The 288,358-nt window shown below is 36.9% G+C and overlaps 18 protein-coding genes and 1 non-coding gene across 22 annotated transcripts in view; 9 read left to right on the forward strand and 10 right to left on the reverse strand.

The window, feature by feature from the left end:
* Positions 1-943: 943 nt before the first annotated feature.
* Positions 944-1,016, reverse strand: Trnak-uuu. Its single transcript has one exon. It is a non-coding gene; the product is annotated as a tRNA-Lys (tRNA).
* A 3,166-nt stretch (positions 1,017-4,182) lies between these two features.
* LOC114516949 (ankyrin repeat and SAM domain-containing protein 6-like) lies at positions 4,183-22,292 on the forward strand. Of its 2 annotated transcripts, none has more exons than XM_028536572.1 (16): positions 4,183-5,264; positions 8,510-8,557; positions 9,912-9,971; positions 10,684-10,828; positions 11,452-11,549; positions 11,765-11,848; positions 12,180-12,276; positions 12,689-12,716; positions 12,855-13,047; positions 13,345-13,400; positions 13,488-13,628; positions 14,443-14,591; positions 15,190-15,419; positions 19,603-19,670; positions 19,871-19,987; positions 20,704-22,292. In XM_028536572.1, exons 1-16 carry the CDS (start codon positions 4,520-4,522, stop codon positions 20,746-20,748), a joined length of 2,304 nt encoding a protein of 767 aa, XP_028392373.1. In that variant the 5' UTR covers positions 4,183-4,519; the 3' UTR covers positions 20,749-22,292. The 2 variants fall into 2 exon arrangements, with proteins under 2 accessions (XP_028392373.1, XP_028392374.1); XM_028536573.1 differs by having other exon boundaries at positions 15,265-15,419.
* On the forward strand, positions 15,681-19,227 carry LOC114516947. Its single transcript, XM_028536570.1, has one exon. It carries the CDS (start codon positions 15,967-15,969, stop codon positions 18,937-18,939), a length of 2,973 nt encoding a protein of 990 aa, XP_028392371.1. The 5' UTR covers positions 15,681-15,966; the 3' UTR covers positions 18,940-19,227.
* Positions 22,293-22,999: 707 nt separating the features above from the next.
* LOC114517185 lies at positions 23,000-121,806 on the forward strand. The gene is made up of 12 exons (XM_028536844.1): positions 23,000-23,082; positions 24,458-24,879; positions 25,050-25,107; positions 29,415-31,955; positions 56,993-58,205; positions 58,237-59,430; positions 60,511-60,654; positions 76,761-77,480; positions 119,001-119,033; positions 119,206-119,480; positions 120,057-120,428; positions 120,582-121,806. Exons 2-11 carry the CDS (start codon positions 24,464-24,466, stop codon positions 120,405-120,407), a joined length of 6,945 nt encoding a protein of 2,314 aa, XP_028392645.1. The 5' UTR covers positions 23,000-23,082; positions 24,458-24,463; the 3' UTR covers positions 120,408-120,428; positions 120,582-121,806.
* LOC114516948 (putative ankyrin repeat protein RF_0381) lies at positions 71,718-76,763 on the forward strand. Its single transcript, XM_028536571.1, has 3 exons — positions 71,718-72,822; positions 73,340-73,412; positions 74,800-76,763. Exons 1-3 carry the CDS (start codon positions 72,410-72,412, stop codon positions 76,708-76,710), a joined length of 2,397 nt encoding a protein of 798 aa, XP_028392372.1. The 5' UTR covers positions 71,718-72,409; the 3' UTR covers positions 76,711-76,763.
* Positions 121,807-122,543: 737 nt separating the features above from the next.
* LOC114517022 (serine/threonine-protein phosphatase 6 regulatory ankyrin repeat subunit B-like) lies at positions 122,544-143,231 on the forward strand. Of its 2 annotated transcripts, XR_003686347.1 has the most exons (6): positions 122,544-122,628; positions 123,891-124,312; positions 126,348-126,420; positions 127,304-130,793; positions 131,665-132,043; positions 143,193-143,231. XR_003686347.1 is itself a non-coding variant. In XM_028536664.1 (5 exons), the coding sequence occupies exons 2-5, from the start codon at positions 123,897-123,899 to the stop codon at positions 131,757-131,759; spliced, it is 4,074 nt and encodes a 1,357-aa protein (XP_028392465.1). In that variant the 5' UTR covers positions 122,544-122,628; positions 123,891-123,896; the 3' UTR covers positions 131,760-132,592. The 2 variants fall into 2 exon arrangements, 1 of the variants encoding a protein (XP_028392465.1); XM_028536664.1 differs by lacking the exon at positions 143,193-143,231 and having other exon boundaries at positions 131,665-132,592.
* Positions 143,232-152,826: 9,595 nt separating this feature from the next.
* On the forward strand, positions 152,827-160,088 carry LOC114517186 (ankyrin-1-like). Its single transcript, XM_028536845.1, has 7 exons — positions 152,827-154,336; positions 155,036-155,896; positions 156,435-156,467; positions 156,651-156,740; positions 157,693-157,967; positions 158,498-158,864; positions 159,116-160,088. Exons 1-6 carry the CDS (start codon positions 153,097-153,099, stop codon positions 158,840-158,842), a joined length of 2,844 nt encoding a protein of 947 aa, XP_028392646.1. The 5' UTR covers positions 152,827-153,096; the 3' UTR covers positions 158,843-158,864; positions 159,116-160,088.
* An 8,813-nt stretch (positions 160,089-168,901) lies between these two features.
* On the forward strand, positions 168,902-178,310 carry LOC114516924 (putative ankyrin repeat protein RF_0381). The gene is made up of 5 exons (XM_028536541.1): positions 168,902-168,983; positions 172,472-172,887; positions 174,219-174,288; positions 174,695-176,750; positions 177,012-178,310. The coding sequence occupies exons 2-5, from the start codon at positions 172,484-172,486 to the stop codon at positions 177,119-177,121; spliced, it is 2,640 nt and encodes an 879-aa protein (XP_028392342.1). The 5' UTR covers positions 168,902-168,983; positions 172,472-172,483; the 3' UTR covers positions 177,122-178,310.
* A 14,832-nt stretch (positions 178,311-193,142) lies between these two features.
* LOC114517352 (beta-1,3-galactosyltransferase 1-like) lies at positions 193,143-194,029 on the reverse strand. Its single transcript, XM_028537046.1, has one exon. It carries the CDS (start codon positions 193,890-193,892, stop codon positions 193,257-193,259), a length of 636 nt encoding a protein of 211 aa, XP_028392847.1. The 5' UTR covers positions 193,893-194,029; the 3' UTR covers positions 193,143-193,256.
* A 6,633-nt stretch (positions 194,030-200,662) lies between these two features.
* LOC114517392 (fibrinogen beta chain-like) lies at positions 200,663-204,237 on the reverse strand. The gene is made up of 8 exons (XM_028537092.1): positions 204,053-204,237; positions 203,843-203,937; positions 203,674-203,746; positions 203,075-203,302; positions 202,652-202,693; positions 202,407-202,541; positions 201,680-202,082; positions 200,663-201,519 (listed from the first exon to the last, which is right to left on the reverse strand). Exons 2-8 carry the CDS (start codon positions 203,929-203,931, stop codon positions 200,879-200,881), a joined length of 1,611 nt encoding a protein of 536 aa, XP_028392893.1. The 5' UTR covers positions 203,932-203,937; positions 204,053-204,237; the 3' UTR covers positions 200,663-200,878.
* A 6,826-nt stretch (positions 204,238-211,063) lies between these two features.
* LOC114517395 lies at positions 211,064-211,912 on the reverse strand. Its single transcript, XM_028537095.1, has one exon. It carries the CDS (start codon positions 211,788-211,790, stop codon positions 211,272-211,274), a length of 519 nt encoding a protein of 172 aa, XP_028392896.1. The 5' UTR covers positions 211,791-211,912; the 3' UTR covers positions 211,064-211,271.
* A 293-nt stretch (positions 211,913-212,205) lies between these two features.
* Positions 212,206-247,134, reverse strand: LOC114517187. Its single transcript, XM_028536846.1, has 12 exons — positions 246,278-247,134; positions 245,777-245,936; positions 216,816-216,937; positions 216,476-216,684; positions 215,656-215,836; positions 215,402-215,499; positions 214,499-214,571; positions 214,109-214,336; positions 213,845-213,886; positions 213,283-213,417; positions 212,457-212,602; positions 212,206-212,221 (listed from the first exon to the last, which is right to left on the reverse strand). The coding sequence occupies exons 1-12, from the start codon at positions 246,371-246,373 to the stop codon at positions 212,206-212,208; spliced, it is 1,506 nt and encodes a 501-aa protein (XP_028392647.1). The 5' UTR covers positions 246,374-247,134.
* On the reverse strand, positions 224,583-226,160 carry LOC114517394. The gene is made up of 2 exons (XM_028537094.1): positions 225,725-226,160; positions 224,583-225,355 (listed from the first exon to the last, which is right to left on the reverse strand). Exons 1-2 carry the CDS (start codon positions 226,104-226,106, stop codon positions 224,724-224,726), a joined length of 1,014 nt encoding a protein of 337 aa, XP_028392895.1. The 5' UTR covers positions 226,107-226,160; the 3' UTR covers positions 224,583-224,723.
* Positions 239,348-242,110, reverse strand: LOC114517393. Its single transcript, XM_028537093.1, has 5 exons — positions 241,887-242,110; positions 241,650-241,691; positions 241,004-241,138; positions 240,650-240,923; positions 239,348-240,017 (listed from the first exon to the last, which is right to left on the reverse strand). Exons 1-5 carry the CDS (start codon positions 242,049-242,051, stop codon positions 239,389-239,391), a joined length of 1,245 nt encoding a protein of 414 aa, XP_028392894.1. The 5' UTR covers positions 242,052-242,110; the 3' UTR covers positions 239,348-239,388.
* A 494-nt stretch (positions 247,135-247,628) lies between the features above and the next one.
* On the forward strand, positions 247,629-252,671 carry LOC114517269. The gene is made up of 2 exons (XM_028536940.1): positions 247,629-248,039; positions 248,579-252,671. The coding sequence occupies exon 2, from the start codon at positions 248,594-248,596 to the stop codon at positions 252,056-252,058; it is 3,465 nt and encodes a 1,154-aa protein (XP_028392741.1). The 5' UTR covers positions 247,629-248,039; positions 248,579-248,593; the 3' UTR covers positions 252,059-252,671.
* A 4,783-nt stretch (positions 252,672-257,454) lies between these two features.
* Positions 257,455-261,134, reverse strand: LOC114516938 (programmed cell death protein 6-like). Of its 2 annotated transcripts, none has more exons than XM_028536560.1 (7): positions 260,985-261,134; positions 260,676-260,737; positions 260,141-260,185; positions 258,828-258,971; positions 258,604-258,618; positions 257,797-257,891; positions 257,455-257,711 (listed from the first exon to the last, which is right to left on the reverse strand). In XM_028536560.1, the coding sequence occupies exons 1-7, from the start codon at positions 261,026-261,028 to the stop codon at positions 257,595-257,597; spliced, it is 522 nt and encodes a 173-aa protein (XP_028392361.1). In that variant the 5' UTR covers positions 261,029-261,134; the 3' UTR covers positions 257,455-257,594. The 2 variants fall into 2 exon arrangements, with proteins under 2 accessions (XP_028392361.1, XP_028392360.1); XM_028536559.1 differs by having other exon boundaries at positions 257,797-257,906; positions 260,985-261,115.
* Positions 261,135-261,230: 96 nt separating this feature from the next.
* Positions 261,231-266,848, reverse strand: LOC114516939 (programmed cell death protein 6-like). The gene is made up of 7 exons (XM_028536561.1): positions 266,685-266,848; positions 266,460-266,521; positions 265,743-265,787; positions 265,181-265,324; positions 264,928-264,942; positions 264,054-264,163; positions 261,231-263,041 (listed from the first exon to the last, which is right to left on the reverse strand). Exons 1-7 carry the CDS (start codon positions 266,726-266,728, stop codon positions 262,937-262,939), a joined length of 525 nt encoding a protein of 174 aa, XP_028392362.1. The 5' UTR covers positions 266,729-266,848; the 3' UTR covers positions 261,231-262,936.
* Positions 266,849-267,632: 784 nt separating this feature from the next.
* Positions 267,633-272,980, forward strand: LOC114516937 (programmed cell death protein 6-like). The gene is made up of 7 exons (XM_028536558.1): positions 267,633-267,742; positions 267,814-267,875; positions 268,409-268,453; positions 269,866-270,009; positions 270,391-270,405; positions 270,597-270,706; positions 271,838-272,980. Exons 1-7 carry the CDS (start codon positions 267,672-267,674, stop codon positions 271,937-271,939), a joined length of 549 nt encoding a protein of 182 aa, XP_028392359.1. The 5' UTR covers positions 267,633-267,671; the 3' UTR covers positions 271,940-272,980.
* A 14,805-nt stretch (positions 272,981-287,785) lies between these two features.
* The window catches only part of LOC114517114 (beta-1,3-galactosyltransferase 1-like), a 2,697-nt gene continuing 2,124 nt past the window's right edge, over positions 287,786-288,358 (reverse strand). Inside the window, exon 1 of the mRNA XM_028536763.1 lies at positions 287,786-288,358. This exon is cut by the window's right edge and continues 2,124 nt beyond it. The gene's annotated coding sequence lies outside the window, so the exon portion shown is untranslated.

The following is a 288,358-nucleotide window of genomic DNA, read 5'->3' on the forward strand; positions in this document are numbered from 1 at the left end:
TTTGTACAATCTTGTCACGATCTCGTTTCCTGAGCTACAGGCACCTCCACTATTATTCTTCACCTAATTGGCCATTTTTTGAATACGCTCTAATAACTGTTTCAAAATAACTAAAGAAAAGTCAACAGCATGGCAGCGTCGTCGAACGAGCTGTACATACGAGCTTTTACGAGTCAGTCAGTCGGAGAATGGTCATTTTTGCGCCAAATTCAATGCTGTTTGCTTGCGCCATCTAAGGAAGTTTGTGGTTGTGGTCGTTAGTCCTTTTGAGTTTTGAATACAAAACTAATCAACAAACTCGTACTCAACACGAAAAAAATGCCAAAAATGACGAATTTTCTACTCGTAGTCGCAGTGTGATTTTATAGAACAATTTCCTAACGATTAACGAAGGCTTTTAATGTGAAACATCGCTCATATTGAAAATAGCTGATATTTCTCAACTTCAACATAAACTCCATTTTAATGAAGCTGTACGAACGAACCAAATTGGCTTACTATATTCGAGCAGGACAAGCTATTATGCTAACAATGGGCATGCATGGTAGTTCAAAAGCCAATAACATAGCTGGTCATAGCCCGCAATATTTTCTTAAGCAACGCTCCCTAGCAATAACAACTAATTAGAAATCTGAAATATATATATTTTACTTTAGATTGAATATAGTTTTAGATATTGGGATACTAAGAGGGTACCGAAAGAAACGTTTTATTGAATTTTTTAAACTTTAAGATACAATTAAACTTTTGTCTTGTGCGTTTGGCGTTTCCTGGGAACGAGTGTTTAAAAGTGTTTCGAAAGTTGCAAGAAAAAATAATTTATCTCAATAAAAATTGCTTTCAAGATGTCGAACTGGCAAATATTATATTTTTTTGTGTTTTCTGAAAATTTATATAAATCTTCATGTCGTTACGGGGAGAAAAAAAGGAGGAAAAAGTTAGCAGCCCGATAGGGGACTCGAACCCCTGGCCCTCAGATTAAAAGTCTGATGCTCTACCAACTGAGCTAACCGGGCCCGCATACACAAGTACCTAAATTTATGGCTTTATAAAGTGTTTTTTTAAAAGACAATGATTATTCGAGAATAAGCATTGCAACAAGAACTAGCCCAGTAGCACGTGTTCTGGTCTACACGTTGTTCATGAGCTGCTGAAATCTTTCAATAAACACTGCAACAAAATGCATTTGATGCATTATTTTGATGAACAAGGAAATAGGGTCTACACTTTGAAGGTTAGTATTGACATTTGTTCATTTCTTGTCGCAATTTCGGTCGCATAAATGCTTAGAATAGTCGTTTATATATTTCTAGCTAATTCAACGTTCTTATTTATATTGATATGAATATTATGAAATGTAAAGGTTCTTGCCTCATAATCGCTCAACATTTAGTTTCTTCGAGTGTTCTTGTTTTAAAAATCATTTTGTTGAAGTAGGAAATACACTACAGAGAACAGTTTTATAATTTATATTACTCATTATATTTAACTACAAACGTTTTGGCGGGAATTTTCCATAATAAAATTTTTAAAAAACAAGAAGTTGATTAACACAAGTATGGCTATTTATTAAACCCATTTCAACCCTGATATAGCCACGTTTTGAAGTTTGAATATGTTGACTTTTTGGGTGATGAAATGTAATTATGTAAACCTATATATGAAATACAAGATTAATTAAGGCCAATAAGGGTCAGTCTATTATAATACAGGATGAAATATTTCTAATTTGGTGCTGCAGCTGCCTGAAAAATACCATTAAGCTTTTCAATGTTTTGACATTTTACTGGAAGATTCCTAACCTCTGATGAAGACCCTCTGATGAAGCGAATTCAGAGTAAATGGAATCAATTTAGGGCGAGCATGCAGAATTTGACAAAAGGGCATTTCTACTTTTGGATTTTTAAACGTATAAATAAACACAGCCTTTTAGATCCGTCATATTTTTATTGGCAAATCTGCAGTTTTAAATTCAAAGAGTCCCTTGGCCCCATTTGAGTCGCATGAATGGGATGAATCACCTTCATATTTGAATGATTAATCATATTTTTACATACAGTAGCTCACTAAATATGAATTTTATAGAAAGTTGATCCAAATGGGAAAACTACCAAATCATCACATCCTGGTAAGAGTTTTTTGCTCAGTTTTTTAATATGTATATAGGGCATATAAAATATAACAATCATAGACATGATATACTAATATTTGAGGCTAAATATTCTTTATACATGTATTTATTCTCTGTCAGTTTCAAAACAGATTTTTGGTAGTAGATTACTTGTGCAGATATTTTAATGATTTTGTCAATCAATCAATGTCACTCGTTGGTGTTTCTCTTTAAAATATGTTTGAAGTACAACAGTTACAATATTCATTTACAAAAAAAGCTACCGGTAAGAAAAACAGTTGAGTTAGTTAGGCTGACATTACATTTTATTTTGAGAAATGCAGCCGAGTATAAACTCTTCGATCATGGATTGTAATAATAAAGTTATTTTCAGGAATGGATCAAGCTGGATCCAGTTGAGCATTGATAGATAACTCAGTGTGTCATAAAGATAAATTTGATGCAAAATTTAAATCCCTCTAAATCAAACCAAGATAGGATTTATCTACTGTAAGCAATGAATCTGATCCCTTGGATTCCCTCTATACATTTACAGCAAGATTTTCACCGGATGACAAAGTATCGAGAGAGAGAATTGTGCTAAAGAAAAGATTTGGTTTGCTGTTAACCCAGCAACCATTGCCAGTTTTCTAGCAAGATACATTAATTGCAGATACAATCAAGACACTATGGATGATGTTTTTTATGCTTATATACCAGGACAGAAAATTTAATGGATTTTAACAAACATATATTGTAAATAACTGTAATTTTCCTCACTGGTATTTTATGCATACTGTATGTTTTTAACAAGAAGAGCCTTATTGTTTCTCTTAGTACTTTTTTATTTGTTATATTTTTGAGATATTTTAACTTTTTCCCCATCAAATATTTGCGCTTGTGCTTCAAAAGAACTTGTACTTAATTAAAGTACTCCCCAGAATTGTACAGTTAGCTGCAAAATTCAGATTTGAATTGGCAGTTTTGATCTCCCTCTGGGAGATTTGAATTGGCGGTTTTCGTATCTTGTTTAAAATTAGTGTTAACTGCAGTTAAAAAGTAGTTAAATAGTGATTAACTTATAAATACGCGCTTCTTATTGGATAATGTTCCTACCTAACTATAGTTAACCCTAATCACTTTTTATACCAACTGGCTCCAGGTTTAACTTTACTATGAATACTGCCTGAATATAAGAAACAATTTGTATGCAAACTGGTTTAGTCCACTAAATTGATTTCATACAACCACTTCGTAAAAGTGTTGTAAGAAAGGTTTGAAATTCACGTCGAAGCCCGTGGAACGAAATCTGGTAAAACTTCGACTAAAAGCACTAAAAGCACTGACCAGAAAGAGCATTGTTACAAAGATTAACCCATTTACGAAAAATTCTCGGAGAATATTGCCTAAATCAAAATTGTGCCTATGTCATACGGGATATGTCCATGAATTACCCTAGGAATTCTGGACCCTTAAAAAACATCCAAAGTCTACAGAATATCTTGAAAAGAATGTTGTAATTTATGTAAAGGCGCGTGTTCTTATAGACATTCCAGTTACTGACTTAGATGTCGGATCAGTTATGCTCATAATAAGGCCATATTATAACGATGTTATTATTAACATCTCATTTCCACTGATCTGAAAATGTGTTTTAAGTGGAAACAAAATAATAAAATAATTCTATTTTGGCAACAAGAGTCACTTCCCGAATTACCTTTCCGGCAAAAAACAACCCTACTAATAATATATGACATACATGTCGGTCTCGTTATTCAACCTATTGTTTTGTGTGCCCGTAATCTAATTCGGAAGGTGTCGATTGTATATATTTTATATACAAACAGTACATTAGGAACCGTTAAATATAGTAAATTATGCGTATCGTAATTATTATATCGTTTGTCGCTATGCTAACGAAGGGAAACTCTTCTAGAACGTGTTTACCTGTTGTAGCAGGTATTGTAAATACCGCAGCATGCGGATAAGTGTTGGAAATTTGAGAAGATACTCGCGAGATTACGAAGATTGACAAATAATTTCCTGGCGCTCCGCAGGCCCAGGCCTTCTATCTAAGTCATCTCATCTCAAATGTCTCATTGCGCCACAGCTACAACAACACAGCTCATCTACGCATGTTTTAGCGCGTTTTTACGCTTCTTGTATCGCTTCGTAGCCAGTTCATCGCTAACGTTTTGAGATGTCGATTTACCGTCACAACACAGGTTTTTGCCCATGAAACGAAGCTAATGCATCGGAATAAAGGTTGGTAAAGTGATATGCGTCGGAGTTAGCAATCCCTTTCGCGGTGCTAAACAGATTTACGCATACTAGATGACATTTAAGATGAGAACCTTGCCAAGTTGGTTCATGTTTCTATCTTCTGTATCTTGTCTGACTTGATACTCGATGGCAGCACTGAAATTCATTTTGGCCGTTACGAACGGCGATTTGGAGGCCGTACAGTTGTTTTTGAACAAGCAGGAGAACAGCGACCTCGTAAATTACTCCGATGAGTGTGGAAACACGCCGCTGATACACGCCAGTGCGAATGGCCGCGAAAATATCGTCAGATACTTAATAAGCAAAGGGGCCAGGTTGAAGCCTTCTCTCTCTTGTAACGACTACGGCTGGACGCCGCTAATGGTCGCGTCTTATTATGGACACTTTCAGATCGTCGCTGCGTTGCTACAAAGCATCTCGGACCCCGGCGAGGTTACCTACACCAACCGGCTGGGCTCTACAGCGCTGCACTGCGCGGCGCGTTGCAATCACATTCAAGTCGCCGAGCTTTTGATTTCGAAAGGCGCTGAAGTGAACGGTGTGGTAGACGAGAGCCATCTTTTGGACAGGAATTGCAATAGATCGCCGCTTATGGCCGCCGTGCAACACGGACACGACGAGATGACACGACTTCTGATTTCGCAAGACGCGAACGTGAACTGCGTCGATCTTCTTACAAAATGGACGCCGCTAATGCTCGCTGCGTCGAACGGTCATAAGACTGCTGTTACGATCCTACTAGAAAACGGAGCCGACGCGAATCTCGTCAATATCTGTGGGCAAACTGCTCTGGACATCTCCAGGCAGATGCGACGAAAAGATGTCGAGAACGAGCTGGAGCCTGTCACGAAGCGACGCATTTCTGACCCAGGTATGCAGCTGCACGTTTGTATAAAAGCCTGTAATCTAAAAGCTCGCTTGCGATTAGAGTTCAAAATCGTTCTGCAGCCGCTCCACGGGCCTGGCAGATAGCCACCCGACTGAGAGCTTTAAAATTTCCAGTGCTTCCCCCAAAGTTTTACCTTTAATTGAGGAAGGACGTGATTAATACTCAGCAGGAGTGTGACTTTTTCATTCACACATGAACCTGTTATAGTCTGCATTTAAAACACAAGCCCAAGTCTTTAAATTGCCATAAAAAGGGCACAATAGTTCCATGAGGCTAAACTTTGGATGGAACGATTTTCATGCAGATCTAATGAAATTTCGCGTTTGCATGTACAAGTTTGGCTTTGCCACTGGTTGTTTATTTTTAGGCGATTTCTCTCTCAAGTACGAAATCTTTTGTGGAATCTTAAGTAACAGTTGAATTGTCAAAGCGTTAATACCACAAATACATTTCCTTCACGGTTCTATACTTGCATGTTTAATTCAAATGTCGTGCGATATTTTAAGGTGGTGGAGCGCATATTATAACAAATAGGCATGAAGATTGTACATTAATTTTTTAAATCGTGCATGTTTCAAAGCTTGTAAAAAGTATGTAAAACATAATATGAGACTAAACAAGCGCTTACGTGGTGACTTAGCTATTGTTGGCATGACCGTTCACGAATCATACAGCTATGTCTACGAAAGACTATGATAATATTATTTACTTATTTTAGTACCTTATTTCACGCTTAACTTTCAATATCGAATCAATGGGAACATGTGAACATTTCCTGATACAACCAACTAAGATTTGTTGTTAGGAATGCTTTATCCGCATACAGAAATCGTGTGAAATTTTGCTTATTAAATTCCAACAGCATGGTTGAGTGTATTGGAGTGAAACGATGCTATATATTAGAACCGACTGCGAGATTCAGGCCCCGTTTCCACGTAGTCGGATACAATGTTAACTGGAACATTTTTGGGTAATTGGAAGTATATTCTTTCCGACATATATATCTAGCTGTTAGCAAAGATTATTTTAATGTGCGTATTCAGTTACAGGTAGATATACCTTGTATCCGTCAACCTGGAAACAGGGCCTCACTTCTGCGAAAAACATCACAAACAAAGGAACTTACAAACTAATTTAATTGATCTCTCAATTTTAAAGCGTTCATGCATGCGAATTGGCAAAAAGCAATTGCTTGAAATTCGATATTTAATTTTCACCCATGCATGCAAAAACTATGATTCTAAAGGAAAAGTGGAAGTGGTATATGTTGACTCTCAAGAGGTTACATGAGCCATCATAAAAAAAACGCCATACAGAACATTATTTGCATTATCAATGTATTAAGCCAACCGAACAGTTCAATTCAACGACCAATTTCACGCATATATAAAATGCCAAGCACAACGTTCATTGGTAATAGATTCAATGCGCGAAGATCTCATCTGTGATAAACTTGTAATAAATCATCGCTAGATAAAAAAATAATCGAACTGTCACTGTATATATGATATAGCCATAGTAAGACTACACCATTAGGTCTGCTGTTTTTGCCAACACGACTTTGAGAGGTTTTTACAAAAATCAGTTTAAAACTATTGAGTAGGCTATAACTATATATTTTATTGCTCAACAGAATTGATACACCACATTTACCCTGCACTTTGCAGCATTACAAGTTTCTTCACTTTACAGCTATAACAGGTCTATTGTCTACATGCATCTTTGCAACAAAAAGAATTACTGTAAAAGTTTCACTTATAATTGTGGATTGCTATATGCATGTGCATGGAACACTATTGCGAGTAAGGTATTAAATACAAAGAATGTGCATGTCCTCTACATGCGCATGGCCTTCCTTGGCTGCACTACATTCGTATATATAAATGCCACGGGGACGAGTGAGTTTAGAACTTTTGAGCTAAACTGAAAAGTTCTAAACAATACTTGCATGAGCTCGTCAACTTGTTAACTTGTTATATATTACAACATATATTATTATTATTATTAATAACTTGTTATATATTACAACATATATTATCATTATTATTAATAACTTGTTGCTCGTCAAGATATTGTGACGATATCCAAGGGTTTCACTATATACAAAGTGTGGCTGTATAAACTTCCGTATATAGACTGCTTTGAGAGAAAGTGAATGTGTTAGGATCTTCTTACGAGACATAGCATATTGTGAACGTCGCATTTTGGTCGCGTCGAATGAAATTCAAACAATACGAGTCAATAGATAATGAGATGATAACGAAGCTTAATATGTTGTGTCTTCTCAACTATTGTTTAAATTGCATTCGACGCGACCAAAATGCGACGTATAACCTTGGGCCTTAAAGTCCTGCCCGAACACTTTATTTTGGGCCATAAATGATTACTATATATCATTAGCGTATAGGCGGCCTGACGATTATTATGTTTCGAAATGCAGGCGAAGTTTCTTGTTATTATTCATTTCCTTCGAAATAGATTGTTTCCACAGTGTATTATAACACCAAAATATTAACATGGCCGGACAATTAACGTCGTTAGGCTGCATGGCTAGGTTACTTTTTAATATACGAAACTTATAAAGTTACAGTGATATATTATTTAATCGATTTAATGCTTCCAACTGAGTTGTTGAAATAAAAATGTAGTGATCGGCGTCTAGTGCTGATTGATCGCATTGTAGTAATCGCAATAATTACTAGTTTTAATAAACCAAGGAAATTGTAGTCCCCAGCCTTGAGACCACTGCTTTGGCAAATATTCAAATCTTTTCATATTAACCCCATGCAATGTTTTTTAGTCTATAGCCGCATGAGCAACAAGGATATATTACAGACTAATTAAGTATCACAATAAACAATTGAACATTCCTGTGTTGATGGACATTGTACTTGTTCAACACTGACTACGTCCAGTCCTCGAAGTTCGTTTTTAATATGCGAACATGAGACCTTGAAATCCGGTTAATTTGAGAAGTTCAGAAAACTGCCCTACACTGGCTACACATCGACCAATCGTCTTTCAAAGAATGAGAACGTGCAAGACAACAGATTTAGGAAAACAGCACCTTTCAGGCCTGTTTCAGAAATGTACCGAACCTAATGTTAATGAGCTTTGTTTAAGTTCATTTGCATTCGGAAACGTTTGACGTTTGAAACAGGCCTGATGAATTACGGCATGGATATAACATACATAACTGACGTGTTTTCCGCTTTGTTTTTTTATAGGCAAGTCGCTGCCCAGAAAGATTGATCTTATCGAAGCTGCCAAAGAAGGTTATTGTATTTTTTATTGTTTTTCCAGTCGTGTTGTGATGTTATTCTTCTTAAAATTAAAAAGAAATAACTACGATTTACCAATAAAATGGCCCTCATATACACAATATAGCCTTTCTCACGACGACAAATATCCGCCATTTTTGGGGTACTTTCCATTTTCTCAAATGCGTTTAAAGAATAATTACAATGTAAGAAGCATTTTTAAAGATTCAATAGACCATTTGAACAATAAATTAAACCTAATATTAAAGACAGCTGCCCTGACAAGGTCTTGCGCCCACAATTAAAAAAAAGTACCTCCAAAATGGCGACACAATTGTCATCGTGAGAAAGGCTAATTAATTCGCGATTGCCGCCATCTTGGTTGATTTTTCAAAACAGGTTCACAAAATATTTTCTCATCGCTGCTGTATTTTGATAGTAATTAATATGCAATCTTCGTGCATTGGCCTAAATCCACTCACGCGATTGGTCAAAATCAATCACGTGGTTTCTTTTTGCCTGACGACAGATCATGGGAATCATAGTTTATTCGCAATAACCCATGAAAATCGTGGTTTCTTAAAAAATGACAGGCTGCAGCGAAGCTTGGATCTTCAATGCAGGAATCAATGAACTCAGATTGTATATTAAAAGTGTTAGGAACTTTATGTTCGTGTTTTGTTTACAAATAAACGCACTTGCTGACCATATACAATGAACTTGAAAGTTTCATTGTATGGTCAGCGCGTTGGTTTATTTGTGAATAAAACACTCACAACAGTTTCTAACCAGCTTAAATAGGCATCCCATGTATAATAGATAAAAAAATGATAAGCAGTTACAAAAACGAGATTAATATAAAAAAAACTGTTTTTTTTCTAAAAAAAGCAGAAGTAGAATAAACTAGGTAACGTCTAATGACAAATTTATACATGAAATCATGCATTGATTATTAATTTTTATAATGAATGAATATATTTTTAATATGAAGAAATCTACGAACCCCCCGCCAGCTGTAATTTTTTTTAGATATAGCTGCTAAACTGTCTACCGAACTCATTCTAATCCCCTTCCTGATTGAAATTAAACACATTTCCTTGTGATAGAAAAAACAAATTTGTCAAATTCTCATCATTTTTACCAGGAATTTAGGAGAATAATTAAGTTATGTTAACCCAAGTGTGTTAAGTGAAAAATTAGCCCAGTTCCGGTTAGATTACCCGAAATTTAACCAGGGGATGGATTTAGGTCATGTAATTTATTAGGTTACGTAAACCCTTAGCAATTGTCCTACATCAAGTCATTCAAGTGAAATGCGACGAAAGATTCATTGATTTATTCTCGCTCATTCTGGTTCTTTCAATTTTAGGAAGTTTAAGGCAAATACAAGAACTCGCGTTACAAAGTGATTTTGATGTGAATGAAACCAGTAAGTGAAGTCATGATGACTATACATTGTCGTGATACATTGTGGTCAAATGATTGTCTAAATATTGATCGGCTGAATATGAATATGAAACGGTACATTGTCTCATTAACTTTCTGACTTGTGCAATTGTGATTTGTGCTATATATCTTTAAAAAAGCACGCGAAGTTCTCAATATGACCAAGATCAAAATTTCTGGATCTCGGACTAAGCCGTATAGATTATGGATGAAAGTTCAAACTCGAAATAATGCGAAAATGCCCTTCCTTTGTTGTTTACAAACACATGCAGCTTCGAAATCGCAGTTCAATTCTGTTGAGAATATATAAGATTTTAGTCGAAATTTTGCAACCGGGTTTCAACTTAGAATCGTAATGAACCTTTGTCTCCTAACCATGCACAGAGTTGCAAAATGAGTTCAACCTTCCTCCGGTGGGATTTCAAGTTTTGAAAACCTTCCTCAAAAGGACGTTACGTCACTGACTCAAGTGGCAACCAGCATAAAGAAATATTTGGTTTTTTGGTACATGCATGTGATCAATAAGAGTGTTCAACTTTGAAACTTCCTCACAAACCTCATTGAAAGCAAACTTTCCTCACGGGTGGCACCCGCGTACCCGCAGCTTTTTTGCATCTCTGACCATGCATGCAGCTGTATTCATAGAAAACTCAAGAGGTGCTTAATATATATGCAATAAACTTTTTTGCCCGCAGAGGAAGACGGTATGACGTCACTGATGTGGTCAGCGGTGAAGAACCAGTTTCGCATTGCCTTATTCCTTATCCAGAAAGGAGCTGATGTTAACATACGAGATAATCCCTACGGTTGGACAGCCTTGATGCACGCTATCAATAGCAAGTAAGAGGAAAACTTGATGAAGAAATATGTGAAAATAATAAATAAATTTACAAGGATAGATGTAAATTTGGTATACACGCGTAAAAATCATCATGTTGATACAGGTTTTTCTAAAACAGAAGTGAACAATGTTGTGCTGCACCCTGTGAACAGCATTGTTAACAATGGTTGTTTTTGAACCATCAAGACTGTTGCAACACTGTTGTTGACAATCATGTCAATAATTTTCTTGCACGTTATTACGTCATAACGTGTCATAATAGTGCGAAGACATCAACGTCCTAAAGGAGCAGAAATCGACCCAAATTCGAGAGAACAATAAAGGATAAAACAATTCGCTTTTCACTTGATATGAAGAAGTATCAAGCCTTGGTTTGTCATTATCAACCTCAGCTCGGCTTCGGTTGATAACCACAAACTTCAGCTTGATAATTCTTTATATCATGTTCAAACTCATTTAATAATTGTTAATGGTTTAACATGGTTCAACAACATTGTTCACAATACTGTTCACGAGCAATTCTAGCCTTTGTTTCTTCATTTGAAACCTAAAAAATCAGTTTTTCCTACCAAAAATTCCTAATTCCTAAATATTCAGTCTTTTTTCTCATTCCCTTCTGTAGCCACAAAAGTATAATTTGCCTTCTGATTTTAAATGGTGCCAATATACAGTTAGAGTCACACGATAAGACGATACCATTTGACCGAGCAACCGTGGTTGGTACGTGGATAAAATGTTGGTTACAATTTCATGTCTAGAATACACGAATTGTGCACAATCATGCACTACTTTAATCCTAAACCTGAGAAATGATAGCTTTTCAAGAAACCCCAACCGGAATTGTTATAGTTCCTTTTTTATATGTGTTTTTATATTTTGAATTATTTTGTTACTATATTGTGTTCACCTATTTGTGTTTTGTACATACTTTCCAGGTGACAGCGAAGTTATTAGAATCTTGGGTGCAGCAAGTAACATCAACGAAGTCGATGTCTGGAAGCAAAATTCCAGCTGGGCTTGTAAGTACATTACATCTCCGTTTTCCAGACTTATGGGGTAATTTCTAATACATGCATACTATTATGATCTTACCATAGTTATCAATTATGTAACTAAAATGCTGTAAAAAGTCTAGATAGGTGGGGTCTATTTATAACAGTCACATTGTAGAGTTTTGTTATACTCGTTTTACTCATTACAAACAGGAACTCCTAATCTTGCTCAGGGTTTTTCTTCTAATCGAAATACATTTGTGTTGATCTTGCAGATCTTAAAGTTCGTAGTAGAATTTCCTACTAAAACGCTTCCATTTTTGTCGAAAATATTAACAACCCATTTTCTGTATTCTAGTTTTAGTCAAAACCTTGCAGGAATGCCTTTTCCGAGACAAGATTGACATGAAAGTCAGATATAATTCCGCTACAAAAGAACTCCAGTTTTTGGACTTGTAAGTTAAATATAAAACGCCACTTTACAAATACTTCAATTTGTGGCATTCTATTTTGCTCGGCAAACAGAGAGTAGAAATCAACGCCGGAACTGCAAGACAGGACTTAATATTGTCTGAACAATGACGGCGTTGAATCTAATTTACGAAAATGAAGATTTGATTGTGTGAAATATAATGATACACCTGGTATACCATTAGTGTGTTCGACAAAGGCTACTGCTGTTGTTCGTCAGTTCATCTAAACCGTTTCATTTCATCAGTTTCATGCATAACTGCACGCTCTCATTCCAGATATGCGAGGGCCTAGCTGTCACATTTGCTACATACTGAGATCCTTCTTACCGCGAGGATTGCAGAAACTGCTGTAATTTATCGCTAATGCTATATATTGTCCCTTTTTTGTATCTAGATCCGATAATAACAGGCAGGGCTTCAAGGTATTGTTGCGCTGTTCAAACCTCGCTGCTTAGAACAGTTTTGGTTTTAATACATTTAAAATATATTTATTTCAATTATAGCATATGCATGTCCAGACTGCATGTGTCTAATCCCTGGCGAAAAATGTTGTTTTTCAGATATCGTGGACGAAAAGAATAAACAAGTTGCAGTATAATTTCAACCGAACAATTCATTTGTTAAACAAACGTCAACCAAGCAAACCACAAACACTCAAACCAGTGTCACACGAAGTATTCAGTCGTCTGCCACAAAATATAGACGCTACCAGCAACCCGAATCTCTTGACCCGAGGAAACGATATGAATACAGGTTAGTGAAGATGTATCACTATCAATGCTTTGTGGTAGGGACTCGTCTATAGCGCTAATAAAGAGCCATTGCAAATATCCCTTAAAAATAATGTAGACGCCTTCACTTTGAATTTTACGAATACCTTGCTGGCTTCTTCTGGAAACTTGGATCCACTTTTGCCCTTTGGTAGTCTTTCCATAAAAAAATGTTTAGTCCAAGTTTCCTGGTACAAGAATATATGTGTATCTGCAGGAAGCACATCTACATCCAGGTGAGCTTTGAAATTTCTAACTGCTTTTTATCTCGTTATTTTAGCTCTTTTAGAATCGTCTACAATCGAGCTTACGGACCCGAGAAAAACCACTCTGTTGGTAGGTGAATCACCTCAAATACCACCCTTTGCCACATAAAGATTTTCACTGAGTATAGTCAATAAAACTTTGTTAAATGTTTTTTAGCCATTGGCGGGACCATCGGTGAATGAGTGGCTAGGGGAAATAGTTACCCCCATCGTTCCTCCTTTCACCCCAACCACGACTTTGGACTTCAATACGAAGCAAAGAGAATTGACAGATTCATTATTGTCCACATCACCTCAGGTATGATCATGCAGATTCAGTTTATCCTGTGCTATTTCATTGCCCAAAGAAAAATGCAATCTCTAATACATCTTCATTTACATCCCCAGTCCCAAACAAAAAGCAACCCAAAATACTGTAATATCGAAAATGCTTTTAAAAACAATTGACCGTATTTCTAGAGTGTACGTACATGTGTTAGCACGGTTTGAAAGATTTTTGATATCGTAGAAATAAAAGATACTAGTAGCCCGGAGCTTTAGGGATTCGTTGCGAATTCGTTGTGAATCAAATCCGTTATTAAACCTAAATTGGATTTTGTCATAAAAATTGGTTAAATTATCCATAAAACTAATTTATCTGATCATTCAGGTGCCTTCTTTGTTGCTAAATGGCTCAGTTAATGGATCGTCAGGCAACTTAATATCTGTAAAGTAAACTTTTAAATGTTATAAACTTTACTTTTGATCCCTCTTAACTATAGCTGATAGTTTCATTCGTGTTCAAAAAAAGCACGAAATAGCTTTGCCATCAATTTTAAACCATAAATCTAACCTTTTTCTACATATGCATAATGAGATACCATCATATGTATAGAAACCTTAAAAATAACTATAGCTATATACATATAATCGTTCAGTTTTCACCAATTCGGTAAACTTAAGTAAATTAAACCCAACACAATAGACAACCCAACACAGATGTAGCTAAATTTTTTACCATATTTTGCATTGGAATCTCTCTAAAGCAAAGCAGTTTACACAATTCTAACATAATTAGGTTATTAAAGGAAATTACTCACCATGATATATTACAATGTATACGATATATTTAGGACAGCGAGTATTCTTATGGGTCAAAAACGAAGGATCAGATCTCTCCAATTTCGTCTCGTCGTAGCAGTGGACAGAGTCCTGAATCATCTTTCAATTTATCACCTGTGCAAAGCCCTGGAACGTCTTTTAACAGCGGCCCAAACATCAGGTAAGAAACTTTAGGAAGGGGAGAAATACAATTAAAATTTTTACAATCGCTTTTAAAAAATTTTAGTCGGACATTAGCGGATGATTTTGTGTTCATGATTCTGGAAGTGCAGGGGAGGGAATGGGGTGGTCGTGCACTGTACTTCATGTCAACTGTGCTACACAACTTGTATTCAATCATGGACTACGGTCTATTACGGAAGACGAATAACGTTGGGATCGAGGCTTAGGGTCGTGGTTCTGGACTTTGTGTAAAGATTAGGGTCAGCAATAGGGCGAGTGGCCATGGTGAGATTAAGGTTGAATTAGGTTTAGGATAAAGATTAACTCGCGGGTCCTGGATTCTCCCAGTCTGAGCTCTTTATATTAGTTACATCACTGCATGCGTTCAATCATCCAGAGCTTGAAGTAAGAACCACAAACTAAATATTCGCACGAGCTTTTAGGAATAAAGAGCTTTGAAAATAGCTTTGTGATGGTGCTAATATCTATCAGCGTAATCAAGCTTATTTGACTAATTTGTCAAGCTCAGTTGGTAGTTCAGAGTACAATCTGTTCAATATAACTTATGCACGGCCACGGGTATTTGTCTAACACAGAAGTCCTCGATACAAGCTGGACCCTTGGTATTCCGCACAGCGAAGATCGTCATCCTCATCATCTCTTCCCGGTAGATCTCCTTCCCAAAACTCGCATTTCTTCGCGCCCAAAGCAACGAACAAATTTCCATCCAGACGAAAATCCAATTCCCTACCACGAATTGGTCGTGGCACCGTCGCTCCGGTTCAAAGCTCGCGTGGTCTTACCAAAAGTGAATCAGATGAATCAGGTTAGTGTTAAAGAGGAATCAAATCCACCTGTAAACAAGCAGTTTGCTTATATTTTGAACTTCTGGACTTTGAAAATACGATGGCCGTTTAAACTGTTAATAGGTTCGCATTACCCTGCTAGCAGAGCATCGCATACGCTTCTTCTAAATGAATAAACTTAGCCATAATGGACGATTTAGACAATTTTTACGGCAGGGGATCTTGATTTTCACTTTATTAAACTACATTCATATGTGTTTGAAACTTTGAATTCAGCAACCCGAATGTTAGTTCGTGAACGCGGAGAACGTTTGTCTAAATTGTCTTGATGAGTAAAATCGAAAATTCAACCCCCCCCCGTACTCTACGATTCCAGGAAAAAGGACACTTTTCCAGTTAAAACCGGAAGCGTGTATTGCGTATGTTGAAATAGCCTATTTATACTCCGGAGTAACATACAAATATCTCACGAGCGGGAAGAATATTTCGCTTTATCGGCAGATTATACAATTTATGATACGGCTAGGCTTCGCTTTTATAGTAATTTATAATTTGTTCTGATATAAGATGAAAGTTGTCAAATTATTTCTCGAAGAAATTACAAAAGAGTTGCTGTACAATATCGTACATGCTAACGACAAATTTATCACATTTTCTAATTTAAACAATGAATTTAAGAGGAAAACTGGCTATGAACCGGCGGCATTCTTTGGATATAGCATCGAGGAGGATTCTTACTTGTTAGATTTCATTAATGGCATTCCGGGTTTGAGGTTAGTTCAGTCAATGATTATGCCCGACGATAGCGACGAAGAAGATACTCGATGTGTTTACAGGATATTCAATAGCACACATGTAGACGAATCTGGAGTTAACAAAACGTCAGTGGCCGAATATCGAGAGAGGCTTTTACTGAAATGTTGTGAAATAATGCAGGAGGATTTCGCAGATTTAGGCAACTGCAAAGATACAAACGGCAACACGCCTCTTCATCTACTTGCAGCCTTACCGGGCATTTGCTACGGCGTTGATACCTTAGCGAAATACCTGTTAGATGCTGGAGTCGATCCACTGGTCGAAAATAACAATGGACAAACCTTCCTCCACATCATTTTTGGTAGCTTCAAAGCGAAGATCGATCATTTTGGTGCTGTTTGCTTCACTAATGAACGATTGGCCGCCACGAAATGGTATATTGAGGATCGAAAATCTTTCACAGATTTGGTTTCGGAAGAATTATCACGGGCACAAGTTACTTCACTCGTGAAAGCACAGGATAAGGGTGGAAATACTCTATTACACGAATGGGCAATCTCCTCGACAGTTCAACACGAATATATTCATGAACGCAGAATTTGCACGAAGTTACTTGAGCTCGGTGCAAACCTGAGAGTTCAAAGTTGCACAGGTGAAGTTCCACTTCATTACGCATACAATCCCTCAGTATTTAAAATTTTTGTTTTGAAAGGTGCTGTTTGCCGCGCCAGAAATGATCGCGATGAGACTCCGATTTTGTTTCTCTTGAAAAAATCAGTCGAGCTTGCATTTTCTGGAACACCTGTTTTCGCTGAGATCATGGAACAGGGTTTCATCGAACTAACATCCAATATTAGATCCGTTGGGAAGGCCACCAAATTACTGGAAAATTTAATCAGGATCCTTGCAGAAAACACGGAAGCTAGAAAAGTAGTTTTTATTCCCGATGTAGAAGGAAACGTGGCTATCGATATTGTATTGACTGCTATTCGAATTGGGTCGTACGATTTGAAGGAAATCGGGCCGAACCTGGCCGAACTGCGATCATCATTGTTGGAATTACTAAGTGAATTGCTTTGCGATGCAGACACAAGCGACATAACAAGACGAAACATGAAAGGTCAAAGTTTTCTCCATGTTCTACTCGACATGGGCGACGAACATGGACACGAGATAATCAGAGGAGCGTACATACTTCGTAGCATCGATATTCTTCTGGCGCACGGCGCAGATGTTAACGCTGTTGACTCAGAGGGACGCACTCCACTTGATGTCGCGAACGAACATCTCGGAAGTGGACCAGTGTTCTATCAGAAATGTGCCCAGCTTCTTATCGATAACGGCGCAGTCGCCAAACATGATTTAGAAGGTGGCAACCACAGTCAAGATCAAACGGTACAAAAAATATCTGCAGTCGGTATTCAAAATCTGGCGCGCAAGTTACGATCGTGCCCAAAGCGTTACCGGAAGTATGCAGAAAGTTTAGTCGACTCCAGTAGCGATCTCACTGCCGTAGAGAAATATCGTTATTTCAGTCAGGATTCTATTGGATCCGGCGCATTTAGCGCAATTTTTGTCGCAATCAAAGATGAGAATGTTGACAATGTGTCTGGTACGATTGACTGTCGTGCGTACGCGTTAAAGCGAATCGACAAGGCGAAGGTAAATGCTTTTGACATAAAGCGCGAAATCACTGCACTGCTCGCAATATCGGGCAAGTGCGAGAACATCATCAAGTATTATGAATTTGTCGAGGACAATTTCTTTCAATACATCTGTCTCGACCTGATGGACGGCGACCTTCATGAGTTTGTCGCGAATGACGAAGTCAATTCAATTTTGGGAAAAGATCCAGCGATGCCCATAAATATCACAAAAGAGATAATCAATGGCTTAACCTACCTTCACGGGCAAAAGTTCATTCATCGCGATTTAAAACCCGGGAATATCCTGTATACAACAGATCCAGCATTGCATTTCAAGATCGCCGACTTTGGACTGATGAAGAATTTGTCCAGTTTATCCACCATGATCACGCCAACAAGAGGCAGTGGTGTTGCTATGGCACCCGGAACGCGATGTTGGATGGCACCAGAGCTGGTCAGCATGAAATCGAAAGAGCATACGCAAAATTCAGATATATTTTCCTTGGGTTTGGTTCTCCATTATCTTCTCACTATGGGAAAACATGCATTTACAACCGAGATTGAAGAACCAGCCCATGTCATTGAGCGAAAGATTGCAGAGATGCAGATCAATCTCGATAAAGCTCTTCACCCGGAAGCCGCCAGCTTTCTTCTTGTTCTTTTGACAAAAGATCCCACCAAGCGGCCACCAGCATCATTCCTAGGCCAGCACCCCTTTCTTTGGAGTGCAAGCAAGAAAATTGAATTCTTAAAAGCTGTTGGTGATCAACCAGAAGCTATCAGTCCGTTTGACAGAAAACATTTGAACTCGCCGTTGGAAAAATATCTTCAGATGACTCACACCGGTCGGGAAATCAGGATCGTATCTTGGGATCAGTTCATTGAGCGCATGTTTATAGAAATGATGAACGCTTGGAAAGCGAAAAAGTACCGTACTGACAAAGTGATCGATTTGATAAGATTCATTCGTAATTCATACGCTCACAAGCAAGAGAGGTCGTTACGATTCCAACAAGACCTGAATAAGGATATCTTCCTCCGCCAGTTTCCATTCCTGGTGCTGGATGTATTTGGCGTGGTACAGCAACTAGAATTTGATGCACGTCGAAGCAACATTCTTTTAGCTTTGAGTCTATAAACGTAAACACCCAAAACAAACATTTAAACATGTAATAAAGTAAATAATAATGTAAATATTATGTAAAACTAAATTATGATGTAAATATAATGTAAATAACTAAGTGAACAGGAATACGCTCATGATACTTTCTCATGGGAATGAAACGTTTGTAAAAGTTCTTGTTAATTTCATTGAAGCATTGGCAATATATGTAAACCTTGTAATACGCGTGCTATATGGCGAGGCAAAGAAGGATTATCGTACTTAATACCTGTTTACATATGATTCCGCTTGCCTGAATAAAATTTTACCTGGGTTAATTTTGATGTGTTGAGTACTCAAAACCACGTTATCCCTTATCAAAGATTACCAACATCTCAATTTTGTTCCATTGGTCGCAGTACGTGATATGCGATTTCTTGATGTACTGCATCATTGCAAAATTTTTTGAGGAATCGCCCTCTGAGGAACTGCATTTAGTCGAGACTGGCGCCTTTCAAACAACTATTGAAGAAATTCCGTGGATAATTGTTCATTTACAAAACATTAAAAAAATATCAGGTTTCTTCGGTTTCTGAAGCCAGAGTAGGAATAAGAGTGATGGATTCTTTACCTCGTTGTCGTGACCTTACAAACTTCAATTCCAATCGCTTACGATGCTTAAATACTTTCTGTCGACAGAAAAGATGAAAGATTGGTTGGAAAAGCTCTCGTTACAACAGTACACTCCAATATTAGAAGAAAACGAGGTAATCTCCAATTCACCGTCGTTTTCAATTGAATGATTGTTAAGAATCGTGACACCAATAGTATGCTTCTTTAAGTATATTTACGCTGGTAATACGCTGGTTGACAAACCTCATGACGAGACTCGCTTGAAGGAGCTGCAATGCTTCCTGACAAGCGTGTACATGCTTTCTATGATCTTCATCTTGCCTGTCTTTTTTAGATTGATACAGATACCTTTCTGACGCTGAACAAAGCAGATCTGGATCAAATTGGAATAAAGCAAACTGACGCACAACGACAAATCCTCGCTGCTGTTCAACAGCTAAGGAGGAAAAGGGTAAGGTCATAATCCTCAAGCATACAATTGTATAAGTTGTAATAGGTGATGTTATTATAATAGAATTTTTCGGTAATTACGTCGCAACATTTTAACGTCACAACGTTTTACATTGAAACCACCTTTAAATGAAATGGATTTCAAGTTTTACTCTTACGAGTCACGTGCAAAGATGCAAAACATCCGTCTTCAACACAACAAAAATATTTTTTTATTTTGAGCAATAAATGTAAAAATAAGCCATAACACGCCTCGTTCTCGTGTTATGGCTTATTTCCGTACTTATTTGTCAAAATGAAAAAATTATTTTTAATGCATGTGTTGAAGAAGGATGTTTTGTATCTTTACACATACCAATCCATTTCATTTAAGGTGGTTCTAAATCTAAAACGATAATGTTGTGACGTAATTACCGAAAAGGTCTATTATATAGTTCATATTTGACTTTTTCATTAAGTCAGCCTTAAACAAATTATGGAACTGATGAATAATTGTTCATCTAGCCCCATTTACACTAGATTTGATTTATTGGAAGGGCTAGAGGTGCCCATACACAGTTGTATAAGTGGTCAGGTTACCAGCCTCCAAGGGTGAGCACGTATGAAATTGAAACCGGTATCCGTTTTAGCCGTGCTGTGGAAATAATTCGATAAACACGACCTTCATTATTTTGTGATTATTCAAACAGATTTTTTCTACCGTTGTTCTGTGTTCAGGAAAGGAACCCTGTATTAATGAAAGCCGATGCCTGGGCGTCGTGATGTGATAAAGTCAACGATCAAGTCAGGAGGCGGTTGAGACTGGCCCTATATGAGCATCAGGCCGAGCGAAGCGCAGAAATGCAATCTACGATGAAAGGTTGGATCAGGGCTATACTATGATTATAGTGACCCGCTGAAGAATAAATGTTGGATGAAAAATAACGTCAGAAATACTAGGGATTCTTTGTTTGCTTATGACGTCATGATCTTTCATGGGCGCCATCTTGGTTCACCCTTCAATGTTTATATCTTCTATTTTTCAAGACGAAAAGGAAACTAAGGGCCCTGTTACACGGCGCAATTTTTCTTGCAACTTGCAATGCAATTCTACTTTTTTTCGAATCCATAACTGTGTACAAAATGAAACCAGTATCGTAATATTAAAAAGCTAAAATTTAGCGAATATAGTAATAAAATTTATCCCATCTGAAGAAGAGATTGCAAAACAACAAGATAAGTGCAATGAAAGCGATAGCCATGAAAAGTGAACTCTCAAATACATGTAAATCATTCCAGGTTGTATGTGAGACGCTGGCATGCCGACAAATAATTATATATTCGCGGTCTGATTTAAAAGCTGCGTTGTACATAAAATTGATCCTGTTGGTATTAAGGAAAGCGTTTAAGTATTTGGCCGTGATCATGTCCTATAACTACGGATGGAAGCCTTAGACTTGTGAATTGTAAGTTTTTCCATAACTTAACTAGTTGTGCATGTTGCAAAAGATGGATTTTTGATTTAGACAGTAGAGAAACATGAAACTCTCACTCCCTTAGCTTCACCTCGTCTTCAGAATGTTGGCAAACAAGCGCCTTTCCTTTCGAGAACTGTACCAATCAAGCCGCAAATTGTCTAGGATTGGGGCAGTCTTGCTGGCCTTTTGGGCGTACCAGCGGCAGAGAGAAAAATCATTCGTACTTGTGATAAATACTCAGATGACCGAGATCGAAATGATAAAAATAATGTTATCTTAACGTATGGAAATTTTTTCACGTGAGAGATCTAGACTAGCTCACTCCTTGAAGGAGAACGGACAATGTGATTCAACAGAACAAATTTTATATGGAAAGTGGATACTTTTATAATAATGTTCTGGTTCCGGTGTACGGGTACGGGTAGCCTTATTTTGTTCAATGAATTTCCATGCATCAGTGTTTCTCAATTTTTTCGAAGAATAACTTGACAATTCCTTTCTAGTAGACTTTAGTCTCTTGAGGTAAGCATGATTTGTATCTTGAAACGTGCAAACAACAAGAAATTCCAATGAACAAAATATGGCTACCCGTACCCGTATACCGAAACCGGGGTATCTTAACCTCTCTAATAAAATATGCTTCAGAATTGGTGTGGTTCACGGTTCACACGAGTATAAATATATGTAACACGAATAACAGTAATATTTGCAAATAATCTTATGACCTGCATTTTAAACATATATTGATTTGTATTTTTGAGGATTAAATATCCCATCTTCTCACTTGATCACTTGAGAACTATACCTATGATATTTCAGCTGTACGACATTTTAGAATAAAAATAACCAACATGATTGAAGCAATTCCATATGTTTGTCCTTTTATACTTATTCATTGAAGATTTTCGGAGAAAAACATGTCTTTAAGTGCCTTAAGAATTATTTTAAGGAACAACCAAACAGTAATTTCATAACCGCCTCCTTGGGTTTCCATATAAAAATTTACTCCACTGGAACCAGCAAATGGCAGAAATCTGCTTCAAAAAGCTTTGTTCTGTTGTTACTCCCTGTAACATGTCAATAAGACGACTCGCTTGTAAAATCCGTCATGAAATCTTCTTTTAAGGAATCCAAAAAGCTGATGCCTGAAAAGTCTTAAATGCAATGATATGTATGTAGATCAGGGCTCGTGATCCCGAAAGCGATAATTTTCCAAGTTTGGCTCTCAGGAAACTACCTTAATCTTTAGGCAGGTGACTTTCCGTGCAATAATTTAAAAGTGGCCTTGACTTAGTACTAATTTTAAATAGGGTGGCAGGTAATCAAAATTTTATGTTCGCATAACCAGGAAGACTACTAGGTTACCTAGTCCCAGGCCCTGTAAGCGCGTGCTGTTAATTGTGCAGGAAAGGAGTTATGTGACAAGAATGGAACATTTCTGATTTCGTTTATCCCGGAATCTAGAGGCTTTGTTTTCTTGCCAGAGGAATCGCGGGCTCGGGGAACGAGTTTGTGCAACTTGATGATTTACAAGCCGCAAAGCAAACCTGAGCAAGCCAGCATTGAGTCGAGCGAATGGTTATGACTTAAAGAGACGTTTTCATGTCAGTATTCTGATGTAAACAACTGAAGATAAACGGTGAGTGAGTTAAAAATCAATTACTAATTTGTCTTTGGAAAGGATCGTGCATGCGGTAAACTTTGTATAACGTAACATACATAACATACACGACGATATTTGGCAGCAAGGAAGCACTGATGCGTGTGTTTGAACATTTACAAGGGAATTTATTAACTATATACAGTTACGCTTGAACTCTTTCTGCAGAAATAAAATATATTTCATTACTCATTTGAAACGACTTTGAGCCAACCGACAGAATATTCATAATACCTGCAAATTCATCGTCATTTATAATCATGTAGACTTCGTTGTAATAGCATTTCAATGTTATGCAAGTTGCCTAGTTCGTATATTATTAAAGATGGCATGCAATTGCAAAAGAGAGTTAGTAGCACAATTGAGTCCAACTGACTCTGAAATAGGACGCCGGAAATACATAGATAGCGAACGGTATAAACAATTGGCCTTGTTTCTCTGTTGTGGAATAATTAGATTTGTCTCTTGCTCGAATCCTTCATTGACGTATCAGATAAATACATTAATTACCACTGCGGCGTTGATACAGGTTGTATTATTATTGTATCGCTTGTAAATTGTCTTCTAATTATGCGAGCCGACTTAAAGAATAAAGGCCTTGAAATTGGCGTTTACGGCAAATTGCTAACAAACTTTGTGCGTTATTTTAACTCCACTATTTTAGAATGTGCAACAGTTTCGCTTTATAAACGTTCTACAGAAAATCTTGACGTTGAGCAGTGATGAAGCTTACTTAGCCAAACAGTACATACAGCTTCGTAGTTCATGTATTTAGCCACACAGTATTAACTGAAATACAGCTTCGCAGTTTGTGTTTCACGTTTGCCATATAAAATTTAATGCTCGAACGGCTGTAAGTGTACGAAACATTATTTCACTTGCGGTTCTTTATACCGGAATAATGAATATTTAATTTTTTGATACGGCTAAAATATTTGGTTCACAATATTTTCAAGGAAATTTATATGCTAGATAATAAAACCTAGGTTATAGCCCCGTTTACACTACAGTCAATTTATCGGCACGGCACGGCTAAAATTGGTACCCGTACCCAATTTTATTTGTGTTCAGGCTACCAAAACAAAGGCCGAGCATAGATAAAACGGGCACGGGTACCCATTTTAGCCGTGCCGTGCCATTAAATCGAGTGTAGTGTAAACGGGGCTTATACCTTAAATCGCGTCGAATGCAATTCAAACAATAGATAATGCGACGATAAACCTCTAAACCTTATCATCTAGCGAAAATACGACCTATAACCTATAGGCCTAACATATGTAAACATATACATTAAATCTTCATGCATTTCAATATATTATATTTCTAACGTGCTGCAATATTTCTTGTTAACCAGTTTGCCATGGCTGATCGCCCTGAACCACCACAAGCACCAGCTGTGGGTCTCGATGTTGATTTAACAGTTAACAATGAAGGCATAAGATTGAGATTCAGATGCAGCACGGGCGTGGCAGTTTTACTGGGGGTTACAGGCGTCACGCTGGGGGCGCTCTACGGCAAAGAAAGAATTCGACCTGTTATCGAAAGTTTGTTCAAGTCAGTCTTTGGCTTCTGCAAACTCACCCCTGGATCCATTGTTGTTGATGTTGACTGCTTTTCAGCCAAGCGTGTGAAGGAATTACTTGACGATTACAAATGTGGAAAACTTAAAAGACGGTTTGTGGAAGAGCTTCGAAAGATTGATGGCGAGGTCGAAAACTTAAGAATCGTATTTGAACTAAAGGAAACTTTGGAGGTGAACACGAATCGCAAACAAAGGTAAGACACGTTTCAATTCTCTCTGCCATAGTGCAAAAATGTGTTCACTCATCAACCTCGTCCGTGTGTTTTTGTCCCACATAACCTCAATTATTGTAGCTTTGCGAGAGCTGCATACACAATGCGTGTTATACTATTATAATCGACAATTGTTTTTGTTTTCAACAAAGGGATGAAAAGCAATCAGGAAAAGAAGGAGAAGGAACGGCAGGCATGTCTGAACAGGAGGTAATATTATTTCATCGAGTTGATATACTAACGCCTGTATTCAAAAACTTCTGTATTCTCACACGGTACCCGTGAGTGTAAAACAGAAATTCTGTTATTAATTATAATACGATAAAAACTTTCTTAATCATGGAAAGATTTAAAGTAAGACATGAAAAACAAAGTCCTTATTCGAGTGGAAATACCGTTGCATGAAACCGCTACGAAATGATTCAGATCTTCCACTACAAGAGTTTGGCATAGATATCCATACTGGGGAAGATTTGATTTTTCAATTTGGGTTTAAATTTATGTTCATATTCCAATATCTGCGTGTTGCGTTTTCTCGCAGACCAGAAATCATATAGAAACATGGCAGTTCACCAAACCTGCTGTTTAAAAGGATTAAGCTTTAGCGTAGCTAATTGTTTTATGCATAATAATAAACTTCTACCATCGATTCTCACGAATTATTTTCGTATAAACCCTTAAAACGTTTAAACTAACGTTCTAAACCAAAACTTATGTCGCAGTAAACGTCGATAGTGTTTACAATTTTAAACGAAAATATGTATGCGGAAAATAAATGGAACAAGCAGATTTGGACGGACATGTGGACCGGGAGTTTGCCGAAATGAACTGCATGTTTGTTCAAAAAGTCACGTTTCCTTTTTGAAACGTTTCAACCTGTCAATATTGTCTGTTTTAAAAAGTTTTAGCTGATTCAAGATTTCTCTTAGTATTTCTTCACGTAAAATAGTGTGTAGCGATCATTTAGTAGCGATGGGATTTCTATCATTGTGTATCGTTATCATTGTATCACTTCCTTCCAAGTGCATGGTGAATAGAAAGTGTATATGCTTCCTTAGATTTATCGTGTAGCCTTAAACAATGTTAAACCAGCGGATTGTTTTGCGGTGTGTAAATAATTAGCACGCGCTCGTCCTTTACAAGCCGTAAAACTTCCCTAATTGTCAGTCATGAATGAAAGCATTCAAGAGCACAATTTTTTTGCTGATGCTATTTGTTGTTGGCGTTTAAGCTCGTTATTCCTCTACGCTTCTAATAAAGACCCTAAACCTACTCGGAATCACGAATTTATTGAATAAAAATGGACTGTCTTACTTTTTACTTGAATTTTTGGGACTTGAATTTGGCCCCCTTTTTCGACTGATGTTTCCGATACCATTGCCTCCTCTAGTGTTATTTATAATCTCTATGCTAGTACATCTGTGTTCTTTTTCCGTTAAGTGCGTGCAACCATAGGCAGCCCAGAAATATTTCACGTGGCGCTCGCGCGCATGCAAGTCTACTTGGTCTATTATTATGACTTGATCATAATAATAGACCGAACTGTGACTGTAACATTTCTGGGCTGCCTTTGGTGGAACGTGATTCGACTTTCATTATTTTGTTGATTACCAGTCGGCGTGCGCTAATTAGAAACTATGTCGCAAGGAAACAAAGACGGTGAACGCGTTTTCCAATGTAATTTGTGCACGAGGCAATTTGGTTCGGAACGAGGACGGTCGCTACATTTAAATCCGTGCAGGAAAAAACACGCAACTGTTGGAGCGCGCCAACAAGATGGAGAAACATCAGGTATACCTAGTTCTATTGTTATCGATCCGGTTACTCCATCAAGTTTCCAAAATAGCGGATCAACATGTGTTCGGGGCAGCCACACTAAAGATGACCGAAGCAAGTTGTTTATGCTGCCTATGAAGAAGTGCTTTTTGGCGCAAAAATCTGTTTATGTTGCCAAGTGGAGCTGCTAGAAAGTCATACGTCAGGGAACTGGAGAGACTGATTAACGCTTGGAACAGTAACTCAGAGATCTTGCATGATATTTCTTTAAAACTTATTATGATCATGCCTGCTAGGAAGGTTTCAAATGAACAGCTTTCCAAGAACTTCGCTAGTTTCATGTTTCGTCGCAATAGCGTTAATGGCGAGAACACTTGTAACCCAGAGGGTCGTTATTGGAGCAGATCAGACCACCAGCTTAGAGGCCTTCTTAGCGTGTCGCTTAATACCTTTGGACAAGACCCTGGCGTCAGACAAGGTCCTAGAACCACCAAGAACCGTGGCGTCAGACCGATTATCATTGGAGAGGTTCTACGACGGATCATTGGAAAATCAATTGTCTTTGCCCTCAAGCCACAAAATTATGGATAGCGCAGGAGACTTACAGCTATGTACAGGACAACAATCAGGCTTCGAGGCTGCTGTTCACGCCATGTCGGAGATTTTTGAAGAAGAAGAAACAGATGCTGTGTTACTGTTAGACCCCACCAATGCGTTCAATTTCATCAACCGGAAGGTCGTGTTATATAACATTCAGTACATTTGTCCCGCAATGGCTGTTTATACATTCAATTGTTATGTAACAGCTTTGAGATTGTTCGTGCAAGGTGGTAAAGAAATTGCATCAGCGCAAGGTATCACGCAAGCTGATCCGTTAGCCATGCCGTTATACGCCATCGCCTTTACTCCACTCCTGCTCATGATTAAAACTAGCGATGTAAGGCATGTCGCGTATGCGGATGACCTTAGTGGTGCAGGTAAGCTAATGCAACTGCGTGCCTGGTGGGAGAAGATTGTCGTGCATGGTCCGAGTCTTGGTTACTACCCGCGAGCTGATAAATCCTGGTTGATTGTGAAGCCACACCTGGAGCAGACTGCAATTAAGATCTTCGCTGGAATTAATGTACGAATTTAAGGTGAAGAGCATAAGTACCTTGGAGGATATTTTGAATCGGATGACGGAAAATATAAGTATATAACTTCTACCATTTGGTGCCAGCAACTACACGTTTTAAGTGAAATTGCCAAATTCCAACCCCAAGCAGCATACACGGCGTTTATCTCAGGTTTTTGGCACAGATTTACTTACCACATTCGTGTTGTTCCAAGTATCAAGACCGCGATGCAGCTTGTTGACGACACCATCAACCTGAAGCTTCTTCCTGCGCTCCTCGATAACCGTAGCTTGTCCATCCATGAGCGACAATTGATTTTGCTTCCAGCTCGTATGGGAGGTCTTGGTATTCCGATCTTCAACGACATCTATCAAACATTTTCGTTTCCTTGTCTGAACATTTTCATGACCTTAAGCATGTAGGACGGCAACACGACAACGACGTGGTTGGAATACTCCTTTAAATAAATGTTATGATAAAACTTGTTCTATATTATAAAATGTACTAATTTAATGAGATATAAGATGTTGAAAAGATTGTTTTTACGGTTAGGGACAATTCTATAGAGTCTATAATTCGAGGTTACCGTAGCTCTCACTTAATAAACGGCGTTTTGCCGTTGTAAACAGAACGTAGATCACGTCTAAAACTCCCATAGGTATTTAATAATTCATTTCTTTTCAATGAAGCGTTGTATTGATAACTGCCGTCGTCGTGTTCTCGTCCTACATGCTTAATAAGGTCCCTAATTGCACTGATGAAGGCCCGTGTTAACGGACCGAAAGCTTTGCAGTATTAAATACTTACATGGTGTACCTAAAAGCTAATTTATTGCATAAATACTGTTCTAAACCATTCCTACTACTAAATTGAAAAACAACAGAAGTACCAATGGGCTCAGATATACCACAAGAATTTCTGGCACGAGGATAAAAAAATAGAAAAAGGAATTTATATCATGCATTAAGGCCATCATAATTTATATCCATCTAATATTAAAATGGCATCCTTATTTTGTGTAAAAGTATTCATCAAAGCTGAAACAAAGTTAACATAAGACGCTCCAACTTCATGTTCATTTGTAATAATTGAACCTTGCATGACGATCCTTTCCATAGACATAGTTTATATACCAATTTTTTTCATCATTTTGGGTCTTGCAATAAAACACTGTCTATTGTAAATTTGTAATTGAGTCCCACTGGCAAATGGGTATAGTCTGAGCAGATAAAAGCGCCGATAAACACATAGACGACTATGAGCATTGTTTCCCTCGCGATTGTTCACTAAAGAGTTCATGGAGTAAAGACATAATTTAAACTTAACAAACGGCTAAACTTACCGTAAACAATGGTCGAGCGCAGTGTGACGTGACGTACAATAAATAATTTTGACATGATCGGGGCGATCTCTAGCTTAACCCGCCTGAATGCAAACAAATCGAAAATCGAGATTCCACGTCGAAGAGTTATAACTCGGTCAAAGAAATTGGGCACTACAGTAACAGCATAAAGATAGGATGCTGCATGCCTGCGGCAGCCCTAATTATTATCATTCTATTTTTCCCACCCAAAAATCCCAGAATTTTTGTGATGTCTCACGAGAATTCTTAATTTCTTTTTCAAGTACCTTGAGACATTAGAAAGCATCAAAAAGATGGATGGCGAAACAGAAAGGCTTATTGAATTAGCCCAAGAAAGGAGCTACAGAAATATTAACTATAAGCACGATTTGACATATATCCGTGAATTAGAGACAAGTGATGAACACGGAAGAACGATTTTGCACTATGCCGCAGCAGTCAGAAACGAGTATTTTTTAAAACATCTCTGCGATCTCCCCCTTTTCAGTTTCAACGCACAGGATTGTGATGGCAGGAACGCTTTACACCTTGCGTGCATACCTACGGATCACTCTAGTCGACAGAAAAGCTTCACAGAATCATTTCATTCTTTTCGCTTCATCGTTAAGCTTTTACTGTGTTGTTTTAGTGAGTCAAAAGCCATAGATGCCCAAGACAGCGAAGATCGAACTCCACTACATTATGCTGTCATGAGTACGTTCTACGAAGACAATAACGTTGAAGTATTAATAAAAAGGGGCGCGGATATTTGTGTCATGGACGCATATGGTAAAACGCCTCTTGAATATGCTTTGAAATATGGTGGAGCAAAAGCCATGAAGTGTCTTTTGAAACATCATGGAAGAGAAGAAGCGAAGAAGGTGAAAAGCTCGCTAAAGATAACGAGAGACATCAATACCGTGGACGATAAAGGAAGAAACATACTACACAAAGCCGCAGCTTTTGCGAGTCCTGAAGCATTACTTGTACTTCTCGAAACTGGTGTTGACATGAATGCTAGGGATAAAATTGGGAAAACTGCGTTTGATTATGCACTTGAACGTTCGAATGTTGAATCCGCATTGACAATTCTTGATGTTCTATTAGAAAAACAAAGAAAAGAAGAACTTGTTCACTCATCTATTGACCCAATAAGTAAAAATTTCCCGCTGAAAGATACGCATTCTCGGACTATGCTACACCATTCAGTGATTTATTCTAAGCAGAGTGTGTTCAACCTGCTGTTAAGCCAAGGCATGGACATGAACGATCGCGATGATTCAGGAAAGACTCCTCTACATTATGCTTTCGAGCATGGTAACGTTGAGGCCGCCGAGAAACTTCTTGAAGCTGGTGCTAGTGTGGACTTGCAAGATGCAAATGGAAAAACAGTTGTACATTATGCAGCAAAACGCAGCGAAGAAAAGCTGATTAGTTTACTTGTTAGAAGCAAAGCAAACTTGAACGTCCTTGATAATCAATCAAACTCTGGTGTATATTACGCTATAAAGATGCGCAATGTCGCAATCGCCGAGAAACTTGTCAAAGCTGGAGCCAGCGTAGAAGGAAAGGATAGCGAAGGGGGAACAGTTTTACACCTCGCAGCATATAATGGTGATAAAAACCTTTTTGACTTGTTGCTCAAGAATAACGCAAATAAAGTGGAAGAAACCGACAAAAAAGGGAACTCCGTGCTGTTTTACGCCGTCCAGAGGAGTAATGTTGCCATTGCCGAGAAACTTATTGAAGCTGGGGCTACCGTACACGGAAAAAACGACGAAGGGAAAACAGTTTTACATTTTGCTGCAGAAAATAATGGTGATGAAAAACTGACTGATCTGTTGTTGAGAAATAAGGCAAAAGTGAACGATGTCGATGATGCTGCAAACTCTGCCCTCTATTATGTCGTAAGCTTGAACAAGTTAGCCATCGCCGAGAAACTTATCAAAGCAGGAGCCAGGGTAGACGAGAAATGTGCTGAAGGGAAAACAGTTTTACACCTTGCTGCAGAAAAGGTTGATAAAAAACTGATTGATCTGCTGTTGGCAAGTAACGCAAATGTGAACGATATCGACAGTAAAGGAAACTCTGCCCTCTATTATGCCGTCAGCTTGAACAAGTTAGCCATTGCCGAGAAGCTTATCAAAGCAGGAGCCAGAGTAGACGAGAAATATGCTGAAGGAAAAACAGTTTTACACCTTGCTGCAGAAAAGGTTGATAAAAAACTGATTGATCTGCTGTTGGCAAGTAACGCAAATGTGAACGATATCGACAGTAAAGGAAACTCTGCCTTAACTTATGCCGTCAGAAATATAAAAGAAACCCTAAGTTATTCCGTCAGAATGGACATGTTAGCCATCGCCCAAAAACTTATCAAAGCTGGAGCCAGCGTCGATGGGAAAGATAGCGAAGGAAAATCAGTGTTACATATTGCTACAAAAAGAGGTGATAAAAAACTGATTGATCTGCTGTTGGCAAGTAACGCAAATGTGAACGCTATCGACAGTGAAGGAAACTCTGTCTTATCTTATGCTCTCAGAGAGAACATGTTTACCATCGTCAATAAATTTATCAAGGCAGGAGCCAGGGTAGACGAGAAATTTGCTGAAGGGAAAACAGTTTTACACCTTGCGGTAGAAAAGGGTGATGAAACACTGATTGATCTGCTGTTGGCAAGTAACGCAAATGTGAACGCTATCGACAGTGAAGGAAACTCTGTCTTATCTTATGCTATCAGAGAGAACATGTTTGCCATCGTCAATAAATTTATCAAGGCAGGAGCCAGAGTAGACGAGAAATTTGCTGAAGGGAAAACAGTTTTACACCTTGCGGTAGAAAAGGGTGATGAGACACTGATTGATCTGCTGTTGGCAAATAACGCAAATGTGAACGATATCGACAGTAAAGGAAACTCTGCCTTAACTTATGCCGTCAGGGGGTACATGTTTACAATCGTCCATAAACTTACAAAAGCAGGAGCCAGGGTAGAGGAGCAATGTGTTGAAGGACAAACAGTTTTACATTTTGCTGCTGAAATGGGTGATGAAAACCTGATTGATAAGCTGTTGGCAGAAAACGTAAATTTGAATGATATTGACTTAAAAGGAAACTCTGCCCTTCATTATGCCGCTAGGGAATGCAAAATCGCCATCGTCAAGAAACTTATTAAAGCTGGGGCAAGCGTAGAAAGGAAGGATGACAAAGGGCGAACAGTCTTACATATTGCTGCACAACTTAATAATGAAAAATTGATTGATTTGCTGTTGAGAAATAAGGCTAATGTAAATGAAATTGACGATAAAGGAAATTCTGCCTTGTATTTTACCGTCAAGAGATGTAATTTGGTCATCGCCGAGAAACTTGTTAAAGCTGGAGCCAGCATAAGCAGGAAAAATGACGAAGGAAAAACTGTGTTACAAATTGCTGGAGAACGAGGGGATAATCAACTTATTGATGCACTGTTGAAAACATGGGGTATGTGGAATTCAGTATTTAAAATGCTTCGTATGCTTCCTACCAGTTTGTACCAGTTGCGTAGCCCGCTCGATAAGGAGGAGAAGGGGGGTATATAGCATCTATGGGGGTGGGTGATCTCGTGTTCCACATAATTTATTTCATCATTCATCATTACAGTTAATTTCAGCTGATCTTTCATCGTAAAATTCCGAACTTCGGCACTTCCGCAATACATTCCATATTTAGCATGTTGACCCTGAACTTCGCAACGAACTTCCCAACGAACTTGCGAACTTTGGCAGTAGTGGAAGAGTTATCCTCGTGGATGTAGAGGTTTAGGGGAAAGTTCGATGAAGAAACTAATTCAAAATTGTTCTAAACGTTAAAAGCAAACGGGTTTTCCTCAAGGTTGCAGTTGAAATTATTGACAAAAGAACAAGTAGATGACATGTTTCAAAATGAAATTTAATGGCCAGAGGTAAACCCCTTCGCTTTTAACGTTTGGAACATTTTGAATTAGTTTCTTCATCTAACTTTCCCTTAAACGTTGACATTCACGGAGATAACTCTTCCACTACTGCCAAATTGTATGTAAATCGAATTTACGAAATTCCGAATTCGTTTCCGAAGTTTCAGAAATTCCGAAGTTCGCAAATTCGCTGGGAAGCTCATTGCGAAGTTCGCGCTCATTCCATATAATATTATGGAATGTATTCCGGAAGAAACTTCGGAATTTTACGATAAAGGTTAGCTGAAATTAACTGTAAAACCTGCTGTTTTTACCAATTTTACGGTCAGTGAACATTATTATATGATTACGCCTCCCCCACCTATTCATACTGGGAACACCGCTAGTTTTTGGCCAAAACGTTTTTCGTGTGTGCAAACGTTTTTCACTTGCATGCCGTACTATATTTCGAATTATCACATTCTTGTGCCTTTATCAGGGAGATAACAGGGTGACATAAAAACGCAATGTCACTGATATCGCTTTCCGTCCCACTGCAAATATTCAAGATGGCGGCCGCGCAATTGTGTTGACAACCAAATTTATGTTTACTGCACAAGTATCTGGTTTAAATTCGTATAATGAAAACCTAAATTAAGAACTTGAACAGCAAGATGATTAATCGAACAACAATGAGGATAACTGAAGTAAAAAAACTGGCTTTTTGTATCGAAAATGACGACTTTCGTGTACAATTGAATTTCTGTTAACATGCATGTCACACGTCAAGGTAGGAGCCTGGCGGTCTTTTACACTGAAAGACACATCAAGGTCCATTTATTCCTTTAAAAAAGACATTTAAAATCTGGCAAAAAGATTTGAAAGTTACTGCTATAAACCAAAATTATTTAGAAACTGCTATAAACCTAAATATGTGTCAAATTTGAAGCAGAACTGAATAAAGGCACAAGTACGGTATGTGATAAACAGGTTATCACATGATTGGCTCGGTTATATAAGTTTTATCGCCCTCAGAACAATATTACCGATCTCTCGTTCGCTGCGCTCACTCTTCACAATTTGTGATATTGTCCCTCCGGCGATAAAACTAATATCACCTCACCCATCACGTGATAACTTTACCCTTTACGCTCACCTGGAGCGGTTCTTTTCTTATTTTGTCCACTGAGGACTAAATTGTATTTTTTTCCATTCAGTGAGAAGCATCGCGATTTTTAACGAGTTCGTAGCGCAGTCAAAGCATTTTATTTAAGTATTGTTATTTTCTTATAATATTTTAAAACAATTGGATTTCTAACAAATATGGGGTATAGTTGATTCGAACTTTGCCCTCGTAGAAATCTCGAGCTCAAATATAATTGCATTTAATTGCATTTTATTATTGTAGAAATCGCGCGTTCTACGATGGCCTTGTATTTTGTGGTAATTAAAAGTGACTTTTCATTAAACTTTTGATATTTTTAGTTTCAGTTGGTCCAAGCGGAGGTGTTATTCAATTAGTCGACGACGTCACACTTAAATTGGGAGCCGAGTGTGTCCTAGAAGATACAAAAATTACTTTGGTTAATAAAACCCCGGAAGATTTTCCCACTGAGTCATTGCTTGAATTAGGTCTTGTTAAAGTTATTCCTCGTGTTGTTGAATTTCTTCCGAACCACTTGAAATTTTTAAAACCAGCAGTTCTTATGATCAAACTCGAAAGACCTGTCTCTGATTTTGAACTTTTTATCCTACATGGCTCCTACAATAACAGTTACCATAAGATCACGTGGGAAGTTGTGAGCAATAGTATTGAGAGAGACGATGTTGAAGGGGTTTCAAGTGTAAAAATTAACGGCTTCTCTCTGTACAGTTTCATTTTGGCGTTGCGCGGAATGCTGGCTCGAATCTTATGTCACCTCAATTACTCGTTTGTCTGCCGAGCCTATGTCTTGTATCGCAGAATTAGTTCCAAGGGAAGTGTGGATATCGCTGTTGTCCTCGTTAGCGAGTTTGTTGATGACAATAACGAAGACGATATTAAACAGTTGAAGGATCACTTTGAAGGAGGTTATCGCACAGAGGAAAAAGGAAAGCTGGCCTGTGTTAACACTGATCGTCGTTATGAAATAAGTTTAAATTTCACCGAAGTCGAAATCTGTCATTCTTTTGAGATTAACCAAGCTCAACTGGATTCAGATGGGTATGCGATCAACTGTTTTGCTGAATTAGCGAGTCCGGCAAATGGAAATGTTGAAATACGCGAAGAAAGTCAAAATACATTGTTGTGGAAGTTGACTGTATCTGAGATTGCGCAGGAGACGGAAGAGAAAGAAACTGATGGTAGGTTTTTTACTATAATCTAAAAAATGTAGTGCAAACTTTATCGCTATAGAAGAGTACAAGCTGCGATTTTTGGACAGTTTGTTATTTGTCTTGTGAGAAGCAGTTTTGACAAACTGACGTTGATTCAATCATGCAGATTCTTGCGTGAAACATCATCCTAAATGGTAATACTTTAATGATAGGAAGCCCAACAGTCAGGTTTTAATTTGTATGAAATAAGATAAATACAAGTTTTCATTTATCTTAACCGGGCGCCGCAGTACGTATGCTAGAAATACATCCAGGCAGTATCCCCTCGCCATTTTAAAAAAAGCAAAATATTTCCTGAGCTAGCCAGACCTTACCCTCTAAGCTTATATCATGAAATGACTTAAATAAGCCATACGCATAGCTGATGTTTCAAATTTTTCGAAAACAAACACAATAGTAAAGGTGAAGTAAAATCACCAGTATTCCGGCTGCATTTAGTCATTAGCTGCATGTTCGAGTTAATACACACACTAATTCACTATAGCTTAATCTTCAAAACATATAAACAGCACAAATTAGATTTGTTCTGTCACAATACCTGGGTGTAACTCCTACTCTCCGGGCAGAATTAGTATCCTCTCACAATGCTCCGCACCGGCTCGGGGGATTATAGAAGAAGATATGGATTTTATGTTCGAGTGATGAAAAGTTTGTTGGAATTTGTCGTGCCTCGACGCGTGATGTACGAATTCGTCCAATCACAGTTAATAGAATATACATGGGGTTTGGAGACCATATAATACTACAATACAACTCATTAACTATGTTGAGGCACATTTATGCAAAAAATTGTTCCTTTCGCATCACATGTCTATTGTATTTTGCACAGATAAACCAATAGCAATCTTATAATTAACATATTTTTCAAGTCAAGGTTGATGAGCTTAGCAAGACGAATGCCATTGGTACGTTTGGCTAAAATACAATAGACACGTGACGAGAAAGGAACCATTTTTTGCATAAACGTGGACAATAACATAGTTAATGAGTTGTATTGTACTTTTATTTAGTCTCCAAACCATGTACATTCTATTAACTGTGGTCCAATAAGATCACCTTTTTTCTACTATTAAGCCTTTTTTCCACTAGGCGGAATCTTTGTTTTTCTTACATTAGTGCTGCATGGAAGCGCGCAGAAAATTCCGCCTAGTGGGAATGAACCCTTAGTTGAAAAATCGGATAGTTTAACCACGATACAATAATATGATCTTGAATGATATTTACTTTTACTCGATATAGACGTCCAAACAGCTCGACTTTTTTACGGCGTTGCATGCGTGCGTCAGCAAATCCTCTGAAAAGACAACAAAATTCCCAACTGCAATATTCTCTAAAACAATGTTGATACACTTTTTAAAATATCCTTTTTGTGCTTATAACATTGCACTTAATATTATGAATTACATTTTAGTACACAGCACAGAAACGGAACCCATCCAAAAAGGTATGGTGTAACACTGAAGTACTTCTTAAAGCATCTTGCTAATGGCACAGTGTCATTCGAAATCTCGAAGCCTATCCATCTTGGGCAAGATTAACTATTTACGTAATTATTACCTATTATTTATATTTTTGGGTACATTCATTTTGATCAGTTTAAGAAAATTATTTTGTTATCTCGTAGACGTGCGTCGGACCACAAAGCTCACAAACGCTGAAATATGTCGAATAAGCTGTAGACTTGGACTGGACTGGGACAGCCTAGCTGGACTCTTGGATATTCCGTATTATGATCGCGAGGAAATCAGATTCAATTTCGTCAAGTTTTCCTCAAAATCCGAACAAGTTTTCCAACTTTTTAATAATAGTCAGTCCTTTGATCGTAATATTTTGGTAAAGTGCTTAAAAGAAATAAGGCGACAAGATTTAATGGAAGTAATGCTTCCGCATGCGAACGAGGTATTTCATTGCTTGACCTTTTTTTACCGTTATTTATATTTAGCGTGCCAATGCAGTGCATACACCCGTGAAAATTTTCTCGTTCTCGCCCTTCTGTGGTGCCTCAAGAGCGGTAATCGATTCCTTGATATTAACAACAATTCCATATACTTTAGTATAAGTCAGTGAAAAATCCGTCAATAGTTCTTTCCAATAATTACACTAAATTGCCCATGCATATTTTACATATTGACTTGTTTTACTAATTATATTTATCATATAGATATAGAGATTTCTCCACCGAATTAACAGTGAATAAAAATCGTATTGTTAAAATTTGGACCAGTAGGAAACGCGAACGATTTTTCGTCACCTTCAAAAAACTTCACTGCATGGTGACGAAAAGCTGGCTTATCTTCTGTCAACAAGCCAAAAAAATATGACATTAAGCCAAAGAGATGTTCATTTACTTGAAAGCTCCCTCAGAACGAAATGCGAAGAACGAAAAATTGAACAAATCCCAACAACGCCAACGGTACTAAACAAGTACATTTCGAGTTTTTCATGTCAGTTTGCAAGAAAGTCGGCAAGGAGTACGAACCAACTTTATTTAGCTAGCTGTTACAGGACCAAATTCAAAGCCTTTTATATGTTGATAATATTGTTCGGGATAGTTGAGTTTGGCTTTGTCATTTATAAAATATTTTGTGATTTTGAATTTCACTTTGAATGAATAATTTTGTGTTGTTGATTTCATCGAGACATGCTGCCACATGCATGCACTTCCTACTCAAAATATTTATTTTGGGTTTTTTTTCAAGTACGAAATCTCTATATTTAAAAAATAAATAAATTACATCGATCATGGTTAATGCGTGCGTACGATTTTTATTCACTCCTTGTGGAATATGCTCGCTCGTTCGTTTTAGGATATCTCACAACTCGTGAATAAAAATCGTACGCACGCATTAACCATGAAATAATCTCTTTTTACTGGTTCCAATTGCAAGCTAAAAGTTATAAGAAAGACAGTCTCTCCATAATAATCTACATAAAAAACGTCAAAAATGCGACAAACTGAATATGTTACAGGCATGGTGAAATATTGATTTTCTTCCAGGCGCAGACTCAAACTGAGGACGTGGAAACCCGATCATTGCAAACTAAGGATTCTGACGACGATCAGTTGATTAAAACGCGTCTTTCTTCTCGAGAATTGTACAGACTAAGTCGAGGCATTGTTGTTGACTGGGAAAATCTTGCTGGTCTTCTGGACATACCTGTGGAAGACAGAAATATCATTCGCACTAGTAATAAATACCATGATGGCCGCAGTCGAGCTGAGAAAATGCTATCGATTTTTAACCGTCGGGAAGATTTCTCACGTGAAAAACTAGTTCGCTGCTTGGAGGAAATTGGGCAGCTTGAATTGATAGAGCCAATCTTAAGTGGGGAGTGGAGAAACGTATGAAGAAGATTAGTTATCTTTGTGGTAAGTTATTTTGTATTAAACCAGTGTTTTAATTGCTTGCCGAAAAATGCACGTGGGGCATATCCGCGAGAAAAACCTGTAAATTCGGATCGTTTGTCGTTCGATCCAGATTGCACTTTCTTCGCTTTATGTCGCTCTCTCTGTTTTTCAGGTGTTTAGATGCGTTGTCGACGGTGACAAAATATTAAAAATTTAGTAGAAGTCCTTCGCAGTGGATACTAGTATAATTAAATAGATATGATTAGTTAGAGAAACAAAAGCGAAGGAGACATGAAATCTGTAGGCTAAATCATTGTTTGGTAATCTCAGAGGTTCAATTCATGTCAAAGTACCCAACTTTTATCAGTTAGCATTAAAATTTTTAAATTTTACATTTTTCAAACCTAAAAGTCCCCGGCTGGGTAATTGCGAATACAGTTTCTAAGTACGCGCAGTTTCATGCATTATACTCACTCACGCATACTCATTACCGGAAAATGCCTCTGTAGGGGCTGTTTACCTGTTCCCGCTCAGCCGATATTTAACGAAGCGTGAGATGATTTTAAGGTATTGAAATTCGTATATAACATCAACCTGGTAGTCTGTAGTCATCAAAACAATCGCATCTCCGGTTTCATAAAAACTTTTTAAAGCCTTAAAATTCATCTTACGCCTCGTTATATACGTCTCGGGTAACTGTGCTCACGTTTACAACCCTTGCGAGAACGTGTTTGTCCCGGATGAACCAAGGAGACGAGCTGCTGTACTGTAAAGTATAAACACTGCAGAAAGGTGGGGGTTTATTGTGTAACCTGATGTTTTGCAATTTTTATACCAAACTGCCATCACCAGTGTAGCTTGAAATCAAAGATGGCTGCAATTAAAGCAAATGTATCAGTCATTTAGTCAACGCTGATTTTATATCTATCTAACGTAGTCAACTGTAAAATAAACGGTGAGTTAATTTTATCATATTTTATATATTGAAGCAAACACTAATTAGTCGTCAGAATGTGTGTACATGCGGTGAATGTTGTACAGCAAACATGGCATTTTTGCCGTGAGAATGATCCGATCGAGAGTATAAGGAAATTTGTATACAAGGGCCTGCGACGGAGGTTGTGATTTTGGCATTAATTATATATCTTGTGTAATCTTTGGCAATTAATTGCACCCTTTGCGAGTTGTAATTTCACTCTTTCTCATAGCCAATAAAAATCACTCTACATACAACTAGCCAATCACCGTGAATCAGGATACAAAATATGAACTTAAATTATTCTAAATTTTAATAATTTCAAATTGTGATATTTAACCCAGCATTGTGATAAAATTTAACAATTGTATTGAAGTTCTATAAATTGTATATATCTTTTGATTACAGTTGATCCCCGAGCCGGCGCGAAGCGCCGTGCGAGGGTACTAATTCCACTGGGAGATTTATTACACCCGGGTATTGTGACAGAACATAGCGGAATCCAAAGTTGCTCAAATTCTATGTCGTGGACCGTGGACGTTCAATGGTCATGGTACTTGTGCGCATGCGTGAAATGCGAACGAGTGTAGACTGGTAATCAACGAACGTTCTGATTGGCTAAGACAGAAAGTTTGTAATTCAATGAGAACGTCAGCAATTTAACTGTCATTTCGTAAACATTTTTGTAAAAGCGTTTCATAAACTTTGTGCAAAGAAAGTAAAACGAGAAGAAACAAGATATATGAAGCATGACAGATAGCAAAGATGAACGTGGATGCAGTCAAAACAAAGCCGTGTAAGAGGAATAATTCATAATCTGCAAGCTTATAAATGTTTTCAAAGACAAAGGGTACGTGTTTACTTTGTTTATCTCGTACTTGTTTCGCGGTAAGAATGAGCCGTATTTGTATACTTTTCAGCTTTGTATGCCGTTCATTTGTTAAATTTTCAGCTTTTTCTGCAAACGCATAAACCTGTGAAGGGCTATTACACCTTTGCTTTAACTTCAAAAAGTGTTTTTGAAAGTGTAATTTGAATTTTGGTATCAAAAATACACACTATATTTATAAAGTATACTGAAACTTTTAGCCGCCGGCGTTGACTGCAATTACAGAATAAAATAACATTTGAAGTTTTTTCTTTGTCTGTGAAGATTTTGTACTGTTTTAATCGTTTGAAACTTCGATTTTAAACCGTTACTTAATTGCTGGCATGGTATAATGCAGCAAAATTGAACGGGCAATGTTTACACTAGCTTTGTGATTATTTTTGTATTGAATGATGGAAACTTTAAGACTGATTTGAGTTTTGTGTCATTTCATAATATAAGTTTAGGTCAGGTTAACGGTTAACTCAGGAAATTGTGTACTTGGTTTGAAATAGCGAGGGGTTGCTGCATGCATGTATTTCTAGTATATGATTAATAAGCAATAAAACGAATTAAGTCCTGCAGTTAATGCCAAAGTCATACTTATTTGCACTCATTTACTATTATCAATCATGCAAATAGTATACAGGATGTTCCAAAAACCCCCAAAGTCAGAGACTGCACACAGGCCATTGAAATCACCCAAAACAATGCAATAGTTAGAGTTTGAATGAGTTTGAACCCACAAGTGTATAAATGTTTGACTTATGCATTTTATGCATGAGGACGGTAAAATTTATTTGTACTCACAAATTATTTTTATTACCAATATTTACACTTTACAAATATAGATTCCAATATTTACATTTACAACTCAAGCACCAAAAACGTCGACATGTCCCTCTTTAGATAATTTTCAATCTTTGTATTTAGCATTTTATCATTTGCGTCAATCCGAACATGAAAAAATTCGTCAAAAAGTCATTTAAACTTTCACAATACGTGATTATTTGAATAGTTATGTGTTTTTGGGACACAATGTAGTCGTGGATCGTATCGATAATATTATTTTATCGAGATAATGCTTAGTATCATGCTCTTGGAGTCTTGCGAAATTGTATAAATCTGAATTTTCAATTTGAAATATCTGCTATGCGTACTTTTTGGGGTCACAAAACAGGTTAACCACCCCCCCCTGCAATTTAAACCAATCTTCAGCGCATTCGATCTATAATAACAACCCTAAACAGCTGATAAACCAAACCGACTTATTGATATGGGATTGTTTTATTTTGTCTGCCATGTTTTTTTATAAGACCACCTTGAGAGACACGCTACACGATGTGTTCTGTTAACTGTGAAATTACTCAGGTGTCCCAGCGGATTTGCACCCACCTAAAAATTGACCCTGGCGCTTACGCGAATTTATGTTATAAAGAATAAACGACTAAAATCCATTTGAGAATCCAACGTTAGAAGAATCTTAGATTGCACCATTGCATCAGATTGCACTCTGAAGAGTGCAATTGCACCATACATTTTGTTCCATTGAACTCTTTATGCTTTGAGTAAATACCATCTGTCAAAATGCTTCTCGCAACCGTGGACGCAATTTATTAACATTTCTGAACTTATTGAAGATTCAGACGCTGAAAATACGAAAAAGACCGGTAAAATACGCCGTTTTTCGTATGAATTCGTTTTGTGTATGTGGTTGTGTATTTAAATTTGATCCATAGAGTACGTTCGTTATCCAAAAATTCTTGTTGAAAAGTGACAGTCTATTTTGGTATTTCATATTTTCATCTTTCACCTCGTGAAAATATTCTTACCATTGCACTAATAAACATTTGTTATTCGCATACTATATAAATGATATAATAGATTAACTTTTACGCCCAATTTCACCTATCTTGTTATAAAATCTCAATAGGTATCTCAATAACTTCGATCGAGACAGTTAATTTCAACTTCGCCTCGGTTCATTATTCAGCGATATTCACCTCACTGTCGGTGAATAGCTGTTAAATAATCGTTGGAAATCTTAAGTCGGTTTTTGAGATTGTCTATTCTATTACTCAGAAATTCCGGCCTCAGTAGGCGCCCCCTATGCTAAATGTGTCTTTGGATTCCCACGTTATTCTTGTAGGTCACCACTGGATTGGGATAGGAATACAGTTTACAGTTTGATTAAGGTATTAGTAAGTTATCACTTGTAAGACACAGATTTGGTGGATCAGCTTGCATTATGGGGTCCAAACCGCAGTCGATGCGTGCCGATTATTATATTAAGTAAGCCATCGTGCTACGTTCCGGAAAACAATTCGCTTGACGGGAGACGACGTTAAATGTGCCTTGTCTCCTCTCTTTCCTTTGCCTGAGTTTTTTAATTTTTCCTGTGTCTGTGCATTTCCTTTGTCTGAATAAGGAAACGTCAGCAATCGAGCGGTTAATCGATTGTCTTGCAGGGCCGCGGTTGTATCAAGCCCGTTTAGCTTAAACGGTGGATAAGACAAAATTAGGTAACACACTCCTAAATCTCTATTTAAACAGCCAACTTAAATAATACGCACTGAATATGTAGTTGGAAACATTGTCGAGCTTGATATAACCAGCCCCAATTCAAAACTTTGTATTCTGTTTGCTATACTTCTAGAGTTTTTGAATGAAAATAGGAATAAGAATCAACTATTAATTTGCGGGGGAGTAGAGGCGAGAGACCTGAATATGTAAGCAGTCTGGGCTCCAGTCCACTACATCCGTTGACTGGAGCACATTAATCTCATGTCTTGCAAATTGCAAACCAGACTGCCAATATTGGGTATCAAAGATTGCTATGACTTTAAGATACGTTTTCACGTATTCTAAAGCCGACAACTGGCTATAAACGGTGAGTGAAGTTGTTTATTCGATCACACACAAATATCTTACTTTCAATATTCACTTGGAAACCGCTTCCCGCTGCAATATAATTTGTAGCTATCGTGAATGCTAATTGCTATGAGAATGAATACGAATATCATCTTTATTGCAAATTGAGGTCTGCTCCAGGGAGAACTCTCTCACAACAGTGATTTTCAGAGAGGTCCTGGAAAAGCCTAAATACAGATAAAGTCGGATATATATTATTACCAATCCTAAATTCCTTATGAGATCTATAAACAATCTATAACATATGAAAGTTTAGCTAAAAAGTTTGAATATCATTTGAGTTCCTAAGTCCACTCCATTCCTTGACGGCCTGATACTCAAGCTTTTGTTTACCCCAGTTTTTGCTTACTTTAGGAAGGTTATTTTTACTTCTAGTATTGTACTTATGAACATCAGATTTCTTAAAAAATGCCAAACTATGTGATGTTAAATTGTTAAGGCATTTAAAAATATGTAGACATCTGTGGTATCTACGGCGATACTCAAGTCGAATCCAGCATAGAGCTTGAAGAGCATCCGATCACTTGCTGATGACTACAATTGTCTATCTATATAAGATAAGTCTTGCTGGCTTATTTTGCAGTATCTGCAAATGACTCATAGCTTCTACATCATTCTTGTCCCCCCAGACGACGTCTGCATAATCGAAAATTGGAAGGATTAAACTATTATAAAAGAGGAGACGAGCATTAAAAGGGAGCAAGTGTTTTATCCTACGCGAAAGGCCTGGGTGCTGACTGTTTTTACAAGAGATAATATCAATATGATCTTTCCAAGTAAAATTAGATGAAAGAATTACACCTATATAAGTACTTAAATGTATCAATATACACTAGATTATTACTTTATCATAAACTGTGATAGATAACTGAGCCAACTTGTTAATTTTTCTGCTGCTACCAATAAGCATAGATTTACTCTTGTCTAGAGTTAAAGAAAGCTTGTCGTAGTTAAGCCAATCAGCTATTCTATTTAAATCAGAATTAAGGTTTTCTTGCAAATCATCAACAGATGAGGAAAAACAATACAAGACAGTATCATCAGCATAAAGTGATGTATTACAGTGCTTGGTTACACTTGGTAGCTCATTGACATAGATGGTAAATTGGAGAGGGCCAAGTATACTTCCTTGCGGTAGCTGATATGTAATAGGCAGGGCGTCAGACGGCTCACTCCCACAAGATGTACGTTGCAATCTATTGCTAAGATAAGACTTGAACAAAGAGAGTGTATCAGGCAAGACACCAAATAAATATATAGACAGCAAGATCACATGGTCTACCGTGTCGAACGCTTTCGACAAGTCGAGAAATACAGCTCCACACACCTTTCCACGCTCCATATTACCCAGAACTTCATCATGAAAACTTGTTGACAGTAGAACGTTTCGGATGGAATCCAAACTGTCTTTTATGAGGCTGTTATCGATTAAATACTGATGAAGATGTAAATGAACAGCTCTCTCGAGGATCTTGCTCAATGTCGGCAAGATTTATATGGGCCTGTAATTTGAAATATCAGTGTGATCCCCTGACTTGAAAAGTGCAGTGACTTTAGCTGATTTCCAAGTTCTAGGGAATTTTTAAAGGTTCAACAAATATGTGATAGTAGGGCATATAAAAGATGCAGCGCATTTCAGTAGCCGTTCGAGCGGATCGGCCACTGCGGTGATCACTTGCGTGAAGTCCATCGGAGAAAATATGCATGTGGTTTTACGTGGGTTGTACTATCAGGTGTTATGCATTGCAAAACAGACAGTTCACAATAGAAGCAAATATATGACCATAACAGAAAGGTGCGTTTATGGATCTGGTTTTTCATAATTGGAAATAACGGTGAGTGAGTTTGTATATCATTAGGTATATGGTTTGTCTATTTTATTTACTTTGGATAAGCTTTATATTGCATAAGAAACATGATATTTTCACCGTCTTGAACGGATGGCTGTGGGCGGATTTGGCATGCACGTAAAGTAAAAATTGCTTCTAAAACTAAATACTAAAGTTTAAATACTGCATGAACAATCGCTAGGGAAGAGGGTCAGTTGCCTTTGCTGTTCTCAGTCCATGGCATGAAGAGCTATGCTTTCTAAAAATTGTGCTCCCTATTACCGGTCGTTTTAAGTGTAGTTTACAAACCATATTCGTTGTTCAGAAACGTCTTCAAATGATATCTTTAAAGTTTAAATACTGATACAGCTATCATTTCGCCTAGTTTTGGTTCTCGTTTGAGACTATGCTACTTCCTCTATATGCATACAAGTTTCTTTTATGTATAATAAATCCCCCAATTAAGACGAGGCTACGAGCTTGAGTTGTTGAAGCGATTTTTTGTCTATAGTTTGCATTCGCACATGATATATAGCTAGTTAATTATCGAGGCACAGTGGTTTGTCTTGGACTCCCTGCCATCAAGGTGGGATTAATACTCTGTGTAAATAAGCTGTTTTGCATGGGTTTGTCATCAGATATTTTGCATTACAAACCAGAAAGGCAGAAATTGGAATCAAATTTGACCGTGGAGAATAGCGCGCTTTGAATCTTCTTTTCTGGTATACCTGATTGGAAATAACGGTGAGTGAGTTTGTGATGTCACAAAGGATAAGATTTGTCTCTTCATTGATTGTAGATTAAGCTTATATGTTGGAGAAAAAACTTAATATTTTTACCGTCACGAATTAAGAGATGGTCGAGACAGCGAAATCAGCATGCTATATAGTAAGAGTAATTCATCAATGTAGTTCAACTCTTGATAATCGTACAAAATTTATCCTTTTATACATGTATATAAAAGGGTAGATTCGATTGAGTTTGAGTGTGTCCGAGCTTTTAACATACGGGCGTACGATTCGTATAGCGGTATAATTTCGGCTCACTATGGTTCACAGCATCTAACAGTAAATGCATTTTGTTCTCACGCACCGGCTATATATATTCATGACCTCAACTTTCTTGATAGCAGCTTGATATCCCATATGCTGTAAGAATATCAGTCATAGCAGCATTATACAACATATAGACAGTCTCTGCATGCATGTACATTATATTTTTGGGCTTTCTGAAAGGCTAATAATAGTGAAATAGCTACTTAATATTTTAATTTCGTATAATTATAACACAGAATGTTTTGGGATCGAGAAATGCGGTTGTTAAACAAAATATCTTGAAAATGAAAGGAAGAAACCCCCAGTAAACTGTGATTTTAATTTGTATAACTTAATTTTCTGCGATAATTTTTTGTCTCTCACGATTTAAGCGACGATCGTATCATGCCAAGTCATCAGAGCAATCCAAAACACCATGCATTTATAAATTTGAAAGTATATATGCACTCTCCGGAGACACCCGCTGTAGTGCCACGTATAGCTGTCTTGAATTATTATTTTAATTGTTTTTTACAAAGTACCAAGGAGATTTAAATTAGTAATGCTTGATAACTAAACGCATATATAGGAGACTTGCATGTAGGCTACATTGTTTTTTTGGCGATCCAATGGACGACTTGCGCTTTAGACTAATTTTTGATCGAAGTAACTAGAAGAAAATAAATCATCACAACTAGAAAGATCTTACTTAAATTAGTGCAAATGCAAAGTTTGCCAGCGAAATTTTGTAAAATACAGAAATATAGCCATGGGAAGTTGCCATATTTTGTATACTTTTGTATTACGTGCGGAAATGTGTAGCTAATTTAGTTACACACTTCTGGCCGTAATGCAAAAGTATACAAAATTCGTCAACTTCGCATGGCTATATTTTCCGTAATTTACAACAATTCGCAGCCAAACTTGGCAGTTTTACTAATTTTAGTAAGTTCTTTCAGAAAATGTCCTTTTTATTGCCGAGGTAAGAAATTAGTCTAAAGCGCAAGTCGTCCATAAGAATGGTTTGCTTAATTGCTGCAGCGAAAGGAATATGTTTAATTATACCCTCGTTTTTAAACGCTAAGGAAAACCACACTAGACTTAGCTATATTATTTATAGCGACTTGATATCCTATATGTTGTAATTAGAATATCATAGCAGCATATAGAAGCAACATATAGACAGTCCCTGCATGCATGCATGCATGTATATTATTTTTTGGACTTTCTAAAATGCTAATATTAGTGATATAGCTGCTTAATATATTTAAGGTCGTATATAACGCAGAATGTTTTGTACTCATGAAATGCGGTAGTTACAGAAGGGAGAAAAGGGAGAAACCTCAGTAAACTGTGATTTTGCATTAATTTATCGTCTGTCACGATCGAAGCGACGATCTTCGTTAGACGAAGTCTACAGATGCAGTACATGCAATAACACCACTTAAATTTGAAAGAATGCCCTTTCCGGAGACACCCGTTGTGCTGCGTTGCTGCATGCATGTATTTCTAGTAACAATAATTATAGTAATCAGGACCCAAATTAATTAACCTTTTAACATTTTCTATACACAATATGCAATATATATTATATACTACCCACAGATCCAAATTTGTGTATATTAATATATATATATATATATATATATATATATATATATATATATATATATATATATATATATATATACATATATATATCAACAAATTACAATCTTTAAATTTTATTTCGCTACACCGTGTTTCATGTACTTATACCGTGTACGATCAGACGATTACCAAGATTGTAATTAAGATTGTAATTTGTTGATTAAGTTATCTGCTCTACTATTGTATTGGTATTGAGCACTCTGATTTACTACGCACAGATCCAAATTTGCGTATATATATATATATATATATATATATATATATATATATATATATATATATATATATATATATATATATATATATATACAGTCGTTATCAAAAAGGTTGTCATATTGAAACATATATAAATACGTAAATATCAGTCACGTGATTTTACTGCATACGTTAATTTTATAGGAAATCCGTGAAAATTTTTATTAAAAATTTCATAAATATAATAGTAAGGTTAACAATATTGATAATAATAAAGAAACAAGACAAAAACGAGCGAAATAAACAATCTTTAATGCTCACGTGATTGATATTTATATATTTGTATATATATTGATAGGGACAACCTTTTTGATAACGACTGTATATATATATATATATATATATATATAATTATATATATATATATACATATATTTATATATATATTGAATACAGTTATACAGAAATAAGTACAAATCTACTATTTCTGATGCATCGGTGGAAATGACTTCTTCACAAAAATTGCGGTAAATACAAACCATGTCTTATCGGTAGAACATGCGTTTCTGTAGATCTTATATCATCAGTTCGGTCAAAGTCAACTACATAGGCCCGTAAAATGACCACAGGTAGGTGTAATGATTGTTTTATTTTGGAAAAAACAAACTAAGGTACATATTTGAGACACCCTGCGGATCTGCATAGCTGTGCTAAGATTTTATCTAATTATTATATGTTGAGATAACCTCCTCAAACTGGGACAAATTCAAGATGCTACTGTAGGTACTTGTGCTGTCATTTAAGGGGAATATTACAAGCATTGCTGACAAGATAGCCCAAATAGAATCTATTATACAGGTTTTAACTAAATGAGGGAGCTATATAAGGACGCCTATTAATGAAGTCATGTATGTAGTAAATTGATCACAAGCTGTGCTCTATTTCAAGCTGTGTTCTAGATGTTGAAAACCTATTAACTTTTGAGATGAATAATTTCAAATATAATATTTTATACTTTGGCGTGCGAGCGAGGGTACCAATTCCACCCGCGAGATTCCATTTTATCCCTTTAGAACCCTCTTTATTCTATAGTCATGCAACGACTTCTTTTGCGAAAACAAAAAGAAATTTGGCAATATAATTTGATCGAATTTATAGTTTTTTATGGTTGATATGATCGTCTATGAGCGCTGTAGCAGCAGATTGAAGTCGAGTTTATTTCAACCAACCCTTCCACTTCTCTAACGCAAATTATTTTGTTCACGCTATTTTCTAGGGAATTTGCTGGCTGAAATTTTTTCCGGTCGAATGCAATTCAAACAATACATAACGAGAAGATATACCTGATTAATTAATTGTCATCTCTGTTATCTCACTGTTCAAATTGCATTCGACGAAACCATGTGGGACCTAACATATATAACATGCTACATGACAGCTTCATGCATTTTAAAATATTATTTTAAACGTACTGTCATCTTCATTTTTAACCAGTTTGTCATGATGACTGATCGCCCAGAACCACCACAAGCACCAGCTGTGGGTCTTGATGTTGATTTAGAAGTTACAAACGAAAGCATAAGATTAAGATTCAGATGCAACACGGACGTAGCAGTTTTACTAGGGGTAAAAGGCGTCACGCTGGGGACGCTCTACGGCAAAGAGGAGATCCAACCTGTTATCGAAAGTTTGTTTCAGTCGGTCTTTGGCTTCTGCAAAATTAAGACTGGATCCATTGTTGTCGATGTTGACTGCTTTTCAGCCAAGCGTGTGAAGGAATTACTTGACGATTACAAATGTGGTAAACTTAAAAGAAGGTTTGTGGAAGAGCTTCGAAAGATTGATGGCGAAGTCGAAAATCTAAGAATCAATTTTGAACTGAAGGAAACTTTGGAGATGAACACGAATCGCAAACCAAGGTAAAACTCGTTTCAATCTCTTTGACATAAATTATGGCGCAAAAATGTGTTCAATCATCAACCTCGTGTAATTTTCATACATAACCAAAATTGCTACAGCTTTGCCAGGGGCCAGTTGTTCAAAGCTGAGTTAGCGCTAACCTTGGGTCAAATTTTAATCCACTGTTTTGGTTTAAGTGCTTCTGAATCGCTGTTCGTTTTAAAACCTTTTAAAAATATGGCTTATGTCGGTCCAGAAAATATTTAAGGAAAAAGATATTCAACTTTGTAAACAAACGATTAAAAATGTCGATGTAAGGATTTGCTTTAACCCAGGGTTAAGCTAACCGGCTTTTGAACAATCGCCCCGAGGGCTGCAAAATACTTAGTTACTATCTTAATCGATAAACATTTTCGTTTTTAACAAAGGGATGAAAAGCAATCAGAAAAAACAGGAGAACGAACGGCAGGCATGTCTGAACAGGAGGTAATGTTATTTTATCCTGCTAATATATACTAAACCCGGTATTCAAAAAGCCCACTCACACTCGTAATCATTGAGTATGAAACAGAAATTCTGTTTTTAATTATATATGTTAAAATACAAGCCTTTCTTAATCAATGGAAATGTTTGAGGTTATTAGTACGGATAATCAAGCCCTTATATCCGAGTGGAAACTGGAAATACCTTCATAGTGAAGTGATTATACGGCATGATTTAGATCTTAGCACTCCAAGAGTTTTCGCTGCACTTGAGTGAGCCTTTAGAATACATGCAGTTATACCAATATCAATACTGTAGGAGATTTCCGAATGTCCATGTTCCAATCTCAAATATCTGTTGCGTTTTGGACGGACACGTAGACCAGAGTTTGCCGAAATGAGCTATTTGTTCAAAAAGTCACGTTTCATTTTTCTCTTAATATTTCTCCACGTAAAGTAGTAAAAGCATCATCGCTTGCGCAAGGTATCTTTATCATTGTCTAATGGTGAATAGAGAGTGTATATTCATCCTCAAATTTATCGTGTAGCATTAAAACAATTTTAAACCAGCGGAATTTTTTTGGATAAATAATTAGCGCCATATTAAAATTCAAATTACAGTTTTAAAACTGCATCCTCACCGCGAAGCAAATACGAAATAAACAAAGTAAACACGTACACTTTTAAATCACCTATAAGCTTGCTGATTATGCCGGAATTATTTCTCTTACACTGCTTTGTCTTGAACTGTATCCATGTTCTTCTCAGTTATCTGTCATTTTTCATCTTTTTTCGTCTCGTTTTATTTTGCACAAAGTTTAGGAAACAGCTGTTTATGAAACGCTTTTACAAAATGTTTACGAAATGAAACTTAAATTTATTGCTGACGTTCTCAATGAAATACAAACTTTCTATTTTGCTACCATCTGAATATCTCGCAAATTACCAATAAGAATATTTAAAAAATTACATCGGTTTAAACGACGGTAATTTGAATACATTCTCCCGAGGTTTTAACTTCAAACGTTAATTTTAAGGATGCTAAAAAAATGTTTTTCGATATTTTGACAAAATTTGTCAAAACTATGCTGGGGACACCCAGCCTAACTTGTCATCATCTTTTTGAATTGCAAATAGAAAGCTGATGGCCGTCATTTTTTCAGTTCAAAAAAGGGCCAATCATTTTTCTATTTAAGCGAAATAGTAAAAAACTTTGGAACTACACAGCAAAGAGCACAAAAAACTACATAGAGGTAAATTAAGACACCTTTACTACACTACTAGCCATTTTTTTGCCGTAAACGATACTGGAATGTTGAAAATTAGGCACATTTTTTTTACAAATTTGCTTCATTTTGCGCTGTGACTATGCGGGATGCAAGTCGCCTGATATAGTGGTTTTGATTCACGAACTAGTGCATTATTTCATTGGCTTTTACAATTTAGAAAGCATGTTATTCACTCAACGTTTTTTCCACTCGGCGAAATTGTTGAATGTTTAAAAATTCTCAAAAATGTTTGAAAAAACGCGTAAAACAAAACTTCGGCGATGCGATTAGCTAACAAACAAACATGTTCGAAAAGCATTTTCCTAGGCAATTAACTCGCTGTTAGCCTATATAGTTTTACTATATAGTAATTCGCTTGAGTTAAAAAGGAACTTTTAATAGTCTTCGTACTTTAGTTATGGTATGTTTTGAAGTTGATGAATTAAACACAAGAAAAAAATTATTAAAAACGAAACAAGTAACAAAACAATATCAACAACAAAAAGAGTTCGTGGAATGTTTTTAATACAATGACCCGAGTAACCTCTTTGCCCATGTTTAATATATACTCCATAATAGGGATTGCACGAGCAATCAACATTTCTTCAACTAGACTTAATTGTAATTCATGCGGGGCAGGTGAAGGAATCGTTGAATTTTGACATGAGAACTTTTGTGAGAACAGCACAACATACATAAATATTAGGTGATTTAGGTTAAGTTTTTAATGGCCATCCTTTTTGAAAAACAATTGTGCATTGAGTAATGAAATATATAAAGGATTTATAAAATCTATGAATGTTGGATTTTGCCGCCGAAGTTTGTTCATGTATTCTACCATTTTTTATGTCAAACTCTTACGATCAAGTAATAATCATTCTTGCTAACTATGTCTGAACATTTTCGTTTCTTATTTTTATCTTCACATCTAACATGCATGGTTTTTAATAAAAGTGCTACCTTGTTTTCTTTTCATGTAGTTTTTAGCATTTTCCACTATAAATTACCTTTCACATCGAGTCTCTGTTGCTATTTGGTTCTCTTGATATGTCGAAGCCCTTTCTTTACAATGTTTTTGCCCGATATATGCTCTGGCTTTTTTAACTCTATATGGGGGATTTAATAGCATTCAATGCTGATTTCTCTTATTTGGACAGGGAGAATTTTGAATAAATAAGTATTTAAATTACTTGACAAAGTGCATAAATACTAAGTAAATTCAATACTGTTGCCAGAGATGTGCCGGGCGGGAAGCGTATTCGAAATATAAATTAATATTAAAGCCCAACATAGTGCTTTCAGTAAAGCCATAAAAGACCATTTGAGAGTAATAAAAATATATTTGATAGTAACGTTTCGTCTATCTTCAGACTAAATGATAAATTACATGATAATTTGAATATGCAGACTAGTAATATATTTACAAGGTATCAATTTACAAAGGGTGATAACAAGGACAAAGTGAGGACAAACAGTACATGAGAGGACAAGGGACAGAGACGTCACGACACCATGACAATACGAAGTAGCTAAGGACTAAAATATATTGAGAGGGATAGAGTTGCCTTGAACATTAAGAGAAGGCTTAAGTTTGGTGACGAGGAGACTCTCATGTATCATTAGCTCATAAGAGTCAGATGAGGAAGAGAGGATTCTAAATTCGTCAAAGCTAGCTGAGTGTCCGGAAGCCTTTAAGTGAGAATGTATACTGCATGGACATAACAAATAAAAAAGATAAAGTCTCTAGGTACCTGAGATCTGGTGTAGTTTATTTATTTAAGTGTCGATGCTGTTCCGCGTCGTAGGTGGATCAAACCACGCGTCATCTACATACCTGAACATCAGAGCACTTGGGAATATCATCTATCACTGGTAAACAGACCTCAAGCCCTGTTATATTCCGCTTTCTTGAACACATCGAGCAGTTTTTCACTTCAAACAGTTCGGCTCCGTTTTGAAATATTATTTCTGGGGGGGGGTATTATTTCTCCGTTTTGAAATATTATTTCTGATGAATGCCTCTGGTCGCTTGCTGAACATGCGTAATAAGCAATGCGCAATGGCCAATCGCTTGCACTTTTTTGTCGGGGGGACAACTGGTTGTTACCGGACCGAAAGCTTTCCTGTGTTAAATACTTAAGTGATGTGCCTACAAGCTAAATTAGTTATTGATTCACCATGTAAACCTACAAGAATAATATTGCATAAATTCTGTTTTAGTCATTCCTACTACTAAATTGAAAAACAACAGAAGTACCATTACGCTCTGATATACCACATGAATTTCTGGCATGAGGATAAAAAAAATGGAAAAAGGAATTTAATATATTATGCATTAAGGCCATCATATACCCATCTAATATCAAAATGGCATCCTTACTTTGTATAAAAGTATTCATCAAAGCTGTACCAAAGTTAACATAGGGTGCTCTAACTTCATGTTCATTTGTAATAATTGAACCTTGACGGTCCTTCCATAGATATATTTAGTTTATATACTTTATTTCAGTTGTGAAGTCTAAATATTACACTTGACAACAAGGGAGATTGCGACAGAGCACAACCCTAACCAAGGCATTCTCCCAATAGCTACAAGGTTAACATATATAACTATTTACAAATTTGGACAAGATATACACACAATACAAACGTGGATTCAGACGATTAACAACATAGTCTGAGGTTATCTGAAGAAAGATTACGTATAGAGTTACATTTAAGACAAATAGAACGCCACGTACAAAAGACATCCACATCAAATACATGACGCACACCCAAGAAATACTTTTGCTTCAAAAGATTCTTAAAAATACGTGGTGATTTTACTTCCTTTACTGAGGTTGGTAAACTGTTCCATAACCTACACGTTCTGATGAAATAGCTGTGTTCGAACTGTTTGGTTTTTGTTTTTGGTAGCGCGAAATTCATTGCCCCGGAATTCCTCAACTGACGTTCTTGCAATTGTGGTGTGAATTTGACGTACTGTTCAACATCTACATCAAACCTATCATAGATGCACCCATGCAAAAACATCAAATCTTTGATCTCGTGCCAATAGCAGATTATATACTAAAGTGTTTCATCATCTTGTTTCTCATAGGACTCTCTATTGTAAATTTGTAATCGAGTTCCTCTGACAAACGGGCAGAGTTTGAGCAGCTAAAAGCGCTGATAAACACATAAACGAGCATTGTTTCCCTCGTGATCGTTCATTAAATAGTTCGTGGCCCTGATGCCCTGATGAATACTTGCACAAGCCAGCAAGGTCATAATTTAAACTTAACAATGCTTAAAAATGACTAAACTTACCGTAGACATGCAATGGTTGAGCCCAGCGTGACGTGAGGTAAAGTAAATAATTTGGATATGATTGCCCCCCCCCCCTTCACCTGAATGCAAACAAATCGAAAATTGAGATTCCACTTAGAATAGTTATAACTCGGTCAAAGAAACTGGGCAATACAATAACACTATAAAAGGATGTTGCCTACGTACGGCAACAATAATCATTATCGTATTTTTTCCCACCTAAAAATCCCAGAACTTTTTATGATGTCTCAGGAGAATTCTTATTTTCTTTTTCAAGTACCTCGAGACATTGGAAAGCATCGAAAAGTTGGATGGCGAAACAGAAAGGCTTATTGAATTAGCCCAAAATTGGAGCTACAGAAATATTAACTTTGAGCATGATTTGACATATAAACGTGAATTAGAGAGAAGTGATGAACACGGAAGAACGATCTCGCATTATGCCGCAGTAGTCAGAAACGAGTATTTGCTAGCACATCTCCGTGATCTCTCCCTTTTCAGTTTCAACGCACAGGATTGTGATGGCAGGAACGTTCTACACCTTGCGTGCATACCTACGGATCCCTCTATTCGAAAGGAAAGCTTGACAGATTCACCTTATGCTTATTGCTTTATCGTTAACCGTTTACTGTGTTGTTTTAGTGAGTCAAAAGCCATAGATGCCCAAGACAGTGAAGATCGAACTCCACTGCATTATGCTGCCATGAGTACGTACTACGACGACTATAACGTTGAAGTATTATTCCAAAATGGCGCGGATATTTATGTCATGGACGCATATGGTAAAACGCCTCTTGAATATGCTTTGAAATATGGTGGAACAAACGCCATGGAGTGTCTTTTGAAACATCATAGAAGAAAAAAAGCGAAAAAGGTGAAAAGCTCGCTAAAGATAACGAGAGACATCAATACCGCGGACGATGAAGGAAGAAACATACTACACAAAGCCGCATCTTTTGCGAGCCCTGAAGCATTACTTGTACTTCTCGAAACTGGTGTTGACATGAATGCTAGGGATAAAATTGGGAAAACTGCGTTGGATTATGCACTTGAACGTTCGAATGTTGAATCCGCATTGACAATTCTTGATGTTCTATTAGAAAAACAAAGAAAAGAAAAACTTGTTCACACATCTGTTGCCCCAATAACTAAAAATTTCTACCTGAAAGATACGCATTCTCGGACAATGCTACACCATTCAGTGATATATTCTAAGCAAAATGTGCTCAACCTGCTGTTAAGCCAAGACATGGACATGAACGATCGCGATGATTCGGGAAAGACTCCTCTACATTATGCTTTCCAGCATGGTAACATTGAGGCCGCCGAGAAACTTCTTGAAGCTGGTGCTAGTGTGGACTTGGAAGATGCAAATGGGAAAACAGTTGTACATCATGCAGCCAAACGTAGCGAAGAAAAGCTGACTAATTTACTTGTTAGCAGCAAAGCAAACTTGAACATTCTTGATAATGAATCAAACTCTGGTGTGTATTACGCTGTAAAGATGCGCAATGTTGCAATCGCCGAAAAACTTGTCAAAGCTGGAGCCAGCATTGAAGGAAAGGATAACGAAGGGGGAACAGTTTTACACCTTGCAGCATATAATGGTGATAAAAACCTTTTTGACTTGTTGTTCAAGAACAACGCAAATAAAGTGGAAGAAACCGACAAAGAAGGAAACTCCGTGCTGTTTTACGCTGTCCGGGGAGGAAATGATGCCATTGCCGAGAAACTTATTAAAGCTGGGGCGACTGCAGACGGAAAAAATGACGAAGGGAAAACAGTTTTACATCTTGCTGCAGAAAATAATAGTGATGAAAAACTGACTGATCTGTTGTTGAGAAATAAGGCAAAAGTGTCTGTAAACGACGTCGATGATGTTGAAAACTCTGCCCTCTATTATGCCGTCAGCTTGAACAAGTTAGCCATCGCCGAGAAACTTATTGAAGCAGGAGCCAGGGTAGACGAGAAATGTGCTGAAGGGAAAACAGTTTTACACCTTGCTGCGGAAAAGGGTGATGAAAAACTGATTGATCTGCTGTTGGCAAGTAACGCAAATGTAAACGATATCGACAGTGAAGGAAACTCTGTCTTATCTTATGCTGTCAGAGGGAACATGTTAACCATCGTCAAAAAATTTATCAAAGCAGGAGCCAGGGTAGACAAGAAATGTGCTGAAGGGAAAACCGTTTTACACCTTGCTACAGAAAAGGGTGATGAAAAACTGATTGATCTCCTGTTGACAAGTAACGCAAATGTGAACGATGTCGATGATGCTGAAAACTCTGCCCTCTATTATGCCGTCAGAAGGAACAATTTCGCCATCGCCGAGAAACTTATTGAAGCAGGAGCCAGGGTAGACGAAAAATGTGCTGAAGGGAAAACAGTTTTACACCTTGCTGCGGAAAAGGGTGATGAAAAACTGATTGATCTCCAGTTGGCAAGTAACGCAAATGTGAACGATATCGACAGTAAAGGAAACTCTGTCTTATCTTATGCTGTCAGAAAGAACATGTTTACCATCGCCGAGAAACTTATCAAAGCAGGAGCCAGAGTAAACGAGAAATGTGCTGAAGGGAAAACAGTTTTACACCTTGCTGCAGAAAAGGGTGATAAAAAACTGATTGATCTCCTGTTGAGAAGTAAAGCAAATGTTAACGATGTCGATGATGCTAAAAACTCTGCCCTCTATTATGCCGTCAGAAGGAACAATTTCGCCATCGCCGAGAAACTTATTGAAGCAGGAGCCAGGGTAGACGAAAAATGTGCTGAAGGGAAAACAGTTTTACACCTTGCTGCGGAAAAGGGTGATGAAAAACTGATTGATCTCCAGTTGGCAAGTAACGCAAATGTGAACGATATCGACAGTAAAGGAAACTCTGTCTTATCTTATGCTGTCAGAAAGAACATGTTTACCATCGCCGAGAAACTTATCAAAGCAGGAGCCAGAGTAAACGAGAAATGTGCTGAAGGGAAAACAGTTTTACACCTTGCTGCAGAAAAGGGTGAAAAAACTGATTGATCTCCTGTTGAGAAGTAAAGCAAATGTTAACGATGTCGATGATGCTAAAAACTCTGCCCTCTATTATGCAGTCAGAAGGAACAATTTCGCCATCGCCGAGAAACTTATCAAAGCAGGAGCCAGAGTAAACGAGAAATGTGCTGAAGGGAAAACAGTTTTACACCTTGCTGCAGAAAACGGTGATGAAAAACTGATTAATCTGCTGTTGACAAGTAACGCAAAGGTGAACGATGTCGATGATGCTGAAAACTCTGCCCTCTATTATGCCGTCAGAAGGAATGATTTCGCCATCGCCGAGAAACTTATCAAAGCAGGAGCCAGGGTAGGCGAGAAAAGTGCTGAAGGAAAAACAGCTTTACACCTTGCTGCAGAAAAGGATAATAAAAAACTGATTGATCTCCTGTTGAGAAGTAACGCAAATGTTAACGATGTCGATGATGCTGAAAACTCTGCCCTCTATTATGCCGTCAGAGGGAACAATTTCGCCATCGCCGAGAAACTTATCAAAGCAGGAGCCAGAGTAAACGAGAAATGTGCTGAAGGGAAAACAGTTTTACACCTTGCTGCAGAAAAGGGTGATAAAAAACTGATTGATCTCCTGTTGAGAAGTAAAGCAAATGTTAACGATGTCGATGATGCTAAAAACTCTGCCCTCTATTATGCCGTCAGAAGGAACAATTTCGTCATTGTTGAGAAACTTATCAAAGCAGGAGCCAGGGTAGACGAGAAATGTGCTGAAGGACAAACAGCTGTACACCTTGCTACAGAAATGGGTGATGAAACTCTGATTGATAAGCTGTTGGCAAAAAACGTAAATGTGAATGATATTGACTTTAAAGGAAATTCTGCCCTTCATTATGCCGCCAGGGAAGGCAAAATCGCCATCGTCAAGAAACTTATTAAAGCTGGGGCAAACGTAGAAAGGAAGGATGACAAAGGGAGAACAGTCTTACATATTGCTGCCCAACTTAATGATGAAAAACTGATTGATTTGCTGTTAGAAAATAAGGTTAATGTAAATGAAATTGACGATAAGGGAAACTCTGCCTTGTATTTTTCCGTCGAGAGATGTAATTTGGTCATCGCCGAGAAACTTGTTAAAGCAGGAGCCAGCATAAGCAGGAAAAACGACGAAGGAGAAACTGTGTTACATATTGCTAAGGAACAAGGTGATAACAAAATGATTGACGTACTGTTGAAAACAAGGGGTATGTAGAATTTAGTACTTAAAATGCTTCGATCGTATCAGTTGTGTAGCCCGCTCGATAAGTGGGAGGGGTATAGGGCATCTTGGGCGCTGGATGATCGCCCGTCCCACATAATTTATTTCATTATTCATCATTGAAATTGATTGTTTTTTCCCACCTAACGATACTGGCGAAACCGGTATCGTTTTTATCCAAAAAGTTTTTAGTGTGCATGCATGTGTAAACGTTTCATGCATAACTGTATTTCAAAACAGCTGGCAGATCCGTATAATTTCTTATTTTTTCAACAATTATTATGATTTTTAGGATTTTTAAAAATAATTTTATTTGATTTCTGTAGATTTTACGAAAAAATTTATGCGGATAGTGCATGTCAATAAAAGCTATTTTGAAGAAAGTGTCGAAAAAAAGATAAATAGACGACTGAACTCCTTACATGATTGCATGCATCACATTAAAACGGACATACTCCTTACGCTTATCGGCCGGAGTGTTTTTTTTTCTGATCTTGTTCACTGAAGATGTAAAACCTTTTAACCGAGTGCGAGGTTTGTACGGGAATGTATTGCTTGAGGTTTTTGATTTTCGTACAGACCGAGCGATGAAGGAGCGAGTTATATGGCTTTGTTAAAATTATCTAACGATTTTTTAATTAATATTTTGTAACCTTTTGCTGCTACACCTTTTGACTGTCTTTTTATTGGCGGTTTATGTCTTCGCCTTAAAATGTAGCATTTGGTCATTTGTTTCTCCAGGATAAAAAACTCACTCGGGGAGTGTTCTTCGTTGTCACTTTACGGCATGATAATCTTTTATTATTAGTTTTTGTTTAAATTTTATTTGCACAATTAAACTTTTTCCAAGCGCGCAAGATAAATTTTTGAGAGGGCAAGATGACTTTTTCCAGACCGCTAATCAACCAATCAGCATTAATTTGGACTTTGCCCTCGTAGAAATCACGAGCTCTAATATAATTGCTTTTATTAAGTTATTGTAGAAATCGTGCGTTCTACTGTGTCTGTGGCCTTGTATTTTGTGGTAATTAAAAGTGGCTTTTTATTGAACTTTTGATATTTTCAGTTTCAGTTGGTCCAAGCGGAGGTACTATTCAATTCGACGACGTCATACTTAAGTTGGGAGCCGAGTGTCTCCTGGGAGATACACAAATTACTTTGATTAATAAAACCCCGGAAGATTTTCCCACAGAGTCATTGCTTGACTTAGGTCTTGTTAAAGTTATCCCTCGTGTTGTTGAATTCCTCCCGAACCGCTTGAAATTTTTAAAACCAGCGGTTCTTATGATCAAACTCGAAATACCTGTCTCAGATACGGAACTTTTCATCCTACATGGTTCCTACCATGACAATTACCAAAAGATCACGTGGGAAGTTGTGAGCAATAGTATCGAGAGAGACGATGTTGAAGGGGTTTCGAGTCTAAAAATCAACGGCTTCTCTCTCTACAGTTTCATTTTGGCGATGCGTGGAATGTTGGCTCGAATCTTATGTCACCTGAATTACTCGTTTGTCTGCCGAGCCTATGTCTTGTATCGCAGAATTAGTTCCAAGGGAACTGTGGATATCGCTGTTGTCCTCGTGAGCGAGTTTGTTGATGACAATAACGAAGACAATATTAAACAGTTGAAAGATCACTTTGAAGGTGGTTATCGTACAGGGGAGAAAGGAAAGCTGGCCTGTGTTAACACTGATCGTCGTTATGAAATAAGTTTAAATTTCACCGAAGTCAAAATCTGTCATTCTTTTGAGATTAACCAGGCTCAACTGGATTCAGATGGTTATGCGATCAACTGTTTTGCTGAATTAGCGAGTCCGGCAAATGGAAATGTTGAAATACGCGAAGAAAGTCAAAATACATTGTTGTGGAAGTTGATTGTATCTGAGATTGCGCAGGAGACGAAAGAGGAAGAAACTGATGGTAGGTTTTTCAATATAATCTGAACAATGTAGTGCAAACTTTATCGCTATAGAAGAGTACATGCAGCGATATTTGGCAGTTTGTAATTTGTTTTGTGGGAAGAAGTTTTGACAAATTGACGTTGATTCAATCATGCAGATTCTTGCGTGAAACATCATCTTAAATGGTAATACTTTAATGATAGGAAGCCCAACAGTCAGGTTTTAATTTGTATGAAATAAGATAAATACAAGTTTTCATTTATCTTAACCGGGCGCTGCAGTACGTATGCTAGAAATACATCCAGGCAGTATCCCTTCGCCATTTTAAAAAAAGCAAAATATTTCCTTAGCTAGCCAGACTTTTCCCTCTAAGCTTATATCATGAAATGACTTAAATAAGCCATACGCATAGCTGATGTTTCAAATTTTTCGAAAACAAACACAATAGTAAAGGTGAAGTAAAATCACCAGTATTCCGGCTGCATTTAGTCATTAGCTGCATGTTCGAGTTAATACACACACTAATTCACTATAGCTAAATCTTCAAAACATAAAAACAGCACAAATTAGATTTGTTCTGTCACAATACCTGGGTGTAACTCCTAATCTCCGGGCAGAATTAGTATCCTCTCACGGTGCTCCGCACCGGCTCGGGGGATTATAGAAGAAGATATGGATTTTATGTTCGAGTGATGAAAAGTTTCTTGGAATTTGTCGTGCCTCGACGCGTGATGTACGAATTCGTTCAATCACAGTTAATAGAATATACATGGTTTGGAGACCATATAATACTACAATACAACTCATTAACTATGTTGAGGCACATTTATGCAAAAAATTGTTCCTTTTGCATCACATGTCTATTGTATTTTGCACAGATAAACCAATAGCAATCTTATAATTAACATATTTTTCAAGTCAAGGTTGATGAGCTTAGCAAGACGAATGCCATTGGTACGTTTGGCTAAAATACAATAGACACGTGACGAGAAAGGAACCATTTTTTGCATAAACGTGGACAATAACATAGTTAATGAGTTGTATTGTACTTTTATTTAGTCTCCAAACCATGTACATTCTATTAACTGTGGTCCAATAAGATCACCTTTTTTCTACTATTGCGCCTTTTTTCCACTAGGTGGAATCTTTGTTTTTCTTACATTAGTGCTGCATGGAAGCGCGCAGAAAATTCCGCCTAGTGGGAATGAACCCTTAGTTGAAAAATCGGATAGTTTAACCACGATACAATAATATGATCTTGAATGATATTTACTTTTACTCGATATAGACGTCAAAACAGCTCGACTTTTTTACGGCGTTGCATGCGTGCGTCAGCAAATCCTCTGAAAAGACAACAAAATTCCCAACTGCAATATTCTCTAAAACAATGTTGATACACTTTTTAAAATACCCTTTTTGTTCTTATAACATTGCACTTAATATTATGAATTATATTTTAGTACACTGCACAGAAACGGAACCCATCCAAAAAGGTATAGTGTAACATTGAAATATTCTTAAAACATTTTGCTAATGGCACAGTGTCATTCGAAATCTCTAAGCCTGTCCATCTTGGGCAAGATTAACTATTTACCTAATTATTTTAAAAATAATTGGGTAAATTTATTTTGATCAGTTTAGGAAAATTATTGTGTTATCTCGTAGACGTGCGTCGGACCACAAAGCTTACAAACGCTGAAATATGTCGAATGAGCTGTAGACTTGGACTGGACTGGGACAGCCTAGCTGGACTCTTGGATATTCCGTATTATGATCGCGAGGAAATCAGATTCAATTTCGTCAAGTTTTCCTCAAAATCCGAACAAGTTTTCCAACTTTTTAATAAAAGCCAGTCCTTTGATCGTAATATTTTGGTAAAGTGCTTAAAAGAAATAAAGCGACAAGATTTAATGGAAGTAATGCTTCCGCATGAGAACGAGGTAATTTAATGCTTATTATTTATTAATGACCGTTCTTTTTATCAATGTATCAGCCAAGAAAGTTGCCCAATATTTATAGTGTTCCAATGCAGTTGATTACCCGTGAAAATGTTCTTGCTCGCGCGCTTCGGTGCTCTCTCTTGAGCGTTACTCAAATTCCCTGATATTAACAGCCTTTCTATCTTCTTAAGTAAGAACGCTCACTCTTTCCCACTCACTCTCTCCAAATATACAACATATAAATTATTAGGTTATTTTCTATAAATTTATGTAATCTACAATCTAATCGGAACATGTTCGTCAAACTGTCCATTTTAAGGATCCTACAATTCCCTAGCTGAAACACTTTCTGAGAACGCCCCTGCTAATTCCTGACTTTTGTTTAAAGGGCCTAAGGACTTAACTTCATCTTTTCGATGATTGCTTCGGATAATTATGCGAAACTGCCCATCTTCCATATGTTGACTTGTTTTACTTAGTTGTAAAAAAAATTATAAGAAAAACGGATCTCCATAAAAAAACCCGTCAACTTTATGCGACAAACTGAATATGTTCCAGGCATTGTGAAATATTGATTTTCTTCCAGGCGCAGAGTCAAACTGAGGACGTGGAAACCCGATCATTCCAAACTCAGGACTCTGAGGACAATCAGTTTGTTAAAATGCGTCTTTCTTCTCGAGAATTGTACAGACTAAGTCGAGGCATTGTTGTTGATTGGGAAAATCTTGCTGGCCTTCTGGACATACCTGTAGAAGACAGAAATATCATTCGCACTAGTAATAAATACCATGATGGCCGCAGTCGAGCTGAAAAAATGCTATCGATTTTTAATCGTCGGGAAGATTTCTCACGTGAAAAACTAGTTCACTGCTTGGAGGAAATTGGGCAGCTTGAATTGATAGAGCCAATCTCAAGTGGGGAGTGGAGAAACGTATGAAGAAGATTATCTTTGTGGTAAGTTATTTTGTATCAAACCAGTGTTTTAATTCGGCTTGCCGAAAAATGCACGTGGGGCATGTCCGCGAGAAAAACCTGTAAATTCGGATCGTTTGTCGTTCGATCCAGATTGAAATTTCTTCTCTTTACGTCACTCTCTCTGTTTTTCAGGTGTTTAGATGCGTTGTCGACGGAGACGAAATATTAAAAATTTAGTAGAAATACTTCACAGTGGATACTAGTATAATTAAATAGATATGATTAGTTAGAGAAACAAAGGGAAGGAAACATGAAATCCGTAGGCGAAATTATTGTTTGGTAATCTCAGAGGTTCAATTCATGTCAGAGTACCCAACTTTTATCAGTCAGTTTTAAAAATGGTGCATTAACATTTTTAAATTTTACATTTTTTAAACCTAAAAGTCCCCGGCTTGGTAATTGCGAATACAGTTTCCAAGTACGCGCAGTTTCATGCATTATACTCACCCATACTCATTACCGGAAAATTCCTCTGTAGGGGCTGTTTACCTGTTCCCGCTCCGCCGATATTTAACGAAGTGTGAGATGATTTTGAGGTATTGAAATTAGTATATAACATCAACCTGGTAGTCTGTAGTTATCAAAACAATCGCATGTGCTTGTTCGGTTTCATAAGAACTTTTTAAAGCCTTAAAATCATCTTACGCTTCGTTTGGTCTCGGGTAACTGCGCTCATGTTTACAGCCCTTGTGAGAACGTGTTTGTCCGCCATGAACCGAGGAGATGAGCACCTGTACTGTAAAGTATAAACACAATAGAAAGGTGGAGGTTTACTGTGTAACCTGATGTTTTGCAATTTTCAAACCAAACTGCCATCACTTAACTTGAAATCAAAGATGGCTGTAATTAAAGCAAATACATCTCATTTAGTCAACGCTGATTTTATCTATCTAACGTTTTGTCAACAGTAAAATAAACGGTGAGTTAATTCCATCATATTTTATATAATGAGGCACACAATAATCTTCTGTAATCTTTGGCAATTAATTGCACCCTTTGTGAGTTGTAATTTCACTCTTCCTCATGGCCAATAAAAATCACTCTTCATACAACTAGCCAATCACCATGAATCAGGATACAAAATATGAATTTTAAATTATTCTAAATTTAATAATTTCAAATTGTGCTATTTAACCCAGCATTGTGATAAAATTTAACAATTATATTGAAGTTCTATAAATTGTATATATCTTTTGATTACAGTTGATATGTGATTAATATAAGCAATAAAACGAATTAAGTCGTGCAGTTAATGCCAAAGTCATACTTAATTGCACTCAATTACTATTATTAATCATGCAAATAGTATACAGGACGTTCCAAAAACCCCCAAAGTCAGGGACTGCACACAGGCCATTGAAATCACCCAAAACAATGCAATAGTTAGAGTTTGTATGCCTAAGCAACCTGTTGGGACCCACATGCAAGTGTATAAATGTTTGACTTCTGCATTTTATGCATGAGGAAAGTAAAATTTATTTGTACTCACAAATTATTTTTATTACCAATATTTACACTTTACAAATATGAATTGCAATATTTGAATTTACAACTCAAGCAGTAAAAACTTTGACACGTCCCTCTTTAGGTAATTTTCAATCTTTGTATTTAGCATTTTATCCTTTGCGTCAATCCGAACATGAAAAAATTGAACAACAAGTCATTCAAACTTTAACAATACGTGATTTGAATAGTTATGTGTTTTGGGGACACAATGTAGTCGTGGATCGTATCGATAATATTATTTTATCGAGATAATGCTTAGTATCCATGCTCTTGGAGTCTTACAAAATTGTATAAATCTGAATTTTTAATTTGAAATATCTGCTATGCGTATTTTTTGGGGTCACAAAACAGGTTAACCCCCCCCCTGCAATTTAAACCAATCTTCAGCACATTCGATCTATAATAATAACCTTAAACAGCTAAATTAACCAACCAAACCCTGTTTGTAACATAACAACATAGCACAAGATATATGAACTTAACTACATTTCTCATTTTCTGAATATATACATCTATTCATTTTCACACGAGGATCACTGGTTGTGGCTTGTTTCTTATATTATTTAAAAATCATGTAAACACTTAACTCCATATCTCGCACCATAAGTAATTAATGTAGATAAATACTTCGCAAACATTACAGATCATCTGTTTAAATTAATTAACTTAATTAGCACTTAAAAGGAACGGATGTTTTCTGCCCTATTAAAGGCATGTTGAAGTTTAGTTTAATTATCTGATATCGAGTTAATTATCGAGGCACGATTCAGTGGCGGGAATTCAGGGTTTGGGAGGATAAATTACACGGCAAAATATTAAATTAAAAATACCATAACAACGCTATTGCACGGTTATTCATTTCTAAAGATTATTTTTGAATAAAAATCTACCAATATAACTATGAAGGTATAGATAATAATCCCCGAGCCGGTGCGGAGCACCGTGCGAGGGTACTAATTCCGCCCGGAGATTAGGAATTACACCCGGGACCCGGGAGAACATAGCGGAATCCAAAGTTGCCCAAATGTCATGGACGTCCAATGGTCATGGTAGTTGTGCGCATGTGCGAAATTTGAACGAGTGTAGACTGGTAATCAGCAACTTCCTGATTGGCTAAGACGAAACGTTTGTGTTTCAGTGAAAAACGTCAGCAACTGTCATTTTGTAAACTATTTTTTAAAAAAATGTTTTGAAAACAAAATATGAAATGTGGAATCAAATAACAGATAAAACACTGGGAAGAGTTTAAAATATTATCAGAACTGGAGGAATTAGCGGTGAAAAGGAACAACTCGATTATAATCCTTGAAATGGTAGGAGTCTATTTTGTTTATTCCGAGGTTTATTTCGTGTTTGCTGTACGAATACATTTTATGACCTTGGTACTGCTCTGGTAAGACGTGACCGACTATTTAAGGCTTTACATCATCGTTTTAACTTCCAAAAGAGTCCTTAAAAGTGTAATTCGGAGTTTTAATATAACAAATATCACTTTAAAGGTTTATATTTCGACTGCAATCTACGAATTTAAATACATTCGACTTTCCCTGCTTGGTTATTTTTATTATTTGGGCTGTTTTGATGTTTTGAAGGTTTAGCTATAATGAGGTATTAACTCTCACTTAAACTGTGAAAGTCTATAACTTTAATAATGCAACGGAAAGCAGCAGGAAAACGGGTGATTTCACTTCACCTTTACGACTGTGCTTGTATCCGAAGTATTTGAAACATCAGCTATCGGCTTTACATTTAGGATATTTCATAATATTGAAGGTTAGGTCTGGCTAATGAATTAATTCAGGAAATATTTTGCTTCGTTTGAAATGGCGAGGGGTTGCTGCATGCATGTATTTCTAGTTTGTAACTGAATGTAGTAATTTATTCTGCCTTACGAGCGGATCGGCCACTGTGATTACTTGCCAGGTCGTGGAGTCCATGCAATTATGGCGTATACAACTAAACAATCGTGAAAAATATGCATGTGGTTTGCGTGGGCTGTGCTTTCAGATGTTAATGCGTTGCAAAACAGGCAGTTCATAATCAAAGCAAATATGACCATAACAGAAAGGTGCGTTTAGAATCTGGTTTCTGGTATACATAATTGGAAATAACGGTGAGTGAGTTTGTATATCGTTACGTATATGGTTTATCTCTTATATTTACTTTGGTGGTGGTTTATATTGCATTATACAAACACGATATTTTCACCGTCACGAACGGATGGTTGCGGGCAGACGTGGCATGCATTCTAGAACTAGAACTAAATACTATAAAGTTTGAATATATTGCATGGACAATCGTAATCAAATCAAATCGTTATACCATTTGGTATAACATGATATAACAACTTCCTGAGATAGGAAAAACTTCTCGTTCGTTTCGAGAGGCATTGGCTAAGTCTAAGAGAGTTGATTCACCACATTTGATAATTTGTGAACGCTGCCACGCAGCTCCTTAATTATTCTTGTACGTATTAAATCATTCTATGCTTAGTGATTCTGTAAGAGTAATTCATCAACGTGGTGAAACTTTTGATAATCGTACAAAATCTATCCTTATATACATGTATAAAAGGGTAGATTAGATTGGGTCTGAATGTAAGCAAGCTTTTAACATATGGGGGTACGATTTGTGCAGCGGTATAATTTCGGCTCGGCACTATATGGTTCACTGCATCTCCCAGTAAATACATTTTGTAGTCGCGAAATATGAGTTTTGAGTAGAACGAGTTTTAGATAGGTCACAAATGATACTGTGAAAAGGATTGTAGGATATATCTTTGGTCTTGGAACAGTACTTTGCGTTAAATTAAATTGAAAAAGGAAAGTTTTTAAAATATTGGGTCGATTAGTTATTAACTGCATGAATTCGACGTGGACAGTTATGTTGTTCTCACGCACTGGCTATATATTCATGACCACAACTTTCTTGATAGCGACTGGATATATATTCCATATGTTGTAAGAATATCATAGCAGCATATAGAAGCAACATATAGACAGTCCCTGTATGTATGCATGCATGTACATTATTTTTTTGACTTTCTAAAATACTAATATAAGTGAAGCAGCTAGCTATTTAATATAATTGTTTAATATCGTATATAACGCAGGATGTTTTGTACTCGTGAAATGCGGTTGTTAAAAATTAAAATGTCTTGAAAATAAAAGGGAGAAACCTCAGTAAATGTGCGTTTGATTTGTGTAATTTACTCTTTTGCACTAAATTATTGTCTGTCACGATTTAAGCGACGATCGTATCAGGCGAAGTCATTACAGCAATTCAATAACATAAATATAGATTTCAAAATTCATTTTTATAAATTTCAAAGGATGCGCTTTCCGGAGACACAGACTGTAGTGTCACGTAGCTGAGAATGATTATTTTGTTATGTGAAAAGAGCCCAGAAGATTTAGACTACAAATCAATTAAGTAATCTTTGATAACTAAAAACATGCAGAGACTTGCACATTGTTTTGGTTTGGACATCCATGCAATTAAAATGGTTGGCAATATCTCCAGTAGCGGTATAATTTCGTCTCACTATGGTTCACAGCATCTCACATTAAATACATTTTGTAGTCGCAAAAAATTACTTTTGAGTAAAATGAATTTTAGATAGGTCGCAAATGATGCTTTTTTTTTTAGGCAATGGTGCCCAAATCACAGGTTTGGCACCATTTTGTCTAAACTTTTCGATTCATTAATTGTTTGTAAGCCCAAGCCTGTAAGCGCTTGGTGTAGTTAAAAGTTAAATTCTATTATTTACGCACTCCTGCATTAATTGCTGTGTTTAAGAAGATTTCAAAAGCATTTTTATTCTAAATAAACGAGGCGCAAATCGTAAAAATGAAGACAATAGCCAACAAAAATGAATTTGTTTTAATACCTGAACTGTAATGATATTCACTGATTAACACGTGATGGTTGTCATGTGATAATTATCCTTATTCATAGCCTGTAGCGCTTTAAGATTGTCAATATATTACATGGTGCCAGGTTAATAGTTTTCATGCATGTATTCTGATGTAAACAACTGAACATAAACGGTGAGTTATAGATCACTTACTAAGGTGCTGTTTATATGATCTCGGGTACCAGGGATACCCTACCCCCCGAGACACCCTGGTAGAGAAGAAATCATATTCATATTATAGCACCTGAAACGCAAGTGTTTATATGGAAGGTTTTAAACTCGCCTCGGCTGGTAGGGTCACCCTGGGGGTAGGGACACCCTGTTTACGAAAGAGGGTAACCCCAGAGGGAGGGACAATTTTTATCCATGTAAACAGTTTGTCTCGGCCCCCAGGGTTAACTTTTCACATCAGCGCATGCGGAATAGACAATAGAACGTTTATAAAAAGACAACATGGCGTGCGCTATCGAACAAGAAACACTTGAAACGGTTAATTGCATAACAACGACAAAAAAATCCGAGAGGAAAAAATGGAAATGGGATGACGAGATGATTCAGTGCTTAGTGAACGCATTGAAAGACTACAAGAGTCTTTGTGAGTTCAATTCAATTGATTTCAGCGCAGATAAAGTAAAGCTATACGAAGAAGTGAGAAAAACTATGGCATTGCCGCATCCAGAGAGCTCACTCACACACTCTTTATCTTCTTCGTCGGCCATGTTTTTTTTTCAAAAAAAGAAAAATTTCCCGCCAAAATCCCGGGAATTCCCGGCTTGCTGTTTTTATCATTTTATCATATAAACGCTCGGTAAAGTTGTCTCGGGGGGTAGGGTATCCCTGGTACCCGAGATCATATAAACAGCGCCTAATTTGTCTTTGGAGAGGATCGTGCATGCGGTAAATTTTGTATAACGTAACATAAATGACATACACGACGATATTTGGCAGCAAGAAAGAACTGTTTGAACATTTATAAGGGGATTTATTAACTATATGGGAACTCTTGATCCGTTCCGGAGAAATAAAATATATGTTATCACTCATTTGAAACGACTTTGAGCCAACCGCGAGAGAATATTCATAGTAGCTGCAAATTCATCGCCATTTATAATCACGCATGTAGACTTCGTTGTAATAGTATTTCAAAGTTATGCAAGTTGCCAAGTTCGTATATTACTAAAAATACCAATTGCAAAAGAGAGTTAGTAACACAATTGAGTCCAACTGACTCTGAAATTGGACTGCGGAGATAAATAGGTAGCCAACGGTATAAACAACTGGTCTTGTTTCTCTGCACAGTAAATTTGAAGGAGTTAAAATTACTCTATAAACAGAGTCAATACTACTCCGACTATAGGAGTTAAATTCTGAGGAGTAATGGTAGCTAACTCCAAAAATAGAGCACATTTTACGTATACCACTCATGGAATTAAACTACTCCCGAAGATGGAGTTGAAACGAATAGATTATATTGTACTCTTGCAGAGAAGTAGTTTTAACTACATAGAGTTATAACAACGCCTTTAATGGGGGTAAAAACAACTCGCATGGCCGGGTTGAAAACACTCCTTCCTTAGTAATGAATGTAACTCGTTCAACGTAGTAAAAACAACTCCCAAATTAATGTAAAGAGTTATTGTGACTCGTGAATAACAATTATATTTTATCATTATCATGTTGTGACATGCAGTTGTGTCCCCCCTTTTGCATGCCGTTATGGCACCTGTAATATTACAAACCGAAAGTGCGAAATCTGGAATAAGGTTTGTCTCTTGCTCGAATTCTTCAATGACGTATCAATGAATTACATTACCACTGCGGCGTTAATGCAAGTCGTATTATTATTGTATCGTTTGTATGTCTTCTAAGTATGTGAGCCGACTTAAAGAATACAGGCCTTGAGATTGGCGTTTACGGCAAATTGCTAACAAACTTTGTGTATTATTTTTACTCCACTATTTTAAAGTGTGCAAAAGTTTCGCTTAATTATAAACGTTAGATTATTTGGTTTATTTCGAATAATAATGGAATATATTTAACAATTGTGTCTTTTGTTCTCGCTTAGCAAACAATATCTATCAAGAATGGCCGACTATAAAACGTTAAAACAACGTGTCCGATGATCTCTATATATTAATGTGATATTCTCTATTCATGCTAATAATATAAACTTGAATATTAATGTTAATAAGTATAACTGTTAACTGTTAATGTTAACCTTGATGAGTGTAACTGTTAATGTTAACAATAAACGTTCTACATAAAATTGTGATGTTCAGCAGTGATGTAAGAAAGCAAAGGCAATTGCTGATGTATTTAGCCAAACAGTAAATACAGCTTCGTAGTTTGTGCTTCACGTTTGCCGTATAAAAATTTAATGCTCGAATGGCTGTAAGTGTATGCAACACTTTTTCACTTCCTGGTCTTTATGCCGGAATAAAGAGTTTTTAATTTTTTGATACCGCCAAAATATTTTATTCACAATATTTCCAGGTTTTACGTTGAATCGCGTCGTTGGTCGCGTCGAAAGCATGTAATTCAAACAATAGATAATGCGATGATAATTCTCTAAACCATCTAGCGAATCATCTAGCCATCAATCATCTAATGAAAATGCGACATATAACCTAGGTCTAACATATCTAAACATATACATTAAATCTTCATTCATTTTCAATATATTATATTTCTAACGTGCTGCAATATTCCTTGTTAACCAGTTTGTCATGGCTGATCCCCCAGAACCACCAGCACCAGCTGGGGGTCTCGATGTTGATTTAGAAGTTACAAATGAAAGCATAAGATTGAGATTCAGATGCAGCACAGGAGTGGCAGTTTTATTGGGGGTTACAGGCGTGACGCTGGGGGCACTTTACGGCAGAGAAAGAATCCAACCTGTTATAGAAAGATTGTTTAATTCTGTTTTTGGCTTCTGCAAACTCACCCCTGGATCCATTGTTGTCGATGTTGATTGCTTTTCAGCCGAGCGTGTGAAGGAATTACTTGACAATTACAAATGTGGAAAACTTAAACGACGGTTTCTGGCAGAGCTCCTAAAGATTGAAGGCAAGATCGAAAATCTAAGAATCAATTTTGAACTGAAGGAAACTTTGGAGATGAACACAAATCGCAAATCTAGGTAAAACTCGTCTCAGTTATCTCTCGTATAAACTGTGGTGCAAAAAAGCGAAACATATTCAGAAATCAACATTGTGTATGTTTTCCTGTGTCAATTACTGAAGCTTTTCGATATTCGCCGAATGTTTGGTGAATATCGCTGAATAAAAACCGGGACGAAATCGAAAAAATTACAAACGTGATTTCTTTAAAAAAAGAATCTGTTGTAGAAAATACACGTTTTGCAAACGTAAAAAAATATATCAACACTACGTACCTTGGTAGTAAAACAACATTGTTTTTTTACCTTGAGATCATATTAGGCCCAATTTGTTTTATTTTTGTGCTGTTAGGTACAGTATTTTCGATAAATAACTTACTCTACATCTTTCATTTTGTAATATGTGTAATATGTCGCTCGACGAATCGGAGGCCAGAAATTTCAATAATCACCTTTGTGATTATACTAATATATCTTAACCAAATGTTAGTTGTAAACGGTGGTAATAAACGTTGTACTTTACATGTGTTTGTTTAAGAACTTTTGAAGAAAAGGAAGAGAAACAACCTGAGAAAACAGAAGAAGAAAAGACAGGAATGTCTGAGAGTGAGGTAATTACCTGATCCCGAGGGAAACATCATGTTTTGTGGACCCGAGGCCACCAAAGTTGAAACATGGTGGTCGAGGGTCCACAAAACACGATGTTTTCCGAGGAGATCGGTCAATAAGCGTTTTATTACAGTATATAGCAAGTTTCAAAGAAAACAATGGAACAAATGAACTTCGAAACTTGTTATACAGGGTGTATCAGTAAAAAGTGTTTGTTTACAAAATATGGGAACTTGAGAAAATTTGATAAAAAATAAGTACGCCATGCAGATGCGTATTTTTTGTCTCAACTTACAGTTTGCGCAACTTCTTCATTCTCAAATGATTTTATGTATCAATGATTGCCTGGCTGCCTACGTTTACAATGGTATTGTGAAACAAAATTACGAATAATTGAGCCCGGTTTTGACTCCTGTGGATTTTTTCCTTTGGGGTTACCCGAAGGACAATTGTTAGCGTAGTCACGCAGACAATTATTTATGCATGAAATCATTCAGGCATTAAAAAAGTCGCGCAAGCTATGATTTGAGACAAAAAATACCCCAAGTTTACGCGTCTGCGTGGAGAACTTTTTTTTCACCATTCTGAAATTCCCGGCATATTTTGTATAAACAAAAACCTAAACCTTTATTTCATGAAATTAAAATTGATTTTTAACAAGTCATTCATGCTTACACGAGCCATTCAAAATGAGGTTTTCACAAACAGTAGCGTAGCCAGCCTGTCGATTTGTCCCGCTATGCTAATATTTTAGTGTTCACTGACTGTGAAAACAATAAACTTCTAAAGACATGAATAATTATAATAATTCGAAATTTACATAGCAGGAAAAAATCTTCAGGCTGGCTACGCTACTGTTCACAAACCCGTCTACCGTTTTTCGAGTTAAATTTCCTGTTTGTTTTTAGCGTTACATTGAGGCGACGATGCTAACGTAACTATATTAGCACGATTCTATGCGACGTTTTTGATAACTATATAAATACGGTTTAATAAATGCTTCAAAATTGTCTACTTTTTTCTGATACACCCTGTATAATAATATATTTTATCGAGGTAATGCTAAGTCTTCATAATCTCGAAGTCTTACGAATTGTATTAATCTGATGTTCCGTTTTAAAATATCTGCTGTATTTTTTCAAAAGTCACAAAACAACAACGAAACTGCAAGCCTCAGAATAAATTATTTGATCTATAATAATAATTCGAAACAGCTGAAGTTGCAAAAAGCTTTTTTCGTTATGACTAGTTTAGAGTGGATTAGAGATATGTTAAAAAATACGGTAAAGCCGTGACTGATATTATATACTTTTCATCCCTAACCTTTGTCACCGTATTTTGTGTCTCATCGAAAAAACCTCAGAATACATTGTGAGCTTTTTTTTCAAGTACCTTGAGACGTTGAAAAGTGTCAGAAAGTTGGATGGCGTGAAGGAAAGACTTATCAATTTATCCAAAATTAAGGATAATAGACCTTATAATTACCGCAAGAATGATAGTCCATACAGTCATGTAATCAATATGAGTGATGAACACGGAAGGACAATCTTCCACTATGCCGCTATAGTCAAAAACCAATATTTGTTTAAACATCTCTTAAACCTTTCGCGATCCAATATCAACGAACAGGATTGTGATGGCAGGACCGCTTTACACCTCGTGTGCATACCCACTGATCTCCTTACTCGACACGAAGAATTCATACACCCACATTTCTGGTGGGGTGGTGGCCGCTTATACATATGCCGTCAGGCAGATATAAATGCAAAAGACAGCGAAGATCGAACCCCGCTGCACTACGCCGCCATGTACTACGAAGATCATGTTGAAACGTTGATCAAAGAATGCATATGGGCAAATATTTACGACATTGACGTATATGGTAAAACGCCTCTATATTATGCTGAGGAACATGGTAAAACAAAAGCTGTAGAGCTTCTTAAAAAAGGTTATTATACTTTCAAGCGTGGTGCAATTGAGGCCGCCGAGAAACTTTTGAAGGCTGGTGCTAGTCTGGATCTAAAAGATGCAAAAGGGCGAACAGTTGCACATCTTGCAGCAATAGGTGGCGATGAAAAGTTGTTTGATTTACTTTTTAAAAGCAATGCAAGTTTGAATGCCCTGGATAGCGAAGGAAACTTTCCTCTTTATTATGCAGTCCAACAGCACAGTATAGTCATCGCCGAGAAACTTATCAAATCTGGAGCCAGCGTGGATGGGAAAAACGACCAAGGAGAAACAGTGCTACATCTTGCTGCCAAACGAGGTGATGAAGCACTGGTTGACCTGCTTTTGAAAAACAACGCAAATGTGAATAGTATCGACAGATTCGAGAACACCGTTCTACATAGTGCCATTTGTGGAAACAATGCCGCAATTGTCGCGAAACTTATTAAAGCTGGAGCCAACATAGGAGGGAAAAATAACGATGGAGAGTCATTGTTACATGTTGCGGCAAAATGTGGTGATGAAAAAATTATTGATCTGCTTTTGAAAAATAACGGAAATGTGAAAGATATCGACAGTAGAGGAATGTCTGTTTTGCATTATGCCGTCGGAGGCCAGTGGCTTCATGCAGTTGCCATCGCCGAGAAACTTATTAAAGCTGGAGCCAGCGTGGATTTGAAAAATAACGAAGGACAAACAGTTTTACATCTTGCTGCCCAACATCGTCGTGAAGAACTGGTTGATCTAATGTTGAGGAACAAAGTTAGTGTGAAAGATGTCGACAATAGAGGCAACTCAATCCTTCATTTTGCCGTAGGGTCAGGCATCGTGACGATGGTCGAGAAACTTATTAAAGCAGGTGCCAGCGTAAAAGGGAAAAATGTCTATGGAGAGTCATTGTTACACGTTGCGGCAAAAAGTACTGATGAAAAAATGATCGATCTGCTGTTGAAAAATAACGCAAATGCGAGTGGTATCAATAATGAAGGAAAATCTGTCGTTTATTACGCTGTCGAAAGGCGCAATGTCGCCATCGTTGAGAAACTTTTAGAAGCTGGAGCCGGCGTAAAAGGAAAAGATTATGAAGGACGAACAGTTTTACATCTTGCTGCACAAGACAATAATGAAAAAATGGTTGATTTGCTGTTGAAAAATATGGCGAATGTAAATGATATTGACAGAAAGGGAAACTCTGCCCTATTTTATGCTGCCACGTGGCGCAATGTGGCCATCGTCGAGAAACTTGTTGAAGCCGGAGCTAGCGTTGGCGGGGATGATGATAAATCTCTTTCAACAGGTTCACAAGTGTGGACCCGAGTGTCTCTTGGAAAATACAAAGATTACTTTGCTTAATAAAATCCCTGAAGATTTTCCCACAGCCACAGAGTCATTGCTTGAATTAGGGCTTGTTAAAGTTATCCCTCGTGTTGTTGAATTCCTCCCGAACCACTTGAAATTTTTAAAACCAGCGGTTCTTATGATCAAACTCGAAAGACCTGTCTCTGATATTGAACTTTTCATCCTACATGACTCCTACCATGACAATTACCAAAAAACTACGTGGGAAGCTGTGAGTAATAGTACCGAGAAAGACGATGTTGAAGGGGTTTCGAGTGTAAAAATTAACGGCTTCTCTCTGTACAGTTTCATTTTGGGGATGCGCGGAATGTTAGCTCGAATCTTATGTCACCTGAATTACTCGTTTGTCTGCCGAGCCTATGCCTTGTATCGGAAAATTGGTTCCAAGGGAACTGTGGATATCGCTGTTGTCCTCGTTAGCGAGTTTCTTGATGACAATAACGAAGACGATATTAAACAGTTGAAAGATCACTTTGAAGGTGGTTATCGCATAGGGGACAAAGGAAAGCTGGCTTGTGTTAACACTGATCTTTTTTTTAAAATAAGTTTAAATTTCGTCGGAAACAAAAGCTCGTGTACTTTTAAGATTAACCAGGCTCAACTGGATTCGGATGGTTATGCGATTAATATCAACTGCTTTGCTAAATTAACGAGTCCGGCAAATGGGAATGTTGAAATACGCGAATTTACATATCAAAATACATTGTTGTGGAAGTTGACTGTATCTGAGATTGCGCAGGAGACGGAAGAGAAAGAAACTGATGGTAGGTTTTTCAATATCATCTAAAAATATAGTGCAAACTGTATTACAACTGGCGTATGAAGCACGCTAACAGGGGTGAGGCACATTCATGTTAACAGACTGTAAAGACAACCGATTTCAAAAGAAATTGATCGGGCAGACATGAATATATGAATATGCTCCTGCCCCAAAAATTGTGTTTCCAACGCCACTGATATACAAACAGCAATATTTGGACAGTTTGTTATTTGTCTTTTGAGAAGCAGTTTTGACAAACTGACGTTAATTATTTTCGAATGCACCACTTTAGCCACAATTTTCCCACAATTTAATATGATAATGTCCAAAGAGCTAGAATTTTTTACAACATTGCATGCGTCAGGAAATCCTTTGAAATCAACAAATTTTTTAAGTGCTATATTCTTTTAAAACAATGTTGGTACAATTTTTTAAATACACTTTTTCAATACACTTTTTTTGTGCTTATTACACTGCAATTGTTCCGAATTATATTTTAGTACACCGTACAGAAACGGAACCGATCCCAAAAGGTACGGTATTCCATTGAGCTATTTCTTAAAACGTATTGCTTTTCTGCGCCGAGTTGCGAAGTGTGTTGGGAAATTGGAAACTACGTTTCGAATTACGGAAGTATACGTTGCCAACTTCCGTATCTAATTCCAATTGTAATTAGCCTATCATTGACGGGCCAATAATGGTGCGAATGCGATATGTGTGGAGAGACTGAAGACGCACTTCGAATGGTCTAGTGTATGCACCCCTCGTGTTGTCCTGACAGACCAAAGAAGCGCTTATTAGCTACAATTCTTGCTTTCGAAACAAGATATCTATTCATCTTGGGCAAGATTTGCCTACTAGTATTTATATTTTAAAAAAAATTGGGTACATTTATTTTGATCAGTTTAGGAGAATTATTTTGTTATTTCGTAGACGTGCATCGGAGCACAAAGCTCACAAATGCTGAAATATGTCGAATGAGCTGTAGACTTGGACTGGACTGGGACAGCTTAGCTGGACTCTTGGATATTCCGTATTATGATCGCGAGGAAATCAGATTCAATTTCGTCAAGTTTTCCTCAAAATCCGAACAAGTTTTCCAACTTTTTAATAAAAGCCAGTCCTTTGATCGTAATATTTTGGTAAAGTGCTTAAAAGAAATAAAGCGACAAGACTTGATGGAAGTAATGCTTCCGCATGAGAACGAGGTAATTTAATGTTTATTCTTTATTAATGACCGTTCTTTTTACAAATGTATCAGCCAAGAACGTTGCCCAATATTTAGTGTTCCAATGCAGTGCATCACCCGTGAAAATTTTCTCGTTCGCACCCTTCGGTTTCTTCTCGAGAGCGTTACTCAAATTCCCTGATATTAACAGCCTTTCTATGTTCTTAGGTGCATGAGAACGCTACGCCGGTAGTAATTTTTTTCCCACTCTCTCCTAATATACAACATATAAATTATTAGGTTATTTCATATATCTAATCTATAATCTAATCGGAACATGTTCGTCAACTTGTCCGTTTTAAGGATCCTACAATCCCCTAGCTAAAACACTTTCTGAGAACGCCCCTGCTAACTCCTCACTGTTGTTCAAAGGACCCAAGAACTTAACTTCATCTTTTCCTTTGTAAAAAAAATATAAGAAAGACTGATCTCCATAAAGAAACGTCAACTTGATGCGACAAACTGAATATGTTCCAGGCTTGGTAAAATATTGATTTTCTTCCAGGCGCAGAGTCAAACTGAGGACGTGGAAATTCGATCATTGCAAACTAAGGACTCTGAGGACGATCAGTTGGTTGAAACGCGTCTTTCTTCTCGAGAATTGTACAGACTAAGTCGAGGCATTGTTGTTGATTGGGAAAATCTTGCTGGTCTTCTGGAAATACCTGTAGAAGACAGAAATATCATTCGCACTAGTAATAAATACCATGATGGCCGCAGTCGAGCTGAGAAAATGTTATCGATTTTTAACCGTCGGGAAGATTTCTCACGTGAAAAACTAGTTCACTGCTTGAAGGAAATTGGGCAGCTTGAATTGATAGAGCCAATCTCAAGTGGGGAGTGGAGAAACGTATGAAGAAGATTAGTTATCTTTGTGGTAAGTTATTTTGTACTGGTGTGGGTTTGCATGCTCACTTACAAGCATAGGTTATCCTGCAAAATGCACGTGGGGTATTTCCAAGAGAAAAGCCTTTAAATTCAGGGCGCATGTCTTCTCCCTTGTTGTCATTCCCATTCACAATTTAAGAAGAATTAGGAAGAAGGTTAACTGTTTTTTGTCATTCTCTCTTTTTTAGGCGTTAGGGTGCGTTGTCAACGGCGACAAAATATTTATAGGAATCATACACTTAGTAGAAATCCTTCACAGTAGCTAAAATTAAATACTAGTATGATGAAGTAGAGATGATTAGTTAGAGAAACTAAGGAAAGGAGACATTGAACCTGAGGCCATAGAATTGTTTAGGAATCTCAGAGGTTCAATTCATGTCGAAGTACCTTACTTGTATTTGCTTGTTTTAACAATCCCAGATTGGTCTATAAAAATTTTTTAATACTTCGTTCACCCAAAAATGTGTTTTCAACGTTTCAACATTATCAAAAAAGAGGTGGCGTAAAACGCTAAAGGTTGAAGAGGTTGCTCAACGGACCTAAAACACAAAATGGCGGGAGTTTGATGTTTAGGAAACATCACCCGGACATGCTTTTTGTTACTAAAAACGGTATGTTTTAGATCCACATTGCTTTGCACTGCCACAAGTATTAACGCGCGTGCAAATGTTTGGGTTATAGAAGGTTACCTAGAAATTCAGCTTTGAATTGAGAAACCATATCCACGAATCGCTACGTATACTGTGATTGGCACCCAACAAGACAGTTTTGCAATTTTAAGCCTTCCGGATCATCGAAAATAAGTCTTTTACAACATTGTACGACGTATATTATCCACAGTAAATTGTGCGTAGTTCTTATGCTACCGATTTTTACATGACTGCATGACATGCCTAGAATTTTTTTCCGGCTAGGATATTATCAAATTCAATAATGCCCTTTCGAAGACCCAGAACAGAGGATACACCACACTAATACGTACCACCTGTTTCATGCATTATACTCACCCATACTCATTACCGGAAAATGCCTCTGTAGGGGCTGTTTGCCTGTGCCCGCGCAGCGGAGATTTAACGAAGCGTGAGATGATTTTGAGGTATTGAAACTAGTATATAACATGAACCTGATAGTCTGTAGTCATCAAAACAATCGCATGTGATAATCCGGTTTTATAAAAACTTTTTAACCCTTAAAATCATCTTAATCCTCGTTAAAATTTCGTATCTCGGGTAACTGGGCTCATGTGAACAGCTCTTATAAAAACGAGTTTGTCCGCCATGAATCATGTAGATGAGCCCCTGTACTATAAAATATAAACACAGAACTGAGAAGAGAGGTGGGAGGTTATTGTGTAACCTGATGCTTGGAAATTTGTAAACCAAACTGTCATTTATTTAAACTGAAATGGCTGCAAATACATCTCGTGTAGTCAACGGTGATTTTATCTATCTGATGTAGTCAACAGTGAAATAAACAGTGAGTGAATTTTGTACATTACAACACATCAATTTGTCGTCAGAATGGTCGTGTATGCGGTAACTGTTTATAGTATAAACATGATGTTTTTGCCATAAAAATGAACCGAACGAAAGTACAAGGAAATTTGTATATACTGTAAACAATGCATTCTGAATCTAATTAACAATTAGTCGCCGAAGGCGAGGTGATTACAAGCCTATATTCACTGAGCCGAAGGCGAAGTGAATATAGGCTTGTAATCACCGAGCCTGAGGCGACTAATTGTTTTAGTATAATTTCAGTATTGAAAAAGTTTTATTTATAAATACAACTGATACACATGTTTATTTTATGAATATAATTTTGATTTTGAGTATTTTCAGCCATGTTTTTTTGGGGAAAAGCAATAGTTACTGCTCAAACTGCTCTGAGCAGTAACTATTGCCTCAGAGTTACTGCTGAGGGAGCCAATCAGAATGCTCAAAGGCCATTTTTCAATACTGAAATTATACTAAGACCGATTATTCCTAAGTCGAACACATCATTACCGGGAACACACGATATACGTTTAACTATCGCTATTTTGCTTTTGAAAACATCCTTGCGCTCAGAATAGTAAATAATAAGCGCGGAGCAATGTCTAACTTTAAACTAGATTATTGTAATGATCTAAGCATGGCCATCCAGATTTTCTGACTAAAGCTTTGCCGATTGCCGAAGCTCGTTTATACTGCAAAAATGTTAGAGCCGGACAGGTCTCTTAGTTATAATTCAGTGGCGTAGCCAACCTGACGATTTAGTCATGCTATGCAAATGTTGAACACCAAAATATTAGCATAGCAATGATAGCATGACTAAATTGTTGGGTACGTGGCTCGTACGCCACAGTCGTCACTGGTATAACTTCTGCATGAAAATTCATCGTCAACAGACTTAGCACATTTTCTATGAGGTTATATCTAAGTTAATTATTTGAATTCTACGGTTGTCAAAACTAAATCTAGGATATAGTGGTACAATCCTGACACAATAGCGAGTCCATTGCACTCTTTAAATCGTAATAAAAAAACAATACAAGTGCTCATGCCACTTTTTTGTTTATTCACTGGTGTGGCGAAGTTTTATTGAAATCTGATGCTTTCAATGTGTGTCTATTCGATCACATACGTCAGGGGGAGAAACGTATACATCAATAGTGCCTTGTAGACAGAACTTTTACTTTCTTGAAGTGATATATTTTGTGATGATTGTCGATAGAAACGCTTTGTACATCGCGAATGAAAAATTTCTCTATCTTAAGCCATTCAATTTTTTGAATTTATTACAACTTTTATTACAACTTTATTACAAATTCTCGAACTCCCGAGGGGAAAAAAATTGTTCGAGTTACCGGGGGTTCGATTAACCGGAGTTGGTGTCAGATGACGTTTATTATAAGTAATACAATAAGATATAAAATCCAATCGAATCATTCTTCAAAAGATATCATGCCTATACCAAAATAACAAAATAAACTAAAAAAGCTAGATCAATAGCGACCGTGGCACTACAGAAAATCTTTTAAAATTTAAAATTAATCATACATTTATACACCGATTAGATAGTTTCGAGTTGTCAAAATGCTATCTTCTAACATTTTAAAGTTTGCTGATCTATGATATATTTGACCAAGGGAAAACAAAATTTGTTCGAATTAGCGAGGAGTGCTGTATATGTATTTAACGTTTTCTTTCGTTGATGCATGCATGGGGACACTCACCCTAGACTTTCGTCATATTTTTGAGTATTCAAGGTATGAACCGCTAGAATTCATGCGATTGTATTTCGAACATAGGACTGTAATATAAGAATATAAGACATTTATGATTCTATACCGATCGGAGTCACCTTGACGGGACAAAAATTGTATTTATCCAAGTGTGTTTTTCAACGAAGCCCTTCAGAGAGATTAAAGCACCCTTAGCCATAAACAGTGATGATCTGTCACTACTGTTGCAGAGTATATATATATATATATATATATAAATATATATATATATATATATATATATATATATATATATATATATATAATAGATTAACATATATAAACATATACAACAAGACGCCTACTAGGCGTTATATGATCGCGTCGTTCCCAGCGGCGTAGCCAGCCCAGCTATGCAAATTTTGTGTCGTCAATGTTCTTAATAAAAATGAACAATATACCGAACTATAGTCGCATTTTGAAAGCAGGAGAAACACACAACAGCCCATTTCGAAACTGCTTGAAATCCTTTAGTGCAGGCTTACTCTGCTCGGCGTGTGCAGTTTTATGTATGTGTAATAAGTGTGAAGATAAAGATAGCACTTCCTCAGTAGCATTTTGATCGCTTTATTGATTCTACTTTACTGCTTCGAAGTTCGAAGGTGAAACGAAATATGCCCAAAGTGAATACAACACGTGATATGTGCGCAGGTTCCCGATTAGGGCCCATATGGCCTGCAGCTAGCGACGCTGGGGGTCGACCCGAGAGGAAAATAATAATAAACATGCAAGACGCCTACTAGGCGTTATATGATCGCGTCGTTCACAGCGGCGTAGCCAGCCCAGCTATGCAAATTTTGTGTCGTAAATGTTCTTAAATAATAAAAATGAACAATATACCGAACTAAAGACGCATGTTGAAAGCAAGAGAAACACACAACAGCCCATTTCGAAACTGCTTGAAATCCTTTAGTGCAGGCTTACTCTGCTCGGCGTGTGCAGTTAGTTGTATGTGTAATGAGTGTAAAGATAAAGATAGCACTTGCTAGCATTTTGATCGCTTTATTGATTCTACTTTACCGCTTCGAAGTTCGAAGGTGAGACGAAATATGCCCAAAGTGAATACAACACGTGATATAACTAGCAACTTACCTGTGCGCAGGTTCCCGATTAGGGTGATATGGCCCGCAGCTAGCAACGCTGGGGGTCGACCCGAGATGAAAAAAATAATAAAAAAAAAACCAAGCCGAAACTATAGATCGCTGTCGCTACGCGACGCGATCAAAAAAACAAGCCGAAACTATAGATCGCTGTCGCTACGCAACGCGATCAATAAATCGTCGTGCATTTAATAAATTCTAACGTACTATCCTCTATTTTTGTTAACCATGCAAGTTGTCATGGCTGCTGCCCCAGAACCATCACAGCCACCAACCGTGGGTCTCGATGTTAAAGTAAAAGTTACTAATGAAAGCATAGAATTAAGATTCAGATGCAGCACAGGAGTGGCAGTGTTATTGGGGGTTACAGGCGTCACGCTGGGGGCACTTTACGGCAGAGAGAAAATCCAACCTGTTATAGAAAGATTGTTTAATTCTGTTTTTGGCTTCTGCAAACTCACCCCTGGATCCATTGTTGTCGATGTTGACTGCTTTTCAGCCAAGCGTGTGAAGGAATTACTTGACGATTACAAATGTGGAAAACTTAAAAGTCGGTTCCTGGATGAGCTCCAAAAAATTGATGGCAAGGTTGAAAACCTAAGGATCAGATTTGAACTAAAAGAAACTTTGTCGATAAACACAAATCGCACACCAAGGTAAAACTTGCTTCTGTTATCTTTCCCATGAACTATGGCGCAAAAATTTACCCTCCCCGGCGTCAACCTTGTGCATGCTTTCCTACATAGCACCAATACTATGTATTGCTGTAGCTTTTGTGAAGACGAGTAAAATATGTGGCTTTTCCTGGCCTTTTCTAAGGAATTTTTAATAATGCATTGAGTCAAGTGCCATGGTTGAAACATTGAGATTTGCACTCGCGATGTACAGCTTCAGAAAATAACTTTCCTTTTCAGAAACATATATCATCATTGAAATGGCATACACAGATATATTGACATAGCCAACACAGACTTTTTAAAAACATTTTACAACACAGATATGCGTTTTATATTTTGACAAAGTTTAGGGTTTTAAAGATGTTTCGAGACATCTTTAAATATATATATATATATATATTTATTTATATAAAAAAAGTCTGACGTATTCCCTTATTTTCGAAAGCGAAAATGCAAATTGATTTTTGCCGAACAATTTTCGGCAGCCATCTTGAAAATCCCATGCCCACCTCAAAAATAGACATCGGGAGGTAGGTTCGGGTTTGAATGCCCCTGCTTTTATGCCAATAGGAACAGAGTCTTTACACTAGGTATAAGACAAAGTGAAAAGTCACGAGGCGCAGAAGAATTTTAATTGATTTTGTAAACACTCGTATGATTTTGGCATTAATTGCAAATCCCTCGTAGAGAATTAATTGCAAATCCCTCGTAGAGAATTCCCTAAACATTCTTCGTAGAGAATTCCCTAAATTCAACGAGATTGCTGACATCATGTCACCGACATTTATACACCCATAGGTAACCTAATTATATCTCTTCTGTAGTCAATGGAAAATATTGCAATTTTATTGGCTAGAAGGAGTGCTATTTGAGCATTAATTGCACACTTTGCGAGTTGTAATTGCACAGGAGCTCATAGCCAATAAAAACCATGCCAATATTTTTTAGCAATCAGCTAGTGAATACTAAAATCACAATGCTATATATAACTAGCCAATCACTATTCAGGATACAAAATATGAATTGCGGAAGTTAAATTTGATACATTTTAAAAATTTCAAATGGTACTATTAACAAGTTCTGTTGTGATAAATATTTAATATTAAATATTGGAGTTAGATAAATTGTATATGTATATGTATAATATATATAAGTAATAAGTAATGGAACGAATATTGCCGCGGTCAGTTGATTTTTTGCACTCTATTATACCATTATTCGCTGTTAATCGTAGTAATAAACATTGTACGTACATGTTTATTTAAGAACCCTTCGACAAACTGCACAAAGGGAGGAGAAACAATCAGAGAAAATAGAAGAACGAACGCAACGCATGTCTGAAAGGGAGGTAATAATATTTTATCGAGATTATGCGAAGTATCTATGTTCTTCAAGACTTACGAAATTGTATCAATCTTATATTTCATTTTGAAATATTATCTACTGTGCGTATTTTTAGAGATCACAAAACAGGTTAAAAACCCCTGCAATTTGAATCTGCAATCTATAATACTGATAACCCCAAACAGTTCAGTTAAAATACACAATACTTTTTTGTTGTGATATAGTTGGTCTGCTCAACAGAGCGCTCTATAACTTTGCTTGAAATCAGTTGCATTTATGCTGCTTAACTGTGCTGCAATAATTATATCACGCGGCTGATTTATTATGTGCCCGCAGACTTAATTAGGGGGCCGGAAATTAAAGAGGGAAAATTCAAGGTTAATTTCCGGCCCCCTAATTCAGTCTGTATGCGAGTAGGCTACTGAAATACGTTTGAACTAAAAAATGTTTCAATTATAGAAATTCACTCTTTTCAGCTCATAACTTTGTTTTGTAACTTTTCAAGGATAAATAATAAAATGATATTTAGATGGCCGGAACGGAATTTTTCGGAATAAACTTTTTCCATGAAAAGGTCGCCTATGTGTTGTCTTTGTCTGAAAGTATATCCTTGTATATAAAAAACTGGATGGAAGGATTCTCTGATATAAAATATGCATAGAATTTGCGTGTTTGGAAATTGTTCCGTACTGGACTTCCACTTTAATCTAAAATGACGTAAAAATAGTTACCAATAGTATATCTACCTTTGGTTAAAATGGTTGAATTACTGATGGAAAATAACCAAAAATTAACATGTATTTGCCATCGGAATGGAATTTTTTCCACACTATGAAATCCCATGTACTACAGTATATATCAACTTTTTTTCAAGTACCTTGAGACGTTGGAAAGCATCAGAAAGTTGGATGGCGTAACAGAAGAGTTTATTAATTTATCCGAAATCGACGATGATAGATGTTATAATTACGACAAGGATGATAGTCCGTACAGCGATGTAATCAGTACAAGTGATGAACACGGAAGGACAATTTTGCACTATGCTGCCGCATTGGGAAACCATGCATTGTTAAGATATTTAAATTATCTTTCGCCATCCATTGCTAACGCACGGGATTGTGATGGCAGGACTTTTTTACATCTTGTATTCATACCAATCAAACTCCTTATTCCTCACGAACGTTTCAGAAATCTTTATGGTGGTGCCTATTCACTCCATACGGGTAAGGCAACTATAGATTCTCGAGACTGCGAATATCGAACTCCGCTGCACTACGCCGGCATGTACAATAGTGATGTTGAAAGTTTAATCGAAGATAGAGCAAATATTCTCGCCATTGATGCATATGGTAAAACGCCTCTCGACTAAGCCGTGGATCATGGTAATACCAAAGTCGTAGAGTGCCTTCTGCTACAACATAGAAAAGAAAAAGCCTCGCTAAAGATAATGAAAGACATCAATACTGTGGACGAGGAAGGAAGAAACATACTACACAAAGTCGCAGCTTTTGCCAGTCCTGAAGCAATAACTGTACTTCTCGATGCTGGATTTGACATGAATGCTAAGGACAAGATAGGAAAAACTGCGTTGGATTATGCATTTGAACATTCGAATGTCGAGTCTGCCGTTGCACTTTTCGATCGTTTACTATTAAAAGAACCGGTTCATTCATGTGTTGTTCTAGTTAAGAAATATTCGAAGATGAAAGATTCGCTTTCTCGGACAATGCTACACCTTTCTGTGATTCATGCTAGGCAGAATGTGTTAAAGCTGCTGTTAACCCAATATTGGGACGTAAACCATCGCGACGATGCAGGAAAGACTCCTTTACATTATGCTTTCCAGCATGGTAATCTCGACGCCGCCGAGAAACTTCTTAAAGCTGGTGCTAGTGTGGATGTGAGAGATAAAAACAAGGAAACAGTTGTACATCTTGCAACAAGACGTGGGGACGAAAAGTTGTTTGATTTACTTGTTAAAAGCAATGCAAATTTGAATGCCCTGGATAGCGAAGGAAACTCTCCTCTTCATTTTGCAGTTCAACAGCACTGTATCGTCATCGCGGAGAAGCTTATCAAAGAATCTGGAGCCAGCGTGGACGGGAAAAATGACCGAGGAAAAACAGTGCTACATCTTGCTGCAGAACGAGGTGATGAAAAAATGGTTGATCTGTTGTTTAAAAACAACGCAAATGTGAAAGCTATCGACATTGAAGGAATGTCTGTTTTACATCATGCTATAAGCGGGGGCAATGTCGCCATCGTCGAAAAACTCATTAAAGCTGGAGCAAGCTTAGAAGGGAAAAATGACGAAGGGCAGACAGTATTACAACTTGCTGCAGAAGATAGCGATGAAGAAATGGTTGGTCTATTGTTGAAGAGTAAAGCAAATGTGAAAGTTGTCGACAGGGAAGGAAACTCTGCCCTACATTATGCAGTCAGGGAAGGCAATGCTGCTATTGTCAAGAAACTCATTAAAGCTGGAGCAAGCTTAGAAGGGAAAAATAACAAAGGACAGACAGTATTACATCTTCCTGGAGAAGATAGCGATGAAGAACTGTTTGGTCTATTATTGAAGAGTAAAGTGAATGTGAAAGTTGTCGTCAGGAAAGGAAACACTGCCCTAAATTATGCTGTCAGGGAAAGCAATGCTGCTATTGTCAAGAAACTCATTGGAGCTGGAGCAAGCTTAGAAGGGAAAAATGACGAAGGACAGACAGTATTACATCATTTTGCAGATGAAAATGAGGATGATGAAGAACTGCCTAATTTAATGTTAAAGAGTCAGGTAAATGTGAAAGCTTTCGACAGGGAAAGAAACACTGCCCTACATTACGCAGACCGGGAAGGCAATGCTGCTATTGTCAAGAAACTCATTAAAGCTGGAGCAAGCTTAGAAGGGGAAAATGACGAAGGACAGACAGTATTACATGTTGCTGCAAAATATGGTGATTGTAATGATATGCAATTCTGTCATGCCTCATTGATATTCATATTACTTTCTACTTGATATAAATGTATGCTGTTTGTAGTTTTAAGTTAGTAATAAAGTTGTTCTTAACACAGTCGGTTCTGGCGGTTTTAGCATGAAATCATTACATGGTGTCAGGTGTGAGATCATCTAACATTATATATATCTATATATATATAAGAAGACAATTATGGCTGAAACGACCGGGTTTCGAACGCCCGAGATGAACTGGCAAGCTACAGATTTGCCTGATGAATTTGCAAAGTTTAAACAATACTGTAGTTTGATCTTTGCTGGCCCGTTCGCCGAGAAGACCGAGAAAGAACAAGCCTCGTTCATTTTTCTACGGATAGGAAGGCAAGGGATCGAGACCTACAATAGTTGGTCGTGGGAAGACGATTCCGAATGTATGAAACCAAGTAAGATTTGGGAGCGGTTCGAAAGGCATCTAGCGCCGAAAGTGAACCATCGTCTAGCAAGGTATCAATTACAGCACTTAAAGCAGATGCAAGAAGAATCTATTGATGATTTCATGACTCGTTGTCGAAATCAGGCTACAAAATGCAGGTTTAGAGATGTTACTGAGATAAGTGAGCGCTTGATTGAGCAGTTAATTATCGGTTCTAAACACAAAAAAGTACAAGAGCGATTGTTATCCAAAGGGGAATCTCTCACGTTAGACGAAGCAATGGACGTTTGCAGAACTTACGAAGCTACGCTGACACAGATGGGTCAACTTGACAGTGGCCAAACGAAGGAGATTCATGGTATGCGCAGTGATAACAAGCCGAAAAAATGTGGCAATTGCGGGGAGGGCATCTTAGTAATCCGAATTAAATGCCCTGCCTACGGAACTGAATGTAAGAAGTGTGGAAAAGCTAATCATTGGGCTAGAGTTTGTCGTTCGAAGCGAGAGCCGCGAAGTCTTTCACGACGACAAAGACCAACTTCGAGAAGTCGTTCAAGATACAAGAATAGTGAGCATGGTGAAAAATCGAAAACAACTAGGGGTAAAGATCAACATACAAAGATATAAACGGCCAGTTCGAAGCAATAACATTCGAGTCGATATCCGTGAATACCGTTAAACCCGCTCAGAATGAAGTCTTCGTTACTGTGAAGGTAGACCTGAATCGGGGTGTCAGTTGCTCAACATCACTGAAAGCCAAGCTCGATACAGGAGCTCAAGGAAACATTCTACCACTAAGACTGTTTCGACAAATGTATCCACAGAATGTTGCAGCAAGCGGCTTGCCTAAATCAGGGAGTCTTGAGAGTTCTACAACAGTGTTGACAGCATAGGGGGACAAAGATAGTACAATATGGCATTTGTAAGATACCCTGTCAGTTCCAAAATCGGAGATCAGAAGCGGCATTCTATGTTACGAGGCAGATGGCCCAGCAATTATTGGTCTTCCAACATCATTGGAGCTTGACTTGGTTACATTGAACTGCTCGGTGCAGAAGAGTCCGGATGCTCAACCCACCCCCGAAACCCTTCCTGTAAAACCTATTGGCAACAAGGCCTGATGTCACAATACCCTGGATGTTTGATGGGATTGGGAAGTTGCAAGGTCAATATCACATCACCTTGGATCCATCAATACCCCCAGTTGTCCACGCACAGAGACGCGTGCCATTGAGTTTGCGTGACGATATCAGAAACGAGCTGACGAAGATGGAGAGCCAAGGTGTGATTGCTAAAATTAAAGAGGGGGAACCAACTGCATGGGTTAATAGCTTGGTGTATCGTCGGAAAGCAGATGGATCGCTGAGAATATGCCTTGACCCAAAGGATTTGAATAAGCCATTCTGAGGGAGCATTATACAATACCTACTTAGAAGAAATTCTCCCAAAGCTTACTGGAGCTAAGTTGTTCTCGATAGTAGATGCTAAGTGTGGGTATTGGAACGTAGAGTTAGACAAGCAGTCGAGCTACTTAACAACGTTTAACTCACCATACGGACGTTATCGGTTTTTGCGGATGCCGTTCGGGTTGAAAATGTCTCAGGATGTTTTCCAAGCAAAGATAGACCAGACGTTTGAAGGCTGTGAAGGCGTGGTTGGCATCGCTGATGATATTGTGGTTTTTGAAAGGACCGACGTCGAGCATGATCGGCATATGCACGAAATGATGACAAAATGTCAAGAGACGGGGCTGAAGCTGAATCCTGACAAGTGTAAAATTAAAGAAACGAAGATCAAATTTTATGGTGTTATGTGCAGTGAGAACGGAATTCAACCGGATCCTGCCAAGGTATCTGCCTTACAGAATATGGCACCTCCATTCGATATCCAAGAGCTTCAAGCTTTTCTCGGGTTAGCAACTTATATGAGTCCGTTCATTCAGAATCTCAGTGATTTAACAGCACCGCTACGTGACCTGGTGAAGAAGGGGAACGTTTTTGAATGGAATCCATCCCATCAGGTGACGTTTGAAGCTATCAAGCGTCTAATCAGCGATGATTCAACATTGGCTTATTACGATCCTGAGAAAGAAATTACTCTTCAAGTCGATGCATCCACAAAAGGCCTGGGAGCTACGTTACTCCAAGAGGGGAAACCGATCGCTTTCGCTAGTAAAAAGTTGACTGAGACAGAGGCACGTTATGCAAATATCGAACGAGAGCTACTGGCGGTAGTGTATGGATGTGAGCGATTTCACACATACTTGTTTGGGCGAAGTTTCGTGGTTGAATCAGATCATAAACCCTTGGAGTCTATCCAGTTGAAGCATTTAATTTCAGCACCCCCAAGGCTTCAACGGATGTTGTTACGGTTGCAACCGTATGACGTGACCATCCGATATAAGCCTGGAAAACAGGTGCAAATAGCTGATGCTCTGTCAAGGCTTTCACCCGAAGAGAGGACGCCAATACCTGACCTAAACGTGCAAATCCATCACGTTTGTCCCCAGTTTTCCAGTGAGTATTTGCAGAAGATTAAGGTCGAGTCAAATAAGGATGCAGAGATGATTGCACTCCGGAATATGGTATGTGGTGGCTGGCCTACAACGATAAAGGAAGTACCTATCATTTTAAGGCCTTATTGGACGTTTCGAGACGAGTTAACTATGGAGGACGATCTTCTCTTTAAGGGTCATCGTATTATCATTCCAGCTACAGTTCAAAATGATGTCCTTTCCAGTTACATGCAAGTCACCAGGGTGTGGAGAAAACCAAATTGAGGGCTAGATCGTCGGTATTTTGGGTGAATCTGAATAAGGATATTAACGAGATGACTAGAATGTGTAACGTATGTCAGAATTATCAGAGTAAACAGCCTAGAGAGCCACTGATTCCCAGTGATATACCACCTCGACCATGGCACACGATTGGAACTGATTTTTTATTTCGACGAGGAGGAATATCTATTGATTGCTGATTATTACTCGAAATATCAAATCGTGCGAAAGGTACCGAGGGGCTGCAGCAATAGCAAGATGATAGTGGAATTAACGAAGCAGATCTTTAGCGAGCATGGTATCCCAGCGATTGTCAGATCTGATAATGGACCACATTTCCAAGGTCATTACAAAACATTTGCGGAAGATTTCGGTTTTGAACATATCACAAGTTCTCCGCATTATCCGCGTAGTAATGGATTATTGAGAGCCAAGTGAAGATTGTAAAGAAAATTTTTCAGAAGGCAAGAAAGTCGAAGGTAGATCCACATATGGCCCTATTATGCCTTCGTTCTACTCCAATAGATAGTCAACTTCCGTCTCCAGCCGAGCTATTGTTTGGACGGCAAATACAGGACAATCTTCCTAGGAGAGACCTAGAACAAGCCAAGATAAGTCCGTTCCGAGATGTGTTTTCAAGACTACAGGAGAGACAGACAAAGCAGAAGTATTATTACGATCGGTCAACGAAAAGTCTACCAAGCCTATGTAAAAGGCAAAACGTGATGGTTCAAAACCCGAGAAGTCTTGAATGGGAGCCAGCTGAAATAGAAAGCGAGATCGAAAAGGCTCCACGATCCTATAATGTATCGATTCCCGATGGAAGAGAATTACGACGAAATCGATCGCAGATTCGGGAACGTAGCTGTAAGAGAGTTCGTATTAATCCAAGTCCGGAGTCGCCAAAAGAGATCAAACCACAATCAACTCAAGAGATCGATAGTCCGGCTGCTGTACAGAGATCGGAACTAGCCCAGAGTGCAAATGATCACTACACGACTAGGAGTGGAAGGATCGTGAAGCCTCCGCAAAGATTGAACCTTTAATGAATGAATTGTCTTTGTTTGAATAGGTTAAATTATCACTTATAACTCTATTATAATAACATTAGTAAAAGAAAAAAAAAAGGATTTATGGAGCAGTAGCATTGATCAATTGAGAGCTTTATATTTTATAATAGGAAAAAGGGGATGTAATGATATGCAATTCTGTCATGCCTCATTGATATTCATATTACTTTCTACTTGATATAAATATATGCTGTTTGTAGTTTTAAGTTAGTAATAAAGTTGTTCTTAACACAGTCGGTTCTGGCGGTTTTAGCATGAAATCATTACAGTGATGAAAAAATGATTGATCTTCTTTTAAAATGTAACGTAAATGTGAAAGCTGTCGACAGGCAAGGAAACTCTGCCCTACATTATGCCATCAGGCAAAGAAATTCCGCTACTGTCGAGAAACTCATTAAAGCTGGAGCAAGCTTGGAAGGGAAAAATGACGAAGGACAGACAGTATTACATCTTGCTGCAGAAGATAGCGAAGATGAAGAAGAACTGGTTGGTCTATTGTTAAAGAGTTAAGTAAATGTGGAAGATGTCGACAGGGAGGGAAACTCTGCCCTACATTATGCAGTTAGGGAAGGCAATGCTGCTATTGTCAAGAAACTCATTAAAGCTGGAGCAAGCTTACAAGGGAAAAATGACGAAGAACAGACGGTATTACATCTTGTTGCAGAAGATAGCGAAGATGAAGAAGAACTGGTTGGTCTATTGTTGAAGAGTAAAGTAAATGTGGAAGATGTCGACAGGGAGGGAAACTCTGCCCTACATTATGCAGTCAGGGAAGGCAATGCTGCTATTGTCAAGAAACTCATTAAAGCTGGAGGAAGCTTAGAAAGGAAAAATGACAAAGGACAGACAGTATTACATCTTGCTGCAAAACATAGTGATAAAAAAATTATTGATCTTCTTTTAAAAAGTGACGTAAATTTAAAAGCTGTCGACAGGAAAGGAAACTCTGCCTTGCATTATGCCATCGGGCGGAGAAATTCCGCTATTGTAGAGAAACTTATTAGAGCTGGAGCAAGCTTAGAAGGGGAAAATGACCAAGGAGAGACATTTTTACATCTTGCTGCAAAACATGGTGATGAAAAAAATGATTGATCTTCTTTTAAAAAGTAACGTAAATGTGAACGCTGTCGACAAGGAAGGAAACACTGCCCTACATTATGCAGTCAGGGAAGGCAATGCTGCTATTGTCAAGAAACTCATTAAAGCTGAAGCAAGCTTGGAAGGAAAAAATGACGAAGGACAGACAGTATTACATGTTGCTGCAAAACATAGTGATAAAAAAATGGTTGATCTTCTTTTAAAAAGTAAGGTAAATGTGAAAGTTGTCGACAGGAAAGGGAACTCTACCCTGCATTATGCCATCGGGCGGAGAAATTCCGCTATTGTCGAGAAACTTATTAAAGCTGGAGCAAGCTTAAAAGGGGAAAATAACGAAGGACAGACAGTATTACATCTTGCTGCAAAATATGGTGATAAAGAACTGTTTGATCTATTGTTGAAGAATAACGTAAATCTGAAAGATGTCGACAGGGAAGGAAACTCTCCCCTACATTATGCAGTCAGAGAAGGCAGTGCTGCTATTATCAAGAAACTCATTAAAGCTGGAGAAAGCTTAGAAGGGAAAAATTACGATGGACAGACAGTATTACATCTTGCTGCAAAACATAGTGATAAAAAAATGATTGATCTTCTTTTAAAAAGTAACGTAAATGTGAACGGTGTCGACAGGAAAGGAAACTCTGCCCTGCATTATGCCATCGGGCGGAGAAGTTCCGCTATTGTCGAGAAACTTATTAAAGCTGGAGCAAGCTTAGAAGGGGAGAATAACGAAGGAGAGACATTTTTACATCTTGCGGCAAAATATGGTGATGAAAAAATGATTGATCTTTTAAAAAGTAACGTAAATGTGAACGCTGTCGACAGAAAAGGAAATTCTGCCCTACATTATGCGGTCACGGAAGGCAATGCCGCTATTGTTAAGAAACTCATTAAAGCTGGAGCAAGCTTAGAAGGGAAAAATGACGAAGGAGAGACAGTATTACATCTTGCTGCAGAAGATAGCGATGAAGAACTGGTTGGTCTATTATTGAAGAGTAAGGTAAATATGAAAGATGTCGACAGAGAAAGAAACTCTGCCCTACATTATGCAGTCAGAGAAGGCAATACAGCTATTGTCGAGAAACTTATTAAAGCTGGAGCAAGCTTAGAAGGGAAAAATGATGAAGGACTGACAGTATTACATCTTGCTGCAAAATATGGTGATGAAGAACTTTTTGATCTATTGTTGAAGAATAACGTAAATGTGAAAGCTGTCGACAGGGAGGGAAACTCTGCCCTACATTATGCAGTCCAGCAGAGAAATTCCACTATTGTCAAGAAACTCATTAAAGCTGGAGCAAGCTTAGAAGGGGAAAATGACGAAGGAGAGACAGTATTACATCTTGCTGCAAAACTTGGTGATAAAAAAATGATTGATCTTCTTTTAAAAAGTGACGTAAGTGTGAAAGCTGTTGACAGGAAAGGAAACTCTGCCCTGCATTATGCCATCGGGCGGAGAAATTCCGCTATTGTCGAGAAACTTATTAAAGCTGCAGCAAGCTTAGAAGGGGAAAATAACGAAGGAGAGACATTTTTACATCTTGCTGCAAAACATGGTGATGAAAAAATGATTGATCTTCTTTTAAAAAGTAACGTAAATGTGAACGCTGTCGACAAGGAAGGAAACACTGCCCTACATTATGCAGTCAGGGAAGGCAATGCTGCTATTGTCAAGAAACTCATTAAAGCTGGAGCAAGCTTAGAAGGGGAAAATGACGAAGGAGAGACAGTATTACATCTTGCTGCAAAATATGACGATGAAGAACTGTTTGATCTATTGTTGAAGGATAACGTAAATACGAAAGCTGTCGACAGGCAAGGGAACTCTGCCCTACATTATGCGGTTCAGCAGAGAAATTCCACTATTGTCGAGAAACTTATTGAAGCTGGAGCAAGCTTAGAAGGGGAAAATGATAAAGGAGAGACAGCATTAAATCTTGCTGCAAAATATGATGATGAAGAACTGTTTGATCTATTGTTGAAGAATAACGTAAATATGAAAGCTGTCGACAGGCAAGGGAACTCTGCCCTACATTATGCGGTCCAGCAGAGAAATTCAACTATTGTCGAGAAACTTATTGAAGCTGGAGCAAGCTTAGAAGGGGAAAATGACGAAGGAGAGACAATATTACATCTTGCTGCAAAATATGATGACGAAGAACTGTTTGATCTGTTGTTGAAGAATAACGTAAATATGAAGGCTGTCGACAGGCAAGGGAACTCTGCCCTACATTATGCAGTCCAGCAGAGAAATTCCACTATTGTCGAGAAACTTATTGAAGCTGGAGCAAGCTTAGAAGGGGAAAATGACGAAGGAGAGACAGTATTACATCTTGCTGCAAAATATGATGATGAAGAACTGTTTGATCTATTGTTGAAGAATAACGTAAATATGAAAGCTGTCGACAGGCAAGGGAACTCTGCCCTACATTATGCAGTCCAGCAGAGAAATTCCACTATTGTCGAGAAACTTATTGAAGCTGGAGCAAGCTTAGAAGGGGAAAATGACGAAGGAGAGACAGTATTACATCTTGCTGCAAAATATGGTGATAAGAAAATAAGTGATCTTCTTTTGAAAAATAACGTAAATGTGAAAGGTATCGATAGTGAAGGAAAATCTGCCGTTTATTACGCTGTCGAGTTGCGCAATGTCGCCATCGTTGAGCAACTTGTTGAAGCTGGAGCCAGCGTAGAAGGAAAGAATTATAAAGGACGAACAGTTTTACATCTTGCTGTACGAGACAATAATGAAAGAATTATTGATCTGCTTTTGAGACGCAAGGAATTGCTAAATATAAATGATATTGACAGAAAGAGAAACTCTGCCGTACATTATGCTCTCACGAGGGGCAATGTAGCCATCGTCCAAAAACTGATTAACGCTGGAGCTGTCATTAGCGAGAATGATAAATATCTTTTGTCGGTTTTATTCACAAGAGGTTAGTCAACATGTTTTTATTTTTTCGACTACATATAAGCCATTATTCGGTTGCCACCCTGTATAGCTCAAACAGCGCTTTTTCCGTGCCTTGTTTCATGAGATTTTTTTATAAGAACGGGACGCCTGTTCTGGCGTTAACTCTGGCGCACGTGCCAGTCTTTAATATAGAGCTTCTGAACATAAACAATACAGTTCATATTCGCATTTAGATGCCTTGGGAACCTAAATGTTCGATCGCGAAATTCAGAAGCACATCGTACTTTAAAAAGTATAGAAGTTTAATTGTTAAAAAATGTAAATAAACCGCATGATACATTCGCTTTGTCTTACACTTTGCTTTTGGAATTCGCGCTTATATATTAAATCTTCAATCCTGTGCAAACTACGACGTGTCAACGCGCCCATACACGGCGATATCATCTTGTTAAACGGCGAAATAGCAGCGATATTATTAAAATAGGACCAGAATTTACATGTATTAAATAAATTCTTACCCAATTCAATCTGAACTTAATCGAACAGCATGAAAACAACGGTTTATTTGTTCCTCTTGGAGGAATTGCCGTATCATGCGAGCGAAATCGAATCGCGCATCGGAAAATTAGCCAAAGCTGTGCACCACAACTCTTGGGAGATAAGACTGGGACGTAGATAAATACGGTCATACACACATTGTAAATGCTAGAATGTTTCGCGCCATTTCAGACTTGCGACAACGCAGAAGAAAACAAAAACAAAACAAAACCGGGGCGAATTTTCAATTCCGTCGCTGGCGCCGGAGTAATTAGCAAGTGATTTTATTTTACATAGTTACAGGCATTCCTAGGAACTGTAATTACTCTCTGCGTCTGTCTCTTTGAAAATTTAAAAAACTCAGAAAAATTGTTTCAAAAATGGCGGCCAAGTTAGCCTCCCAGGTTTTATTACAGTTTACTGGTCTCATTATTTTCAAAACGTTATCTTTTGAGCGATGTAAGAAAATACATTTGCTCGACAGTAAGCTAATTTAGGGAATTTAAAAATTCGATTTGTAAAGAGTTTAATGAAAATGGAAATATTTATCTCAATATTTTGATTAAAAAAAGGATCCCGTAATTTTAGATCAACGGCTCTTGCTAGTTTCCCTTTTTTTTCGATTGAAGAAGAATGATCATTTCAAAAATGGTACTAGATATTCAGTTTTTTCCAAACAAGCACTCATTCATTACACCAAAGAAAGTGACAACGTTGTCCCCACATCAAAACTCCACTCCGAGACATCTTTTAAGCTATCTAGAAACGACTAAATCAAAACTCAAAAAGATAAAATAAATTGGCGGCACAAATTAGACGAATACGTTTGGGTATACAGTACTTTATTACTGCCATACACTGAGTAATATCTAGTGAATTTTGATTAAATTTCAGGCTCATCAGGTTCAATTGAGTCGAGCAAAGATGATATTCAGTCTGATGAGAGCACACCGAAACAACAGGCAGAGACCTTATAACTCGAAGATACAAACAAATATAACTTTAGCTAGAAAACCCCTGCGACTGCATAGTGCGCCCTTTACACGACATCAAATTTTACTACTTCGAGGTGATGTTTACACTTTATCCCCGAGCTGGGCAAGGGTACTAATTCCGCCCGGAGATTTTAATTACGCCCGGACATTGGTCGTTTTTGTAAGTTTTGCGCATGCGTGAGTTTAAGACGAGTTAAAACCAGCGAGCTCGACATATATCTGGAGTAAGAACTCTGGGTGCAAAAATTGAAGCCAAAGATGGCGGAATTAAAGTGCTATAGTACGTCAGTTTTAGTCCCCTAACTCGCGCGGCCAAATATTTCTCATTGTTTTGACCGGGAGTGATGGTTCCCAAAACCCTTAGATTTTCGTGTTTTTCATCATTTTGAGAGCACAAGAATGGAAAAAATTGATTCATTTTACTGAGAATCTATTTCTCTGCATCTACCCGATGTGGGGCCGCATTTTCCGAATGTACGTGTGAGTAAATATGCATTTATGAGTTATTTTCATATATTTCCACCCTATGTTTTCTGGTTTCGTTTTTTGTTTTGAAACGCTTCTACACTAGTTGTCATATATTTTTTTGGCCAGCTTTCTTAGCATACGGCTCTTTTAAAGGTTTCTTTTATACGTGCGTGCATTATGAGTCTTGTTTATAAATTTCATAATCATATATTGGTATTATTTCATATATATTGATATTATTAACTCGTACGTTTTTCAGCATAATTTTCCTTCCTATTAATTTTTTACATGAGTGAAAGCCGGTTAGATGAATTAAAATAGATGAATTAAACTGAGAAAAGTTTTATTTATGTTTTATGGGAAGCATATTCGGTGAGTAAATGTTGTGATTTGCGAAAAGGCGAAAACATCAACAATACGTCACTCCTTAGCTTTCCGTGTAAGATATCCCTTATTTCCTTGTCAATTTAATTGAAATATAAAAGAATCTCAATACAAAGCATTTGCATTACACCTTTCATTGAAATTCCCCTCATTTTTTACTCAAAAATAGGAAAAAATAAAGTTGAAAAATACGAAATTAGTTGACCGCGCACATAGGAGGACTGAAACTGACGTACTCTAGCGCCTCAATATCCGCCATCTTTGGCTTCACTTTTTGGCTTCACGGAAGTCTTACGTTCTTACTCCAGATATATGTGGAGCTCACTAGTTAAAACTTTTCGTTCGCGTCAGCATAGCAAAGATTAACACCCAGATGTCTCACTTCTGATTATAAAAGCGTAACTGTTTGCTGAGCAAGTAAATAGTGAATTGACCCCCCCCCCCGAAATTTCAAAATGGAGCCGAACCATTTATATAAACAAATAACATGAAAATAAACTCCTGTCATGGAGGGAAAGGGACCGTGTGGTTAAATTTGTGTCTGAATCCCTCATTATCTATACGCGTTAATCTGTGGAAAACTGTTTTTTTTAAATTATAAAACGTTTAATTTGGATGGTTTTGAAAATATACGAAAAATTGTCTCGTAAAATTGATTAAGAAAGAATGTATATACTTTCTAAGAATTCTACGACAAGCGGGATTTGATGTTACAGATTTAGTCAAAGTTTATTGCTGCTATATGACTATATCCGCCCAGTCTTGGAGTATGCTTGCCCTATATTTGGCACTCTTGTATTCCTGACAACTTGTGCAAGCAAGTATAGAAACGGTCCAAAAGCGGGCACTTCGTATTATATGCAAGAATCTGTCCTATTCACAAAATAAAGAAACGACTGCATTGATGTCTTTACAAGATCGAAGAGAAATCCTATGCCGCAAATATTTTAATCGAATAAACGTAACAACGAATCGATTATTTGAACTCTTACCACCTAGTAACGACCACGAATATACCTTGCGTAAGGATCGCCGCCCGTCAATAATAGCTAAAACAGAACGTTTTAAAAAAGTTTTATTCCATATGCAATTAGAACCTATTCATAGCCATTGATTAAATTTTACAAATCTATTCTATCGTGCATGCTAGATAATAATATAATATTATAGTTTTAGAATTAATTCCACTTGAGATACAATCATTTTATGTATTCTTAGTCAAGATTTTCATGTATTTGTGTATTTAGTTTTTAAATTTAAACATATACTACATATAGGTAAATATAATAACGTGTAATTCAATCCCTGATTGCAAAACGCTACTTATCTAATAAATCCATTAAACATTAATTAATTGTAAAAGATGCCTTCGGATAGAAAAACTTTGATTCAAATCATGGATGGTAAAAAATCTACGATTTTGAAGTCTGTTTTTGAGTGTTTTGGAACATGCAGGTAAATGGGTAGATTTTGTATTTTAAAGCATGCAAGTATTTTGTAAGTTTAATATGTGGATTTTTTAACAAATGTAAGACACCTCTTTGAATTTATTAGAGATTCTAATTGCCTTGTGGCGTTCACGTGCAGGATCACGCAGCGTCCCGTCGGGTTCTGCGGTAGACAAACTTGATGGGAAGACTTTGCACCAGTCCGCAATTTTTATCCGAGAGCTTGTTTCGTTAATTAACTTAATGCTGCCTATTGGCAGGAATAAATTTGCTCTAACTTTTGGCAATCTGAGGGGCGTGGCGGGTGTGACACCCCCAATAATTTTTAATGTTAAAAAGTTGCAAAAGTGCTTTGTTATTGGGCAATAATAAAAACAGCATATGCATTAAATTCTAGTGAGACGAAACACACAGCACATGCTGGGTTATTTCTAGCTCAGAATAGGCCGTTTCCAAAGATTTAGAGGCCTGGTAATTGAAAACTTTTCTCTCCTTTTTTCGTCGCTGGTGATAAATGAAGCAGATACTTTTTATCGACCTTTTCTATCTATTTTTCATGAAAAAACTTTTTGCAGTTATGACCACCGACAATGGACATCGATATTACCCAGGAATCACGACATATGAAAACCAGGCCTTAACTGAATTTAATGTCTAATGACTTATTCTTTTAACACGTTTTTAATGTGCCATGATCTTCTTTAAATGCTCGTCTCCTTTTTTATAACAGTTTAATCCTTCCAGTTTTCGATTGTGCAGACGTCGTTTGGGGAGACAAGAATGATGTAGAAACTATGAGTCATTTACAAATACTGCAAAATAAGTCAGGAAAACGTATCTTAGATGGACCATTGCATTCATCAGCAAGTGATGCTCTTCAAGCTCTATGCTGGGTTTGACTTTAGGATCGCCGCAGATATTTTTAAATGCGTTAACAATTTAGCATCACATTGTTTGGCATTTTTTAAGAAATCTGATATTCATTAGTACAATATTAGAAGTAAAGATAACCTTAGACTTCCTAAAGTAAGCGAAAACTGGGGTAAACAAAGGCTTAGCTTGAGTATCAGGCAGTAAAGGAATGGAATAAGCTTAGTCGAAACGTTAGGAACTCAAATGATATTCAAACTTTTAAGTTTAATTTTTTGGCTGACCTTTAATATTAACTATGATTGTTTATAGATCTTATAAGGAATTTAAGATTGGTAATATATATATATATATATATATATATATACTTTGTCTGTATCCGGCCTGGAGATCGAAGACCTCAATTTGCAATAAAGACGATATTCACATTCACAAGCTCATACAAATAAACTGCATCCTGACAGCAAATACAAAATAGAAACCTATACCTGTTTAAACACTTCAAATTTATAAATGATGAATCGTTCCTCTTGAACTGTAACTGTCTTCTTATTATCAATATTTTTTCAATGTTTATACACTTTTTTACATTTAATTTCGCGGTTAAAGTTTACAAAAAAATAACAGTTAAATTACGGACGTTCTCGTTGAAATACAAACTTTTTATTTTAGCCAGTTCCTGATTACCAATCTTTACTCGTTCAACATTTCGCGCATGCGTATAACTAATAAAAACATCCAACGCCAACCGTCCATGACATACCATTTGGACAACTTTGGATTCCGCTATGTTCTATCAAAATACCCGGGTGTAGTAAATCTCCCAGCGGAATTAGTACCATCCAACGGCGCTCCGTTCCGGCTCGTGGACAAGACACTATAGGCTATAGCTTGCTCTTTGCTTTCAATTTTACCATATAAATGCTTCGTAAAGTTGTTTTTGGGGGTAGCAGCGCCTAAATTTTACATAAGGCTACTTTCCACGCAGGAAAAATTTCCTTTGGATCGGAACGGACAGGAAAATTTCCTTTGTCGGTGAGTTCTCAGGCGGCGTTTATACAAAGGAAACCTTCCTGTCCTGTCCAATACAAAGGAGAATTTTCCTGAGTGGAAACTAGCATTTAAAGTTATACAGTTATACGGTACCAGGCAATTCCAACAACGGGGGATTTTTGAGGGCGATTGCATTAAAAGTCCCGTTTACACTACACTCGGTTTTTTGGCACGGTACGACAAAATGGGTACCGTGCTCATTTCATCCGTGTTTGTTTTGGTAGCCTCAATCTTGGGCACTTGAACACTTTTTTTAGCCTGGGCACGGGTATCCATTTTAGCCGTGCCGTGCGAATAAACTGAGTGTAGTGTAAACGGGCCTAAAAACACTATATACCGGCGCCCGGTGGGTAGCGCTATCTGGCTTTCAATCCGGTTTCTTTTACATATATATAGGTAGCGATATTTTTCGCGCGAAGCGACTTTATTCTTTTCATTTGAACAATTTGTCTCAGATGGTAGGAGGTGAAAGGCAAGTGACTTTCCATGCAATAATTGGCCTACAACTAGTATTGAAAGTTCTATTAAATGGGTTGCATAACAAATAATCAAAATTTTATGTTCGTTCAACCAGAAAGACTACTAGTAATGTGAGCTTCAGTCGACGGGTGTAAGAGGACTGGAGCACAGCATTATTATGTAACTTGATGCAGCCCTGGGGACGAGGATGACTTGATGCCTTGCAAGAGGCAAGCCGCACAGCAAACTAGCATTACTATAGAATCGAACGAATGTTTATGACTTAAAGACACGTTTTCCGCGCATGTATTCTGATGTAAACAACTGAACCTAAACGGTGAGTGAGTTATAGATCAATTACTAATTTGTCTTTGGTAAGGATCGTGCATGCGGTAAATTTTGTATAACGTAACATACATAACATACACGACGATATTTGGCAGCAAGGATGAACTGTTTGAACATTTACAAGAGGATTTATTAACTATACACTAACTGTTGATCCCTTTCCGGAGAAAAAAATATATGTTATCACTCATTTGAAACGACTTTGAGCCAACCGCGAGAGAATATTCATAGTAGCTGCAAATTCATCGCCATTTATAATCATGCATGTAGACTTCGTTGTAATAGTATTTCAATGTTATGTAAGTTACCTAGTTCGTATATTATAAAAGAGACTAATTGCAAAAGAGAGTTAGTAACACAATTGAGTCCAACTGACTCTGAAATGGGGCGCCGGAGATACATAGGTAGCCAACGGTATAAACAACTGGCCTTGTTTCTCTGTTGTGACAGTTGTGTTCCATCTTTTGCACGCATTATGGCACCCGTAATATTACAAACCGAAAGTGCCAAATATCGAAATCTGGAATAAGATTTGTCTCTTGCTCGAATCCTTCAATGACGTATTAGATAAATACATTACCACTGCGGCGTTATTACAAGTTGTATTATTATTGCAGCGTTTCTATGTCTTCTAAGTATGCGAGCCGACTTACAGAATACAGCCCTTGTCCTTGAGATTGGCGTTTACGGCAAATTGCTAACAAACTTTGTGTATTTTTTTAACTCCACTACTTTAAAGTGTGCAAAGGTTTCGCTAAATAATAAACGTTCTACATAAAATCGTGATGTTCAGCAGTGATGTAAGAAAGCAAAGGCAATTGCTGATGTACGGTACTTAGCCAAACAGTAAATACAGCTTCGTAGTTTGTGTTTCACGTTTGCCGTATAAAATTTAATGCTCGCGAAGACGCGAACGGATGTATAATTATTATGCAACATTTATTTCACTTCCGGGTCTTTATACCGGAATAATGAATTTTTAATTTTCGTATAAATACCAAAATATTCGCAATGTTTCCGGGAAATTTATCAATAGATTAATAAAACCTGGGTTAAACATGCTGGACATCTTGAGAGTCAAAATATAAATCAAACAAGACACAGGTTGAGACTGTAAAGTCATCTTCAAACATATTGAAATACAATACTTTACAACGCATATATATCTATATTAGGGTAAAGGGTTATTCAGAGGTAAAGGTATACATTAATAACTGATAATAACTGGTTTTGTAGTGTGGCTAAGAATTGAGCGTTGCTCACATTCGGAGAAATGTTGGTCTACTGCACTAGAAGAGACTATATAGAGGGTCTAGTAGAATGCTCTTTCAAACGTACAGATCGCCGGATAGGCACCTTTGCGCATAGGCACCATGGCAATATAGGTTTTCCCGAAAACAGGGCAAGCGATTTCGTATACTATAATTCTAGGAGATAAAGGAGTAAGTTTGTCTTTGTTGGAAACAAAGTAAGACAACCTTTTAGTGTGGTAAATAGTGTCGAATTTTACCGTTTTGGAACGAAATCTTTGTATTTTATTGAGATAAAATTTTAACAGAAATTCGCCCCTTTTTCCGAGATAAGATATACGAATCCAGATTTTGGGCAATAAACTATCATAACATCGCATAACTGACATAAAAATCGCAACAGACCCTGTTTGTAACAATATAGCACAAGATATATGATCTTAACTACATTTCTCCTTTTCTGAATAATTATATACATCTATATTCATTTTCACACGAGGATCATTGGTTGTGGCTTGTTTCTTATATTATTCGTTGGAAAAAAGTTTTTAAAATCGTTTTAAAAATCATGTAAACACTTAACTCCATATCTCGCACCATAAGTACTTAAAATGTAGATAAATACTTCGCAATCATCACAGATCTTTTATTTAAATTAATTCACTTAATTAGCACTTAAATAAGAACGGGCATTTTCTGCCCTATTAAAGGCATGTTGAAGTTTAGTTTAATTATCTGATATCGAGTTGATTATCGAGGCAGGATTCAGTGGCGGAAATTCAGGGTTTGGGAGAATAAGTTACAAGGCAAAATAGTAAATCAAAAATACCCTAACAACGCTATTGCCTGCATGGTTATTCATTTCTGAAGATTATTTTTGAATAAAAGTCTACCAATATAATTATGAAGGTAGATAATAATTTGTAACTCAATGTAGTAATTTATTCTGCCTTACGGGCGGATCGGCCACTGCGGTGATTGCTTGCCAGCTATCTTCTGGGATCTTCTTGGATGTCCGTCGCGAAGCGACGATGACGTCAGTGTCGCCTTTGGTGGGACCGCAGCCCGAACTCCGATGCACAGAGTCTTCCACACACAGGGCAGGCTACGGCAGCTGCAGGGTTGACAATTCTGTCCTTCCTGGCCTGGCGTTTGGCGTCGAGTCGATCCAGGCGTCGTTCCTCGAAGGCCTTCACTCCTGTGGCTGTTGACTGCCGCCAGGCAGTGTGATTGGCAGCAAGGCCTTCCCAGCCAGTGACAGGGATGTTGCAAGCGCGCAGGGACTGCTTCAGGGTGTCTTTGTAGCGCTTGATCTGACCACCCTGCTTTCTCGTGCCTCTGGCCAGTTTAGAACGCTTGGGAAGACGACTGTCTTCCATTCTCATCACGTGGCCTGACCATCTCAGCTGTGCTTGCATGATCAGGGCCTCGATGCCTGGCAGGGCAGCACGTCGAAGGACCTCCTGGTTTGTGATGCGGTCTTCCCACTGTATGCCCAGGAGTCTGCGGACACAACGGAGATGGAACTGATCCCGCTTCTTGATGTGGCGGCGATAGCAGGTCCATGTCTCACAGCCATACAACAGGGAAGACAGTACGACAGCCCTGTATACGGCGACTCTTGTTGCCTGCGTGATGCCAGCCATGCCAGGTCGTGGAGTCCATGCAATTAAGGCGTATATAGCTAAACAATCGTGGAAAATATGTTGTTTTGCGTGGGTTGTGCTATCAGATGTTATGCACTGCGAAACAGACAATTCATAACAGAAGCAAATATGACCATAACAGAAAGGTGCGTTTAGAATCTGGTTTTCTGGTATACATAATTGGAAATAACGGTGAGTGAGTTTGTATATCGTTACGTAAAGGGTTTATCTCTTAAATTTACTTTGGTTGTGGTTTATATATATATTGCATAACAAACACGATATTTTCACTGTCGCGAACGGATGGTTGCATGCAGGCAGAATTGGCATGCATTCTCGAACTAAATACTAAAGTTTAAATATATTGCATGGACAATCGTAATCAAATCTACCATGTGGTATAACATGATATAACAACTGCCTAAGATAGGAAAAACTTCTCGTTCGTTTCGAAAGGCATTGGCTAAGTCTAAGAGAGTTGATTCACCACATTTGATTTGAAGTAATTTGTATCGGCTCACTATATGGTTCACTGCATCTTCCAGTAAATACATTTTGCAGTCGCGAAATATGAGTTTTGAGTAAAACGAATTTTAGATAGGTCACAAATGATAGTATGAAAAAGATTGTAGGATAAATCTTTGGTCTTGGAACAGTACTTTGCGTTAAATTAAATGGCTTCAATTAATTATTAACTGCATGAATTCGACGTGGATAGTTACGTGGTTCTCACGCACCGGCTATATATATTCATGACGACAACTTTCTTGATAGCGACTGGATATCCCATATGTTGTAAGAATATCATAGAAGCATATAGAAGCAACATATAGACAGTCCCTGACTCCTTGTATGCATGCATGTACATTATTTTTTGGACTTTCTAAAACTTTCTAATTATTATAGTGAAGTAGCTATTTAATATAATTGTTTAATATCGTATATAACGCAGGATGTTTTGTACTCGTGAAATGCGGTTGTTAAAAAAATGTCTTGATAATAAAACGGAGAAACCTCAGTAAAATGTGCGTTTGATTTGTGTAATTTACTCTTTCGCACTAAATTATTGTCTGGCACGATTTAAGCTACGATCGTATCAGGCGAAGTCATTACAGCAATTCAATAACACCAGTTATAAATTTCAAAGGATGCGCTCTCCGAAGACACAGGCTGTAGTGTCACGTAGCTGTGAATGATTGTTTTGTTATGTGAAAAGAGCCCAGAAGATTTAGACTACAAATCAATTAAGTAATCTTTGATAATAAAAACATGCATTGTTTTGGTTTGGTTATCCATGCAATTAAAATGGTTGGCAATATCTCCAGCGAGCTTTTGGCATATGGGCGTACGATTCGTATAGCGGTATATTTTCGTCTAACTATGGTTCACAGCATCTCACAGTAAATACATTTTGTAGTCGCAAAAGATGATTTTTGAGTAAAATGAATTTTAAATAGGTCGCAAATGATGCTTTTTTTGAGGCAATGGTGCCCAAATCACAGGTTTGGCACCATTTTGGAGTGTCTAAACTTTTCGATTCATTAATTGTTTGTAAGCCCAAGCCTGCATGTAAGCGCTTGGTATAGTTAAAAGTGAAATTCTATTAATTGCGCAATCTTGCAATAATTGCTGCGTTTAAGAAGATCTCAAAAGCATTTTTATTCTAAATAAACGAGGCGCAAATCGTGAAAATGAGAACAATAGCCAACAAAAATGATTTTTTTTTAATACCAGAACTGTAATGATATTCACTGATTAACACGTGATGGTTGTCATGTGATAATTATCATTTATAGACCTGGAGCAAGGGAAGATATATTCCGAGGGCTTCGCCCGAGGGATATATCTTCCCGAGGGGGTAATATTTCGTCGAATTCCCCGAGCGGAAGGTCTATAAATTATATATAATATCGAAACAACGTGTAAGCAGCGCAAAAGCTGGGTGAAATGGCTTCTTTTGCCTCCATTTTAAAATTGTTGACAACCTCGAGTCGTGTGCGAGGCATCCAGGCGTGGTACACGCAAACTCGACTTTTATAGCATAATGTGAAAAAATTCGATGGAACTCCATGATTAATTTACTGTGCGCCTTTTTCAACCTAAATTTCATATATTATTGGGAAGACTCTACAACGGCTGTCAATTGTCAAATAGCCTATATAAGCATTTTCATGCAATTTTGCTTTATTGTCTTTATTAAGTTATGTATAGTCGTAATATTTCAAAAAATAACAATGACCGATTTGAATACAGAAATAAGGACAAATTTACTATTTCTGATGCATCCGTGCATGGAAATGATTTCTTTACAAAAATTGCGATAGATGCAAACCATGTTTTATCGGTAGAACATCTACGGATCTTATATCATCAGTTCGGTCAAAGTCAACTACATATAGAGCCGTCAAATGACCACAGGTAGGTGTAATGATTGTTTTCTTTTGGAAAAACACAAGCTAAGGTACGTAAATATTTGAGACACCCCGCGGATCTGCATAGCTGTGCTAAGATTTTATCTAATTATTATGTTGAGATAACCTCCTCAATCCTTGTGCTGTCATTTAAAGGGAATATTACAAACATTGCAGACAAGATAGCCAAAAAACAATCTATTATACACGTTTTAACTGAATGAGGGAGCTAAGGACGCCTATTGACATTTTAATTAAGTCATGTATAGTAAATTGATCACAAGCTGTGCTCTATTTCATGCTGTGTTCTATGTTCAAAACCTATTAACTTTTGAGATGAATAATTTCAAGCATAATATTTTATGCTTTGGCTTGCGAGCGAGGGTACCAATTCCACCTGGAAATTCCATTTTATCTCTTTAGAACTCTCTTTTTTCAGTAGGATTTTTATCAACCTGTATTGTTGTAGATAATTTTATTATCTTAATCTTATAATGTTGTAACGTCTAACTCGATTCAGCCAACAATGCGATCTTTTTTATAATTAAAAACTCACTCCCTTCTGGTATACATGGCCGCTCTTATTGTTTCCCTCTAATTAAACTTTGCAAATTTAATCATGCAACGACTACTTTGCCAAAACAAGAAGAAATTTGGCAATATAATTTGATCGAATATATAGTTTTTTTATGGTTGATATGATTGTCTACGAGCGCTGCAGCAGCAGATTGAAGTCGAGTTTATTTCAACCAACCCTTCCACTTCTCTAACGCCAATTATTTTGTTCACACTATTTCCTAGGGAATTTCCTGGCTGAATTTTTTTCTTGTCGAATGCAATTCAAACAATAGATAACGAGAAGATAAACCTGATTAATGGTCATCTCTGTTATCTCACTGTTCAAATTGCATTCGACCAAACCAAATGGGGCCTAACGTATGTAAACATGCCACATTACAGCTTCATGCATTTTAAGAAATTATTTTAAACGTACTGTCATCTTCGTTTTTATTAACCAGTTTGTCATGGCTGATCCCCCAGAACCACCACAAGCACCAGCTGGGGGTCTCGATGTTGATTTAACTGCTAACAATGAAAGCATAAGATTGAGATTCAGATGCAGCACGGGCGTAGCAGTTTTACTGGGGGTTACAGGCGTCACGCTGGGGGCACTTTACGGCAAAGAGAAGATCCAACCTGTTATCGAAAGTTTGCTTCAGTCGGTCTTTGGCTTCTGCAAAATTAGGACTGGATCCATAGTTGTCGATGTTGACTGCTTTTCAGCTAAGCGTGTGAAGGAATTACTTGACGATTACAAATGTGGAAAACTTAAAAGACGGTTTGTGGAAGAGCTCCGAAAGATTGATGGCAAGGTTAAAGACCTAAAAATCAATTTTGAATTGACAGAAACTTTAGCGATGAACACAAATCGCCAATCAAGGTAAAAGTCGTTTCAGTTATTTTTTCCATAAACTATGTCAGAAATATATCACGTATGCATGTTCGTGCATGTATGCTTTTCCACATAACATCCATCTGACTTGCGACGGCTGACTATAATATATCTAGTTATTGTATCTCAATAAAATATTACATGGCACTTTTGTAGTTAATATTATACACTAGGGAAAACAAAACTCACTATTTCTCGAGGTTGTGTACATTAAGTGCTTTGTTATATACGAACAAAATCATACATGTTACACAAAAATTTTAGTTCAAAAAACACTTTGTTATGACAAGAAGCGGGTAACAATTTTTCATCTGTTTCCCTGGCGGGAAACATTGCATTAATTTAAAGTCATGTGACTACGAATGAACCAATCACATTTAAAATACACAGCACTTATAACAAAGGATATTACACGGTTGCGAGTAGATATGGATTTCATGTTCGAGTGGCAAAACACGCTCACACGTGGGAAATTGTTTTTGACACGAGAACATAAAATTCATATCTTCAAGCGAACCGTGTAATATTCTGTGTATTATATGGACTAAATTTAACTTTTTAAGAGTTAATCAGCAAAGTAACGTGACACAATCAGAAAAAAGGGAAGTACGAATGGAGGGTATGTCAGAAAATGAGGTAATATTCTTTGCATGTCCCGCTTTGAGATATCCGGGGCCGGTCGTTTGAAAGGCGTTTAGCTTAAACATTGCCGTCCGATCGGGTGACATTTCGAACTGGTTTGCTGATTATAACTTGCGATTCCTGTTCGAATACTTGACCGATTTTAACAAAAATAGAAGCGATTTAAAGAAGAAATTGTCCTCGGTTGATACATGTTTTTCAGTTTATATTGATATGTTGTCAATTCGCTAAGATATTCGCTTTAAAGTGCATGTGCTTTTTATATTATTCAATATTGCACATCAAAGCGGTCTAATCCTTAAAATATTGCCCAAAATGCAAAGAAACACCCGTTGCAGTGGTTTAATTCACATATTCAGGATTATTTTGATATCTTTAGCGTCAAAATCGAGCCTTTAGAAGATTTTTGCCGATTTTTTATTTAAACATACATTGATTATATGAATTCGCGTCGCCGGCGATATTATTTCACAATAATATAAATATCGAAAAAAATTTCGGGCAAAAAAAGCCGAAAATCTGCCCCCTAGGTCCAATTTTACGCCAGAAATCGATTTCCGGGGTCAAATTTACCCTAGGGGGAGGCATTAGGGAGTTTTGTCTCATTTTCCAACCGCATGACAACATTCCGAGCATGCTGTAAGCACGTAATTTATAAAATGATATTTTCTCCGCTTCTTTTTAACATTCTACCCCAACAATTACTCAGAATTATGACAGAGTGATAGTATGTAAAATTCAGACATTTTAAAGAACACAGAGAACAAAAAAAGCGAGAAAAGACTGAATTTCTAAAGTATATGGTTGCTAAGGGGAGTAATTTGAGATAACAAAGCAACCTATTACTTTGATTCATGTTTTGACTTATAATACATATTCAGTTTATTACTATATGCGGGTTTAGAAATACTATTTAAATCGTCTTTTCAAGCTCTATCGTTTGGTGTTATTCTGGGGTCTTTAGCCCAAATACTCGCTGAGATATTTAATGTTTTGCTTTTTCCGACAATATTGTCGGGAGCAATAGTGACCAGACGGGAGTGAGTTACGATAAGTTAAAAATGGAGAAATTATCTATATATTGAAGGAGTAAAATCAAATATTTCGATGTAAATAGATTAATTTTCTTTTTATAAGTTCCTAGAGACCTTGGAAAACATCCGAAGGTTCGACGGCGTAACAGAAAGTCTTATTGATTCATCCGAAATTTTTGGGCGTTACCCATTATGGAATGACAGTCCATATAGCCATTTTATGAATACAGATGATGAACACGGAAGAACGATTTTGCACTATGCCGCTGCACTAAAAAACGAGTATTTCTTACGACATCTCTGTGATTTCTCGTTTTCCTATATCGACGTTAAGGCACAGGATTGTGATGGCAGGACTGCTTTACACCTTGCGTGCATACCCACCGATCTCTCTATTCAAAACAAAGTCTTGACATATTCACCCATTGTTGAAGATCTTCGCCATTCGTTTTTTTTCTTACGTTCAACAATAAATGCCCAAGACAGCGAAGATCGAACCCCACTGCACTACGCTGCAATGTACTACGAGAACCATGTTGAAACGTTGATCGAAAAAGGGGCAGATATTAACGTCATGGACGCGTATACTCAAACGCCTCTTGATTATGCTGTCCAACACGGTAGAGTAAGAGCTATTGGGTGTCTTTTGCATCATTGTAGGAAATATCTTAAGAGCGCGACAAAGATAATGACAGACATCAATACCTTGGACGAGGAAGGAAGAAACATTCTACACAAATCCGCAGCTTTTGCTAGTCCAGAAACAATTACCGCACTTCTCGACGCTGGTGTTGACGTGAATGCCGTTGACAAAGTTGGGAAAACTGCGTTGGATTATGCACTTGAACATTTTAATGTTGGGTCTGCGGTTGCACTTTTGGATTGTTTATTAGAAAAACAAAGCATAGAGAACCCAGTTGCACTAATTATTAAAAATATACAAAAGAAAGATTCCGATTCTCGGACAATGCTCCACCATTCAGTGATTCATTTTAAGCAAAATGTATTTAATCTTCTTTTAACGCATGACCTGAATGTGAACAATCGCGACGATGCAGGAAAGACTCCATTACATTATGCTTTCGAGCATGGTAATATTGAGGCCGCCGAGAAACTTCTGGAGGCTGGTGCTAGTGTGGATGAGAAAGATACAAACGGACGAACCATTTTACATCTTGTTGCACTGCGTGAAGAAGAAAAGCTGTTTGATTTACTTGTTAAAAGCAAAGCAAACTTGAACATTCTTGATAATAAATCAAACTCTGGTGTATATTACGCTGTCAAGATGCTCAATTTTGAAATCGCCGAGAAACTTGTCAAAGCTGGAGCCAGCATTGAAGGAAAGGATAGCGAAAGACGAACAGTTTTACATCTTGCAGCATATATTGGTGATAAAAACCTTTTTGACTTATTGTTCAAGATTAACGCAAATAATGTGGAAGATACCGACAAAGAAGGAAACTCCGTGCTGTTTTACGCTGTCCGGGGAGGAAATGATGCCATTGCCGAGAAACTTATTGAAGCTGGGGCGACCGTAGACGGGAAAAATAAGAAATGGAAATCAGTTTTGCATCTTGCTGTAGAAAGTTATGGTAATGAAAAACTGATTAATCTGTTGTTGAGAAATAAGGCAAAAGTGAACGATGTCGATGATGCTGAAAACTCTGCCCTCTATTATGCCGTCAGAAGGAACGATTTCGCCATCGCCGAGAAACTTATTGAAGCAGGAGCCAGGGTAGACGAGAAATATGCTAAAGGGAAAACAGTTTTACACCTTGCTGCAGAAGAGGGTGATGAAAAACTGATTGATCTCCTGTTGGCAAGTAACGCAAATGTGAACGATGTCGATGATGCTGAAAACTCTGCCCTCTATTATGCCGTCAGAAGGAACGAGTTCGCCATCGCCGAGAAACTTATTGAAGCAGGAGCCAGGGTAGACGAGAAATATGCTAAAGGGAAAACAGTTTTACACTTTGCTGCAGAAGAGGGTGATGAAAAACTGATTGATCTCCTGTTGGCAAGTAACGGAAATGTGAACGATGTTGATGATGCTGAAAACTCTGCCCTCTATTATGCAGTCACAAGGAACCAGTTCGCCATCGCCGAGAAACTTATTGAAGCAGGAGCCAGGGTAGACGAGAAATATGCTAAAGGGAAAACAGTTTTACACCTTGCTGCAGAAGAGGGTGATGAAAAACTGATTGATCTCCTGTTGGCAAGTAACGCAAATGTGAACGATGTCGATGATGCTGAAAACTCTGCCCTCTTTTATGCAGTCACAAGGAACAAGTTCGCCATCGCCGAGAAACTTATTGAAGCAGGAGCCAGGGTAGACGAGAAATATGCTGAAGGGAAAACAGTTTTACACCTTGCTGCAGAAAATGGTGATGAAACACTGATTGATCTCCTGTTGAGAAGTAACGCAAATGTGAACGATATCGACAGTAAAGGAAACTCTGTCTTATCTTATGCTGTCAGAGGGAACATGTTTACCATCGTCAAAAAATGTATCAAAGCAGGAGCCAGAGTAGACGAGAAATATGCTGAAGGGAAAACAGTTTTACACCATGCTGCAGAAAAGGGTGATGAAACACTGATTGATCCTGTTGGAAGTAAAGCAAATGTGAACGATATCGACAGTAAAAACTCTGCCCTCTTATGCAGTCAGAGGAACATTTCGCCATCGCCAAAATTATCAAAGCAGGAGCCAGAGTAGACGAGAAATGTGCTGAAGGGAAAACAGTTTTACACCTTGCTGCAGAAAAGGGTGATGAAACACTGATTGATCTCCTGTTGACAAGTAACGCAAATGTGAACGATGTCGATGATGCTGAAAACTCTGCCCTCTATTATGCCGTCAGAAGGAACGATTTCGCCATCGCCGAGAAACTTATCAAAGCAGGAGCCAGGGTAGACGAGAAAGTGCTGAAGGGAAAACAGTTTTACACCTTGCTACAGAGAAGAATGAAAAAAAACTGATTGATCTCCTGTTGAGAAGTAACGCAAATGTGAACGATGTCGATGATGCTGAAAACTCTGCCCTCTATTATGCCGTCAGAGGAACAATTTCGCCATCGCCGAGAAACTTATCAAAGCAGGAGCCAGGTAAACGAGAAATGTGCTGAAGGGAAAACAGTTTTACACCTTGCTGCAGAAAAGGGTGATAAAAAACTGATTGATCTCCTGTTGACAAGTAAAGCAAATGTGAACGATGTCGATGATGCTGAAAACTCTGCCCTCTTTTATGCCGTCAGAAGGAACAATTTCGCCATTGTTGAGAAACTTATCAAAGCAGGAGCCAGGGTAGACGAGAAATGTGCTGAAGGACAAACAGCTGTACACCTTGCTACAGAAATGGGTGATGAAACTCTGATTGATAAGCTGTTAGCAAAAAACGTAAATGTGAATGATATTGACTTTAAAGGAAATTCTGCCCTTCATTATGCCGCTAGGGAAGGCAAAATCGCCATCGTCAAGAAACTTATTAAAGCTGGGGCAAGCGTAGAAAGGAAGGATGTCAAAGGGAGAACAGTCTTACATATTGCTGCTCAACTTAATGATGAAAAATTGTTTGATTTGTTGTTAAAAAATAAGGCTAATGTAAATGAAATTGACGATAAGGGAAACTCTGCCTTGTATTTTTCCGTCGAGAGATGTAATTTGGTCATCGCCGAGAAACTTGTTAAAGCAGGAGCCAGCATAAGCAGGAAAAACGACGAAGGAGAAACTGTGTTACATATTGCTAAGGAACATGGTGATAACAAACTGATTGACGTACTGTTGAAAACAAGGGGTATGTAGAATTTAGTACTTAAAATGCTTCGATCGTATCAGTTGTGTAGCCCGCTCGATAAGTGGGGGGGGGGTATAGGGCATCTTGGGCGCTGGATGATCGCCCGTCCCACATAATTTATTTCATTATTCATCATTGAAATTGATTGTTTTTTCCCACCTAACGATACTGGCGAAAACGGTATCGTTTTTTGCCAAAAAGTTTTTAGTGTGCATGTGTAAACGTTTCATGCATAACTGTATTTCAAAACAGCTGGCAGATCCGTATAATTTCTTATTTTTTCAGCAATTATGATTTTTAGGATTTTTAAAAATAATTTAATTTGATTTCTTTAGATTTTACGAAAAATTTTATGCGGATAGTGCATGTCAATAAAAGCTATTTTGATGAAAGTGTCGGAAAAAAGATAAATATACGACTGAACTCCTTACATGATTGCATGCATCACATTAAAATGGACATACTCCTTACGCTTATTGGCCGGAGTGTTTTTTTTCTGATCTTGTTTACTGAAGATGTAAGACCTTTTAACCGAGTGCGAGGTTTGTACGGGAATGTATTGCTTGAGGTTTTTGATTTTCGTACAGATCGAGCGACGAAGGAGCGAGTTATATGGCTTTGTTAAAATTATCTAAAGATTTTTTAATTAATATTTTGTAACCTTTTGCTGCTACACCATTTGATTGTCTTTTTATTGGCGGTTTATGTCTTCGCCTTAAAATGTAGCATTTGGGTCATTTGTTTCTCCAGGATAGTAAAACTCACTCGGGGAGTGTTTTTCATTGTCACCGCACGGCATGATAATCTTTTATTATTAGTTTTTGTTTAAATTTTATTTGTACAATTAAACTTTTTTCAAGCGCGCAAGATAAATTTTTGAGAGGGCAAGATGACTTTTTCCAGACCGCTAATCAACCAATCAGCATTAATTTGGACTTTGCCCTCGTAGAAATCACGAGCTCTAATATAATTGCATTTCATTAAGTTATTGTAAAAATCGCGCGTTCTACTGTGTCTGTGGCCTTGTATTTTGTGGTAGTTAAAAGTGGCTTTTCATTGAACTTTTGATATTTTCAGTTTCAGTTGGTCCAAGTGGAGGTGTTATTCAATTCGACGACGTCACACTTAAGTTGGGAGCCGAGTGTCTCCTGGGAGATACACAAATTACTTTGGTTAATAAAACCCCGGAAGATTTTCCCACAGAGTCATTGCTTGACTTAGGTCTTGTTAAAGTTATCCCCCATGTTGTTGAATTCCTCCCGAATCACTTGAAATTTTTAAAACCAGCGGTTCTTATGATCAAACTCGAAAGACTTGTCTCTGGTATGGAACTTTTCATCTTACATGGCTCCTACCATGACAATTACCAAAAGATTACGTGGGAAGTTGTGAGTAATAGTATCGAGAGAGACGATGTTGAAGGGGTTTCGAGTGTAAAAATTAACGGCTTCTCTCTCTACAGTTTCATTTTGGCGATGCGGGGAATGTTAGCTCGAATCTTATGTCACCTCAATTACTCGTTTGTCTGCCGAGCCTATGTCTTGTATCGCAGAATTAGTTCCAAGGGAACAGTGGATATCGCTGTTGTCCTCGTTAGCGAGTTTGTTGATGACAATAACGAAGACGATATTAAACAGTTGAAAGATCACTTTGAAGGTGGTTATCGCACAGGGGAGAAAGGAAAGCTGGCCTGTGTTAACACTGATCTTCGTTATAAAATAAGTTTAAATTTCACCGAAGTCGAAATCTGTCATTCTTTTGAGATTAACCAGGCTCAACTGGATTCAGATGGTTATGCGATCAACTGTTTTGCTGAATTAGCGAGTCCGGCAAATGGAAATGTTGAAATACGCGAAGAAAGTCAAAATACATTGTTGTGGAAGTTGACTGTTTGTGAGATCGTGCAGGAGACGGAAGAGGAAAAAACTGCTGGTAGGTTTTTTACTATATTCTAAAAAATGTAGTGCAAACTTTATCGCTATAGAAGAGTCCATGCAGCGATATTTGGCAGTTTGTAATTTGTTTTGTGGGAAGCAGTTTTGACAAACTGACGTTGATTCAATCATGCAGATTCTTGCGTGAAACATCATCTTAAATGGTAATACTTTAATGATAGGAAGCTCAACAGTCAGGTTTTAATTTGTATGAAATAAGATAAATACAAGTTTTCATTTATCTTAACCGGGCGCTGCAGTACGTATGCTAGAAATACATCCAGGCAGTATCCCCTCGCCATTTTAAAAAAAGCAAAATATTTCCTGAGCTAGCCAGACCTTACCCTCTAAGCTTATATCATGAAATGACTTAAATAAGCCATACGCATAGCTGATGTTTCAAATTTTTCGAAAACAAATGCAATAGTAAAGGTGAAGTAAAATCACCAGTATTCCGGCTGCATTTAGTCATTAGCTGCATGTTCGAGTTAATACACACACTAATTCACTAAATCTTCAAAACATAAAAACAGCACAAATTAGATTTGTTCTGTCACAATACCTGGGTCTAACTCCTAATCTCCGGGCGGAATTAGTATCCTCACACGGCGCTCCGCACCGGCTCGGGGGATTATAGAAGAAGATATGGATTTTATGTTCGAGTGATGAAACGTTTGTTGGAATTTGTCGTGCCTCGACGCGTGATGTACGAATTCGTCCAATAAGATCACCTTTTTTCTACTATTAAGCCTTTTTTCCACTAGGCGGAATCTTTGTTTTTCTTACATTAGTGCTGCATGGAAGCGCGCAGAAAATTCCGCCTAGTGGGAATGAACCCTTAGTTGAAAAATCGGATAGTTTAACCACGATACAATAATATGATATTTACTTTTACTCGATATAGACGTCAAAACAGCTGGCAAATCGTCAGCAAATCCTCCGAAAAGACAACAAAATTCCCAACTGCAATATTCTCTAAAACAATGTTGATACATTTTTTAAAATACCCTTTTTGTGCTTATAACATTGCACTTAATATTATGAATTATATTTTAGTACACAGCACAGAAACGGAACCCATCCAAAAAGGTATAGTGTAACATTGAAATATTCTTAAAACATTTTGCTAATGCCACAGTGTCATTCGAAATCTCTAAGCCTATCCATCTTGGGCAAGATTAACTATTTACCTAATTATTTTAAAAATAATTGGGTAAATTCATTTTGATCAGTTTAGGAAAATTATTTTGTTATCTCGTAGACGTGCGTCGGACCACAAAGCTTACAAACGCTGAAATATGTCGAATGAGCTGTAGACTTGGACTAGACTGGGACAGCCTAGCTGGACTCTTGGATATTCCGTATTATGATCGCGAGGAAATCAGATTCAATTTCGTCAAGTTTTCCTCAAAATCCGAACAAGTTTTCCAACTTTTTAATAAAAGCCAGTCCTTTGATCGTAATACTTTGGTAAAGTGCTTAAAAGAAATAAAGCGACAAGATTTAATGGAAGTAATGCTTCCGCATGAGAACGAGGTAATTTAATGCTTATTATTTATTAATGACCTTTCTTTTTATCAACGTATCAGCCAAGAAAGTTGCCCAATATTTAGTGTTCCATGCAGTGCATCACCCGTGAAAATGTTCTCGCTCTTCGGTGCTCTCTCTTGAGCGTTACTCAAATTCCCTGATATTAACAGCCTTTCTATGTTCTTAAGTAAGAACGCTCATTCTTTCCCACTCACTCTCTCCAAATATACAACATATAAATTATTAGGTTATTTTCTATAAATTTATGTAATCTACAATCTAATCGGAACATGTTCGTCAAACTGTCCGTTTTAAGGATCCTACAATTCCCTAGCTGAAACACTTTCTGAGAACGCCCCTGCTAATTCCTGACTTTTGTTTAAAGGGCCTAAGGACTTAACTTCATCTTTTCCATGATTGCTTCGGATAATTATGCAAAACTGCCCATGTTCCATATGTTGACTTGTTTTACTTAGTTGTAAAAAAAATTATAAGAAAGACGGATCTCCATAAAAAAAACGTCAACTTGATGCGACAAACTGAATATGTTCCAGGCATGGTGAAATATTGATTTTCTTCCAGGCGCAGAGTCAAACTGAGGACGTGGAAACCCGATCATTGCAAACTCAGGACTCTGAGGACAATCAGTTTGTTAAAATGCGTCTTTCTTCTCGAGAATTGTATAGACTAAGTCGAGGCATTGTTGTTGATTGGGAAAATCTTGCTGGTCTTCTGGACATACCTGTAGAAGACAGAAATATCATTCGCACTAGCAATAAATACCATGATGGCCGCAGTCGAGCTGAAAAAATGCTATCGATTTTTAATCGTCGGGAAGATTTCTCACGTGAAAAACTAGTTCGCTGCTTGGAGGAAATTGGGCAGCTTGAATTGATAGAGCCAATCTCAAGTGGGGAGTGGAGAAACGTATGAAGAAGATTAATTATCTTTGTGGTAAGTTATTTTGTATCAAACCAGTGTTTTAATTCGGCTTGCCGAAAAATGCACGTGGGGCATGTCCACGAGAAAAACCTGTAAATTCGGATCGTTTGTCGTTCGATCCAGATTGAAATTTCTTCTCTTTACGTCACTCTCTCTGTTTTTCAGGTGTTTAGATGCGTTGTCGATGCCGGTGACAAAATATTAAATTTTAGTAGAAATCCTTCACAGTGGATACTAGTATAATTAAATAAATATTATTAGTTAGAGAAACAAAAGGGAAGGAAACATGAAATCCGTAGGCCAAATTATTGTTTGGTAATCTCAGAGGTTCAATTCATGTCAAAGTACCCAACTTTTATCAGTCAGTTTTAAAAATGGTGCATTAACATTTTTAAATTTTACATTTTTTAAACCTAAAAGTCCCCGGCTTGGTAATTGCGAGTACAGTTTTTAAGTACGCGCAGTTTCATGCATTATATACTCACCCATACTCATTACCGGAAAATTCCTCTGTAGGGGCTGTTTACCTGTTCCCGCTCCGCCGATATTTAACGAAGTGTGAGATGATTTTGAGGTATTGAAGTTAGTATATAACATCAACCCGGTAGTCTGTAGTTATCAAAACAATCGTATGTGCTTGTCCGGTTTCATATAAGAACTTTTTAAAGCCTTAAAATCATCTTGCGCTTCGTTTGGTCTCGGGTAATTGTGCTCATGTTTACAGCCCTTGTGAGAACGTGTTTGTCCGCCATGAACCGATGAGATGAGCTGCTGTACTGTAAAGTATAATTAAACACAGCAGAAAGGTGGGAGTTTATTGTGTAACCTGATGTTTTGCAATTTTCAAACCAAACTGCCATCACTTAGCTTGAAATCAAAGATGGCTGCAATTAAAGCAAATACATCTCATTTAGTCAACGCTGATTTAGTATCTATCTAACGTAGTCAACAGTAAAATAAACGGTGAGTTAATTCTATCATATTTTATATAATGAGGCACACACTAGTTACAGTAGTCGTCAGAATAGTTGTACATGCGGTGAATGTTGTAGAGCAAACATGGCATTTTTGCCCGTAAGAACGATCGAATCGAGAGGATGAAGGAAATTTCTATATAATTTATTGTAAAAAAATACATCCTGAATCTGTTGTAACCACTCGTATAATTTTGGCTACCTCTTCCGCAGACCGCAAGCGCTATGGAGCATTTCGGGCGATTTCGGCAAAATGTCAATGAAATATATATCACCGTCCGCCATAGTTTGGCGGAAAAGGGTCTGCGGAGGAGGTTGTGATTTTGGCATTAATTATATCTCTTCTGTAATCTTTGGCAATTAATTGCACCCTTTGCGAGTTGTAATCTTAATAATAATAACCCTAAACAGCTAAATTGCACAAATTATTTTCGTTATGACTTATTAATAGGATAGTTTTATTTGTCTGCGCGACTGCAGCAGTCTGCCATTGCTTGAAATTTAGCTAAAGCTGCATTTAGTCGTTAACTGCAGTGCTGCAATAATTATATCCCCCAGTCAAAGATGTTTTAACAACAAAACATTTAAATTATAGCAATTGACTCCCTTTAACTCATGCCTTTGTTTTGTCACTTTTTATTGGTAAATGGGATAAAAATATTTGGACGGCCGGAACGGAATTTTTCGGAATATGCTGCTTCCAAGAAAAGGTCGCCTATATGTATCGTAATGACATTGTCTGAAGAAAGCTAACTAGATAAAATTTTCTGCGCATACTATAAACACATTTTTCTCGGAGATGAAGCTAAAATAATTGTATTTCGTTGCGTTGTATATATTAGAGTGGCGATTTTTATTACATAGGTTATTTGCGTCTTATATGGCTTGCCAGCCGTTTACTATTACACGAATCTTAATAGCTATAGTTTACCTCCTAAACAACGATATTTAGGGTTAATTGAAAGCAATAATATTCTTGTAATTTTGCCATGCTGGATATCACAATATAAGTAAATTAGCTTGTAGGTACACCTATGACGATGTACCTACAAGCTAATTTACCAGGTAAACAATGAGCTTCAGTCGACGGGTGTAAGAGGACTGGAGCACAGCACTATTATGTAACTTGATGCCTTGCAAGCGGCAAGGTTGTGGCAAGGTTATGGTCGAACGAATGGTTATGACTTAAAGACACGTTATCATGCATGTATTCTGATGTAAACAACTGAACATAAACGGTGAGTGAGTTATAGATCAATTACTAATTTGTCTTTGGAAAGGATCGTGCATGCGGTAAATTTTGTATAATTGTAACATACATAACATACACGACGATATTTGGCAGCAAGGAAGCACTGACGTGTGTTTGAACATTTACAAGGGAATTTATTAACTATATACAGTTACACTTGAACTCTTTCTGCAGAAATAAGATATATTTCATTGCTCATTTGAAACGACTTTGAGCCAACCAACAGAATATTCATAGTAGCTGCAAATTCATCGTCATTTATAATCATGCATGTAGACTACGTTGTAATAGTATTTCAATGTCATGCAAGTTGCCAAGTTCGTATATTATTAAAGATGCCAATTGTAAAAGAGAGTTAGTAACACAATTGAGTCCAACTGACTCTGAAATGGGACGCCGGAGATACATAGGTAGCGAACGGTATAAACAATTGGCCTTGTTTCTCTGTTGTGACAGTTGTGTTCCCATTTTGCATTATGGCACCCGTAATATTACAAACCGGAAGTGCCAAATATCGAAATCTGGAATAAGATTTGTCTCTTGCTCGAATCCTTCAATCACGTATGAATTAAATACATTACCACTGCGGCGGTAATACAAGTTGTATTATTATTGTATCGTTTGTATGTCTTCTAAGTATGCGAGCCGACTTACAGAATACAGCCCTTGCCCTTGAGATTGGCGTTTTATACGGCAAATTGCTAACAAACTTTGTGTATTTTTTTAACTCCACTATTTTAAAATGTGCAAAGGTTTCCCTTAAATATAAACGTTCTACATAAAATCGTGATGTTCAGCAGTGATGTAAGAAAGCAAAGGCAATTGCTGATGTATTTAGCCAAACAGTAAATACAGCTTCGTAGTTTGTGCTTCACGTTTGCCGTATAAAATTTAATGCTCGAACGGCTGTAAGTGTATGCAAATTTTTTTCACTTTCGGGTCTTTATACCGGAATAAAGAATTTTTAATTTTTTGATACGGCCAAAATATTTTGTTCACAATATTTCCAGAGAAATTTACATGCTACATAATTAAAATCTAGGTGATAAGTTGAATCGCGTCGCCGTCGTTGGTTGCGTCGAATGCAATTCAAACAATAGATAATACGATGATAAACCTGTAAACCATCTAGCGAATCATCTAGCGAAATAGCGACAGATAACCTAGGTCTAACATATGTAAACATATACAATAAATCTTCGTGGATTTAATAAATTCTAACGTACTCAATCTTTTTTTGTTAACCAGGTTGTCATGGCTGCTCCCCCAGAACCACCACAGCCACCAACCGTGGGTCTCGATGTTAAAGTAAAAGTTACAAACGAAAGCATAGAATTAAGATTCAGATGCAGCACGGGCGTGGCAGTGTTATTGGGGGTTACTGGCGTGACGCTGGGGGCACTTTACGGCAAAGAAAAGATCCAACCTGTTATAGAAAGATTGTTCAATTCTGTTTTTGGCTTCTGCAAACTCACCCCTGGATCCATTGTCGTCGATGTTGACTGCTTTTCAGCCAAGCGTGTGAAGGAATTACTTGACAATTACAAATGTGGAAAACTAAAAAGTCGGTTTTTGGATGAGCTGCAAAAGATTGATGGCAAGATTGAAAACCTAAAGATCAGATTTGAACTAAAAGAAACTTTGGCGATGAACACAAATCGCAAACCAAGGTAAAACTTGCTTCAGTTATCTTTCCCATGAACTATGGCGCAAATATTTACTCTCCCCGGCGTCAAACTTCTGCGTGTTTTCCTACATAGCACCAATACTATGTATTACTGTAGCTTTGTAAAGACGACAGAAATATGTGGTTATTCCTGGCCTATTCTAAGGAATTTCTAATAATGCAATGAGTCAAGTGCCATGGTTGAAACATTGAGATTTGGACTCCGCGATGTACAGCTTCAGAAAATAACTTTCCTTTTCAGAAATATATATCATCATTGAAATGGCATACACAGATATATTGAAATAGCCAACACAGGCTTTTTATAACCATTTTACAACACATATATGAGTTTTATATTTTGACAAAATTTAGAGTTAATATAAAGATGTTTCGAGACATCTTTAAATTTATACTGCACACATTCACATTCAATTATACTGCACACATTCACATGCAATACTGCACACTTTCCTGTCTGCTCTGTGGTTATTATATGCGACACTATGATTGTCGAGGTTGATTGGTCACAACATATAAGTGCAGCCGCATGCGGAGGGAGCTTTTATAATTAACATACTTGCAGACAGGTGAGTTCAGGATTTGACGCACCGAGGGAGGCTGGAGGTTTTCCGAACTCACCTCGCGTTTTATCTCATTCCATCAGGAGTGTTACCCATTGTGAAATTTATAGTACGTAATTTTTTGTTCAAAAATCGAACATTTTAGTCCCAAACATGCAACGTACTGTATACAAACAAACTTACGCTCAAGTTAAAGCTGAAAAAAGTCTAACATATTCCCTTATTTTGCCGAACAATTCTCGGCAGCCATCTTGAAAATCCTGAACCCACCTCGTAAATCGACATTGGGAGGTAGATTCGGGTCTGGATGCTGCTGCTCTTAGCCAATAGGAACACAGCCTTTACACTAAGTATGAGATGAAGTAAAAAGTCACGAGGCGCAGGAGAACTTTAATTGATTTGTAAACACTCGTATGATTTTGGCATTAATTGCATTGCTATTCGTTTTTAGTACCATGTTTAATTGCTGCCGCAACGAGCGAGCCTGAGGAGAGCGAGCAAAGCACTTCTAATCTATACCAATTAGGAGAGAAAATCTCCACTTGCCATGCGCGTTTCATTGTTGCAGCTCTAAAACATTCTTTCACTTTTACCTGCATGCAATGCGGCCGGATAATGACGGCATATTTCGAATATAAACGAAAATACTTTTCATCACAACAAAGCTAGACATCGGGTGAAATCTTACACTATGGTCTGCCACCTTGGTCTGCGCTAATTATTCCAACGAATTCATTATTCTTGTAAAGATTACTATCGTTGCAAACGCAAGAAGCTATAAACGCTAGAACAAGCGATATATCAACGTCTGAATGCGCCAAAATTTCTATACGTTGACAGTAGCGTAGCCAGCCTGTTGATTTGTCCCGCTATGCTAATATCTTAGTGTTCACTGAAGTGAAAACAATAAATTTCTAAAGACATGAATAATTATAATAACTCGAAATTTACATAGCGGGACATAATCGTCAGGCTGGCTACGCCACTGTACGTTGACCGGCTGACATATTGGCAAATTATAATCGGCGAATTTCGTGAAACGTTTTCTATCAAACCTCGAAAATATGTTTGCGATGATGGTCGTTTTTAGAAGGAAGATATGATGCTTAACTCACGCGTACTCTTAGGAAAAGTATGGGCCAAATGAAATTAGATATTTCCTCTACTCTAGCCACGCGGCTCTATCTTCAACTGTTCCTGGCTTGAATTTGAAGTGTGTATAATTCCACTCGAAATTAAGACCCTTTAAACCCCTAGATTAAATATTAAAGTTCAATAAATTGTTCCTTTGATTACAGAAGATATATAAATAATAAGTAATGGAACGAATTTTGCCGCGGTCGGTTGATTTTTTAGCCACTCGTTTGATTTTGGCAGTAATTGCACTCTCTATTATACCATTATTCGCTGTGAATTGTAGTAATTATAAACACTGTACCTACATGTTTATTTAAGAACCTTTGGACAAAGGAAAGAGAAAAAATCAAAGAAAGTAGAAGAACGAACGCAAGCCATGTCTGAAAACGAGGTAATAATATTTTATCGAGATGATACGAAGAATCAATGCTCTAGAAAACTTACGAAATGGTATTAATCTGATGTTTCATTTTGAAATATCTACTGTGCGTATTTTTAGAGATCACAAAACAGGTTAAAAACCCCTACAATTTAAAGCAAGCTTTAGCGCATTCTATCTATAATATTGATAACCCCAAACAGTTCAGTTAAAATACACAATATTTTTTCGTTATAATATAGTTTGTCTGCTCAACAGAGCGCTCTATGACTTTGCTTGAGATAAGCTGCGTTTATGCTGCTTAACTGTGCTGCAATAATTATATCACGCGCCTGAATTATATGTGCTCGCAGACTGAATTAGGGTCCGGAAGTTAAAGAGAGAAAATTCAAGGTTAATTTCTGGCCCCCTAATTCAGTCTGCATGCGAGTAGGCTACTGAAATATGTTTTAACCAAAAAACGTTTCAATTATAGAAATTGACTCTCTTTAGCTCATGCCTTCGTTTTGTAACTTTTCAAGGATAAATGTAAAAAGGATATTTAGACAGCCGGAACGTAATTTTTCGGGGAAAACGTTTCCCATGAAAAGGTCGCCCATGTATCGCCATTGTCTGAAAGTATATCCCTGTATATAAAACACTTAAAACGCATCATTTCTCCTAATAACAATGCAAGGATTCTCTGATGTAAAATTTGCGCAAAATTAGCATGTTTGGAATTTTTACCGTACTGGACATTTATGCGTAAGAATAGTTACCAATCTACTTTTGGTTAAAATGGTTAAATTATTGATGGAAAATAACCAAAAATTAACATATATCTGCCATCTGAGTCGAATCCCCCCCCCCCCTATGAAATCACATGTATTACAGTACATATCAACTTTCTTTCAAGTACCTTGAGATGTTGGAAAGCATCAGAAAGTTGGATGGTGTGACAGAGAGGCTTATTAATTTATCCGAAATCGACGATGATAGATGTCATAATTACGACAAGGATGATAGTCCGTACAGCGATGTCATCAGTACAAGTGATGAGCACGGAAGGACAATCTTGCACTATGCCGCCGTATTGGGAAACCATGCATTGTTAAGATATTTCAATAATCTCTCGCCATCCATTTCTGACGCACGGGATTGTGATGGCAGGACTTTTTTACATCTTGCATTCATACCAACCAAACTTTTTATTCCTCACGAAAGTTTCGGAAAACTTTGTGGTGGTGGCAATTCATTCTATACTGGTAAGGCAACTATAGATGCTCGAGACTGCGAATATCGAACTCCGCTGCACTACGCCGGCATGCACAATGGTGATGTTGAAAGTTTAATAGAAGATAGAGCAAACATTCTCGCCATTGATGCATATGGTAAAACGCCTCTCGACTATGCCGTGGATCATGGTAATACCAAAGTCGTAGAGTGTCTTCTGCTACAACATAGAAAAGAAAAAGCCTCGCTAAAGATAACGAAAGACATCAATACTGTGGACGAGGAAGGAAGAAACATACTACACAAACTCGCAGCTTTTGCCAGTCCTGAAGCAATAACTGTACTTCTCGATGCTGGATTTGACATGAATGCTAAGGACAAGATAGGAAAAACTGCGTTGGATTATGCATTTGAACATTCGAATGTCGAGTCTGCCATTGCACTTTTCGATCGTTTACTAGTAAAAGAACCGGTTCATTCATGTGTTGTTCTAGTTAAGAAATATTCGAAGATGAAAGATTCGCTTTCTCGGACAATGCTACACCTTTCTGTGATTCATGCTAGGCAGAATGTGTTAAAGCTGCTGTTAACCCAATATTGGGACGTAAACCATCGCGACGATGCAGGAAAGACTCCTTTACATTATGCTTTCCAGCATGGTAATCTCGACGCCGCCGAGAAACTTCTTAAAGCTGGTGCTAGTGTGGATGAGAGAGATAAAAACAATGAAACAGTTGTACATCTTGCAACAAGACGTGGGGACGAAAAGGCTATAACGTATCTATTACATCTTGCTGCTAAAGAGGGTAATGAAGATCTGCTTGATCTATTGTTGAAGTATAACGTAAATGTGAAAGCTGTTGACAGAAAAGGAAACTCTGCCCTACATTATGCGGTCGGGCAGAGAAATGCCGCTATTGTCGAGAAACTTATTAAAGCTGGAGCAAGCTTAGATGGGGAAAATGACGAAGGACAAACCGTATTACATGTTGCTGCAAAATATGGTGATGAGAAAGTGATTGATCTTCTTTTAAAAAGTAACGTAAATGTGAAAGCTGTTGACAGAGAAGGAAACTCTGCCCTACATTATGCCATCAGGTATAGAAATGCCGCTATTGTCGAGAAACTTATTAAAGCTGGAGCAAGCTTTGAAGGGGAAAATGACCAAGGAAAAACGATATTACATGTTGCTGCAGAATATGATGATGAGAAAGTGATTGATCTTCTTTTAAAAAGTAACGTAAATGTGAAAGCTGTCGACAGGAATGGAAACTCTGCCCTATATTATGCCATCTGGCAGAGAAATGCTGCTATTGTCGAGAAACTTATTAAAGCTGGAGCAAGCTTAGATGGGGAAAATGACCAAGGAAAAACGGTATTACATGTCGCTGCAGAATATGATGATGAGAAAGTGATTGATCTTCTTTTAAAAAGTAACGTAAATGTGAAAGCTGTTGACAGAAAAGGAAACTCTGCCCTACATTATGCCATCAGGCAGAGAAATGCCGCTATTGTCGAGAAACTTATTAAAGCTGGAGCAAGCTTAGATGGGGAAAATGACGAAGGACAAACCGTATTAAATCTTGCTGCAAAATATGGTGATGAGAAAGTGATTGATCTTCTTCTAAAAAGTAACGTAAATGTGAAAGCTGTCGACAGGAATGGAAACTCTGCCCTACATTATGCATTCAGGCAGAGAAATGCCGCTATTGTCGAGAAACTTATTAAAGCTGGAGCAACCTTAGATGGGGAAAATGACGAAGGAAAAACCGTTATACATCTTGCTGCAAAATACGGTGATGAGAAAGTGATTGATCTTCTTTTAAAAAGTAGCGTAAATGTGAAAGCTGTCGACAGGAAAGGAAACTCTGCCCTACATTATGCAGTCCAGCAGAGAAATGCCGCTATTGTCGAGAAACTTATTAAAGCTGGAGCAAGCTTAGAAGAGGAAAATGACGCAGGACAGACATTATTACATATTGCTGCAGAATATGGCGATGAAGAACTGTTTGATCTATTGTTGAAGTATAACGTAAATGTGAAAGCTGTCGACAGGAAAGGAAACTCTGTCCTACATTATGCGGTCGGGCAAAGGAATGTCGCTATTGTCGAGAAACTCATCAAAGCTGGAGCAAGCTTAGAATGGGAAAATTACGAAGGACAGACATTTTTACATATTGCTGCAAAATATGGTGATGGAGAACTGTTTGATCTATTGTTGAAGTATAACGTAAATGTAAAAGCTGTTGACTGGGAAGGAAACTCTGTCCTACATTATGCCGTCAGGCAGAAAAATGCCGCTATTGTCGAGAAACTTATTAAAGCTGGAGCAAGCTTAGAAGAGGAAAATGACGCAGGACAGACATTATTACATATTGCTGCAGAATATGGCGATGAAGAACTGTTTGATCTATTGTTGAAGTATAACGTAAATGTGAAAGCTGTCGACAGGAAAGGAAACTCTGTCCTACATTATGCGGTCGGGCAAAGGAATGTCGCTATTGTCGAGAAACTCATCAAAGCTGGAGCAAGCTTAGAATGGGAAAATTACGAAGGACAGACATTTTTACATATTGCTGCAAAATATGGTGATGGAGAACTGTTTGATCTATTGTTGAAGTATAACGTAAATGTAAAAGCTGTTGACTGGGAAGGAAACTCTGTCCTACATTATGCCGTCAGGCAGAAAAATGCCGCTATTGTCGAGAAACTTATTAAAGCTGGAGCAAGCTTAGAAGGGAAAAATAACAAAGGAGTGACATCTTTACATGTTGCTGCAATATATGGTAATAAAGAAATGATTGATCTGCTGTTGAAAAAAAAAGCAAATGTGAAGGTTATCGATAGTGAAGGAAAATCTGCCGTTTATTACGCTGTTGAAAGGAGCGATGTCGCCATCGTTGAGATGCTTTTAGAAGCTGGAGCCGGTGTAGAAGGAAAAGATTATAGAGGACAAACAGTTTTACATCTTGCTGCACAAAACAATGATGAAAAAATGGTTGATCTGCTGTTGAAAAATATGGCGGATGTTAATGATATTGACAGAAGGAGAAACTCTGCCGTACATTATGCTCTCATGAGGGGCAATCTAGCCATCGTCCAAAAACTGATTGAGGCTGGAGCTCTCATTAGCGAGAATGATAAATATCTTTCGTCTGCTTTATTGACAAAAGGTAAGTCAAAATGTTTCTATTTTTTGTACAACATATAATCCATTATCCGGTTACCACCCTGCATAGCACCAAACAGCGCTTTTCTCGTGTCTTGTTTCATGAATTTGGAGGTTGTAAACTTGCCCTGGCAAAATATCTTGACCGGGAGATTTTCAGTTTTCGATATTTTAGCCGGAATTTTAACATAGAGTCGAATGTGAGAAAGCTTTTCAATAGTATTTTTTTAAAAAAGGAAAATATACGAATTTCTTAAATTGCTTCGATGCCATGACAACGAGCATATTTAATTTATTTTCACCGGTGGTGTTGAATGTTGATATCACTTAGACCATCCATGACTTTTTGACGTTTTTCTCATTCAATTTTTATAAAAATTAGCAAATTTATTTTACATAGTTACAGGCATTCCTAGGTTCTGTAATTACTCTCTGCGTCTGAAAAGACATTTTCTCGACAGTAAGCTAATATAGGGAATTTAAAATTCGTTTTGTAAAGAATTTAACGGCAATGGAAATATTAGTTCATTTTAAAATATTTTGATAAAAAAAAGGATCCCGTAATTTTAGATCAACAGCTCTTGCTAGTTTCTTATTTTTTTCGATTGAAGAAGAATGATCAATCCAAAAATCGTAGTGCATATTCAGTTTTTTCCAAACAAGCACTCATTCATTACATCAAAGAAAGTGACAACGTTGTCCCCGGTTCAAAAATGCCTCGTTCGACAAGACATCTTTCAAGTTAATTAGAAATGACTAAGTCAAGGCTCAACAAGATAAAATAAATTGGCGGCACAAATTAGGCGAATACGTTTGGGTATACAGTACTTTATTACCGCCATACACCGACTAATATCTAGTGAATTTTGATTTAGTTTCAGGCTCATCAAGTTCATTTGAGCCAAGCGAAGATGATATTCAGTCAGACGAGAGCACACCAGGATCAACAGCCAGATGCCTTATCACTTGAGGATACAAACAAAAATAACTTTATTTAGAAACCCCTACGACTGCATAGTGTGCCCAGTGAACTCCATATATATGGAAGGATCACTCTAGTACATTGCGAAATCTGAAAGTAAAGCCAAAAATGGCAGATCGTGAAGGCTGCTTGGGTACCGAACCAGACCTCCACACACGAGCGGTTAAAATTCAATATGGCGGCAACGTGTAGGAGTAGAACTCTGTCAGTTTTGTAAACACAACACAAATATACGGCAAAAGTTACCTCTCTAGAAAGAATAACATTGCCAGGTAAGGCTGTAACAAATTGTATGCATTCATTTTTAAAAACTTTGTATTTTGAAAACTTTGTAACGTCCGGAATGTTAGCTTTTTTATTTTTCGTCATAGTTTTATAATTCGCGCCTTTAGTTTCCATGCGCGCTTCGCGCATTCTACGCTTCGTGGAGGTCTTGTTCAGTACCCAAACAGCCTTCATGATCCGCCATGTTTGGCTTCACACTTTGAACTGGAGCGAGCCTTCCATATATAGAGAGTTTACTGGGTGTGCCATTTACACAATAACAGCAAATTTTACTACTTCGAGGCCTAGGTGATGTTGACACTTCAATTTATCCCTGAGCCGGGCGAGGGTACTAATTCCGCCTGGCGATTTTAATTATGCCCGGGATGGAAATGCGAAATCGAAGTTGTCCGCCTTTATGTCATGGACATTGGGTGTTTTTTTAAGTTATGCGCATGCGTGAGTTTAACACGAGTTAAAACTGTTAAGTAGCAAACGTGCGATTGGCTAAATTGACATTTCGAATCATAAAACTTTTTTAAAAAAATATTTTTAATTTGGATGGTCTTGAAAATATACGAAAAAAACTTTGATTCAAATTGATGATAAAAATCTACGATTTTGAGGTGTTTTTTTGAGTGTTTTTGAACAAGTAGATGGGTAGATTTTGTATTTTAAAGCATGCAATGTTTTGGAAGTTTAATATGTGGATTTATCAACAAATGTATGACACGTCAATTTCGTTAAAATTATTTTGATTGGAAAAGCATTTATTTTTAAAGGTGAATCTGTCTAAATAGGAATTGAAATTTCGCTAAAAATTGTAGTATTTCTAACTATTCGTAGAACAATCATGATTATAGTTGAATTTGATAGCTCGAGAGTCGACTTTATAATTGTACTTGATATAGCCATTTTACTTTACGACTTCGATCATTCGGCAGAAACGAGTATTATAGAATTTCACTGTTGCAAATACACGTTTATTGCTTCTGGTTACCTCGTAGAGAAAGCTTATAATGACTGAATTCACAGGTTTTTTGAATTTTACATTTTGAAATCTTACCGCGTTTCTAAGTTAAGTCAGTAACCTAATTCGATAAATCCTTTGTGTCAGAAAGGATGTTTTTCATATAACATAATTCGTCGTAATTCACTTGTCATAATTCGTTGTAATCGTTGTTATGTGAAATCAGACATATGTAGAACGAATTAGCTACAACGAATTACAACGAATCGTAATTGCGGGGAACTACGACATAATTATGAACTATGACGAATTATGTTATATGAAAAGCAGCCTTAAAGGACGGCTATCTTTAAAACAGGGAACGGGGAATAGGGGAATGGAACGGGGAATGGAACGGGGAATGGAACGGGGAATGGAACGGGGAATGGAACGGGGAATGGAATGGCTTCGGGGAATGAGCCGGGGAATGAAATGGCTTCGGGGAATGTGCAGCTTGTGCGTCAGTGATTAAAACCTGTAAACGCTTCCATGTCACGAATCATGAGACAGCTACTCACAGTTTGAATTCCTTGAGGTAAAAGACAAAGCGATTACAAGCTCATAGTATAAATGCGATGTTTGCATTGTCATTGTGATGTACATTGATGTACATTAATATATAGATAGAATTTGCATGGGTAGGTGGTTCAATGTAAATCCTCCAAAATCTGAAGGCAATTAGTATAATACTGTAATAGTATTTTTTGCAGAAATCTTTTTAGTTCTTACTATGCCTTATAAAGCTCAATGTGTGTGATTAAAAGGTGAATAAAGATACTGACACAGTGTCACTTGTTTGTTTTTATTTCAGGCTATGTGAACAAGACCTCTGGACAGTTTTGTTTAAGCAGGAATAATGGTTGTGGTGGAAATGTGGTGAATGCATTCTTGACAAGTTAATGGGTTTGCTTCCAAGAATACACTGAAACTTGGAGCAACAATGACTTTGAATATAATTATGTAATTAATATATTATTTATTAATCTTAATTTATATGACTTTTTACCTCACATAATTCAAATAATGTTCAGATAAAGAGGTAAATATTTCACTGTTAATGGTGTAATAAATATTTTATATGTTGATTATATTCATAATGAATTATTTGTCCTGCTCCATACTTTGGCAATTCTGTTTAAGAAATCCCACCATAGTAGATCTTTTTTGAAATAGTTACAGTCAAGTTGTTGTCTAGTTTTAGTACAAAATAATACAAGTGCTACAATTAAACAAGGGAAAATAATAAAAATTAATTACATAAGCAAGCACATTTTCTATTTGAAAAGGTCTATGAATTGAGATGACATGTACTAACAATTTTGTGCATTAATTAAAGACAATTGTATTATTACTGTGGGTTCTTTAATATTGTCCAATACTCCCAGTGACATCCCACTGAATTCCTGCAGGTGTCTCAATCCATCAAACCAGTTTATCTTTTATTTCTATATTTAAGTCAGAATCAATGTATTCAATATCAATATGTTATCTTTTTGGAGACCCCCCAAGAAGAAATCCAGAAATTTTTCAACACCCCCCTTCTCATTTTGTACCATAATCATCCTGCCAAGGAAGGGGGTTGGCTTCAAGAACATGGTTCTCAATTCTGATGAAGAGAAAAAATTGCTTTTCTCCTTTAACAGACTTGTCAAAATAATGTTGTAGAACTTAGATATTATTTTTACATATTGATATTGAATACATTGATTCTGACTTAAATATAGAAATAAAAGATAAACTGGTTTGATGGATTGAGACACCTGCAGGAATTCAGTGGGATGTCACTGGGAGTATTGGACAATATTAAAGAACCCACAGTAATAATACAATTGTCTTTAATTAATGCACAAAATTGTTAGTACATGTCATCTCAATTCATAGACCTTTTCAAAATAGAAAATGTGCTTGCTTATGTAATTAATTTTTATTATTTTCCCTTGTTTAATTGTAGCACTTGTATTATTTTGTACTAAAACTAGACAACAACTTGACTGTAACTATTTCAAAAAAGATCTACTATGGTGGGATTTCTTAAACAGAATTGCCAAAGTATGGAGCAGGACAAATAATTCATTATGAATATAATCAACATATAAAATATTTATTACACCATTAACAGTGAAATATTTACCTCTTTATCTGAACATTATTTGAATTATGTGAGGTAAAAAGTCATATAAATTAAGATTAATAAATAATATATTAATTACATAATTATATTCAAAGTCATTGTTGCTCCAAGTTTCAGTGTATTCTTGGAAGCAAACCCATTAACTTGTCAAGAATGCATTCACCACATTTCCACCACAACCATTATTCCTGCTTAAACAAAACTGTCCAGAGGTCTTGTTCACATAGCCTGAAATAAAAAACAAACAAGTGACACTGTGTCAGTATCTTTATTCACCTTTTAATCACACACATTGAGCTTTATAAGGCATAGTAAGAACTAAAAAGATTTCTGCAAAAAATACTATTACAGTATTATACTAATTGCCTTCAGATTTTGGAGGATTTACATTGAACCACCTACCCATGCAAATTCTATCTATATATTAATGTACATCAATGTACATCACAATGACAATGCAAACATCGCATTTATACTATGAGCTTGTAATCGCTTTGTCTTTTACCTCAAGGAATTCAAACTGTGAGTAGCTGTCTCATGATTCGTGACATGGAAGCGTTTACAGGTTTTAATCACTGACGCACAAGCTGCACATTCCCCGAAGCCATTTCATTCCCCGGCTCATTCCCCGAAGCCATTCCATTCCCCGTTCCATTCCCCGTTCCATTCCCCGTTCCATTCCCCGTTCCATTCCCCGTTCCATTCCCCGTTCCATTCCCCGTTCCATTCCCCGTTCCATTCCCCTATTCCCCGTTCCCTGTTTTAAAGATAGCCTTAAAGGACGGGTTTTGCCTAAAGGAACTGTAGTAGTTACGTTATCATGTATAACTTGATATAGATATACACATAATATAGTGAGAGCATTGATATATAGAACAGGAGCACATAACACATAGACTGGGATTTTGCTAACTTCGTATTATTGATTATTACTAAATAAAAGAATATTATATTGGCGACGAGAATGGCGCAAGAACCAGACGCGCAAAATGCAATTACTCAGCCTTCTGTCTCAATTCAGCCAGTCGGTGAATTCAACCCTGACTCCGCAGTTGGCGAAAGTTTGGGCACCCGTTGGAACATTTGGATGCAAGACTTTGAAATGTTTATTCTGGCTAGCGGTATTTCTGATCCGAAACGAAAACGCGCTGTAGGTTTGGAACTGCTAGTCTATGTTATGTTCGTTAGTGACAACTGTGCTAATCACAGGAAAACATATATCTTAATCATTTATCTCAAGTACCATAGGAAATTAAGTTAACTAGATTTACGCATGGGTAAGGCATGCAGTTGGACCAGAAACTTGGCAGTATAGTTGAGGTATTCTGGCAGTAAGGAGCTAAAGGTTCGCAAGCAAAGAGCAAAATCTACAAGCTAAAGTAAAGTTCTGAGTTACTGGGAAAACATCTGTAAGTCGTTTTTTATTTGTATTTAGTTATTGTAAGGGTTTGGTTTAGAGTTACACTATATTAATTTAGGTTTATGTATTTGTTCTATTTAGTCGAACCACGTTTCACGCTCACGTTTCACGATTTGCATATCGTCAATTTCGGGTTAAAATTATATACAGATTATATACGAGTTTATGATCTATTATTGTCGTTGCCACTGGCAAAAGTGTATCTACCCATTCTGCGTGCGTTTTGGACTGTTTTCCCCCGCCTCAATTGTGCTCACACGTAAGCTTATACCGCATTGGGATTACTGTTTTAAGTTCGATGGTGTTAGAGCTTACACGCGCCTTACTCTTGTATCAAGCCGGACAACGTGTTCGCGAGATTTTTCGGCAAATTCCAGACACGAGAAGTGATAACGAATATGATGTGGCAAAGACACTGTTAAAGAAACTATCGACAAGTGCATCCCATGCCAAGCAGTAGGCAAATCACCACCTTCACAAACATTATCTGGGACGCCGATACCAAAAGGACCCTGGGAAACAGTGCACATAGATTTTTATGGACCTCTGCCTACTGGTGTGTACCTACTAGTAGCAATCGACCGATATTCAAGATACCCCGAAGTAGAAATCGTACGCTCGACCAAAGCGTCAACAGTAATACCAAAGCTAGACCAAATCTTCGCTAGACATGGCATACCAACCACCGTTAAGAGTGACAATGGTCCACCCTTCAACGGCACTGAATACAAACGTTACTTGGAAGTCCTAGGCATAAAAGCCCAACATTCGACCCCCAAATGGCCCCAAGGTAATGCAGAGGCAGAGAGATTCATGCAGCCTCTAGGCAAAGCCTTAAAGACCGCCAACATCGAAAATCGTCCGTGGCAGCAAGAGCTTAGCCGATTCCTTCTACAGTACAGAACCACACCGCATACATCAACTACTGTACCTCCTGCAGAACTGTTGTTCAATCGCACTGTACTAGGGAAATTCCCAATATATCAGTTAAACAAAAGAAACGTCGTTAATAGACATACAACCGCTAAAAATAGCGATAGTGCGAAGCAAAAGTGCAATAAAGAGTACGCCGATAACAAGAGGAATGTCAAGAGTAGTAACATTAAGATAGGTGATCATGTACTGGTACGACAAGACAGACAAAACAAATGAACATCTAACTTTAACAAGACGCCTTACGTTGTTACATGCAGAACACATTCACAAGTCACAGCACGCAACTCTAACGGACCGATACCATTACACGGAATGTATCACAATTTAAACAGATACGGAAACAATAACATACTGACACTGAAACCGACGATGATGATCTTTACAACAACACCAACAACAAGGAACAACCTGAACTACGACGGTCGAATAGAGCAAGAGGTAGACCTGATCGATATGGACAATCTATATATGATTAAGCATTTGTAAATAATTAAAGTTATAAAAAAAGGGGGTGATGTAGTAGTTACGTCATCATGTAACTTGATATAGATATACACATAATATAGTGAGAGCATTGATATATAGAACAGGAGCACATAACACATAGACTGGGATTTTGTTAACTTCGTATTATTGATTATTACTAAATAAAAGAATATTATAGGAACAATATATGTATTAAATATTTTAGACAAGGTACGCGACGAATTTGCTTATGAATAGGCTTCGGTCCAACTGCATTATATGCTTCATGAAACACTTGGGAATATAATTGCATTTAAAGAGGATAACAACTTTTTGCAATCGGCGATGGTCAGTGACAGGAAACCCTACTGTTTCTATATCGTATTATTTGGTGAGCTATATTAACGGTGAGTGAATTTATATACTGTATAATTATACATCGGAGATAAATTAAATTGTTTTGGTTAGACATGTCGTTATACCTATGCTGTAAATGTTTCATACTTTCTACGTAACAAAGAACTGTTTGAACCTACGGAGTTGTTTGGAGCGTAAACACTGCAATTTAGTAAATTCATTAATTCAAACGTTGTTGTCAAAAATCTGATGAAATTGAGTTAAACTATAGCTTTGACCTTCAATTTATGGTCCTTGTTTACCCCAAATTTAGGTTATGGTAATTTACCGTAATTATATGTATCAATGGCCACCAACAATTGGCACCGACATTACCCAGGAATTACGACATATGAAATCAGGCCTTAAGTGAATTTAATGTCCATAATAACTTATTCTTTTGAAACGTTTTTAATGCGTCATGATCTTCTTTATTAAGCAGGTTGTCATTGCTGATCCTCCAGAACCACCACAAGCTGAGGGTATGGAGATTGAATTTAAAATTAAAAACGTCATAGTATTGAGATTCAGATGCAGCTGGGGGCACACTACGGCGAAGAAAAGATCAAACCTGTTATAGAAAGATTGTTCAATACTGTTTTTGGCTTCTGCAAACTTATGCCAGGATCCATAGTCGTCAATGTTGATTGCTTTTCAGCCAAGCGTGTGAAGGAATTACTTGACGATTACAAATGTGGAAAACTTAAACGACGGTTTGTGGAAGATCTTCGAGAGATTGACGGCAAGATCGAATCAATTTTGAACTGAAGGAAACTTTGGAGATGAACACGAATCGCAAACCAAGGTAAAACTCGTTTCAATTCTCTCTACTATAAACTATGGCGCAAAAATGAATTCACATGTCTTGTTTGTTTTTCCCCATATTATCAATTACTGCAGCTTTACCAAGGCTAAATCACAAATATATTGTTACTATTTAAATCAAATATTAGTTGGTGCATCGTATAGGAATAAACATTTTACATGCGTGTTTAAGAATTTTTCATTTAAGAATTTTTTTTTTTAAGAGAGGACAAACAATCAAAGAATACGGAAAAACAAACAGCAGGAATGCATGTCTAAAGATGAGGTAAATAAACAATATTTTATTAAATTAATTCTATGTATCCACGTAGTAGCCAATTTTTTATTGGTTAAACCAATTTTGTGGGTGTTTTTAACAAATAAAATAGATAAAATAGAGCTCGATATGCATGAGAGAACCAATTTTAAATTTGTTCTTTTAGATATCAATTTTATAATTATAGTGTGGTCTTAAAGTTTCTTAAAGTTTTGCCAGTCATAAAATGCCCAGTTCGCCCTTGCTTGAAATAAGCTGAAATAATTTATTTGATTATGCTGCAATAATCATCAACATATGTGCTATGGCCAAAGCTGGCAAAGCATACTTTAACTACCCCCGAAAAACGTTGTTTACAAATTGTACCAAAAGACAAACAGCTGCTGCCGTTGTTTAGTAACGTTTTAAGGATAAGATGCAATTGAAAAAATGATGAATACAAGTGATGAACACGGAAGGACAATCTTGCACTATGCCACAGCAACAGGAAACATGTCTGTTGTACGACATCTTATTGAGCACTCGCTTTTCAATTTCAGCGCAAGGAATTGTGATGCTAAAAATGCTTTACACCGCTTACGTGCAAATAACCCCGGCTTCGGATATTCAAGCTCTTTTTATTCTGAACTTTTATCCACTTAATATCCCGTTGTGAGGAAGCAATAAATGCCCAAGACAGTGAAGGTCGAACCCGCTGCACCACGCTGCCATGTACTACTAGGACGGCCGTGTTGAAACGTTAATCCGAGAACACGGAAATATTTACGCTATTGACGCATACGGTAAAACACCTCTCGATTATGCTGTCGAAAATAATAAAACAAACCGCCATAGAGTGTCTACTGGTACGATATAAAAATGAAACGAACATCAATACTGCGGACGAGGAACCAAGAAACATACTACACAACGTTGACATGAATGCCATTGACAAAGTTGGAACAAGAAAGAGATGTTCAGTCTCCTTGGAGCTAGATGGAAGCATTAACCTGTTGAAATGTATGCTAATAAATCTGTTATATTCTACTTTGATCAAGGTCGATTGAATTGTTTTCCGGAATCCTTTGTTAAATTACTTGGCTGTAAATTCACTTTTGATGGTGAGAATACGGACGCCGTAACAACTCGGTGATTTGAATGCAGAACAATGCTGTTTCGAATACAGTTCAAAATCAAAATAGTGCAAAATCCACCAGGACTTTAAAACAACAAATGTTGTTCGTTGAATATTTAATATTTATGCAGTGATCATTCCAGTCTAAAAGCTTTGAAGTGATATTTGTTCTATCATTTATCAAAACTCAAAATTACACTTTCAAAAACTCTTTTTCAAGTTAAGGCGATGGTGTAATAGCCGTTATCGGCTATGTCTTAGCAAAACGACATACAGTACTAGTAGTCAGGGGATCGCGCTGATATTTCAAATCACAGGCCCATATCAATCTTCCCGACATTGAGCAAGATCCTCGAGAGAGCTATTCATTTGCAGCTTCATCAGTATTTAATTATCGATAACAGCCCCCTCACAGACAAACAGTTTGGATTCTGTCCGAAACGTTCTACTGTCCGCTCTTACAGTTTTGCTGATGAAGTTCTAGCTAGGTAATATGGAGCGTGAAAAGGACCGAAAGGTGTTTGGTGTATTTCTCGACTTGTCGGAAGCGTTCGACACGGTAGACCATGTAATCGATCCTGCTGTCTTAATTGAAATCTATTGGTGTCTTGCTTGATACACTCTCCTGGTTCAAGTCCTATCTTAGCAATAGATTGCAACGTACATCTTGGGAATGAGCTTTCTGACCCCCTGACTATTACATATGGAGTACCGCAAAGAAGCATACTTGGCCCTCTCCTACTTACCATGTACGTCAATGAGCTATCAAGTGTAACCAAGCACTGTAATTTACAGTTTATGATAGAGTAATATCTAGTGTATATTGATACATTTAAGTACTTAGGTGTAATTCTTTCATCTAATTTTACTTGGAAAGATCATATTGATATTATCTCTTGTAAGATCAACCAGCGCCTGGCATTTTGCGTAGGATAAAACATTTGCTCCCTTTTAATGCTCGTCTCCTCTTTTATAATAGTTTAATCCTTCCAATTTTCGATTGTGCAGAAGTCGTCTGAGGAGACAAGAATGACGTAGAAGCTATTATTTGCAAATACTGCAAAATAAGTCAGGAAAACGTATCTTAGATAGACCATTGTACTCATCAGCAAGTGATGCTCTTCAATCTCTATGCTGGATTCGACGACTTGAGGATCGCCGTACATACCACAGATGTCTACATTTTTTTAAATGCCTTAACAATTTAACATCAAATAGTTTGGCATTTTTTAAGAAATCTAATATTCATTAGTACAATACTAGATATAAAGATAACCTTAGACTTTCTAAAGTGAGCAACAGCTGTGGTAAACAAAGGCTTGAGTGTCAGGCCGTCAAGGAATGGAATGAACTTAGTCGAAACGTTAGGAACTCAAATGATATTCAAACTTTTAAATGTAATTTTTTAGCCGAACTTTCATATTAACTATGATTGTTTATAGATCTCATAAGGAATTTAAGATTTGTAATGTATATATCCAACTTTGTGTGTATCTGAAAATCACTGTTGTTAGAGAGTTTTCCGGCCTTCACATTCACAAGCTCATACAAATAAACTGCATCCTGACCGCAAATACAAAATAGACACCTATACCTGTTTAAACACTTCAAAGTTTATAAATGATGAATCGTTCCTCTTGAACTGTAACTGTCTTCTTATTATCAATATTTTTTAAATGTTTATACACTTTTTTACATTTTATTTCGCGATTAAAGTTTACAAAAAATGACAGTTAAATTACGCACGTTCTCGTTGAAATACAAACTTTTTATTTTAGCCAGTTCCAGATTACCAATCTTTACTCTTTCAACATTTCGCGCATGCGTATAACTAACAAAACCATCCAACGCCGACCGTCCATGACATAGCATTTGGACAACTTTGGATTCCGCTATGTTCTGTCAAAATACCTGGGTGTATAAATCTCCCAGCGGAATTAGTACCATAGCATCCATCAACGCTCCGCCCCGGCTCGTGGACAAGACAATATAGCTTGCTCTTTGTTTTCAATTTTATCATACGAATGCTTCGTAAAGTTGTCTCGGGGGGTAGGAAATCCCTGGTACCCGGGTCGTATAAACAGCGCCTAAATTTTACTTAGTTATACAGTTATACGGTATACCAGGCAATTCTAAAAACGGGGTATTTTTGAGGGCGATTGCATTAAAAGCCCCGTTAACACTACACTCGGCTTTTTGGCACGGTACGACTAAAATGGGTACCCGTGCATCCGTGCCCGGCCTTTGTTTTGGTAGCCTCAATCTTGGGCACTTGAACACTTTGTTAGCCTGGGCACGTGTATCCATGCATTTTAGCCGTGTCGTGTAAATAAATTGAGTGTAGTGTAAACGGGACTAAAAACACTATATACCGGCGCCCGGTGGATAGCGCTATCTAGCTTTTAAGTCGGTTTCTTAATATAGGTAGCAATATTTTTCGCGCGAAGCGACTTTATTCTTTTGTATTTGAGCACTTTGTCTCAGATGGTAGAAGGTGAAAGGCAAGTGACTTTCCATGTAATAATTGGCCTACAACTAGTATTGAAAGTTCTATTATAAATGCGGTGCGTGGCGAATAATCAAAATTTTATTTTCTTTCAACCAGAAAGACTACTATAGTAATGTGAGCTTTAGTCGACGGGTGTAAGAGGACTGGAGCACAGCATTATATTATGTACCTTGATGGAGCCCTGGGGACGAGGATGACTTGATGCCTTGCAAGAGGCAAGCGGCACAGCAAACCAGCATTACTAGAATCGAACGAACGAATGTTTATGACTAAAGACACGTTTTTGTGCATGTATTCTGATATAAACAACTGAACATAAACGGTGAGTGAGTTATAGATCAATTACTATTTTGTCTTTGGAAAGGATCGTGCATGCGGTAAATTTTGTATAACGTGACATACGTAACATACACGACGATATTTGGCAGCAAGGAAGAACTGTTTGAACAAATACAAGAGGATTTATCAATTATACAGTAACTCCTGATGCCTTTCCGGAGAAATAAAATATATCTTTGCTCATTTGAAACGACTTTGAGGCAACCGCGAGAGAATATTCACAGTACAGCTGCATGCAAATTCATCGTCATTTATAATGATATATGTAGACTTAGTTGTAATAGTATTTCAATGTTATGCAACGGTTGCAAAGGCCCAAGTTCGTATATTATTAAAAATGCCAATTGCAAAAGAAAGTTAGTAACACAATTGAGTCCAACTGACTCTGAAATGGGACGCCGGAGATACATAGGTAGCGAACGGTATAAACAACCGGCCTTGTTTCTCTGTTATGACAGTTGTGTTGCGCTTTTGCATGCATTATGGCACCCGTAATATTACAAACCGAAAGTGCCAAATATCGAAATCTGGAATAAGATTTGTCTCTTGCTCGAATTCTTCAATGACGTATCAGATAAATACATTACCACTTGCGGCGGTAATACAAGTTGTATAATTATTGTATCGTTTGTATGTCTTCTGCCTTGTTTTTCTGTTATGACAGTTGCGTTCCACCTTTTGCATGCATTATGCCACCCATAATATTACAAACCGAAAGTGCTAAATATTGAAATCTTGAATAAGATTTGTCTCTTGCTCGAATCCTTCAATCACGTATCAATGAAATATATTACCACTGCGGCGGTAATACAAGTTGTATAATTATTGTATCGTTTGTATGTCTTCTGCCTTGTTTGTCTGTTGTGACAGTTGTGTTCCTCCTTTTGCATGCATTATATGGCACCCGTAATATTACAAACCGAAAGTGCCAAAAGTATCGAAATCTGGAATAAGATTTGTCTCTTGCTCGACTCCTTCAATGACGTATCAATGGAATACATTACCACTGCGGCCGTAATACAAGTTGTATTCTTATTGTTTCGTTTGTATGTCTTCTAAGTATGCGAGCCGACTTAAAGAATATGGGCCTTGAGATTGGCGTTTACGACAAATTGCTAACAAACTTTGTGTATTATTAATTTTATTTCCACTATTTTAAAGTGCGCAACAATTTCGCTAAATAATAAACGTTCGACATAAAATCGCAAAGTTCAGCAGTGATGTAAGAAAGCAGAGGCTGATGTTGATGTACTTAGCCAAACATTAAGTACAGCTTCGTAGTTTGTGTTTCACGTTTGCCGTATAAAATTTAATGCTGGCGAACAGCTGTATATGCAACATTTATTTCACTTCCGGGTCTTTATACCGGAATAATGAATTTTTAATTTTCGTATATGTTTCCAGGGAAATTTATCAATAGATTAATAAAACCTGGGTTAAACATGCAGGACATCTTGAGAGTCAAAATATAAATCAAAAAAGACACAGGTTGAGACTGTAAAGTCATCTTCAGACATATTGAAATACAATACTTTACAACGCATATCTATATTATTATTAGGGTAAAGGGTTATTCAGAGGTAAAGGTATACATTAAGTGATAATAACTGGTATTGTAGTGTGGCTAAGAATTGAGCGGTGCTCACATTCTGAGAAATGTTGGTCTATTGCACTAGAAGAGACTAGAGAGCCTAGTAGAATGCTTTTTTAAACGTACAGATCGATAGGCACCTTTGCGCATAGGCACCATGGCAATATAGGTTTTCCCAAAAACAGGGCAAGCGATTTCGTATACTATATTTCTGGCAGATAAAAGAGTAAGTTTGTCTTTGTTGGAAACAAAGTAAGACAACCTTTTAGTGTGATGAATAGTGTCGAATTTTACCGTTTTGGAACGAAATCTTGTATTGTATTTTATTGAGATACAATTTTAACAGAAAATCGCCCCTTTTTCGGAGATAAGATATACGAATCCAGATTTTGGGCAATAAGCTATCATAACATCGCATAACTGACATAAAAATCGCAACAAGCCCTGTTTGTAACAACATAGCACAAGATATATGATCTTAACTACATTTCTCATTTTCTGAATATATACATCTATATTCATTTTCACATGAGGATCATTGGTTCTGGCTTGTTACTTATATTATTTAAAAATTATGTAAACACTTAACTCCATATCTCGCACCATAAGCAATTATAATGTAGATGAATACTTCGCAATCATCACAGATCTTCTTTTTAAATTAATTCACTTAATTAGCACTTAAAAGGAACGGACATTTTCTGCCCTATTAAAGGCATGTTGAAGTTTAGTTTAATTATCTGATATCGAGTTAATTATCGAGGCACGATTCAGTGGCGGGAATTCAGGGTTTGGGAGAATAAATTACACGGTAAAATAGTAAATCAAAAATACCCTAACAACGCTATTGCCTGCATGGTTATCCATTTCTGAAGATTATTTTTGAATAAAACTCTACCAATATAATTATGAAGGTAGATAATAATTTGTAACTCAGTGTAGTTATTTATTCTGCCTTACGGGCGGATCGGCCACTGCGGTGATTACTTGCCAGGTCGTGGAGTCCATGCAATTAAGGCGTATATCGCTAAACAATCGTGGAAAATATGTTGTTTTGCGTGGGTTGTGCTATCAGATGTTATGCACTGCAAAACAGACAGTTCATAATAGAAGCAAATGTGACCATAACAGATAGGTGCGTTTAGAATCTGCATGGTTTTCTGGTATACATAATTGGAAATAACGGTGAGTGAGTTTAAATATCGTTACGTATATGGTTTATCTCTTAAATTTACTTTGCATGGATAAGGTTTATACTGCATAACAAACACGATATTTTCACCGTCACGAACGGATGGTTGCGGGCGGAATTGCATGGCATGCATTCTAGAACTAAATACTAAAGTTTGAATACTGGACAATCGCAATCAAATCTACCATTTGTTATAACATGATATAACAACTGCCTAAGATAGGAAAAACTTCTTGTTCGTTTCGAGAGGCATTGGCTAAGTCTAAGAGAGTTGATTCACCACATTTGATTCGAAGTAATTTGTGAACGCTGCCACGCAGCTCCTTAATTATACTGGAACGTATTAAATCTATGCTTAGTGATTCACTGAAGATTCTAGAGTAGATATGTTTTGTAGTCGCGATTTGAAGACATCCTATATTGCATACGTGTTTCTTATATCCTATATGGTATGACCATTAGCGCCTAAAGATATTACTGTGCACTTATACCAGATTACCTGCATGTAGCTATAATTTAAATGAACAAAAATACATGATCTTGGGCTGCGAATGGTGAATACATCAATATCTGTTGACTGTTTGTAGCGCATGTCGTATAGCGTAATATGTTTACCCCTTCCCTGATCCTGCTCGAAGAGGCAAGATGGTCAGTTGCCCTTTCTGTTCTCAGTCCATGCCATAAAGAGCTATGCTTTCGGTGCAGAAAAGTTAAAAAGATCCCTATTACCTCTGTTTAAGTCTAGTTTACAAACCATATTCGTTGTTCAGAAACATCTTCGAATGATATCTAAAAAGTTTAAATACTGATACAGCTATAAGCAAAACACAATAGCTGCAAGTAAATGACTAATTTTAGTAGATATGAAAATTAGTATTTAGCCGAATTAACTAGTGAAAATACTTTTGTACTTAGGGCTATTCCTAAATCATTTCGACTATAGTTTTGGTTCTCTTTTGAGACTATGCTACTTCCTCTATTAATGACAAGTTTCTTTGACGTATAATAAATCCCCCAAGATGAGGCTACGAGCTTGAGTTGTTGAAGAGATTGTTTGTCAATAGCTTCCATTCGCACATGATATATAGTAATAATTATCGAGGCAGGTTTGCCTTGGACTCCCTGCCATTAAGGTGGGAATAATATTCTGTGTAAATAAGCTGTTTTGCATAGGTTTGTCATCAAATGTTTTGCATTGCAAACCAGGAACGCAGTAATTGGAATCAATATATATATATATATATATATATATAATATATATATAATATTATATATATTATATATATATGTATTATATTATATATATATATATATTATATATATATACAGTATATATATATGTATATATATATATATATATATATATATATATATATATATATATATATATATACACCCGTTTGCAAAAACGTTGGCCGCAGATAGATATATAGATAGATCCCCGAAATCTAATTAGAATTGCATATGTTGTGTAATATATTGAAATCCCATGCAAATGTAGTCATATGCAATTCTAATTAGACTTCGAGTATCTATCTATCTATCTATCTGCGGCCAACGTTTTTGCAAATGGGTATATATATATATATATATATATATATATATATATATATATTATATATATATATATATATATTATATATATATATATATATATATTTATCAATGAATGTTCTCCGGATTTAAAATTGTTTTTTATTGAGCTTTCGACTCGGTACTTCGAGTCTTCTTCAGAATATCTAAATTATTTACATGTGTATAGCTTTATATATTTAAGTTTCGCGCTGTTCTTTAAGACTCTGTATACGTTGAGAGCGTCTGATTGGTTGTTTTAAAGTTGATCTGATATGAGTGGTAGTTGAGGGATGCGTTGTCATGGTTGACTGCATTTCGTTGTCAGGGATGGTCGCTGTGGAATGATTAGATTGTTGTGTATCAGATGCGGGTGGATTTAAGTTATTATTAGTTACATTAATGTGATTATTGATAGAGTCCTTACGTTTTGTCTTAAGTTGCAGATAGACTGCAGGAATGTCAATATGTCTGTTAATAGTATTGTCGTCTGTACTAAACCAAGCTTCTTTGAATTCACGTGCGTGTTTTGTTCGTGCTCGTCCCAGTAGTTCAGTTTTTGTCCAGGCGAAGGTGTGAGAGTTGTCGTATGTGTGTACTTCGGGTAGGGATTTAAGGTCGTGTCGTTTTATAGCGTTCTTGTGTTCAGTTATTCGGGTTTCAATTTTCTTCGAGGTTTGACATACGTATCGTTGTGGACAGTCTTTGCAAGGAATCAAGTAGATGGCATTTCTTGTTTCGGTGGTTGTCGTTTTGTCTTTGTGTTTTGTAAAACATGACCTAAGCTTGTGTGCTGGTTTATGTGCTACGTCAATATTAAAAGGACGAAGTAGTCTGGCAGTCATTTCAGATGTGCTCTTAATGTATGGTAAGGTAATTGTTTTATTTGATACTTCAGGTTCTCTTTGTGATTCATTAATTTCATTAGTTTGTTTGTTACTCAGTTTCGTTAGTACTTTGTTAATGAAATTTGTCGGGTAGTTGTTCTTTTTGAAAGTTAAGTACAAGTATTTGCGTTCCGCTTGTTTCGCTTCTTCTGTGTTACAGTGTGTGTCTATTCGGTTAAATAACGTCCTAATGCAGCTTATTTTGTGCTGAGTTGGGTGGTTAATGTTAAAATTTAAGATTTGATCAGTGTGTGTTTTCTTGCGGTAAACCCGTGTGTTTATTGTTCCGTCATTAGTTCGTGTTAATAAAACGTCAAGAAAAGCAAGCTGGTTGTCTTGCATCGTCAGTCTTGTCTTTCTTTACCGTTGCGAAGACATCGTCAACGTATCTGTTCCATGATTTGATGTTATCGTTATTGGTGACCGATTTCTTCTCTATAATTATATATATATATTCTTCTACCTAAAATACACAAAAAAAACATCCCTCTAAGACCTATCGTGTCTCTTCCAGGCTCCCCAATATACGAGTTATCCAAATATCTCGCTATGGTTCTTCATCCTCTTGTTAAAGTATCACCTCATACGGTTAACAACACTAATGCCTTTCTAAATAATATTAAGGACCTCAACCTTGAACCTGACGAAATCATGATATCATTTGATGTAGTTTCCCTTTTCACATCCATACCACTAGACACAGCCAAACGCATCTATAGCATCTTATTGTTCTTTGTTGTCTTTTGAGTATAAAGCGATTATAACTTATACCAGAAATCTATGATACATCGAGAATATCCACATCGCTATTGCAGCATCGCTATCAACAATGTTTATCGCAGCTTCCATTAATGCTGTCGAACTACGTCCACAACTGCACAACATGTGCCCAAAAATACCGTTTCATGTTTCAGAGGATCAAATTTCTTCATAATGTAATTCGAATCAAGTCGAAAAATAAAATATGTCCTGTTGGATGTGGTTGACTGGTAAATCTTGGCACGCTTTAAATTTAAATATATTGCATAACCTCGGCGTATATATCTTCCTTTCTTTGTTTGCCATATTTCCACAATATGTTTTTGCCAGTAAGTCCAAAATAAACCCAGCTTACGTGACAAATTACCCTGAACAAAGGATGGACGAAATTTCAACGGGATTTTTTTGGATTCCCGATTTTCGACACATATTCCCGATTTTCGACATGTTCTTTGGCAGGCCCTTGGTCGCTCGCTTTCAAATTTTAAATTCCTACCCGCAAAATATCACCGCCCACCATATTTGCACGAAAAGGGCCTGCGGAGGAGGTAGATTCATAATCATGTATAGCATGAGCGCACAGCTCTCCCGCGCAAGTCATTCCACGGGTAAGCTATGTTGCACTAACACACTTGTGCGCACATCATTTTGCGTGGAGACCGGGCATACCTTCGGGAAAATCCAACAGTTTCCGACGTCCCACGTGGGGCCCACGCATAGCGTGATTTTTCCGCTATATGGGGGGGGGTAATCTACTTTAGTCACGCAAACGATAACTTTGCAAAAACAACAAAAAAAATTTGGCAATATATTTTGATCGAATTTATATAGTTTTTGATTATGGTTGATATAACTGTCTACTATAATTGTCTAACTTATCTAACGCAAATTATTTTGTTCACGCTATTTCTTGGGGAATCGAATTTGCTGGCTGATTTTTTGTCCTGTCGAATGCAATTCCAACAATAGATAGCGAGAAGATAAACCTGATTAATTGTCATATCTCTTATCTCACTGTTCAAATTGCATTCGAGTGATTCGACGCAACCAAATCACCACTTAAAACCTTGGCCTAACATATATTAACATAAACACTGCAGCTTCATGCATCGTAAAGTATTATTTTAAACGTTCTTTGTTTTTAACCAGTCTGTTATGGCCGCTCTCCTGGAACCACCACAAGCACCAGCCGGGGGCATCGATGCTGATTTAGAAGTTACAAATGAAGGAATAAGATTGAGATTCAGATGCACCACGGGCGTGGCAGTTTTACTGGGGGTTACAGGCGTCACCCTGGGGGCACTCTACGGCAAAGAAAGAATCCAACCTGTTATAGAGAAATTGTTCAATTCTGTCTTTGGCCTCTGCAAACTCACCCCTGGATCCATTGTTGTCGATGTTGACTGCTTTTCAGCCAAGCGTGTAAAGAAATTACTTGACGATTACAAATGTGGAAAACTTAAAAGACGATTTGTTGAAGAGCTCCGAAAGATTGATGGCGAAGTCGAAAACTTAAGAATCGTATTTGAACTAAAGGGGACTTTGGAGATGAACTCGAATCGCAAAGCGAGGTAAAACACGTTTCAATCGTCTCTGCCATAAACTATGGCTCAAAACACATGTTCAATCATCAACCTCGTGTAATTTCCACACATAACCACAATTATGTAGCTTTGCGAGGGCTGCAAATACGTGGTTACTATTTTAATCGATAATCATTTTCGTTTTCAACAAAGGGATAAAAAGCAATCGGAAAAACCAGGTGAACGAACGGCAGGCATGTCTGAACACGAGGTAATGTTATTTTATCCAGGTAATAATATATACTAAACCCGGTATTCAATAAGCTCACTCACGCTCATAATCATTGAGTGTAATACTGCAAAGCTTTCGGTCCGTTAACCTGGGCCTTCATCAGTGCAATGCCACCATGCAAACGTACAAGAATATTATTAAAATTCCTTAAGTTAAAAAGGAACTTTTAATTGTCTTCACCCGTCTAGAACCCTTCCGAAAATTTCTTCAAAAGTAAATATAGCTTGCTTTTTATATTTAAATGAACGAAATTCCCAAAAAATATACATATTCATAATAAATTATTTATATCGTCTAATAATATATCATTTGTTGTCTACAATGTGAATGAAATGAATGAAGTCCGGAAAGAGTGCTATAAGTATTCATGCATGGTGACAAAATAAATTTCCTCCTTCATTTTCCCATTATTAATTTTTTTTTAAGTACCTTGAGACATTGGAAAGCATCAGAAAGTTGGATGGCGAAACAGCAAGGCTTATGGAATTAGCCCAAGAAAGCAGTTACAGAATTATTGAAGATAAGAATTATTTCCCAGATAACCGTGAATTAGGTACAAGTGATGAACACGGAAGAACGATTTTGCACTATGCCGCAGCAGTCAGAAACGAGTTTTTGGTAAAACATCTCTGTGATCTCTCGCCGTCCAGTATTAACACCCGTGATTGTGATGGCAGGACTCCTTTACACCTTGCGTGCATACCCACCGATCCCCCCTACTTTAATCGACACGAAAGCTTTGAACACTCATCTTTTTTTTATCGCTTTAAACTTTATAATTATTTTAGTAAGGCAATAAATGCCCAAGACAGCGAAGATCGAACTCCGCTGCACTACGCTGCCATGTTCTACGAAGGCAATGTTAGAGATTTAATCCAAAATGACGCGGATGGTTATGTCATTGACGCATATGGTAAAACTGCTCTTGATTATGCTTTTAAATATGGTAGAATAAGAGCAAGAGATTTTCTTTTGATATATTATGGAAGAGAAAAGGCGAGAAAGGTGAAAAGTTCGCTGAAGATAATGAAAGACATCTATGCTGTGGACGAGGCAGGGAGAAACATTCTACACAAAGCCGCAGCTTTTGCGAGTCATGAAGCAATAACTGTACTTCTCGATGCTGGTGTTGACATGAATGCTAAAGATAAAATTGGGAACACTGCGTTGGATTATGCACTTGAACATTCCAATGTTCAATCCGCTGTGGCAATTCTTGATCATGTTTTAGAAAAACAAAGTAAAGAAAAACCAGTTCATCCATGTGTGGCCCCCCTAATTAGTAAAAAAATTCATACGAAAGATTTTTTGTTTAGGACAATGCTACACTGTTCACTGATTCATTCAAAGCAAAATGTGTTTAATCTGCTGTTAATGCATGACGTGGACGTGAACGATCACGACAATGAAGGAAAGACTCCTTTACATTATGCTTTCCAGCAAGGTAACATTGACGCCGCAGAGAAACTTCTGGAGGCTGGTGCTAGTGTAGATGAGAGAGATAAAAACGGGCAAACAGTTGTTCATCTTGCAGCGGAATATGGCGAAGAAAAACTGCTTGATTTATTAATAAGATTCGGTGCAAATTTAAATGCCCTTGACAACAAAGGAAACTCAGCTGTTTTTTACGCGGTTAAGCGCCGCGCTGAAGCAATCGCCGAGAAACTTGTTCAAGCTGGGGTCAGCATAGAGGGCAAAGATGAAGAAGGACGAACAGTTTTAAATTTCGCCTTTGAACATAGTCATGAAAAACTGATTCGTCTCCTGTTGAAGTATGTCGACAGTAACGGAACCTCTGCCGTTTTTTACGCTATCAAGAACCGCGAACTCGCAATTGCAGAGAATATGATTAAAGAAGGAGCCAACGCGGAAGGAAAGGATAAAGAAGGACGAACAGTTTTACATCTTGCTGCAGAAGATGGCAATGAAATTCTGGTTGATCTGCTGTTAAAAAATAACGCTGATGTAAAGCAAGTAGACAGTAAAAGAAACTCTGTCCTACATTCTGCTGTGAGTGGAGGTAATGTTGCCATCGCTGAGAAACTCATTAAAGCTGGAGCCAGCGTAGAGGGCATAAATAGCGAAGGACAAACAGTGTTACATTGTGCTGCAAAATATGGCAATGAGATTCTGGTTGATCTGCTCTTAAAAAATAACGCTGATGTAAAGAAAATAGACAGTAAAGGAAACTCTGTCCTACATTCCGCTGTCGGTGGAGGCAATGTCGCCATCGCTGAGAAACTCATTAAAGCTGGAGCCAGCGTAGAGGGCATAAATAACGAAGGACAAACAGTGTTACATCTTGCTGCAAAATATGGCAATGAAATACTGGCTGATCTGCTCTTAAAAAATAACGCTGATGTAAAGCAAATAGACAGTAAAAGAAACTCTATCCTACATTCCGCTGTCAATGGAGGCAATGTCGCCATCGCTGAGAAACTCATTAAAGCTGGACTCAGTGTAAAAGCAAAAAATGACAAAGGACAAACAGTTTTGCATCTTGCTGTACAACGTGATGATGAAAGAATGCTTGACTTTTTATTAAAGTATAACGTAAATGTGAACAATCTAGACTATAGAGGCAAATCTGCTTTATACTTCGCTCTAAAGAAGAGTTTTGAGACAGCTAACCATAAGTTAGCTTTCATGCTTGCAAAAGCAGGAGCGAAAGCACCTTTAATAAAGGAGGAGAAAGGAAGGACATTGTTACACATTGCTGTGTGGGAAAATAAAATCGACGTTCTCAAAATTCTAGTCAAATGTGGCGTCTTTTTAAGTGATTGCGATGATGAAGGTGAAACATCATTGCACCTCGCTGTGAGTTTAGGGTATGCTGATGCTGCTAGAATCCTTGTTGAGGCAGGGGCTGATGTCAACATTAGGAATAAGAAAAATCTCACACCATTGCACCTTGCTGTAATGCTAAGTCAGGATGAGGTTATTAAATTACTTCTTGAACACGAAGCAAATCCCACCTTTGAAGATCATCGTGGGCGAACAGCATTAAGATGTGCCGTTAATTTGCATCGAAAGCATGATATTATCCAGAGGATAGAAGAAGGAATTGAACGTCTTTCGCTCAAAGGTACTATTTATATTGCACGTTATACTGCATGTAAATCAAGAGGGCGTATTACAATTGTGTAGCCAGACTCAAAAGTTTGCGAATAAATCTTTTAAAAGCAAAACAAACACGCTTTTGCTCGAGAATAAAATATAGGATTCCGGATAGTGGTCAGATATTGTAAAATTCCGCCCGCTGCTACAGCCAATCAGATTGCAGGAAAGGCTAGGATTCCCGCCGCTGCTGATTTGTAAAAAAATAAATGGTTTTCTGTTCTGATCACACGATGGGTTCTTTTTTTACTTTTTTAACTTTTAACTTGATGTTCTAGAAATGTGAACGAATGGCAAATTCTGTTGGCATCCTATTCGCAGCATGTGCGAAAATAGGGTAAAGGTGAAAAAAGATCACGCATCTTAAAAGAAAATCAAGCGTGAAAATTTAATTTTAAAAAATGGGCAGTGGGCAAAATCGTAGCTTTCCTTGCAATCTAATTAATTATGTTTTATGGAGCAAATGCGGGGAGATAAAATGATGGCTTACAACATGAAATATTAATATATTTATCATACCCGTTTTCTTCTCGGTCTAAATCAATTTCTGAATCAATTTCACAAACTAATAACAAGTGTTGATTCATGACCCGTGAAGATGTGTTTCTAAAGAAAAACTAAATACACTGCTTTATTTAAGTACATGTTAATTTACACCTTGTTTTAGATAAATTAGCTACCATTGGTCCGAGCGGAGGTGTAATCCAGTTAGATGAAGTCACTCTTGAAATACCAGCTGGTTCTCTAACTGAGGACACAAAGATAACTCTAGCTAAAAAAGACCCGCGAGATTTCATCCCAAACTCGTTGCAAAGATTACGTTTGCCTGTTGCGAGGCAACGTGCTGTCGAACTTCTTCCCCGCGGCTTGAAATTCCTAAAACCAGCAGTTCTTTTAATCAGATCAAAATGGACTGTTTTCAATTCTAAGCATTTTATTCTTCATGGCTCTTACAATGACAATCAGCAAAAGATGGTGTGGAACGTGATGACCCATGATATCAACAGCGATGAAGACAAGGAAGTTTTAATTGCAAAAATAAACGGCTTCTCTGTCGTCTCTGATATTTTTTTAACGATACGTGGAATGTTCGCTCGAATCCAATGTCATTACAACTACTCGTTCGTTTGTCGTGCCTATGTCTTGTATCGCAGACAACGGTCAATGGCAGCTATAGATATTGCTGTTGTCCTAATCAGCGAGTTTGTTGACGTCAATGACGAAGAAGATATTAAACAGTTGAAGGATCATTTTGACGAAGGATACCTCATAGGGGAGAAAGGAAGTTTGACGCGTGTTAACACTGACCGCCGTCTTCAAATATGTATAAATTTCCTTGGAGTCGAGAGCAACCAAGATTCATTCAAGATTAATCAAATCTTACTGGATTCTGATGGTTATGTTTATGCGATCAACAATATTTCAGGAGTTGCATTAGCTGGTCCAGTAGATGGAAATGTTGAGATAAGAGAAGAAATCGAAGATGTGTTGTTATGGAAATTGACTGTAAGAGAGGAGGAAACTCATGGTAGGTTTTTAAATTTTTTTTGAAAAATAATTAGGAAATTATTCAAAAACTAAATATCAATGAATTCTTTAGGCAACGTGTAATTAAAATTTCATTCATAATGATATAGAAAATCCTAATTGACATGTGAGGTCAAAAACAATTTACAGTTCGAATTCCCACTCCACAATATTCCGTCACAGTCCTTCTAATTTCATTAATGAAGTGTGAAGTGAAATATTGAATGCATGAGTCAATGTATGATAGACCTTTCTTATAATGACGTCAAACGCGGAAAGTCGGATGTTACACGAAATTTGATTGACTCCACAAAGCTATCGAGCCAATCAAACTTCGTGTAACATCAGACTTTCCGCGTTTGACATCAATTTGAAAAAGGTTGTATTATATCTTGATATTTATTTCTTTTGGCTATGATTGTTACAGGATATATCCACAACAAATTTTCTTGTTGCTGAATTCTGCTGTTTTGAACACGCCTCATTATAAAATACACTTTTATACATTCTAGTTATTTGTTTTGAATTTTACATTCTAGTTCAAAGCTCAGAAACGGAACGAATACCTGAAGGTGCAGTGTTGCATGACGATAACTTCTTTACATATTGCGTTTATTGTCCAAAAAAGTGGTTACATCAGCGAAAATTAATGTCATCAGTTAATTGCATTGAAATGAGAAACACACGAGAGGCTTTTATATAAATTATAAACTGTATGATAAGAAAGTTGTCCGCAATTTTGTTAATTTCATTAGAGGGTCCAGTAGATGGAAATGTTGAGATAAGAGAAGAGATCGAAGATGTGTTGTTATCGAAATTGAATGTAAGAGAGGAGGAAACTCATGGTAGGTTTTTAAATTTTTTTTGAAAAATATTTAGGAAATTATTCAAAAACTAAATGTCAATGAATTCTTTAGGCAACGTGTAATTAAAAAGTCATTCATAATGATATAGAAAATCCTAATTGACATGTGAGGTCAAAAACAATTTACAGTTCGAATTCCCACTCCACAATATTCCGTCACAGTCCTTCTAATTTCATTAATGAAGTGTGAAGTGAAATATTGAATGCATGAGTCAATGTATGATAGACCTTTCTTATAATGACGTCAAACGCGGAAAGTCGGATGTTACACGAAATTTGATTGACTCCACAAAGCTATCGAGCCAATCAAACTTCGTGTAACATCAGACTTTCCGCGTTTGACATCAATTTGAAAAAGGTTGTATTATATCTTGATATTTATTTCTTTTGGCTATGATTGTTACAGGATATATCAACAACAAATTTTCTTGTTGCTGAATTCTGCTGTTTTGAACACGCCTCATTATAAAATACACTTTTATACATTCTAGTTATTTGTTTTGAATTTTACATTCTAGTTCAAAGCTCAGAAACGGAACGAATACCTGAATGTGCAGTGTTGCATGACGATAACTTCTTTACATGTTGCGTTTATTGTCCAAAAAAGTGGTTACATCAGCGAAAATTAATGTCATCAGTTAATTGCATTGATATGAGAAACACACGAGAGGCTTTTATATAAATTTTAAACTGTATGATGAAAGAAAGTTGTCTGCAATTTTGTTAGGGGTAATTTTTGTAAAATTGAATAAACATAAAACAAGGATCTAACAGAAGTGGAAATGTTTCCAGTTATCAAATTTTCGTGAGTTTTTCTGGTCTCCAGAAATATGGAAAGAATCAATATTTGTGGCAAGAAACAAGAAACATTTGGTTGTAAGAAACATTTAAAGTTGCATCTAGTGAACTTGATAACCATTTCTTTTACTTAGTTGTATATCAAACGACGAAGCTCACGAACGCTGAAATAAGTCGGATAAGCTGCAGACTTGGATTGGAATGGGACAGTCTAGCTGGACTCCTGGATATTCCGTACTATGAGCGCGAGAATATCAGATTCAATTACCTAGATTTTTTCTCAAAAGCCGAGAAAGTTCTCCTGATCTTTATTAATAGCCAGTTCTTTGATCGTCATATTTTGGAGAAGTGCTTCAATGAATTAAAGCGACAAGATTTGATAGATATAATGCTTCCAATGGAGAACGAGGTATTACAATTCTCAAAATATTTCACGTATCAAAAGTGATCATCCATATTCAACATACGAAAGCGCGCTCTCTTTAAAGAGCACATTTTCTTGCAAGTGAAAGTGTGATTCAGTTTTTAGCCTTTTAAAGTCAGTCACGTTTTCCGTACTAAAGAAGAAATAAGCATATACTAGTCGAATTATACACAGTTACCCTTGAATGTTTGTAAATTATTATGAATGGGGCATGGTCAGTTACGTGAATGGTTAATTAATAGCTTCCGGAATCGTTTTCCAGCCGTTTTCGTCGCGTTTTTTTTTCTATTTCGAAGCTCGGTTGTCACGATCCAATAGGAAATGCTCAAGGTATCAAACTCACACTTTGTGCAACCGTTGCACAGTTATAGATTCGTGTTGTCTTTTTGCTATTTTATCTATTTTTTATGTTATAAAACAATTATACCACTCGCTCGTAACTGCATGCAAGCATAATATCGGTGGATCGCTGTGGCGGGCATGATGGACTAATCGTGAAGTATCGTTTTCTTCAGATTCAAACGGAAGCCGTAGAAACCGGATCGTCAGAAACTCAAGACTCCGAGAACAAACAACTAGATAAGACACGTCTTTCTTCACGAGAGTCATACAGAATTAGTCGATGCATTGTTGAGGACTGGATGAGGCTTGCTGGTCTTTTAGACATAGCCACAGAAGACAGGATTATCATTCGTAGTGAAAATAAATACAATGACGTCTGCAGTCAAGCTGAGAAAATGTTATCGATTTTCAATCGTAGCAAAGATTTCTCACGCGAAAAACTAGCTTGCTGCTTGGAGGAAATTGGTCTGCTTTATTTGATGGAACCAATTTTAACCGGGAAGTGGAGAAGCTTATAATGGTTATGTGATTATCGTTGAGGTGTGTTATTTAATCGTATGTCAGAGTTTATACACTTATTCCCCCACTTTGAATGATTGGTTATCCCGCAAGATGCACCAGTTATACCACTAGGGCGCAGCTGAGAAAATAACTGTGAAATCCAATGGCCTGTCGTTTCACATGGCTGTCCTAATTACAACATCTTCTCCTTTTCTCTCATTCCAATGCTCATGCATGAAGAACGTTTTAACTTAACTTACTTCATATTTATATCTATCTCCTATTTTCAGATTCCTAAATGGGTTGTTGATGTTTATATATTTACATTCCACAAGATAGTTTTTCTACACCGTGAAATGTATTAATTACTTGAAGTGTTGCCAAAGATGGTGGAACTGAATGAGCTATTTGGCTGCGCGAGTTACGAGACTGAAGATATCGTTTCTTTCTTGCTTAATTTAGTTGAAATACAAGTAACCGAATACAAGAGATTAGTATTCAACATTTTTATTGAAATTCCCCTCATTTTATTTTTAGTTTTAATGTTTAGCATGATAATTTAGGTTTTATTTCAGAAATAGTTTAATACATGATTCTTATAAATAGAATGTCAGTTCGCGAGCATTAGGTTAATGTATCTATACATTGGTGATCAAAAGTCTGAGTCCAGTCGATAATTTTTCTTATATTACGGTAATTTACTATAAATGATATCTTGTGAGTTGGAGATAAAAACGAGTCCCCTTACGAAAACAGTCCATGGACGGTCATTAATCAATGGTGGAATAGAATTGAATCAGTGATGCTAACAAAACTGGTTCACTCTATCCAACAAAAGTCAAACTGTTTTGAAACGTAAAAGAGGTCATACAGAATATTAGAACAGTGGCGATTTGTGTTATATCCTGCTGGTTCAACTCTATTCTACCATTTATTAAGGACAGTCCACTGATTTTCCTTCTATTTTCTTTCCATTTTCCTTTGCAGGAGTAACCCTTAGTCTCGCAGATTTTCATTAAATTGAATACGAACTTGACTCACAAAACGTTTCCAACTTTTCATTCGACACATATAACCTCATCTCAATATCTCTCAATTTTTTGAAACATCTCATCATTGTTGGCCCTCTCTTTGCCATCTTTGGTCCAGAGAAAGACTAATACGCATCTCTTATTCAACTCAAATACCATGAGAATTAAGGAGAAATCTATGCATGGGAGGCATTGCTATCTTAAAATGCGCAAGTTCAGATCAAAATATCCAATCTCCAACTCACAAGATATCATTTATTGTAAATTATCGTAATATAAGAATAATTATCGACTGGACTCAGACTTTTTATCACCACACAGCAAAATTGGAAATTCTTGCAAGAAAAATATTCTTGCAAAATTCTTGTTTTAAGTAAAACAATACTTAATTTGAGCAATACTATTCTTAGCAACAATTTAAAATTCTTGAAACAAGTAAGAATATTTCTGCCTAGAATTATTTCTCTTAAAATAAGACAAATAAATTCGAGACAAGAATTATATTCTTGCTAGAAATGTAACATTCTTGAAACAAGAATCAAGTAAATTTGGAGAGAATATAAAATTCTTAAAATACGAATATAACAAGAATAATATTCTCGCAAGAATTGCAACATTCTTGAAACAAGAATCAAGTAAATTTGGGGAGAATATAAAGTTCTTAAAATAAGAATACGACAGGAATAATATCCTTGAAACAAGAACAATGTTGGAACAAATTTATTCTCATTCTTAAATCTAGTAAATTAGTTCTACCTATTACTTAATTTTTATTAGAAGTGGCTCGATACAGTTTATTAAAAGTCAGACACTTAACATTTAAAGACGTTCAAACGTTATTAGGATAGCATTAAGGCATTTTGAAGATTTTAACTGAAAATGTTTTTTTTAGTTTATTTATGAACTAAAAATCACACTATTAATTGTTAGTAACAGATCAAATCACTTATGCTTACATCAGCTTATCCCGGAATTTTCTTCAGCTAATACTGTTGGGGAAAGTCACCCATTTCTTTTCATGTTTTTTTTACCTGAATTTTGTTATAACTATATGGAGCCAGCTTGAAAGGCAATTCAATTAAATCTTTCTGTATTTCACCCCGAATGTTTGAAATAAAAATATCCATTTCAAATCTAAATTGTACTGTACACTTTGGCATTAATTGTCATCGCTGAAACGTATCGTTTTCATAATATATGAGCTCAGTGAATAGATTCATTTGAATGGATATTTTTAATTTCAAACTTTCCGGATGAAATATTAAAATGTTTCAACCCTAAAATCACTCAATGCTATAGGTTGGCTAGAATAAGCCCTTCAATAAACAGTAAATAGTTATGACAAGGTGATTCAACATTAGTAGTAATATATAGGTGCGATTAAGTCCACTGCACATAAAGAAGAAAGCAGCTGATTGCCGCTTTTTATACAAACAATACATTATACCTGGTAACATTGTTCTGGATACATATGTTTGTTTCACTGTGTAACATACAAGTTGAAACAATGTGCCATTTGGTGAAATAGTGTTGAAACAATGTGCCACAATTTATGTTAATAGTCTTGACTGCCTGTTTCATGCAAGATACTATATACAATTTAAATTTTTTAAAAACTCTTACCAGTCACAAATGAAGAGGATTTCGTCCTTCAATATGCTCCTCAATTATATCACAAAGGTCATATTTCACTGTAACATACTTGTTATTCTCTTTATCTTTCTTCCAATGAAAGACATTAAAGTCCACTAGACTGTCATAAGGATAAATTGCAGTAACATCCTCTGTACTCTCCGAAACGTGATAAGCTTGATGTTTTTCATCGAAAGATAACGTCTTAAGCAACTCTACATCAAAGTATGTAAAGTCCAGAATTGACCATATGCACACAATGACTCCAAAAACAGGCAATGCAGGGTCTCCAGCAACATCAATAGCAATAATACCAGACTTTGCAAACTTTGTTCCAAAAAGCTTGATCCAACTTACTTTGTAAACATCCACAATTTCAATTGAGGTAGAAGGCCATGACATTTAAAACTTCCGCTTTCACAGAATCTACCACTTGCTTTACCAGTGTGCGTGTACTGTCCATTATTGATTCCATTGCAACCTGAACATATTGATTGTATTATCATATTATATGTAGCATTTCAGGTACATAGTTTTTCTAAAACCACACAATTTGACTCTTTAAGGAGAGATTGTTTCATGCTATGTACTTTACACAGTTCAGCTTTAATTTTAAGCTTCAATTTTAATTTAACTTCAAATTTCACTCAAAATTATACCAAACAACAGGTGATTTCAGAGAAATAAAAAAACATTATCAGGTGGATAGCACTATCTAGTTTTCATTGGCCATTGATGTTTAGCAATTTACCATTTGTTTATGCAAATAGGGATGTGGGTTGGGTACACTATTCTGTACCAAGGTTTCATCAATAAATATTTATACACACCTGAGGTATTTTATTCCTTTCTTTCACCTTTAAGAGGAATGAGGCAGCACTCTTTGTAATATCAATATTGTCAACATTCTAAAACCACATAAATTATTTTACACTTAAATAACTAAACTACTTGGTTTGTGCACATAATATCACAGTTATGTTAATATCACAGTAATATTACAGTTATGTTTTGTGATACCATGTATTTAGATAATTCACTTGACAGCACAGATGAATACTGCTATCATTTTATTTATATCACCGCCTATATTCAACATGCCATCATTTAAGTAAACTGCCAGCATTTCATACATGCTAAATGCAAATGTTTCATATATGGTAACTAGAGCACTTAAATATGGTTTTTTGAAAAGTCAAAGCACTTGTTATGATAGAGTATTGTAATCACAGTTTGTTCGTAATGACAACACTCTCCTTTGCGGCTGAACAATATAGGTACCTGGTTCTTATCTATATTCATTTCCAATTCCAATTCTTCATCACTACTGCTCTCATCTGAGGCTGAGTCGACTGAGAAGTGGTGATCAATATCGTCCATATCATCGATATTATCCTCATTGTTGTGGTTAAATTCAACGTTGGTATTATCCTCGATATTATTATCGTAGACTTCTTTATGAGATCTTGTAATGTGCTTGTATAACGAATTATATTTCGTAAATGTTGCTGGACAATTCTCGATGCCACACACTACTTGAAAATTGGGCTCATTTCCATGAACCTTATTATAATGATTAAGCAACGTTCGTAGTGAAATTGCTTGAAAACAATTGCACAATCTACACTCCCAACGCCTTTCATTTATAGGACGGTGTCTTTTCATTTTAAAAGCATATTCTGAACGGATAATTCCTCACTATAAAATTGTAAAATCACAGAGAACTTCAAAAATATAAAATTCTCCCTGCAAAGCATTTTGGGACTAGAGTTCGCTGGTCAGGCGGTGCGGCGGCGCACTTCTCATGTTACTAGCGCGCTCGACAAAGGTGAAGGTGTCCAACGTTTGTTATCGCAAGAAAATACGAAAATGTCGAAAGATTTACTCGAAAAAATCGCCGAGATTGATCAAGACGTCGCAGATAGTTTAATAGGTAAGTATATGTTCTTATTTTATGTCATAATAATTAAGAATTGTCGTCGCATACATATGTTTGAATTCGGGAACGCGATGCAAATTTAAATTTGCCGCGGTAACGAATATAAATTAATACCGTCAATCCTTCAGTTTTTTTCACCTTACTTGCTTCTATTACGAATTGACAGGTAAAGTATATTATCTGCGATCGAGTGTATAAACTAAGGTATTATAAATGAAAATGGAACAATGCTGAGACTTTTTGATTAAGCTATATTTTTTAATTTATAAAAGCACTTCATTTTTTAATATTCGGGGGTCCCCTGTCATGTTTGGAGGGGCGGGATTTTTTGAATATAAAAATAGAGAATAGTTTGGAACAATTATATATAGAATACCAGGCTAACCTGCCTCTACACAGTTAATGTCATATAGTCATATAGATACATGTACCTTGTGTTATGTTACTTAATCCATTAATTGGACTTTAAAAGAACAAGAATAAACAATATTTTTATACAGTTCTATATTCTAAAATGTACACTCTAACAGATCTTTAACATAATGCACTATTGGCCTGATATTTTTTAATTGTACCCATATGGAATACATCAATGCAGGTTTCATTCATATTATATTTTCTAACCTGTATATTATTTTCAGTGGTTGGCCTCACAAATGATGATCTTAAGGAACTGTGTTATGATGCATTAAAGGAAATTATTCCAGGCGATGGCATGAAATTGATTTTACTGCGGTCACGCATCTGGAAAGTAATATCTCAGGTATAAAATAATGTTTCTTAGTACAATCTTTTAAAATGATCAAGTATTTAGTTTCAAGTGAGAGTCGACAGAGAATATTATTTTAGACTAAACTATATAATTATTTAATATACTTTGCATTATTAGGAAACTGAGAAGGCAACACCAACTGATAACTCTAATCCAACAACAAAGGCTTTGGTTGAAAAGAGAAATATTGATATGGTAGTCTGTGTGGATGATCATGTTGACTTGTCAGGGGATGATACTTTATCATCATCATCATCATCAACAGATGATAAGGGCCTTACAGAAGCTGGAAAGGGTAAGTATAGAAATTTAAAAATCTGTCATTCTGCATTTCTTATATATGTAACATATCTGAAAAGTTGTGCCGTGTCTGCTGAATGCATTGTTCATTTCCTATTGCGCATAATGACAAAAAAAAAATGTTGATTGTTATAGTTGCCAAAGTTGTTCATCTTATGAAGAACGTGCACTTGTTGTTTGGAAGTGGAAAGCTGAATAAATCTGCCAAGAAGCTCAATTGACCTTATTTATTTGATTAAGGTAATTGTTACTTTGATAAAGAAGTAAGATAACTAATTATTGTCATACTACACAGCCACTCAGCCAGTGCTTATGATGAAAATGTTTCATGCAAAATTGTGTTTTTCAATGTAGGATCATGAGGATCCAGAAGCAGTGTGCAGCCGGCGACAGGGTAAGAGTATGCCTTTGCTGTGTCTTGATAAAACATCAGCCTACCTGATATGCCAAGGTACGCTAATCTTTACTGTGGCATTGAAGAGTCTCATGAGAGCAGTCCTTGCATTAATTGGACTGTTTTATGTTATTGATGTGGATTATCCAAAATCCCATGAGCTAGGTCTCACGATGCTCCACAATTTGTTATTTAAAGACATGAACACCCCTGCAGACCTATATAACTCATTTGAGTCTGCAAAACAGGACTATCTAGAGTTCAAACAGAACTCATCTGATGATTTTTAAATGTTGATAATATAGAAATAGAGGGCTTAAGCTTCGCATTTGAAGACATCTAGGCTGAGTTGATTTTTACTTAAAATTTGGACGGCATTCCTTCGCATCCTATTTTCATTCCGGCCTCAAATGAATCATTATACAATTCACTTCGAACAGATCACGATTCCCATCATTGCCTCATATTTCCCCCTGTCGTTTGCCATTTCTAACGGAATGCTTAAGCCCTCTGGCCTTTTTAGTTATGATTTGAATAGTACAATGTAGAATTGAGTGCCTGAGGCCGGTTGTACGACGAAGGCGGATAGCGCTATCCACCGGATAGTGTTTTTTTCATTCGCTCTAAAATTGCTCGTTGTTTGGCATAATCTAGATTAAAGCTTAGTAATCTTAAGTTAGGGGACCTCTTTTTGTCGGCTCCAAATATTTTATTTCATTGCCTTTTAGGCATGTTTAAAAGGGTTGAAAAAACCACTATCCGGTGGATAGCGCTATCCGCCTTTCGTACAACTGCCCCCTGGACCCTATAGTTTAAATGAAACTTGCATGCATGCACTTTGGGTAATTTACTTTCTGCCCTTTCGTATTAGTGTAGTATTGTTTTTGTTTTCTGGGGCTTTTAGCATACCGAATGTATTAATAAATCTTAAATAGAACTACAATAACCTTGAATTAAAAAAGTGTTGTTTTCTGTATCAGCGCACCTGCCCCCAAGAAAACCGTTCTTAAATTGAGAATATAATCTTAACCTTTATACTTATTTTAAGAATATGTATTTCTCATTGTTCTTAATTTAGGAAATATGTTCTTGTAACAAGTAAAAATGTTCTTGCATTCTAGGGTTATTCTCGCAAGAACAAATGTTCTTGTATCAAGAAAATATTCTTGTATCAAGAACAAATATTCTTGCCAAGAATATTATTCTTGAAACAAGAATATTTTTCTATGCAAGAATAATATTCTTACTATACGGACAAGAATGTATTTGCTTGCTTTGAGCAAAATTTTGCTCAAAGCAAGCATTTTTTTTCTTGATTCAAGAATGACAAATTTTGCTGTGCATGCTGTATCTGTGTGTTTTCACAGAGAGAGGAAGTCCAAATCTCTAGGAAGGAAGTACATGGATATATTTGAAGATCCACAGGGACGTATTTTTAAATATGAAAAACTGGAAAAAGCCTTGTTTACAATACGCAGACTATAAACCCGGGTTGAATCCTCGATTAAAGCTAGTTTACACCCAATCTGGGTTCGGCCCAGCCACTGTCAAATCAGGGTTCAAAATTTAGGTCGTGATCGGGCTTAAACTAACTGCGTGGTATTTGATTTGACCCGGGTTTGACTCGGATTAGTTTGCGTGGCGGGAACGGGGCTAAAGATTGCCCCAAAAAGTAGGCTTGGACAAAGGGCGGTGAAGAGAAACTTTAACCATGTATGATGTTTCGCGATATTAAAACACAAGTTATTGTAGTGTTACCTGGGGCGCTTTCCATTAAGCGGCCAAAATGGTCAGACCGGTCATATTTGAAATTGAAATAGAGGGTTTCGTTAAGAATATAGCGATAAAACTATATTTTCCGTGCCAAGCAGATGTAAATAACGATACACTTAAGTACAGAGTTCTTGAAACACTCTAAAATACCAGTAATCTGTCTAAACCGAAATACAACAGGACCGGTCTGACCATTTTTTCCGTATAAAGGAAAGTGCCCCTGGATTTAATGTATATCGTTTGACACTTTGTAATTGTTATCATTCAAGTATATGAATAAAAATAATGGTGGATGTATGCTGTTCCCTAATGGGAACAAAGCTGTCGCGGCTTTCCCCCCTATAAACAGAAGACCTGCAGTTGGGTAAAATTGTATGTGGCAAATGCACATTTTGTTGTGTTAATGGAGATGTTGTGATAATTTTTTACAGCATATGCATAATTAAGATAAGGTAAGACAAGAAATTGAACACTAATTTATTGTATCAAAAAACCATTTGTTTGTAAAAAAAAAGGTTTTGTCCTTGAACCGGATGCTTTGAAATTTGCAGTCTTCTCTGCCTTACATCAGGCAGCATGACGAGGAGATGTCACCATTGAAGAGAAGCTTATAAAAGTTGGAGCAAACATAGAAAACAAAAAAGTTTCACATATTGCTTCAAGCCGTGATAGTAAAAAATGACCGATCAGTTTCTTGAGAATAACACAAATGGAAACCACGTTGACAATCATGGAAACTCCGTCCTACATTATGCTGCCGGAATTGGCAATGTCGCCAACGCCGTGAAACTTATCAAAGCAGTTAGGAGCCGGTTTAGAAGTGAAAAATTACGAAAGATAAACTCTTCTACACCTTGCTGTGGAACGTGGTAATGAAAAATGTGTTGATATGTCTTTAAAGAATAAGTGTAATGTCAACGACATCGACAGTGAGGGAAACTCCGCCCTACATTATTCAGCCAGGCGGGGCAATGTCGCTATCGCTTAGAAACTTATTAAAGCAGGAGCCAGTTTGGACGGGGAAAATCTCGAAGGACAAACTGTTTTGCATGTTGCTGCACAACGTGGTGAGGAAAACAGGAGTGATCTGCTGGTAAAGTATGGCGCTAATGTCAAGGATGTTGACAATAAGGGAAACTCCGTCCTTCATTTCGAGGGAATGTGGCCATCATAGACAAGTTTATTAAAGGTGGTGCGAACATATCCGGGAAAGATGCAGAAGGACGAATTGTTTTACATTTGGCTAGAAAACATGCAAGGTGACAAAAAACTGATTAATTTACTGTTGGAGAATAGCGGTACGTTAAAGCAACATATTATTGGCCTTTAATTTCCCGCGATGACTGATACGCCATACTATGTAAAACAAAAGAAACTCATAAAAAAGTAAACATTTTGAAATACTCATTCGAATTATTAAAATACTCAGTGGTTCCCGTAACTATACAATAATTATATGTATTTCGGGGAATTTTTTTAAATCGCGAGGGCAATATCTCGTGACCGCAACTATACATAGATTTTCTGAAATAAAAATCGCAACAAACTCTGTTTGTAACAATATAGCACAAGATATATGATCTTAACTACATTTCTCATTTTTTGAATATATACATCTATTCATTTTCACATGAGGATCATTGGTTGTGGCTTGTTTCTATATTATTCGTTGGAAAACTGAAAGTTTTTAAGATCTTTTTAAAAATCATATAAACGCTTAACTCCATATCTCGCACCATAAGTACTTAAAATGTAGATGAATACTTCCCAAACATTACAGATCTTTTATTTAAGTTAATTCACTTAATTATAGCACTTAAATAGGAACGGGCATTTTCTGCCCTATTAAAGGCATGTTGAAGTTTAGTTTAATTATCTGATATCGAGTTAATTATCGAGGCACGATTCAGTGGCGGGAATTCAGGGTTTGGGAGAATAAATTACACGGCAAAATAGTAAATCAAAAATACCCTAACAACGCTATTGCATGGTTATTCATTTCTGAAGATTATTTTTGAATAAAAATCTACCAATATAATTATGAAGGTAGATAATAATTTGTAACTCAATGTAGTAATTTATTCTGCCTTACGAGCGGATCGGCCACTGCGGTGATTACTTGCCAGGTCGTGGAGTCCATGCAATTATGGCGTATACAGCTAAACAATCGTGGAAAATATGTGGTTTTGCGTGGGTTGTGCTATCATGCAAATGTTACGGACTGCAAAACAGGCAGTTCATAATAGAAGCAAATATGACCATAACAGAAAGGTGCGTTTAGAATCTGGTTTTCTGGTATACATAATTGGAAATAACGGTGAGTGAGTTTGTATATCGTTACGTATATGGTTTATCACTATATTTACTTTCGATAAGGTTTATATTGCATAACAAACACGATATTTTCACCGTCACGAACGGGTGGTTGCGGGCGGAATTGGCATGCATTCTCGAACTAAATACTATATATATAAAGTTTAAATACTGGACAATCGCAATCAAATCTACCATTTGGTATAACATGATATAGCAACTGCCTAAGATAGGAAAAACTTCTCGCTCGGGAGGCATTGGCTAAGTCTAAGAGAGTTGATTCACCACATTTGGTTCAAAGTAATTTGTGAACGCTGCCAAGCAGCTCCTTAATTATAATGGAACGTATTAAATCTATGCTTATACTTATAGTGATTCTGCAAGAGTAATTCATCAACGTAGTTAAACTGTTGATAATCGTACAAAATCTGTCCTTATGTATAAAAAGGTAGATTTGATTAAGTCTGAGTGCGAGCAAGCTTTTAACATAAGGGCGTACGATTCGTGTAACGGTATAATTTCGGCTCACTATATGGCAGGCGCGGATCTAGACCGTATCGAAGGCGGCTCGAGCCACGGTCAGATTTTCCGATCCAGAATTTTCCCATCTGCAATCTAATATTCAAACATTATTTAGAAGTACATATTAATTCTTTGAATCACACCAAAATTAAGCAAATATATGTCAAAGCAAATAATTTGGGTAATATCCTTCGTAATCGTTGTCATATTATTACCAATTATTGCTAAAAGTGGGAACAAATTCCCAATCATTATTCCTTGCTTCATAGTATGATTGTTCAGTTAACACTGAACTATAAAATTCGCCGAAAACTTGCCGAATTGTGCCGAGTATGTTCGGAAGCTAGTCGTGCATTCGAGGCTGCGATCACAGCAACTATTTGACACGGTCAGCGTGCACATTATTGCTCAATTGTTACTAAATATAGTAACGTTTGGAAACGGTGCAGTGTAGCAAACCAATCACAAGGCAAGCTTTTGTCACGTGAGCCCTCGACTTCGAATTCGGATATAGTTCATACATAACACCTTAAATTGGTCTGTTCGCTGCATCCTGACTGAATCGAATGCATTAATACATGAATCCGTCGAAATTTCTCAAAAGTAAATCTAAGCGAGCATATTTCAGGGGAAATATCGCTCTTCAGGCTATAACATGATGGAATTTGATATTACTAAAGAAAGGCTTCGCTCGTTCGCGTTTAATATAGAATCGTAACGACAATTTTTAAACTGTTATTTCCCAAAAGACAAATACTGAAAATCTTTACGTAATGTTCTTCTAAGGTAAGACTTTTAAGTTTTAAATCGAACTATGATACAAATTTGCATTTACGCTGTAGTCTTTGAAAAATTTGTGTATGCTAATTTCACGTTATGTTGAGTGTGAATGAAATATCGGTAAATACCACTGAAGAATATTGTAGAACCAAAGCTCAGAAAATGTTTGTTTCGGAGTTTAAAATTTCGAAATTTTCCAGGGTCCATAGCCCCTTCGCCAACCCCAACCGGAAAATTTTTAGTCCTATATGACACTGTCAGATTTTCGACTGGATCCGCGCCTGCACGGTTCACTGCATCTTCCAGTAAATAATTTTGTAGTCGCGAAATATGATTTTTGAGTAAAACGAATTTTAGACGTCACAAATGATAGCATGAAAAAGATTGTAGAATAAATCTTTGGTCTTGGAACAGTACTTTGCGTTAAATTAAATGGCGTCAATTAATTATTAACTGCATGAATTCGACGTGGATAGTTACGTAGTTCTCACGCACCGGCTGTATATTCATGACCACACCTTTCTTTATAGCAAATTGATATATGCCATATGTTGTAAGAATATCATAGAAGCATATAGAAGCAACATGCATATAGACAGTCCCTCCCTGTATGCATGCATGTACATTTTTTTGAACTTTCTAAAATGCTTCGGACTTTCTAAATATAAATATATATACATCGTCAAAATCCTTATAAAGAATCTCAACATATAAACTACCTACATTAAAACACTTATAAGCTTCCAGCTCATCAATTATTTCTCTTACACGTACTGCTTTCTTCATGTTCTTTTTAGTTATCTGTCATTCTTTATCTCGTTTTATCCCGTTTTATTTATTTTTCAACAAAGTTTATGAAACGCTTTTAAAATTGAAATACAAACATTCTGTCTTAGCCAATGAGCATTTTGTTGATTACCAGTCGTTATAAAACGGTCGAACGTTGACCGTCCAGTGTCCATGACATAGAATTTGGACAACTTTGGATTACACTATGCTCTCCCAGGTTCGAGGTGTAATTCTTAATCTCCGAGCAGAATTAGTACCCTAGCTCCTGTTACAGGACAAGGTTTAATCTTGTATTTAAGTCGATTTGAGTACATTATTGAGTATCCATGATTTTCATAGTCATTTGCTATCCTTTATCTTTCCGTTAACTTTATTGTTACCATTTCTTCACAATTTATTTCGCACAAAGTTGTTATGAAACGCTTTTACGAATAAGTTTACGAAATGACAGTTAAATTGCTGACGTTTTGATTAAAACACAAACTTTCTGTCTTAGCAAACCAAAAAGTTATTGATTACCATTTTGTACTTGTATTTCGCACATGCACATAACTAACAAAAAGGTGGAACGTCGACCGTTCACCGTCCATGACATAGAATTTAGGTAACTTTGGATTTCGCTATGTTCTGTCACAATACCTGGGCGTATAATTCCTAATCTCCGAGCGGAATTAGTACCCTCGCAGGTGATTCACACCCCCTTGGGGATAACTCTACTGTATGGTGTATTTTCTAGCGCACCTGTGCACACCTAACAAACACACCTATATAACTCGTGTGTTAAAGAACACACAAGGTCTTTTGGAAGCCTTATTGATTGTTCTGAATGTCATTGACTTGATTGATGGATAAATTGTCAAAATCCTATAGACTTAAGAAGAAGGCTGTATTGATATTTACTTATTAACACGTGATAGTTGTCATGTGATAACTATCCTTATAAGTTATTCATACATAGTCATGCTTTATAAAGTGCAGTTGCTATCAAAGCCTGTAGTGCTTTAACATTGTCAGTAGATTACAAGAACATTTAAATATTTTTCAATTTTCTTTTATCATTTTCAAAATAGCTGGTTTAGCTATAAACATTTAACCATTTAGCCAGCAATTGTTTTATATATAGCTGCCTAAGAGTAGTTTTATATGTTGACTCTAATGAAATCCCTTGGGATAACTCTACTGCATTTTTCCTATTGTCTTATTTTTCTTATTGTATGATGTATTTTCTAGCACACCTGGGCACACCTAACAAACACACCTAACTCGTGTGTTAAAGAACTCACAAGGTCTTTTGCAAACTTTATTTAGGTGTGCTGTTTTGAGAACAAAAAATGTGTGTTACTACACTTTTTTAGAGTGTACATATATCCCGAAGTAATATAAATTATCTTTCTGATTTAGATTGTTATATGGATGATTCTACTCAATCGAATTCGAGTGAGTGTTAGTGTAGAAGCTACAACCGATCATGAAGAGAAAGAAAAAAAACTTTCAGCAAATCTCCAATTACAATTTGAAATAAAAACTGCCAAGGATATATTACTAATTGGGGCTGGTTTAGGTATAGCCGGCGCAGTGATATATTCAATTTTTCATTCTGTCTTTGGTTCCTGCACAGTGTCAAAGGGGTCCATAATTGTGATTGTTGACTGCTCTTCAGTCGAGCATGTGCAGGCATTACTTGAAGATTATAAATGTGGAAAACTAAAAAGACGGCTTTTGGAGGAGTTCCGAATGAATGACGTCAAGGTCGAGGATTTATCGATTAAATTTGATGTTAAGGAAACTTTGAAATTGAACGAGAATCCTAAACACGGGTATACAACTTTTTTTTTATACTAAGGTATAAAAGGTATAAGGTATAAAAATACGTCAAATCTGTAGTGAATAAATCATTGCCTGATTTCAATATAAAAAGCCTTTTCTCAAGGCAAAGATTGCAGCTTTTTTCGTCAGGTCCAAACGCTTTAGAAGGGACCACTTGATTGTGAATTCTCCTTCGCTTTGTTTCATATTACACGCATACTTTGAGAGTTATGTTTCCGTCGAATAGTGGATTTTGTTCAGAGACTTCTTATGGTTCGCAAATCGTTTCTTGAAGACTCCTGCCGTCATTCCAATATAATATTATTCCTTCGTCTTCCCGTCTTCTGTTGATGTTACTTCGGCTTTGAAAACGCGAGAATTTTGGTCAGACACTTTCCAGGGCATTCATCATATCTACGACAATTGCAGCAATTCTCCTTGTTTTTCGCTCATCGTTTTGATTTTCTCACACACGATGGTTGTGGTTGTATTTATTTATTTATTTACTTGAAACGAACAGACAAGTGACATACAGCGTACAGACACACGATGACAGGGAAAACTCGCTACAGCTTCCGCCAGTTACAACAGCCCTTTTCAAGCAAGGATATTCCTCAGGACAGGTTACGAAACTTGTTACAAGAAAGATGTTCTTGGTTCATCAACGATATACACTGGTTCTAACGACGATTTATAGTAATCAAAAAATTCCTTTTTGAACTGACTTAATGTGGTGTTATTGCCTGTTAAGTATTTCGGTGGCGTATTCCACAATCTAGTACATCTATTTAAGTACGAGTTTTGGAAGGTAGTAGTTTTGCAAGCTGTAGCTGGTATCGCAGCGAATTGGTAGATGACAGGAACTACGTTTGCAATTTTCCAGTCCACAGACCACAGGACGAATACCAACAGAGTGATGGGGTAATCTGCAAGGCGGTTTCTTTAACAAATGAGCTGGGATGTTGTCGGGACCATGCGCCTTGCTACCATCTAAATCCTATCACGAATGGTTTGAGATTTCTTTAATCGAATATATACAATAAGCTTGGTTTGCTTCATATGATTTTATTCACTACAAATTTGTTTCGTATAACAAGCAGTGCCACACTCATCAGGTGAATTTAAATGTCGCGCTATATAGTTGCCATGCATGGTTATATATACCTATACTATTTACATGTTTGACGAAAAACGGATTGCATATAATTATACATATACGTATTGTAATAGGTTACAATACTTAAGAGAAATTTATTTCTATGTCTGCATTTTGATAAAAGTTCGCTTCCTGAATTCAGGGAATAAAGTTCAGTGTGGTATATATAATAATATATAATTTTAGAATTTTTCAAGAAAGCAAGGATGAAGCCGTAAAAGTGGGGAAACCAACAACCGGCATGACTCGAACAGAGGTAATGTTATTCATTAAGGGTCATTTTTAATTTTTCGGAACGATCTTTAGCTATATAATATGTTTCTTTAGGGACACTGCTGAAAATGGTAGTATATACTACTTTTATGCTTTCTAATCTCTAACACTTGCCGAGCATGCATCTGCAAAAATTGGTACACTAGTTCCAGCTCCTAATCTATTACTTACCCTGTGTTGATGATTAAACAAATGTTGACTAATTGCGCACGCAATCGTAAATTGAAAATTATCAACTGCTGATACATTTCCCATTTACTGTAAAAACCGTTCGCGGTCCGGTTGAGCTTTCTGGATTGGAAAAACCGGGCTGCAAACAAAGCATGCAATTTGCTAAAAAGCATATATGCTGGACGGGAAAAAATAAACTGGTATCTTTCTTTTTCAAGTTCCTTGCGATGTTGGAAAGCATCAGAAAGTTGGATGGCGTAACAGAAAGGCTTCTTAATTTAACCGAAATGGAGCGTTATACTTACGGCAGGAATGATAGTCCATACAGTCGTGTAATCAGTACAAGTGATGAACACGGAAGGACAATCTTGCACTATGCCGCTGTGGTCAGAAACAAACAGTTGGTAGCACATCTCTTATACCTTTCGCCATCCAATATTAACGCGCGCGATTGTGATGGCAGGACCGTTTTTCACCTTGGGTATATACCCACCGATCTCCTTATTCGACATGAAGAGTTCAGATATCGATCGCGACATGAAGAGTTCAAATATCGAAATGAATCTCTCATACATATGATGATACATTGTTGGAATCTTTCTGTAGATGACCAAGACAGCGAAGATCGAACACCGCTGCATTACGCCGCCATGTACTACGAGAACGATGTTCAAACGTTGATCAATGAAGGGGCAAATATTCACGCCATTGACGTACATGGTAAAACGCCTCTTGATTATGCTAAGGAACATGGTAAAACAGAAGCTGTAGAACGTCTTCAGCCACATAAAAAAAGTTCCCATTCTCGAACAATGCTACACCATTCAGTTATTAATTTCGAGCAGGATGCGTTTAATCTGCTTTTAACGCAAGACGTGGACGTGAACAATCGCGATGATGCAGGAAAGACTCCTCTACATTATGCTTTCGAGTATGGTAAAGTTGAGGCCGCCGAGAAACTTTTAGAGGCTGGTGCTAGTGTAGATCTAAAAGATGCAAAAGGGAGAACAGTTCTACATCTTGCAGCAAAACGTGGCGATGAAAAGTTGTTTGATTTACTTGTTAAAAGCAATGCAAATTTGAATGTCCTGGATAGCGAAGGAAACTCTGCTCTTTATTATGCAGTTGACAAGGGCAGTATTGCCATCGCCGAGAAACTTATTAAATCTGGAGCCAGCGTGGACGGGAAAAATGACCGAGGAGAAACAGTGTTACATCTTGCCGCCAAACGAGGTAATGAAGCACTGGTTGACCTGCTTTTGAAAAACAACCCAAATGTGAATAGTATCGACAGACACGGGGACACCGTTCTACATAATGCCATACGTAGAAACAATGCCGCAATTGTCGCGAAACTTTTTAAGGCTGGAGCCAACATAGGAGGGAAAAATAACTATGGAGAGTCATCGTTACATTATGCTGCAGAATATGATGATGAAAAAATTATTGATCTGCTTTTGAAAAATAACGGAAATGTGAACGATATCGACAGTAGAGGAAACTCTGTTTTACATCATGCAGCCGTCGGACGCTCAAATAACGCAGTTGCCATCGCCGAGAAACTTATTAAAGCTGGAGCCAGCGTGGATTTGAAAAATAACGAAGGACAAACAGTTTTACATGCTGCTGCTGGATATCGTAATGAAGAACTGGTTGATCTGATGTTGAAGAGCAAAGTTAGTGTGAAAGATGTCGACAATCGGGGGGAATCAGTTCTTCATTTCGCCGTACGTTCGGGCATCGTGACGATGGTCGAGAAACTTATTAAAGCAGGTGCCAGCGTAGAAGGGCAAAATGACGATGCAGAGTCATTGTTACACATTGCGGCAAAAGCACCTGATGAAAAAATGATCGATCTGCTGTTGAAAAATAACGCAAATGCGAAGGGTATCGATGGTGGAGGAAAATCTTTGGTTTATTACGCTGTCGTAAGGCGCAATATCACCATCGTTGAGAAACTTTTAGAAGCTGGAGCCGGCGTAGAAGGAAAAGATTATGAAGGACGAACAGTTTTACATCTTGCTGCACAAGACAATGATGAAAAAATGGTTGATCTGCTGTTGAAAAACATGGCGAATGTGAATGATAGTGACGGAAAGGGAAACTCTGCCCTATATTATGCTGCCCTGTGGCGCAATGTGGCCATCGTCGAGAAACTTCTTAAAGCCGGAGCCAGCGTTGGCGGGGAAGATGGCGAATCTCTTGCATCTGGTTCCCAACCCACAACAGAACAAGATTACGAAAAGCTGATTGATTCAATATTGGAAAAAAAAGGTACGACTAACCTTTATAATATTTATAAAAGATTCATGTTCACTGACCGTAAACACGATCGATTTCAAAAGAAATGGGAAAAACCCTACGAATATTTGAATATGTCATATCACATATCGAGGTCTCAGCGCTTTTGAACTTGTATGTCAGCCTGTGTTTTAAGGTATTTGGAAAGAGAAATACAGCAATTACTGTTGTGATTTTTAATTTGATTTAATTTCATCTATAAACATCATTAAATCAGAAAAATTTCAAATTTAGATCAACCGGCGAGTTTAGAAAAAATAATGGGTTCAAAGAAACGTTTTATCAAGTCCAGTCAGGACACAATTCATTCAGAATCTGGACATCTCATCAAGGATACAAAGTAACTTTAGCCGAAAAGAAACCACGACATAAGGTCTACCATGGCAGTCCAATGGTGAATGGTTTGCTTAAAATAAAAAGGGGCTAAAACATTGAAAATTTAAATAAAGCTATCGTAATTTTGATGAAATTGACAGAGATGTCATTTATTTACCTTCCAATATACTGAAATCTTCGACGTTGCGTCTATTATAACGAAATGGCTGCAAATTGTCTATTGATATCTATACTGTGCATGCATCGCTTGAAATTGTAAAAGAAGCACGTCGCTCGTAAGTGATAAGATTTTAGTATATTACCATTTATAGCAAGGTAAATAAATGACATATTTGTCAATTTCATCAAAGTAAGGATGGCTTTGTTCAAATTTTCAATGCTTCAGTGCATTTTTACTTCAAATAAACCATTAATATGCCATGGATCGTCTGGTCTGGACGATTTCTCTCCTACATATTGTTTTAATTCTTCTGCTAAAAATCTGCTAAAAATTCTCAAAACAAGCGCGGGCCATTTAGAATTCGAATGAATAGTTCAGAGTCAGTGTGGAAAAAGTGAGGAATAAGAACATCATGATCGAACTCTAAGGGGCTGCCTCTTATTCGTCGAAACTTGTAATTCTGCAAGAAAAAGTCGGATCAATCGGGGCTGTCTCATACCAGATTAATGACACATCAGGAATACGCAAAGAAAATATTTTCATGATCAAACCGATAATTTCGGGAAAATTGTCAAATTTTTATAAAAGGCGCTGCCTGGCCCATATCCCTAGGCAATATAAGCATGACAGGAATGAGCTAGGTTTTATCCATGCAGTTTGTCGGACCGGTGTTAGTCTTTTGGCGCTAAATGCATTTTAGTAGGTCAACCGGGACTTTAACATTTTTGAAAAATTCCGCAAATGATGCTTTCGTATAGCGTAGTTAAATTTCCCCCTGTAATATTTCGATATACTAAACAACTTGGTTAATACTACTACTTTTACAGTACGAATAGACATTTTTAGTATATACTGTAATAATAACTTCATTATATACTGTAATTGTAATGAAATTATTTCGTGACATTGTGTTTTTATACAAGATGAATATAATAATTAGCCTTTCTCACGATGACGAGTATGCTGCCATTTCTACGGTAGTATTTTCAAAATCGTAAGCGGAAGACCTCGTTACGGCGACTGTCTTTATTTTTAGACTGGATTAATTTTATTTTTCAAATGGTCTGTTCATTCTAAAAAAATTGCTTTTCATTTTCTTTATTTTTTAACCCCATTTGAGAAAATTGAAAGTACCCCAAAGACGTCATCGTGAAAAAGGCTTATTATATTCATCTCCTTGATTATATTCATCTTGCTAATTATATTATAATGATTATCATTATTATTATCATTATTGTATTCTTCGTGTTAATTATATTAATCTTGCTAATTATATTATTATTATATTACTATTACCATTATTATATTCATCTTATTAATTACATTATTATATTATTATTATTATCATTATATATTCGTCTTGTTTATTGTATCATTATATCTTTATTACCATTATTATATTCATCTTGTTGATTATATTATTATTATTATTATCATCATTATTATTATACATTATGGTAGTAAAAGCAATTTGATTGGCTAACAGTTGACAAATAAATATCGCAATCACGCAAAATTCAGTTATCTGTTAGTAGATAACTGAGTTATCTGCAAGTGAGCCAGCGATGGTCAACAAGCGGTATTCATTTGAATGTATTTATGTATTAATAATGATGTATTTTTAGATGTTGCTATTAAATAAGGTTTTTCATTCGTTAATACTATGTTTACTATTCTTCAAATGTATAATAAAACAATTATTGAATTCGGTTTTTGTGATAAATGCAGAGTTATCAAGGTCTGGGTATATCAGCCTCGCCAACGCTTACCTCGACCTTGATAACTCTGCATATCACAAAAACCTCATCCAATAATTGTTTATTATATTCATCTTGCTAATTATATCCATCTAGACTGAAGGAAAATTATATTTACGTTAATCATATGGTGGGTTGTCTGGGAATGGTGTATTCCTAAAAGTATTTGGATTACAGCAGCTTATATTCTTGGGCACAGCGATGTTATTTCAGCTCCCTGTCCAGGAAGCATTTTTCAGATCATGAATGGCAGTTTTTAAAGATGGCTCGATACAGCTAGTATATTTAGTTGCGCTCTTGCGTAGAAACATTGATAGCCTCGCGATATTTGTTTAGTTTTATTTTCGAACGCACTCCTAAAAACCAGAGAGAAACATAAACATAAACGCTGCTATAAGAATCAGAACAATCAGAACAGGATGAGCGACGCGTGTTTGTTTCACGTGATGCGTGTTTTGACCCCGCGCGTGCGTAATTGCACACGTTATTAAAAATTCCATTTTTGGCCAAAAAAGCGCGCTATATATCTCGTTATTTCGTACGGTGACCAATGCTGTTAAATACACAGTTAGACCGCTATGCCTTCTAGTATCCTGATCCGCGTGCCTCGATATCGTGGATGCGTTTAGTATAGCATAGAGAAGTGAATATTTCTATGCATTCCCTCTACTCAGTCTCATTCCTGAATGTCTGGGAAAAATCTCGGGAAATCAGTCAGGAGTATAAGTGGTCCCGGCATGGCCAACGCAGACTTGGTACCCTATTCTCCTTCAAATGTCAATTCAACAACCAAAATTGTTGATGTGGACTCCACAGTTAGAGCTTTTGACTCATCAATTAGACAAGATCCACAGCATGAGGAACAAGTATCAGGCAACATTACCAAAGCCATGGCCTTTCTAAACAAGTTACCATACTGTTGTCCTTGACGCATGGCGACCTGCTACGCAGAAACAGTATGCGGTTTGTCTCAAAAAATGGCATGCTATTTGAACATTTGCGAGTTGTAATTGAAACCTTTGCGAGTTTGTATTTATATTCATTTGAAAAGAAAAAACCGATCGCGCGTTATTTTGCACTGAATAGAAATGACTGCGGTGACTACTTGTCAAGTCGTACGTGTGGACCTCCACTGATCTGAAATAAGCCTGGGATAACGTATCTATAGAAGGCAAAAGTGAAGCTGGAAGTAATTTGGTTGCCACCAGCTTTAAAGGCCCACTCTCGTATCATTTAATATACATTCCTATTACAGAACCGCAGTTTTTAGCGGGTTTTTCCTTGTCCACGTCTCTGACTGGGCCACGGATTTGGCAAACATACGAGAAAAAATTTGAGGAAAAATATTAGAGTGTTTTGACTTTACAACATAGCAGAAGCAGAAGAGCGTCTTGGACATCGTTTTATATCAACACCACTCAAAGCGAGCTCGTTTGTAAAAAGCTACGGTTCTCTAATAGAAATCTGTATTAAATGACACGAGAGGGGGCCTTTGAAGCTGGTGGCGGCCGAATTACTTAGGCAAAAGCCTTCTTCAGATCAGTGTAGACTCTCCCCCGCCATTAAGGCGTGTATAGCTGAAAAATCGGGCAAAATACGTTGTTTTGCATGGGTTGTGCCATCAGTTGTTTTGCGTTGCACTGCAAATTAGTGACAGTTATACAGGGTGTCTCAAAAAAAACGCAGCCACATAAATATGCAAGACATTAATACAGCTCTAAAGCACAATGGATAAGCACCTCTGGGAATTGAAAATGGCTCTTAATCCTTCATTTAAAATGCTAAATAAATAGTCATTTAAACTGAACTGTGGTGCAAACCCGAACAATATTAATATTCTTGCATGTTTAAGTGTTGTTTTTTTTAATAATTAATTTATAAAAAAACCCGACACCTTTGATATTCAAATTAACCGCGAACTTATAACTGGAATTTGACAATTCCCATTTTGTACAATAAACAAGACGTGGTTAATGCGAAAGTGTTTAAACCAATTGAATTAATTCAACGTTCTTTTTTATTACAGAGCTTAGAATGCATTTTAACTCCCAAAGGGAACAAACTTTATGTTCAAGGTTAATTAATGCATGGGTTCACTTATTTGATATGCTTCGTATACCCATGAGATATCTTAGACAATTTCTGTCATATTACAGCCGATTACAGACATATTGCAGCTAATTTGAATTCCAAAGGTGTCAGTTTTTTTACTCACCCTGTATACAGGGTATCTTAAAAAACCCCAAAAACTATTCAAATAACCCATGACAATGCATGTAACTGCTAGAGTTTGAATGCAAAAGCACTCTGTTGGGATAATATGACAATAAACATTCGTTTTTCCGCGGTCAGCTGTACCATTTTCTTTCGAAGCAATAACAGGGCAGATTTAAATTTATTCATATTCAATTTCAAATTTTTCGAATTTAGCATTTTATAAGTTGCATTAAATCCCCACGGGCTAAAATTCGTGAACACGCCATTCAAATTTTAACAATGAGTGATTTGAATAGTTTTCCTGTTTTTTTGAGACACCCTGTATAATAGAAGCAAATATGACCAGAACAGAAAGGTGCGTTTTGAATCGAATGCAATTCAAAAATTAGATAATGAGATGGCACACCTCCTTAAGCTTCATTGCCATCTCATTATCTATATTGTTTGAATTGCATTCAATCGACGCGACCAAAATGCGATGTATGAACTTGGCCTAACCTAGGGCTAAGTTTACCATATGCAAATTTATGTTTCACGCACTTAAATTTTACAAACATCTCTCGTCCTCTCTCGCTTCGAAAGGAAGGTGTTATTTGAACAACAAAGTTGCATGAATATGTATAGCAGCGAGTAATGAAGCAGAGAACAGAATCAAAGAAGAGCAATAAAGCATCGGACAATCGTCGCCTTGTCTGGGCAGTGAATGTTATTCACGGTAAACGCGGTCTGAGTCAAGATCAAGAGATATCAAACGTTCACCGTTTCATGTAAGTGTATAATCGTATTTAGATTAATTCTGTTCGATGTGCGATTTCAGTTTTGTGTATTTCCGAATTACATACATTCCTCCAAGATAAACGAGATTATACGTTAACATACTGTAATGCATTGTATATTGAGGCTAACGAGTTACGATTGTAAAGCCGTGATTACAATACAGGAATAAACCAGGCCTAGTCTAACCCAAATTCTTAATGTATGGAACGTTTATACTTGATTGGGCTCCGCTCGTTTTAGCTCAGAATTTCGAGATGCGTCATTCCCCGGGCGGAGAGAGAGGCTCGTCTCCAGGCGTTTGTTTTGAGAGTCTGGTTGAGAGTTTTTGTTAAAGAGTGTTCGCAGACTTGTATTTAGATTTTTCATCAGGTTTCGAAATCGAACATCTTGCTGGGAAATTTTTGCTGTTAAATTTCTAGTCTATAAACATCAAAAGAACGTTAGTTATTAATAACTGTAAACTGTTAATAATAATAGCTAAAAGGAAACACCAGTCGACTTGATCATGTGTAATGTGTCGATTTGATGTTCACTGGATATGGCAACTATAGTGACAACTATATAATCATAAATCAAACAAGAAATAATGAACTTCCAGGGGCAAAATTTAAAACATTGGTACGCAATGCGAATCTCGGAAAGCGTGGTCATTCAGAGCATGTTTTGTTAGTGCTTCAGTTTGCATCAAGTTTTTAATCTTACTTTAAAGACGGGCGTTGCTTGAGACGCCCGATTGGTTGTATTTTTCGCTGCGTTAATTTTGGTTTCGTTTTAATAGGTATAGTTGCACTAGCCTGAGTATTACATGCACTATTAACATTATAATCAGGTGATGGTACAAAAACTTTGTTTTATTAAAACGTCCCACAGTATTAGCTGCGGGACAATCCTAATCAAACTCACCGCTTCCTCACTTCCTATTTCATCCCATCTATCCTCTTTGTTCATGTAAAGTTTATCGTTGTCTTTACGAAATAAAATCGATTATTCCTGGAACTAGTGGAAGATTGTTAAGACTTTCTTTGTCGTTTACCAAAATTATCTGCCGGTAAAAATTAACAGTAATCCCAATTCAACTAGGCTGATCTTTTGGAATTGGTATTGTGTATGCAAGCATGAATTATTGAAGACATCATATGTATACTTACACCTTCATTCAACAGTGCATGAAATTGCTTTGATCATGTACCCGGAGTATAGAAACAAATTTCAGATCATTAAAAGACATTTATACTGCCCTAATTAATATTCTGGTATTTATAGACAGGTATATAATTATTCCTAGAACCGAGCTCTCAGCATTCAACGGAATGTGGCTGTTTTTGGGCAAGCAAATTGTGTACCTTGAATTATATTTGGGGAAGAAGAAGGGAATAGTTTAAAAGGAGATTAATTAGACGTTCCACTGGGTACTACATGCTAAGCACGCAATATGCAACAGCTTTGCACTAGGTCTGACCATTGGGAGAGAAAAAACTACTTTTTCTTTTGCCCAAAGCATCTGATGTATGAGGTATAAAACACAAAACCTTTTGAGCAACACCAGTACGTCTGTCGATATGATTATGTCACAAATTTCCCCGCTGGTGTCTTCATCTTGAACTCCATACATCTTTTCCACTTGCGTTTTGGCGTTCGTGTTCTGATTCAATACCAGACCTGAATCCGACTTCTTAAAACAATCCCACCATTCTTCTTTCTGCATCTGTCAGCGCAATAATGACCTCTTCCACCTTTGGGACCAAAACATGCCCAACACTAAATAGAGGCATTGCAAAAGATCTTCGGTCAGAACTGATTTGCTTAGAAGAGAAGGCTAAGAGGTTATAATGCCAATATAATATTATTTTCATCCAGTGAAAATTGTTTAATTTAAACTCATGCAAACGTTTCAGTCATAAGGCTGTGTATCGGTTATTCACAGACTGTTTATCGAGTTTATGAAAAGAGACTACATTACAGGTTTTTAGCAAGTGAATTTGCCATAGAAAAATCTGACACAAGATTGTTCTTAGCAAGTAAGTTGGAGTTGTTATAGAATATAAGAAAAATGTCATTAAAAATTGATCGTCCATTAGGAGTTATATGAGAAATTATTCATAGTATAGTATAAATGCAATACGCAAACCTCAGTAGAGTGGTAACCAGCAAAAGCAGTGGCATCGTGGGTGATACCGGAATACTCCGAGTTTGCGCTGTAACTGAAAATGTAATTTCTCGCAATCTACGAGCGATCTGTTTATTCTGAGTCTTCCAGTTCTTGCATGTTGATAATCGTTACCATAACTTTATATTTTAAAACCCCGAAATGTTCTACATTAATTGACCGACCTGGCATAAACATATTGAGAACCTAATGAGAAAAATTAACCAAAAATTAGGATTCCTGCGTCGTGCGAAATATTTCTTATCGCGCTGTTTTTCAAGGCTGATTTTCTATACCCCGACAATTTTATACCACCATTCGACTATATATCTGAAATAATATAGGACGATAAAAACAATTCTACACTTATAAATTCCGTACAAACCTAAGAAAATAAAGCAGCTAAATTGGTTCTAGACCTCCCTCCTCTTTCGTCAGCAACAGAAGCACTCGCTACATTACACAGGTCAGATATAAACTTCTCGCAGATATATAAACATCGATGTATCTTCATCTACAAATGCACCAATGGCCGGGACTGATTTCGGTTTCAACCTAAGAACTAACAGCAGCGTCCATTCCCACAACATCTTCCGAAAGTCAATACAAACTAGGGTAAACATAAACCTACCTACCAAGCTTCGAAAGAATTCAACGACTTAAACGATTCCATCAGAAATTCTAACTCTCTGAGTCATTTTAAGTCGTACCTATATAAATTTCGAGTCGAAATTAGGGCACAAAGGAAACCTTTTGAAAAGAATTTTCCTCACTAAGTGCAGTGCCATAAATCGTAATTGATTTGCTGTCTATGTTTGAAGTGTGTGAACAAATGAAAAATATAATTATCTATCAACATAGCTACTATGATAAAACCCCTTCGTGTCGAAACCAGACAGGCGTGGAAACCCGCTGCGATTCGATAGCCATTGGATATAGTCAATAATTGCCGTAATGGCTTTTGTTAAATTCTACATGTCTCCGTTAAATGTATATCTAAGAACATCTATTTCACAACACTCTGTTAGAATGGAAAGGCCAACGTAATCCAGCTTTTGGGTTTCAAGTCGGGTATATTTTTCAGATTGCATGCATGCATTTGATGTCAAGAATTTCTCGCCTCGCAGATTTCAAAGGAAACTGATTTTATAAAAGCTAGTAGTCAACATCTGACAACACCAACTACATACTAAAATAAGCTGTATAAGGTATAGCAATTATCTTGAAATAAATCTGTTGATTTCCGGGAATGGTTAAGGATTTCACTTTGAAGGTTTCAATCGTTGGAGAAGTTTTAAAATCATACTCCATATACTTTTAAATATAGGACTGGTATACTAGACCTTTCTGAATTCTCATTCGAAATGAAAAAAAATCATTTTTGATCTTTTAAAAGTCGTATATATTACCAGACCTTTGTGTATTCTCACTCAAAATGGAAAATTTTGTAATTTTGTAGCTATTATAAATATACCTCTTCTTTTAGGGAATTTATTGTTAATTGAAACGCTGCGTGCACAGTAACGTAAAACAAAATATTTACGAAGGAAATAAGAAATTTATGTAATGTGATTTTATAAATAGACTACTAAGGCAAGGTGTACCCCCAAGGGGATACGCCTTGCCGACGATAATTAAAAATCTTATATTATGGGCTTTGCGTCCAATCTAAAAGACCGACAGGTAATGGATGGCACGCAATATGGGAAAGGTGGTGAATGGCCAGCAGCAAATCGAAAACTAACAAAGACCGAATACCCAAACCACAAACGGTCAGTTTAAGCGTGACATCGCAAAAGACAGAGCTCCTTTAAAGTTGAAAGGTATTTACAGAAGTGTTATATTTGTTTTTCTATATATATATTTATATGTTAATATAGCATATACATATAGTAGCTACGAATACACAATGGTACCCCCAAAAGTTTTGGTCCTGGGACACTCATTTGTTCGTCGCCTACAGTGCGACCTGAAACGTAAGCGGGATATTCGCATGTGCCCGACCTTTAAACTCAAGGGCACAGCGAGAGTTTATCTACACGGTATAGGGGGTAGAACAGTGGAGAAGATCCGCAAATTTGATTTAGGGGTAGTTTCTCGGTGTGCCCCAGATATTGTTATTCTGGAGATAGGCACGAACGATTTGTCCGCTTTAAGGCCCGAAACAGTCGGTTCACGCATTGACGACTTGGTTGCTTTAATGCTAGATCAATATCGCGTAAAATTGGTATGCGTATGCCTGATTTCCCCGCGTAAAAACAACCCTCTCTTTGAAAAGCAGCGTTTAATGCTAAATAATTACCTACAGGTAGTTTTAGAGAAGGTCCCGCGAGTGTTTTTATGGACACACCATGGCTTCATACGACCTTCCGTGACGCCATTTCTACCTGACGGGGTACATTTTAATAGAATCGGGCAATATAAATTATACCGAAGTTATCGGGGAGCAATTCTTCAAGCAATTAAAATGTTATAAAATTCTTTCTCTATATATATATATAACAAGCTGCATGTCGTACGTTACATTTACTTTTCTATAACCTTGAAATTTGACAAACTTTACTCGTGATTACTTCTTATGAAGCGCCTTAGCGCCTTTATCTATTCTATCTTTATCTCTTATCTATATGAGAGTTCTCACACTGTTTGTGATTTTTGTTGGCCATATGATGAACGGTGCGGCGATCTTCGGATCTGCCATGTTCATCCTGCTGACGTTTGACTTTGTCTTTATCTCTCATCTATATGAGAGTTCTCACATGTTTTGTGAGTTTTTTGTTGGCCATAGGGTGAATGGTGCGGCGATCTTCGGATCTGCCATGTTCATCCTGCTGACGTTTGACTTTGTCTTTATCTCTCATCTATATGAGAGTTCTCACATGTTTTGTGAGTTTTTTGTTGGCCATAGGGTGAATGGTGCGGCGATCTTCGGATCTGCCATGTTCATCCTGCTGACGTTTTATAATCATTCTTTCACACATTCCAACTTTCAATTACGACAAAATTAATAACGAACGAATCCTCACTATTGAATGTTCACCTTACGGGGGATAGTTTTATTTCTCGCACAACGACAAAAATTTGGGTACGGTTGCTTTACTATCTTTAACTCATCACGCCATAAGTATCTATTTCTGCTTTTAAAGTTTTATTTTTTAGAATGCCACCCGTGCGTCGTTCTAAGCGGGTCGCCGCTCCATCAGCCGTTTTGCGAGAGTCTGTTCAGAACCAACCAACAACATCTCGCCGAACTCGAAGTTCGCCCAATGCTGTATCTGTTGGTGCCACCCCGTCAACGTCAACTGTGCCCGTGAGTGATGTGGCTTTGCCCTCTCTTTCGAGTGAGCTTATCTCAACACTGGTGTCTTCGGTTACCGAGGCAGTCACGCAAAAGTTAGCTGGCTTCTTACCAACCCCTGCGTCTTCAACATCCACAATGGCGTCTGCCCCAACAGATTCTACCTCCGGTATCGAAATCTCAAACCAGGGTCCCAATGCAGATTCTCTGGTCAACGACGCGCTCACGTCCATACAAGAAAACCTTACAGCTCCAAAAATTTTCACAATTGGCGCCGGCCGACATGCATCGAGCTCCAACGCCTATTCCCTTTCACCTGCTGCCGGAAAATTGGCGACTATAGTTTCTCAATTAGCTCAAAGTAGCTTGCAACCTTCTTCAGTGCCGACTTATAAGCGGGCATGGGCACTTTTTGCGCAATTTCATGTGGCAATTTTTAATGAGGGATCGTTCACTTTGCCTTTGTCGCCCTCAGTCGTCGCGTTATTCATAGCGTACTTATTTGACCTCAAGTACGCCTCTTCAACAGTTAATACTTATGTATCTGCACTGGGTTATACTCATCGCATGTCCGATCTACCGGATCCAACGAGAGTTTTCTACGTAACGCAAATATTAAAGGGGTATGGTAAGAAAGGCTTCCGCTTAGATAGTAGGTTGCCTATAACTTTACCAATTCTCAATCGTCTTATTGAGGCTGCGCCTCATATTGCTGGGTCACCGTACCAAATATGTCAATTCCGGGCAATGTGCTCTTTAGCATTTTTCGCGTTCCTGAGAATTGGAGAAATAACTAAGAAGTCAAATAGCCAACCCCTTCAATTGCGACAACTCTCCAAACTATCTTCCGATGATGGCCGGGTTGCAGGAATAAGGTTGACTTTCGAGGATTTCAAGCACAATTATAACAGTAGACCTTTTAGTTTGGAAATTCACAGGCAAACGGCATGCTGTCCTGTTCGCTTATTAGAGGAGTACATGATTTTGCGAGGCGCCCAGCCCGGAGCTATTTTTCTATCACAACTGGGCATTCCAGTCTCATGTGACGAGTTTGCCAATCTTCTTAAAAAGGCTTTCCGCTTCTGTGGACTCGATACTTCCAAATATAAGTCTCATTCATTTCGAATAGGCGCCGCCTCCCACGCAGCTGAACACGGGCACTCGGATGCCCAAATTCGAACTATGGGGCGTTGGAAATCGAACGCATTCCTCAAATATATACGTTTTTTCCCTATCAACATAGTTTGGATGAATTTTCGAGCGGAAAACCTGCGGGGAGTTTTCTGCTCGAATTGCGCGGCTATTTTATTTCTTCCTCAGCTTGCACATGGTCAGCAAGGGCGATCGTTTGCATTCTGGGGGAGGAAATAAAGTGCTTATAACAGGGTGATGGAGAAGCTTCTTCTTGGCGCGGTAATGTTGTGACTCTGCTAAACTAATATCAGTTAAGTGTAGATTATCAGCAAGGGCGATAATCTATGCCTTTTCACGGGCTTTGTAAGTGCCTTTTTGCCCATGTTCGTTTATCAGGTCGCGCAGACCGCTGATCCTGTATTATTGTATTACGAAACTTTCTGCATGCATCCCTTTCCTTGGGGTGGGGTCAACTTGCTTCGCTTCGTTGTTTTGGCGGTAATTTGCCTCCACCCTTTTCTGAGCGTAAATATTTGGAATTTTAATGCAATGTATTAATAATATCGTTTTGTTTAACAGAAATAAAGCGGCTAGGAGAACCATTACTCCTAGCCAAAATTATCCCAAAACGGCGTAAAATTTAATGTGTCTTTATTATGCTCAGAAAACTGAGCTGCGGAAAGGGTATGCAAAATTCATGGCTGGCAATATATCTATATGCGTAAATAAATCACATTACATAAAACAAAATATTTACGAAGGAAATAAGAAATTTATGTAATGTGATTTTATAAATAGACTACTAAGGCAAGGTGTACCTCCAAGGGGATACGCCTTGCCGACGATAATTAAAAATCTTATATTATGGGCTTTGCGTCCAATCTAAAAGACCGACAGGTAATGGATGGCACGCAATATGGGAAAGGTGGTGAATGGCCAGCAGCAAATCGAAAACTAACAAAGACCGAATACCCAAACCACAAACGGTCAGTTTAAGCGTGACATCGCAAAAGACAGAGCTCCTTTAAAGTTGAACCCACCTCCTCCCCAAAGCCTCCGCTAAAAATTATGTACATTGGACGATTTACAGTAACTGATATATATATATAGAGGAAGGAACGTTATATCTTAATCAGTGATGGTCGTAGGCCGTATCTACAGGTGCTGGCGGTAATTTGCCTCCACCCTTTTCTGAGCGTAAATATTTGGAATTTTAATGCAATGTATTAATAAATATCGTTTTGTTTAACAGAAATAAAGCGGCTAGGAGAACCATTACTCCTAGCCAAAATTATCCCAAAACGGCGTAAAATTTAATGTGTCTTTATTATGCTCAGAAAACTGAGCTGCGGAAAGGGTATGCAAAATTCATGGCTGGCAATATATCTATATGCGTAAATAAATCACATTACATAAAAGATCTTAACATGATAACTGATATCGTAAAGACAAGATGCGGACTAAAAAGCTTTATTGCTGTATAGCGTCCTACTGTATACATGCAATGAATAAAAATTGATGTAACAAGTAAAATTCCCCTTTGTAAAGATTAAACTCTTAACCTTAACTTTTGGCTCTAATGACTCGTCTATATATGTCGGGCATCATATGCTGCATGTAGATATCCTTCAAAAAATTGGCAACCTCGATTTCCACGCATTATGCTTTATCTATCATGAAAACGTGCATGTTTCTAAATCAAATAATTATGTAAAACGAAAGAGAGAATTCGTGCTTTCGATTTAGTGTGTATAAGAGTTAAGGGCAACGATTGAAGTATTATAGTATATACTGTCGAACGAAAGTCAAATGCAACAAGTCAATTTATATGCATTCATATTTCAATATCACAATTCAATGCGAACCCGTCTCGTTTCTCGAGGAACAAGGAAATTATCAAAACCGTCCTCTTGTTCATGTCGTTATTTTAACTGCGGATTTTCTGCAACGATGATCCGCAATATTCAAAGTGGTATTACAATATATATATATATATATAGTGGATCTAGGAAAGGTTGTCCGAAAGTATATACATATATACAAATAGTTGTGACATGTGACCACATATTTCCATCACGTGTCATATCTAATTACGTATGCAAACGCTGCAAAATTGCTTCAAGGCTATTGCTTAGTTGGGATATTTTTGTTGTAAAACGCCTAAGCCCTATTCAGACGATATAAGATGGAGGATTGTGTGGCAGAAATTATTTTATAACAGGTCTTTAACCAGAGTGGGTGTCGATTTGTTTGTTTCGCCAAGGACAGTAGATCGCGTTTTCAACCTGTTTATTAATACTGGTAACGTTACGTCTCCCCATAAGTTTGGCAGGCCTCTTTGTAGCACAACACTTTACCAGCATGAGGAACTGGCAATATGTGAAATAATTTCAGACATCCAGAGCTATATACCTTAGGGAAATCGCTGATCAATTAGAAAACGCTGACATTCGGTGATAAACGGGCTCTCAGATAAAATAAATGAAGGTATATTTTACTAATAGCCTGTTGTCACATTGTGTACGCTTTGCCGGCCATGGATTTAACGAAGCGTTCGCAGCGTTTGCATGCGTAATTAAGTGCGACACGTGATGGAAATACTAGGTCACATGTCACAACTATTTGTATATATGTATATATTTTCGGACAACCTTTCATTTCCTAGATCCACTATATATATATATATATATATATATATATATATATATATAATTATATATATATATATAAGGTGTATTTGTTCTTCTACGCAAGTATGACCAACCGGGCAAGCAGAAAATTCCACTTGACCGCGGTGGGAATCGAACCCGCGACCTTCGCATTTCTAGAACGATGCTCTACCGTCTGAGCTAGGCCAAGTTGGGAACGACTGTGATTTTACTTAAGTTGTTATTGACAATGCGGAGTTTCGTCCTTTTACATGTTGTTATGCAGTTACTTCTGCAAATGTTGATATATTTGTACGTTTTGCTCATAATTAAGCCATGTGTTCACTTGTGGTTATAGCCTTCGCCTGATGATCGTTTCAGAAGAAACGTGAAACACAGAGTGTAGCGAAAAATATATTCAAAATTTTGTAATATTTCATTGATTTTATTATATATATATATATATATATATATATATATATATATATATATATATATATATATATATATAAATATATATATCTTTCAATTAGTTGCTACTTTAAGTTTCATGCACTTAAGCAATCATCAGGCAACGTACTGATAGAACGTATTTAGTACGTTGCCTGATGATTGCTTAAGTGCATGAAACTTAAAGTAGCAACTAATTGAAAGAATTGTATTTATAATTGTTATATATATATATATATATATATATATATATATATATATATATATATATATATATATATATATAAAATTAGGACGCTTTAATAGAACTTTTTAAAAAGAATTTTCCTCATTCAGTGCAGCCGATATAAATCGTAAGTGATGTTTGAAGTCCGTCAACAAAGCTATACTATAATAAAAGCTCTTTGGGTGGGAGGCAGACAGTTCGGCGTGGAAACCCGCTGCGATTCAATAGCGATTCGATACAGTCAATAATTGCCGAAATGGCTTTTGTTAAATTCTATATGTCTTCGTTAAATATATCTAAGGACATCTATTTCACTCTGTTAGAATGGAAAGGCCAACGTCATCAAGCTTTTGGGTTTCAAGTCGGATATATTTTGCAGATTGCATGCATGCATGAAGTGCATTTGATGTCAGAAATTTCTCGCATCGCAGATTTCATAGGGAACTGATTTTATGAAAGTTACTAGTCATGACCTGATAACAGCAACTATATACTAAATAAAGCTGTATAAGGTATACCAATTATCTTGAAATAAATCTGTTAATTTCCGAAAAGGGTTTCAATCGTTGGAGAAGTTTTAAAAGTCATACTCCATATAATAGGACTTTTAAAATAGGACTAGCATATACTATAGACCTTTTTGAATTCTCATTCAAAATTGAAAGAAAAATTGATCTTTTAAAAGTCCTGTTACCAGAGCTTTGTGCATTCTCATTCGAAATGGAAAATTTTGTAATTTTGTGGCTATTATATAATTATATACCTCTTCTTTTAGGCAATTAATTGTTAATCGAAACGCAGCGTTCATCAGTAACATGAAAGATCTCAACATCATATTTAACATCGTAAAGACAATTAACATGCGGACTAAAAGCTTTATGCATTATTGCATGTATAGCATCCTACTGGTTACAATTAATAAAAATTAATGTAAGAAGTAAAATTTCCCTTTATAAAGATTCAACTATAAAGCTTAACTTTTGACTGTAATGACCACTCTATATGTCGGGCATCACGGTTGTAGATATCCTTCAAAAAATCGATTATAGCTCGATTTCCACGCATTATGCATAATATTATCTATCATGAAAACATGCATGTTTCTAAATTAAATGTTATGTATATATAAACAAAAAAAAGAAAGAGAGAATTTGTGCTTTAGATTTAGTGTGTATAAGAGTTAAGGACAGAAGTATTAGAGTATATAATGTCGAACGAAAGTCAAATGCAACAAGTTAATTTGTATTCATTCCTATTTCAATATCATAATTCAATGCAAACCCGTCTCGTTTCTCGAGGAACAAGAAAATTATCGAAACCGACTTCTTGTTTATGTCGTTGTTTTAACTGCAGATTTTCTGCAACGATGATCCTCAATATCCAAAGTGGTATTCTTACACACAAGAGTCTGCACGCGAAGATGAAGTGCTTTAATTGATCGTGGATCCAAAGAATGCCCGAAAGCATTCCAACTGAAGATCTCACAGTCTTTGAAAGATCCTATATACCTTCGCATTCTATTTAAATTTATTACATGAAACGAAGAAATGTTAGTTGGCTTTACTCCCAAATCTCGCATGGCAACACCAACGTACGCATCATCTGTGTGGAATGGTTTTCGTATATAGACATAGTCAGATAATTTGTTTATAAGATCAGTGGATAAGATAGAAAATGCCCCAAGATTAAACGTTGGGAATCGTGCTTCTCGATAGTACTTGTAACTAATTGCCCATTTTACACCAACTCTACGACTTACAGGACTGGGTGCCAGAGAAGAACCTCCGTAGAAGGGTCTTGGAAGTTTAGCATTCACAAGATACTCCAACACGCGAAGTATACGCACATAAACATCATCGTCTGTTTTCATGGTATATTTTACATCAAATTTGTTCGCCCAAAGATGACCCATGTAGAATTTGATAATGTTATTAATGTAGTTGTCAGTGATATTGCCTATCAACATATCATTGTACCGTCTGGCTTCAGCTTCATTTAATTCATCGTCACGTGTTCCTGGTCCTGCTTTTCCAAGAACAAACACCAACAACCATCTTAGGTCTTTCAGTCTTCCATCTCCCAATGCTTTAAGTTGTTCGCAATTACCCGTACTTCCCTAGGTTTGACGGATAGCTTCGCGACGTTGACGGTACTTGATCCCCTTTGCGGCAGAATTGACTAACTAATATTATCATAAATATGTTCCGCGTTACGTCAACTTTCGGCGAAATGTCGGGATAAACGAATCTAAAATCCACAACAGGGTAATAGTCGTTGACCATGTCAATCCGTGATTTATTTGGTTTTGCGGCATTTAATGATGAAGAAGAATGAATCGCTCTTGGCGCTTTTCTAGAAGTGGTTCGCATTCAAAATTGTTGAAAGTAATTATACGATAGGATAGAATGAAACGAAAATATTAAGAATATCAATAACACGAACTTCTTTTTTCCGACATACGACACATACGTTAACAAAAAGCGTATTAATAGTGCGTTTTATTATGCGTACCATGTACGATTTTTAAGCGTATTCGATCGAAGCTAAACGACACTTCACGCATATTCTGTGTCCTCGATCGAAGCTACACGACACAGCATACATATTCTATTTACCGCGGCAGGGGCGGATCCGACACCGCAGAAATTGGTGTTTAAGACGTTTCAACCCGAAAATCTAATCGCTGGTTCACAATTGTGCATTTCTGTATCGCCCTATCAAAGAGAAACCTTTTGAATATCTTAAAAAAGTTCTTCTGAATACGCATTCTGCAATCTTTTGACAGCTCATCATACACATCTGACCGCTGTGAAATGGCCATTTTGAGGCTTAAAGTATACACAAGGTTATTAATTCAGACGATTCGTTTTTACCGAGAGCAAGCTTCAAATCTTTTGTGCAAGACATATTTTCTTGAATATTTATAAATCTTTTTCCTCACCAAGTTTGAAGTCTAAGTATCGAGAATTGCGGCTAAGCCTATACCAATTTCCGCGGTGTCGGCGGATCCAGCCCTGCCCTACTAACTACCCGCTTCAAAAATTTTTGAGACGCCAGCAAATTTTAGTTAATTATTCATAGACTATGTTATGGAATCTCGCAATTTCGCGGTATCAAATAACTGAAAAACACTTTTAAAATTAAGTTTTCAATCTTCCGGTATTGTATATTATTTAATTTATATTGAAAATGTGGCGAAGGGGCGAAGCTAACTTGAAGGCAGAGAAGGACTTGAACGTTAACGTGAACTCTAATGAAACGGAAGCAAAGCCTTTTGCATAATCTATATAGATAACAATACCGAAAGCAAAATCATCCGGAATTCATCCTATAAATATCTACAGGAGTTTGCATGTAGAAGAAAGAAGTCTTGAATTTGGGTGAAGGTCAATGGACTGCACCAGGAGGAGGTAGCACGCTCTTTGAAAAAAAACCATTGATTTTCTGGACATAATTGGAAATGGTGTTACTTTGAATATCGCAACGGATAAGGTTTATATTGCATAACAAACATGATATTTTCACCGCCACGAACGGATGGTTGAGAAAGCGGAATTGCCACGTATCGTAAAAATTCCTTCTAAAAGTAAATTTACAGTAAAGTAAAAAGTAAGTTTATAAATAAGCAACGACGTCTTACTCTCGTCTAAATTGTTTTAGGCCTAGATTAGACGTCGCATTTTAGTCGAAATTAACTCGTCGCGCATTTAATGCACTGAAGTACGACGCCTTTTTTTCGACGGGAATGCGACGTCTAAACTGTTTTTATTCGACGCGGCACATTAAATTCGACGCTGTCGAATTTTGCGACAAGCTCTGTCGCATAATTCGACCTAAGCGGGACACCAGTTTAGACGACAAATAAAACTGACTAGTATAAAATGCGTACATTTGTTTGTTGTACCACATTATCCATTATGATCCAATCATTGTTGCTTCGTGGACTCCACGAAGCTTAAGTTATGCGTTCAGATGAAGTTTTTAGGGCTTTTGCGTATTGTTTTTTGTGATCTCTGTGCCCAAGGGGATAGAACTTGCTTGTATGTGGAAATGTATGTGGAAATGCTTACACACGTATTTTGCTTACAACGGCATAAACTTAACATTGTGAGCAAAGACGAATTTTGTAAATTCTGTAGCCTAGCTACAAAATACAGAGGTATTGATTGTTGGACGTAGTCTGTAACCGTTCAGAGTGTTCTGTGCCAGAACTAGACGAAGAAACTGACGATTGGATTAAACATGCTTGCGTATCTTACTGCAACGATTGCTTTTTCACACCAAAACAACAACCGATCAAACAAATTGACGGGTGAAAGTGGAAAGATCAATAACAGGAGAAGACCAATGTGGACATCTGAACATTTGGATGACATGGATGACATCATTATCAACAGCGAACAGTTTAAGCGAAAGCTAATATTTACAAATATCAAGACGGCAAAGAACACCGATGTTTATCGGATCGTTTTGCAAAAGGTAAAGGAGAGACAGGCCTTATTTCCATTCAACATCAAACAGGTCCGGAACAAGTTTAAATGGTGTTTTGGTACATGCAAGAAAGTGGCGCTGACTATCCAAACAAAATCGGCATACAGCGATCCATGGAAGATAAAGGTTTTGGAAAATGGTTAGATACTCTATTCCCATTGCCAATCTACAGGCTTGCTACATTATGGTAGCTTTTGTCAAATGGTTCTGAACTTTGCAAATCGTGATAACGATTAAACCGACTTTCAGCGGAATAGTTTGCCCATACAAAATTCCACCAATTCCACCATTTTTTGGTTCTTTCGAGACGGCGACAATGACGAATTCGAGGCTTTGTGGGCTAAATGAACATAATTGTGAGTAATGGCAAACAATACCTGAAGAATCTTGTTCCTTTTTTTTATACTGGGCAATATTCGCATTTGCTTCTGGCGTCTTTCTCTTCTTATTTTCAAAATTTGCTTGACTTTGTAAAAGCCGCCATATGGCTTGTGTAAATTACTGTTAATAAATGCGACAAATAAATTCGACGTCTAAACTGAGCACGTCGAACTCGCATTTACGTCGCACAAAACTTAATAAAACTTTAATGTAATTTATGATAAAATTAACTATATACATATTTAAAAGAATTCTAAATAAAACTAGATCAAAATTAACTATTCTAATCACCATGCATTTTCAAATGGACTGTTTAAACTCTTCGAAAGTCATAATGATTGTTGTTCTTCCTAATTTTTATAGAAAAGGAGTACTTCGCACGTAAAGTTAAAATCTAAAAAACTTTAAAAAACCTCTGCAATCTTAACATTTAGTCCAAATCGTCTACCACTTCAAGATCTTTTCTATAGAAAGGTGATCTAGATCCCCTTACACTCGCATGTACCGATCTTAGAATTTCGAAAGAGATTCTGGTTCTCAACCAAGCTATGACATCTGCATAACGTTCATGGTCTCTTTCTGCTAATTTCTGCGCCAGCTGAGTAAGAAACTTGTGGCATTCAGACCCCATTCCGCCATTGGTTCCGAAAACAAGTGGGGTAAAGGAGCCCATTTCAACATCTAAAACTCTCTGTTGGTATTTTCTCTTCTTTTCGTTCTCGTGTTCCTTAAAAATGTTCTGGGTTGGCCGGCCTTGATTACATCGGGAGTTTACATGCGTTACTCTTACGTCAAAAAATGCAGTAGCTCCACGTAGCCAGAAACCGTCCGCCTTCATGTCCAATTTCGCTTCGGGACTTATATTGGCCGATCTCAGGTCAAATCTCTCATTGTCAAGGGGTTGAAGATGAGGCTCAAATTCCACATTCTTACACACTTTATCCAGTTGCGCTGTTAGCAAATTACGGATTCCATCGTGCCTTTGTGCCACGAACCCACCTTTCTTACAAGAGAGGGCATGATTGATGTTAAAGCGATCTCCACACGCACAATGACTTGGTAAATCGTTCAAAGTTAAATTGTATCTCATTCGTAACGAGTCTCTGAATTCTTGCTTATTGAGGGCTAGACCTTGATCTTTGAGTGGAATCGCATTTAGCCACTCGCTCCTTTGTCTCGGGATTGCTTTACCAAGAACAGTAGGTCTGGAGAAAGTGTTGCATCAATGTTATCCATTCTTGACTTAACAATATGCGCTTTGTTTGCTTGCTGCATTCGCTTCAGATCATCTATAGACTGCTCTATCGGTTCCAGAGCCTCACTCTGCCGTTTAATTGAATTTACATGTTGATTACTAAATAATTTTGAGGCTGCATATTGCAAAGGAGCTTCTATTCTCAAATTCGGTACGCCTAAACCCCCTTGAGCTGGCGTTAGGGTCACAAGTTCACGAAGTTCACTCGCAAGGGGTTCTTCTTGACCAAAAAATTGTGGTAAGAGAATGTCATTCAATGTTTCATGTATCGGTTCTACGTACTCTTCGAAGGCCTCAATTGTTCGCATGAAGTAGGTAAATTTTGATTTGTATGCTTTCGTAAGGGCAATGTAGGCTGCATGAGGTTGGCTTTTCGCGATTTCCGTGAGTGATGAGATATCTTACCCATCCTTGAATTTTTTCTTTACAATACTCATCTTTATATTCTTTTGATCCTATAACAGCACCCAAATGGCGTTTTCCTTCTGTTGTAATTTTAACTTCTACTCCAAAGATCTGCTCTGCTTCTTTGGCCAGTTCTTGCGTCTTCACTATCAGCCAACACTTTGGACCATTTACTATAGAGAGCCGTATTTCTTTCCTTCCTCTTCCAAATGCTTATACCAATTATATAAATGTGTCAATCTTCCTCCTCCCGCTGACTCATCGGCCAGCCATACTTGTTTGATTTCTGGTATGTTCAATCTCAAACTTTGAATCATTATAGCTGTGTTAATTGAGTACCAGGACATAGCTAGAGGATCCCTTTGGGTGGTACCTTCTTGCGACAAAATCTCACCTCCCCCAGATATGAATACCCTGGATGAATAGGCTGCATTTAAATGCGACGAGTTAAATTCGACTAAAATGCGACGTCTAATCTAGACCTTACTTTGGGTTATTCCAACAATCATAATTCCCAATAAAAGTAATTTTATCTTGTTATATTCAGTGATATTGTAATTCATTTTTTATTGCAAATAAAGTAAATGCATTGATTTATACGGGCATAGTGTTTGGCTATGCTAAACTTTATATCACGTTTTATTAGTTGACTTTGCTATCCGCCAGGCGCCAGAACAATTCAGAGGTACACAAATAACTTTAATTGCGTAGACCATTATATCCTTTCCATTATTGTGTTCAACAGAACACGATTAGGCCACGATTAGGCCGAATGATGAACCTCATAGCATTACCATATTATCTATTGTTAGAATTGCATTCGACGCGACCAAAATGCGACGTTTCATCGAGAGCGTTTGTGTTTTATGTCCCATGTCTTTTTGTTACTTCCTATGTCTTCTTCCCATAGGGCTTGTTTAAATGAAGCGAGTTAGCCTGGCTAGACGAAGTAAAAATTTCATAATTATAATAAAACACTGATGTGATGCACTTTTTACCTGGCCTAGCCGGGACAACTCGCTCCATGTAAACTGGCCCCTAGCTCTAATTATTTCCATGCGGCACTGACGATGATTCGGCTATTTTATTAAACCCATGGCTGTTTTATAGCTTTTTATTAACAATGCCCGGTGTGCATGGTTTTATAGACAGATATAGCTATCTAAGGCCTAGGTTAAACATCGCATTTTCGTCGCGTTGAAAGCAATTCAAACAATAGATAATGAGATGGTACACCTCATTAAACCTTATTGCCATCTCATTATCTATATTGTTTGAATTGCATTCGACGCGACCAAAAAGCGACGTATAACCTAGGCCTTAGGGCTGTTTTCCACTTCAACCGTATCGTATCGTAACGTAACGTATTTCTTTGTTTCCGACGTATTCGACCAGAACTAATGTCTCCATAACAACAAGATTCGCTACCTTTCGATACGATACGGTTGAGGTGAAAAACGGCCTTAAGTTCACCATATGCGAATTTATGCTTCACGCATTGAACTTTACAAACATCCCTCGTTCTCTCTCGCTTCGAAAGGAAGGTGTTATTTGAACAAACAAAGTTGCATGAATATGTAGAGCAGCGAGTAATGAAGTAGCGAATAGAACCAAGAAGGAGCAATATAGCATCGCACCATCGTCGCCTTGTCTGGGCAGTGAATGTTATTCAGTAAACGCGGTCTGAGTCAAGATCAAGAGATATCAAACGTTCACCGTTTCATGTAAGTGTATAATCGTATTTAGATTAATTCTGTTCGATGTGTGATTTCAGTGTTGTGTATTTCCGAATTACATACATTCCTCCGAGATAAACGAGATCAAACGTTAACATGCTGTAATGCATTGTATATTGAGGCTAACGAGTTACGATTGTAAAGCCGTGATTACAATACAGGAATAAACCAGGCCTTGTCTGACCCAAATGTTTAATGTACGGAGCGCTTATACTTGATTGACCTCACTTTAGCTCAGAATTTCGAGAGGCCTAGCGACACCCCCCGGGCGGAGAGAGAGGCTCGGCTGAAGTTCAAAAGTTCACATCCCCCCCCCCCCACTAACGACAAAGACATCGAGAATCGAAAATCAAACAGACCCTGAAATAACCTCGAATGACCTAACCAAAAGGTGTTGTCTATGGTACAATTTTGAATTTCGGAGATTTTATCAAATATGTTAAAAACGGTACTCAACTTTATCTGCTTTAAAACATTATTTTATTTAAATCGTCGGAAAAATTATTTGTTTAAGATATTTGTTCACGTTGGTTTAAATTGCATTTTTTACAACAAATATGTTTTTTTAAAAAAACAACTCTAATTATACTAAAACAACCATTCCCTTCTGTGAGTCATTGTTAAACACATTTTAGAAGTCAAAATTATGCTACTATGCATGCAGGAACGAAGGTGTGGTAGCTTCTATCGAATATAGATTTGTCCACCCGGATTGGAGACTCCTTGCTTTTGGTTTAGGCGTGTTCGCCCGCAGGGATCATGTGTTGGCCAGCTATTATGCGTGTCTCCATCAAAAAAATAATACCGCAAGGAGGAAGCGCAAAGAGCCGGCCCTTCGGAGCGCCAGAGAATATTATCCGGTGCACGATTACGACAGGCGGTGGCCACACTCTCGATATTTCGGCATCTGATCGAACCTTCTTTCCTTATGACCATACTCCCACCATAATGACCATGTGGTTTACATACAATCCAATCATTGATATTTGACTTAATCATTATCTCTCGACCAATATTCTTCCAAAGTTTCCAGTCTACGGCCCCGAGGCTATGCAGTGACTCGCTGAGCGGGGGAGTGGTTGAGATTGGAGTGTTGGCACTATTCTCAGGCCAGTTTGGACGGGGGGTTACGGCATTCTCGCTCGATTTAAAATCAGTGTAATTTGTAAAGCCGTAGTTGTAAACCAAGGTCCAGCCTCCCCGGTGGGTTTTCATGTCACAGTACACTTGCAATTGCTTGTTGGCTGCAGGCTGGATCCAGTAGACTCCTGATGCTGTGAATTTATTTCTTGCCAAGATATCTTTACAAGATGCTCGCAAGATGACTAAAAAATGCAGTGGACAGAACAATAATATAATTGTGGTCCAGTTGATTGATTATTTTCATTATCGGAACATTTCAGATTTTCTGTACATTTCAGAGATATTAGAATCTTTTGCATAAACGTGTGGTTTCCGGTTTTATTTGTAAAGACATTATCTTACCGCTCATTTTTTCTTCAATTTTTTTCAACTTGTCTTCCATACTTTTCCACGTCAAAGTTATATTTCTCTCGAGATTTTGAACTCGTGCATCTTGCTCAGAATGTTTCTCACCAAATCTCGTCTCCAGACGTTGAGCTTTAAAGTCTTGTTGAGAATTCGTATTGTTGAGGAAGCGCAAACTTAAACTCAGATTTGCTACCAGGCTTTGAACTAGTGCATCTTGCCGTGAATTTTTGTCGCTAAATCTCTTGAAGGTTGTATTTATGCTCGTCTTCAGGCGTTTGGTTTGGGAGTCTTGTTGAGAGTTTTTGTTAAAGAGTGTTCGCAGGCTTGTATTTAGATTTTTCATCAGTTTTCGAACACGAAAATCTCGCTGGAAAATTTTTGCTGTTAAATTTTTAGTCTAGAAACGTGAAAAGGATTTAATATTATAATAATAGCTACAAGAAAACACCAGTTGACTTGATCGAGTGTATCTGTACTGATTTGATATATACTGGATAAGACAACTATATAGTGACAACTATATTCATAAACGAAACCAGAAAAACGAACTTCCAGAGACTAATATCTCGTTTTAATAGGTATAGTTGTATAAGTCTGAGTATTATATGTAATATTAACAACATTTATACGAACTCGCTTAATCATCTGATGGCGCAAAAGCTTTCCTTTATTGAAACGTCTCACCACATAGTAGCTGCAGGACAATCCTAACCAAACTTACCGCTTCTTCGCTTCCTATTTCATCCCATCCATCCTCTTTGTTCACGTAAAGTTTATCGTTGTCCTTCCGAAATGAAATCATTCCTGGCACTGGTGGAAGATTGTTAAGACTTTCTTTGTCGTTTACCAAAATTGTCTGCCGGTAAAAATTAACAGTTATCCCAATTCAACTACGCTGATCTTTTGAACTTGGTATTGTGTATGCATGCAAGCATGTATTATGGAAGGCATCATATGTATACTTACACCTTCATTCAAGAGTGCATCAAATTGCTTTGAACATGTACCCTGAGTAGAAACAAATTTCAGATAACTAAAAGACATTTATGCTGGCCTAATATTCTGGTATTTATGGACAGGTATAATTATTCCTACAACAGAGCTCTCAGCACTCAACGGAATGTCGCCTTTGTCTAGCTGTTTTTGGGCAAGGAAATTGTATACCTTGAGTTATATGTGGGGAGGTAGAAAGGAATAATTTAAAAAAGAGGGAGATTCATTATACGTACGACTACTGGGTACTGCATGCTAAGCATGCAACAGCTTTCCATGTCTGACCATTAGGAGAAAAGCTTTCCATGTCTGGCACTAGGTCTGACCATTGGGAGAGAAAAAAACTACTTTTTTTTTGCCCAAAGCATCTGATGTATGAGGCATGAAACACAATACCTTCTGAGCAACACCAGTACGTCTGTCGATATGATATGTTACGAATTTCCCCGCTGGTGTCTTCATCTTGAACTCCATACATCTTTTCCACTTGCGTTCTGGCGTTCGTGTTCTGATCCAATACCAGACCTGAATCCGACCTCTTAAAACAATCCCACCATTCTTCTTTTCGCATCTGTTAGCGCAATAATGACCTCTTCCACCTTTGGGACCAAAACATGCGCAACACTAAATAGAGGCATTCCAAAAGATCTTTGTCAGAACTGATTTGCTGAGAAGAGAAGGCTAAGGAGTTATAATGCCAATATAATATTTGCATCTTGTGAAAACTGTTTTATTTAAACTCAAGCAATCGTTTCGGTCATAAGGCTGTGTATCGGTTATTCACAGCCTCGGTTATCGAGCTTATGAAAAGAAACTACATTACAGGACCATATTTTTAGCAAGTGAATTTGCCATAGAAAAATCTGACACAAAATTGTTCTTAGCAAGTAAGTTGGAGTTGTTATAGAATATAAGAAAAATGTCATTAAAAATTGATCGTCCATTGGGAGCTACATGAGAAATTATTCGTAGTATAAATGCAATTTTAAGCAAACCTTGCGAGAGTGGCAACCAACAAAAGCAGTGGCGTCGTGGGTGATACCGGAATACTCCGAGTTTGCGCTGTAACTGAAAATGTAATTTCTCGTAATCTACGAGCATCCAAATTACGAAGAATGAAAAATATACTGATCATTAGTCGTAATTAGGGGCCTTGGGCGATACCTGAAAGACCCATGGTCATCCAACCTGTGAGGAAATTCACCTTCAAATGCATAACCATTCGGGCATTCCTTTTTAAGACATTTATTCATCCTTGGCTATAAGGAAGTATGCTGTCCGTTATAAACTCCATTAAGTTGATGTGTTTTTGTGTCACTGGCTAACACTGTACCAAAACCAGGATTACCATATAAAGTTTATCGTAATATTTACCCAGCTCAATCGACTGTCATGTCCAAATTTTGAACAATTGAATTTTGTGGTGACGATGGTGTCAGTCAAGACATCTTTAACAAATTTCACGTCTCCAATCCCGGAATGGTGGTCAGTGCAAACATTTTTTCCAAAACCAAACAGATTACCAAGGGCGCGATTTTTTTTTAATCTGTAAGACCTTAACACGAATGAATGGTCAGATAAGATGACTGAATCACATGGTATACACTTTAGTGACTTTACATTGAATGATAAGATATGGATTGCTATGGTGTGTTTCGCAATACTATGGTATACTCACTCAGTACACTATAAAGTCGTGCAACACTTTACTCACCAATGCGCTATCGTATTATCGAATTCCTTCGTTCTTGATATTTGAACTGCGAAGTCTTGCAGTTCGACGTCGCCAAATTCGCTGGACCAGTGAGGATTTTCAAATGGGTCAACTGGACTCTCATTGGACGATACGTTCCATATGCCTGGACTATGTGTCATTCCAATCAACAAATAGCCACCACCGTCTGTGTGAGTGTCACAGTACCCCTAATTATGATTGAAATAACGAAGATTAAATTCGATTTATACTCTCTAAAAAGGTATCATGCGATGGATGACATTTGCATATGACTTGAAACTTGAAAATCATGAAAAAAAGTCTCAGAAATTCTATAAAATAACTTAGTAGGTCATTTTAAGTTACCTACATATGAACCCATGATCAGTTTAAAGGAGCGAAATTCATGTCGAAAGAAATTAAATACTGTCACCTTTGATATATTTCCTTTCGCATGTTTTATCCAATAGAAACCATCTTTTTCGTCTGGAAGGTTGTCCACTATGTCTGAGCAATCCTTCGCAGGATTGAATTTCTGTCCAAGTGATGGAGAGCCTATATTAGGAGTATTGCGACTCGTAATCACTAATCAATCAGACCACACAGACTCATCTTACAGACTAACTTTCTAGGCAGTGAACAGTTTTCGCTGTATCGAGTATCACTATCGTCATCACTACGAAACTTGCGCTAAATTAAGAACTTCATTCGTTTACCTTCCATATAAATCAACTAAGACTATTTACCCGTTGTCTGTTCAGTTATAGAGAGTGTCCCCAAAAAATTTCTTCCCCCCCTCCGCCTATTGAAATTAAGCTTTTGTTGGAATTTGAATGCATGATAAACGCAGTAGTGTGTAAATAACAAAGTTATTAGGTTGAGGCATTTAAATAAAGCGTCTTGCTTTCAATTGGGTTTATCATAATATTAAGGCAATCAGATTCTAACAAAGGCTTGATTTCAATAGAGGGGACATTTTGGGACACCATGTAGATACACGGTATGACATCACTATTTTGTGATAAGAACAAAAAGTGGCCACGAGCCGTCGGGGCAAAGAAATTCCCAAATTAAACAGGCAAACCAGTTCGATTTTGTTTTTCCCAACATTTGGAAAATTGTTAAAGTCAAAATTTTGCAAATATCACGCGTACATGATCTATAGGATTGAAGAAATGCTATTGACCAGCTTAAGACAAGTGCTAAAATGTAATTGGCTGACAAAATAAACAAGCGATGACTGATCAAATTCGTAAAAATTAAAGACATAGCAATATTCGACTGACGAGCTCTAAGTTTTTAGTTATAACTGAGCATATATTCGTTGTGATGGATCTAACACTACCAATTTCTCATTTCTTTTGAAGTCCAAATGATAATATTGCCAAATGATACTCTATTTTTTACATGTTTTACCTTACTCTGAATTTGATTTTTTTTTCATTTGAAAACGATTTTTCAGGATTTGAATGGGATATGAGGATATACATATAAATTCATTCCTATAGATCCCGGAAACGAAGTTTGATTTCATAGAAACAACACAAAATCTTAGCAATTTCTGTTCATCGGCCAAAATCCCTTCGTTCGGTTAATCTATTTCCTATTTTAAGTTTTAGAAATTCACTCTTTTATGTATATTTTATACATTAATTTTGTATATATCTTTCTTATAATTATTAATATTACCATCTAGGAATTCCCATTGGTATCGATCTTCGTGTTTGAGGCATATGGCGACTGCGTCATCACCAGAAACCTTCCGATACAAGGTGCTGTTCCCTTCCTTCACTTCTGAGCAAACAGGTAAGTCACGAGACAAGCCATAGCCCTCATTGGCTTGTCCAACCTTTCCACAAAATACAAGTAGATTTGATTATGTGCACTTGTTCAACCATTTCACATAATTTGATAACGGTATTAGCAACTTCGCATGCAGTACAAGTCATATATAATTCACATGGCCACAATTTTTTGCGTGAACAGTGCAAGCGTGCAAAATCTCCCCTACATTTCTTGTCTTCTAGTCAAGTCACTAGCCTATTTTCCTTGTGTCCAAATGGCAGACCGATCATTTGGGTCAGATTAATTTTCGATTCATTTCCTTCCGTAAAATACATAACACCAACTTGCAGTTCAATGACCATTAAAATACAAGTACAACGCAGTCAGCTCCATAATTATGGAAAAATTGCTCATTCAAATCGGCTTATTTGTACTTGCAGTGTGTCATATTCTTATGATAAAACCATGACATTCACGAAAGCTCGTGATTTTTAAATTTTTCTATTAATTTTTTTGTAAAAATTTCAATTAAATTTTTATCATACCTTTCCATCACCAACTGAGAATTGTGCAGAAAGCATAAAAAGAACAAGAGATACGGTACGAACGTAATTTGATTCTGACATAAAAGCTGCCATTTCAGTTTTTATTTTAAAATGTTTCCTCTCCAAGAGTTTGTTGCTAAATGAGACGAACCTGTCTGTTTTCGTGTTATGGTTGTGCCGAAGATGTCAAATAACATGCAGGGTAAAGGTTTCGGTTTCTTAAACCAAATACAACGATATTTTGTCGACAGCCAGAGCAGTCTCTTCCTTTTTTAGTCAAAAAGGTTTTATCCCCTCGAGGCAAGTAAGACCATATATATATATATATAGAAGTCTGCATCATAGAAAGGGAGAAATCAAATGATAGAAGCAACTCGCCGCTGCCCCGGAACTAACAAGGGCATTTTTACATTATAACTATGTAAAAGAAACAAAGTAAACCTTTCCTAGATAGAAAGACACTTAAATTTCTCTATAAGTTAGGCAATGCGGGGAAAGATTCCGAAACCAAAAGATTAACGTTTTCACATCGTCGGTGGCAGAAATCAGCTGTTCAGAGAGAGGGAGGCGGAGTTGAGTTTTACACAATATTGTTACGTCTTTTTGCTGTATCAGTCTTGAATTCAGAACTTCTGATTAAAATTATGCAAGGTGACAATTTTTTTTTAATTTACAGCATTTTAAACCGATTGGCCCTTTTTATGCTTTCAGTGATGCAAAAAAAGTCGATAAATTTCAAAATTCGTATTTCCGTCGATGCGCTCGAAAGCTATGTTAACAGCACCCGCATATTAGCCTACTCCTTGTTTCCTTAACTTTTGAAATATTTTTATTTCGTCGAATTTGAAAGAAGAGTCGCGCTGTTTCGAATCCAAACTCTCAATAAATATTGAAGATCGCTTGCAGGTCATTTCTGTAGTTATTTTGAAAGATTGTACGCGCATAGTAATGTGATACATATAGTAATATGAATTATCATTATCTTATTTTTCTGAATAATAATAATAATAATTTAAAATGTTATATAATGCATCTTCTATAAATATCAAAAAGTGCTTTACAATAAAAAGAGTATAAATTACATTTTTGATTAATTTACAATAGTTAGATAAAATCATTATATATAGTTCTAAACAAATATGTTTTTAATCCTGCTTTAAAACTAACTACGGACTCGGACAGTCTTAGTGTCTGTGGTAACTTATTCCATAATATTGGTGCACCTACAGAAAAGGACCGTCCTTCATAAAATTATAGATTATATTTTGGGACTACTAATTATTTGTCTAGGAGCATATCGTTAATATATATGATGGTGCTAGACCAGATAGTGCTTTATAAGTGAGTATTAATTGGTATCTTATATTCAATTCTTTGTTTCACCGGCAGCCAATGCAGTTTAAACATCACAGGATATACTTGTGATTACCATCCGTGCAGCTGCATTTTGGACTTTCTGAATTCTTTGTAGGAGTATGCTTGATAATTCATACAATAAGGCATTGCTGAAATCCAATAGGATGGATGGATGGATGTAACCATGGCATGTACCAAAGTTTTAGCAAACTCAAGGCTAAGATATATCCTTATTTTACCTAATTTTCTCAAGTAGTAGAATCCAGATTTGCAAACAGTTATTACTTGCATTTCCATATTTAAGTGCGAGTCCATCATAACTCCAATATTCTTTGCCTTTGGCGATAAATCAATAACTTATCGATATCGAGACGATAGCAACATTATCTCTATTTTATCACTATTCAATTTCAGTTTATTCCCAGATAGCCATTTATTCACTTTTCTGATACATTGTTCAATTTCAAATTTAGCCTCACCCAACTTACTTGTATCAGTCGATTTAAACGTAATATATAAGAGTGTGTCATCAGCGTAGAGATGATAGCCAATGCCCATTTATCGTATAACATCTTCTATAGGTGCAATATAGAGTGAGAAAAGCACCGGTCCCAAAATACTTCCCTGTAGAACACTAGATCGTATAGTTCGTTTAGTAGATTGGCCATCCAGACATATACCGTAAATGACCTTTCATCAAGATATGATTCAAACCATCTTAAAGCCTTTCCGCTGATCCCGTATCTTGAAGAAAGTCTGTGTATTGATATTGCATAGTCTACAGCGCAAATGCCAATAATTATAATAATGTAATAATGCATACAGCCACGCGTACAAACTTTTAAAGAATTTAAATACAAACCTTTCGCCACAGTGCAACTGATAGCCGGGTCGATCAGTGTAAATACATCGTGAGAATATCAATAGTTTGTCTTGGACTGGGTTTGCACTACTTGCTTAGTCATGTGATTTTTTTACCTAAACCCCGCTAAAGCGCGTATATACAAAATCTAATCTTGCGGTTTCATTATACATGTCAGAAGCTCGAAACAGAACTGCGATATGCCGCCTAAAAATTCACAAAAAGTGGAAACGCGGGACGAAGATCTGATGAGAAAGATGTCGAAATATTTTCTGCCCACTTTGCATGCATTGGTATCTCATCCAGTAATTGCTTATTTCTCGAATACCTTTTTGCAATTAATATCCAATATACCAATGAGTTCTTACGTTTTACAAGACATGACGTCACGCGGGTGGTTTATGCTAGGTCAGCATAATTCACAATTATTCACGGAACCGGAAGTAAAAGGTCCTTGCTCTTTGACTCTTAGAGACGTAGTTATAAAAATTTCCGATAAACCAACATTAACTGATATGTTTGAAGAATTACATAACCATGTTTTCTGATTCAATCAACGTCCGTTTTCAGCTTTTAATTAAGAAAGTGATAGCCATTGCACATGCACGCTAAGGTGTCAATTTCGTCAAGTGGTTTCGAAATTGAATCAAGGGAATATTTGACTGACGTGCTCTACGATTTTATTTATAACAGAGCATATATTCGCTGTAATCGATCTAACACTGCTAACTCAATATCATGACACATTATTCAACTCCCATTTCTTTTTATCAATGTAGTTTGTCAGATAATCCGTTTATAGATTCGCTATTTCCGTAATTATTTGGCTCACCCTATTATGCTAACAGTGAGTGGATCTCACAGCTCTGTTTGATTACGTCTTTGTTAAATCAGCAATACATAGGTTAATCGACTTTGACCTATATATCGCTTGCAGTACAAGTTTTATTCGCAGGGCCGGGAATTTTTTTTTAATTTTTCGCCATTGCGCGCATGGTAAAAACCTATAATAGCTTCCCTGTTTTTTTCATTCCAAAACACAAGTCTAGTTCTCATGCATTGAAATTACAGAATAATTTGGTCAGATCAATATTAGGTTCAATTGCTTCAGTATTCAATTGCTTCAATATACTTTATGATTTTCTTACGTTTGACGGCCTCGATCCACGCTAATTGTATAAACGTTTGCCAGTAGCATCAACTCCCAATAATTTGGTGGCGCAAGGACAGGCGGATGTCTGGCGAAAGGGTGATACGGAAGAGTATTCTTCGGATATATTGCATGAAGTATGTACTATGTACTATCCCTTTGCAGAATCGATTTAAAATGCCTGAGACGCGCAGTAATCACAAATGCAACGACTATATAATTCTCTTTATGCAATTTATTCGCATGTCTCTTTAGTTTGTGGTTGCTTTTTAAAAAACTCTGTTGCAGCAGTAATTATACTAGATCTTTGTTTCGTTTACTTTTGAAATATTTTCTTTCCGTTGAATTTACCATAAGGTGTTGCGAATTTATCGTTCTAATAAATGTTGTCAGAGAATGCTTTTCGGAAACTATGTTGCTTTACGTTCTCATCCCTGAGCGGCGGGAGATCCGGGGAATTCTGCTGGGAGATCTTTAAGCCCGGTTACCGACCGAGATTTAACGAAGCGTAAAATAGACTTCGAGGTTTTGAAAAAGTCATTTTGAAAAAAAGCAATCACCACTAGAATCGTCCTATTCACTCATTTTAATACCTCCAAGTCGCTTCGTTAAATCCCTGTAACCGGCTCATGTGAAAAGCCCCTTAGTCGCATTGATTAAAATTTCAACAAATGTTGTTAATGTTAATTGAATAAGTTAAAGGAGGTATAAGGCGTTAGGTTTATGTCTCGGCACAATTCTATCAAGGCAATTTTAAAGTAGCGCCTGGCTGCGTCTTCTTGAAATGCGGACGGTGTACACAAAACGTTTAAATCTAAGATTTGTCTTGTAAACACAACCGGATGAGTGATGACGTCTAAAACTGCTTTTTGTCTGATTGTTTATAGAAATCATTAAGTGATTCAGTGGGTGTCTAGAACGATAAATGGGGGAGTAAATACTCATATATTAAGCTCTGCCCGATGGATTTTTTAGTTCAATAGTTTACAATGGAAATCCATTGGCGATTTATGTCCTCAATAAAAGTGTATTATTTTCCATTTCTCTTTTGGGACCTTGCAGTAAATATGTTTACAAGAACAATTAAAAATACAACAATCCAAAAGGGCCTTTGTAGCTATGTTTTACTAATTTTATATAATTTTAGTATACAAAGTACCTTTTAATGCAAAAAACAAACATTAACGAAGATAGATTTGTCCTCCAGGGTTAGAAACGCCTTTCTTGTGATCGTCAACGCCGTTTATGCCACTACATGGGCTGTGTACAGGCCAGTTGCTTCTAGTGTATCCATCAAACCAATAATAAGTATTGGGACCACTGAAGTCTGGGCCGACGGATCCCCACCAAACTCTTGTTGGTGCAACACCATTGCAAGCAGTCGCCACATTCTTTATATTTTGGCAATTCATTGATCCTGATTTCTTTATCACCAAACTTCCAACGTTTGGTTTGCAAATGATCCAATCATTGATATTCGATTTAACCATGACTTCTTGCCCAATTCTTTTCCAAAGATTCCAGTCTACAGCCCCGCGTGATGACTCGTTAAGAGGAGGAGTCGTAGAAATTGGAACATTTGCCCTACTAGCTGGCCAACTTGGACGGGGTGTTACAGCATTGCTACCTGATGTGAAAGCTCCGTAATTTGTAAATGTGTAGCTATAAACCAACGTCCAACCGCCCCCGTTAGTTTCCATGTCACAGTAAACTTGAAACAATTTCACAGGCGTAAGCTGTATCCAATAAACTCCTGTAAGTGCGTTATTATTTCTTTTTAGGATGTATCTGCAGCTCTTTGCTGGGTTGAATTTAGAACCATAAAACACTAAAAAATATATAATGTTTTTGGAGCTTCATTTCATAATGGACAAGTAATCAATTCTTCAATTGGGCATTTTGTAACATTACAACTCCTTCACAATTGTAATGACAAATTTGCCTTATACAATTACCGTAATTATTCGAATAAACGCCGCGGCGTTTATTAAATTTTTGGCAATTAAGATGCGGCGTTTATTCGAGGGTGGCGTTTATTCAAGGGAGGCGTTTATTGCAAACTCGTAACAACTCTGAATTTATTGTGTAATTCAAACGCCAATTTAACCAATACAATCAATCCCCAAAAAAACTAAGTATAAAAGTTATGTGTCTTTTCTATTTATATAATTATATATGAAAATTGAACTGTGGTTACAAATAAATGCTTCGAATAAACGCCGTAATGACGAAAAGGTTGCGGCGTTTATTTGAGGGCGGCGTTTAATGATATTTTTGCTTGTCCCTGCGGCGTTAATTCGAGGGAGACGTTTATTCGAGGGAGGCGTTTATTCGAGTAATTACGGTATTCCCGGAACATACTATACGTTTCTGTCTCATTTTCAATCTTTTTTAGCTTGGCGTCAAGAGTTCGTAGCCTAGCCTCCAGTTTCTTCGTTTTTATTTCTTGCAAGAAATTTTTGTTTTCAAATTTCTTTTGAAGATCCCTAACTTGAGCTGTTAAATTCTCGGTCTAGAAATGTAAAATATGAAACCAAACAAGAACACATACATGCTATTGTTTGAATGACTACGACACTGCCAGGATGGTGATACTTGCTAATTTTTTATTCTCGGCTTTGCGTGATCTTATGATCTTATTCTTGGTGCGATATTGGAAGGTGTTGGTTGCTATACATCCAGTGTATTGTCAGACCAGTGGTTGCACCTAGCAGGGCATTCGCTCTCTTGTTTTAAACAACTCTACTTACTCTAGCCACACGTCAAGATGATTATATTCATTTCCTCGTGCAACTCTTTATTGCTATCAAAAAGCTACGATCACACGTAATGGGGTAAACTTTGTAATGTGCTGGAATTCGTCCGGTTCAGGCCACCGGTGTAAAAACAAAACGATAAACTGATAAACCGATTTTACGTGTTCACACGAGAAAACCTAATGCCTATATCCTTTGAGAAAGTACTCTAACGTAGGATGCCCGCGAGTTTTCCAAAAGCATTAAGCATACCTGAGTCTTTTATGTTCTCTGGGACAAATATAGCAATGAAATTTAAGATGCTAGCCTTTTTATTATTTATTACGTAGGAAAGTTGTTTTGGGTCTCAAAAATGGTGTTTTTTCTAGCCGATTTGGGGGGCGTTAAAGCTGCACACTTCTTGGAACACCCTATACATGCAATCACCATGACTCACCACTTTCGCATCTCCAATTTCACTCCATTCATTTTCTTTGTTCACATAGAGTTTTTTGTTGTCTTTTCGAAATGAGATCAGCCCTGGTATTGCCGGGAGATTTTTCAGGCTTTCTCTGTCATTCACCAAAAGGGTCTGTCAATGGTGCATGAAGCAATGAATGCCCTTACATCAAAACATAGGTCTTAACCAGCCCCAAGCTTATATTTAATATGAATTGGCTCAAATGAGTCGATACCCTATATAATTTTTATTCGAAAATAAATATAGACAAGAAAGTGAACTGAACATCGCACATTTTTCAGCTGCATTACAGGATAGGCAGAGAAATTAATGGTATTTATTCTAAAAATGCGTTCTCGTGCGTTGGATGAGATCTAAATTTACTACGTTCTGTAGAGAAGGGATCGGGGGGGGCAGGGATGCTTCCTACGCCCCTGACTGCGTTGTAAACATGAGAACAGGTTATTTGCCATAGCCTACTCTTTTCGATGTTATTTTTATATAGAGGTATAGTGAGATATAAAGTATATAGTCAGAGTAAAGTATATTATTCACTTACACCTTCATTCAAGAATGTGCCAAAGTGCCCAGAACATTTTCCCTGTGTAAAAGAATTTAAAATTCCTGCAAATCGCTTGGTAAGGCTAAAAAAATTTACGTTCATGCCCGAGTAAAGTTGTCATATATAACATCAACAAATGAGCTTCTCTGCAGTGATCGAGATAGACAAAAGTAATATTTCTATTATATTCAACTCAACAGGATATAGCGATTTCTCCGGCATGCATACCAATTAGGTATAATTATTTTCCTGGCACAATACCTTACGGGCAGTATTGGTAATTCTGTCAATATGATACGTTTCATATTTTCCAGCTGGCGTCTTTTTCTTGAACTCCATACATCTTTTCCATAACCGTTTGGGCATTCGTGTTCTAATCCAATACCAGACGTAAACCTGACCTGTCAGAAGCGTTCCTTCATTTATAACTTCACATTTCCTGCCGCAATAATGACCCCTTCCACCTTTGGGACCAAAGCACGCGCAACACTAAAAGATATTTGCATGGTATTTAATTCGAATAAGCGTTTCATTAAAATAAATAATCAATTATAATAAATTTCTATTCTCCATGTGCATTTTTCTCGCAAAGATTAGTTAGTACTTTCAAATTAGCGATGCTATGCTACATATTTGCGCATTGAAACAAACCTTGTGAGAGTCGCAACCAACGAAGGCTGTAGAATGGTGGGTAATGCCTGAAAACTCTGAACTTGCACTGTAACTGATAATAGAATATATATCCGTGATTAAGTACGTCATGCAGCTATGCTTACCAAAGAGATTTATTATCAAAATATGAAAGACTCAGTAGGAAGATAATCAAATCAACCAGAAACGCATATATTGCCATACGCACGAGCAAGCGAACTGGTTAAGAAAACTTGTCAAGGAAAACTTTCCGTCTGTACGGGGCTTACGAAGGAAATGAGCGCGCGATATTAACAATAACTAGCGCATTGTAGCGAAGGATTTCAGCACTTAGTTAATGCGACCGAAGGAAACATTATGTTTTGTGGAGCCGAAAAAATAAGTTTTTATTAAATACCATAAGAAAAACCAAACAACAAGGTACACAGTGAAATATCAAATATCTACAGCGGATTCCGTTTGACTGCAAAACAACAAGTGTTCACAACGCATCTTGGGTCGTTTAATATATGACATTTGAAATGTCAAATGCACCGTTTCCAAGCAATGGGCGGAGCCGTCTTTTTGTGCTTTGACATAGTTGCAGTGTTGTTGAAAGAAAGTGCTTTAACAAAAGTGCTTGTGTTAAAAGAAAGTGCTTTCCCATGACTGTAGGTTCGACCTTGCGTATGACTTTCTACATTTTAAAATACTGCAAGCGTTTAGAATATGTTTACATGCAAGCGTAAACATAAGCGTTTAGAATATGTTTACGTGCGCCAAAACCGTGTGACACTTAAAAATTCAAACGTCACATTCTAAAAGACCCAACATGCGTTGCGAACGCTTGTTATTTTGCAGTCAACCGGAATCCGCTGTATTTATAAAAGACATAATTTCAATTTTCTATATATTCGAGGATACCTGAAAGATCCATGACTATCAAGTTTGAAATTCACTAATTCCTTTATATATGCATAACCATTTGGACATTGATTTCTTAAACAGTAATTCATCCTTTGCTATTAAATAAATCAGTAATACTTTATTTTGTAAATTAATCTAGATATACACCCAAAATATGTCGAGTTTATCCTGCTTATACTGAAAAAAAGGGAAAAATCGCCAAAAAGCGACCTTAATCACAATAGTTTTATGTAATAAGCCACTACGCTTACCCAACCAAAAATAACATCCGTTCCAAATTTTGAACAATTGAATCTCTTTGTGACAACAGTATCTGTGAGAATATCTTTGACATAAGAGACGTTTCCAATCCCGGAATGAAAATCGGTGCAACCACCACTTCCAATTCCAAACAGATTACCAAGAGGACGACTCTCCTTCAATCTGTACGACCTTAACATAATGAAATGAACAATATGAAATTTTTAATAGCATACATGTGTTGTTATCGGGTGATTTTCGCACGATGTATAGACACAAGAAGCTTCTTATTTCCTACCAGATCAGTATAGTGATGAACAGAACAAGGAGAAATTTCGTTTGAAACTAATTGGCATCCTTGCTTGTGTACATCTTTAAGCAAAGCCAATTACAAAGCCCTAAATTTTGAATAATTCATAAAGCAGCAAAGAGCGCAAAAGAACGACATTCGCGATTCCTATTGTTCGACTTATTCATCTTATTCTTCCTGTTCCGAAATTTGATTGCGCGGAGTCAAAACCATAAAAGCGAGAATGTTTAGACAGTTTAGTCGAGACCATGGATTTTTTAAAGAAAGCAAAAAATCCCACATTGACTTTGTCTTGACATACATGCAACATTGCATCTCACATAATAAGTATACACAAGGTCCTATTTTAGCTCGTAAATGTTCATTCCACGGAGCTTCTTTAGTTTAAAAATCACCAATTAAGTGCTCATTTGTTACTCGTCTGTTGATAAATTTTTTTAGTGCAGGTTAAACGTCAAAAATGCACATTTAAAAATACTCTAAGAAATCGCTTTATAACCGGTTCAAGTTACTTCACTTACCAATGAGCTTTCGTGTCTTCGAAATTCTTTGTGGTTGAAATCTGAATAGCAAAATCTTGTACCTTTACGTCACCAAAATTGCTGGACCAATGAGGATATCGGGTTGGATGGACTGGACTCTGATTTGTTGATACGTTCCAGGTGACTGGACTATCTTTCATACCGATCAGCAAATAACCTCCGTCGTCGGTATGCGTGTCACAATACCCCTATATACGGATTAATGGTTAAGTACGCATGGATCGTGGAGTGAGTTGGTCATTTAATAATTAACGCGCGGCTAACTTGCAGCTAAAACTGACGAAAGGATTCTTTTAAACGATAGTATTAGTAATTTTACCTTCGAAACCTGTCCCTCTGCACGTTTTATCCAAAAAAATCCGTCTTTCGCATCGGGGAGATTGTCCACTATATCTGAGCAATCTTTTGCGGGATCGAACCTCTCTCCGAGTGTTGAAGTGCCTATGTTGAGTAGAATATTGACAGTTTAGAGAATGCATGCAGACATGTTTTTGCTGTATCAACATCCAACCTTAAGAATGTGATATCGAAAACCATGTGGGTAGGCAACACGTGGTACATGTAATATATAGTTTCGAATTTTTTTATCAAACAGCGATGGTCAACAAAATTGCATGAAATTAACACTACATATACTTCCAGTTTGTGATGTTAATCGCACAATTAGGGATTCTCGTGATGTCGGAAAATATTGCCAAATTGGGTTTGCCATGGCAGCTCGCTTAATTGCAGTAAACTGTCAAAATTACTCCTAGTATATCGATAGCTACTTATTCCAATTTCCACATGGCATTCGCATCAATCGCATGATTATAAATTATTGAATGACAGGTCAAGCAAAGAGGCCCGCAAAAAACTCTATATAGTATGACCATTCGATACTTGGTTATATTTGCAGAAAATAACATTATTCAATTGGGTAAATAAAGAGCTAATGAAAAAACATCGCGACCGAATATTTACGACTATTCATTTTACAAGAGGTGGATTCAATAAGAATGTTCTCAGATTTATTGGGAAGAGATCAAAGAGATCTTAATATGTTGAACAACTTCTCGATAAATTAAGAGACTGCTACATTCTCTTACCATCCATGAATTTCCATTGATATTGACCACTGCTTTTCAGACAGATCGCGACTCCGTCGTCACCGGAAACCTTCCGATACAAGGTTCGGTTTCCTTCTTTTGCTTTCGAGCAAGCAGTTAGATGACGAGTAAATGCATGGTGTTCATGAGCTTTCCCAATCTTTTATTAATTACATAAAATGAAATGATCAATATGTCGTCTTTACTGTGCACATCATTTTCTATAAGTTTATATTAACGTAATCCTTTGATTATGAGTTTGCAAGATTTTATGATGAACACTTGCGTTGCTCATCAAGTAAGCATCTACCTAATATGAACGAGTTTTGTGATTGGCTTTTTGTAACATTAGTGAACAGTGTTTATGATTCGTTTTTTTAGAAATCAATTTCTGCAGTTCATTGTATTTTATTGCATGTTATCATCAACCAATAGCAAAGCTTGTTCATATAGGCACGCACCCACCCAGCTCATCATAATTGATAAATCTCAAAGTCTCAGGGTTGCTTTTGGTTCCTGCATGATTATCTTATTAATTGCTTGAATTGATAATTTTGTTTTAATTTGGTCTCTATTTCCTTTAATATTAACAGCGGAAAGTGAGTTTTAGTAGAAAATCTTTATCTGTTACCTATATAAGAATATCAACAGTAACTATATAGAGCAATACCGTATTATCATCTGTACCTTACACGCAGATACCACAAAGAAAACCATGACAAACATACGCACAGATTTTGATCCAAAAAAACATGCCACAATTGCCATTTTAATCCTTTATAGCTGTTATATATGCGAAAGTCTGCATGTGACTAATGAAGTGAACTTGGCAGTAATTCGCCACTATATACATCAATGAAATCGAAAATAAAGCTTTGAACTTTCTTTTTTGAGCAATTTGCATACAACAGTGTAAAACGCCCATTGATTGAAATTTTAACCAGTGTTCTCAAAACTGCATGCTATTAAAAAATGGTTTGATATACATCCGAATACACCTGGCAAAATATCTTACCCCTTGCATTTTAGGAAGCCCCAAAACTAAAAATAGTTGGCCCATTTATTATCATGGTAATAATTTACAAGGAAATGTTTTTCGACCCTGATTGGTTGATTTCAGTGCAGTTAATCCCAAACTGTAGTCCAAAAATGTGTAACAGTGCAAATTTCTGTAACAACAGTGCAAAATCCTTTTACAAATATATGTGAAATGAAATTAGCTAAAGTGAAATTAACCAATCAATTACTGCTCCACGTTTAATCATGGCAATGGACAGACGAACTGTTAAAATTTGAATTTTGAATGTTTTTCATTTCTTGTATAAATTGTTTAAACTAATTAAATTCGAAAAAAAATGTTCAAGTACGTATAATGGATGAAGTTATTAATTTACTGTCTCGAAAATTTCCTTGCATATCATTAATACATAGTAGTATATTTCTCGTGCAATTACAGATAAACATGCACTCGTAAGTTTTTAAAGACTGCAAATATCGCACGTCCTTCGGACTCGCGCTATTTTGCAGCCTTTAAAAACTCACTCGTGCTTGTTAACCATAATTGCACTCGAAAATCGAAATCATACTATTACCTATACTAATAGAACGAATAGGAGTGCAATATTGACAAATTAATGGCATGGTTACAAAATCAATCAAAGGCTTAGCGGGAGGTTGATATGAGTATGACATTGGCATTGATTTCACGACCTAATTCGTTCTATTACTAGGGAGTAGGGAGTTTTAGCAGTGACTACGAGTACAAGAGTCGTCTATTTTGCGCCAAACTCGGACGGTGTTTTTGTTTATGCCATCTGACGAAACTTGCAGTCGTTGGGCTTTCGAGTACGAAATTTACCAACAAACTTCAACTCAAAAGCGTGACGACTACGAGTTTTGGCGAGTAAGCAAACAACGCGCGAGAATAACAAACCTTGTACTCGTAGTCGTACTCTTAGTCACTGCTATATGGCTCTCCAGTAAACTTTCAGTGGCTGCTACGGTGCGGTAGCCCGAATATTGGGCGAATTTACGATGTCGTAGCCAAATAAATAAACGAATTACTCGAGCCTCTATTCACACACATATAGAACCTCGAATACTTTCTTCCCAGTATCCAGAAACACACAGTAAAAGTGCTCGAACGAGACGTTGAAAACAGTAGAGAGTTTACCATTCGCAACGCGGCTAATGAAGACGCGTTCGAAAGGCTTTGTGACCAGCGCGGCCAACGCGTCTTGTGTGATTCCGACGCGTACTCTATGATTCTACGACGGAATTTTGTTTATTCTACATTGTGGTCACTACATTACGAACTTCAAATGAATATCGAATATTTTTTCAATAAAAACTTGAAATTAAGTTCTTACCTTTTATTGTTTCATTAATTTATTTATTTTAACTCCATTTTCTGTGGTATTCAATCGTTCAATTTCGTACAAATCAATTGTTTATCGCATTGTGTCTTTAATATACATCAGTAGCGTCCATATTTAATTGTATCCTAGAACTGGAAGATTACTTAAAGCATATCCGGGATTACAGAAATTAATAAACAATGAATTTCAACCCAGACTCATCATGCAGTCTCAGTTTCTCTCAAAGTTCATTCACGAATTTCCTTTTCCATTTAAATTTGCTCTTATATACAAAAACCTGCATAACAAGGATTTTGAAAAACCAAAATGTTCTTCCAAAATTTACCCTAGCGCGTTGTGCTTCGTTACGTAATGTCGAACAGTTCGACATTATTTAAATTTTTTTACATGTCTCTCGTTTGGAATTCAGATTATTTCCTCGTCAGAATCGACAGTTTCTTTATTTCAGGCCATTAATCGATTCTTGTGCTGTGACGAATTTAGGGTTAGTCAAAAAACATTATAGCTAACTGCATAGTCGTAATATTCATAGATTTGAAATTGCTTTTCGGAAATTCATAATGAAATAAGTTGATCCTATAGCTACATTTATAATAATAATAATGAACTTACTCCTAAGTAACCGAAACTACATCTGAGAAACATAATACTAAAGACTTAGTCTAGTAAAAATGCAGAAAGAAGTTAATTGTCACTATTTTTGTCACTGCGAAGAAAATAGGTGCAAATATCAGTTAGTAGCCTGTATTCCAGTATGATATTATTATAGAAACCACTAAAAATTTAGGTTAAAATGCACTACGACAACCAATGGGCACTCGCTGGTAGTAGTAATTATTAGTTCACATTGTGTTAGTCGTGTTCGTGTCTCGTTTTTGCATTGGTAATAGATCATTATCTGAGTATATCATGACCCATTTTTTAATTAGAGTAACTTTCTGATATCCTAAAATATTCTGTGACGTCATACCGTTCGTCTGTCCTCTTATAGATCACGGCTATCGACAAATGAAATTGCTTAAATTCTTAACGTTATTATATAAATAATGGTGGTGCATGGTACCACTGGACTGCTAATAATCTCTGCATAATTTAACATGCCGTTGGCAGTCAATATTCAACATTCTACGGAGTTTTTTTGAGTTCTCTTGTTATACGAGACATGACGTCACGCGGACGAGTTTGGCTAGATCAGCATAATTCACAATTAGTCACGAAACCGAGGGTGGTTGCAGTTTCACTCCAAGACCTGATTATGTTAATTTCCGATAAACAAAATTATATTAACTGCTATATCATTGGTAATATGCTGTAATATTGCTGTAATATTAGGGATTTTATAAATTGTCTTTTTGGTTTGGAATTAAGAAAGCAATAGCCGTTTTATACGAGCGATGCACATGCATACATGCCGTGGAGTCAAATTTCACTATAAATGTTTTTTCGAATTCGGAACATAGAGGTATTCGACTACGAGCTCTAAGATTTTATGTATAACTGAGCATATAATAACTGTGGATCTAACACTACCAAGTCAAGATCAAGTCACATTTTTCAACACCCAATTTCTCATTTCTTTTGAAGTCCAAATGATGATATTGCCAAATGATACTTTATTTTTTACATGATGATTTAAGCTTTACCTTACTCTGGATTCATTTGATTTTTTTTTCATATGAAAAAAAAGATTTTTCGGGATTTGAATGGAATATGAGGATTTACATACAAAAAAATTCGTATAGATATCGCGATCCCGGAAACGAAGTTGGATTTCATAGAAACAGAGACCGCGGAGCAGGGTGGCTCGCTGGGCTTTAGCCCCACCAATAATTTTTCCGTAATTAGTCTTTAATTTCGAATATTTTTTAGTTCGCTCAAATTTACAAGCAATCTTTTTAGCAATTTGTATTTTTTGCTCACAAGTATATGCAATGTATCTTATCTTGAATGCTATTTTAACTTTTAGTTATTCAACGTATATTTTAATAACCAATTCAAAGAAATGAGTATTCTAATTTCCAAAGATATCTGTCGTAATAAATCCGCCTTGTTTACAGATGGATTGAAATTAGTTACGTTCAGTACATATGTTTAGCCAAAATAAAAAAAAAACAGAGACAGAAACGACAAGCACTTGACCATTAAAACAGCGTGGTTATCCATGTCAAAATATTTGACTTCATAACCAAAGCATGGTTATATTGTTTAATGTTTGTATATGAGCACGAAACATGCTTGCAACTTTACATAGGAAAAGCATTTGCCCATTAAAACAGCGTGGTTATCAATGTCAAAATATTTGACATCATAACCAAAGCATGGTTATATTGTTTAATGTTTGTATATGAGCGCCAAACATGCTTGCAACTTTACATAGGAAAAGCATTTGACCATTGAAACAGCGTGGTTATCCATTTCAAAATATTTGACTTCATAACCAAAGCATGATTATATTGTTTAATGTTTGTATATGAGCACGAAGCATGCTGGAAACTTTACATATAGAACAAGCATTTGACCATTAAAACAGCGTGGTTATCCATTTCAAAATATTTGACATCATAACCAAAGCATGGTTATATTGTTTAATGTTTGTATATGAGCGCCAAACATGCTGGAAACTTTACATTGGACAAGCATTTGACCATTAAACAGCGTGGTTATTCATTTCAAAATATTTGACATCATAACCAAAGCATGGTTATATTGTTTAATGTTTGTATATGAGCGCCAAACATGCTGGAAACTTTACATAGGACAAGCATTTGACCATTAAAACAGCGTGGTTATCCATTTCAAAAAATTTGACATCATAACCAAAGCCTGGTTATATTGTTTAATGTTTGTATATGAGCGCCAAACATGCTGGAAACTTTACATAAGACTAAGCATTTGATCATTAAAACAGCGTGCATGGTTATCGATTTCAAAAAATTTGACATCATAACCAAAGCCTGGTTATATTGTTTAATGTTTGTATATGAGCACGAAGCATGTTGGAAACTTTACATATAGAACAAGCATTTGACCATTAAAACAGCGTGGTTATCCATTTCAAAATATTTGAAATCATAAGCAAAGCATGGTTATATTGTTTAATGTTTGTATATGAGCACCAAACATGCTGGAAAATTTACAAAGTATCTACTATTTCCCAATAATTCTCAAATTGAGAGGCATTTGCGGCCATTTCATAGGCCTAAGTAAATTTCAAAATTTTCCCCTTTCAGGTGCGCGGTTCCGAGCCCCAGCAATACGAAAAACGCTCTATGGTCCCTGAGAAACAATATCTTCTCAAATCCTAGCAATTTCTGGGCATTTCCACGCCTTTCCTTGCAGGCTATACTACTGCCCAGCAGCCAAAACCCCTTCGTTCATTAATCTAATTGCCTATTTTGAGTGTTTTTTGTAAATACCATTCTTATAATTATTAATCTTACCATCTAGAAATTTCCATTGGTATCGATCTTCGTGTTTGAGGCAGGCATGTCATCACCAGAAGTCTTCCGATACAAGGTGCTGTTGCCTTCCTTCGCTTCTGAGCAAACAGGTAAGTCACGAGAAAAGTCATGGCGTTCATAGACTTGTTCAACCTTTCCACAAAATATGATAGCTGTTTTCGTGTTATGATTGTGCGGAAGATGTCGAATAACATTGCTACCCGTTTAGTCTCTATTAAATTTATTTTCCAAATGCTTTACTTTATCACTGGTTGCCTGCTCATTGGAGAAAAAGAAAAGATTCTCCTCTATAAAACAGTTAAAGAAGATATGACACTCAAATAACAAGCATTAATTCAGTCCGGTATATGTCAACCTTAAATTCTCTTGCATGAATAGTTTAATAATCTGCAATAGGCGTGGTAGTGCTGAAGCGAAGAAGTAACTATCGTTTTAACATAGTGATTTGCAGTTATTTTTATTATTGTCCTACTTAAAATTAGTGTGATGAAATTACTAGATGCTGATTGGTCGAGAGGGGTACCGTTATTTCATTTTAATGTTACCAATTAAAAGTATAATGCATGATTATTAATTTTCGCCAAAATAAACAAAATGGCGGAAAGTAATTCACGTACAAACCAAACTGGCCCGGATAAACTAAAACCAGAAAGATAAAGAAAAATACTGCCAAATACTGTACAAAATAAAAAGAATAGATAAAAGTCTGACCGGGCTGTAATTTGACAAGAGAATACAATGCATTCAAAATTTCGTTCTAAAAGATATCAACGAAAGTTTTTTTTAAAAAAAAATACAATTTTATCGTGCTAACAATAAAAGAATAATGGGATGTTGGTTGTACAATTTCGAACTCATAGAGCTCACGTAATGTTAGAAAACGTCGCCAAATTTGTCTGGTCTCGGCCGCACCTCCAATATTTATTCATCGGGAAGTTCATGTTTCGCTTTGACTTAAAAAGAATTCCTTTGGGGCTGTCCATGGAGAACAAGGGGGGAATTTCGTTGTAGACCAATCAGCAAGTTTATTCATATTTTCAGTAACCCAATCAGAATGCATAAATTTTGGCCACTTCCAGATAAAGGTACATTATTTACCATTTTACATGAAGAAATAAAAATTTAGGCATTTTCATTAGCTCTGCCTAAAAATGCAAGCAAATAGCGAATCTGTAATAAAGTTACTTTCCCTATAATAATATTTAATCCATACGACACGATTATATTTGTCTGTTCTATCAAGTGCATGTGTTACAGCAAAAACAAATCAAGTGACTGTAGGTACTCGAAAGTTGGGCTTCTATCGAATATATATCTGTCCACCCGGATTGGAGACACCTTGCTTTTGTTTTGGGCCTGATTGCCCGCAGGGGTCATGTGTTGGCCAGTTTCTGCGTGTGTCTCCATCGAAACAATAATAGTATGAAGAGGAAGTGAGGAGAGCCGGCCCTTCAGGGCGCCAGAGAATTTTATTTGGAACATAACCACGACAGGCGGTGGCCACATTTTTAATATTCTGGCATCTGATCGAACCTTCTTTCTTTATGACTATACTCCCACCATATGGTTCGCATACAATCCAATCATTGATATTTGACTTAATCATTATCTCTCGACCAATTTTCTTCCAAAGTCTCCAGTCTACGGCCCCGAGGCTATGCGGTGACTCGCTCAGCGGAGGAGTGGTTGAGATTGGAGTATTGGCACTATTCTCAGGCCAGTTTGGACGGGGGGTTATGGCATTTTGCCTTGATTGAAAACTAGTGTAGTTGGTAAATGTGTAGCTATAAACTAAGGTCCAGCCTCCACCATCGGTTCTCATGTCACAGTACACTTGAAGTTGTTTCTTCGCTACAGGCTCAATCCAATAGACTCCTGAGGCTGTGAATTTATTTTCTGCCAGAATGTCTTTACATGATGTTCGCAAGGTTACTGGAAAATATAATGGTCAACGGTATAATTATACTATTATAATGATCGATTCAAATATTTACAAATATATTTGAGTATGAAAGATAAGTAGAGCAAGATACCACTACTATTGCAGTAGGCAACTATTGGTCAGTAGTTTTTAAAATTGATTTAATCTAACGAATAAATTTTACTTAGGCGTTAATAACTCGAGAGTTAAAATTCTTTGCGTTACTTCAGGAATTTTGAAAATTTTCAGTGCATGAACAAGTGAATTTTCGATTTGATAAAAATTCAACCAATGTGGGAAAAAACCTCAACCGTTAAATTATCAATAATTTTCTCCGATTTCTCAATGATTTATTAATGAAATTGAAAACCTGGTCCTACCTGTCATTTTTTTTTCAATATTTTTCAACTTTCTCTCCATAGTTTGCCACTTCAAATTTATATTTCTCTCGAGATTTTGAACTCGTGCATCTTGCTCTGAATTTTTCTCGCTTAATCTTGTCTGTAAACGTTTAGCTTGAGAGTCTTGTTGGGAATATTTGCTATCGAGACTTCGCAGGCTTGTATTTAGATGTAATACCAGGCTTTCGACTCGGCTATTTTGTTGGGAAAGCTCGCTTTTGAATCTCTTAAACTTTGTGGTTATGTTCGCCTCCAGGCGTTCGGCCTCAGATTCTTGTTGGGAGTTTTTGCTATGGAGACTTTGCAGACTTGTATTTAGATTTTTAATCAGGTTTCGAACACGAGCATCTTGCTGGTTCATTTTTGCTGTTAAATTTTCGGTCTACAAAATTCAAAATAATGGATTACAAACTAAATAAGGGGACGCTGAATTGATCGGCCATAGAAATAGGGTGCTCCTGATCTGTTGCAATACGCTGGATAAGGGAAACAGAATTGATGAGCTTTAAGGAGCTAATTGCAAAGCATCCTAATCAGACCTACCGCTTCCTCACTACCTATCTCATCCCATCCATCTTCTTTGTTCACGTAAAGTTTTTCGTTGTCCTTACGAAATGATATCATCCCTGGCACTGGTGGAAGATTGTTAAGACTTTCCTTATCTTTTACCAAAATTGTCTGTAAAAAATTCAACATGTATGGCGGCTTATCAGAATTCAACCAGGCAGATTTTTTCAACTTCATAATTTGTATGTAAAATAATTTTTTTAATACTTACACCTTCATTCAATAGTGCGTCAAATTGCTTTCCACATGTGCCCTGAGAAGAAAAAAATTTCGGATTTTTAAAAACGTTTATATGGCCTAGTTATTTGAAATTAATTGAAAGGCCATGATTTACGTCGGTGTCTAGAGCATCCGTCAACAAATAGGATTGCTGCCCAAAATGTCAGCATTTTCTTGTGCTAGGGAGTTGCAAACCTCTATATAGTAAGGGGACGATTGGGGCGTATTGTTGAATGCCGGCACGTATTGTTGAATACCGCGGATCTTTCAGATATTCAGATATAGGCCTGACAATTGCATATACCAATGGATTTCAGTCCCGGTATAGACTTCAACGATTTTACTTTTATAAAGCAAGAAGGAAGGGTTCTTTAGCTTTCTAACAATCACTTTTCATAATGCAATTTCTTAATGCAATCGCATTCAAAATATCTAAGTGCATAAAACTCTATCTGTTTCCTTTTGAAACATCATGCAGATATAGAAAAACTGCTTTTTGATATACGTAAACACCTCATGTAGGATACATGCTGCAGTACCTTTTGAGCAACACCAGTACGTCTATCGACATGATATGTTGCCAGTTTCCCCGCTTGTGTCTTCATTTTGAACTCCATACATCTTCTCCACTTGCGTGTGGGCGTTCGTGTTCTGATCCAATACCAGACCTGAATTTGATCTCTTAGAACAACTCCTCCATTCCTTCCGTTGCATTTTTTGGCGCAATAATGATCTCTACCTCCTTTAGGACCAAAACATGCACAACACTAAAAGAGAACGATGCAAAAGTATTTAAACGAGTTAATACAGGGTAATATTTTACATCAGCACCTACGCACTACCTGTGCACTAAATTTGCATAATCTACAAAGAAGTGATAAACGTAGCCCAAACCTACGCTTGTATATTGACGACAAACTATACGGAAACTATTAAATTTATCATTTATGTATTTATCTTTTACCTGAATCCTGAACTTTTCACATCAAGTAAAGATTTTACCTCGTAAATATTCTAAACTAAAAGTAGTGTAGTTTGCATAACAGTTAACATACATACCTGGAGAGAGTCGCAACCAACAAAAGCAGTAGAATCGTGCGTCACACCTGAAAACTCGGAGCTTGCGCTGTAACTAAAAATATGAAATTTTGCTTCATTCGCCATTGGAACTATTATACGTTCCTCATGTCAATTTGAAGCCCTTTGGCCTGAGAGCAATTTTGCCTTTAAACAGAAATGTTTTTTTCAATTTTTTTAACCTGCATGTACATGTATTCTCTACGCGGAAAGAAGCAAAACGTAATGCGAAATCCAAGTAGAGAAATAGAAATAGCAAGACTTTTGTAGTGAAATATGCGACGAACGGCATAATTTATAGTTATAATTGGCTGTTTACCTGAAAGATCCGTGCATATCCAGCTGATATGGAGGATTATTTTCAGTAAATGCGTAACCATTCGGGCAATTGTTTTTCAAACATTTATTCATATTTTGCTGCAAAACAAATTGACGGAATTAGAATACGGTCATATGAGAAATGGAGGAAATGAAAATCGGTTCTGTCAAGATGAAAGTTTCTGACTGGTGGTTTTTCTAAGATCAGCTTTCTTAATTGGGCGTATTTTAATTTCTAAACTCCAGAATTGTTTTGCTGATACTCATTATATTGCTGAATTTACCAAAATTCCCACTTAAACTGTGTATTTAATAAATGATTTACTGAAGAGAATGATGACTGCAATCTGGATTGCTGTGAAACTCTAGGTTTGTGAAAGTTGATCGTAGTGGATTGTCCATTATAACTCACAACATCTAAGTATATTCTATAATAGTCTTTTTCAAGGCTTCCCTAACGTCAGACAAATAATTTTCCTAAACTTCTCATAAAATATTAGATATAGAATTAGTTTATTGTGATATTTACCCAGCCATTCATAACGTTGGGTCCAAATTGAGAACAATTGAATTTTGTGTTGACGATGGTTTCGGTAAGGATATCTTTAACATATTTTACATCTCCAATCCCCGAATGATGGTCAGTACAGCCTCCACTTCCAATACCGAACAGATTACCAAGGGCACGACGTTTTTGTAATCTGTATGACCTTTACACGAATGTATGGTCGGAAAAGATTGTACATAGCGGGGTAAAAACTTTAGCGTGGTATAAACTAATAGAAACTATCGATTGATATGGTATGCTACGGTGTGTTTTGCTGTGCTATATATGCGTTGTGCTGTGCTGTGCTGTCCTGTGCTGTGCTGTCCTGTGCTGTCCTGTGCTGTCCTGTGCTGTTCGGTGTTGTGCGATTGTGTCCATAAATAGTATACTTCCTCAGTGTCGGTAGTACAACCTTGCACTCACCAATGTGCTTTCGTACTTTCGAATTTCTTCGAAGTTGATATTTGAACTGCAAAATCTTGGACTTCGACGTCACCAAATTTGCTAGACCAATGAGGATTTTCAAATGGATGAACTGGATTTTCATTGGATTGTACGCTCCATATGACTGGACTTTGTTTCATTCCAATCAGCAAATAGCCACCACCGTCTGTGTGGGTGTCACAATACCCCTGCAGATTGACAAGTAAATTTCGCGATTGGGTAGTGAGAAAGACTGAACCAATCAACTATTTGGCTGAATGTGCAAACTTGAGGACCATGCAGCTACTAGGGCCAAGAATAGTTTGTTACACCGGCCAAACGGTTATTTGCAAATTGGAACGGGAATTGCAAATATACATGAATGTGCCATACATGAAAGTCTAGCGTGCTTATGAAAGCATGGTTAATCAAATGAATTATCCATGATGAAAGCTAGTAAAATCCTTAATCGAAGACACAAAGTCATTTAAGTGATCAGTAAAATGCATGCAAACATAAAAAATTGTGGTGACATCTCTTGTAACAGGCAATAATTAAAAATAGTCTGTTTACCTTTGAAATATTTCCTTCAGCGTGTTTTATCCAAAAGAAACCATCTTTTTCGTCTGGAAGGTTGTCCACTATTTCTGAGCAATCCTTCGCAGGATTGAATTTTTGGCCAATTGTTGAACTGCCTGTATTAGGGAATATAGAGACTCGATTGCGTATGCATACCAAACAGTTCAAACTCAGTTAAAACATCTATCAGATTTAACCACTGATTTAAAAAACCACGGGCGCAATAGATAAGTGAGAGGCAGCGGTGGAAGTCAAATCTAGACCTCGCTATTAAATCTGAACCTCGCTATTACTGTAGTGCGACTTTGGTTTACAAGGTTTAAGATTTATTACTGCCGTAGGCAATTAATATCCATTATTCCTCTACGTTTTACGTTTTACACGCCATGACGTAATGCAAGCAAGTTTATGCTAGGTCAGCATAATTCACAATAATTAGTAATGGAACCGGAAGTGAAATGTCAGAAACGTGCTCGGTAAATGCCCGAAAAGCCAACATTGATATATTTCGTTTTTACCTATCCATGTTTGCTGAATTAATCAGTGACCGTTATTAGATTTCAATTAAGAAAGCGATAGTCATTGCACACGGCAGGCTAAGGTGTCAAATTTCGTCAAGTGGTTTCGAACTCGGTTCATGAGAATATCTGGCGGCTGACGAACTCTTAGATTTTATTTATAGCCGGTTAGAACATATATTCGCTGTCACGGTAAAGTCAATATCATGCCACATTTTTCAACTCCTTTTTCGTTTATTCGTTGCATGTGAAGTCCAAATATTTCTAATTGAGATATCTAGTATCGGATTAGAAATATCTTGTAGATGTACTATTTCCGTTATTATTTGCCTCAGCCTACTCAGATTACTTTGAGATTATTCTCTTCGAAGAAGATTTTTTTAGAACATATAAGTCGGAAATTGGTGGATCTTACTATATAGTCACAGAGACTATCCTGCATATCAGAAGCCATCTTTTGAAATTTTTGAGACGAACGAGTATAGGAGAATAAAGAAACTTTTGTTGTGCCTCACGCTTCCCCCCACGAGATATACGTAATAACTTAAGAAAAAACTAATTTAAAAAGTGTAGTTGCAAATCCAGCAGCTAAAATACCTTGCTTCAGTTCTACTTGTCAAACTGAGGCTTAGAAATGTTCATTATCACTATCTTCATAACCCTCATGCATCGATATAATGAATATTATTTCAATTGGTAAATCAGTGTTCAAGAAGCTCATATTCTTTTTCTTGGTCATGCAGCAACAAGTTTTTTATAATATTACGTTTCATTAATCATTGATTCAACCCTTCCTATCCCACACTATACCGCCGCTTTCCACTGCAATATGAACGTATATCGGCTTTATAAAAATATCTTTTAACCGTTTTAAATGCAATATTAATAATAAGGTATGTTACTTAATTAACTTCCTTCTTCACCTCGCTGATTTCGTTTCCCTTTCTTCCGGAACTGAACATAAACACGCAGCCCGGATAATTTCCGTTTTACATAATTTTATCCATTTTTTGCATACGTTTTATAAATAGAGTAATATAGTAACCTTATAAACATTAATCTTACCATCTAGAAATTTCCATTGGTATCGATTTTCATGTTTGAGGCATATGGCAAGCACGTCATCACCAGAAATCTTCCGATACAAGGTGCTGTTGCCTTCCTTCGCTTCTGAGCAAACAGGTAAGTCACGAGACAAGTCATAGCCCTCATTAGCCTGTACAACCTTTTCACAAAATACAAGTAGATTTGATTACGTCTTTGTCAAATCAGCAATATATAGCTTAATCAACGTTGACCTATCGCTTGCAGTACAAGTTTGATTCGCAGGGCCGGGAAATTTTTTGTAATTTTTCGCCATCCTGTGCAAGGTAAAAACCTGCAAAAGCTTCCCTGGTTTTTTCATTACAACACAAGCCTAGTTCTCATACATTAAATTAAAGAATAATTTGGTCAGATCAATATTAGGTTCAATTGCTTCCGTGAATTACATCATTTTAAATGACAGTAATCGACTAGCCCATGGTCTTTAACTCGACAGTACCCGCGAAATCGACAGTACCCGTTTTTTTCTCAAAGAACAAGGCATTCAGCCTTCAAAATTGCATGATATTAAAACTCTTTATGTAGAACATATTTATAATTTGACATTTCATATGATATATACAGCTCATTTTCGCGGAAAATTTAATTTCAAATTTAAATTTATATCAAACCTTTCCTTCGCCAACTGGGAATTGGGCGGAAAGCATGGAGAGAACTAGAACTAACGATTTCAACTGATTAATAGCCATTTCCATTTTAACTTCAGAATACAATGTTTCATCTCCCGTGGCTTGTGACTAAATGAGGCAAATTTTGTCGGTTTCCTTGATTTCATTGTTCGATGATGTCAAAAACGTGCGAAGATGAAATTTCGCTTCCCAAAAAAGGCAGTTTATTTATAATTTATTATGGAAATTAGAGTCAAATTCAATTAAAACTTATTCAGCAAGTTTCAAACGTGAAAGTAAAAACGGACTAGCACGTTTTTCACAGCTGGAGCCGATTCCTTTTATTTATTCGTATTAGCTTCTGTTTCCTCAATTGCGAGGAATCTCTATTCTTCAATAAAATGGACTAAAAAGTTAACCCCAATCTATATTTGTACAATATTGGATGCTTAGGAGCATATATAGTCTCCATATATCTTTTCGTTTGAACAAATCACAACTGACATTATTGCGTGAATGAAGCATACTTCATATTCCATTATTACGAATAAATTTACGAATATTACGAGTAAATTCAGGATTTTAGCTGGGACGCTTTAGACGCAGAGCCTCTTTCTTATAAGGGGGTGCAAAACAGCGAAAGATGCAACTAGCCTGCTGCCTCGCATAAATGGTCGTTGCATCACAGGCGACATCATCAAACACTTAAATGGTTAACAACATCCTCAAACACTTAAATGGTTAATACGCGCGTGACATACCTTACGCCTTTCAGTTGGTGATTAATAACTCCCTTTGTCGTGAACGAAAGCTACAGTTTGCAGGCACAGGTGATTTTATTACGTTCGACAGCTTCGATTCACGCGGTAATTCTACGAATGTTTGCCATTGTCAGAAGAATATTTTTAGGCAGTTCAACCTTATTTAAACTTTTTATATGTTTCTCGTTGAGAATTTGGATTTTTTCATCAGAACCAACGATTTTTTAGGCATTAATTCATGTGCAGTGGCAGATTCTGGGTTAGTCAAAGTATAGCTACATTGTAACTGGTCGAATTATTCATACATTTCAAATTTTTCTTCGAAAATTCATGACAAATAGCAACATATTTAGCTGATACACTTATGATATACAAACATATTTGTATTATCAATACAAAACGAGACATGCACTATAATTATAAATGAAGCTTTTGATGCATAGATAATGTCTAGCGTAATGTCAACAAATTTCCTCCTAGCGTGAGTCCACTGATATAGTCGTACTGCATTTTAACTTCTTTGTTCCTATAATATATATCATCCTGGAATGCAGGCACTATGGCTGCGTTCACACGCTCAACGATCGTCAGCAAATGCTTATTATAATCAGTGGCGTAGCTACCGGTCCTGCTCGTCCTGCCCAGCAGGACTAAAAATTTCCCCAAAATTTTGAAAAAACCACTCCAAAAAAATTTATGAAATATTTTTGAAGCCTAAGCCTTATAAATTCCGCAATTATATTTTTCGATTCGTTTCTAGCAACAGTTACCACTCGGAAGCTCGCGCCCGCAAATATAATCGATCCCACGCATTGATGCTTCAGGCCTAATAACATATATGACATATATATGATATATATATATACAGATCAATGGCTCACTCCTGCTATTTTGCCAAGGCAGGAGCTGCTATAATATTCTATAGAAGAAAATACTCAATTCTGATTGGATAAATGGCCTCTTACTCACTCATAATTGGCTGGTTACAACTCCGCACTCCTGCTATCTCGACAAGGCAGGAGCTGCATATTGTATTGCCTTTTCTTGCGAGGTTTCCGCGTGAGTACACACACTTGAGCGTAGTTTGCATAGTTATTGTCTTTGAGCGAGTGTTTTTGTAATGGCTTCAGCAAGCGTGACGAATCTAGCTTCAACTGAAGCTGATATCATAAATTCTTTGTTAAGAAAAATCATTTTCTGTTCGAGCAACCGCGGAACAAAATGTTATTGTTAAGCAAAGGCCAATGCCGAATTTGAGTATTAGTGCGAGAGGGAGATCTTTTCAAATGGCTTGGTATGAAAAGAAGGATTGGCTTTGTGGCAGCACAGAGTTAAAGAGATTATTTTGCTGGCCGTGTCTTTTGTTTTGCCCTGGAAAGTCGCCGACTTGGAGCAAGAATGGTTATAGCGACATGCATGGCTTCCTCTCTGATTGCAAAAAGCATGAAAAGGCGAAGTCACACATGGCTGCTTTCAAGACCTGGAAGACGTACGGTTCCGGTGCTCGAGTGGATTCTCTTATCTCCCAAGCAAGAAGAGACGAGATACAACGCCACAATGAGGAGGTAAGGCAAAACAGAGAAATTTTAAAAACCATAACCGAGGCTGTTTTGTATTTATCCAAACAGGAGTTGGCGTTTAGAGGCCATGATGAATCTGAAGATAGCTTGAACCGCGGTAATTACAGGGAGTTACTCGAGTCCTATGCTAAGTTAGATTCTGTATTTGAACGACGATTGCATGGCAGACTAGCTGAATCTGGTCAGGGTGGAGATTCACGTTTCACTGGGGTCTCTCCTGAAATACAAAATGATTTAATCTGTTGCCTTGATTCCATTATTGAAGATACTATTTTTAAGGAGATTAACGAGTGTACCTTCATCAGTGTGCAGGTTGATGAAACTTCTGATGTCTCAACTAAGGAACAGGTAAGCATGATAGTCCGTATGGATAAAGGTTGTGAGATAGTAGAAAGACAATTGGGATTTGGAGATGTCAGCACAAAGAGAGATGCTGCTGCCATATCCCAGTTTGTGAAGGATAAGCTTAGTCCCCATTCCAACATCAAGGATAAATTAGTGATGCAAACCTATGATGGTGCTGCTGTTATGTCTGGTCATGTTAGTGGTGTCCAGGTTCGAGTGCGTCAAGAATATCCTTTTGCATACTTTGTTCATTGTGCAGCTCACAGATTAAATCTAGTTTTGTGTCAGTCTGCCTCATCTATAGCCCCTGTTAAAGTTTTCTTTGTTGATATAGGAGCATTTTGTACTTTTACTAGTAATGCCCCTCAAAGAAAAGCCTTTCTTAATTCTCATCAAATCGAGTTCCCCAGCCCTGGTGATACTAGGTGGTACTATCGATCTCGTGTGATAAGTGTCTTGCATAGAAATTACCAGAAACTTCATGACATTTTTCTTGGAGAAGTGGATGAGCCTGGGAGCTGGGATGGAGAATCATTGGGAAAGATACATGGTTTGCTACATAATATTAGTAGTTTTTTGTTTTGCTTTTTGGTCTGTGTTTTTCAACAGATTTTCCAACAATCATCAATCCTATATGAAATTCTGCAAGGCCAACAAACTGACTTTAACTATGGTATGGTAAGAATTCAGCGTTTTGTAACCTTTGTTTCTTCTCTTCGTAGTGATGATAAATTTTCTGAATTATACCAAGAAGCAGTAGATATATTGGGCCCACCAGAAAGCAGACTTGAGAAAAGACACAACCATAAGCAAATTTATTTTGAGATTATCGACTCCATTGTTAGTATGATGAATGAGAGGTTTCAGGATATGAAACAATATGCATTTTTAGATCTTGTCAATCCAAAAAAATTTGCATCTTGGGGTGGGGTGGTACCACCTGAGAAAATTAATTTACTAAAAGAGATGTATGGGCCCCTTTATGATATCTCCATGCTTGAGAGCCAACTTTCTTTCATTTACAGGGATCAGGATTTTCATAAAGACACATGTAATGAATTACTAACCTATATTTTTAAGTTTAATCTCCAATCTAGTATTCCTGAAGCTGTCAAATTAATGAAAATGAATGTTGTCTTGTCAGTAACTAGTGCTTCTGTTGAAAGGTCATTTTCCTGCTTGAAAAGGGTAAAGACCTATTTGAGAAATAGAATGAGTCAAGGGCGCCTTAGTTCTCTTTGTAGGATTTCAATCCATAGAGACATTCTAAAAGAAAAAGAAGATGCCAATGTGCTACATAGTGAAGTTGTGGAGAAGTTTGTGGAGAAGCCAAGGAGACTTGCCTTTCTTTACAAATAGTAGACAGGTTAAGTATAAGAGACATTAGCTGTTGAATGTAAGTATAACTATTTCATTACTAGTTCATCCCTGTTAAATGGGTTCAATTTTTATAATTCATTCATCATAAGCAGTCCTTTGTGCACTCTTGCACCTTATTGTAATAGCCTGTTATATAAAATATTAAAACTTAAAAAAATTATTTGTATATACATTTAATTGGTCCAAGGGGAGATATTCACTGCTGGTGTGGTGACCCCATGGGCCATCTGTTCACACTGTATTGAATAGTTACTATTCATTCATTAATTGCTTATGAGTTACGAGCAGTTTTTTGTGCACTCTTGCACCTTTTCACTTCATGTAATATATGTGTTAAAGAAAATATTAAAATCATAAAAATATATTCTTCTAATTATAATAATAATAATAAAAATCTTTACAGAGGAAAGCTTCCATCACCAATAGTGCTTTTCAGGAAGGTCCTCTAAATTGGTTCTAGGGGAGATATCCACAAGTGTGGTGACCCCAATATATAAATAATGGGCCATCCCTGTTCATATTGAATTGAATATTTACTTTAAATTCATGTATGAGCAGTCCTTTGTGCACTCTTGCACCTTTTCGTTGTAACCTATGTGTTTAAGAAAGTATTAAAAACATATAAAATCTTATATATTTTTTCTCTTAATGGGGAGATACCCACACTTAAGGTGTGGTGACCCCAATAAATATTCATTCATCATGTATGAGTGGTCTTTTGTGCACCCTTGCATAGTTGCACCTTTTCACTGCAATATACATATGTGTAATGTGTTTAATAGTTCTTAGTGACTTCTTACTTCTTTTGCATTTACCATTCTGTTCATACTGATACTGTATTAGATATTATCTATATTCTTACTTTTCATCATGTCATGAGCAGTCACTAGTGCATTGCGCACTATTGTACGTTTCATTGTTTTCCGTTTCTTCATTCTCGTTAAATGATATATTGAAAACAAAGTGACATCGTCTTTGTCAATCGTGAGCCAATTTGCGCTAAGTGTGTGTACTTGCAATTTGAAAATAAAACGAGGAGTAATGGGCCATGGCATATTTAGTTGCAGCAATACAGAAATGCAATTATGCAACTCTTTTACTTTCTGGCTATGATGAGCGTTGTCTATTTGACTTCTACAGTGCAAAAGCTTTATTCTCTGAGCCATTTATGGTCTATCAGAGTTGCAGGGTTAGGGCAAATTTTTTGTTGATACTGCCCCCAGAACGCCGCAAATGCTGTTTCCAGGCTTCCAGATATCAAAAATTTTCTGGGGGAGCATGCCCCCAGACCCCCCTAGGATGCTCGCACCTTCGGTGCTCGATGAGCAGGACCATCACCGAGGTGCTGGCTACGCCACTGATTATAATTTGATGAAAGATTTGGTATATCTATTTAGGTCTCGGAAAGTTAAAGATCTCCACGGTCTTTAATTAATCTCATAATTTGACTTGTTTCAATGGAAATCACGGGAGAACGGGGCTACTAAGGTGATAATTGCATCTATATTCGTTCCATTGACAAAAATAGTGACAATTACCCATATATATGTATTATGTTTCTCAGAGATAAAATTACGTCAGCACAGAATTTCAAAGTATACTAGCTTGATTGATGAGTAGACGCAGATGTAGATATAGATGTGGCTGGTGTAGGTTCGAACTAAAATATGACAGTAAAAACTACTAAGCTAATTTGCTTAAACCATGCAGCAAAACACAATGTCAATGTCATTAACAAACAAACTATAAACAATAAAATATATAACGAATAACTATTAAACTTGCGTACTTTGGTTTACACTTGTACTCCAATTGTCGTAGACAAATTTTAGTTGAATAATTTGCGCGTAATTAAACGTCTTTACTATACGACAGTCAAACTTAGATTAAATATGTGACCTAGTGTCACGCAAAAGCTACCAAGGCAGTGTAGCCTGAAGGCAATTAGCTATACAATAGCACAATAAATTATTTCGAACTAGCAACCTGAATATAACTATGATATAAATGTGAATGCACGATAGCTACTCCGTTCATTGTACCTAAGGAGCTCTATACGTACAGCAGAAGTTTTCCCATCAAACAATAGTTAGACTATCATGTTCCCTACTTCTAATTTCTGAGAAGTTTTTCTTTTTTTTTATCATTGCAATAAATCTCAGAATATAGTGAGATGGCGTTGCGCGCTCTTCTGCCTGTTCTAGCGCCAGTAGCGGTTCTGCTTATTCTTCCTACAATGGTATGCACTGATGATGATCAAGTATGTAAACTGGTGGCCACAAATAGTTCAGTGAATGTCCAAATATGTTTGGTATACAAGTACATTCGGATCGCAAATAGTAATGTCGTCTTGGGTGTCCAAAATATACGAATATCACTTGAAGAACCGTGGAGAAGTGTGCTACTGTAAACCCTTTGTGTCAGGCTACCTTCATATGCCTACATGTGTTCTAATCTCGACGGTCCTCTAAAGGCTGGTATACGTTGTGCAGTTGAAGCCTTCTCTTTCTCTTGCCCTGGTCAGAAATCTCATAACCATGGTTATACCTGTGTTTATGAAGTCCAAACTCGTCAATTTTGCGACAAATGGTGACGTTATCATGCAGACGGGGTGTCTCATGCATTAGAACGCATTAAGGTGAAAACGTATACAGTGAAAAGTCGCTCATACATCGTAATCCCAGCTGGTTACAGATTCTGTTCTATCAGCGAGGTAATTTCAGTAGAGGTTTGTCTGGCACGAACAGAATTTCTTTAAATTAAATCTAAAACGTTAACGTCGTCACACATATACTTCAAATGCAATTTTATGGATATTTTAATATTAAAAAATTTAAAACCCCCGTTAATTATTGTACTCCAATTCGTTCTCCTATAGATATTACGATACAAATCTTTTTCATATATGCAAATCACACGGTAACTGGAAAAAAAATCGCTTGTTTTTACAACTAGCGTTTTTAAATGTACGACAGCTTACCACAAAAAGAATATACTTTATTATATTAATTAAAACGATACCGTTGTCAGTAGCGTAGCCAGCCTGTCGATTTGTCCCGCTATGCTAATATTTTAGTGTTTACAGACTGTGAAAACAATAGATTTCTAAAGACATCAATAATTATAATAACTCAAAATTTACATAGCGGGACAAAATCGTCAGGCTGGCTACGCCACTGACCGTTGTAAGGTACAATACTTCATAATGACATAACTCTATGACAAAAACCTCTGGAATTAACCTTTTTCACGATGACGTTTTTGGGATATTTTTAATTTTCTGAAATGGGCTTAAAAAACTATAAAACCTGAAAAACTATTTTATTAGAATTAATAGACCCATTTGAAAAATAAAATTCAGCGTAAAAAAAAAGACAGTCGCCGTTACGAGATCTTACGCTCTTGGTCTTTACCCCCAAAATGGCGGTATATTCGTCATCGTGAGAAATGCTAATTATATTAATATTTTGCAGTCCATTTACCATCGCATTCTGTCAATATTTAGGGTTGCATATATATGTATTACCCAATAATATATAATACTTCATCTATTTGTCGCACTATTAATTTGCATATTAATTTGCGAAATTAAACTACGAATATGATAAGTTTGAAGTCTAACGAAGATAGATTTGCCCGCCGGGATGGGGGACATTTTTCTTTTGATTTTGACGACTAGTACCACAAGGATCATGCGTTGGCCAGTGATCCCCTGTGTATCCTTGAAAGTCATAATATACTCCTTTAGCTCCCAGAAACGGCCCTTCAGCGTGCCAAATAATTCTAGTTGGTACTACGTCTTTACAGGCTGTCGCCACGTTTTTTATATTTTGACATTTCACTGTTCCTTTTTTTTTTGTGACTATGCTTCCATGAGTTGGCTCGCATACAATCCAATCATTGATATTTGACTTAATCATAAACTCTCTCCCGATGTTTTTCCAAAGATTCCAGTCTATAGCACCATGTTCCTCAAACGACCCGCCAAACGGAGGGGTTGTTGAGTTTTGAACGTTGGCGACTGGGGCAGGCCAATTTGGCACGGGGGTTACGGCATTACCCCCCGAAGCGAAAACGTGGTACTTTGTAAAGGTGTAACTGTAAACCAAAGTCCAACCTCCCCCGTGAGTTTCCATGTCACAGTAAACTTTCAATGGTTTCTTAGCAGTAGGCCGGATCATGTAAGTTCCCGAAGCAGAGAATTTGTTTATCGTCAGCATATCTTTACACGATGCGAGGGAGGTAACTTAAATACAATATAAAAATAGAAATTGTTGATCTCACATTACAACACGGTAACAGGATCAACAGGTTGTTTCCGGTTCACTAAAACAGGCTTAAACAACGTTTTTCTTTTCTCCACAGCTAATCTTGTATAAAAAATATTTCTACAACATTGCTCAAAATTTCTGGCACAGCTGTCCGAGGATCGTCTCTGCCGCCTGGCACGAGCTTAAATTGTGAATAGAATTTTGGGATAAATCCTCTTTAAAGGCCTAGATTCCAAGATTGCTAAAAGCGTTTACTTTTTACAACCGATGCACGTGTATAGGTGTAAAGTCAAATTATTTTTTATTTCGAATGCTTAAAGCCCGTTGTCCATTAGGCAAATTTGTGGAGAACAAGCGAATATGGGTAAAAAGTAGGAAGCGATTCTACTTCTTCGCGGCGAATTTTTTTGCAAGCCAATCACATCACTGGATTTAATTTTAGATATCGCTTCGCGTCGCGCGAATAAATTCGCCTAGTGGAACACTGTAATTGTATGCTCGCCCCAGGGGCGCTGCGCTCTAAGGTGAGCGTATATAGTGTTATAGGCTTCAACGACTTAATAAGTAACATAAATATGTATGCATGGCAGTGTCTATTTGGTCTTACCCTTCTTAATCGCTCCTAATTCTGTTTCAATCTTTTGCAATCTCTCTTCAATATTTTTCCACTTTGAACTTGCATTCGTTTTCAGCTTTACAACTCGTTCATCCAGTTGGGAGTGGTTGTGGCTAAGCCTACGGAATTTTGCCTTAATTTTTACTGTCTTGTGTCGGGTTCGAGCGTCTTGTTTTTTGAGACTTTGCAAACTTAAATTTAGATTCGTTTCGATGTTTTGAATTTGTTCATTTTGCAGGGAAATTTTTGTTTTCAGATTCTCGACCTACAAAAATCAAATTTTCACTTATCTAAAATGACATTTAACGAATGCCAGCGTGTGAAATCCAAAGCTCTATAACCCACAGTTTTCTCGCTTCCTATTTCATCCCATCGCTCTCCTCTATTCACATAAAGTTTGTCGTTGTCTTCACGAAATGAGATCAGTCCAGGTATTGGCGGAAGATTGTGGAGGCTTTTCTTGTCTTTTACCAGAAGTGTCTAAATAAAGCAGTTAATAGTCGATCCTCAGTTTTCCCCTTCCTACTCAATAGCCTCATTTTACCATGAGGGTGCATAGTCGTTATTGTACCGTGCGAGGGTTGCATGGTCGCTCATCGTTTTGCCGATGGTAACATGATATTATGAAATGTGCAAAATATTTTTTCATCATCTTCCACATTTTAATTTTTTCCACATCAGTGTATGTTTTCCACATATTTTCCACATATGTACCACCATATTTCCATATGTACCACATGTATACTTCTATATTTTCCACGTGTATATTTTCCACAAATTTCCACATGTACATTTTCCTAATGTGAATTTTCCACATTTTCGCAATTGAACTTTTGTTCATTCTAAGCTGCAATTTGACTCATTCTATACTATACTGTTCGTTCGTTATACATGAATCATGATTTGGTCTATGGCATGGGCTATCTTATTGAAATAATTTTCAACATGCAGATCGAACATAGAATTATAAAATAAGTATCTATCTACTTACACCTTCATTCAAGAATGTTTTATATCGTTCCGAACATGTACCCTAAATAGAGAAAATGGCGGTGAAAAATTTACACCCAGCGTTCGCTGCATGCAGAGACGAGCATTCTCCGTACATCAGGGTAAAATTTTACATCATTTTTACTCCTTATTAGGGAATATGGTTTCCATCAAATCACAATTTTTTGTCAATCTCGCGGTGACCATACATCCAATTAAAACATTTTCCTAACAATACCTTAAGAGCAGTACCGGTGATTCTGTCAACATGATATGTTACAAATTTTCCCCCATGTGTCTTCATCTGGAACTCCATACATTTTCTCCACAATCGTCCAGGCGTTCGGGTTCTGATCCAATACCAGACGTAAACCTGACCTTTTAAAACCCTTCCTCCATTCATTGCTTCACACTTTCTACCGCAGTAATGACCCCTTCCACCTTTAGGACCAAAACATGCACAGCACTATAAAAATATAAGTACAAACGTACGAATAATTTAATAAATTTTATCCCTTGAAAAAAATGAAAATACAACTGCGTTGATTGGAAGTCCAATGCCGTCAGCCAGCGCGGGTTATATATAGCATGTAAAATTCTAACACAATTTTTGTCTTGAAAACATTTAACATAAGACGGCAAAGAGTCAAACACAGATCAAATGATTTCGCTAAAAATTACAGAAGGAAATTATTGCTTTAAAAAATGTGAGCAAAATATCGATTGATATAACAGCAGAAAAAAATATTGACTAAAAAAATATAGTCATCATTAATCACAATAATTGAAGCCATCATTATTCTAATTGTCATCATTATTCTAGTCGTGGGTGACACCGGAGAACTCCGAACTTGCGCTGTAACTAAAAATTAAAGATTTAACTTTCCATCAACATTTTAATAAGGACTTCGAAGGAAATGAAACACGCTTTTAAGATAAATCTGAGCCATTTTTTATTATAAGTTGATTATGAACACAATGAAACAACTATCTTTTGTATCAATTAGCCACTATGATTATTACAGAAGACCAGCACTACACCTATTTGTTTATTTACCGAAATTTTGCGAATGTTAAAGTTTAGTATGAGAATATCAAAAAGCAATATCTTGTAAACTAAAGATTTGAGTTTTATAAAAGAGAAAAAGTTAACGGTGATATTTCGAGTTTCGATGTCATTCCGGTAAAACAATAACTTTGAATATTTAAATCAGTAAGTCAAAATATCACTGTTAATTTTAATTGTTGCCTTGTTTTAAAACCGAAATTTTGGATTTAGAAGATGTTTTCTCCAATATCTTCGTTATTTGACACAGAGCAACAAATATGGTTAATTACATAACAGTATACACGGTTTCACGTAGTTGGCTAAGTTATAAGTATACGAAATCTTCAGGGCGACATTGTATACCTGAAAGACCCATGACTATCAAGTCTCAGATTAATTAATTCCTTTCTATATGCATAACCATGTGGACATTGGTTTCTTAAACAATAATTCATTCTTCCCTGTTGAATTTAAAGATACTGAATTATTGTGTTGTCGAAATGTGGATATCTGTCGGTTGCCTTGTCCCAAACACTTTCCTATAACATTCGAAGAGTTTAGTTATGCAAAATAGTTATGTTAATGGAGGCGGGTAAATTAAAGTTCCTAAAATTCTGTTCCCGCCTTGCCTAAATCACCTAATTAATTACCCACTAAATCTTTTCAAGATGACTACTAACTCATCCAGGTGATCTAGAATAGTGGAAAATTATTGGGACTAGTTTTCAAATAAAAATCCATTGTCGGTTGAAACAACTTCATATTCTCTCACATTTTCGCAGAAAAGTGTGGGGGCTAATATTCATATATTCATTCATTTTAAGCATTGTTAGTTCCTTTTGAAATTATCCCTATACCCCCCGCCACCACCGACACAAACACACTTAACGATCTTCCGCCGTTCTTGTTCATAAAGAATAACAAATCGATAATATCGATTAAATACTGCAGAATGGATTTCTATTACGACTGCAAGCCTTCTGAATATGAGCTTGAGATCACCCTGGGTACGTACGAGGTTGGAGATCACCTGGATAATTTAACTAGTCTATGTCCATAGTTACCCAGCCTAAACCGACATCTGGTCCGAATTTTGAACAATTGAATTTTGTAGTGACGACAGTATCTGTGAGAATATCTTTGACATAAGAGATGTTACCAATCCCTGAATGAAAGTCAGTACAACCACCACTTCCAATTCCAAACAGATCACCAAGAGGACGACTCTCTTTCAATCTGTACGACCTTTAAAAAAATTAGGAAATGTTCGATAAATTTGTGGTAAAGAGGTATCGGTTGACAAGATATGTTCAGAGGAGGCAAAAAATTTCAGTTGTGGCATGATGCTAACCCACTCACCAATGAGCTTTCGTGTCTTCAAAATTCTTTGTGGTTGAAATCTGGATTGCAAAATCTTGTACCTTTACGTCACCGAATTCACTAGACCAATGAGGATGTCCAGTTGGATGAACTGGGCTATCATCAGATGATACGTTCCATGTGACCGGACTATCTTTCATTCCAATCAACAAATAACCAGCCCGATCACAAAACCCCTGTGGTTTGATAAACAAGTGTGTGGTATATTCACGAATTTGTTAGTTAGTATTATAGCTATATAGTACTGTTTGCGAAGTTAGTGCAATTAAGAAAAGGCCTATATTTACAAGATGACTCCTTATAAAATTCTTAGCCTGTTCATTTGCCAAAAATTACGGACATCGGACCTCCACTGCGCTAACACATTTTTCTAGGATACGTTGTAAACACTGAGTTTTCTTATTAAGGTGGCTCGATAGGAAAAAATCCAGAAAACTTGAAATTTTCAAAATTGGTATTTTTCAATGTTCAACTCTTAAACTTGCATATAGACTTCGTCTTTTTGAAAAAAAAAATGTTTACGTTTATTCTGAGGAATTTTATAATGTACACCATCACATTTTGAATCGGTCACCATGGCAACGTGGCAGATCTGGCATTTTAAAAAACAATTATATAAAATTATGTAAAACTTCTCTATTTGTTTTCATCATGAATAAATGAGATATCGATATTTTGCTAAGTTAATGTAGATCATTTTTCTTTACTATTATTGAGAATGCCAGAAAAGTATGAAGGAATGGCCATATCTAGTTCATTCTAGTTCCTTGCATAGCTGAATAAGCATTAGTGATAAAATGTTGAAAGTTTTAGTTGCCGGCTCACTTATTATAAATTTAAATATATGAACTTTCCCGCTACCATGCACCAAACTTTTTCGATTAATGTACTAAGTATGTTAATTCTCCTGTATATATATAAAATTGGTTTCATACCATAAGTTATTTCATTGTAGAATAAGCCATCGGAAATACCCTATTTTGGATATCGAGCCACCATAAATATTAATAATATATCTTATACTGTTGTGTACAATGCATTTGGTGCGTGAATCAAGGGCGACGTTGACATACAGGCCTTAAATCCAGATTTTACGCGCTGAGATCATAATTTGTTACAATAATTTACCGAAACATTGTTCGTGACACGTTTAATGAAGTTGTTTGAATTGTGTCTGATATATAGAATTTTCGCGTCTCACCTTGGAAACTTTTCCCTCTGCATGTTTTATCCAAAAGAAACCATCTTTCGCGTCGGGGAGATTGTCCACTACATCGGAGCAATCTTTTGCAGGATTGAATTTCTCTCCGAATGTTGAAGAACCTATACATACGTAACCAGGATGATTTTTTTATGCAATTAAAGTATGACGGCCTCTTGTAATAGCACGTTAGAATTTCGAAAATACATCAAACACATCTCTCAAGCAAGTTTCTGATTTGATATCTGATCTAGTATATACCATTGCTGTAGAAATATTTCCTGCATATAATAACTATAAAAATCATTTTATATCCACGTGACCGACACCTATTATAATTACCACCGACGCCAATTGTAGTAATTTTTCTTTTAGCATATATACTTCTTAAAAAATACGGCCAGAATTTAGTGAAAACTGTTCAATTCTTAAATGGCTAGGGATATTTTATACGACAAGTTGAAGTTATAGTATAAAGGAAAGTGCTATGATATCTTACCATCCATAAATTTCCATTGATATTGACCATTGTTCTTCAGACAGATCGCGACTCCGCCGTCACCGGAAACCTTCCGATACAACGTGTGGTTTCCTTCTTTTGCTTTCGAGCAAGCAGATAAATTACCAGAAAATGCATGGCGTCTATAAGCTTGTCCAACCTTTCACAAAAAATTGCAGATTTAATAAGTGCCTTTGCCAAGTTACCCAATTATTGCCGAATTCGTAAAACCAAACGTTATCACAATAAATCAGATGAATATATAGATCGGCCCTGATCTTCAACTCGTTTTTTTGTTCCGGGTTAGTGATGAACATTTCATAGTTCTAGAATCGACGAATTAGTCAGGATTCATTGTATATTTTCTCTGATTTGTGCTCAAATGAGAATATTTGCTCCAGTTAGCTATATAAATACCAACATAAACTAACAATCCTTGCCAATTTCCTTGTCGAACTAAAACACCAATTATAATAAATTATAATGATTGCATGTCAATACCTTTTGCGCAGATACCACGAAATAAACCAGGAATAATGAAGGGAAACTTTTTAACCCAAAATGAATCGCCATTTTCTCGCCAAGAGGTGTTTGCATACGCGAAGCTTGTGACTAATAAAGTGGATCTGACATAGCCACAATACACTAATGTGTCAATGATGACGAAAATAGCTTTATTTTTTCGCGATTTGCATAATATACAGTGAAAAGGCATTAATTAAATTGCGAACTAATTGTAATTCGTAATTATGAAAAATAATTATACCTTATTAGCATTATCAGGCAACAGTTATATAAAGTTGCTCATGCCACGCGGAGTATTGAACATCATGATCATAAAAAAAGGAATTACTAGGCTTTATTCAAACGAAATTTCACCATACATATCAGTCACCAATCGTGGGTCGTGATAATTATCTACGAATCACGATAACTTGACATCATGTGACAGTAACCGGGATTTTTTATGAAGTCTCGGGATATTTCGGGAGCTTCCAAGATTTTTTATAAATTGTCTGCTGGTAATGTATTTGGAAGCTGACTCGGGATTTTTACAAATTACAGTTGGCAACGATCGTAAAAGCATGATGAAAGATAGGTTTGCCATGCACCAGAGGTAAATACGTTTGGGAATTTCAAGGAAAATACGTTTGGAAATTAAATCCCATTCAAGAAAATCCAACTATGAAAGATATTGAATGATTATTAGTTACTAGAGAGTTTACAATTCACGACGCGGCTTGGGAAGACGCGTTAGAAAGGCTTGGTGACGAGAGCGGCCTACGCGTCTTGTGTGATTCCGACGCGTACTCTACGATTCTACGACGGAATTTTGTTAATTTTACGTTGTGCATGATCACTACGCTACGAACTTCAAATGAATATTTAATATTTTTTAATTGAAAACTGGCCGCGCTTGTTACCAAGCTTTTCTAAGTTCTCTAGCCGCGTCGTGAATCGTAAACTCTCTATTATAGCATTTATGGTAATATTATAACATTCATAGTACGCGCTTGCTCATTGGTCGAGAGGCGTTCTTCTATTTATCGGAAATTTTCTCGCCGAAATTGACGAGCGAATTAGTGAATTATACAAACCCGTACGGGAGTTTGGGAGAACTCAAAATAACATAGGGAAACTCGCCCTAAAAGCTCGTTTTCCCGCTGATTATTTCTCCTTGGCCCAAACTCCCACGCCTGTTTCTATAACTCCCCAAAACACCCCTGCGCGCTCGCACATTTTAGCCACAGATCTCTATATTACGCTGAATGCAGCCTTTATGTTTTCCAATAAAGCGCCTGGGTACGAGGCTGCATGTATCCATAGAAACAGTGAAACACGGAAATGTTTCCTACTTCTCAAAGGTGGGGTAACTCCCGCGTAATGTAAACAAACGCTTTGTTTCCAATCTAAATCCGAAATTTCCTAAAACATATCAAGAACTTTCAGCGTATCTTGCACGCTTTTAGTTACCTATACTTTTAAATGAATACGAGAGAGAGTTTATGTTCAGAGATATATAGACAAAACATGCGAAATTTGAGCAATTTTGAAACAACTAGTCTACTCATTGTTATGAGCTGAACTGCTGAACCGATGCGCAGAAGCGACTGTCACCCCCCATAGAAATTTGAAAGGGGCGTTGTGGAAGGACAGAAGGGAGAGACCACGGATATTTTATAAACGAAACTACCAAAATACGGAAAGTAGAAAACGTATCAACCTTTACAATATCATCGCTCAATTCAGACGGTTCACGCAGGTAAAATTTATGTACACTCCTTACCTAACAGAATAACAAAGTCTTCACGATAGTGGATGCAAATATGTAGCAAGTATTGAGGAAACGGATACGTATATATTAATTACATATGGTTTATTTATATTATTAGCTATATACTTTGCTTTCGTTTTGTCCTCTTGTACTTTTTAAAACAATTCGTCAGGAACATTAGTAGCAATTCGTGGCAATTTGTGGATATATTCATCGTGCAAATGAATTTGTCGCCTAATAGCATTCCCTACACGCGTAAAAACGCTCAGGTTGATGCAAGTTGATATAAACAGGATGGAGCAATGTTGTGCTGCCCACGTTGTTCAGAGTTGTTATCAATATTGAACAATATTGTTGAAACTGAATCGGGTGTAACAATATTGTTCAATATTGATAACAACTCTGAACAATGTGGGCAGCACAACATTGCTGCATCCTGTTTATATCAACTTGCATCAACCTGAGCATTTTTACGCACGTGTATGTTGTCTAGCTGCTAGCCTGACTGAGATATTTTGTGTTTATAGCACTACACAGTCACAATGGCAGAAATTAAGCTATTTCTTGAAAAGGTTACGGCAGAATTAATTTACAATGTCGTGTTTGCGGAAGTGTCCGTTGACTATGAAGCATTATCTGAAAAATTTGAGATGAAAACTGGCCATAAACCTATGGAATTATTTGGTTTTGATATGATCAAAAAAGGCAGCCATGACGATTTGTCAGATTTCTTGAAAGCAATTCCAGGTTTAAAAATTAGTGCTGAAAATACAGTAACCATTGGTGACAATAGCCCTATTTATAGCAATGCATTTGGCACAAATAAAAAATATGGTGACAATGATTTATACCACAACAATAGCATATATGATGACAGAGATATATTTGATGAACCTGGTTTGAATGAGGACAGTGGTATACATGACAGAGATATATACGATGACTGTGGTATGGATGATGACAGAGATATGTATGATGAAGGGGATATATATGGTGTCTTTGGTACACTGGATGATGATAGAGATATATATGATGAAGGTGGCATTAATGATGACAGCGGTATAAATGACATTGGTGATCTATATGATGGACTTGATGAAGACATTGATAAATATGATGACTACGATTGTGATCCATATGATGGATATGATGACATTGATGAATATGATGACTACAATTGTAATCCATATGATGGATATGATGACATTGATAAATATGATGACTACGATTATGATCCATATGATGGATATGATGACATTGATAAATATGATGACTACGACTGTGATCCATATGATGGATATGATGAAGGCAATGTAATTGATGTCACATTCAGCTACAATTTCTCTGACTTATTCGAGGGGAATAGCAAAAAAACAAGGTATATTTACAATGTTTTTAATACCACGAATATGGATGAAAATTGTTCAGTTGCAAGCTATCGAGAGAAACTTTTACTTAAATGTTGTGACATCATGAAGGCTAATTTTGCTAACCTAAGCAATTGCAAGGATGAGAATGGCAACACTCCCCTTCATCTTCTTGCAGCTTTGCCTGGAATTACCTTTGACTGTGACACTTTGGTAAAACACTTGTTGAAGGCTGGTATTGATCCACTGGCGGCAAATATCAATGGCCAAACCTTTCTACACATAATATTTGGTAGATTTGAAGTGGTAATTGACGAGAATTGCAATGCTTGTTTTAAGAGTGAACGTGTAGTTCAAAGCGAATGGTTTGTTGATGACCAAACAGCTGTCTTAAATCTGATTTCTAAAGAATTATCAACTGCACAAGTTACTTCACTTTCGAAAGCGCAAGATAAGAACGGGAACACAGTACTTCATGAATATGCACTGTTCACATCACTGCAACAAGAGCTACCTCACGAGCGCAACATTTCTGAAGAACTACTTAATCTTGATGCAGGTTTGAGCTTAAGAATTCCCAACACCAGTGGCGAGATACCACTGCATTATGCGCACAACCCATTGGCTTTTACGACGTTTGTCCAGAAAGAAATCGCTCTTTGTCGAAAAAGAAATGATCGCGACGAAACACCTATTTTATTTATGGTTAAAATGTCGGCTGAACTCGCGTTTTCCCAAACCTCCGCATCAGAAGAGCTTGCTACTTCGGGGTTTGTGGACATTACTAGCAGGAGATCTGTGCAGAAAGCTGCAAAACTACTGGAAAACCTATTGAGCATTGCAGAAGAGAATGAAGAGGCTGTAAAAGCTGCTTGGATTCCCGACCTTAAAGGTAACACTGCAATTGACGTAGTCCTGATTGCTATTCGAATTAGCGCCTATGATTTGGATGAAATTTCAGAGCAAATGGCTAGTCTGCGATCATCTCTTGTGGAATTACTACGTATATTACTTCGCAATGCAAGTCCGAGTAACATGACGCGTCGTAACAAGAAAGCACAGAGTCCTCTCCATGTAATTCTTGATATCGGTGATAACAACAAACACAAAATTGTCGAGGAATCATGCATACGTCAATGTGTCGAATTCCTTTTAATGCACGATGCAGATGTTAAATCTGTAGATTTGGAAGGTTGCACTCCTTTAGACATCGCCCACAAGCATCGCCACAAAGCACCGTCTCTTTTTAAAGAATGCGCTGAATTGCTATTGAAGGGAAAAATCGAAGCACGGAAGCTACAATCGTGTCCGAAGCGCCATGTGAAGAATGCAGAACGTTTAATTCATCCGAACTCTGAAGTCTCTATCGTAGGAAAATATCGCTATTCGAGAGTAGATGCCATTGGCTCCGGAGCATTCAGCGCAGTTTTTGTCGCAATAAAAGACGAGTACGTCGACCTTAAATCAGGTACAATCCAATGTCGGGCATATGCTTTGAAGCGTCGTGATAAAGCCAGGATGAATCTCGGAGAATTCACAAGCGAAATGACAGCCTTGCTTTCTCTATCTGGAAAGTGTGAGAATATCATTAAATTTCATGAATGTATCGAAGATCCCCGTAATATTTACCATTACCTCAGCCTTGACCTGATGGACGGTAATCTTGCTGAGTTTGTCTTGAATGGCGTTGCCCATAAAGTATTTAAAGGGAATCCAGCATTACATGTGAGGGCAGCCAAAGATATTGTCAATGGTGTAGCTTTCATTCACAACCAGGAGTTTGTTCATTGCGACCTCAAGCCTAGAAACATCTTGTACACAACCGATCTTAAAGGTCTGCGCTTTAAGATCGCCGACTTTGGATTGACAAGGAGCATCACCACTTCGTCCGCACTGACGTCCTCTGGAGGTGATTGTGTTCCTATAGTACTTGGCACGCGATGTTGGATGGCGCCAGAGCTGATCAACATGGAGTCAAGTGAACATACGCAACATTCAGATTTATTTTCGTTGGGTCTGGTACTGCATTATCTCCTGACAATGGGCAAACATCCTTTTGCGACCGGAATTAAAGAGCCAGCGCATGTTATTGAGCAAAGGATCAGAGGAATGCAAATCCTTGTTGAGAAATCGCTTGAACCAGAAGCCACCGATTCCCTTCATGCTCTTTTATCGAAAGATCCAGCCCAGCGACCACCAGCAACTTGCCTCAACGAGCATCCTTTTCTTTGGTGCGAAAAGAAAAAAATTGAATTCCTGAAAGCGATTGGGGATCAACTAGAAGCCGTTAACCCGGGCAAATATCCAAACTCGCAGCTTGAGAAATCACTACAAAACACACCCACTGGTATGGAAGTCCAGATGATTTCTTGGGATCAGCCTATCCTTAGCTTGTTTGCAGAGATGAAAAAGGCGTGGAAACGGAAGCCGTATCGAACAGACAAAGTGATCGACTTGATCAGGTTCATTCGTAATTCGTACGCTCACAAGCAAGAGAGATCGTTGATGTTTCAACAAGATGTTGATAACAATATCTTCCTTCGTAAGTACCAAACCCTTGTGCTTGATGCCTTCGGTGTTGTACGGAAGCTTGGTTATGATACAAGCCGTAGCAATATCCACCAAGTTTTAAGCTTTTAGACAACGAGTATGCATGCACTTGAAATTTAACTCAATTTCGAAGATTTTAAACAATCATATTTTTAAGCACTTTTCAATCGTTAATTAAGTAATTATTGATCAAGTATATTTTTAAAACGTAGAGTTGTACGTCTTTAGCTTGCCGCACACCAATCTGCTGAGCTTGTGACCATGTGTGGGGATAGTTCAGGTAAAACTCTCGTGTGTGCATAGTATTTGCTGCGGAATCGTGTATAATCTTCCCTTCGCCTTGGAATGGAATGGGTTTCAAGCTCAAGCTGAGGCACTTTATAACTGCATAATGAGAACATGTGACCTTGTCATTTGTCATATTAATAATCTCAGCGTGCGTGTTCGGTAAAAATGCACGTTTCACTCATTTGAGCTATCTGCAACGCTCGGCAGCAAGCTCAGCAAGTTGCCTCAGTTTTGCATTTTATAAGTTAAGAGACTTTTAGGGCGATTTACTTCTGATTCTGCACTTTTACCTACTGTAGATATGTACACTGCTTGATTACTGTATTTATCATGATCTAATGCATGCAATTGAATATGTATTAGTTTTAGTTTCTGATTATATTAAGCTTTTTTAAAAGCTATTAAAGACATTATAATGCCTTACAAATAGAACAGTTATATATTGGATATATAGCTATAGACATAAATAATTTTTATAATATTACATCTTAAGAGATTGTGCATTGAATGGGACTCTTTCTTTCTTTCCGTTTTATCAATTAGTACTAGTACAACATTGAATAGCTTCAGAATCCCGTAATTTGTTGCAATCCAAGCCAGGTTTGAAGGGTTACCTAAATACCTGCTCACCGCAAACTTGTTTCGAACATGCCAGTATTTGTGTGCTTGTTAGAAACGTCCGCTGATGTACTTTTTTGCGAGAGGTATATATTATAGCTAGTTGTTAGGTGATTATTGTTTCTCATAGTCTGTGATTCATGATCATGATGACGATATTTTAACTAATTCAGGTCTTTTTTAAGTGAAAAAGTCATGTGGCAAAAAACAGTGGTAGTAAAAATGAAGTAAAATGGGTTGTATTAAGAGATAATCAACTTGGACGTCAAGGAGAATATATGCATGGAGGAAATTCATGTAATAAAAACGCGCTTTTATTCACTAAGTTTGAAATATCTACAGTATTTGAGTTACTATTTGGGTTACTATTTGTTCCGACTATATAAGTTGGCTGCCAATGATCGTCAATCGCACAATGCATCCATTTAATATTTCTAATTAAAACTGTCCATGCACAAACAATACCAACATTAAAAAAACAAATAACAATATGCATATAGAACTATGTACACATGGTTCAAAATATTAATTTTGCAACCATCTACCTTAATTTCTCTGGCTTTGATTCAAGACGAATTTTGACACACCTGAGTTGGCTGTACTGTGTAGTCCAATTAGTTTTTTAAAACCTGATCACTTTTCAACGGTCTTCATCTTACAGTTAAACCATAGTAAAGAACTGTTCATAGGACACTGTTATCCAGCCATTCAAGTTACGATCATGATATTTGAAAGCATTTGTCAACATCTAAAGAGAGAAAACGATTGGTCCGTATATTACTATAAAGCTAGTTAGAATTCATTTCTGGAGAAAGAAATTTGAAAGGTGCGTTGTCGAAGGACTGAAGGAAGAGACCCAGGGTTTCCACTTTGATGCAAATTTCCATGAAAAACTTAATGAAAAACTTCTATAAAAACTAAATGAAATTCTATAGAACTTTCAACATTTCCTTTCTTCAATTAAAATTATCGAGCTCAGTGATTATTATAAAATTCAACATTTCCAACGACATAAACTTTGTTAAGTTGGTTTATGTTTCATCTTGGAGGGTAGGAATTTCAGTTTATTCAATTTAGCAGTACTAATGCCTAATGGCCGACACCTCTGAAACGTTTAGAAACTTTGAAAATAAAATACAAATTTGAAAGTTATGTGCTGCAATCTCTGCCACATTCCGTGTTTCTTTACCGGTTTTAATACTGTAGTTCAATATTCGCCACCAGAAATGGTGGTCGCGGTGGAAGGCTATAAATGGTTTAATTCTGGTCCCATGTGAAGTTGCAAGCATGTTTCGTGCCCATATAATATACAAGCATTAAACAATATAACCATGCTTTGGTTATGATGTGAAAAACTTTGATATGTATAACCACGCTGTTCTAATGCTCAAATGCTTGTCCTATGTAAAGTTTCCGGCATGTTTGGCGCTCATATACAAACATTAAACAATATAACCATGCTTTGGTTATGATGTCAAATATTTTGAAATGGATAACCACGCTGTTTTAATATTAGGTCAAATGCTTGTTCTATGTAAAGTTTCCAGCATGTTTGGCGCTCATATACAAACATTAAACAATATAACCATGCTTTGGTTATGATGTCAAATATTTTTGAAATGGATAACCACGCTGTTTTAATGGTCAAATGCTTGTCCAATGTAAAGTTTCCAGCATGTTTGGCGCTCATATACAAACATTAAACAATATAACCATGCTTTATTTATGATGTCAAATATTTTGAAATGGATAACCACGCTGTTTTAATGGTCAAATGCTTGTCCTATGTAAAGTTTCCAGCATGTTTGGCGCTCATATACAAACATTAAACAATATGACCATGCTTTGGTTATGATGTCAAATATTTTGAAATGGATAACCACGCTGTTTTAATGGTCAAATGCTTGTCCTATGTAAAGTTTCCAGCATGTTTGGCGCTCATATTTAAACATTAAACAATATAACCATGCTTTGGTTATGATGTCAAATATTTTGAAATGGACAACCACGCTGTTTTAATGGTCAAATGCTTGTCCAATGTAAAGTTTCCAGCATGTTTGGCGCTCATGTACAAACATTAAACAATATAACCATGCTTTGGTTATGATGTCAAATATTTTAAAATGGATAACCACGCTGTTTTAATGATCAAATGCTTGTCCTATGTAAAGTTTCCAGCATGTTTGGCGCTCATATACAAAAATTAAACAATATAACCATGCTTTGGTTATGATGTCAAATATTTTGAAATTGATAACCACGCTGTTTTAATGGTCAAATGCTTGTACAATGTAAAGTTTCCAGCATGTTTGGCGCTCATATACAAAAATTAAGCAATATAACCATGCTTTGGTTATGATGTCAAATATTTTGAAATGGATAACCACGCTGTTTTAATGGTCAAATGCTTGTACAATGTAAAGTTTCCAGCATGTTTGGCTCTCATATACAAACATTAAACAATATAACCTTGCTTTGGTTATGATGTCAAATATTTTGAAATGGATAACCACGGTGTTTTAATGGTCAAATGCTTCCTATGTGAAGTTGCAAGCATATTTCGTGCCCATATACAAACATTGAGCAATACAATCATGGTTTGGTTATATGATGTCAAATATTTTGACATCGATAACCACGCTGTTCTAATGCGCAAATGCTTGTCCTATGTAAAGTTGCAAGCATGTTTCGTTCTCATATACATGCAAACATTGAGCAATATAGCTATAACTATGCTATGGTTATGATGTCAAATATTTTGACATAGATAACCAGGCTGTTTTAATGGTCAAATGCTTGTCCTATGTAAAGTTGCAAGCATGTTTCGTGCTCATGTACAAACTTATACAATATAATGCATGCTATGGTTATGATGTCAAATATTTTAACATGGATAACCGCTTGTCAATGGGGTTTGCGTTTTACGTTTGTCTTTGCCTATATTATACATGCACGTTATAGTAATACACATCCAGGACGTTTTAAATTTGTCCACAACGTCCCCTTAACAAAAACAAGCAGGTAGCTATCATAGTATTTTGTTTGGTTGAGTTGTTTAAGATTGATCACAGTTTAATTTCAATGATATTTTATGTCATATATAGTAACTATCGATACGATTCTTTACTATTCCAGGAATTATCTACCATTTGTCTTGAGCATCACGGATCAACAATAAAAAACTGGTTCTGATAAGACGTTGAGTTGTTGCGTAGCTATTAGGCTATTATACGTTTGATCAATAGCACTACATTTCGTTACGATATCAAATATGAATTAATGAGAAAAAGTATGTATATAGTACTTTGTTTGATGGAGTTCATGAGCTTGATGAATTATCTACCATTTGCAAGCACTGTATGGACTAGCTGTTCGTCAACAGTCAAAAATTGGTTCTGATATAGTGATGAGAGGATCTATTTTTCAAGAGATTTTATTTGAGTTTGTGTAGTGAAGTTTATATGTAAATCAAGTTTTTGGTCAAGCTTGGCAGCGATAATTATCAACAAAATAAACTTTAATTGTTTTAGCAAGATGACTATTTTTCTCGAACACTGGTCAAATAATACGCTAACTGTAGGTTAACAAGAAAATCTTGTTATGATAAAATATTGACAAGATAATGTTTTCGAGATATTTTTGGAATTTGTGTAACATGGATACAACCTGTGCTCGCACGGTATTATTGTCGACATTCTAGCTTGAATCATGCAATTGACTCCATATAGTCAATATATCAACAGCCAACAAACGACTTGATTAAAGAAATACAAAATAAAACTATTTCCCCTTTCCGAGTTCTTGATATTCAAGATATGCTAAACAAGAGTGTAAAGACCGAGTCGGCGGTGTTCTGTCTTTATTTCATGCAATGTGATCGTCATGCAGCAAGCTAGGGTTGAAGTGATCTATAGACAGGGTATTTACAGACGCCAGGGCAGTGTTAATTAATACAAATGTGTGTAAGCCATTGAGACGGGCCAATATATTCGGAACTGCATGATGTTAAAGTTTTTTAGACCATGCACTGCTGAGTTTCGGCATATTTGTATACGTTTGATGCATGAATAGCGTTTGTAAGATAAGGATTTTTATTATTACCATATAAAGTCTTAGTTTTATAGCCAGATGAAATTAGATTAGGGGATTACAATCAAAGTACGTTTGCAAAGTCCTCATCTGAACTAATATTTCGAAATTATGAAAGGCGAGGAATAAAAAATGGTGTCTGGTTTAAAGTGCTTATAGTCTAGAAGGAGAGCTAGCGTGCTAGCTTGTCAAAGGAGATTTGTGCTTTACGCTTGACTTTGCCTATGTACGTTAGGTCCTAACCAGGACGTTTTAAATTTGTCCACACGTCGCCTTTGCAAAGGCAAAGAGGACAGCAAATTTTTTTTTTCATATCAAATAAATAATTCCTTCCCAAGAGGGCTTCGGAAACACTTAAATATAAAACATACTTGGATTATCCACAGTGGTCGAATGCTGGTCGAACACTGGTCAAATAATATACGCTTACTGTAGGTTAACAAGAAAATCTTGTTGTAATTTTAAAAATACTATAATATAAAGAACGGTACCCTGATACAAGCTGATCACGAATGCAACAAGACAATATATTTTATATAAAAAATTATATTGAAAATATAAACACGGAAATCGGTCAGTCGCCTAAAATGGAAGGCGATACTGTAATACGATTAGTTCTTTCAATACTTGATCACTTTTCAACTGTCTTCATCTTGCAGTTGAACACCATAGTAAGAAATTGTTCATAGGTCACTGTTATCCAGCCATTCAAGTTGCGATCATGATATTTGAAAGCATTTGTCAACGTCTAAAAAAAAAAAGGATTGGTCCGTATGTAATTACAATGATGCTAGTAGTCTGTAGTTAGAATTCATTTCTGGAGACAAGTGTACCTTTAGGACAACACAACACTGGATGAAATCATCAAATCGAATATCTCCACTTCCGCTGCGGTCAAATTTTCTGATCAAAATACCATAGAATCTCTCTGAAAGGTTGAATCCTAGTAAAATTAACATTTCTGTTTAGGATCCAGATCTCCAACTGTGTGAATTGCGCGCGCATCTTTTTGCATTTTTTAAAAACAATTTTACTTCTAAATATGAGTTCTAAAGCTAACGATGTTAACATGGGATAATCGTGTACGGCGAAGCCATGAATTAGCTGTAACAATATGGCGGCTATTCGTATACTTTAAGTAGACAAATAGATATTAATTACTAACACATTTATCCAATCTGGGCCCAGTTGTATAGTTAACTTTTAAATGTAGTTTATAAGGGCAGAATTGGCCAATAGACCTTATGCATAATGACGTATCAAGCCGTGGCAACTGCAGGGAATTCTGGTTATAGTAGTCACGGCGAAAAACTCAAACTTCAAAATTTTCCCCCGGATTCTGGACTACTAAGACCAGAATTCCCTGCAGGTTTCAGGGCTTGTACGTCATGAATAAGGTCTATTAGAGTCGCGCATTTCTAAGTTAACTAGGAATTAACTATATGGAAAATGAAACCGATTTTGGAAATCATGGATGAGAGGGGGTGTCATTAGCGTCGAGTTTTACCAAATTTGACTCCTGGACACCTGAAATGTTCAGTCCTGGTTAATTCAAACCAATGAATGAAGTACAACCTCGTACGCTCTGGCATGATAACATAATTATAATACAGTCAATACAACAAGTAAACGTTACTTACCAAAGCTTTGCAGTGCTAAAATTGAAGGCCAAAAAAAGAAAGTGAGTTATTACTATTTCACCTTGGCACGTCACCAAGCACGGGTTATTGCAATTAAGTTTTCCAAAGAGTAGGCAGTTTAATCATCCGAAACGTTGCGATATAACTTTCATATTGGTGGTGACCAACCACAGTCTATAACTGACCATTACAGACACGTGTTTACGCAGAGATGAGATGCATACCTGCTTTTAATTCATTTCGGTCAATCGTTCCAGAATTATCCAAATCGAAACTACGAAACGTGTTTTGCCAGTCAGAAACATATTGCCATAGCGCCGCAAACTCGTTGAAATCAATCACACCATTCCCATCTGTATCAAACATACCTATCAAGTTTTAAAGATTTAGCAAGATACCTAAAGATTGTTCTGTATTTGAAATATTGAATCAAGTCCTCTCTGCAATACTAATATCGATTTAACTGAAAATGTGCGCATCTGAGACATTCAAAATTTCAGAGGATTCAAAATTCAAATCAGAGGATTCAAAATTTAACCATGCCAGTGTGGATCGAAATATTGATAATCTAAATTTAACAAATTTAACATGATTTTCTCTTAAACTGTTAAAGCTGTTCTCTTAAACGTCAAAGGACTGTATTCTTTTTTTTGGTTTTTGTCTTATAAAGACCAACTGATTAAATGTTGAGCTATCATGTTGGCTCAACATTAATATTGTTCACTTTGTTTGAACGCAATGGGTATAATGCTGCATAATCATTGTAACGAATTTGTTATACCATTTTGTGGCGCTTTTGATAAAATCTTCCAGGTTAATTAGCTGCATGCGTGGTTATCGTCCATTTTTCTACTAAATTTTGATAAAAATTGAAAGTTTACATTCATTTGGCAAATAGTTGAATCGATCGGCTGGGTTGTAAATTTGTCACAGTGTCTGCTTTTGAAGAATTCACAGCATAACGCATAACAACATTTCTTTGTACCAGATATAGGCAGTTACTCTTTCTTCTTTATCTTTTGCATGTATCACATTATGTTATTATGGTGGATAAATTATAAATAGACATTCTTTAAGCTTTCTATAATTATGAACAACAAAATATCACGGCAGTATAGAATGAGTGAACTGTCTCTTAATAGCTTAAATTGCCATGCGTTTAGATATTATTATTCAAATTTATTTAAAGCAATGTCAACAGGGAAAGTTTTTGTTTCACAAATCACAACATTAAATGTTTTTATGAAATTGATAGAAACCCAAAAAGCATATATAAATATTGCAAGTTGCACAACGTAACAGCCGTAGTAAATCAGTATTACAAAAACATATATTACTTGAAAAGACCAAATGAATGATTGCATTTTGTTTTGAACGAGTATATATATTGTTTCGAACGGCCGAGGCACCCTGTAGATATGGTTATTAGCAGCAATAATAATAAATAAAGATTATATGAACTGAATTATATCAAATGCTATAAACTCGCAGCATAATTTGAATGCATGAACTAAAAAGAACCATATCTTAATCTTACCTATCATCAGACGGATGGTTTCTGGGTTAAATGCTGTCCATGCACCTAAAGTTGAAAGTTATATGTTAAGTTACTTAATATAGGGTGAACGTATGTATGAATTTCGCGGGGAAAGGTACTCATTTATGTAATACAGGAAAAGTTTAACAATAAGTTAAGTCTGCGCACGCCTGCTACTATATATCATATCTTATTGCAGTGGTCGATTTAGAGATTCACTGCATGTCATTCGGCCTAACTTACATAACAACGTCATGCTAATATTTCAATTGAATTCAGTTGACAACATTGACAGCCAGTGCCCTCCTCTGTTAAGGTTGTTTCCATGCCTTTTCTAGTGAACTGGTTCAAACTAGCTCGACCAAACGATAGAGCGCGTGCAACTGATCGAATTTGCTTTAATAAAATTATTATAACCGCAGTTTTGTTTTTGAGTGGAGCTTTCTTTTTAAATGTCACGGACGATTAAGCATGGAAGTGCATAGTTCTCGCAATACATAACATTCAGTCTGAAACAAATATTTTTAGATCATACCATTTCCCAAGGCTTGTTGCAGTTCGTCAGCACTGATCGATCCATTTTTGTCCTTATCGATCCTATAGTTATAACCAACCAACAATGATTGTTCGCATTTTTTAGCGTACTTTAATTCATCAATTGCGGCAGATAAACAGTACACGTATGTAAACTATGCATACCATGTCACGAAAGATGAAAATGTACATGCTAACATTAGAAGATGAATCTACTATATATACCATACTTCATAAACTAGGCTACTATTGTATATTAAACATTGTGCATGATATATTAAAATTGAAAATAGAGTCTCTTTAAATTTACCTGCTGAACATATTCTTTAAGAATTCCTTATCGACTCGAGCCATTTTGTGTTTTGTATTTAAATTCTATGATTTCAATTTGTCACCCATCGCACAGTGATGGCTGCATGTGATTACGCATGCGTGGTACTGATCATCGTGTTTTGGCTGCATTTCGCTGGAAATGTTGCGGATTGGGGATATCAGTATTTCTAGAAGCTTATTTTCCGCTAAAAGACTTATGAAATTCCAAAACCACTCACTTAATAAAATAACTAGAAGTCAGTAGAAAACTGAATTTTTTTTATTACCTTCAAATCAGAGCGTAAAGAAACATGATTGCATCAGACAAATGTACTTTTTTCATCAATTGGCTACCAACAGAAATGAAAGGGTATTTCTCGCGATATTCAACCGCCTTTAACGACTTTAATTGGCAAAAGAAGAATGTTACATTTAGCAAAAGCTTCTGATTCAGAAGTCTGATCAGCATCTCATTTTAATAAGAGTCAAACCTATACCACTTTTTAAGCAAGACCTTATACGTTCATGATTAAACTTATACGTGTACCTACGTGTAACCCATTTGTGTAACACATAACAGCCCTATATAGTATAATGTTGCTTTATGACAAGTATTATTTTCGGTGATTTGATTGGTTTTCAGCCAGCAAAAATCTGAGGTATTATTTGCTACGAGGTGGTAAATGCGTTGCGTTTCAAAACGGCTGCCCCTTAAAGGCAGAGTTGCATTGCACACCAGATGCATTCTTGCGAATTTCCACGAAAAGAAATGGCAACAAAATATTGGAATAAAGCCGTTTTATTCAGAGTAAAGAATTCGGTAATGCTTTTTTAATTCATTTACATGCAAGCATATATTTTCTTTATCCATCCACCTACTCACTACGTACGATCAACATGAAACTACCGCTGTTCTGCACCCAATTGCGCAAAAATACTAAGCTCTATGATTATCTACAATATTATTAACCTATTAACATACAGTATCTACTAATATCGCTACGAACCACATGCATTGCTAATTTTATTTTACAACATTATTTTGCGTTTTTAAGAACGAGCGCGCAACGCCGCCTAAAACAACAAGATCAGCAGCGCAATGCATCAAACATGCATACGTCGATTTTTAGAAATATCTTGTCCGATAATTCGTCTCTGTATATTCAGAGTTAACGCTGGCTAACACACATGCAAACAACTTACCCGTCAAATAGACGAACTTCGCAGATAAGTATACCAATGTTATAGCTAGTTCAGGGGCTAGTTGTATAAAAGACTAGACAGTTAACTTTAGTTAAGGAAGGAATTGGCAATCAGATTTCTGAGTTAACTGTAGGATTTAACTATGCAAAATGTAGTAAAAGAGTTTTATACAACCAGCCCCGGACTCTTTAGTATTTAGTCTGGGAAAGACTAGAATTTTGGGTCTACATAATATTGGAAAGAAACAGCACACCATTGGAAATGGCTAATGCACTGATCTGATAACTTCGAACTATGGATCATGCACCGATCTAAGTACCCTTGTCAAGTAGGGCAATTAGCTATAGGCAGCCGAAAATCTCGAAGTATATCTACTAGCTTTTTATAGACCACGTTTACACTATACCGGATTCACATGGTCATGCACGACATCAGTTTAAGTTGTTTTAAAGTATCTCTGACCCCTGAACTTTTCCATTTGCTTAGCTTTAAAGGAATCATACCATCATACTTTTTGGGTAAAACTCCCCCTGATATGGTTAGTTTTGATACATTTGTAACCATAACGGCATAACCGTGTAGTGTAAACAGGCCTTTGAGGAGGACATCTATCAAATGAGGACAAATTAATAAAAGGAAGCCAGCAGCCGGCGTAAACGCTACGATTTTTGTCGCCGAATGTGGGAAAAATTAATGAGCTTTTATATATGACTACGTAGGCAGACTATAACATATTAATAAGTAACATCACTTTGTCTTGCAGCTGAATACCATTGTAAGAAATTGTTCGTAGCTTACAGTTATCCAACCGTTTAAATTGTGATCATATTGTTTGAAAGCATTTGTCAACGTCTAAAAAATAAATTGAGAACAACTATATATCAATACATCACCTTGCATTTTTTATTCCCATGTTTTTTTGAATGAATTGTTTTTAACACTGTATACATTTATGCTGGGTGGCTTCAGAAGTTACCCGCATGCGTTAGTTTAGATCGCGACCATACAATGATGCAATAAGGTTCAGAGAGAAAAAACCTTCTTGAAGACAACCTACACGGCCTCAGACCATTGTGAAGGGCAGCCGAAAAAAGCTGCAGTCACTAAGAGAAGCCTATTTGAATTCGATGATATTTTAAAGCTATTTTGAATGTCTATTTCGAGTAATTGCTGCAAATTTGCAGTCGGCAGTTGTTTCAAATATTTTGTACATTTAAAAATAGGTATGGCACTGTAATGTACTAGTTTTCACCCTAATTTGTGAAATTCATGAAGTGCCATATATAATAGGCTATAATCTAACACGTGAACATTTGTAAGGCACTGAGGACGATCTGTATCAAATTTATTGCATATGTAGTTTACGTTTTAAATTGCCACTGAGAAATGCTAAAACAGATCTGTCGCTCTAGTATATATAAAGGCTTTTATACTTATTTTAAAGTTTTAAAATATGAGATACTTTAATTTTGATTAGATCTTACACCCGTTCCGCTCGCTATTTTTCTAAATGAATATATGAACAGGGTTTATTTAGCGAAATTTAGGCAACTTTTACATCCCTGGCTGATTGAATGAAAAAGTAACTTTTAACTAGAGTTAGTAACAGAATTGGCCAATCAGAGTGAGTTAATAGTGTGTTTTATACACCTGGTAACAGAGAACCCACACAATTGTTATGAGCAAAACTTGCTAAGCTAGGCTAGGCTAAGTAGAGCCGGGACTTGGCTTTCACTTTAAACTAGTACATATTGCCGTTTCTTCGTGAATCTACAAGCCTCAGGTGAGAGCCGAGAGGAAAAGATTATGCAGGATGAAAAAAGGGGGGATTTTATTTTTAGCTACTAGAAATGTTATACTATACCTGTAGGACAACACAGCACTGGATAAAATCATCAAAGCGAACATCTCCACGTCCAGTGCGGTCAAATTTTAGTATCAAAATGTCATAAAACCTCTCTGAAAGGTTAAATCCTAATATAGAAAAAAAATAAATATCACGCCTTGAAACGTTTTCTGGACAGCGGCCAAAATAAACAACAGCATGCAGCTTAATTTTAAAATCAGATCACCGGAATATAAATCGGTCCATCCGCTATAACGCGGCAAGACAAGCGTCTCGACCTGCAGAAATACTTCCCCTAGAAACTGTACTACACAGGAACTAACTGAGTATACGCAGGCTACCTATGTCCATGTCCATATTGACATGAAAAAAAGCGGGAAAATTTCAAAAAAAAATATTTGTTATTTGTAAATGACTTAATTTCCTGTGGTTAGTTTTCGAGAACAAGTTTTGTTGACGCTTTAGCTGAAGGATTTTTTATTTTCGTATTATTGTGACGGTAAGTTGTGTTTCCCGAACGTTTTTTCGATCTATTTATAAAGTCTAAAACGTTAGATCTTAGGCACGGGTATTTTCGTCGCTATCAGATATGGGCATCTAAAAGTCCATAATCAAAGGCATAATTATAGTTATTATAGTTTGATGAGGCGACGAAAATGCTATTAAATCGACATCTGGGCCCTTCATCTCGGTTACCGGAGATAAGGCAAAGCGAGACTTAATCTGGACAACGTAGCTGTATAAGCTGTATATATAACTAGGAGGGACTAGGGGGGAGTGTGGCAGAATTGTGTGGCAGCTATAGTGGCTATAGCGTCTTCAAATAACCGCGTTGAAATACAATATTTGATACAACTTACACAGTCATAGATTTGTAAAATAGTCGACTTACCAAAGTTTTTCAGTGCTAGACAATAGAAGAAACGTTAATGTTAGTTATGACCAATGTTAATCCAAACACCAGCACAATAATTCAGTTATAGAGTATATGTATTTTAAAACATTCTTAAGGGCAGGCTAGATCATCAATTCCATATCCTTGCTGTTTGAATATCTCAAGTGTTCACATAATGCTGTATTTTGAAATACTACTTGGATTTCATTGGAGGTAAAACTATATAAGCCAAATTACATATAATTAATACCTGATTTTAATTCATTTCTGTCAATTGTCCCTGAGTTATCCAAATCAAAACTTCTAAAAGTTTCTTGCCAATCACAAACATATTGCCACAGTGCTGCAAACTCATTAAAATCAATCACACCATTCCCATCAGTATCAAACATACCTAGATAAAAAACAACATATGCCATGCAGTGCCGTAATTGCTTGTATGTGATATAGAATACATATTTTTGGGGTGATTATAGGTATCAATTCGGGTGATTAGGTATCATGCAATGATGTACTGTTTTTGTCTCTACGTTTTGAGCTAATTAATTGTTTTTAGTATATAATGTGCATGCTTTATATATAATCATTTCCACAGAAATTAAGAAAAGATTGCGGTCTTATCTGACCAGGCAATTGCAATGCGAATGCTAAAATTGTGCACATAGTAGCTGGCTAGAAACCCAATTTGGTATTTACGATTCGGATAAGATAAGAAATTAGTAAGCAAGAAATTCCTTGCTGTATATTGGGTTGTAATGCTAGGTGACATTTTACAGGAAATCAAGTTTATCGAACTTTCAGCTTTGCCTTACCCATCATAAGTCGAATCGTCTCTGGGTTAAATGGAGTCCATGAACCTACATATAAAATGGTTGCTCTCAATTACTTCAAACATTGACACTGCTAATGAATAATTGAAAGTTTGGTGTAACTAGTGCTGTTATGTATGTTTTCAAATTTCAAGGATTAATTGAAAGAAATGAAAATTTAATATTCATAATCAGTGGAATTTGAACCCACAAAGAAAACACTTTTAGTGAGGAATTTCTTAGGCCAGACAATGGCAGTGGCATCAATGTCATATTCATTAGAGGAATGCAAAAATGAACTGGTCATACATAATATATATTGTTATTTTATTGTGCCTGAAAAATAACTGTTTGTTTATATTTGGAAATGATGTCAAACTGTCAAAAAAAGTTTCGAACGAAAATTTCTTTCAAGCGCGAATCGCGGGTTCAAATTTCTTGAATTATTTTACATGTTTCTTCTTATATTCTGAGCGTACTCAGTTTGATTTGGAGTAGGGTCCTAAATGATTTCCAAGAAATTGCAGTCTAGCAATTTATCGAGACCATTCCAGTCTCATATGCAGCTCAGGCGTGTGCGTTATTAGAAGGAAATCAAACAAGGAAATAATAAATTCAAACATCATATATTCCTTAATAAGTACAGTAGCAGATATCTAAAAGAACATTTTCACGACTGCTGTGTTTGTATTATAAAGATGTATATTTTTTAAATCATACCGTTTGCTAACGCCTGTTGCAATTCATCACCACTAATCGATCCATTTTTGTCTTTGTCGATCCTACGGTATAAAAATACAAAAATTATCTGCACCTTGCGTTTCATGTCGCCTTCAAAAGTCAAAACGTGTATTACTTGCGACGAATGTCGTCGTTGGGTCACGCGATGAAAAATAGAACTGGAACCAAAATCGAGATATTTCATAATAAATCCTTTGACAATACCTGTGGAATATGTTCCATAAGAAATGTCTATCAACTGGGGGCATTTTTCCTAGGTTCTGTTACTCTGTATTTATGCTGCAATATGCTTTGTACACAATTTCCTCTCTAATCAAATTTCGTATCTGTATTTTTCCCTTACCCGTTGAAACCGGAAGTCGAAGAAAAAATTCTATTTCCTCCGTCGTAACTTCCACTTCATACCTTAATTTTTATCTTTGTAAATTGTAATTTGTTAGTAGTAATTTGTATGCAAAAGCCAAAAGTGCAAAACATACAATATCCGAACTAGGCGAACACACTGGGCGCATAATAAACCTATCGAATATGAATCTAGTCAATCTATGTAACAAATTGACGCAATCGCAATAGTCGTGCGCTTATATACGTTTATGAGCGTCCCTAGCATATTTTTACACCGTACGCGTAGATAACGGTAGATATATTGACGATACCGTAGGTCGTAGGGGACAAGCCGGCAAGGGGTTTTATTATACATACCAGTCACTGTCAGCGACTTTTTTGTAGTAACTAGAGGTAAAAGGCCAGTAACGGAAATATCTAAGACACATACAAAGTCTAAACGAACATTGCAGCTGTTTTTGCATAGCCAAAAACAATCGGGACAATCTGACATTTGTCACATGACTTTCGTATAACACCAATATTGGAATGAGTTGATATTGGAACGTAAAGATAAAAACAATATATAGCACGTCAGTGGGAATTTACAAAGAATATTTACTGTTAATTTTGGAGCTGATGGCTAAATATTAAACAGATGTAATTTTTGCCACAAGGAAAAATCCTTTCTGAAATAGCGGAAATTTGTGTTGGGTGAATGGGTGCGCCTCCCCACCCACGAGGATGCTCTCCACCTCAAAAATTTCCAAAGGATCACAGGAATTCAGCCGGATATCAGATTTTAGAACTAGTTCGAGGCCTTTTCTTTGACGCGGACATACATTTGGGAAACCACAGTTGGCAAACATGGCGTACTATGGCCAACAGCAAGCTGCTCCGGGAATTGACCAGAACTTCTTGTGGGGCGTATTTCAAAGGTAAGCTCTTTGATAAAAATACGTCCGAGCTTTTGTTTTCAAAGCATTACTATATTAGTTTCATTTTCCAGTGTTGACCGGGACAGAAGCGGCTCAATTTCCGCCAACGAGCTACAACAGGCTTTGTCAAACGGTAAGGATATTGTAAAATATTTGCCCCATTCAAGAGGTTTTGTAATTTATTTGTGCAAAAGCCTGTGTTCAAACAGAGTAAAGGAGCGTTTGTATTACGTAGAAAGGAAATAAACAAGCGTCGGTTTAAAAATATTCGTTCAAAAGTCAAGCAAGAATACAAGATTCGAATTTCAATTAGAACTGTCAAATTTGCTGACAAGCTGAAATAATTGAAGCAATCTGAAGTGACTCATCATTTTCAGAACCTTTTGAAATGGTTTATAATGATGAAAACGGTATCATGGGGTTATGACTTAATTAGGTCTAGGTTGAAATTTTTAGATAGTAATCAACAGTTTCTGCTCAGCTAGGTCTTCATACTCTATTTTATCATTTGTACTTTATACTTGAGTAATACTTGGGTAAACTGCATATTATATTTTCCCTCCTGCATTCATGTATAGGCATTATACTTAATTATATTGTCTATAATTCCTAATCCCCTGCCTGGATATAGGTTATCAAAAGATTAAACTGGCCTTTTTACTTTAGGTTCCTGGACTCCATTCAATCCTGAGACTGTTAGACTCATGATTGGTAAGTACTTTAAGTATAATCACAAAGGTAATTACTGAAAGCTATTGCCACTGAATTATCAGGCATTGGCACAACTATGGAATGTCTTGTAAGGTTAAATTATCAACTTACACTAGAAATACATGTATGCATACAGCACCCCTCACCATTTTAAACCAAGAAAATAATCTTCAGGGCCTAGATTAGCTATAACTATGACTATAAGTTTATATAATGGAATGACTCAATGGCAAATCGTCAATAGCCAATATTTTTATTATTTGCTATGTACAAAATATAGTCATAACATTGAAGGTTGTGTCACCCATTTTCCACAGGCATTTTTAGACCCTACCAGCTTAGGTAACTGTTGAAATTTCAACATTTTTGGCTTCAGAAAAACATCAAAACATTACAAAATCTACAATGTAGTACAGAACCTCAAATATTCTTCAAATGTATAAATTCTGCTGTTGACTGTAAAAACTTTGATTTTGAAGCGACAGTTTACATTAAAATAAATTTACGTTTGGAAAAAAACCTTTTTGAAGTTAAAGCTACATGATGCAAAAGCCTTTCATAGCCCAATATGACTTTAGAAAACAACCTATCAAGCTCATGTATAAATAAACTGCATCCCTCTTCATACGTACAGCAAACACAGAAGTATTATAAACAACTACGTAATATACTATAGACACATAACGAATAAAAACGCTTCAAAGCTTCATATAGAGCGTAAATTGTTCCTTTTTCGCTTTTTAATCTGACGAACAACCCTTTTTGTTTTTGATAAATGTTTCTTGATGATTTTCGTTGTGCACATCTGTTATAATTTTTCCCATTTTATTTGGTGAAATTTTTAAAAACAATTTTATAAAAAAATACCAATTTCTTACTCAGCCAGTCAGAAAGTTGCTGATTAATGGTTCACTCATTTAAATTTTGTGCATGTGCATAACTAACACCATCCAACTTCCATGACCTAGATTTTGACATCTTAGGATTCCGCTATGTTCTGTCACAATACCTAGGTGTAATTCCTAATCTCTGGGCGGAATTAGTACCCTCGCATGGTGCTCCCAAATAACTTTTTATTTTGGAGTCAGCTTTTCTGATTTTATTTCCAAAGAATTCTGTATTGTGGATTTTAATAAAGTTTGTAGTGCTACAGGGGCATTTGATTACTTAAATTTATGGTTTTGTGTGACAGGTAATCTTTAGTTGTCAAGCAGCTTGTGGTTTTATTAGCAATCAACTTTATTGCAACTGATAACTTATTGGTCAAGTCACCGTGATTATCAAGCACCTTCCCTTGGACACATAATTTTTAAATAATTCTGAAAATCACAAAAGTTGTACTTATTCCCTGTCATTTTGTTATTTTTTATGTCTTTGTTTTAACTAAACTTTAACTATTCAACATTTTCCAGGGATGTTTGATCGAGATAACAACGGTACAATCAACTACCAAGAGTTTGGCAGCTTATGGAAATACATCACTGACTGGCAGAAGACTTTCAGAACTTATGATCGAGATAACTCTGGAAGTATTGATAAGGGTGAATTACAAAGTGGTAAGTATGTACCTACACAGATTTTTACCAAATCTCACTTGTGAAGTGACTTATGATAAATGACTGAATCAATATGATGACATATTTTAATTAATCACTTGAGCTTGTTAGTATCCATGTAATCGAAAAAGTGGTTCCAGACTCGAACAGGCTTATATATGACATAATTTAACATCACAACATTGTCTTGTTTGAAAGTCTTTTCTGGACCTTAATTTTCATTTTTAAATCATACTTTCTGCCTGGTGTTTCAATCGCTACTACTGTAGGTCATTATCCAATAACGCACGAGTCAAACCCACTTATAGGACGGTATTTCATCTTTTGGTTATAAAAGAATGTTTAATTTATCCCTGTTTTTCTTTTCTTTTTTCCTTACAGCATTGACAAGTTTTGGTAAGTTTTTTTCAACATAAAGCATAGTAGTTTAACTAGAGTGAAAAGTTAAAAGTCTATACTCAAACATGTTCTTAGTTACAAACATGTTTTTGCAATGAATGACCTTAGGTTCCAACCTTGTTTTAAACTCTATATGGAATAATTTTTCTAAGGTTATTCTTAACAGTATTTTGTTGTTCATTTCGCAGGTTTTCGGTTGTCAGACAGGTTTTATGGAGTTCTCTTACGAAAGTTTGACCGAACTGGTCAAGGTGTGATCAAGTTCGATGATTTTATCCAATGTTGTGTTGTCATTCAGGTCAGTCATTTTATGCCTAATTCTGAGTTTATCATTTTCCTTTGTGGAACTATCTTTGTCTTTGATACATGCGTTGTTGGTTAGCGCTTCGCTGCGTTGAAGTATCTCCACTGCCGGTAACTATGCAACTATGAGAAACGTCTGCGCCGAAGTATTACTGTTAAATTTTCAGTATCGGTACATCGTAAGGTATATACCTAACTATGTATGTTACCAGTATACCAGTTTTCCTTTGATAATTACAATAAAGGAAAATTCTTCAATGAGAATTTAAAGAAAGTTTTGAGTTTCAGCTAAAAGTAAAAGTGCAAATTAAAGCGATAAATTCAAAACTTTAACGAATACATATGTTTTTATGATGTCGATGTGAATTTTGAATATTTGTTCCTTTATTCCTAAATTGCCATCGAAGTTCTACCTACAGTACATGTACATGAATAGCGTAGATTCAGTAGACATACATAGTTTTCACATTTTACACAAAGTTTCTACAAGAGCATGCATGCAGAAGCATACGTAGGAGTGTGTTTTTTGGTTGAGATCGTTTATTGCAATGGACGTTGAAGTATTCGACTCAGATTAATTGACCTCACCTAGCCTTTAGGAAGGTCGCTAATTTTATTACCTAATTTTTTGGATTGTCGTTCTTTACTTTAGTGGAATACAGTATAGGTTATAGTAATAAAAGTTATCGTTAGTTCGTTACTATATATAATACGGTAAAATATCCTGTATCGATATACTAAAATCTATTTATTATATTTTCTGGATGTACGTACTGTATATCGGTATATTTAACAGTCGCACAGACCATTCTTTTTACTACCCACCGCTTTCGTATAGAACTTACACTTGTAGGTAAACATAGCTGTAGTAAGTCTAAACGTAGCTGTACAAACAGTATTCTTTCCATCTTCCCATCTGACCACCCTTGTTTATAGCTCACTAGCTTCTTATGGAAACTGCATCAGCAAAGCTAGTATTCCCTTCTGATCCGAAAGGACAATTATTCTACAAACGTTTTTTAAAGTTTAAGATAAAGTTTTTTTCTCTTCCATAAGTATCACCCCGTCAATTTTTTTTATCTCCTGCACTATTCACATATGGCCAATTTTTTTTATGATATTTTAGACCCTTACTCAGGCATTTCAAAACTATGACACCAACAGGAATGGATGGATTCAAATAAATTATGAACAATTTCTCAGCCTAGTATTCACACTTAAAGTATAATCATTGGGACGTACGTGTCGAAATATACATACAATCACCTTGCATGCTCATATCTAAACCGTATCATTATATATATATATATATATATATATACGTCTCTGCAGAATGGGGGAAATAATTCTACTGGAAGTCGACTCCGGCAAAAAATTTTCGAGTTATTGTGTTTTCACAGTCGATGAACATCAAATCGTCAGACTGGCTACGCTACGCTAGACGTCTGTCTTCAGCAAAAATTTGTCGGCGTTTTATATTTGGTACCAATTACGCCATCCTGGCTAGTGAAACAAGCACGTGGTGTAGCCCACCTTTGTAGTTGTTCTAGCCAGAATGGGTTTGACAGGAGTTAAATGCCCCATGGACAAAAACACCAGACTTCGATTCTACATACCCTGGGTACATTTCTACTCTGTGACATTCTGGTTGCTTCTGTTATAGTAATAGGCAGTCTGAGTTGCACCAAAATCTTCGACGCGTTCGTGAGCTATAATACTGCCGTTGTTTCCACAGCTTCACAGCACGGATAGTAATTATATATAGATTCCTTTTAGTATTAAACAAAGTCAAAGCCGTGTGTAAAGCAAAATAGAATTTGGTTCCGTACAATAGCGGCTGTTTTTATATCACGTCTGCGTCCTAGATTTCGTGCATTTTAAACACACTAATTTTATGTCTTCTTTGTCAACGCTAGCACTTGCACGGTGTTATGAAAATACTGTAGGTTACTATAAATAGATGTAATGACACGCTTTATGTGCACGTATTGAGAACGTAAAATAGAATCATTAGAATATGTTGCCATATACTTCTTCAATACCGCGTGTTTTTCCTACCCACGTTCAAGCATGATTGTGTTCTCATCACATGTACGACCTTGTCCGAATTTGCGTCTCTATTTTGATAGGATCAGAATTCACTCCCGATCTGCGCGATTTAAAGTAAACGCGCGTATAGTTGCAGTGTGTATAGCCTATTATAGGGGTTTGTCTTGCCACAAGAGCATAGCTACGTAGCGGCAGATTTCTTTGTATGTCTGTGGGAATATTCCATTTTACTTCCTGTGAAAATATACCATGACCATATGAAATTATCATATATAGGTGTACCCTTTTAATTTATGTTCGTAATCCACATGCGTCATTACCTATACGTCTTGCAAGTGGTACATAAAGTGAAGGGAGTTGGGAGCACCGAAATAGCGGCCAGTCATGTTTCTTGAATAGGTTTACTGGGCTACATATAGAATAGTGAGCTGCCCAGCCAATCACAACAGCACTGAAGATGGAGTACAAATGTGACGTTCAGGGGCGGGTTGTATAAAACTTTTTAACTAGATTTTGAGTAGTTAAATCGTAGTTTTACAAGTACTTATGATGACGTCATGCCCCGTGTTTCTCTAACGCCCCTTCATTTATCCATTCCTAACCGTGTGTTAACACAATAAGTCTGGCCTATAGCTCTAGGCTGTGTCTAGACCGAAGTGTTTGCACTGCGCAAAGCCTTCTCAGGCGTAATCTTGCTTGGCCTTAGACCAGACCAACGTACGTTTTTATATACGATATATATATGAATCTGAGCCAAACCAGACGGATTACGTCAGGCTTATGTCCAGAGTATCAACGCGGCTATGGATTTCATGTCTTGCAATGCCAAATGAATGGCACACTGCGAGAGTTTTCATCGAATGAAACTATACGATAGCTGGCGAGTGCACATGCGTATATATTTTTATCCTCGCATATGGAAATTAATGCGCATCTAAGGCGTTGCCGTTGGACTTCCTGTACATGCAATGAAACATTCCTTCGAGAGGGTGGAATATGATCGGTTTTTTCCACCCAACGCCAAACATCGTTTGTGAATGGTTTTCTCTGAACGAAAAGAAATATAATATGTGCCAATGTGGGATTTCTCAAAAGTCAATTCTGCGTATAGGTCTACAACTTGTTTTTAATCTACAAATATGATCAATAATGCTCTACCAAATTGTTTTGTCTCCTGTCTTCACGCTGGCGTTTAACAAATATTTGCATTTTCTCACGATACTGAAGATCGGTATCGATAAAATAAATTCTGAAAGGCAAAAAAAAGGCTGATAGTGCATGACAATATTATCGTTAATAATTGTATCGTTGAATCGCGGTTTTTTCCCAAAAATGTCCCCGTCTCGGGGTTGGCTTCAACGTGCAATAGGCTGGTATTTGATATTCACATTCTGAAGATATATTCGGGAATCGGTGCCATATTTTAATCATTTTGTTTTCGTTATGCCTGTTGGATACATGTGGTAAGGTCTAAACGGAAGGAATAAACTCGGTAAAAATTGCCCGACTGGAATGCAATTTACCTTGGTCATAACTTAAAACACTTCAAAGCTTCAAAAATGGCTAGTTTACAGTTGCTTAAAATTGTAAGCCACGCAACTAATAGGGTAAATTGTTTCAGACACAGGCTTCTCTGTAAGTGTAAGAGAATCTTTTTTTTTTGCCGTTAGGTTTATCTAGTTTTAGCTTGTGTCTGTTAAATGCATGTATGCCTGCATGATCTAATGCATTAGTTCTGGTGTACAATAATGTGCATGCCGTAAGGAATTTTATAAGAAATAAAGTTTTAACCAGAAATACAATCTTCAAAATAATGATACTATAGCTGAGCACTTTCAAAACCGCCAGAACAAACTATTTGAAACGAAGTGTTAAGATAATAAGTATAAAGTAAAGTGCTTTGAGATAATATTTCTATTTCATTGACAAAGTTCATTTGGCTTCGCTTTATCAGTTTTCTAACACATTTCATCGACTATTCTAGGTTATACGGTATCTTGAGGTGTGTGTTAAACAGTTTGTTAATATCACACGTCCTATCTGATAAACTAACTGATTGCATTCAATTAACAACTATGTGTAAGGCCATCGTGCAGATAAATAAGTTAATTTATCATATCTTATCATATCTATATATATTATCTAACGATTAGATTATTGAATTGGCGAGTCGCGTCGCCTTGACGTTGGATTGCCATTGCCTTTTAACATTTTTTCCTTTTTTTCGCAATAAAATTCAGCAATCTATGTCTTTAATGCATGTTTATTTGTAGTCGCTTTACCCGCAGGCTTGAAGTTTATTTCAGTAGCCCGTCACACCCGCCGGAATGGGTTTTTTAAGCCCGCTTTGCATCGCGCGGGCAAAACGAGTAAATTAGAAACAGCCTTTTTGTCTGCATTCCTGCCCAACTGTCTATGGGCGGTACTCACCACACGGGAATTGAGAGTATACAATAGTGGAGTGCATTTAAATCCACCCGTAGATCACTGTTGTATTCAACTCGCCTGAAACAACCATGACCACGTCAACAACAGTCTGGTTTGTAATTCTTGCTGCTCTCGTGGCCTCAGTGCAGTCAGCGTGTAAAAATTGTAATAGTCAATGCTGTGGAAAGTCTCAAGCCTGTTTGTCCAGCTGTACCGGCTACTCGTGCGATGAGGACAGCGAATGTGGCGACGGCTGTTGTGTTGTCGGTTTTTGCTCCGAACCTTGTCCCACCGATTTGTCAAAGATGTCTATTGGCCTTATAACTGGTGGATCTGTGTTCGTCTTCACGACCCTCATTAGCTGTCTCGTTTCGTGCATTCGCCGTCGCTGTTGTCGCAAGAAGAAGAAAAAGGATGAAGATAATGTGGTTGTTAACGTCGCAATGCCTAGCAATGATCTTCATCAAAACCAACAACACGAAATGAAAACCCCTCATGTATCCACTTCGCCACCGGCTTCTGCCAACATCAACACCAAGCAGGGCTACAAAAACAAGCAGGGCTACCAAGCTAAGCAAGGCTATCAAGCTAACCAGGGACAAGGCTATCATCAGCCTAACCAGGGACAAGGCTATCAGCCTAACCAGGGACAAGGCTATCAGCCTAACCAGGGCTATCAGCCGAACCAAGGGTTCCAAGCCAACCAGAGCTATCAACCCAACCAAAGCTTCCAAACCAACCAGGGCTATCAGTCCAACCAAGGTTTCCAAGCAAACCAAGGCTACCAGCCCAACGAAGGCTTCCAAACCAACCAGGGGTATCAACCAAACCAGGGCTACCAAACGAATATGGGCCGAACGGGACGAGGCAAGCGATAATGAATTTTGTTTAAGAATGGCACGGTATAACGTTTGTATACGAAATACTGACAATGATTGATTCGTTGCATCGTCCTTTATATTATTGTTAAAATCCAGTGGTATAAATCATACATAGTCCTTAATTTCTTATGAAATCGCTATTCATCCTAGAGAACGTTCACTTCACGACTGTATAATTAAGACTTGAAATTATGTATATACCATTTATCGCACTTGCATGTACAAGATTTTAATAAATTCAATAAAAACCTCATTGTTGTGCGATATCCTTCTGTGCAGCAAAAGGGCATTCACCACTATAATTATGTAAAACACCGGCCGGGAAAGTTTTTGAATATTAACGTTATACTAACTAGGATTTGGACGGGGAAAATTATACATTATTTGATAGGGATGAACGACACCTTGCATGCTGTTTTAATATAATAGCTTTAGTTGGAACGTAACGATGCAGCATTGTAGAACTCCCTTTATAAATGAGCTACTCCAAGTCAGTAACAAATTTTTAACATTTTTCGATAATTCAATAAAAATTATCTTAATTTATGCACTCGTGGCAAACTGTTATCATGCATATACACGCGGAATTTGTATAGGTATATTTTGGTTTTGTACAACGTGTACTTTCTTCATATTTTAATTCTATTGTGAAGTCTAATGAAGTTCAAGTTCAGGTGTTGCAAGCTGTGAGTTCAATGATGCAATATATAAGTGAACGACTATTGCACTGTAGAAAATTCTTCGCCATAGAAAAAATGGGTTCCCTATGAAGATAGAATTGATAGCGACACTGAATACGGCAAGCTTTGCGTTGGTCCCTACCGAGTCTTTAATATATAACTGTATATGCATATATCAAACATATCCACATAACTTTGAAAATACTGCATGTTTATATAAACACTTCAAAAATATACAGGAAACATTATTTAATAGTTCAATAGTTCATATTTCGGCATGTGTATAGTATATCTCCTGGAAGCTGGTAAAATTTTTGTTACCCTATGATTGAACATATTTTCATTGATTTCGGCGAAAACCTGCATGCCTCCTTTTACATATATGTAAAATATGGGGTCAACAGTAATGTAGGACTCGTCAATTCGTGCATATACTGTTCACAAATCCGCGAAAACAAATCTCTAAAATATTTTTATGGGTTTCGTCGCTGCATGGAAAATGGTCAAAGCGACGCGTATATAATCACCATTTCATTGCAACCATGCACCCCTGGCTTATATTCAATTTGTAACAATCCCGTATCGGCAAAAATCTAGGTACTGAAAGCTAACGTTACCACATGTGGATCAAGCACTGACTGCCACAAGTACACATGTCAATCAGTTTTTCCCGAGATACGTCTTTAGAAAGGCGTGCGTAAGCTCTACCTCCAAATTAATAGAGCCAATAGAGTCTGATCATGTTAAATAAGCAATAATTAAACGCGTTTACTCTAAAAGTCGCTATCGAGATATAATACACTGCATGTGTATAACACCGTGTGTATATATCAAACAATTTCATGCATGTCGTTCATGCGGAGATCAACAAAAGGACGAAAACATGTCGATTTATCAATGTCGATTATACCGAACCATTAACCTCCGAGTTCGATTCCAGCTGCGTCTTAGAATGAGCACCGGCCCAAACATAACTAATAAGTAAAATAGTTTGTATGCCTTTTGTACTCGTGGAAAGCAGTCATGTTAAAGATAACGCTCGTTTGCGCTGTAATATTTGTTGCTTTAAAGGTTACAGCCTCGGCAAATTCCACAATATCAACTCAAACTCCGATATCACTAACCAACTCTTCGATAAACGTTTTTCCAAATGCAAGGTTGAGGTGTCCTGAGTGTGATGGGTTATGTGACGATTGCGAAATAAAATGTTGTGGCAAGTTTAATCTCTGCGCTACAAACTGCATTGGCGCTCTATGTAACAACAGCAGCCAGTGTGGCGGTGGTTGCTGTTCCGATAATGGTAACTGCACGGAAAGATGCAGCGAACCGACCACGAAGCCCTCGCCGAAGCCAAGGTGTTTTGGGTGTGACTTCAGATGCTGTGGCAAGTATTATGCCTGCGCCAAGAACTGCAGTGGATACCCATGCGACGAAGACAGCCAATGTGGCGGGGGTTGCTGCTCCAGTAGTGGTAACTGCACGGAAAGTTGCAGTAAGCCGTTCGAGTTAACACCAATTCAGGTTGGCCTCGTAGCTGGCGGCTCCGCGCTGGTGCTCTCGCTATCACTTACCTGCACCTGCAAATGTGTTAGCGATCGTCGCAAACGGAAGAAAGAGCCGACGAACGTGATCGTCAACATGCACGGCATGCCCATGCAGGGAAATCCGAATCTTAACCAACCACAACAAGGCAATTCTGGGGTTAACTATGGCTACCAAACCGGACGAGGGAACCGGTAATATGTGTTAATGTTTTAGATCCAAGTGCATGGTTAGACACAGTTTTGCTGGAGACTGGGAGTGGACCAATTTCGCCTTAGCATAAATTAGAATAGGTATTTATTGGACACGTTGCACGGGTTGTACTTTCACCTAATTGTGAATAGTAGCAGTAAATCATACACCATACTTTGTCAGTTTATCAATATTATATGGCTGCACCATTAGTTTATGTGTATACAAGTCTGTAAATATGTTGTGATGGGATCGACACAGCTGCAAATTACAATTTTCCATAAAAGTGTTCGAGTACAGCACACGCATAATAAGCCCACAGAACTTGGACGTTGCTTCTTGCGCCAGCGTTCTTACACGTCAGTTTAGCTTGGGAAATAATTGAGATTGCATTCAGCTACAATGTAGAGATCAGAGATCAGGTGTCTGTACATACCAGTACATATTATCTCATGCACCTTTTTTAAACGTAGTCGAATTCATCGAGTTAAATTCGATGCATATTTGCATGCCATTTTTGCTCTCGTGTATTACTGCATGATTACAGCGATGTTCTAACACAAAGTCTGAACCGTGCAACCAGAGCAAAATATGAGGTCAACATGCAGTAATGCAAGATCGCCTCATAATTCATATAACCCCTCAAAAGCCCTCTTCGTGGGAAAACAAGTCACAACTAAATTTTTCGGGTTTTGATTCAACTTCAGTGCGGTCCACGAAAGTCATCGCCATTTATTTCAGTCGCCATCTTTTTGCTTGTATTCAATTTATATAAAACAAGACGCCTATTCTGGCGGTTACTGCGTCGCGCCAATCGTTGCATGCAACTGTGCCCCATTTCCTGTCAATATTTATTCCTTTAGAAAAATGTTTCTTTCTAAGGTTTTCTAGTAAATAGAGCACTTCGTACAGAATATAGGGGTAAAACTGCATTATTGGTGCTAGGCATATGTAGCTAATGTAGATATACGTGAATATGGCTGAGTTTGGAATCATGTACTCTGGGAATCAGTTTGTACTGAAATTCAATAGGATTGGTCTGGCCGTTTTTACCCTTGAAAGGAAAGTGCGGTTTGATTGAAAAATGGCATAGAATGGCATACAAGGCTTTCATAGAATACAAGGCTTTCATGGCATAAAAGGCTTTCTTGATTCATGTGATCTGATGTGATCGTTGTCTGTAAACCCGTTTTAGTGTAGGTTTACTATGATCAGTGTGTGCTGGTGTATGCAGGGTGAGCATATTAAACAAGACAAGTCAAGAATCCAGCATTATGATTACCTGTACGTATTTTCTCGAACGACAAACGTCTAGATTTCCTGCGCTATCGGCCATGCACAGCGACTCGTGTACGTGTTATTTTATATGACGTGTATCGTGCATGCAGTTTCCTGCTTTTAGTTCGCACGACCCGAGTTCGAATCCCGGCGACAACAAACTTTTTCGATTTTTTTGTTTCAGTAAAATATTTCTTTTGTGGGGGTTACTAGGCTTAGATTACTATTTGAAGTGTGTTTAGCACGAAAATATTTCGATACGAAATCAAACGAGTTCAAAATACGAGTATCTTAGTTGGCCTGCGCGGCCAGGTAGACCGGGTCGAAAACGTAAAAAACAAAAAAAAAACAAAAAAAACACCGACGGCAATTTAAGACTGCGTTCGCGCAGTGCGCGACGCAGTAACAAGACGCCTACTAGGCGTTATGGTCGCGTCGTTCACAGCGGCGTAGCCAGCCCAGCTATGCAAATTTTGTGTCGTAAATGTTCTTAATAATAAAAATGAACAATATACCGAACTATAGGTTGCATGTTGAAAGCAGGAAAAACACAGAACAGCCCATTTCGAAACTGCTTGACATGCTTTAATGCAGGTTCACTCTGCTCGGTGTGTGCAGTTGTATGTGTAATGAGCGTAAAGATAAAGATAGCACTTGCTAGCATTTTGATCGCTTTATTGATTCTACTTTACTGCTTCGAAGGTGAAACGAATTATGCCCAAAGTGAACACAACACGTGATATAATAATAGAGCTGATGATAGAGTCTTGGTACCGTAGCCTAGCAACTTACCTGTGCGCAGGTCCACGATTAGGGTGATATGGCCTGCAGCTAGCGACGCTGGGGGTCGACCCGAGAGGAAAATAATATTAACTCACTGTCGACAAGTGGATATTCAACCGGACAATATTGTCGGGAAAAGCAAAACATTAAATATCTCAGCAAGTATTTGGACTAAAGACCCTGGAATACCACCAAACGATAGAGCTTGAAAAGACGATTTAAATAGTATTTTAAAACCTGCATATAGTAATAAACTGCATTTGTATTATAAGTCAAAACATGAATCAAATAATATGTTGCTTTGTTATCTCAAATTACTCCCCATAGCAACCATATTACTTTAGAAATTCAGTATTTTCTCGCTTTTTTTTGTGCTCTGTGTTCTTTAAAATGTCTGAATTTCACATACTATCATTCTGTTATAGTTCTGAGTAATTGTTAGGGTAGGATGTGCAAAAGAAGCGGAGAAAATAGCATTTTATTATTTTTTATAAGTTCTAAGCGATAATTGTTGCTAAGCGCATTCTTACCGCATGCTCGGAATGTTGTCATGCGGTTGGAAAATGTGACAAAACTCCCTAATGCCTTCCCCCTAGGGTAAATTTGACCCCGGAAATCGATTTCTGACGTAAAATTGGACCTAGGGGGCAGATTTTCGGCTTTTTTTGCCCGAATTTTTTCTCGATATTTTTATTATTGTGAAATATTATCGCCGGTGACGCGAAATTCATATCATCAATGTATGTTTATATAAAAAAACGGCAAAAATCTTCTAAAGGCTCAATTTTGACGCTAAAGATATCAAAATAATCCTGAATATGTGAACTAAACCACTGCAACCGGTGTTCGTTTGCATTTTGGGCAATATTTTAAGGATTAGGCCGCTTTGATGTGCAATATTGAATAATATAAAAAGCACATGCACTTTAAAGTGAATATCTTAGCGAATTGACAACATATTGATATAAAAAAAACATGTATCTACTGAGGACAATTTCTTCTTTAAAGTGCGCCTATTTTTGTTAAAATCGGTCAAGTATTCGAACAGGAATCGCAAGTTATAATCAGCAAACCACTTCGAAATGTCATCCGATCTGACGGCAGTGAGTTTTAAAACAAGACGCCTTATAGGCGTTATGGTCGCGTCGTTCACAGCGGCGTAGCCAGCCCAGGTATGCAAATTTTGTGTCGTAAATGTTCTTAGTAATAAAAATGAACATGAAAGCAGGAGAAACACAGAACAGCCCATTTCAAAACCGCTCCACATCTTTTACTTAGGGTAGCCGGTGTAGTCAATTAGTTTTTTTAGTGGGAGGTCTCACGAAACGCATCTCAACGCCCAATTTCAAAGGAGCTTATGCAGTCTGGTGAAGTAAAATAAACTGTAGTTAAACACGTTTGCATTATATCAACATGTGCTATGTGCAATGTCTGAAAACGGTTTCAGACATTGTCAATTTACAGTCAATAAGAGTTGAAGTTACTTTAAGATATTAGGGATATTTACCTCATGGATTGTGTAGACAGGGCGTTTCAGGATTAAAATAGACAAAAACGATTTTGAAAACGCTCGAAAACGACGTTCGTGTCGTGTGTACATAGCCTGAGTAACTCCGTGACAAAGATTGTATAATGCCGCCACACATGCAAAGTTTAAAAGTAAATGTGGGTGGCTATCTGTAAAACAAGGAACGGGGAATCGGGGAAAGGAATGAGGAAAGGAACGGGGAACGGTAAAACAAGGAATGAGAAAAGCCGGAATCTGTAAAACAAGGAATGAGAAAAGCCGGAATCTGTAAAACCAGGAATGAGAAAAGCCGGAATCTGTAAAACCAGGAATGGGAAAAGCCGGAATCTGTAAAACAAGGAATGAGAAAAGCCGGAATCTGTAAAACCAGGAATGGGAAAAGTTTGTAACTTAAGGCTGCTTTCCACTGTCGCGTTTTTAGCACGTACGTACACGCACGTAAAAGTTTAAGTGCTTTTAAATTTTTATTATTCAACATCTAGGTCAGCAAATGCATACGAAGCTACGCGGAAAACTAAGTTCTTTCGATTTATTCATTTCGTTTTTTTAAAGATAACTTATATAAGCATTTAGACTTTTACGTGCGTGTACGTGCGTATGAAAAACGCGACAGTGGAAAACAGCCCTAAATTAGTTACAATTTCCGCGCGTAATACAAAATATGCTAATTTGACATGGCTATATTTTCCGTATTTTACCAAATTTCGCAGCCAAACTTAGCATTTCCACTAATTCAAGTACGCTTAATTCTTTTATCTGTTATATGGAACATAAACTGCATTCTTTTGTGGGGGAAGGAATATATAATACATATATAATTATACAAACGATGAAACGATCACAAGCACTGACAAGGTTAGTTTGTAAACAGTTAAATTTGTTGATTTGGTCTTATTCATAAACCTACAAAGTGGTCAGTGGAGCTTTGCGCGTTGCTATCTACCGTTTAATATCTACATTGCTATTGAAATTGAATGTTTGGTTGGAAATGAAAACTTTTTGGATGCAAATTTGAATTTCCAAATTTTCATATGAATTGCATACTGCAATGATATAATTAAAATATGCAAGAACAACTTCATTATAAATACGCAATATATTTTAAATTTTCTATATTCAGTTCATTGTATTTACAGCTACCTAATATATCAGTATAAATCTAACAATTTTGCTCCATTTGATACATACATATTAAGCTTATTTTGCAATATATATTTGTCATAGTTCATGGTAACAGCTTTTCATTATTGAATCAGATTACCCCTGAACAATGCACTACACTTTTGTTGTCCCAAATTACCAAATATAATATAATTTTGCTTGTAAGTAAAATTGTATAGAAAATGAAAATATTTTAGTGTATAATTTGTACCTTAATTAACTCAGATTATAATTAAACAGTTACCATTCTCACCCAAGGTTTTAATGAATGGAGGCTGATTAAAAATATACAATAATAATCTGTAAGTAACTAACAGTTGCAATTAATTAAAATCTTGGCTCTTTGAGAACAACTTTGTGTTGGGATGGAATTTTGGAATATACCCTAGGTCTTGTTTAGAAAAGTATAATTTCCAACCAGCATTTACTTTTACAAATAATTTATTCAAATAAGAATGCTTTAGAAATTGTGTAGGGAAATTAAACCTAGCTGTGGTTTTCTAGCCTAGCATGATTCAATATGAAAAGCTTTTACTATGAACTATGACTATATAGTGCAAAATAATGTATTAAGTGTTAGCAAAATTAATTGTTGTTTGCATAATTATATATGTATTATATATTCCTTCAATCCTTCCTCCACAAAATAATTCAGTTTATGTTCCATATAACTGATAAAAGAATTAAGATATGTTGTTAAATTTTGGAATATTACCAGTATATTGTATCTGCTGCTACTTAATATAAATCTACTGTACAGTATGTAAACAACAATAGGATATATTCCAAAATTCCATCCCAACACAAAGTTGTTCTCAAAGAGCCAAGATTTTAATTAATTGCAACTGTTAGTTACTTACAGATTATTATTGTATATTTTTAATCAGCCTCCAGTCATTAAAACCTTGGGTGAGAATGGTAACTGTTTAATTATAATCTGAGTTAATTAATTAAGGTACAAATTATGCACTAAAATATTTTCATTTTCTATACAATTTTACTTACAAGCAAAATTATATTATATTTGGGACAACAAAAGTGTAGTGCATTGTTCAGGGGTAATCTGATTCAATAATGAAAAGCTGTTACCATGAACTATGACAAATATATATTGCAAAATAAGCTTAATATGTATGTATCAAATGGAGCAAAATTGTTGTTCGCATAGATTTATACTGATATATTAGGTAGCTGTAAATACAATGAACTGAATATAGAAAATATGAAATATATTGCGTATTTATAATGAAGTTGTTCTTGCATATTTTAATTATATCATTGCAGTATGCAATTCATATGAAAATTTGGAAATTCAAATTTGCATCCAAAAAGTTTTCATTTCCAACCAAACATTCAATTTCAATAGCAATGTAGATATTAAACGGTAGATAGCAACGCGCAAAGCTCCACTGACCACTTTGTAGGTTTATGAATAAGACCAAATCAACAAATTTAACTGTTTACAAACTAACCTTGTCAGTGCTTGTGATCGTTTCATCGTTTGTATAATTATATATGTATTATATATTCCTTCCCCCACAAAAGAATGCAGTTTATGTTCCATATAACAGATAAAAGAATTAAGCGTACTTGAATTAGTGGAAATGCTAAGTTTGGCTGCGAAATTTGGTAAAATACGGAAAACATAGCCATGTCAAATTAGCATATTTTGTATTACGCGCGGAAATTGTAACTAATTTAGTTACAAACTTTTCTCATTCCTGGTTTTACAGATTACGGCTTTTCTCATTCCTGGTTTTACAGATTCCGGCTTTTCCCATTCCTGGTTTTACAGATTCCGGCTTTTCTCATTCCTTGTTTTACAGATTCAGGCTTTTCTCATTCCTGGTTTTACAGATTCCGGCTTTTCTCATTCCTTGTTTTACAGATTCCGGCTTTTCCCATTCCTGGTTTTACAGATTCCGGCTTTTCTCATTCCTTGTTTTACAGATTCCGGCTTTTCTCATTCCTGGTTTTACAGATTCCGGCTTTTCCCATTCCTGGTTTTACAGATTCCGGCCTTTCCCATTCCTGGTTTTACAGATTCCGGCTTTTCTCATTCCTTGTTTTACAGATTCCGGCTTTTCCCATTCCTTGTTTTACCGTTCCCCGTTCCTTTCCTCATTCCTTTCCCCGATTCCCCGTTCCTTGTTTTACAGATAGCCAAATGTGGGTTACATCGATAGTGTATAAACAAACGCTTTGTTTATATATTGGATCGCTATTATCACTTGAAGTAATATCACTTGAAATATGCTGTCCTGTCGGAATATTTATTAATTAACGGTTTGCTTTTGACCTTACGAGTTTAATTCCAGCTGCGCTTTGGAATTGTTTTCTTGCAACTTGCGATGCAATTCTACTTTGTCTTTGATGAGAGATGTAAATTACTGAAGAATCTCCAGAATGTAAGCGTATAATATTATAAGAAACGTCCATGGAGTGTACTAATCACAAAAGTTCGGTAGTTGCCGCCAAAAATCTCAACATAAAAATGATTAAGTAAGTCCGTCTCCGTACACAAAGATTATATTAAATGCCACGAAGATATGCCCGCCCACCTCTTATATCAAATATGTCAAACCATTTGCTTTTGCAATTCACCTTACGAGTTTGATTCCAGCTGCGCTTTGGAATTAGATTCCAACCGTAAATGAAATAGTTTGCATATGCCTTCTATAATCGTGAGAAACAGTCATTTAAAACGAACACTCCTTTGTGTTGTAGCTTTTGCTCCATTTTATGTTGAAGCGTCGGTAGGGGTCGCTTACCGTCTTAATTTCACCAACCCTTCATCCAGTTCAGGGTGTGCCATTCGTGAAGAAGGGTTAAACTGCTGCGGCAAGTATATTTTTACTGCGCTTGGAATTGCAGCGCTTTTCATGCGACGACGACAGCCAGTGCGCCGGGGGTTGCATCACTTGCATGCTGTTCCAGTATGGGTAACTGCACGGAAGAGTTGCAGTACACCGACCGCCAAGCTAAGATGTTTGGGTGTGATTTGGTATGCTGTGGCAAGTATTAATATGCTTGCGCCAAGAACTTCAGTGGGTACCCATGCGACGACAACAGCCAGTGTGGCCGTGGTTGCTGTTCCGATTGTCGTAAAGCCCGCCGCACACGTGAACTATTAACTTAGCTAAAGACCACGCGTGGCTGTGAGATCAGCAAGTTACTCTTGTGTGCGGATAGTTTTTCGTGCATGAGGAATTCACCTTGAGAGGCAAGTTTCTCACGTGTGCGGATGGTTTTCGAGCTGAGCTAACTGCCTCGCGAGGTTGTTAGCTCAGCTGATAAATCTCGTGTGCGGCGGGCTTAACTGTACGATGAATTGCAATACACCGACCGCGAAGCCAAAATGTTTTGGATGTGTGTGAGTCCATATGCTGTGGCAAGTATTATGCCTGCGCTAAGAACTGCAGTGACTACCCATGCGACGACGACAGCCAATGGGGCGGGGGTTGCTCTTCCAGTAGTGGTAACTGCACAGAAAACTGCAGTATAGCCTCGTAGCAGGCGGCTCCGCGCTGGTGCACCTGCAAATGTGTTAGCGATCGTCGCAAGCGGAAGAAAGAGCCGACAAACGTGGTCGTCAACATGTACGGCATTATGTTGATTGCCACATATAAAATTGCCTCGGTATGAGAGATCTATAATGCTCGCTGCCTGATATAAAGGCCTATATATGTAATTATAAACTTATCCTTATGTCAAAATGCAGATTACGTTTTCAACCATTTTGACATTTTTATAAGCCATAATATTGTGAATACGGTGAATAAACGAATCGGCTCATCTTGAATATTCTAAGGCCTGCTACACGAAGCGAGTTATTCCGGCTAGGTGAAGTAAAAAGCGCATCACATAAAAGGCTTAACCTGATAAGTCTTTCATTATATGCAGTTTTCACCTCGCCTAGCCGGGGTAACTCGTTCCATTTAAATAGGCCCTAATTCGCTGCAATTCATCCCCAGCTGCCTAAAGCGAGTCTTTAATTTATCCAAAACATAATTTTCGTTCCATTTGGGAGTAAATTGCGTCCTAATCCTGCGTGAGGTAACAAAACCATAGAAATTTACATGGAAGTGCTTCACTCGGTGGCAACACAAATGACAAATTAATGATGTTTAAACCATCACCGTGTGCATGCAATCAAGAAAACATCTTTATGCCCCGAAATTTACGAAACAAGTTAAAAGAACGTCTGCTTCAACACAATCGTGGATATTATTAGCCTACTCATTTGTAGACATTTAAATGATTACACAGTCATTGATTACAATGATTACAATGATTACACGAATATATGCATGCGAACATGCATAAAGATTTCACTTGGAGAAGTTTCAAAAGTCCTACTCCATGTAATAGGACTTTTAATAATAGGACTGGTATACCAAACCTTTCTCAATTCTCATTCGAAATGGAAAAAAAATCATTTGAATCATTAACAAAAAATCAATTAATTATAAATTCAAACGCAGCGTGCATCAATAACGTAAAAGATTATTAATATCGTAAAGACAAACATGCGGACAAAAAGCGTTATGCGTTTTTGCATTTATAGCATCCTACTGTATACAATTAATGAAAATTAACGTAACAAGTAAAATATGAAAACAATATTTGGCTATACCAAACTCTAAAGCATTCATTATACCTAACTCTTTCAAGTTTCAAAGCGTCAACATATCGGTGTTCTGGCAGAATAATTCTACAGGCTCGTTTTTGGAGTCTTTCTAGTTCGTCAGAGAGGTATTTTGAGAGAGAATCGTGCAACACCTCATGCACACGCGTACGTATTCAGTAACAGGCCGGATACATGCATGTGGTGTAGAACAGAAGAAGGTCTTTCTGTTGGACTTTAGCAGGTTTCAATTGACGTAAAAAGTATAAACGAGGTGAAACCTTTTTACAGATGTACTTAGTGTGTGAGTTCCATTTGAGGTCATTTGTGATGGTGAGACCCCGTAGTTTTACCTGCGATACAACTTCAATTTTTTATCGTTATTAATAACATGGTCAAATTCCATTTTTTGTGGGGAAACAAAGTTAGATTCTTTCAGTTGCATAACGTTATTTGCAGATTTGCAGATCTACAACTTCAGACATCGCAGAATCGTCTA

The sequence above is a fragment of the Dendronephthya gigantea genome, unplaced genomic scaffold (genome assembly GCF_004324835.1).
Source record: "Dendronephthya gigantea isolate DGI-Jeju-01 unplaced genomic scaffold, DenGig_1.0 000007F, whole genome shotgun sequence".
NCBI lineage: Eukaryota > Metazoa > Cnidaria > Anthozoa > Malacalcyonacea > Nephtheidae > Dendronephthya > Dendronephthya gigantea.

Excerpts from the sequence above, each read along its gene's own strand:
- LOC114517186 (XM_028536845.1), top strand. The coding sequence starts at position 153,097 with ATGATTAAAGAAGGAGCCAACGCGGAAGGAAAGGATAAAGAAGGACGA. Across the intron at positions 156,741-157,692 it reads AAGAGAGGAGGAAACTCATG|TTGTATATCAAACGACGAAG; the intron begins GTAGGTTTTTAA and ends TCTTTTACTTAG. Across the intron at positions 157,968-158,497 it reads TGCTTCCAATGGAGAACGAG|ATTCAAACGGAAGCCGTAGA; the intron begins GTATTACAATTC and ends CGTTTTCTTCAG.
- LOC114517394 (XM_028537094.1), bottom strand. The coding sequence starts at position 226,106 with ATGAACCAGCAAGATGCTCGTGTTCGAAACCTGATTAAAAATCTAAAT. Across the intron at positions 225,356-225,724 it reads TATTGAAAAAAAAATGACAG|TAACCTTGCGAACATCATGT; the intron begins GTAGGACCAGGT and ends TATATTTTCCAG.
- LOC114517022 (XM_028536664.1), top strand. The coding sequence starts at position 123,897 with ATGGCTGCTCCCCCAGAACCACCACAGCCACCAACCGTGGGTCTCGAT. Across the intron at positions 124,313-126,347 it reads AACACAAATCGCAAACCAAG|AACCTTTGGACAAAGGAAAG; the intron begins GTAAAACTTGCT and ends TGTTTATTTAAG. Across the intron at positions 130,794-131,664 it reads GTCTGCTTTATTGACAAAAG|TTTCAGGCTCATCAAGTTCA; the intron begins GTAAGTCAAAAT and ends ATTTTGATTTAG.
- LOC114517392 (XM_028537092.1), bottom strand. The coding sequence starts at position 203,931 with ATGAATAAATGTCTTAAAAAGGAATGCCCGAATGGTTATGCATTTGAA. Across the intron at positions 202,694-203,074 it reads GTACTGGTGTTGCTCAGAAG|GGTACATGTTCAAAGCAATT; the intron begins GTATTGTGTTTC and ends GTTTCTACTCAG. Across the intron at positions 202,083-202,406 it reads AAATAGGAAGCGAAGAAGCG|ACTAAAAATTTAACAGCAAA; the intron begins GTAAGTTTGGTT and ends TCACGTTTCTAG.
- LOC114517393 (XM_028537093.1), bottom strand. The coding sequence starts at position 242,051 with ATGAATGGAGGAAGGGTTTTAAAAGGTCAGGTTTACGTCTGGTATTGG. Across the intron at positions 240,924-241,003 it reads AAATAGGAAGCGAGAAAACT|GTCGAGAATCTGAAAACAAA; the intron begins GTGGGTTATAGA and ends TGATTTTTGTAG. Across the intron at positions 240,018-240,649 it reads ATTAGGAGCGATTAAGAAGG|TTACCTCCCTCGCATCGTGT; the intron begins GTAAGACCAAAT and ends ATTGTATTTAAG.
- LOC114516938 (XM_028536559.1), bottom strand. The coding sequence starts at position 261,028 with ATGGCTCGAGTCGATAAGGAATTCTTAAAGAATATGTTCAGCAG. Across the intron at positions 260,738-260,984 it reads TTAAAGAATATGTTCAGCAG|GATCGATAAGGACAAAAATG; the intron begins GTAAATTTAAAG and ends TTATAACTATAG. Across the intron at positions 258,972-260,140 it reads AACCATCCGTCTGATGATAG|GTATGTTTGATACAGATGGG; the intron begins GTAAGATTAAGA and ends AAAACTTGATAG.
- LOC114516924 (XM_028536541.1), top strand. The coding sequence starts at position 172,484 with ATGATTCTACTCAATCGAATTCGAGTGAGTGTTAGTGTAGAAGCTACA. Across the intron at positions 172,888-174,218 it reads AACGAGAATCCTAAACACGG|AATTTTTCAAGAAAGCAAGG; the intron begins GTATACAACTTT and ends ATATAATTTTAG. Across the intron at positions 174,289-174,694 it reads CCGGCATGACTCGAACAGAG|TTCCTTGCGATGTTGGAAAG; the intron begins GTAATGTTATTC and ends TTCTTTTTCAAG.
- LOC114516949 (XM_028536572.1), top strand. The coding sequence starts at position 4,520 with ATGGCAGCACTGAAATTCATTTTGGCCGTTACGAACGGCGATTTGGAG. Across the intron at positions 9,972-10,683 it reads TTTTGATGTGAATGAAACCA|AGGAAGACGGTATGACGTCA; the intron begins GTAAGTGAAGTC and ends TTTTGCCCGCAG. Across the intron at positions 14,592-15,189 it reads AACAGCGGCCCAAACATCAG|AAGTCCTCGATACAAGCTGG; the intron begins GTAAGAAACTTT and ends TGTCTAACACAG.
- LOC114517187 (XM_028536846.1), bottom strand. The coding sequence starts at position 246,373 with ATGCAAACACCTCTTGGCGAGAAAATGGCGATTCATTTTGGGTTAAAA. Across the intron at positions 216,685-216,815 it reads CAGAGGGACAGGTTTCGAAG|GGGTATTGTGACACGCATAC; the intron begins GTAAAATTACTA and ends ATCCGTATATAG. Across the intron at positions 215,837-216,475 it reads GAAGACACGAAAGCTCATTG|GTCGTACAGATTGAAGGAGA; the intron begins GTAAGTGAAGTA and ends CATTATGTTAAG.
- LOC114516947 (XM_028536570.1), top strand. The coding sequence starts at position 15,967 with ATGAAAGTTGTCAAATTATTTCTCGAAGAAATTACAAAAGAGTTGCTG.
- LOC114516948 (XM_028536571.1), top strand. The coding sequence starts at position 72,410 with ATGGCTGATCCCCCAGAACCACCAGCACCAGCTGGGGGTCTCGATGTT. Across the intron at positions 72,823-73,339 it reads AACACAAATCGCAAATCTAG|AACTTTTGAAGAAAAGGAAG; the intron begins GTAAAACTCGTC and ends TGTTTGTTTAAG. Across the intron at positions 73,413-74,799 it reads CAGGAATGTCTGAGAGTGAG|TACCTTGAGACGTTGAAAAG; the intron begins GTAATTACCTGA and ends TTTTTTTTCAAG.
- LOC114517269 (XM_028536940.1), top strand. The coding sequence starts at position 248,594 with ATGGCAGAAATTAAGCTATTTCTTGAAAAGGTTACGGCAGAATTAATT.
- LOC114517395 (XM_028537095.1), bottom strand. The coding sequence starts at position 211,790 with ATGGAAACTAACGGGGGCGGTTGGACGTTGGTTTATAGCTACACATTT.
- LOC114516939 (XM_028536561.1), bottom strand. The coding sequence starts at position 266,728 with ATGCCCCCAGTTGATAGACATTTCTTATGGAACATATTCCACAG. Across the intron at positions 266,522-266,684 it reads TTATGGAACATATTCCACAG|GATCGACAAAGACAAAAATG; the intron begins GTATTGTCAAAG and ends TTTATACCGTAG. Across the intron at positions 265,325-265,742 it reads GACGATTCGACTTATGATGG|GTATGTTTGATACTGATGGG; the intron begins GTAAGGCAAAGC and ends TTTTTTATCTAG.
- LOC114517352 (XM_028537046.1), bottom strand. The coding sequence starts at position 193,892 with ATGTTGATAGGCAATATCACTGACAACTACATTAATAACATTATCAAA.
- LOC114516937 (XM_028536558.1), top strand. The coding sequence starts at position 267,672 with ATGGCGTACTATGGCCAACAGCAAGCTGCTCCGGGAATTGACCAGAAC. Across the intron at positions 268,454-269,865 it reads GACTGTTAGACTCATGATTG|GGATGTTTGATCGAGATAAC; the intron begins GTAAGTACTTTA and ends AACATTTTCCAG. Across the intron at positions 270,707-271,837 it reads AATGTTGTGTTGTCATTCAG|ACCCTTACTCAGGCATTTCA; the intron begins GTCAGTCATTTT and ends ATGATATTTTAG.
- LOC114517185 (XM_028536844.1), top strand. The coding sequence starts at position 24,464 with ATGGCTGATCGCCCTGAACCACCACAAGCACCAGCTGTGGGTCTCGAT. Across the intron at positions 60,655-76,760 it reads AGAGTCATTGCTTGACTTAG|GGCTTGTTAAAGTTATCCCT; the intron begins GTCTTGTTAAAG and ends TGCTTGAATTAG. Across the intron at positions 119,481-120,056 it reads TGCTTCCGCATGAGAACGAG|GCGCAGAGTCAAACTGAGGA; the intron begins GTAATTTAATGC and ends ATTTTCTTCCAG.